The following is a 268,185-nucleotide window of genomic DNA, read 5'->3' as shown; positions in this document are numbered from 1 at the left end:
AATAGGGATGATTTTCCAACCAAAAAGTATAAGTCTGATATCTGTACCCTAATACAGTCAGCATCAAAAAGTTCGTGACTATCAAAGTTGCCAAAAAGTTGTCAACACAACCTTATTCCAGTTGAAACAAAGATATGTTACGAACATTCTGGCTACTTTGGGTGTCACGAAGTATTTGACGCTGACAGTACCCTAATACATATCATTATCTCAGCCATTGGACGTCCACTGCTGAACATAGGCCTCCCCCAATGCTTTCCATGTTGCCCGGTTGGTAGCGGCCTGCGTCCAGTGCCTTCCTGCTGCATGATGTCGTCGGTCCACCTTATGGGTGGACGTCCCACGCTGCATTTGCCGACCCTAATACAGTCAGCGTCAAATAATTTGCAACGTCTTTGTTACATTTGGAATAAGCCTGTGTTTGTCAACTTTTTGGCCACTTTGGGTGTCACAAACTATTTGATGCTGACTGTACCAATTAATACCCATAAAGCCTTTGCCTAAATGACCGATTATTATTAACGTCCGCTCCGTACTTTAAGGTGTAATTACTGTATCGAACGAGTTTAAATTTTAACTTGATCCTATTATTATCTTAGAATATTCGTATCGGATATTAAATTAAATAACGTACACCTAGATAGAAATTGACACAACTCAAAATAATTCAAAATAGTAATAAAATAGTAATAATTTAAAGTACTGAAACTGCGTCCAAAACTACGTGAACTATTTAAAAGAATTTCGAGTTCACGCTCTATAATTATTTAAGTGTGCGTATAAAAAGTATCAATCTGTCAATATAACCACAGGATGTTAAGGTGGATGATTTATGGATGACAGTATATCAAGCTAAACATAATAGTTTTTCAACAACAAATTTTTTTTCTGCTCAACCCAAAGGTAAACTGGTCGAGAATGCTTTAGTGCATTAAGTTCGCCTTATGTACAAAATTTTGGCATTAAAGTATAAATAAATAAATAAATAGTATTATATTTATACCTGCACCGCACTCGCATCTTTGTGCATGCCCCTAATATCGACTGGCGGAAAATGCTTTTAGCATTAAATCCAACCTTTGCACAATGCATTTGCGCAATAAAAAATGCACTTTATAGCGTTGTAACAAATGCTAATTTTCAATAAAATAAGTCGGTGTACCTACTTACAACTGCATCTATTTATTTATTTATTTATTTATTAATAGGGACAGTTACAGTACATAGAAAACTATCTAAACCTAAAAGGAGTGACTAGCCAACCACTTCTTGTCTTGTGGATAAAGTTAAACTCTCTCAATCCTGAAGTCTTGAATTCAATTCCTATGTGCTACACACAAATTAATTCGAAAACTCTACCTCTCTTATATTATTCTCATTATGACAGGAATAAGTAAGATATCTATATGGTAAAACCTTTGTGGCGGATTTACACTGCGCGGAAATTAGCCGAGTCAAGTCAAAAAATCAGTGGAGTGGGGAGTCAAAAAATCAATAATTCTCTATTTTAATGTTATTGTTAAGCTTTTGCAACGCCTTCACTGGGCTTCACATATACAAAATTATGTTCTATCAACCCTTACCCATGTGACATGCAATAAATAATTTGAATTTGATGAAATTCATTCATTTTTCTTCCCCACCCCACTGTTTTTTTTTGACTTGGCTATTTTCCGCGCAGTGTAAAAGCGCCTTTGCAGTCTACAGATACGTCCTCTAGTATGCACTTATACCTACATAGCAAATTGAACTGTTCATTTATGATGATCATAACTGTGATATATTATCTCAATTAATAATTTTCAGAATACTTGTGTCTAGACCTTGTCACTTGACGAATTTCATGATTCTAGGCCACCGGGAAGTAGTTCTTGATTAGTGTCTAATTACTACAGTGTTAAGACAAAGTTAAATACGAAAGTAAGACCTTTACATGTATTTATTATAAGGTATTTGACACCAACGGTTAATTAATACAGTTTTTATGACCTGTCATAATTGGACTCGATCGTAGATGTTGGTTGTGGCTATGGCAAAGAAAAGCTATAGCGATCATTTCACGCTAAATAAATTGACAAACAGTCCTTTAAATTTTAAAGGCTATAAGTACTTATTTAAAATCACAATTTATAAAAAAAACGTATTGCATTTTTCAGGTTTTTTAGATGTTCTTGGAATTATTTATTTTATTTATTGATCAAATGTATAGTCAGCACAGCAAACAACAAATTTTGCACTATTTATATCACACTCATTTAAATTAGATAAGGATCTACATTTTTTACCTTGATGTGTCTTGGTCTATACATGGACTCTTTATGACATATTACATCACAAATATTCTTGAAATCTTAGTTAAATTATGCTACACAAAAACAACAAGTTTATCGCAAGTTTTCTCGTCATATCTACAACAAACAAACAATATCTCATTCCAAAACAAGAACATAAAAACTACATATCCCTTTATGAAGTCATATATCCCACGAGTGGAGTTATAAATTAACTTTGGTAATAACGCAACTTTTAATTTCACCCTCATTGCTCCCAATTTGGAAATACTGAGGGTCAATAAATATTTGTGGGGCCACTAAAAAAGCGGGTGAATAGTGGGAAATTTTTGTTCTGTAAAAAATACCTTCAGGCCCGGTTTCCACCAAAGTGAGATGTGTATGGATTACCAATCATATTTCCGAACCAAAACTTAACGGAGAGGTTATGTGGAATCTGAATGCATTTTGAGTAATGAAATAAATTATAGCTGGTACAGTCGCCAAGATAAAAAAGCCTTAACGAAAAAATATCTTGATGCCACCAAATATGACAAGCAACTACAATTATTTAAAAAATAAAGATGCCAAACTGCAATTTATTGAATTAGTGACAGGCATGAGCAAGGAAGGAAAAGAACTGAAATTATGAAAGTTCAATATCCTATAATTTTAAATCTCATCATTTGTTTTAAATATCAACGTACGTATAATACGAAATTTTGCATAAAAAGATGAGTGTTATAGTCTTCGTTCAATGCAATGGCCTTTACACCAAAAATCGAAAGGCAGTTGACATTTTGAAAAATACTGATACTTTACTACCTAATACAGGTTTAAGACAAACGCTAAGTCATAAAATTCCGTTGCAGTAACTTCGATTGCAAACAACGTCGTATAAGCAGAAATTGCTTTACGACAATTTGACAGACATGAATTAGGGTTTAATTACTATAGGAGTAGCTTTGCAATTTTATCGTTTAACACTCGTAATAATTATTATGCCTAATTAAAAAGTTTCCTAAAATTATATTAGTCAATGGTAATGGTGATTTTAAAACCTTTTCTAAACACTTTTTGGGGAAGTAATTATGATGTTGTGACTCAACCATAATAATCTGTAAGTCTCGAACTACGTACTATAAAATAGTCCAAACAAATAAATGTAGGTGCTTTGAAAAACTCCTACTTACTTACGTAATAAATAAATTATTCTTGATTCTTACATTACTTTCACATACTACATTTTCGATGGTAATATTAATTCCCCAGTTAACATTGCATCATGGAACTCAAAAAGTGAAGCATAAAGAATTGCGTAGAAAATCCTAGTACTTATTTATTAATCGTTAAAAATGTGAAACTAAACGCTGCTCTAATGGCCCCAAAGCATAGCGACAAACTGTGTGACACAAATAAATTGTTTTATCGCCAATTCGGCCCAACATTACCTGGAGATCCGCGATTATTGCCTCACTTTATTACTCTATCTGTAAAACGAATGAGCGAATCGGTGTACAGTCCGGCGCAAAAATATTTGGTGCGAAACAAAAATATAACAATCAAACAAGTTTTGATAAAGCGTGAATTTTAATATTTATAAACAAAAAGAAACACATCTTCTTCTTGTCGTGTCGATAATAAACCTACACAGCGTCGGCCCTAAACTCCGCCACAAGAATGGCATTGTCAGTAGCCTCCATTAAATCTTCCTGCGTGCAGTTGAAACACATAGGTACAATGTATTTTTGAGATTTTTTTTTAATTTTTTATCGAATTTTTTTTCTTCCAATTACTTATTGTAAAGAAAACGTAATAACTTTTAAACTAAGCGGTATATCCTGATAAAATAAAAACAGTAATAATGCTAAATAACAGGCGATACTAAAAAAATACATAAAATACACAAAAAAGGCCAACAAATAATAAAAAATGAAACTTTTTGAAAAAAATCTGCTTTTAAATTCGTGTTTTTTTGGTTATTTGATAAATTTCTCCAAAAAATGCCCCTATAACCGGTGGTTTTTACTACTTTGTATTATTCTCTATCGTATTACCTTTGTAAAACCAAAAATCGCATGTCTCTATCCCTATCACAAAATTTGCTATGAGCGTTTGAACTAAGCTTTTTCTGTTAAAGGCCGCGAACGCTGTCGTAAATTTAAACTTTGATTCAATAACAAAATAACAGTTATCCGCGAATCGGTGAAGACATGGTGAAGTTTTAGTCCAAATGACTATTAAGTTGGACTCCCACATGGAGGGTATCGTGAAAGACTAACGCATGGACGCATAGGGTGACACACGAATCAATCACAGAGCTCTAATCAACGCTGTACGTTCGATTTGCTGCTTCACTTAAGCAAGCATCGTTTGTGAATAGGGGCGTTAGCACCATGTCTACCCAAGTAGGCAACATTAGACTCTATTCAAGTATAGTCAAAAAACACAAAATATGCTAAGAAAGAAACACGTAATTTTCTAATTCGTTGTATTCGAAATTTCAACTACGTAAAGCCGTGATATTTGTACGAGTATGGCAATTCGTATTACGTATGTATGTTTGTACTAGATAGATCTCATTTGACTGACAGACCAGGATATTATGTATCCGGAGACTCCGTAATATAGGGTGCCATGGGACCCTACCGAAATATCCCGAAAAGATGTCTGCCCATAACATCTCACCCGCAAGTTTCCTCAGTTACTCCGTGACCATAGCTTGCAACAGTGCCGAAATAACGGAAATTCAAAACTAAGGTACATGGTAGCAATCCCGTCAATAAAATCTATACTTATAATAAATCTGTAGAGAGGTCTGTCTGTCTGTCTGTCTGTCTGTCTGTCTGTTCCTTATAGAAACAAAAACTACTCTTGGGCAGTTTATAGTATACTTAGGGTTCCCACGGGAACGGGAATTAGCGGGAAAATCCTTTTGTATGAAAAATCTAAACCGCTTAAGTTAGACGCTTGAAATTTGGCATGCAGGTACCTTAGTAAACTTAAAGCTTAGTTACAACAGGATATTGCAAAATTCCCACGGGAACGGGAGTTAGCGGGAAAAAACATTTGTATGAAAAAATCTAAACCACGTAAGATAGATGAAGGGGGTAAAACGGGATCCACGCGTGCGAAGTCGCGGGCGGCCGCTAGTAATTATTATATCCCGAAAATAATCTCAGAGTAGACGACTTTTCTCCTCACACCGTGTAAAATAATAACTCTACAGTTACAGCAGACGAATAAAGCTTAACTAGGTCACTTCAACCTTAGGGGTCATAAGCCATCCAAGTCGAAGCGATTGCGATGACGCCGGCATGCTTAGACATCTTTAGCACAGTACGGCTAGCACGATAAACTTCCGAGTTCGAATCGTTTGCGTATTCGAATCGCCATCAAAAGTTTTAGTACGAAAACTGCAACAGCGCCCTTGTGAACGTGTCGTAAACTGAACTTATTATGAGAAATGGTTGCAAGAAACTTATTTTAAGAATCAAAACTGTCACGTTATCGTTTAACTCGAAGATTGAGTATCGAATTTTGTCGATACGCAAGCGAATCGAAGACGAAAATTGTTCATGCTAGAGGTACAGCACTCGCGTGGGAACCAGGCGTGCCTAGGTCGAGAGAAAGTGCATAGGTCTTTGCACCTAGAAAGCTGACTGGAAACAGTATTGCATCTGCTAACCTGTGTGCCTGGTTTGCTTGGAATCGGTAAAGATTTTAATATTATTGCACGCGAAAAGACAAAATTACTTACTACCAGATTATGAGCTATTACGGGACTATTCCCACCTCTCGTTCCCACCACAGCAACTCCTGTGTATCCATGATCTACAGATTGACCGCCGTAAAAACCCAACCAATGAAGGTCAAGTTTGTCCCGGGGGAAAGTTAAACTGTCATTGGATCCGCAACTAAATTAATCAGAAGAACATAGGAGGAGTTACAAATTAAGGTTCGACTTCCCTCCATTGCAAAGCGGATGACTGGTGACAAACAAAGGTTTAAAACCTTTAAGAAAAGATTATCCAGATTATGAGCTAATAGCGAGACCCTGAGTTATGCCATTTCAACTATGTTTGCTTCTGGATATTATAAACTGAATTATTGCTCACTAAGTATGATGTCTATCACAACTTATTTAGTAGATTGCAAGCGAGCCAGAAGAGCCGATCTGCCACGAGATCAGAAAAACTTGTAGTTAACAAACTAAAAAGTGCATGTAATTTGGTGCCAAATAAACATTTTTTCTTTCTTACTTTGCGTTGCGGCGCTGCATCACAAAGATTTCGCAAAATCGCGCGGCGCATCGCTTTGGCTCTCATTCCTATCATGATTGGAAGTTAATTTAGATTTACTCTTGTACAGTAGTTTTCCTAAACACAAGACGAACATAATACAATTTTATTCCTTACGACCAAATCAAATCTGGGACCCCAAAAAGTCATAACGCAATAAATAATTTTCAATCGACTTTTAATACGATCGATGCTTTTAACTGGACCACGCCATAAAAGCTTTCGATATCGAAAAGCTCAAATTTGGGCATGAGTAATGTGGGACTGCGCTTTTATATAATCCTTTACGTTTCGCCGATAGCTTGAGGATGTGAAACTGGAGCACCGTTTCAGTGGCACGCGTTGTAATTTAAAAAAGTCACTAAGTAGAGCAGTGGCACAAGCTTTATTAGGATATAGAGTCCGGATCCATTTTTTACTGGACTGCGCCAGAAGAAGGGTTATGTTTTTTATTGTATTGGGCGGCTGTTTTACTTCAAAAGAGCATCACTCTAAGGCCCAAAACACACGATGAAACGCAATTGCAACGAAACTGCAACTTCTAGTTACTTTTGAGTTGCATCTAAGTTCTGCCATAGATTCCGTTGAGAGACCACACATGACGCGACCATTTCAAACCGGTTTCAAACTATCTAGTTAACCGCCCCTCTATTAATACGAATTCAAATCCTACTAAATGCATAAAATAGAGTATCGTTTAGAAAGACGTGGTTTGCAGAAATCTGAATAAAAAACCTTATTCAAGCATACATGTTAAATAAAATAACCACCGTATTCATAAACATTACTATGAGTTCTCACAGTGCGCGTGGACGCACAGGGTGACACACAAACCAATCACAGACCTCTATTCAACGCTGTGCGTTCGATTTGCAGCTTCGTTTGTGAATAAAGGCGTTAATGTTTCGCATCACGTTCCCACTTTTTAAAGTAATTATGATCAATTCATTCAAACTACATAACAAGAAGAATTCCATGTTTAGCTCAAACCCGGTACATAATGGCATTTCAAATCGACTCTATTTAAAACTCAATTGCATTCAATAAGTATCTGAAAAATTGCTTTCAATATCAGCAGCGATTCAAACAAAACGAAACAACTGCTGTTGAACTACAAATCGCTAAAACTTGAACATTGCGTCGCATCAATGCATTATACAGAGTTGTGTCACACTGCACTTAGGTAACAGAAGATTCGAGCCATTTTAATCGTTATTTCCCAAACCCAAAGAGCACTTTTACATATCCCATCACCTGAAATCTGGAAATATGTTGGTAGCAAATGATATCGCGGCATAGTGTTGTACATAATTAGCACTAGTGTTGTTCGTTCGTTCGTTTCAGCCAAATGACGTCCACTGCTGGACAAAGGCCTCCCCCAAGGTTTTCCATAATTAACAGTCCTGCGCTGCCCGCATCCAGGCTCCTTCTCCGACCTTTACCAGATCGTCGGTCCACCTAGTAGGAGGCCTGCCCACGCTACGTCTTCCAGTCCGTGGTCGCCACTCGAGAACTTTTCTGCCCCAACAGCCATCGTCTCTACGAGTTATGTGCCCCGCCCTCTGCCACTTGGTTTTAGCAATTCTGCCAGCTAATTCGGTCACTTTAGTTCTCCTGCGGATCTCCTCATTCCTGATTTGATCACGCAGTGTTTTTCGTAGCAATCGATGTCTCCTTAACAGTCTCTTCCCTTTGAAATGCTTTGCGCATACCCACTGATCAATGTGGACAACCAGTGAGTTACGTGGGACTCTCCCCGCCTGCTCACTAAAGCCGGAGTCTACCTACTAAAACCCTACGGTGTCCACCAGAGCCCTTTGAACCAAGTTATTGTGCTAATTTGGACATTCCTCGTTAACAGTCCCTACCGCACCTACCACAGTTGTGCTGCACACAGACCGTTCCAACGAACAATGTTTGCAATAGTTTTAAAAGGCTTTCCAATAACGTTATTGTTTGCAGATTGATCTGAACAAAAAGATAGTTTGCCAAACGAAGTATTGACTGGGGGTTCGGGGTTCAGTAGTTGGATTAAAAGAACCATGATAATTCATTTTTTTTCCAAATTTATTAGTATACCCATTTCAGGACACTTATCATGTCCCAATATAGCTTGCCTTACCACTTCGGGACAACATATCGACTGGAGCTTTGAAAGAAACTTTGTCACCTTTGTCAGCCTGTTATTTATTACAGGAAATATCATTTAGTAAAGTAGACCTCAAACCATAACTCTTTTTTGTAGTAGAAGAACATTAACATCATGTTCGCTCATTTATCTCTAATTTTCTGATCAGGGTTTCATCAAGAAGTACAGTCTTGTACTACCAACCAAACTCACTCACTCTTTAGTCTTTCTTTCACAAAAGGGCTCTTAATATCAACAATTTCGCTCAATTATTGTTTCGTCAAATCTAAACAGTTTAAAAATAAAAATTTAATGGCTCTTAATTTGCTTCGCGCTTGACCCTTTGTTATCCGTCGGGTCAGCGCTTGAAAATGAGTGACACTAATCCTTTCATGGGCCAAAAATGGCTGCAAAGCGCTTTCAGCGCTGACGGGTGTGTTTTTGGTAGCCAGTTGGATTATGCTTTAAAGGCTTTGTGATAATAATATGAAGTGGGAACCTTTGAGGCATGTTTGCAGAACGTTCTGACGGAGGACATGCGCGATTTTTTAAATGACATGCGCGTTTTTTGTTGTACAGAGGATGTGTGGGCCAGTTAGAAAGAAAGGGAATTAAATGACATTTTGGTTGGAGTTTGTGTTCTAAAGTATTTGTTTTTCTGAAAATTACTGGACAATACCTAGGTACCTAGTTAATATCAATTTTTTCAAACTTTTGAAAAGCAAACTCTAGTCAACTAATGTGATCGTTACGTATTACCTACTTACATGAAAGTGTGTAAATAAAATGAATTACTTAGTAATTTTGCCTTCCCCCTCTTTATTTCAACAAACTGGCCTCTCCACAGGCTATTTAAAAATAAACTTATCGGTACAAAAAATTAAAGAACCTACCTACTTACTAAAATATTTTTATAAAAATACATACACCAATAGGTACACATAATAATATGAAAGTAACCATTATTATAGAAACTAAACCCATAGCAACACCATATTAAAACTAATTTAGAAACTTAATTTACTATCCTAGGCATCATCATCCTGCAAAATCAGTTCTATCCTATCCCCATCTTAGCCTACAATTAAGATCCCATCTCAAGATAAGTGTCCGTAGAGGAAGGATTTAAGGAACAGTAATTATCGGTTATAAGATCTAATCAACGATCCCCGATCCCCAATCCCCGATCCCTGAAATAAATAGGTAACCGTAGGCTTAGTTAATAGGGGATGCTTAGTGTTTTGTGGCTCTTTCTATCTTAGATAACGCTGAACGATGGCAATTGTCCCTTGGGGACACCGGCCCCGGGTAAAGTGGGAATCTTTTCAGTGAATATGGCAGGAATATTAAGTAATATGTTTCATTAAATAGTTTCAATGTAAATAGAGTTATATGATTTGGACAAAGAAGAGATAAAATAGTACTTTAAGTGGAGTATTAAAATATATTGTTTAAATGTGTGAGAAAGATTCAATACTCCAGAATGTGTCTGAAAGAATTCACATAGCAACGACAAGAGACAGGAAAATAATGTGGGTCATTTTAATATTATTATAAGAGTAATATAATCCCAAATCTTTTGATTTAAAAATATCCAATTCTTTTTTTATGCAGATCATGGCAGGTACCTACGAGTATTTACCTGCAATCGCACCTATGTGCTTACCTTGAGTTTACGTTAGGTGTGCTCGCTAGCGAGTACGTCAAAAAATCTATGAAGATTTTATTTCTTGAAAGTAGCCGCTACGGGGCGCTGCACAATATGTCATACATTTAATGTCATTTTTTTACGCAGTTGCTAGCGAGCACACCTAACGTAAACTCATGGTAAGCACACTGGTGAAGTGAGATGCAGTCTAGGACTTCTCAAAATGACCAATACTTGTGTACCTTTAGCTACGAAATGTATTATACTATTACGACTATAAGCTCTACATTATATTTTTGTAGCCAAATATCACCTTATTACAGCTACATTAGTTGTCATGGGGTTTACCTTGATGTGCTGTCGTCCGTACATGATTATTTAAACCGTTATCATCAACAATCAACATCATGCCCAAATAACTCGACCTATGTTTTTCATACCATAAAACCAAATCGATTTGTCGGACTTTACATAACAAAAAATGACCATTACGTGCCGACTTTGACATTGTTCGCACAATGATTTCATTCAACAAATCAATCATGACTAACATTGTGAATCATGATTCGGTGCAAAGGTACCCGACCTTCGGCTGACAAAGAAAGTGACGGGATCGAGTTACTCATAAAAACATAACCCTAATTTCTGCGGTTGGGCAAAAAGTTCACAGCTGGTTATTTGCTAACTAAAGCATTGAGAGAACCACATTCTCTTTTGGTACAATCAAATTGATCTGATAAAAAATACTTTATACAGGGTGTCCCAAACAATAAAGTCAAGCCGAAACCCAGAGGTAGTAGAGCATCACTAGGGCTACCCCAGTCACCGCGACTTCTGATAGTTTTCGAGTTGTGTTTTTTTTTTTTAATAAACTTGATTTTTAACGTTTTTAGTTTATATTCGTGTTATGTAAGTAAATACTTCTGTATCAGCTAGGGCTAGTATTCATCTAATAATAATAATTAAAAAAAACATACATACAGCCGAACATATAACCTCCTCCTTTCTTGAAGTCGGTTAAAAATCAGGCATGTATCTTCACAGTGACCAAAAAAGCACCTAAGCACAGAAATTTTAAACAATCAACTAGAAAACTATCAAAAATCGCGGAACATTACATAGGCGTGATTCGGGTAGCCCTAATGATGCTCTACCTCTGGGCTTCGGCTTGACACTATTTTTTGGGACACCCTGTATAATTTCTTCTTACACGTGCTTCATCGTACCGTAAAAAGAGGATACGAGGTCACTATTACAACGTTATTGCGAGCAGGAAAAGTATTTACCCAAGTGGTATTTGATGAATTTAAGTAGTTCGGAAAATGATTTGCTTAAGTATCTTCAGGCTGTCACGGTTGCTACCGTCCGGTCTTATTTTAGAATATTTACTCGAGGCATGACCATACAAACTTTTACCTTTTTTCTTTCGACTTATTTTTGTGACAAATTTTAAACTAAAGCTGATATAAGCTAAAGCCAAGCTCTATCTGTCTGTGTATCAAAATTCATAAATAAAAAATAAAATTTTGCATTGTATTTCTTCAGAAAAATACCACACAAGGAAATTTCTAACAACTCTTCAGATGTTACGATTTTCAATGATCACCTAACTTTGACCGTAACTATAAAAATAGCCAGCGTTTTTTGTATGGAGTTTGACAGATTTTTAAGATGGTGCAACTCAGCCTAAGCATAAATTGAGGTGTGTCTTCCTAACTAAGATTTTCTCAATTCTGTTACAACATGATTGATTAGTCACCTCATGGTTTTATTATTGATTTAACCCGGAAATCCCATGAGATATCGCTCACACCCGCATCACCAGTTAGCATATCTGTGTGAAAAGTATAAGTACCCCATTGACGATATAGTGAGCTCATCCCATTAATGAATGTCTTAAAATATGAATGATTTGATTGAGGTGTCTTACATGTATTAGCTTTACTTTGTTAAAAGACTAAGTAGGCTGAATACAATGCTACTGAACATCCCTATTTTTTTATACAGAACAAGGCAGGTATTTGACCGCAATCGCTCCTGATGTTAAAAGTGAGATGCTGACAAGGATGGTACACATCTGCCTTGTAAGTGCTTCTTCACACTCGCCTTGACTTTTCAAGGGAAAGACAGCACCAGGGAACGAATTCCAGTCCCTAGCTGTTCGCATTTTAAGAGTTATCGAAACGCTTAGTGCGAGCTAGTGGAATGTCGACAACGGAATTACACCATTTTCAAATGCAAATATGGCACATGCACATCCGAAGTGAACTCATATCATATTATCTCATATCCATCCTAATGGGTCAAATTCTCATCTTTCGTTTCCACACACAGTTTGGAATGGAACCCAACCAGTAGAAGTTGAATACTCTCTTGTGGTAGCTGAATGTCTCGGAACTCGCATTGAATTGAATCAGAACTATGTAGCAGTTCAGTAATATTCAACTTCCAGTCCTGTCAGGTTCACTATTGTATAGTGTAGATATCTTCTAGGGGCAATAGGTATGTCTTAGGCACTACCTACTTTGACACAGGGGAGTGTAAAGGCTACGCCGCGGCGCCGTAGTATGTGATAATTTGTTATGTGCAATCTTGTTCAATGCTGAAATCTGTTCTGCGTTTTCACATAGATATTAAGTCTGAAAGCCACCCATGTCACCCACGTCGATAAGATTTTATCATGGCACATATCCCACCCTGGGCTGGGATATGTGCCATGATAAAATCTTATCGACGATTTTAGACGACAAATGTATGGGCTTATCGTGCAAAATCAATGAAAAATTATCGTAGAGCGTATGTATCCTAAGCCTATTGGAAGACAGACGTTGGAAGAGAGTTCCTTTTCTTTGCTGTTTGCATGAGGAGCATACAAGCGAACCACTTCGTGCAAATCAAATGATCGATTCATCATTCGTTTCTTTTCATGGGTCAATAGAACTAGTGTTATTGATTCTTTACACTCAAACGTCACTTACTGTTATTACTATTCCGCACCATAAATTCGGACAAAAAATAAATCCACCGGGTTTCCCCGAACGGGATCTCAGTGACCCCGGATGTGGACCGTTACGTATCACCGCGAATGATAGAATAGTTACATGTCAGTTCGCCAGCGGTCATTTGTCTTGCGGGTGTGAAACGCTTTTGGTGATTGGTGAAAAATTTGGGGGTGGTTTTGAGAGGAAATTTGGGATTTTTCTGTGTTTTTTCAAGGTACGTTTTGTTATATATTTTATTTAGTAATTTACTTTAAAAATTCTTAAATTGAAGTTATGTTTTCTTTCTCAAAAATTTTTCAACTTTATTATACAAAACCTTAGTAAGTTTGAAACATTTCTGAAAGTTTTAATATGAGTTGCATTCCCACGGATATTTGAGATTTTTTAACCTTTTTAACTTTTACTTCCGAAAATTGACCACCTTTAATGATTGGTATCTCTATTATGTGCGGAATGAATGTACAAAGAAACAAAACAAAATGTGTCGGAAGAGTCACGACTCACAAATCGACTCGAGTTGGCGCCCTACTATACGCTAGGCTTTAGTAGTAAGAGCATTGTATAGCAAAACATGGACCGGTTTGTAGCTATTCGTATCAATGGGTCGAAGGCTCGTGCATCCTGTTACGTTGCTCTAGTTTATTGACTCTATGGTCTAGAGAAGATACTGTACAGACCGCTATATTGGTTTGGTAGTTGTGGTGAGATTGTAGGTACAGTCAGACTCTAGGAAGTGTGTAATACTAGCTTTTGTCGGTGTCTTTGTCTCAGTCACAAACGAAGTAAGAATAAGTAATTATTTTCAGGATTAATTATGCAATCATTCCCTGATAATAAAAGCTCACAGAGCTTTTTAATTGTTTAGAAAAAGCCATTCTGTGATCTGTGGAAAAAGCCTTTTTCATATTTTTTCTCAATTCATGCATTTAGATTTAAAATAATCATACGAGTGCTACATCTGTTGATATCTAGCTGCATTTTCTGTACATTTCTTGACTATCTTTTAAAGTGTTGTAAAATATTGAGTAGGTTACATTCTAATTTCATGATTTGTTTTTTTTATTTGTTTGGTTCACATTCACTATTTTACACATTCATAATTTAACGTTTCGGTCCAGATACTGTTCGTTTTAAAATAATAAAATGATTCTGTATTTATTTTAGCTGTTCTGTATTTTCACAGAAAAGATTATGCATACGAGTACAATTGAGTACATAGGTACTTTTGAGATATAAGATATACAATTTTGTAAAAAAAAAGTTATATAATACGTAATATAAAAGTCATATAATACGTAAGAGTTTGTAGCAAAATTACCTAATTATTATCTGTCTATTCAGTATTGAATTTATTAAATTAATTTCAGTATCACATAGTCACTGAAAGAAGTCCATCATAGTTGTTAATAAATTGTATGTCTTGTTATGGCTGTCTGTCTGTCATCAAATTAACAGTAGTAGGCCTGTGATTTATGGCCTCAGAGTCACAATCTATGGTCGAAATATCGATGACAAGTCCAATAACAGACGAGGCTGAAGATTTATTTATAGCCTTCCAGAGAGATATTATTTAAATGACAATAGCCTTCCAATTTGGTTTCCGAGTTTTGTGGTATGATAAAATCTTTTATTCCCGTAATTTTTTTAACCGATGCCAGACCCCAAATAAAAATATATTAGTATTTAAAGCTAAATTAAACACAAGTTTATTAAAGCTGAGTTGCACCACCTTTTTTTTCGACTGGAAAATGCATGAAACTGCATACTCACCAGCCCGGGGGAGCCAATGAGTTATGTGGGGCTCTCCTACTTTAACCGTAACTATAACCATAGCATGGATTTTGACAGACTTCTGGCATTTATTAAAGTTAATGTAAGATGGTGTAATCAAGCTTAATTAACGAGTTAAATATAGGAAACTTAAAAAATGCAAAATGTTGTTCAAAATTCTTTGGATTTTCTTAGTTGTTTTTTTTTACCTCTTACTTATTACAAAAACTTTACTTATTTAAAAGTCCTGGCATCTCACTTTACATCAGATGTGACTGCGGTCAAATACCTTTCTTGTTCTGCATAAAAAAGCAGTAGTTAAGCTAGTAGTAGTACTGCATTCTGATCTAGATCAATTTGACGCATTCCAATCAGTCCAGCTATTCTTTTGCTGTCAAAATACAGTACAGTTTTTGTGACTGATGAATGAAAGATTCGAATGATAGTAGTTTTTGTATATAACAATTTGGAGTATTTATATCCTGACATAGATCCTGGTATGCCGGATCCACAAACGTCCGGCTGGACGTATTAATTTATGTATATAGATCGATCGATGACGAAGCGCTTTAGGATGTGATGGCGGATCTGAGCTAGAGGACGATTTATTGATCCACTTTCCTTTCGAGTTATGTAAACTATCGTATTAATAACCATAATGTAAACAAATTTAATATCTTTTTACCAGAATGGGTGAAGCAAAGTAGGATAATGATGTACATTTATAAATGCAAAAGTAACTTACATTATGACGATGAATTTTGGTACAGAGATGGACCGAACTTTGGAAAAAGAACATGGTCACTTTTTGCGCTCTGTCTGTTGCATAAATATAGAAAGGGTGAATGAAACAGTCAACGATAGTTGGTAGGGGAATATCATTTCTGGTTAATACTGGGTAAAACCAACTCACAAAAGAATTTCAGGTCAAAACTTTCCAAAAAATTTTCTAAAATGTTAGTTGGTCCTTCAAAAATACTTATCAACATCATCTTTAGGCGTCTTCAATTATCTCCCGAACCCAGTTAGCGCTCATTATGAAACGGTAAGGCTGTAAAATTCCGAAATCTCGGGCGGCCTCAGACCAAAACGGCTTCCAAAATTGCAGTTTGCGCGTGCACACCCAAACGGAGGTAGGGGTAGTAGGGTCATACTACTGAGTCTCTTCCGCCACTTCTTCTCAGTACTAGCCAATACTAAGGCTGAGTTGCACCACCTAACTTTAACGGTAACTATGACGATAACCGGTGCTTTTTGTATGGAATTTGACAGATTTTTGACGTTTGTCAAAGTTAAAGTATGATGGTGCAACCCAGCCTTAATGTTGTCCCAAAGTGGTGGTAGGGCAAGCTATATTTGGGAAGTGTGTTTAAGTGCCCCGCAAAAGACCTTATATTCTAATAATCATTTGAAATTCGTTTATATCTTATTGATTTAATGAGGGCTATCGTTTTTATACTTAACAGTTGGCACCCCTGGTGATTGACAGGACCTTACTCTACAGTGGCGCCATCTTGATGAGCGCAAATGCGATAGTCCTCCTACCACTTTCGCGCTCACCAGCCGGAGCCACTGTCTTCGCTACTAGCAAGTGACAGGACCTTACTCTACAGCGGCGCCAACTGGTTAGCGCTAAAACGATAGCCCTCATTGATTTAATGATATTTATATCATCAGTACTCATATTACATCGATTATAAGAAGCTCCAGTATTAAGCTTGATGTGCTGTCGTCTATAAGGTTTTAATTAACTATTGAAATTTTAACTCATTGGATTAATCTCATATTTGGGGAATGTACTATGCAGTATGAATAGAGTCTTATTTTAAAAGGATACCAGAGTCCGAATTTGCAACTTGCTTCTGCTTAGAAGAAGCTACACAATTTACAATTTACAGTTTATTTTCCAACTAGCGGCCGCCCGTGACTTCGTACTCGTGGATCCCGCTTTACCCCCTTAGGGGTGGAGTTTCGTAAAATCCTTTCTTAAAGGATGCCTACGTCATAACATCTATCTGTATACCAAATTTCCGTCCAGTGGTTTGGGCTAGGCGTTGATAGATCACTATGTCAGTCAGTCAGTCACCTTTGAATTATGTATTTTTAGATAATCCAATCAATATACAGTTGACCTCTTATTACTAGTGGCTACTACGAGTACTACCAGGCCTGTTCATCTCCGCGAGTTTACATCGAAAACAAAACACGCACGATGGCCCACCTACAGGATACTATTCGACAAGGCCTCACATACGAGCGAACATTGACTCACGCACGCGTATTCTTGTGTATGATGGAAGAAAATAAAGAAAATGGTGTACTAAATACTGTGCAGTATTTAACTGCCTAAATAATAATAAAAACACAGAATGTACTTTTTTAAGATGCCTCAAGACACTGAGAGGTAAATAAGTAGTTAACATTATTCATGATAATTCATGCTAAATCATGTATTTCCTCCGCCATTTTCCGCAGTTGGGCACCTCACGTCACATCATTTTACCGAAGTCAGCCCTATAGCTTCGGCGCAGTGCCGATCACTGACGTTTGTCAACAAAATGGTGCTTGACTCGAAGTTGACTCTTGAGACAGGCTAAATTACACCATATTGTTAATGACATTGAGCATACATTTTTTTAAATACCTTCGCGAAGTAAAACTTCTGTACGTAGTACTTATTATTATTCTGTGGTACTACTAAGTAATGAATAGGGATGTAGAGTCTACTGACTGAAAGCCTGCTATGCGCCTGCACTCTCCGATGTGGTTCAGCAGGAATTCCGTGTCTGGCAAATGTAAAGCACTTTTTATAATTGCTCTATATTAAATTCGCGAAGTCGTCCAAGGCAACACTGTTGTCAACCGCTTGCAATATTGCCTTTATGTTCCGTACAATGGGCGCTTTTAATTATCACCTTGTAATTAGTTAAGACACTTATTAAAGACTTTACTTAGTACTTTTGCTACTGATGATTTTATTATGTAGATTAATCTATTTGTCTTCAGCAATGTTGGTAGATTACATTGTTAATTATTTAGCCTGAGTTGCACCAAACTTTAACTGTAATAATAACGATAACCGGTTTTTTTTTGTATGGGGTGTGACAGATTTTTGACGTTTATTATAGTTAATGTAAATGGTGCAAACCCAGCCTTTTAATCTTCTTAAATAAATAAGGCAACTTTAAAACTGTCAATGCTTTAATTTTTAATTAATTAGACAACTGAAATGTAACATCTTTTCAAATTCAGTGCCTAAATCAAACAACAAATATTTTTGAAAATCCAAATTTTTAATTCATTTTAGTTTAGTTAGTATTTTATCCAGCAAGAATAATATTTTGGATATGAGAATTTCTTGTGATATCATTTTTCTTATGATTTCAACGTAGAATTGTCATTGAAAAAAATTGCAAGCTAACAATTTCGCTGGTAGAGTTAGCAAAAACCATTTTGCGTACTGCCTCAATTACTTGTTACTTATGAAACGGCGTGGAAAATTCCCTGGCTTGGTTTTTACAACATCAAAAGGGACCACCAATAACCAGTAAAATCTGAAAAGGGCCTTGACTTGGTGTTCCGTACTTTTGGAGCAACCTTCGGTGTCACATAAAAATGTACGTTTTTATAAGGCAATTATTGTTGACAGCCTTTGAGTCATGCGGCTCCATGCGGAATGTATCTAGACAATTTACTATAAGATGACTCTTTTTTTTCTTTTCTTTCAGAGCAATTAATTAAGTGACTCTTGTTCTTTAATTATTATTCTAAATAATCATGATTTAAACGCAAAAAAGTGCGTGAATGAATCGAACTCCTTTACTCCTTCTTTCTTCGTTTAACTACGGGAAAATTTCGATGAAACTTTCCCATGTTATGTCCTATACATACATACACAAGAATGTTAGGGTTTAATCTACAATACAATCAAATACCTAAAATTATACGGAATTATTAATGTACGTTAGGTACCTATAACACAGCTAGTTTTCTAAATTAATTCATCGTAAATAAATCTAATGATAAACATGATCTCTTTAACATACTTAATGAAGTAATAAAAAGACTAATTTCCAAACGTTCAAGGCCTTCAAATTAGCAATTTATTCAATTTCAACACATTTTAGTGTCCATTAAATACCGTAACATCATTCTAGTTCAATTTAACGAGAAAACAATGCATCTATTCTATCCGATTAATCGTTAAAATATTCTAATCGATATCTCCAAATGTCGTCTCGACAATTTATTGCGATTCAATTCACTCGACCAGTTATTTACTACTAATTCAATAAATTGTTGCGTTCTAGCTTCCTAAGATAATTAATATGCAATACCAAAGATATACAATGTACAGTCGCGGAATGAAAAGGTTCGTCACCTTAGTGTCGGTTTTCGTTTGCACTAGGTACTGTAAGAGTCAAACCTGCCAACATAACCGTGCAAGAAACAGTGCTGCTAACATTTAAATAAATATGACGTTTGCTAACGAATAAGGGGGTCTAGACAAAGTGCAAATTATAATCGCAAAGCAGTCGAAAAGTGGTCGAAAAGCCCCTTTTTTGTATGGAGTTTTGACGGATTCGATTTTCGATTCGATCAAAAAGTGCGTTTTGTCTAGGGGGGAAGGTTTTGCTTGTTTATTTTTCTATCCCATCAGTGCAATGCAATGATGACATTGGCCAATTGACAATAGTTTTTTTTATTTAATAGAAATAATAATGGCAGGTCGAACCAACAAGAAGGTTTTAGTTTATCATAATAATCTTCTTGACAAGATAAATCGTCAAACAACTTTGATCTGAATAATTTTGAACTTTACTGACGAACAGTTAAAGATTATTTTCACTAACTCGAGATTATTCTGTAACATAGTTTCAAAAGGTAATATGTGCTCGCGATTCGTTGAAGGAATCAATTTGAAAACTGACGAACCTTTTCATTCCGTGACTGTACGATGGAAATTGATTTATTAAGTAAAGCTCTACCAGGGGTGTGCTTTGTAGAGGTTGTTATGCAGTGCTTAACTACCAACCGGTACTTTATTATGAAAAAATGTATTTTTGGATTATCCTACTAATATTATAAACGCGAAAGTTTGTATGAATGTCTAGATGTTTGTTACTCTTTCACGCAAAAACTGCTGAACGGATTTTAATAAAACTTTGCAGTATAGTAATTTTTGACGGTCTGTGACAAACTAAATTTCACGCGGGTGAAGCCGCGAGCAAAAGCTAGTTTCAAAATAAAACTACTCACTTAATTATTTAGACACTGAACTTATTAAATCTAGTAGAGATTATTATGTATAATTTAATATGGCTTAAAAAATGATTATTATTTAAAATGCAATTAAAAGTGTTATTTTAACCGTACTATAACTTTCACTGGTGTTTTTGTATGAGGTTTGAAATACTTTTGACAAGATGATGGAACCCAGGGTTACTATCTTTTCTTGAAAATGATAATCTTTACTTCTTAACGTGACTTATCGAATTAAAAACCTCTATGTCGACATTTAAATTTTAAATACTGACCAATACATAAAAATTAAAATTCTCTCTTTTAGAAACTAAAAAGTTATTTACACCGAAACTCGTAATTTAAGCGAAATATTCAAAATTTGCACTAGTGTCCGACCGAATGTTCGGTTTCGGTTTCGTTTTCGGTTGAGTTTCGGTAAAAACACGAGTTTCGGTTTAGTTTCGTTTTCGGCGGCAAACTTGCCGAAACTACGACCGAAACCGAATGTGCATTCGGGAGTTTCCGCGCTGTTATCGGTCATGTTCGGCGCGTTGAATGAGTGGATGAATCCGATCAGAGCCAATGTCGTGATTCGCTCGCTTGTTTGTTTGCTGTTAGTTTTGTTTTGTTGTGGTGGCGAGTTTTCGAGTGATTTATTTTGAATTTGGTAAGTTTTATCTCGTTTTATGTCGTTATAACATAAGAGCGGGTGTAAACATAAAAAATTGGTATTCAATATGACTGATAAAAGTATAATCAAGTTATACCTATAAACCTATAAATTTTTTTTTGGTTCGCAAATGCTATTCGTAAACAAACATTAGTTAAGTAGTTAATAATGACTATAGTGCATTTCATGGTGATAATATTATGGATTCAGAGTTTCAAAGTTCATTTTAGTAATTATCACCAAGGTATCCAAGTGGCAAGTACATTAGATACTAACTTACGTACTAGCAATTTTGTTTTAAGAAATTATTAAGGTAAAAGACCCGACCATGGGACGGGTTATGTACATGTCCTGAATATTGCGAGTAATTAAAAGAAAATCTAGACTATAAATCCTTCTTTTTCTTTTTTAATACATAATTTGATACATAATGAGTAAAAAACCGGCCAAGTGCGTGTCGGACTCACGCACAAAGGGTTCCGTACCATTGATTTATGAAAATATATATTTTTTTTAATTTAAGTTATTTGTAAGAAAGATTACGCGGTAATAAGCGGTTTACGATTTACGAGGTATTAAAAAAAACTACTTACTAGATCTCGTTCAAAACAATTTTCGTTGGTAGTTTTTATAGTAATGTACATCATATGTTTTTTTTAGATTTTTCATTTTCTTATTTTAGAAGTTAGAGGGGGGGGGGACCAACTTTTTTCCACTTTGGAAGCGTCTGTCACGCAAACTATTCGGTTTAGAAAAAAAATATTTTAGAAACCTCGATATCATTTTCGAAGACCTATCCATAGATACCCCACACGTATGTGTTTGATGAAAAAAAAAATTTTTGAGTTTCAGTTCTAAGTATGAGGAGCCCCCAATATTTATTATTATTTTTTTATTTTTGCATCAAAATCTTAATGCGGTTCACAGAATACATCTACTTACCAAGTTTCAACAGTATAGCTCTTATAGTTTCGGAAAAAAATGGCTGTGACATACGGACGGACAGACGGACGGACGGACGGACAGACAGACATGACTAATCTATAAGGGTTCCGTTTTTTGCCATTTGGCTACGGAACCCTAAAAAGGCACTTTATAAGTTCAATTTTAATGCAATTTAAAGAGAAAACAATAAAGACTGACTGATTATAATAACGTTTTCTTTATTGTTCCCTCAAAATATGAGCCTTGTAAGGAAGTTTCGGTTTCGGTTTCGGTTTCGGCCGAAATAGACAACGTTGCCGAAATTCGTTTTCGGTTTCGGTTTCGGTCGTAAAACTAGTTTCGGTCGGACACTAATTTGCACACGTAAATAAAAGTTTATCTCCGCTTAAATTACAATAAAACAGTTCTATGTAGCCCGGTATAATCAGCGAAAAGAAATGGGGTAATCCATTCTGTCGGAACGCCAAAATACAGAGCAGTGTGGTGTGGTCCAAGCTATAAGTGCATGCATGGGAAATACCGAATTTAATTTATGTTTACTTCAGTCTGAGAAAGATGTTTAGGGTACATAAGCTATGTTTCTTTTCATTGTATTAAAACATCACCACTTGCTTGTGTTATATTATTACATAACGATAAAAATCATACTTTTCCATATCGGGGAAATTCTAGGGCTAAAAATGAAGTAGGTAATATCGTTTACTCTTCCATCGAGTTTGAAAATTATTGGTGTTTGTTTAAGTTACGTTAAGATTCACGTGCATTCTTTTAAATGTACCTAATGGCAGATAATGTGCAATAATCTGGTAGTCATTCCAGTGATGATGGGGTCTACCTTTACCTAGCAATAAGTAGAGACCTCATAAAGGCAGCGTCTTCCACGCTGGATGCAGGTCATGCAGGCCGCTACTAATCGAGTGATGTGGAAATCGTTGGGAGAGGCCCATGTTCAACAGTGGACGTCTTGTGGCTGAAATGATGATGACGAGATAGATTTTAAAACCAAGGAAATTAGACGAATTTCGGCATTGAATACGAAAATCATTATGGGTCTTCATTTACAAATCGCTACCGCTCATGCCCTGCGCCGGCGCCGCTCGCCGCATCTTTAATTGTCCATCTCGTGTTACTGTTACTAACTGTACCGCGGCCAGACCAGTTCTTTAATTACCCTCGTGTACGACAGCCGGTCCCCAAAAAACAGATCGATTCGATTAACATTCGGCGTTTTTTGCTCGGGTCCCGTATACATTGTTGATATTGATACTGTTAGTACTTGGAGTGCTTTCGTATCAACTGAGATGTCCACTGCTGGACAAAGGATTTCCCAGCAAACGGTATAGCACCACTACGCGCATCTTGGTGCTTCCCGCGACCTTTTTTACTCCGTACTTAGTCTACTACGGATACTTGAATTAGACGAGACTATTTCCAACTCTGATAGGTCTAAACGCGTATGAAGCTAAATTAACCCTAGTGTAGCAATATCAGCTTTTGATCGCAATTTCACAGTCTCACTTAGTGCTGAAGCGCTGTACAATATAAGTACAACGCAACAGCCTTTTTGTTGCAAAAGCTCATCTATTAGAACTAACATAAGACACTACATTTTTTACTTATTTATTGTGAACAAGCTTGCCCAGAAGCTAACCTAGCTAGCCTATTCACTCGTTTGTACTTATTTTTAGAAACTTTAACGGAAAGTACAAAGCGGAACTATCTCCGTGGGTTTCCCTTCACACTACAGTATGGGGTTCTCCAATATTTGAAAGTGGTTGCATTTCAACAATGTATAATGATGGAAAACAATATAAGAATGCGTGTGTATCCGATATTATTCAGTGACCATTTCCCATACCTGGCGAAAACACGTGCCTACCTACATTATTTGTGAGACGCATTTTCAGGTATGATTCATATTGTCACTTCTTAGTGTCGACAACAAACCTACACAGTGTCTGCCCTCCGCTACAAGAGTGGCGTTGTCAGTAGCTTTTATTAAATCTTACTTTGTTTTGTCACATGTTGTTTATTATTATTAAACTGTTAATAGTTCTCCTTGTACACTCTACATTGACAGTAATAGAACAATGACATGTTTAACACCCGTCTAGTATACCACAAGTGGTACATTAATCGATTTTTTACAACGATCACATAAAAATGGAAAAGATTTTCCCATTTGTACCAATAGATTTAAGTATGATAATGTAACCTAAGTTAAAGACGACCCTAAATAAAGCTTCTAAGGGTTCGGACAAACCAACGCGATCACACCGCGATCAGCCGGCGTGCAGCGATGGCGACCAGACCTAAATGCATTGATCGCCATCGCTGCACGCCGGTTGATCGCGTTGGTTTGGCCGAACCTTAACTGAACGCGAAATATCATTGTAAAACTTTATAACTTTCTTTTAATGATTTAGCATAAATTAAGCCCTTTGTGCCGACTCTATGTTACTAATAAAATACAGAACTGAATTATCAGATTAGATTACGATCGTCTGACCTTGTGACCTTTAAGAAGGTGACTTAATTGTGCTCCAATATATCACCTCGCGTATTTTATTGCAGTAGGATCGAGTTTAAACTCGTTATTTATTAACTAGTTTTTTTGAATACTCCTTATACGAGTCTTCTCGAACACTAACAGAGCTATTGTATTATAAATTAGGTCTAATTATTTGGCGCCATTGGTGAGTAAAGCCGTGACGTCAACTAGTTAGTGCAAATTATAAAATCTTGAAGGCTTTCTAAGACTTATAAGTTATATCGTTGTAAGACTATGTAAATGACGTTGTAAGTCTATTACAACGTCATTTAGTCCTGATTATCAACGAAAAGTAATGAAAAAGCTTCTAAATCTTGAAAACTGAAATCCACTTATATTGGATTCAACTCATGTAATTTGGAATGGGTCTATGTATTTGTAAGAAAGATCTTAGAGTGATGTCATAAAACAGGTCAAAACGCGAGCAACAGCTTCATTTTCTTCTTAGTCGGGCACTCTTATAAGAGTGGTCGTGGTTGCGCTGACGAGGCACACGGTGGGGTGTTCGATGTCATCTCCGAGGGTAGCTCTCCTTGCAATGTGCCTCCCTCAACAGCTAGTCTCTCTAATAAAAGGTAGCCTTTCAAACTAAGCATCACAGACGCAGCGTCAATTACTTTGGTCTTGTGCCACCAACGCCGCGTCACTAACACGCTTCGAAAGGCTACCTTTTAGACCAAAGCTAAAGACGCTGCGTCTGTGACGCTTAGTTCGAAAGGCTACCTTAAAACAATTTGTCTGTCATCTAGTCTTGTACTCCCAATTTATGAATCAAAAACAGTATAACATCTTTGGTAATCAAAACTAAGTCCTAATACTAAAGCTTTAACCCTCACAATTCCAGGAGCGAGCAATGTCCCAGAACTGCAAGTCGCGCTACGCCGCGCCGGCACGCGACGCCAACAACAACACTCTGTACGGCGCAGGCGCAGCGCAGGGCTGCGGAGGGCGGGCCTGCTCGCCGCCCGCGCACGCGCCAACTACCAACTACCAGGTGAGAACAATTATAAGTATTTTCTTCTTCATCATCCTTATGCCTAAGATGCGCGCGGCGATAAGCGGTTATCACGCCATTTTATCGATTTTGCCCATACATTGCTATAACTACCAACTGCCAGGTGAGAAGTCTTATGTAGCTCCTCCCCATTTCTTCTTTTTCTTTTTCGTCGTTATGATCATCCTTATCATCACCATCGTCATAGGTCATTTAGCCTCTAATGCAGGAGACCATCCTCTCTCCGTCGTCCAACTACCAGGTGAGAAGTCTTATGTAGCTCCTCCCCTTTTCTTCTTTTTCTTTTTCGTCGTTATGATCATCCTTATCATCACCATCGTCATAGGTCATTTAGCCTCTAATGCAGGAGTTCATCCTCTCTCTCCGTCGTCCAACTACCAGGTGAGAAGTCTTATTAGCTCCTCCCCTTTTCTTCTTCTTCTTTGTCATCGTTATGATCATCCTTTTATCATCGGCATTGTCCAATTTTGGTACTAAAATGTAAGTGCTAGTATGTTATGCTTAAACAATGTAATAGTTAGTTCTCATCGACATCAAGAGATGGCGCTGTACGGTCTTAAATCGCGATATCGTTTTATTTTCTCGTGTTACTTTTCGTTCGCTCTTTGAATAAGCCTGGTGTTGTTTTCAAAGCAGTTGGTTTTATTTAGTAGATCTGGGCCCTTATTTTACAAGCATCATCATCAGGTCATTTAGCCTCTACTGCAGGAGTCCGTCCTCTCTCCGTCGTCCAACTACCAGGTGATTATTTTTTCTTCTTGTTCTTATTTGTGAAGCCCTCGAAACTGGAGCGAGCGAGTTAAGAGCGAGCCATAAGCCTGAGACAGATTTGACAAATGACCAGGTGATTCTTCTTCTTCTGTCGCGCTACGCCGCGCCGGCGCGCGACGCCAACAACAACACTTTGTACAGCGCGGGCGCAGCGCAGGGGTGCGGGGGACGGGCCTACTCGCCGCCCGCGCACGCGCCAACTACCAACTACCAGGTGAGAAGAATTATAAGTATTTTCTTCTTTATCATCTTTATACCTAAGATGCGCGCCGCGATAAGCGGTTATCACGCCATTTTATCGATTTTGCCCATACATTTTGACGTCGATCAAAGTTATAACTACCAACTACCAGGTGAGAAGTCTTATGTAGCTCCTCCCCTTTTCTTCTTCTTCTTTTTCATCGTTATGATCATCCTCATCAGCATCATCATCAGGTCATTTAGCATCTAATGCAGGAGTGCGGAGGGCGAGCTTACTCGCCACCTGCCCACTCGCCAACTACCAACTACACGCGCCAACTACCAGGTGAGAATAAATCTTCTTTTTCTTCGTTTTCTTCTTCATCATCCTCATGATCATCCTTATTATCCTCATCAACCTATTGTTCATTCTCATCATCCTTATGACCATCAGCATCAACATCATCGTGTCGTTTGGCCTCCACTGCGGGTGCCAGCCCTCTCTAGGCAAATAAATGTAGGATATAGCCCATATCCCCCACGCTTGGGGAGGCTTGATGCTCTATCGGCCCGGGAGATTAGACCAAAGGTACTGTTTAGTGCGTCGTCATCATCATCATCAGTAGTTCGCTTCAGTCTATTCGTTGCTGGAAAAACCCAAATTCAGGTGTTAGTGTATTCGTAGTTTTTTCTAGGCTACAGATTGTTTCAGGAAACATCATTATTTTGTTTTATTTTGCACACCGTATTGGAGTCGGCTCTCTACCGATTTCATATTTAATTTACATTAGTTTACTGAAGACATTAAAATGTAACTTTTGACTGGACTTGCACGTAAATATTAATAAATCTTTATGAAATTGGAACCAGAAACCCATGTGCCTTGTAACATAATTGCCCATTATAGTTTTTTAGAAATCACAAACTATAACATTACTACTAATATAGCGCCTGCAAACATTAACCGCAGCACTTAACGAACCCGCGACCTATCGGCGATAGATCGCAACCGTCGCTAATCCATCACCGCCTCTGTAACGTCGGCCATATTGAGTTGAGACACACCTGTCTGCCTGCGATAGGGCTGCCACAAATTAACTTTTTGTTTTAAACAAATAAACTTTTTTAAATTGAGTGTGTGAGAGTTGAAAGCCTTCTATGTTATGTAGTTGTTTGGACACAAGCTTAATTCCTTTTATGACTATGTAGTAAATGCTAACATTTATGTGTTTCTTTAGAGAAACATACAGTAAGCAAAGTTTATTAAACGGTTAACCGCTTGACGTAAAAGTTACTATTGTGGAAATTGGATTGGCTATTTTATTCAGCAACCACAACTATGTTTCTGGACCTTATTTAAACCCCATTGATGTCTAGTATTTCTTTAAAAAAAGTATTGCAAAGTATGAATGAAGTCAATGCTGATATTTTATGGTTTTATCAGTTAACTTATTTTGAGACTGTAATATCAAAAAATATTCACCCCCATCCTTAAATCAGAACGTTCGATGTCAATCGAAAACAATATAAAATGTATGCGACACTTACGATTCTGAATCAAAAGGTACTCATAAATAATATGAATCAGCCTTTGTCTAGCCTCACAGAAATGTCACATAAAGTCGCAAATACTCGTGTACATTATGTTTTAGTATTTTTATAGCAAATCATTCTTGTCATTATTGAATTACTACACCAAATTCCGACGGCAATTACTAGCAAAAGTATGTACATCGTTAGTACATTACACAAAGAAATTACAAGCATATTTTTACTAAACACGATTTTCTTTGTGATTTATCTTCCAATGAGTTCACATTTCTATAATTATTTAGAATATATTAAGCAATATTCGTCCATATTAAATCGTTTATTGGACTTTCACGCCCGTGTTCACAAACATTACTATGAGGTCTCACAGTGCGCGTGGACGCACAAGGTGACACACGAACCACAGAGCTCTATTCAACTCTATGCGTTCAATTTGCTACTTCACTTAAGCAAGTATCGTGTGTATACTGGCGTAGAATTTCACAAATTCTTACATACTTTCATATTGGATATCGTCTCTGAGGAACATTCTAATAATGTGTTGTCAATCGACAGCGCTTCAGACTCTACATTTTTATACCAAAATAGCACTTATCACGACTGAATAAGATACTACAGAGTGAAACTTGATGTGTCGTCAGTACACGTGTATGTATTGATCGTTGGCAACCTTAACTATGCCTTAGGATGCTCGCTCCGGTGAGCATATGTTATAGCTCCTACAGTCAGCTTCAAAAGTAACTCTGTACAACACTTTCACTGTGTGGGAGGTCAAAAGAATGGTTGTTAGATTGATTTCTACAAACTAATTTCGTTTTTCGATAGATTTTTCAATTGAAAAATGGTTGTGAGTCTTCGAATTATGGAAAATAAGAATAACCTATAGTCCTATATGTTTCTGAATGTGTGATCCCGTTTTGTGGGATACAATCCCTATTCACAAGCGTGTGACTTTTTAATTACAATAGTTATTCCTAATTTCCTTTTATAATGCAAACAGCTAGAAACTGGAATTCGCTGCCTGCTCCTGTCTTTCCCGAAGATTATAATCCGGGCCTTTTCAAGGCGAGATGAATAGGCACTTACAGGGAAGATACGTACCATCCTAGACTAGACTGCATCCCAATTAACATCAGGTGCGATTGTGGTCAAATACCTGCCTTGTTATGCATAAAAAAAAATGTGCAAAACATTATTCTGACTTTTTTTCAATTAAGTACTTTTAATCAAATAAGTAATTTTAGCACCCTTGTGTAATGAAAACAGTGATGGTAAATGATACTTTCAGTCTGACTTAAGTACAACATAAAATAATATTCAACTAATTTTGAATCCTTCAAATGTTGTCGATGCTGACTGTACCAGACAATCGGTGATTTCGTCTTCAAACATAATGTGCTAGATTTGTATGATGAATGATAATTACAGCAACATCCATTAAACATCGCTGTAGCTGAACTACTTTTCAGCTGTTTTATTACTAGAACTGCCCGCGGCTTCTCTCGCGTAGATTTCGATCTATGTATGTACTTATCACAAATTCAGGTAAAATTTCCTGGATTGAATTTTTTAATAAAGATATGTATTTTTTTTTCTACAATAAATAAAGCTAATTCATCAAAATTCGTAATGTGGTGTATGCGTGGAAATTTTGCAAACAGACTGAAAGAATATCTACTATATAGGTAACTCTGCAAATACGGGCTATAGTCCTACTAATATTATAAATGCGAAAGTTTGGATGTCTGTTGTTGTTACTCTTTCACGCAAAAACTACAGAACGGATTTTGATTAAACTTTACATTATTATTGTTGATAACCCAGAATAAATATAGGCTATAATTTATCACGATCTGTGACAAACTAAATTTCACGCCGGTGAAGCCGCGGGCAAAAGCTAGTATAGCAATATTAGGAATAAGTATAAGAAGTAGGTAAATCGGTATCCCAATTATCGGTATATAGGTACATAGTCCCTTTTGACACATTTATATGTAGAAAGGTAGTTAGTATATTTTATTAGTAAAATACATGTAGAAGGATACGTAAGTAATAGAGTCACTATAAAATATTCCATATTGTCTTTAATCATGTTTATATGGTTTCGTTCTTGATAAGTTTATTAAATCAACAGTATTCTTATACCTTCTTGAAAGTAAAACTTATTTGCCTTCAGCAGTCATGACATGACAATCATCGGTCCATAATAACACAGATCCAGAAAATAACAGACCACAACTGGATCACTCAATCAAAATCGGAGATAATGATCAATAAATTAACCAAAAATCGCTGCGATTCGATTAAAGAAATTAATGTCCGAGTAAAATAGTCGATTGCAGACTGACATGCAACATTTAAATACGGGGATTACGTAGCCGATTACTACTATGAAAACAAGGTGATACGATATCACAGTAGACAGGATGAAAATACCTGTTATTTTGTGGCTAAACCAAACAATTTTCCAGTAAAGTATATTAATATAATCCGTTCCAATAGAAACTAGCAATTATAATATTCTTAACACGCTCGACTGTCAATTTTAGCTTGAATCTGCTTGAATCGTAGGCATAAGTTGTTACCTACTTTTAATTTTAAATCAATAGTTACAATTTACTTATTTTTGGTATTTTCAAAGAGATTCCTGAGTCGGAATTGATCGATTTCAAACTAATAAACATTGAAATCCTCGCTGCATACGAGTCTAGGCAATAATATACAAAAGTTTTATCTTATATTAAATCATTTAACACTTAATCCACTAAAGGAATTATTGATGCTTACACCGCGTTAAACAAAACATATCGGAAACGGAAACCTAAATAACCGAATCTCTAATTAAGAAGATAAAATAATGCCCCAGTTACATTATTGTATACTCATTAGGACCAATCCGAAAGTTTTGAAATCGCTTCCACTTTATATAATTACTTATCTCAATATAATAATTTCGAGTTAAGATGGTCTGGGTTGTATCTGGAGCAGTTTTACAAAGAAGCTTTAAAAAGTGCTTTTATCATAAAAGGTAAGGCCATGTTGTCTCATGGAGATTATAATTACGAATGTGGAGCACCGAAGATCGTTCCGGTTAAGGACAGGTTATTGGGTTGCGAGAAAATGCTGCTGGGAAAAGATTTATTTAGTTTCTAAAGAGTTATTACCATATATTGAAAGTTTTTTGACAAAATAGCCAATGCATCTGGTTGTAAATTCCGGATGAAGCTCTTTTCACCTTCGACCTGATTTATGACTTTCCTGCAGGTAAGATGCAGACCAAGGCTTCTCCATTGTAAAAAAAAAGCTTTGAAGCCATTTTAAAAGGTAGAAGGTTTTCCATTTCAAAAATTCCGTCTCGGAAAATTGGAAGAAGTATCCTCATTTTAATTTAGTAAATTAATTAATTAATCTAGCTCTAAATCAAGTCTGAGCTCAGAAATCTTGTAAAACAAATGGTGCCTAGATAAGAAATAAACAATATTTACTAATACATACACTACAAACTGCCTAACTCCAAGACCAAGTAATACCATTCTAATCTATCAGAAAATCAAACACGCTCAAATTATCATTGATACATTAATCCCCACAAATTCCCATATTTGTATATCAAACTGGGCCTTAACAACCTTTCCCCAGCACCATAAATGATAATGGCAGGCCTAATTGGGCCTGCTCGTTAATTTCGACAGCCATTCGCCGAATATGCTTGGCCAATGTGCCATTGCGCAACAAGGTTTACGCGGAACATATTTTTGAACGACAAATGATATTATTATCGAATCTAAATGCTTAATGGGAAGAGGCCGGGGAAACAAAATAAGGGATTACTGAAGAAGGAATCAACGTTTTAGAGATCGATTTTACACTGTGATGTTACGGATCTAAAACCTTTATTTAAACTGGGCTTTTTTATGTACAAAAGTATTTCACTAAGTAAAAATGAATCAAGCAGTAGTAGGATAACCAAAGAATACGTAATACTGAAATATGAAATTAATGAATAATTCGCGTTTCCCGAAGTGGTGGTAGGGCAAACTATATTTGGTACTGAATAAATGGTTTGATTTGATTTGAAATAAGCAAAAAATTTATGTACGGCTAGCTGATGCTCAAATCAAAGTGGCTTTTGATATACTGGACACATTCTAGATAGATCAAAATTCATCTATTGAACAAAGTAGCACTTTTACATACATAGGTTGTAGAATTTTGTTAGTCTATTCGTACCCGTAGCAGGCATCTTCTGAAGATTTCAATGCTCCTCACTTGTTCCCACTTCAACATAGGCTACAAACCACGGAAGCCATAAAAATAAGGTTTGTGTCCATGAAAATTTTATTTCTTCACCGCGGTCACGGGCCTCATTTGATGTCTTTCAGACGGTGGTAGTTTTTATGGCGAGCTTAAACTACCGAAATATCAAATTTTAATGGCTTACTTTGTATGCTCGTAACTCTGACGTGACTCGTTTAAAATGTGTGAATCGGATTACAATTTTATAAGGTTGGACTCTTTTTTTAAACTTTTTTGGTCCACGGTGGCCAAGGAGCGTATCCAGACAACAGACAGACAACTCAGGATAGACTATCCTGGCGCCTCAGCACAAGGAGAGCCAACCCCAAATAATGGGAAAAAGAGCTAGGCAAAAAGAGAAGAAGAAGGAAGCTTCATTTTTTTGACTGCAGGATGACTGAAATGACGATGATGATAATTATGATGAAACTACAAAATATTTGAAAAAGAAGGAGGAGTGTTAACTCAATAGGTGTGGGATACCCTCCAGTTAGATAGAGAAATGATAGTCAAATTATTGATAGACATTAAAGAAGAATAGCCGGAGATCGGAGGTAGAGCATATGGACAGTAAACTGTGGGAACGACAGGTGGGAATAGTCCCGTCCAACTTATCTTACCTTGGGTTTTTATACATAAGTATACCTCGTTATCGTTACATTAATGATCGTCCTATGTGGCAGACTAGGCAAACCCATTGCCATTCCCGGTGCATTGCATGTAACATCGATTCCATACATCTGCCACATCTCGGCCAATCAACATGACTCGCATTCCATCTCGCAATAACTGTGTCAATCAGAATCAATAACTGTCTAGGTACTAATGTTAGGGTTGACTGATCGATAGATAAACTAATATAGCATAATCTTTTCTTAAAGGTTTTAAACCTTTGTTTGTCACCTATCATCCGCTTTGCAATGGAGGGAAGTCGAACCTTTATTTCGAATTCCTCCTATGTTCTTCTGATTTATTTCGTTGCGGGCCCAATGACAGTTTAACTTTCCCCCGGGACAAACTTGACCTTCATTGGTTGGGTTTTTGTGGCAGTCAAGCTGTAGATCCTGGCTACGCAGGAGTTGCAGTGGTGGGAACGAGAGGTGGGAATAGTCCTGATGATCGATAGATTGTTTTAGTTCAATAGAGCTAACTTTTGTTTGGAAGAAGTTAGGGATAGTTACTGAGCTTAGGAAGAAAAGATTCTTTTGTTTGTCCCACAATTTTGTTAAGAGCAGCAATCAGAGCCTTTTCAAACTAACTAGATTGGAAAAATCTCACCGTTACGGGTATTGTCTATGTTCCTGATTTTTTGTAAAAAATATACTCAAAACCATAGTAGTTCTGTAACATGAAATTCTATGGAGGGATAGCTATTGATGATGCTTATGATGATGACCTACTTTTTTAAGATATAGGTACATTAATTTTAAACTCGTATTTTAACAATGTCTTTAAGTAAAGAAAAGTGAGAAATGCAAAGGAAAAAAAACTGTGTTTTCAAGTTTTTGTCTATCACTTTCAGTTTTCACGTAAACTGCACTAAGCTACTTGCATGATATGGCGGCGCCCTTCAGATGCTATGTTGTCTGTAATGGCAACTTATGGCAGCTAATTGCCCGTCTAAGCGTCTTCTTCGTTTTGCTCGTATTGTTTAAAACAGTACCTATCTATTACTAAGGCTGAGTTGAACCGTCTTATTTTCACCGTGACTGTGACCATAACTGGTGTTTTTTGTATGGAGTTTGACAGACTTTTGACGTTTATTAAAGTTAAATTACGATAGTGCAACCCAGCCTAAGGCTTTAACGACAACCCTAACTCATCGTTAGCAATATTGGCCCATGCATACTCGATACATCAAGCAATCCGTTCTTGCAGCAAGTGACAGCGAAAGTGCTCTTCGGCAGCGTGACAGCGATCAATGACCTCAAGCGGACGGAGAAGGCCGAGCGCGAGGTGCGGCGGACGCACTAGCGACACCTGTCAGCAGGTCGGTGGGATGAAGTACGTGGAAATGTTACTAGATGGCGCTTTTTGGCTTTTTGAGTTGCCACTCTTGCAAAAATAACAAATGAAAAGCCCAGTTAAATTATGAATTATTATGACTCCTTTATTAGCATTTTTAACAAATTACACATATTTAATATAGTAAAAGTGACAAGAAAAACTAGTTTTACAGTTTTAAATGTTAATAAATTATGTTGCAACGTTATCTTGTACATTTTCCGAAAGAGTAGTAGTTCTTTAATCATGAATACAACGCCATCTAGGTTCAAAGTAGTGTTTCGTATTACAAGCTCGAAGGCTTTAGCAAAAGGTTCTGTATTGCTTTTCTTTGCACTAAATTACTCAGCTGTTGTATAGAGCCTGCCATTTTGTATAGATGGCGGGATTGTAGAGAGAAATATTATGAACCTTAGAAATAAAGGTCTATTCCACTTTGATCACCTGGCTTTGATCACCCAGGTGATCTCCAAGCGACAATTTGGTGTCCTTTGATCACCCATGGTTAAGATGACCTGGGTGATCAAAGTGGACTTCAGTTTAATTAATATTTTAGTTTTCTTTGATCGCCTATAAATAATTTACACCTCCACTGAATAGTCACATGTCCAATTGATGTACTTACATAATTTGTTTAGTAACATTTTTGATATTTTCTAAAAACCGCAACACACAAATTGGGCATGTATGTGACTATTCAGTGGTCGAGTATTTCAGACCGAAATAAAGGTAGAGTTCCTTCCTAGATTTACAGTTCAGTTCTTTAGTCTTATTTCTAACTAAGTATTAATATTTAATTTATCTACATTTCAGATGCTGGACAAGTACATGTGATACGAAATAATAATGGAAGCTAAGGAGTGATCTCGGAAGACAGAGTAATATGATTTTATTAAGTTTAAGTATTTTAAGTATATTTTGTTTTTATTTAAGTACAGTCAAGTGAACTAACATGGTTACACGTAGGGTTGCCAGGCGTCCGGATAAAGCCGGCCAAAATAAACAAAGTCCGGCTTTTGTGTTTTTGGACCTGGCAACCCTAGTTACATGCCTGAGAAATACGGAAAAATTTGTTTTTTTTTTTTTCATAGACAAGTCGTGTAGCTTGTTCAGCGTCACAAAGTATGCCTGAATAGAATCTAACCCCCTTACTAATAAAAAGTTACACAGTTGTTGAACAAAGTGACATTTCCATACTAAAAGTCACTTTAAAACACTGTTCAACGAGCGTGTAAGTTTTATTAGTAAGGGGGTAAGAGATTATTTGTTCATCTGACTGTACGTGAGACTTCTATCAGAGAAACATTTATTTTGTTGAATAACCCTTAGGTACATTTAGAACTAAGTCTCTAACCTCATAGAGTCTATAGGACTATTAAATTAATAATAAATCTCCGCAATAATGCAACAAATTATTAATAACTGAAATGTTATTACTTAGATTTATTATCACATTTTCAAGCTGCATTCTTGAATTAGAATCTTGATTCAGAAAATCAGAATACAAGCCTTCGGGCCGGCTTCTAAATTGAGATTTTTGGCTTGATCATCTTCTAATCAAGTTACCTATGAACTTTTCTTATTAAATTCATCCTAATTAGAAAGAACACTATAAAGTGAATGTGCTTACCATGCACCAGTGTAAAAAACTTTTTTTTAAATTGCATGAGAATTCGCAAACTCAATTGACTAACTTTTTATCGGTAATTACTGATGATCAGTACCTCTAGCATCAACAACTTTCGTCTTCGAATCGTTTACGTATTCGATAAAATTCGATACTCAACCTTCGAATTAAACGATAACGTGACAATTTTGATTCTCAAAATAAGTTTCGTGCAACCATTTAATTTTCTCATACTAAGTTCACTTTACGACACGTTCACAAGGGTGCTGTTGTAGTTTTCATACTAATCTTTTGATGGCGATTCGAATACGCAAACGACTCGAACTCGAAAGTTTTTCGTGCTAGCCGTACAGCTAAATTAATGAAACTTTTGTTTTGTTACCAATACCTATTTCAAAGTTGAATCATTTCACTGTCAACGAACGACACTTTTCTTCATTAATTTAATTATATGCGGAATAGTTTTGGAAAACTTAAAATACTCATTTACTCATTCCTTAATAAAAACCTTTGATCTTAACCCATGGAGATTTTATAATAATATATTTTATTGATTTTATGTATTAGGTAGTTTCTAGTTATAAGCATTTTAGATAGATATTGAGATTTAGAAATTATATTTTTGGAATCTTATTGTGAAACATCGAGCCAGTGTTTTTACATGTTAATCAAATTCGTACCTTTTATTTTTTATTAAAATGTTTATGAAAAGTGTTGTTATCTTAATTAGTAAAATCCCTAAATGTAATTTAGCAAATAAAGAAAAATAATAACTTTCCTTTCTACTAATAGAAGAGAGTGAAAACATTTAGATAAGTAGGTACTCATATTTTTTATCTCTGTAATTTAATAGAATCGTATTACCTTTCTATTTTAGTGTTTTTTGTAAGTCTTTGTATCAAATGCAGACATAGATTTTCAAAATGTCAAGTAGAAGTAGCGATAGGTACTTAGGCCACGTCGCCAGCAGATCTGACAACCTTAGCCGGTGAGTTTCTGACTGGTGAATCAATGGCCTAGTCATAGATGGATAGATAGATAAACATTTTATTGTATATCAATCAAATCTATAAAATAATAGAGACGGCACAATTTAGGCGGCCTTATCGCTATGAAGCGACTAGAGTTGTGGGAAGATTCAATGCAAAAAGTTATGTACTGTGCCGTTTTTTGGGTTGGACCACTTTGTTCTGAAGTGAGCTTCTAGAGTCTAATTATGATAAATATGTACCTATTAAGGGAATATAGTGTATATTATGTAAATATCGAATTACTTCTCAGTTTCACCTCGACAAGGACAAGCCTTCAGAAAACATACGCAAATAGACTCCCGCGTAGGTGTAGTCGTAAATTAATGCGTTGCCTGGCACCTTAACAAAAGGCTACTGCGACGCCATGCTTATTGATTGTGTGTTGTCTGGAGCAGGGTTTCCCAAACTATGGGTCGCGACCCAGTGGTGGATCGCGAGCGAACATTGAGTGAGCCCTGCTGTAGAACGACACACCACCCTACCGATCCAACCGCTGGGCAGCGGGAGAAATTTCCTATAGGTGGGTCCCGAGTTTGGGAACTTGTATTAGATGAGTCGTAGCCCAGACAACTTTGGGAACCACTGGTCTGGAGTATTTATAGAAGACCGTCTCACCTTCAAGAAGCTTACAGAAACCTTTCGAAGAAAAAAATATTAATGGATACATTACCATTTTCTTAGAGGCTGTCGAGTGAACGTCAGAATAAATATTATTGTTGAAAATGTTTCTACATTTCTTAGGACTTAAGTTTATTTGACATTCATCTGGCATGATGGCTCGCCGACAGCGCTAACCGTTGCGGGTTCGAATCCTGATGGGAGTAAAATGCTACTGTCATTGACACACCCCTTTGAAGGTTGTAGGCACTTGTAGGTAAGTATGCTACCGTATTATACCTTCATAAACTATTTTCTTATTCATCAGCTAGTCAACATAAAAATAAAACACTACCCTACATAGAATAGTGTAGCATGGGTATCTTCATTTGTCACCTGTTATCCAAAATTACAATTTATTAAAGAGGCTGACTGACAATATTTACTGACTTTTTTGCTCTGCTTCTTTTCAGCACTAGGCCACATTCAATTGCTGTTCCGAAGCATTAGTAAAGTGGGTTAGTGTTAAAAAATATATTGGGACAAGCGGCCGCCCGCGACTTCGTACGCGTGAATCCCGTTTTACCCGTATGCCTACGTCATAACATCTACCTGCATGCCAAACAGCCCGATCCGTCCAGTGGTTTGGGCTGTGCGTTGATAGATCACTATGTCCAGTCAGTCAGTCACCTTTGAGATATATTTAGATACATAAATTTTAGAATTTTACGAAATTCATTGTAAATGCAAGAGATACTCCTACTCTACGTAGGAGGAAAAAGATGATCAGGAAAATAATGGGATAAAACCCTCAGTTCACGAGTCTTTTTAATCAAAATCAATCTAGCAAGCTGTCTAATTGTTAATTCTTATTATGCGTACTTAACACAGTGCGTAATTCCCTATAGATGTCAAGGCGGGCTACACTGCCCATATAAACTCGTACGTGACCAGACTGTCCAGTCCGATGGGAGGAATGTCGCAAGTCTGTGCGGCCTAACTCTTACGATATGACGCGCGTGACAATGGGCGATTGTATTGATAATTGATTTTGTGGATCTTGATGCACCGGTTATGGTGAAACGTCTTATTTAAAATGTGTTAGAGATAAGATTGAGAGTGTTAAGTGGAAATCTAAATAAGGAGGAGCTGATATCTTTCATCATCATAATTTTATTATAATCATTCCAGCCACCTGAACATAGGCCTCCCAGAATAATTTCCACATCGCCCTGTTGGTAGCGGCCTGCATCCAGCGCCTTCCTGCTACCTTTAAAATCGTCGGTCCACCTTTGGACGTCCCACGCTGCGTTTTCCGATACGTGGCCTTCACTCCAGAACCTTGCTGCCCCATCGGCCGTCAGTTCTGCGTACTATGTGCCCTGCCCATTGCCACTTCAGCTTGCTAACCCGTCGGGCTATGTCAGCGACTTTAGCTCGTTTACGGATCCTTTCCATAGCGCACTGTGCTGAGTTTCTTTATGAGGACCATAGTGAGAGGCCATAGAGTGAAGCGATGGCTGGTTCACTCGTCATGTCTGTGAACAGGCGCTGCTTTCGGGGACTGGTCAATCCAAGTTATTCAAATTTATGTATGCGAGTCATTTCTACTAGTACCTTAATATGTAAGTCTAGATATTAGCACGTCACTTGTTTAATATACCACGCAACATACAAGAATGCATGGTAAATTCAGTGAACTGCTCCTGAATCGAATGTACCTACTACTACTATTTCTATTTATTTATTTATATTAACCGGCAGACAGTGGTGACTGAGTTTGTTGCGGCGCTTCTTCTCAGCACTTGCCAAATGTTGGTCTCGAAGCGCTGGTAGGGTAAAAAGATTATGAGACATGTAGAGGCTCCTTAAGAGCATATGACGATTTGTAAGAACTATTTATTAGTCTAAACAAATAAAGAAATTTTGACTTTGACTTTGACATAACCTACCACAAAAGACGAAATTGACCTTATGCAAAGACAGCTTAATATTCATAAGATTTTTGGTGTAAGTTGATCTACTATCTACTAGAGACTGCTTACAGTCACTATATTTTGAAGGAATGTGCCCTGACTTGTAAGTATTCCTTACATCTATGAGATCCTATGTTGGATCCTTGGGTCTTACCATGACTTAAGGTCCTATGTCCCCTAGATGGGGCAGAGGGCGTCCACAACATTCCTCCATCGCGTTCGGTCTTGAGCTTCGCGCTTGATCTCGCTCCAGGTCTTGGCGATTTTCTTCGCCTCGTCTGCTACAGTGCGCCGCCAAGTTTGCCTGGGGCGACCAATACCATGTTTGCGTTTTCCTTAGATTTCCTTCAATCCAGAGCCTTCTTAGGGATGTGATCGGGGTCCCTTCGGAGTGTGTGGCCAATCCAGTTCCACTTGCGGCACTTGATCTTGACTTGCTGGTCAATCGGAATTTTCCTTGGATCCTTGGATACTGTAGGAAAAAAGACGGAGACTGACCGACCGATGCGACCACAATATAGCGGCCGGATGATAAGAAGAGCAGCAAGAAAACCAGCTACCTTTATTTTTACATTTGATAATACTTTGCATTATGCTTTTTACAGGAATTTGAATTTTCAAGGTAAGTAAAATAGGCTATCAAAAATTTCTGGCGTAATAAGTCGCCTCTCGATCTTAATTTTTTAAATATGTAACTTGAAAAAATCTAACTTTCTAAGGTTGGGAGGTCATGGGTTCGATTCCCACCTTGGGCAGTCCAATTTTATCAAGTTATTTTAAAAATTAAAAGGGTAGACGTGGAAAATCCATGCATTATGCTAGCCAATAGTCTCACACCAGGGTCACTGTGACTTCCCACGCTATTTACTTAAGTTTGAGATAATAATGATACTTTGATTTAGTGTCCACACTTTTAAAATGTTGGGTCCATTATTTTTTCTCCGGTCACTGCCCCGGGCCGAGTGATTTCGCCAGTGTCACAGAACAACAATAGTTTCTGTTTTTGTTTGGGGTCTTTAACCGTCTCCGGCTTCCGGTGCGGGTACTAATCATTTTCGCCTTAGGCGCTCCGGCTGACTGTCACACCGAAGCGAGCGACCGAACGACGAATGGACCACGAATGTTCGTAGTTGACTTACTTCTGGACACATTTACACTTTATATTTGGTTGTTTGTTTTGAATAGGCTCCGAAAGTACTTGACTGATTTCAAAAAATCTTTCACCATTAAAATTCTACATTATTTCTGATGAAAATAGGTGGTACGAAGTTCGCCGGGTCAGCTAGTCGAGTAATAAGCCCAACTTATTGTTACTGTAAAGATCATTATTAAAACATTTCTTCATGAAGACAATGTGACCTAGTTACATAACACACATCCGCGTTTCTCTTACAAAAAATACCTATACATAAATAATTGTACTTGCATATTTGTAAGTAAACTGATAAAATCTGAAATGAAAGCTTGACTGATCATATCTAGCATTCTCGTCTAGAGCCAATTTGCGTTATTAATAACTTTTCTAGAAAATGTTTCAGGAAAGTTTCAATCGCATGTTCGTAATTGGATTTTCGTAGTTTCCTCATTAATATCGATAACAAATGTTTAAATCAAGAAAAATAACGATAAATATCTTTTTAAATTAACACATTCGCGTTGGTCGGTGTTTAAATTAAAACAGCCAGTTCCTGTAATTAAGAAATAAAAAATTCCTTGCAGAAAAACAGCGCTGACTCACTGGCCAGTATTAAGCTCCTAATGCCGCAAAAAAAACATCGACGAGTGACAGATAAAAAGGCGCCAAGAAAAAAAACAATACACGTCTGTGTGATAGCTCCAAAAAAGCTCATTTCGCCGCAAAATGATCACGCGAACGAGAGATCATCGCTCGAGCCGAGGTCTTATAACAGTACTCACATCAAGCCAGCCTCCCAACATTATGTAACAGCTAGTCCTTCGCCGTAGTCCGGACTGACGGGACAAACATACTCTGTGGCGAAACCGGGAAATCGGACATGTTACGCTATTCCAAATTCAAATCGTAGTGACATTTGTTTTTGAGGGAATTTCAAAAGAGGTGGCAGTGCTGTTTTTTTTTATTATGAAAAGTTGAGTTCCGAAAAAATGGAAGTGATAAGGTTGGTCTCCAAAGAGTATGTAAATAAATAGGCTATTTATTTTAAAAAAAGTTAGAGATGAAAGAGAGTAAATAAAATTCGTCCAAAAAATATAAATACAAATCGAATCTATAATCATAATTCTTTTAAGTCTGAGGAATTGTAAACAATTGAAATAAAAATAAAGGTTAGATAACGCAAAATAAAGCTAGGCCAAGTGAATGACAATGAACTCATAAAATGCACTATGCGTTAATTAATTCTAAGTCACAAGTTGAATGCAGATATTGCGTAGAATAGTTAACTGGTGGAGATTACTATTTTAATTAAGTGATAAATGGTTTTAATATACTTTAGTTTTCGGAATAAAAACAAAGTGGATTAGGATATTAATCTGAAAATTTTAATTAAAAATAACACTTTCGACATAGATTATAGACATTTTAAAATCGAAATAAACTCAATCAAAGTTCGATTTTATTATTATGTTACAAAATAAGACGAAAATAATCACATACGAACGAATCAAACTAGAAACGGTCAACTATGAATTAAATCTTGATTAAGGAGACTTCTTATTTAGCCTTAGATTTCAAGAATCATCCGGTAAATGTCAGATTCTTTGAAGGTTATCAAGATAAGAAGAGGTCTCAAACTATCTTGTTACAGTAATCCAAAATTTCACAACAGCGCAAGCGCATCTATCGTTATATTTTGTGGATCAAAGATACAACATCATCGAAATTACCTACTGTATTTTATAGCGGCTCTTTACATGTAAGTATCCTTATATTTTGGGCTAGAGCACATCGGGACAAACATTATGGCTATTGCTAAAAAGAAACCCCTAAAACAAGCTCAGTAACCACTAGTAAAAAAAATTAGGAAACAGTAAAAGAAAACAAAAGATTAAGTGCTGACTGAACTAACCACGCAATCCACACATCCTTTCATTAATTAATGTAGGTAGTTGCAATAAAGCATCATTAGAAATATAAACAGAAATATTTATTTGTCTTTGAATATGATCATTGAAGAGAATCGTAATTATTTTATTAAAGGAGCTTTTATGAAACTTAAAGTGACACAAATGTTATCAGAGGGGAAAAGCTCAACAAATAAGCTTTCTAAAAAAGGTTTTCATTTACGTAACATCACTTAGATGTTTTAACATGTTCTTGCTTACTTCTGGTCACCTTTTAGGGTTTCCTACTTTTTCTCTTACACAATGAGTGGACACTTCCAGATCCTGCTTGCGACGAAACTAGGGTTGCCAAATTGAGTCACAATATCTATGACAGAAAACTAGATATTTCATAATATGGTGACTCATGGTTATCATTTCTTCTAATAGTCTACAAGAATTGGTTAGCAGATAGTGCTCTTTGTTAAAAAGAAATGTGAGACTCTACAATTGATTTCAAAATAATTTAGCATTCGCATAATGTTCTCAATCTTCAAATTAATATTAGCAAGTTAGGTTTAACTTACAATCAAGATAGCTCTTTAGTCAAGCAGGTGTTGTGGTATCATACCATTATCTTGTTAGAATTATTTTAAGTGAGTGGTAGAATCATATACGTAGCAGGTAGGCGCTGGATGCAGGCCGCTACCAACCGGCCAAGCTGAAAATCATTGGGGGAGGCCTATGTTTAGAAGTGGACGTCATGTGACTGAAATGACGATGACGATAGTAGAATCACGAGTATTCTAAATAGAGGGATTTGGTGGAGCTTTGGTGGCTTCCAATTGTCATACCATTAGAAGAGACATGTAAAGCAGTAAGCATGGACGTCCTATCACTGAAATGATAGCGGAACTTAATATAAGCTGATGTAGCTATTACGACATACTTTTAGCAAAAGCCGTTATGAAAAATACCTGGCCACCTAGTTAGATTTACATGCAGATCTGCAGGCTTCCACTTTAGTTCCTGAACCATTTAATGCAAAAACAAGTTTTAATATGTATGAAGATTTTATTGAAGATTCTCAATCAACTTTTACAGCAGTTAGAACGACTTTAACAAGCCGTTAATGTATGTTACCGCTAAGATAACGAGTGATTGGCTTGAAGTCATGTCTTTGGCGACTTGAACCTAGATTACGTTATAATTAACTTGATAATCTCAAGTATTCTTAGAACAAAAACTCCTAGTGTAGTACCAAGCAGATTAAAAATCTTTTCTTTATTTTGTAAAAAATCTCAGCAACAGACAGCATTTTCTTCGTGTTCGCCAAATGACATCCACTGCTGGACAAAGGCCTCCTCTCATACGGGTACTTACCGCGACCTTCACCAGATCGTCGGTCCACCATCGCCCAAATACTGCCCCATTAATCTTCCTACCGACCCATCCTTAAGCCCATTCTAAGACCAATAAAAAAAACATGAACCTATCATTTCTATCTTCGGTTCATCACGTGAACATAATAGGCGTGCCTCAAGGTTCGGTATTCGGACCAATACCCTAATTTACTCCTCAAATTACTACTAAATCTGTGTGATTGGTAACCCTATACGGAAATAAGTATTTTGATTTGCCTTTGCGTAAGAAAACCCGTTAAATGCATACGCCATGTTTGAAAAAGGCAAATATTCTCGCAAAGCAAACGGGCAATATTATGTAAATACAGATTAACCCGATAGCCTTTTACCAAAGTCAGGTAATTCAATACTTTAAGCTATTAAAATTTTCGCAATGAAAAATAAATATGTTGATTTTATGTTTACTGATGTTATACAAAGTATTGATAGTATGACTTGTGAGTTTGCTGTATTGATACCAAAATGTATAGTGCAAGTAACACCTAAGTTGATATGATAGATAAATGATGATGCTATGAGAAAACAACATTTTGACATAGGTATTTCCCATACTGAAACTGTCAATAGGCCAAACTTATTCTTCAGATAAAATTTATCCGGCTATTGAAAAATCAGCCCTAAGTGATATAAGTCAGTAATTATATTTTTTAACAATTTTAATTACTTATAATAAGGTTACCTGTATTTTCATAAAACACACTTTCAAAATTACGTGAAAGCTTAAAAGAACGTATAATTAAAGTTATCCAATCAACCTACAAAACACAGGATCATCAAGTTACTTCACTTTAGTCTTATTTAACTGAAACAATTATTTAACTATTAAAAAACAATAAGTGTTAATTTGGTGGAAATTAAAGGACCCTTTAAAGCCAATATGGATTTTTTAAGATTTTAAACTTTCGCGTTCCATTTCAACTAAAACAAAGAAACACGTGACATTTTTTAAAATTATTTTAATGTGGATTTTTTTCGACGTTCGCTTTACTTGGTATCGTTAGAGGTTTCGATTCCATGGGCATACTTAAAATGATGAGAACAGTTATTTACTCTCGCAATCATGTGCCTATATTTACAATATGAAGTCATTTGATCTTAAATGTTAGTTTAAGCCTAGGTGCAGACCACCGACTTTTAGTTGGCCGATAATTGGGTCCGATTCTATTTTGTTTAAAGAATCGGCCGATACCAAATCGGTGTAATGTGCGCACTTCCATACATGCCCATAATGTACTGATTAACTGCCCGACTAAACTATCAGCCAACTAAAAATCGGTGGTCTGTCTGCGCCTAGCCTTACTCTAACACTTACTTACTAACTCGCCAAAGTCCAGTCAGCATGTAAATGTATTTTCAAAGGGTTAATTAGGTACTAATTGCCGATTACAATGTCAAATTAGTCAATTAAATCATTATTGAAACAATAAGAAAAATCAAAATTAATGAGGCATTAACAGTCCAACTGAATACCTAAGTACATTTTGTCTAACAAACCAAATAATTTTGAATTAAATAAATTGTTATACATTAAGTTAAATTAATAATACATTTTGCTTCGAATTCGATGTACCCACTCATCTGAATCATAAATATTAGTAGATCCGGAATTTTTTGTTTTAGAAACATTTATTTCTCTAAAAAAAGTAGATTTAACTTCTATAACATAACAAACCGATTAGCCACCGCAATTTCGGGTGATTGTAAAAAAATAATTGCACAGACAAAATACACGGATGATCGCATGCAAGTCCGCTACCGTGAATAATCTAGAGAAAGCACACTTTCGATGCTGGGAGCAGAGGTGGACTAGGAAAGTGTACATACAATATAATAAATACTAAAATTAGTCTATAAGACAGCATATTAAAATACATCGGCATTTGGCGAGACATACCAGTCTAAATTCAAGACTGGTTTTTAAATTCAAATCAATAATAACATTTCAGCTGTCAGTTTCTACGATTTCTATTCAATAAAATGTGATTTGGCGATTCTCATTTAAAAACTGAGCACAAAAATATGGACTAGATTTTTAATCGCTGTTAGGTACATAATTTTTGTCTAGAGAAGTACTGATTTTGACAGATTTGAAGATAAATATTCCTATGTATTATATCTGTCATGTAATTAAGTAAGTAATCAAAACTCAGTTTAGTTCCTACCTGCATATTATATCTTTATAATACGTAAAAACCCGATATTACAATTTTTTTTACTGATACTGAACTGTTAACTTATTACTGAGTCCGTAACTGTCTCTTTACATGCTAATGTCATCTAAACAACATTTCATTTCGTTACAGATACAAATACGTCTTCGTCATAATAACCATCTTATTCGACCGTGTTTGCACTGAAGAAACTCATGACAACTCACTTCCGGAACATGACATGGCTACTTGTCCATTCTCTAAAATCATTGAAGACATTTTCAAAGTAAAAAACACTAGTAAAAGTGGACTATTCGTCAAAGACGCTGAAAGAGCTAAGATATTCCTTAATTCTATAGCTAATTTCACTGACAGTGAGAAAAACGGTAACATAACTAATCAAGATGATTTAGTTAACAAAATTATCGATTCAATTAATACAATAAAATATAATATTAGTAATAGTAAGAATGGAGAAACCGATGAGGCTATTATTCTAAATGTTTCTAAAAAGAATTCAAACAATATTACAAGTGAGAACCTTACACAAAAAGTACATGATAATGTTACAACCACAGTACAAATCAAAAGTGGCATAGAGGAAAGGAAAGACGCAACTAAATTTAATGTTACAAATAAAATTAAAACTACAAAAAGACCAATTATAAAACCTAATCCTACGACTGAAAAGGTGAATTATGTGGAAATATTAACAATTGAGCCAAATAATACGAGTACAACAAATAACACTTCATCACATAACATCATTGATGTTTTGAAGCAACTCATGCCTATGTTTAATAGTACTTTAACAAAAGAACTGCATAATATTACAATCATCGAAAGAAATCATCTTAAGAATCATTCTTTCACTGCTACTAAAAACGTATCCACAATAATTGTAACTTACTGTGATAAGGAGAATTTGACTAGAGCTAATGTTTCAATTAATAATGACTCTATAAAGGAAACCGACTTGAAAGTGGATGGAAACGACTATGATTACTATAATGCTGAAAGTACAAATGATGATGATGATATCAACTACTATGATGATGATAAACCTGATGCCAATTTGACAAGAGGCGAGAAGAAGGACATTTTAGAAGCAGCGGAGTACGGCATGCAGAAAATGCATGAACTGTACAGCATATTGGAGCCGAAGCTATATTCAATGGGTATGTTAAAATATTTAAAGCTTTCTTTCATAAAACTAATAAATCCATAGTTGAATGAGGAACAGCAAATAAAAATACTGCACCAATTACTTTTATCTAATAAGGGTTGTTAAAATATTACATTAAATGAAAAAGCTTTTTTGGCAGCATTTATGTTATCGAAAACATTGTGGATTAGCTAAAGCCCTTCACCACGTATGTAATATGGTACAATCATATTGCACAGATTATTTTAAAGATCACTAAGACTGAAATAATTTATCATAGTCTCTATCGAAATGCAGAATAATTTTAATCGTTTTGATTATTTATTACTCTTCCATGCCAAAATGTTGGTTCCACAATTTATTCTTATAGGTGCTAAGACAAACGTTCTGATTCCGTTTTTACTATCTAGGTCTGTGGCTAGACGAGACCAACCCGGCCAGATACGTGGCAGCCTTCAACGCGCCCTCAGAGGATGCTGACAGATTCTCCCGCTACGGGTACGCCACCCTGCAGGCTGCCACCAGGCTGAAGCAGCTTTCCAAGTAAGTACATTTTAATACTAAGTAGGGGATTAGACACCGTCAGTGAATTTGGAAATTGGAAACCACCAGGCAATTGAGTATTTTTATTATTAACCAAAACGAGGAAGCTTTTGGATTGTTTCAACAGATTTTTATGAACGGTTAAAATGCGTCTCTTTATTAGGGACTGTCAGCTTTGGCGTCCGTCACTTACGCCCGTATTTACAAAGGATGCTTGCTTAAGTGAAGCAGTAAATCGAACGCACAGCGTTGAATAGAGCTCTGTGATTGGTTCGTGTGTCACCCTGTGCGTCCACGCGTACTGTGAGACCTCATAGTAATGTTTGTGAATACGGGCGTTAGACTTGTAATTTTTTTAAATCTAGTCCGATCTTTATTATGACTTTTCCTGTGTTATATGTAGTTAACCCCGTACTGTGTATTGAAAGTTCAAGTGTTGTTGCCAAACACAGAACCATCCTACCAAAGATTACATGAATCTGAAAATGCGTGATGCCTGCTCGTAGGCCAGTAAAAATAAATTGGAATCATTTACTTGTATTTATAAATTGATTATTCATATCATATTGGAGTGTGTGTGATCTTTGGAAACATTAACACATAAGTAGGATTATTATGTTATCATCCATATTTATTATACTGATCTCAGCAGGTTAATCTGATCTTCCTGTAGGCCTAGGATGCGCGCCGTGATAAGCTTTTATCACGCCATTTTATCGATTTTACGCGATAGGCCCATACATTTGTCGTCTAAAATCGTCGATAAGATTTTATCACGGCGCGCATCCTAGCCCGACTGGTGGGTCAGAATATGTTGCTTGTTTTACAAAATCACAAGGACGAAATGTTATTATTTACTTAAACGTTGGCATTATGTAAATATTTCACATCTACTTGATTACGGATTTTATCGTCTATAATTTAAGCAATTTTGATAATGTTCTTGTGCATTGCATTATTTGCATAGAGGTGTGATGCTGACCTATTATTTAATAAGTATTTGTTCATTTATTTACAAATATCAACGGTTACAACAATTATTGAAATCTTCAAGCTATGCTATGAGCAACTTTGTTTATTTTTTGTTACTATTTTTAGTAACTTTTCAACATCAAAATTAGCCAGCAAAAGACAAAAAGCACACCGCTTTTTTCACGAATAGGTACAAATAGAGACTTCAAATATCAAATACATAAAAAAACTGTAAATGGGTTTTCAAGGAGCAAATGTAATGTACCTAGATGATGAGGTAGAACACCAGAGACAAAGTGAAGAGTATGATGGGAACCTTCAATGTACGAACCCGTTCGGTCTTGACAGATTTTTGGTAATTATTTTAGTTATTTCAATTAATATGCTAATATCGACTTTATAAGTTTGTATTTCGTATGATTATTTCCTAATAACAAGTATCTTTCATACTAGTTTTCAGCAAGCAGCCTTGCAATTTAAAAAGCCAACTGATGACCTTATCAGAATCTACATCTTATATACTCTATAAGTAATTAAAGGCTTGAAAACCCCGGTTAAATTATAAAACTAGAAATTGCCTTCATCAGGAATTTCCAAACTTGTTTATTGTCACGCGGACATGAACTTTTTTGCGATGAGACCATCTGATCAATATTTATTAGAACCACCGAAAAAAGAATCATAAGAATGAAAATTATAAGAGCTTATTTTACTCATTAGGAGAAGGGTGTGTTTTGAGCATAGCTTCTGAAAAATGAAGCTTAAGTTTGGAAATTACCACTCATCTCTAAATCTACATTTACTCCCTTACTAATAAAACTTACACGCCCGGTTGAACAATTGTTTAAAGTGTGGAAATGTCATTTTTAACTACTGTTCAACGAGTGCGTAACTTTTTATTAGTAAGGGGGTTATTTTGACGTCTCAGGTCGTCGGAACAGTTTGGAAACCCCTGTCCGACATCGTTTTCCTGCTAAGTTATTTATTACTACACTAAACATATTTCCCTAACCGTTTAAACTTTGACATCGCAATTTGCGCCCGGATGCGTGCGCGCATGTCGCAATAAGGAATCTTTAAAATACTTCGGAGGTACTAAAACCACGCGTTTTAAATGCTTGAGACGCAATTATGGTGTCGTTAGTCAGCTTTCAATTAAATACCTACCTAACGAATATTGAAAGAAAGAAAGAAAGAAAGAAAAAACATTTATTGCGTTAGCTTTCGCAAACTAACATAAAAAAAATTTATAGGTAACCATGTTATCACTGGGATGATAAAGGATAAAAATAGGGGATACGTTTTTGTACGCGAAACCATACACAAAAATGTATAACCATGGATAGAAATAAATAATACTATGGAAAAATAGTTAATAATAATCCAAGTCAAAAATAGTCCTCGTGCTAAAAATATGCAAAACCTTCAAAACCGTGTAACCTTCATTCAGTATTCATTTAAATTATGAGATAATTTATACGCAACAATAAAATTTTCGAAATCCCGTTTAAAAGTTGATATTTAAAACATTTTTATAAATAAGTACAACGACATTTTGAACATGTTGGTTGGTATAGCACCATTCAAAAGAAAATTAAATGTTAGGTAGTTAGTTCAAAAAATCATGAGCGATGTTAATTACGATTAAGCAAATTAATAGCAGTTAGAAGAGAGCAAAGCAAATCAGCAAAAGGCATGTATTGTGAAAAATTGTGTTCCGAGTCTATTCAATTAGGCTTTTATCTTACACTTCTCCACTAAAGTACTCGTAGTTTAATAATGATGCAGTTGATTATGAATAACATTAATTAATACAACTAAATAAAAAAGCCTACTTCATGGCTTATAAAGCATGTGTATCCATAGGCATCGATAAGTAATTGTTTACAGAAACTCGTTGTTAACGAGAAACTCTACGAAAAGCGCAAAAAAGCTTTAGCTTCTTTTTCTCGTTCACAACAACCTGGTTAATAACACAGATTGTGCTACATCCGCTAACAAATGGGCAGCAAATAAGCACCCTACAGGTTCTTACAATTATAAAGAACTGCTGAAATGTCAGTCTATTTCGGTTGATAGCATTAATCACATAGCATCCGTCTATTTGGACTTCAAAGCAAAGTAAATGTGCCTGCTAGGCTCGCATCCAGGTCTTATTTACGGTGTGGTATCTCCAGGTTGTGAAGGGCTGTCGAAATATCGATAATTTCAATTTATCGAGAAAGGAATGTAACTGCAAATAACGTGAACACAAAATCCTCATGTGACGAAGAAGATACTGAATAAGGTAGAGACAGAGTAAGCAACTATAATGCCTGTATTCACAAACATTACTATTGTGAATACGTAAGTAAAAAACTTTAGCAGTGATTACAAACTTTGCTTCCGTGTCGAATTCAGGAGAATCTTTTCCCGATTCATTCTCTAGGGCCCCACATTTAGAATTAACATTTTTGTAGTCATTGCCATGTAAAACATAATAAAAGATGAATCACTCTAGAAGATTTAATCACTCTAGAAGCATACAGTAACAGTAGCTTGTGGAATGCCTCTTTTATGGAATGGTCAACAGAAATCCATAAAAATTATAGCAGAAAATGCAGTGTTCAAAGTTCCCAGATTAGTTCTTCCTAACTTGACCCTTTCCTGTATTATGTCTTGACTCTAAGAAGTCTGTATTTTCTAATACGATTTTTCATAACACACTAATTGCAAAAATGCATCTTTACTTTGATTTATCGATACCTTCTCATTCACGTCACTACTTCAAACAGGTCCACTGATGAGAAGCATCCTGTTAGCCTACCCTGCGTTTCGCAACAGCAATTTATTACAATGTAATTAAATATTATGACCACAGGAAGTGGATATGGATTTAATTAGCGAACACTTGGGATTACATTTAGAAGTAATTTTATTCTCGCGTGTGGAATTTTGCGGTCTCTTTGGAACATGATATTGCATAATGCAACTCGGTCCTTTCTAACTAGCTTAATTAGGTATTAATTACAGATTTACACGTATTCAGTTAATTAGTTAAGCTACAAATAATACTTAATTCTATAATGTAACATTATACACTGATTTTTGAGACCAAACTCAAAAATCCATTGAGGATAAATACGAAGACTGTCTTGCGTTTCTGTCAATCATCATCATCATTTCAGCCATAGGACGTCCACTGCTGAAAATAGGCCTCCCCCAATGTTTTCCACAATGGCCGGTTGGTGGCGACCTGCATCCAGCGCCTTCCCGCTACCTTTACGAGGTGGACCAACGACCTCATAAAGGTGTTTCCGTCAATATTTACCGCAAAAATATTTAAAAATTTAGTCGTTTAAACTTGGTCACGAATTAAGCCGTAAGCGTTGCTAACCTTTAAGTATTATTATTTATTGGTTTTCATTGAAAGTCCTATAAACTTGTTATAACCGATAACAACAGTGATCCTTAATAGTATTCTTCTAAAATGATCTGAGCTAAACTACACAATCATGACGAGTTATAAAGATTGACCTAAAATAAATAATATTCCACCTTCCGTTCTTCGACGTAAGAGGATACGACGATCCCGTTAATGCTCTAGTGGTTTCAGAACATGAGCCAAGCTAAATCATATGCATAGCATTATGTATTACAAGATTGACTTACAAAACGCGGAGCTAAAAATATTTTGATTTCAAACTTTTCCTTATGTTTGTTTGCCACTATCCGGGTCTTATGATTACGCCTCATGACAACATAATCTTGCGTCGTCATTTGACAATATCTATGACCTATGTTAATGAATTTCAGATGAAATGTAACGTAACGACAGCCCAAAAAGTCGGCGAAAATTTTACTCTCGTTCCTAATATTAATTAAATAATTAATGAATTTCAGATAGAATGTAACGAAAAAATAGTTAGTTAAAAAATGTTACTCTTGTCACTGCACGAGTAAGTATAGCAAGAATTTTCAGGAAATGGCTTTCAAACCGAAGAAGTAAATAGTACCGGCAAACTGCCTTAGGTTCTCTCTCTACTACGAAAACGAAAATGGTGTCACTAAAAATTTACTTAGAGCGCTCATACATTTAGGCGATTTAGCAGCGCGACAAACGCGCGACAGACGCGCTGCCGAAAATTTCATACTATGTGACATGTGACACTTCACATTATAAAAACGCCGCTGCCGCGCTGCAGTCGCGCTACTAACGTCCTAATGTGAAAGCGCTCTTAATATTAAAGGGACAGGAGAAACCATAACTAGCTTAAACGTTCCCCAAAAGCACGTGATTCAACTATCCCGCTACTGCCTCTATTAATCTCATGAACCAAATTAAGTCAAACGCCTATGGCTACCATAAAATCTTTACACAATTAACGGTAGTTCAATATTACAAATCCGAACCCATAAACCGTAGAGCGAGACCTATTAAACACGCGGAACGTATTCGCAACGAAATCACTGAGTAATGTCATTTGTCACGCGCCCGATTCGATAACTAATATTATTATGTCACTGTAACACTTTTGTGTTTCTTAACCCTTGCCCCATTAACGTCTGGAACAAAGTTGCAATGATTGGTTTGGAGTTGATCAGTAATGAGTTGCATTCTCTACGAACAACGTCAAGCTATGTAAAGATCTTGGAAATGTAGAAGTTGCAGGGGAGGGAAGGAGAGATGGGACAAAAAGTATTGTTCTATACAAGGTAAAGGGGTTATATTTATTGATTGAAAACTTTACTACACATAACAAGCAAATGATCTCCCATGTCCCAGTCAAACTTTGAACTAAACAGAAATTTACAGTAAGCGGTAAAGAAAGTAAGCACTGCAAAATAAGGATAATAAAATTAGTAGCGAAAACAAAAGTATTCAAATATACAAAAGTTATTCGCTATTTACAGATACTTATATCTAGCATTAGTAATGCTTACTAATTGTCTTTCTTTAGAAACAATCTTCTTCTACCATGTGGGTTGTAGTAACCACTGAGGTCAAAACTCTACTTTATGTGCCGCCACAATAAAACTTACCAAACAAAAAAAACACACAAAGCTAAAACTGGTTAAATCACTTATAACAATCTCTAATTTGGGGCCCATTTAAAGCAAACTATTAGGAAGTGTCACTGCGCAGATACGCAATCCGACAAATGAAATAATGTATTGTATCAAAACTATTCTTGACAATTCCTCTTCTAATACATAAGATTTTGCGATGTAATTTGAGCCAATGCCCCAGTTATCCACTGTTTGCAACATAAATTGCGAATGATCGTCACCTTGTTACTAGTTCCGAGTAACGCGATATTTTCGTCACTTATCTCTGTAATGGTTTTGTTGCGACGGTATTGTTTACTGGTTGTTTTAATCGGCAGTGCAATTTCATTGATTCCTGGTGCAGTGGTGAGACAATAGAAGTGTTGACACCACCAATCAATTGACGTACTTTTTAAAACTGTAAAACGAAACTTTCGCATCGATTTTGTATGGCAATGCAAGCAAGTGACGTCAACTCAATTAAACTACTTTTTTCATTTACAATGCAACCAAAAATCTTAATTTTCAGGTAATTTAAAATTTATTATTTTTTTAAGACCAGAATGAAGTGTCTATTGGACTCTCTCAACACAAAGGTTCCTATTGCAGAGTCAAGTGGTGTAAATTCCCAACTAATAAAGTAAGAGGTCACTAATTGGAATCCGGAAATGACGAAAACTTTATACTACAAAAGGGCACACAGATGTGATTTCGTCGGTGATATACGTTATTTGGGCTGCCTCTAATAAACGTAATTAGTATTTATAGAAGGAGGAAATTAGTTACAAAATAGCTAGTGGGTTTTGATAACAACAATCCAGCTCGATGCAGATGCGTTTTACAATAGTACCCCAGAAAATTCCTATTCACTCAGCAAGCAAATATTGCATCTGCATTATGCATGCATTATATTCTGCCCTATATCCTCCATATCACTAGCTCAGCTTACAATTCGCAATTGTTGAGGAGCCACTCATTAATTTCATCACATCACCGTCGAGTCTGCTTACCATTCACAGCTGTTTCAACATGCAATTGCTTCAAATCTCTCTGTCACAAAGATAATCTGTCTTATCCGGGCCCAAGGTCCAGCCTACGTCAAATGTCATGACTGATGATCGCTTTTGTTAAGTAACAATTAGTGGGACATATTCATTTGTTAAACGCAACTTTGAATTCCAACTTTAGGCAAGTTCGGAAAAAAAGGAAGGACTTAATGATGTGGCATTCTAAACCAGTCGACTGGCATTCTACTTAATTGTTGCTTTCAAAGCATATTTTTCGGTTTCCTAACTTAGCCTGGTTCAATGGTTATTCCTTTTCTTTTGCATGTATTTTTATAGGAAGTCATTTATTCAAAAGTACATTTATTATCTCTGAAACTAAATTAATAAAATTGATTCTTCTCATATCCATTTATTGAACCCAACACTTACTTAAGAGTAGGTATTTCAAAGAGCACAGAAAAAATCGTGAACAGAATTACTACCTTTAAAACTGCCAATTGCTTAACAATCAACCTAATGCGTGTGCGCATTTTGACATAAACACAGCCCTATTCTGTTAACACTTTAACGACTGTGACAGTGCACGAATACGAATACGATATGCTGTACTTTACTTGATACACATCACACGTTGGCGCCAATGTCAAGTTGCATAAGATGGCAATGAAATTGGACAATGCGACTCCAATTTTAGAGTCAACAGTAGGTACGTCGTCATACATTTTTGTTTAAAAATAGCACCTATTGTATACAAGAAGCCACAGTTTTAATTTTTAAGCACCATCTTACTTTAACTTTGACAAACGTCAAAAATCTGTCAAATTCCATACAAAAAACAACGGTTATCGTTATAGTTACGATCAAAGTTAGGTGGTGCAACTCAGCCTAAGTAGTTATATCGTCAATAATCATGACACTTAGGAACATTTCTATATCAAATGAAACAAAAATACGAAATGACTACAAAAACTTCACTACTTGACAAGGTGTTAAAAAAATGAATTATAGCGTGTGCGCTGGTTACAATAAATACAAATTCAAAATTTGCTTCAAAGTGCATCAAGAAAATGTGCACATAACTAATGACAATCTTTAATTACATAGTCTTATTATTCACGATATGTGATCAGCGGACCAGACACCATCAGCAACCATACACTGTGTGGTGGTTGGAATGAAGGAATGACACTTTCAGTGCGACAAAGCTATTTGTATGTGAGGAGATTTAGATGTCACTACCGAAGGAAGGAATGGCAGTAATATTGACGTTATCTTTACTGTGTCTGGACTTCTGGAGGCCTTTTGATTATAAACTACAACCTTCATGGACCTACTAGCACATCTGCTCCTCTCGCTAGCTCCCACACCAAAAACAAAGCCCCTAACCCAGTTTCTTACATCAATTAACAATACATAATATGCACAATTATCCAAGGATTAAATAATATTCCCACTATTGTAGTATATTCATACCTGTAATCTATTTACGATTGTGGTATCCACATACTTTATCTATTAATTAATGTTTTGGCATTGTTTTCATTTAAGAGGGCTCTTGATTTTGTGGTTTAAATTCATTTATTCTCAATGCCAAGTTACTTTAATCTGTTTTAAAACTCAGTCAAGTCCCAAATCCTGCATTTTACACTATGAACTACCTACTATGGGTTTGAATGTAGGTACACAGGCACTCCTGTAAGTATGAATTTACAGAAATTCATACTTATATTAGTTTTAAGACCAGTATGTTTACCCAAAATTGTACAAATAAATATTTCAATTTGAAATAACCATATTTTAAATTTGAGAAACTTCATGAACTTTTGATGATAATTCTCTACCTCTTTCACATTGGTTTCGTAGTTAATAGCTGAGATCACTAGTCACCATAGCCTCTGACATCATGACTCAAAAGATCCTCTATGTGCTTTCCAAAGTAAATCGATAGTATAAAAAATCCGCAAGGTACTCTATGATCAGTTTTAGCAAAAAAGGAAAACATAAATTATAGAGTCGCGTTCCTTCCACAAATAATAAATTACAATGTGGAATCGAAAGCTGCGCGCGCGTCTCTAGAAAGCAGATGGAGACATTACAAGTATTGCAACCGGTCTCTACGCAAAAACATATTATACCACTACACTATAGTCGTATATGGATACGATCTGCTACCGTTAGTCTCGGTAAGGTAGCTAGATTAGATGCTCTCAGATAAAATGCGGCTGCAATCGTAAAACTAGAAGCATTTAACACCTCTTTTTATGTCATAATACTCAGAAGTTCATTTTCTACTGCACTTTAAATTGGATAAGATCTTTATTGCATACCATAAAAAAGTTAGTCACATTTTGTGCGATCTTATCGCTAGGAAGGTTTTTTAATAAGCCCCGGGCAGTTGTAATAAATATGTAGATTTTGTTTAAAAAAACACAACTTGAGTAAAATTTTCCCTCGTTCCCATTACTGAAACTAGTGTACCTCTTATTCCTTGAGTGGCCACAAATTAAACATAATCAGTAGTGGGTATTCAATAGGAATGTGAAAATAAATTTCAAAGAATTTCAATCAAAATGATACTGATAGGTAAATATTATTTTTGTCATAAATAGTGTGGCTGTGGCAGTTCCTATTATTATTGACTGTCCGCGGCATCGATTCAAATGTAAGTAATACGACTGCACATGTGAAACTCGCTAAGTTTGAAATAGTAAAGTATGTGTCCAGTTCTAATACCGGTATCGAACCGCCTTGAAGACACATCCTTCCATCCGTGCTTGCTACTCGTTTAATGTGATGCTGTTCTAAGCTTTATAGAGTTGCTGAGTTAAAAATCGAGTTTCCACTAGGTTTTAGATATCCGAGGTAAGTATCACCTTGATCACTAGAAATTAAATGATAATGAGATGGAATAAGATTTATTATTAAGACTAGCTTTCCGCCCGCGGCTTCGCCCGCGTGTAATTTTGTCTGTCACAGAAAAACTTAATCGCGCGCGTCCCTGTATCAAAAACCGGGATAAAAAGTATCCTATGTCCTTTCCCGGGTCTCAAACTATCTCTATGCCCATCAAAATCGGTTCAGTAGCTTAGGTGTGAAAGCAAGACAGACAGACAGAGTTACTTTTGCACTTACAATATTAGTATAGAAGTATAGATTTAGACTTTTAGTCTTAAAAGCCTATAATTGCTCAAGTCACATAGGTACTCGATATTTTCATAGTACCTACATGTTAGTATAAATAGGAGCCTATTTCAGAATTTTCAGAATAGCTAAAACATTTTAGGTTGGCCAAAGTTCTAAATTGATAGAATCGCGGTTTATTTAGTACTTTCTTTGATAAACCCTCACGCATCCTCCATTCCAAGTCACGAATATCAATAAAGAAAAGTATAAAAAAATATTTTATAGTAAAACGTGACTGTAACACCCGATCAATCATCACTAATAACATCGAAAGTTCACTCAAAACCTTCGGACGTCGGTGGGAGTCTTCCAGCGACTTGACCCACTTTTAGCTTGGTCCACGGGCCAAGTCACCTGATTGAGTTTTTTAAAAATTTTTCTTCCGGCAACTGAGCCCACTCTAAGATTCTAGAGTAGATTTTTGTTGATTTGGTGTTTAATTTAGCTGACAATATTTAGTGACTGAGTTTCTTGCGCTGCTTCTTCTCAGCACTGGCCCATGGGTAGGGTGAATACTGGGACGTGTAAAAGTGCTTTTTAAAAGCCTATTTGCAAAAAGAAATGTTTTTATTTATTAAGAATACATTGCAGGTGGACTCTTGTTCAAGGAAAAATATTTTAAAAATTCAATCCGGCAACTTGGCCCGTGGACCAAGCTAAAAGTGGGCCAAGTCGCTGGAAGCCTCACCTTAGCCGCCGGTGGTTGAACCTGACAGTGTGAGGTAAACATTATGTATGTCCGCTGCACTGATCGCCTTTCCCTTTCAAGTGCAATGCCACTTTCACCGTCGGCGCCCGCGCAGCGCTTTCGATACGTACGACGGTTTACATGGTACGATTCGATGGGTGCGGAAATTTGGTAGCAGTTACCAGCATCCATAGACAGACGACTGAATAAATAAACCGGATAATGGAAAATTAAATTGATTTGGCAAAAGTGTAGTATGATGAAAGCCGTTATTCAGAAGATTGGGACGTGTTTATAAGTTCCGTAAAGAGGAATACAGAAAATTAATTTATTGTAATTGATGCATCTAAAAAGAGTTATGTATTTACATTTTTTTTAAAACTAAGGCAAACTTAACTCTAAACAAAATAAAAATATAAACTTATTTTACTCAAAAATAAAAGTGTGTCCGTGAGGCAAAGAGGCGAGAATGCTGGCTGCATTTCCTCGCTGAATGGCAATACTAAGCCTTTGTGCAAGGAAACAGCCAGCATTTAGATTTTCCGAAATTTTAATTAATTTAGGGGAAATGGTCCGAAACAGTAATTTAGCATTCGGTCCCCAAGGTCCAAAGGTCTCGACACCAAAAGGCGCAAATATGTAGTCATTAGAAAGTGACTCATATTTGCGCCGTTTAGCTAACTCAGCCGACTCTGCTGCAGCCCCAGCTTTAGCAACTGATTCCCTGAGGTGGGAAGGGGCTAAAGTATCGACACATGTAGCAAACTTAAGCCCGTCCCCGTTCCCAGGGAACCAGAGTGAGACCATCAGGTCTCTTGCCATCATCACGGACCAATCCACGTGGTTCTAACGTGGAAGGAACGTTGATGCTGGCAAGGGCTCTCCTGATGGCGTCGTTGAGAGCAGCGTGTCGGGCGAGACGACCAGCACTTTGCTGGCAACATAGACCGTGGTGACCGAATTGGTAGTTAAGTTTGCCTTAGTTTTAAAAAGAGTTCATATTAGGGTACATTCTTATACGTAAACTAGAAATTGGTAAGTATATATTTTTTTAAATATCAGAGAATTTTTTTCCTAAAAATTCCTTAGTTTCCAATATCAAAACCCGTTTTCCAAAAATACAATCATTTTTATTCTGGTTTCAAAATCGTTATCGTCAGGTGTGAATCGTCCTCCACACACACGGCAAGTACTAGTCGCGGTTTGCACGAGTCAAAGAACTCCACTTCTTTCTGCGGAATATAACCACCCCAGCGGAAGCGATCTGGTTTCCGATACCAAGTAATAGTATGCTGTTTCATAACTAATAATAATATGAGAAAGTACGTGTTTCTGTTTGCCTGCTACCTTTTCATGCCTAAACCGTGGAACAGATGTTGTTGGAAAATTATTTAATTTTACTAAAGAAATGGTAAAGTTATTGTTAAAATATGTTGGAAAGGAAGAACCAACTTACATAACGCACTAATTTAACTACTGTTCCCGTAAACCCCTTTCAGTTAAACTAAATAACAATGGTTTATGGGGATTGAACCACCGACCCTCAAATCAGAAAAAGAATCATAAAAACTGGATGAAGGATAGCAACTGAAAACACTTCTCTTTTTCAGTTAGCTTATGGATTGGACTGGCTAAAAACCTTAGACTATGATGAAACTGAAAAATTGCTGAAATACTCTACTTGATACAATACACGTGTACACACACACACACACACACACACACACACACACACACACACACACACACACACACACACACACACACACACACACACACACACACACACACACACACACACACACACACACACACACGCGCGCGCAAGCATACACACACACACACGCGCACGCAAGCACACACATACACACACACGCAAGCACACACACACACACCAAACGCAACCTAAATATGTGGTGATTTTGTTACTTTTTGGTTATGATAAAAAAAAATGTTACTGTTAATTTGTTAAGGGAGAGCGACTCCTTCTGGCACAGGTGCCATTGCACTTACAAGAAAGAGTCCACCTCAAATTCCATTAATTGTTGTTGTTAACGAAATAAACATTTTTCATTTTTCATTTTCATAATACTGAAAATAGCAAAATAAAGTTATTAATTATATCAAAGTGAGAAGCTAACTTTTCTACTCCAGCGGCCATCAGCTCTGCGAGCTATGTGCCCCGCCCACTGCCACTGGATGCGTGCAGCGCAGGACTGGTCTTTGTAGAAATCCTTGAGGGGAGGTCTTTGTCCAGCAGTGGACGTCATTCAGCTGAAACGAACGAGAAGCTAACATTTAGTCGAGTTTTCCATCAACGTCCATTATAATCGTAGTCTAGAGCCAAATACATTTTCAATTTTTATATAAGCTATAGATATAAGTGTAAATTAAAATCGTATACTATATTATGTCATATATTATGTCATATAATATCCTAGTGCGAACTTAATGTTGAAAATTTGACATAAAATATATTAGCTGATCTATATAGGTATAAATTATAACCTCATACATATTACATTCGCGAAGTAGTGGCCTTGGCGTAAAATAAGGTGTGTGATGATTATGTAGATTACCTAATTAATGCAGTAATTACGTGTTTATAGGTTAATAAATTATAATACATATTATTTTACGTAGTGTGTAAGTATTATTATATGCATTTTAATTGTAGTTATCAAATCAAATCAAAATCAAATCAAATATATTTATTTTGCGAACATGGGTAAATGTAGGTATTACAAGTATTTTAGTATCTCCATCTTCCACCTTTTGATCTTTTGTTATGAGTATTATGTGCATGCAGTAAGTATAAACGAGTTCCAGGTGTCACGAAAACATAACTAAGTATACATTTTAACTAAATATTGTTAGGAAAATGTTTCAAGAAAGGTCTCTTTTGTATATTTCTTACATGTGTGTTCTATCTATCTATCTAAAATATAAAAAAGAGTTCAAAAGATAGGCTGGCTGGCTGCGTCTCTATCCCATATTTCCCAGAAAAATAAAATAAACATTATTTAATCTAACTCCCTCTATATCTCCCTCGATAATAAACAAAAAAATAACGATTAATCGCAGGATTCGCTTTCCTAACCCCCATCCTTTTTGCCCAATGGTAATCGATGCCGGATGGTTAAACTTCAAACGTTTTTATAGTTCACATTTTTTAATTGCGTGAAGCAAGCACCTGTCGGAACACTAAAACGTTATTGGTAACTGCTAACGGTATTGGTATAGTCTGCCTGTGTAAAGTTGAAATTTGGTTATTTCTATAGTATCAATCAATATCAACAATAAGCATCTGCAATAATATTGTTAACAATATGACCCGGTGGAGTTTGGCTTTAATTTCTGTTCGGATTTTTGAGTTGAGTACTGATACCGCAGTGGATAATGAGCACATATTTTGATTACTTTGTGTGTGTTAATTTCAAATGCGACACTGGGTTTCAAACTCAGCGCATTAGTTGGCATCTCTCTATACAGGGTGTTTCTTGTAAGGTGTCAAGCCGAAGGCAGGTGATAGGTGAGGACTAGACCTATCGATTTCACCCCCATGTATGTTCTACGATTTTTCGTAGTTTAGAAGTTATCGTTAATTTTGTGATTTTTTCAAATTTCATGACCTAGTGGCTTAATTTTTTTAAATTTTTTTTTGGGTTGCCTTTTCTCAGATTCCTTTTTTTTTTGACAGATTCCCTATTTGTTGTAGATATTTGAAAAAAATAATCACCTTCCTATCTTTGATGCAAGATACAAAATTTTTGCTAGAAACATCAAAAATATCCTTTTAGCAGAACATTATAAATTTTCAATTGAAATGTATGAGAAAAAAAAAGAATTTCCATAGGTCCAAAATAATTTTAAAAACTGCGCAGTTTTCTAAACTTTCATAATAACACAAAAAAACATGTACTTAATAGGCCATTATTTTCTGTAATCGCTCCACTAAAGCGGTAAGTCGGAGATTCCGTTACATGTTTTTGACTTTCTTAGGACTAAGTAATATTTGCAATCCCCTAAGTTTACGTTATGTAGAACACATTTATAGACAATAACTGAAAAGATTTTTTTTATCCACAGCGTGGAAGCTCTTGCTCTCCATGTGGTATACAAAAGGGAATATGAAAATGTTGATGATAAACCATATTAGAATGCAAGAAGCTTTTGTAAATTTACGAATAATTGTTTTGCGTCGTTGTCGAATGTGCATTCAGGTCAGCGACGGACATTTTGAACATTTACTTTAAATTAAATCATTACACCCTTTTTTGCTCTCTCTCTCTCTCTCTCTCTCTCACAGACACACACACACACACACACACACACACACACGCACACACACACACACACACACACACACGCACACACACACACACACACACACACACACACACACACACACTCACACACACTCACACACAAACTCTTTCTCTTTCCTTTCACACTAATAGGTAGGTATATCAAATTTAATCGTAAAGTAACAATCACCACTGTGGTGAACTGTGGTCTAGTGGTAAGACTACCTATTTAGGACAGCCAATTCCTCTGTGGTTTAGGATTCCGGGTGAAGCTCGCTGATCATCCAGCAGTTTTCCATCAGGTCAGGAAGGGCAAGAGCTTCCTCGTTGTGGATAAAAAATGTTCTGTTCAGTTATTGTCTCTAAACGTGTTCTACGTAACGTACACTTAGTGGATTGCAAACATTAGTTAGTCCTAAGAAAGTCAAAAACATGTAACGGAATCTCCGACTTACTACTTTAGTGGAGCGATTACAGAAAATAATGGCCTATTAAGTACATGTTTTTTTGTGTTATTATGAAAGTTTAGAAAGCTGCGCAGTTTTTAAAATAATTTTGGACCTATGGAAATTCTTTTTTTCTCTCATACATTTCAGTTGAAAATTTTAGAATGTTCTGCTAAAAGCATATTTTTTATGTTTCTAGCAAAAATGTTGTATCTTGCATCAAAGATAGGAAAGTGATTATTTTTTTCAAATATCTGCAACTAATAGGGAGTCTGTCAAAAAACAGAAATCTGAGAAAAATCAACCCAAAAAAAAGATATAAAAAAATTAAGCCACTAGGTCATGAAATTTGAAAAAATCACAAAATTAACGATAACTTCTAAACTACGAAAAATCGTAGAACATACATGGGGGTGAAATCGATAGGTCTAGTCCTCACCTATCACCTGCCTTCGGCTTGACACCTTACAAGAAACACCCTGTATATCTATGCACGTACCTGAACTAATTAAATGTTGTCAAATCACGCCAACTGATTGCGTCATGAATCAAACCCCGCTAATTGTGATGGACGACGTTTCGACATCGTTTAAATTAATTTGAACAAACTTTCCTTTGTCTTACACGCGTCATTTAAGATTAATTGCTAATATATAAATATTTAATAACATGTAGTTTATTTCTGCGAGAGAAATCTCGACGTTTTTCAAGATACTTTATTCATAACTAATTAGTTTTGAAGTTGGTTATCTATTCTTTTTACACGCGCCTAAATGTTTTACACCCGTTACATTTATTTTAAAGAATGTAGAGACTACGTGTGTCTTAAAAAACACCCCCTGCAAAACACGGAAAACCACAAAAATCGTATTCATTCACACCTTGTATTCATCGTTAAATCCTTGGGAAAACCGCCTTTTTTACTTATTTTAAGCAACTGCCATCTCTCTAGGTTGTCTGGAAATCGCTTCATAGGGAAAAACCGCCTAAACCGTCTCTAATGCCGTCAATAGTGTTTTTACTATGTAACTGACTAGTCTGCTCGTCAGTTATCACCAAATTTTAAGTATAACCAACTCGGACGTGCTTTTGGAAGCGTGACGAAGCTAAAATTGTCACTAATTGCCTACCGCGTCGGTTGCTTACCTTTGATAACTACGCGCTATGCTAGAGAGCGCATTGTCAAAGTGTGACCTGTGACAACCCACGCGATGGAAAAAGTATAGTGTTATTCACCCACGTTACCATGACTTAACCATTGGTCGCCCCTGATGCTCAAATAAATGGTTTTATTGGTTAATTAGAATTTGAAACTATTTGAACTTAATTATAAAATTCGAAATCATACGATTAAATCTGACATTTTGTATCCAGTCAATCTGCAGATGATCGTACGTACAATTCAAATGTACCTATTTTCGTACAAATGATTGTAGATATCTTAATAGAAATCATAAATCAGTTCGAGGCTGACCTGCAAGCTGAAATGGCAACCTGTTCGGATGCAACCTGACATTTAAGTCACGGCCATTTGTGCAGATTCATCTAAATTGAAGGCATTAATTTTATTCTAATTTATGAATATTATTAGACCATCAAATGTATCCTGTTGTGACACCCAAGCGAATACATTCATAATAGTAAGAAGTTTGGGTCATTTATTTTGACTCGAAAACGTTGGTCAGCCAGATAGATTTGTTTCTTGCGCTGATTCTTCTCAGCACTGGTCAATGACTGTCCCGAAGCAATGGTAGGGTTGAGACGAGTGCTCTTTGGGAGCCTACTTGCATAAAATAAACGATTTGATTGTCAATTCAAGCCTTATTCGTTTTGTACGAGTATACCACGAAGAGACTCAGATTGTTACTACCAGTAGTAGTGTACCAAGCTCAATTACTTTTAGTATATTTTACTACATTATGTACCTACAACAACAATTTTTTACAAGATCTGTAACTTGCACATCTTTGCATAAGAATAAAACAAAGTCGCTCACGCTATCTGCACGCTTAGATCTTTATAAGCAACTCAATTTTTTTTATTTTGGTGTAAAAATAAAATTGGTGTTACACATTTTTATTCCCTATTATACCTAACGATTATTAACAACAGCTATTTTATTTATGTCTTTGCTTAACGAAACATCGTGTAATTATAAAAATAACCGACGTCTAATAGAAGTGAATCTCCGACTTTCTTGTATTGTTATACGAAACAATAGAGAGAGTTCTCGGTGTCATTACTCAAAATTAGCGAAATAAATCGTCATACTGTCGTTTTCTTTGATCTACACTAATATTAAAGATTTGATTGTTTGTATTGAATACGCTCTGAAATTACTGGACCTATTTAAAAAATTATTTCACCATTAGAATCCTTTTTTTCTTCGGGGAAATAATGCATCAAATTGCATGTACCTACCTTGCGGGAACAGGGTGATGTAACCTACTCTAGGCTATGTGGGGTTCCCCTAATTAGAAGGATCAGGCATACCCACTAAAATCCGGTGCTCCGTCGATCGCCTTGGTGGGAATGGCTATGGGAATCCGGACAAAGCCTTCAATTACCACATTTACCACAGTCAACCGCATCTGTGGTCTAGTGGTAAGACCATCTGCTTCAGACGCAGAGGTCCCGGGTTCGATTCCCAGTGGGGGCAGATTTTTCTTTTCGGTTTGGTTGGTGGTAGGGCTTGTTCTAAGTCCGCCTGGCTAGCTACCACCATCTTACCTAAATCTGTCGCCCTAACAATAATGTTAACAGCATTATTGTGTTCCGGCGGTTAGAGGTAAGATAGCCAGTTCCTCCGTGGTTGAGGATTCCGGGTGAAGCTCGCTTCCACCTCCGGCTTGATCATCACTTACCATCAGGTGAGATACAGCCCAAGAGCTTCCTCGTTGTGGATAAAAAAACCATACTGGGGTTTAAAATTCGCCGGCACAGCTCGTTGAAATATCCTACATGTTGTTATTATGATTGCTCAAATTACATCATGTTTGAGCTTTGCCCGGGACGCTACAGGTTATTAATCGATATAGGTGTCCTATCTAGGCATTGGCAATGTTGATGAATGGGGAGAGCATGCGCTATGCAGCTCCACATCTGGGATGCGTTAAGGTTCGGCCAAACCAACGCGTGCAGCATGCGAGAGCGCGAAGTCAATGACGATCAGGGGGCTAAGGCTAGTTTTAGTGTCACGCGGACCGTCCGGTGCGGACCCGCTTTGCACGGCCAATCTGTATGAACTTCTAGGGAGCGTTTTAGAGCAATGCGGTCCGGAGGGACCGCTCCGCTCCCTAGCAGTTCATACAGATCGGCTGTGCGGAGCGATCCGCACTGACAGTCCGCGTGACACTAAAACCAGCCGTAGTGTGAGTTTACGTCAAACGCATTCGATGTCGACTGCGTAAAAAAGTGCCATTAAATGTATGACGGATTGTGCAGCGCCCCTAGCGGAAACTTCCAAGAACTAAAATCTTTTTTTTATCCACAACGAGGAAGCTCTTGGCCTGTATCTCATCTGATGGTAAGTGACTATCAGGCCGAAGGTGGAAGCGAGCTTCACCCGGAATCCTCAACCACGGAGGAACTGGCTATCTTACCTCTAACTGCCGGAATACGATAATGCTGTTAAAATTGTTGTTATGGCGACAGACTTAGGTAAGATGGTGGTAGATAGCCAGGCGGACTTAGAACAAGCCCTAACACCAACCAAACCGAACAGAAAAATCTGCCCCCACTGGGAATCGAACCCAGGACCTCTGTGTCTGAAGCAGGTGGTCTTACCACTAGACCACAGAGGCGGTTAAATCTTCATACATATATTTTTAACACGCTCGCTAGTGACGACGTTTGATGTAAACTCACACTAAGCCCTCAGTAGAAATCAGTATGATCGCCATCGCGAACACAGGCTGCACGCGTTGGCTTGGCCGAACCTTTAGTGCATATTATATCATATTTGTAGGTAGAGTCCATGATCCGTGCTTTGTTTGTCGACGTAGGCAGATTATAGATGACCGATGTACAAGGATGGAGATTGTTAGAAGCCATTTTGACAATGATGACGAAATTTCTGGCACTAGCCTTTATTGATGTCCCAAAATAGTAGATTTTAAATAAAATAGGGACATTTAAAAGATCACTTTTGGATAAAAGCCGAATTGATAGAGATAAAAAAAGGCCTTTGACTCATAAATATGTACTTAATTCTAGGTGATCGAGTAAAAGGAACCCAAAATCAAAACAAAAACTTAATTTTAAATAAACTACTTAAAAACAAACAAAATTGAACTGCCTAAGGCGGGAATCGAGCCCACGACCTTTCAATTGCCCGGCGACTGCTCTTTTCCAACAAAAAGTTGATTTTATATAATTTCTAACTATCTTACTACACACGCATACTTTAAAGTAACATCTCGATGCTTTCTACGATTATTCGCACAGTTCTCGGAGACATATCGATACAATTTCAGTTCCCATCATTGTGAATGATGGTGTGAAGTGTTTTGTACGCGTTTAGAAATTTTAGTTTCTAGACTGCGCGGGAGTTTCTCGCTGTGACATTCTACGTAATAAGCTAGACTACCTATTGTGCGTTGACTCCGGAAATATCGTATTTTTCTTATGATGGATAACTTTGACCTAGCGGTCCTAGATTAAATTCCCAGGCAATTGAATATAATATAGAAATAGAAAGCACTGAAATATGAAAATATTAACCTTCTAACTCTGTTAAACTGAGAAAGAAGCGTCGCAAATTTTTGGCCATCCTACTAATATTATAAATGCGAAATCCTTAGAAAGTAACAATTGGTTTATCTGTTACATTTCCATGTCTTAACCAATGAACTATTTTTTAATGAATTTAGTACCTAAACATTATATGGTAGGTGCTATCGGCCACAGTTATAGCCCTTTTCCGGTCGTGTCGTCTCGTTTTATCGTAAGAATCACCGTCTAATGAGAGAGAGAGAGGAAAAACGGAAATGAGTAGCTGGATCAGTAGCCGATAGTGTATAATAAATATCGGTGCCAGACACAATTTTATTCAATGTTTTAAGAAATCTAGAGTCGGTGATAATACGAGTAGACGAACTAGGTATAAAAGCAACATTTTTGTACCTATTAACCTAAAACAAAAAGACCAACTACGTCAAAAGTAACACAATGGGCTCTTTGTAATCGATTGACACAATTGAATAGTTTCGGACTAAGGCCGCGGCGGCAAAACACGTAACTCACGCGTTCACAGTTTTAGGACAGTCTGCTGCCGCAAATATGTACAAAATTTCACTTTTTAAACTGAACCAGCAATGTAAGAAAGTGATATAAGAATGCAATAAGAAAAAGTGTATTGTTCAGTTATTTAACAACCAATCAATTTTCATCTTTGCAATTAACAATGTAAGAGTTGTTTAAAACCAGATCTTACAAATTAATTGAATTTAACAGATAGTTAATAAATAGTATTTAAGTTACATTTTATATTCTGTCAATTTTAATTGCCTTACACAACGTCCTTACGTCGGATTCTCATTTCTAATCAATAAAATTGTTTTTGCACTAACATTTAAAGCACCCAGGGTCATTTGACTGATCTTTTATTTTATCTACAGTTTAATCTATGACCTCTGATTTATGTGGAAATTTATTCAATAATAGATCCTGAGAAATAAAATAAAACGTAACTCAATCAAATAAAATTCCGCTCAGATGTTATCGAGCCTATACTTTATTGAATGGATAAATCATACACATTGGATATTGGGACAATAATTTATTGAGACTCTACTAACAAAACGTTCGAGATAGAATTAAATGGCAGCACATTATAAGAAAACTGATCCCGCGTAAAGGAATATGGCGAGGCAGAAGAAGAAAAAGATACTTCCAAAGGTGACATATTATACAGGGTGTTAGGTAAATTGGTATATGAGCCTATATTAGCCCATGTTAACATAGGCATATAAATGGTATATTGAAGTCATTTTAATTATTTTAATTTTCATACAAATCGGATTTTATAAAATTTATTTTGTATGAAAATTAAAAAAAATAAAATGATGATATGTATCAAATTTCTGACTTCACCATACCATTTATATGCCCATGTTAACATGGGCTAGTGTCGGCTCATATACCCATTTACCTAACACCCTGTATAAGAGTAGGTCCACTTCATAACATGTCCGATTGAAACTAGAGAAAAATAAAATTAAGACCAATAGATTTCGTTAGATAGCACATTATTAGCTTTGTTAGCTAATCATCATTATGGCATAGGTTTGAATACTTACTAATAATAATCTAAAAATAGTGATTGACTGTACAAAGCAGTTGTATACGCACAAAAACCGCTTTGAATCGACGTTATGGAGCATAGGAAACAGCAGTTTCCTACCATCTCTGGGAACGTGAACATTGTGGGAACCGATCTGTTGACATATCGGCGGATTGGTTGGGCAATCGATCTGGGACAAAAGCTATCGATGGTTTTTAGTAAGGTTGTATACTTATGTTAAGAGCTTTAACAAGATTTTTTGTTGCATGAGCTCTTATTAAAAGCAACAACGTAATCTGCTAAAAAACTTAAATAAAATAGAAATTTTGGATAATTCTTACCATATTTTGGAAAGACTTACATACGTAATATTATATCAAATAGACTTTTCTACTAATAAAGTGCGTATAGGTAATACAAAAACGCCGTTATTTTAAAACTAGTGGTTACGACAACGACTCGATTCTAAGTTTATTGAAATGTAAACGTATCAACTAATTTGTTATGAATAAACGACCCAGATACGATTACGAAAATCCCCATTGATTTCTTATAAAGGGCGGTATGGGCCTCGGTCACGCACGCAAAGCATTCAGATCAATTTTCCGCGATTCGAGCCAAATGGTCAGGTAGGGCCAATTTACTTATAATACAGGGTGACTGATAGAGTTTGCAAGAAAAACACTAATAAATAATCTTTGGTATAGGATTAAACTAGTTATAATCGGTAGATTTATCTTATTATTTCTTCTTCTTCTTCGGCGCTACACTCTTGCCAGAGTGGTCGTGGTCGTCACACCCGGTCCAGTGGCAAGCCTCACAATCCATCGCCATTCTTTCACTCGCGGAGTGAACCATTGAGTGCGGTTTTGAGGTTTGTAAATATTATAAACAATGCTGTATTTTTAGTCTCAATCGCCTTGTAAATCTATCTAGATCTTCAGTATAAAAAATTACATGAAACCTGACCTGATTTTTAGTTTTTACGCTGGTTTCGTAACGATCACTAAACAAAACTAATTTAACTCTTAAATTACATACTCCGAATCACCACCACTACCATTGCATATTATTATGATGCGCAGTGCCAATTAAAACGAATCACCAGTCTACAATCACCCGACCATGTACAATTTATTTATGTCAGTGTATAAATATGTAGATTTTCTTTTCTTTTCTTCGTGTATTTATTTTGTGCGTCCAATAAATATTTTTCAATTAAATTCAGTGTCTCTCCTGTACATGACTCGTAGAGCTGATCGCCGCTGGGGTAGAAAAGTTCTCGAGTGGCGACCACGGGCCGGAAGACGTAGTGTGCAAGCCTGCCACTAGGTGTACCGACGATCTGGTGAACGTAGCGTGAAGTATCTGGATGCGGGCAGCGCAGAATCGTTGTGGAAATTGATGGGGTAGGCCTTTGTCCTGCAGTGGACGTCATTTGGCTGAAACGAACGAACCAAATGGTGTCTTTCCTGTAACAACATAGAGTCCTACTAATCCTACTAATATTATAAACGCGAAAGTTTGGATGTCTGGATGTCTGGATGTTTGTTACTCTTTCACGCAAAAACTACTGAACGGATTTTGATGAAACTTTACAGTATTATTGTTTATAACCTAGAATAACATAAAGGCTATAATTTATGACGATCTGTGACAAACGAAATTTCATGCGTGTAAAGCCGCGGGCAAAAGCTAGTAAACTATAAGTCATTAAGACACTTAATGTAGTCGAGTTATTGAACAGTGATTTCTTGAATTAAAAATAGAATTTCTATTTCAACAACTAAGATATTCCGACTGATGGAGGGCGTTAAGTAGCAATTTACATTAGAAGTAATATTAATTTTAAGGATGTTCAAGGGGTGTTTTGTCCACTGACTTAGCGTCCAATGACTGAAAGTTTACCATAGTTGTTTGGCATAAAATGTTCAATGAACGCCGAGCGATGCGTCACGCGATAATATGCGCACGCGCGCGTTACGCAAGCCCATTAAACAACGGAACCGCGGACGGAACGCGTGCGCACACCGAGAGCGACTTAAAAGGATGTCTTTTGACATCTAACTGTTGTGTAACTATCCAAAATATTTGACGATAGCCAATTATTGCTTGTTCATGTCAATAAAAGATAATCTTTATGACGTTGGAATATAAAGCATTTTTCTTCAAAACCACTTCAAAAATACTTAATAAAAATGGCGTATCTACTAGACTAAGCTGCCAATTGACTTGTAACAACAAATTACTAACACCTCCAATTCTCCATGGTACAAACTTTTAGCTCAGCGTCTCTACAACTCAATGAGGACTATCGTTTTTATACTTAACAGTTGGCACCCCTGGCGATTGACAGGACCTTAACTCTACAGTGGCGCCATCTTGATGAGTGCACCACCTCACCAGTTGGTGCCACTGTCTTCGCTACTAGCAAGTGACAGGACCTTACTCTACAGTAGCGCTAACTGGTGAGCGCTAAAACGATAGCCCTCATTCTCATGAGGTGTAAAATCACGTCACGTTTTTTTCCAATTTTGCTATGTCAGTCGAAGTTCAAATACATCAGTGATAGCAATTGAGCTATTTCAGATGCCTAAGGCCCAGAACAGAACGGTGAAACGCAACTGCAACGAAACTGCAACTGCTTGTTACTTTTGAGTTGCATCTAAGTTTCTGCCATAGCGTTCGTTGAGAGACCACACATGACGCGACCAGTTTGAAAGTTTCAGTTTCATTCATCAGAATCATCACAAAGTTGCAGTATCGTTGCAGTTGCGTTACACCTTCTGTTCTGGGCCTTAGTCTGTTTTACAACCCACCCATGCCCATGGGTTCTTCTACCGTTCGAAAAGAAAATAATCTCACCTGATCTCAAAAAACTCTACCTGAAACTTCCCTCTCAGTACATCACCGGCTGCCATCTCACGGTGAAAGCGCATTACACATATTATCTAATGGCATGACATGGTGTTTTTGCACTATTCCGACAAATCTGTTATTTGAGCGTTTTGTCGTAACTCTGTGATGAATTATTGGCATTATGAGGCTGTTGTTGTCAGTCATTGTGACATAACTTGTGTTAGATGTCATAGAAAATAATATGTATGACTGAAAAGATGAGGAAGATGTTTATGAATGAAACATAACTTATAGTGAGCCAACATAGTGGTTTACTAACTAAGATACAAATGTATTGCCGAATGTAAAGCCATAAGAACGTTAACTGATGAATTTTAAAAGCATGTCAAAAGTGCAATACTTTTTGAGGTGTGAGATGCTTATGTGATTTATATTTTTCATAGAAAATTGCGCTTATCTTAACGACTATAATAGGATGGCATTCTATGTATACTCGTATTTCATTCAAATAATTAGGGCAGTTTTATTATTTGTAATTCCTTAAAAAGATAACTGGCCACTTGAATACAAGCTCCTAAAACTTCTTGTCAAAATATGTGATAACCGAGATCATTAACAGGTAAAAACCTTAAAGGAAAAAATGTCGTAACTCAACGTAACTTTTTGTACACAGCCAAGTAGGTATCTAAAGTAAACAAGAAAGAAAGAAAGAAAAATTATTTATTTGACAACTAATAAAAAAAAGTACAAAAACAATGAAGAGAAAAGAGCAAAAAAAAAATTTGCCAAAGAGGTCACCCACTCAGTATCATCTTGACAGTTGACAGTTAAAGAGAGGGAGGATGTCAAATTAATTGTAAGTAAAGAGGTCTAAGCTGGAAGGCTAAACTCTGATTTTTAATTCGACGGAATTTTGACATTTCAGAAGTGTTGCTAACATTGAAACATTCCCACTAAGAATGGAGAGCATTTTCACAAATTAAAAAATAACCCTTTCTTGAATTTAAGGTTTCACTTGTAAAACTAAGGCTTAAAAATGTACTGATCATTTCAAAATGGTTATTAGAATTTTTATTATCATATTTTTGAAGTCACAAAAAAAATTGGGAAATTATTTTTCTATTACTGGACTCCCTGGCCAATAATCCATGGGTTACAAACCTTTTTTATGAAAATCCTTTTGTTAATAAAATCTTAGCTTCATAAAATAACCAATTTAACAAGATGCCAATTTTATAATCCAAGTTGATTATGAAGACGATAATGATGATTGATGATCAATACATATTTTCGTTTATGATAATATGTTGTTTTACTGTGTTAAAAACACGTTTTTTTTTCTATTTAATCTCTGAAATGTACATAATAATTAGTGTACATTGATTTCACAAAACAAACAATAGTTCATTCTTGTAAGTTATACTTGATAAAATTTCATTTCATATTATTTATTAATAATTCAAAGCAAAAAAGGCTTATTACATCTGAATTGTCAAAAAATGACAGCTGTCAGAATTCCGTCGAATTAAAAATCGGACTTTACGTTCATTAATAATCTTCAAGGTCCTGTCACAACAAGTGCATTAGTCAATCAGGATTAACAGCACTTTAAAGTAACATTTTAAAAAATGGTCAATTCGTGTGTCCATCTTCTCCTTAGTAAAGGATTTCGTAGTTGCCATTCTCAATACATAAGATTTTAAGGGTCTGTTTTTGATTCCTTCTTTGATGGAACCCTAAAAGTACTATAAGTAGCAGTTCTGACTGTGGAGAGATCAACAGACTATGGATTGTTTAATATTAAACAATGATGAATAGATTATTTAATAGACAACAATTATGATTCTAATCTAATAATAAGATAAAGATAACTCCAAAGAAAGATGTACCACTTAATCAGGCATGTGTGTCACATCTAGGCATCAACTCTGGAACGATAGACCTCTTAAAGACTACCTACACACCAAGCCCGCCGGCTTGATGTTGTCGACTTGTTGCATAGAGATATAGAAAGATGCCAACTAATGCGCTGAGTTTGAAACTCAGTGTCGCATTAGAAATTCACACACACAAAGTAATCAAAATATGTTCTCATTATCCACTGCCGTATCAGTACTTAACGTTCGAATAATCTTTGGTACTACGCAAGCAATGTAAACTGTTTAACACGGTATATGACGTCGCTGCTGTCATCATTGCTGTCACGAGAAATGTGTTCCGTTTTTGGGCATATTGCTGCGACACCGGCCCCGCCCCACAGTAGTTTGATTTTAAAAAAAGGTGGACTTACGATCGAAAGTCATAATTTCAACGAAACAAAAATTGTTTTGGATAGCATTTTGAATGCTGATCAACATTTGTCATTATGCATTTTTCGATAAAACGAGCCTTTCATGCTTAAAAAAAATATGACAAGAAAATTTGTATAGAGGAAAATCTTTTTTATTTTTTTTCTGGCTACTGTTGCAGACTGTAGCGGTCAAACCTTATGTAGTCGTAAGTACCTATGGTGCCTAACATTACTACATAAATACTTTTTGCGGGCACGCGCGGCCAAGCGAGTAATAGACATGCAAAATTTTAAATATTTTTATTTATTCATTATTGATTTTAATGCACTTAAAGTAATTATTAATAGATCAATATACTTAGTCTAACTTACTACAGCCCCCTATTACCTCATTTCACGCTAAAACCTTTCAAACTAGAACCTAAGTTTGTAGGTACTTGGTAGTCTAAGTTGTTTTTATTGTCATTATAATATTCACTACTGGTCTACTGGTTATCGTGTAAGATAGATTAGGTAGATATCAACCCTTTACCTAGGTATATACCTACTTCTTGGCACTTATAATAGCGACATACATGATTAAAAAAAGTCTTCAAGCAAGAACCCTTGACTTCAATGGTTATGAAAGATTTTTAACTTTCTAGAGTAGTCCTGAATAGATCCTTAAATCATTTTGACTGTCATAATCGATTACAGTAGCCAGCGGGATACTTTCAATTTTGATAGAACTGTAATTTCCAGTTCTTCTGTTGAATAGTCTCATACTTTCGCAAATAATATATTCTTTTTCTTTTGGCTCCTTTAAAGAGGTGTAAGTTTCTTTCCCTTCGTCGAAAAAGATAACGTACATAACACCTTTATAAGTAGCCTTAAACATAAAGCATACCTTTACCCAATCATCGAACTGAGAAAAATCTGAAATCCGACATTTATCACCTTCTTCCATTCATGTCTTCAATTATTATCTTCGTTCGAAAAACAATCAAAAAAAGATATTTCAGCCTATTCACTTATCTTGATCAGTGTTCAAAATAATCAAAGTCACTCACATACATACTTTTTCAGAAAGAATCCAATAGGCAGGTTTGCAGTACACCAAAATATTATCACATTATCTGCACCATGTATCAGCAGCTGGCATATAAAACTATAGGTAGAGGTGTACATAATGGATCTGCAATAATGTGTGGCAATACGGCTCGGAATCGTGGCCTCTCCATATAGGCCTTATAAATAAGCTCAAAATTGCACAACGTGCTATGGAGAGGGCTATGCTCGGTGTTTCTTTACAAGATCGAATCAGAAACGAGGGGAGATCCGTAAACGAATCAAAGTCGTTGACATAGCCCAGCGGATAAGCAAGCTAAAGTGGCAATGGGCAGGGCACTTAGTACGCAGAACTTATGGCCGATGGAGCAGCAAGGTTCTGGAGTGGAGGCCACGTACCGGAAAGCGCAGCGTAGGACGTCCACCCACAGGGTGGACCAACGACCTCATAAAAGTAGCAGGAAGGCGCTGGATGCAGGGCACCACCAAGCAGCCATTGTAGAAATCAATGGGGGAGGCCTATGTTCAGCAGTGGACGTTCTATGGTTGAAATGATGATGGATGATGAGTATTGAAACCCTATATGGGTTGAAACCCTTACTGAACCAACTACCTACTGTAATCGATTTTGACAGTCAAAATGATTTAAGGATCTATTCAGGACTACTCTAGAAAGTTAAAAATCTTTCATAACCATTAAAGTCAAGGGTTCTTGCTTGAAGACTTTTTTTAATCATGTATGTCGCTATTATAAGTGCCAAGAAGTAGGTATATACCTAGGTAAAGGGTTGATATCTACCTAATCTATCTTACACGATAACCAGTCGACCAGTAGTGAATATTATAATGACAATAAAACAACTTAGACTACCTAGTACCTACAAACTTAGGTTCTAGTTTGAAAGGTTTTAGCGTGAAATGAAGTAATAGGGGGCTGTAGTAAGTTAGACTAAGTATATTTATCTATTAATAATTACTTTAAGTGCATTAAAATCAATAATGAATAAATAAAAACATTTAAAATTTTGCATGTCCCTTACTCGCTTGGCCGCGCGTGCCCGCAAAAAGTATTTATGTAGTAATGTTAGGCACCATAGGTACTTACGACTACATAAGGTTTGACCGCTACAGTTTGCAACAGTAGCCAGAAAAAAAATAAAAAAGATTTTCCTCCATACAAATTTTCTTGTCATATTTTTTTTAAGCATGAAAGGCTCGTTTTATCGAAAAATGCATAATGACAAATGTTGATCAGCATTCAAAATGCTATCCAAAACAATTTTTGTTTCGGTGAAATTATGACTTTCGATCGTAAGTCCACCTTTTTTTAAAATCAAACTACTGTGCGCCCCCTTTTCACGTCTCCCTTTAGTTTCTGTGATCTGTGACTTGTAGATACTTTCTATGACTTTTGACAACACGTCGAAAGTCGACGACTCATGTCTCACCACTAAACCATACCTTGAAAATCGACACTAAAAGCCTAGAACTAACCTTCGAAACCTAGAAAGGCTACTTAACTTATCTTAACCCATCATTACCGAACCTCTTTCATTTAGAAACTAGTGCTTACAGGCACCCTAACTCTCACCGATACGACTGCTTTCCCCCGGCTCTCGCTGCGGTGGCTAATGGCGGTAATGTGGGAAGCTTGATGAACTCTCTCTACGAACAATAGTGGCACTGTGATTAGAAAATTATTTCATATCTTGCTGAAATTGATGCGGTAAGGGTTCATTAAAATCGGGAACAGTCTAGGTCTGCAGGTATACTAATCTCGTAGAGGTCAAGTAGCTTCTTTTAAGTAAGAAGAAATAATTAAAATAAATGCAGAGTAGGTACTTATTAATTACTTACTTCATAAATGGAAACTCTACAAAACGTTTGGCAGTAGTTATAAAGTAAAGAAATAAAAATAAATGTTTAGTTTTCTTTAAAACAAAAGTAGACAGAGCGGTGAACCAAATATTTCCGATATTGTCAAAGCTCAAAAAAAGGACAACGATACGATCAAAATGTGACTCTACCGAGAAAGAAGTGAAGCACTTTAATAATAGCCTCCATGTTTAGTACCCACCACCTAATATGTTCACTTCAGATAATATCTACTACGAGTATAGGTATTTTAAACACTTTCTCATACTCAAGATAATCGAAAACATAATCGTTTATTAATATTGAAAACTCAAGTGAAAGTTAATATCATATCCACCGGAGATACTAAAAGCCACTACCAAACGTGGAAAATTAATCCACACTAGTTTCAACAAGCCTCGTCGAGATCTACGAGAAAGCTATTCAAGCCTACCTAATGTAAAACAAACATATCGTGCTAATACATTATCGTATCGAGTGCTTTTCAAACTCATCGAAGATACAACACACATAACACACACTTTCTACTAAGTACACACGGTAGCACAACAAGCTAAATATTGTGCATCTCACTTGTATTACTGCTATTTTGCAAAAATTGGATTTTCTACTGTAGGTATATTAAAGAAGAAAGATTTGATTGTTTGTATTGAACAGACTCTGAAACTACTGGAACAATTTGAAAAAATATTTTACTACTAGCTGACCCGGCGAACTTCGTACCGCCTTAGCGTAGAGATTTTCTTTATATTTTTTTCCGTAAAAACCTTGTACAGAGTATTAGAAAACTATAAAAAAAAAATCAGCCAAATCGGTCAAGCCGTTTTCATGTTATGTCGTGACAACGGAAAACGGGTTTCATTTTTATATATATAGAAGATTAGAATCCGACATTATTTCTGATACGAAGGTACGAAGGTAGGCAGGTACGAAGTTCGCGGGGTCAGATAGTATATTATAACTTAATGGATTTTCAGCAAAATCATTCTAAATTACATCTAGATGCATCATGTTTGTGCCTTTGATTTAAAATAGGGTCAGTCAAGTTCAAGTTTAAAAATCCAGAATGATCTTTTTAATTTTCATGAAATTACTTACAAAATAAAAAAACTAATCAAATAAATGCAATTATTTGAAACTTGAAATATCTTTGCCGCTCAGAGTGGAAAAACATGTAACACAATTTATTTAAAGAATTCCTATCCAATCTCCGTCCATTTTCATTTAGCAAAGAAGAAATGTGGATCCGCCATCTTAAACATGCTTCAAGAAAATTCAGTGATGAGTCTAAGTGACAAAAATGCCAGTCATATGAATGTCCTTTAAGACGCTCAGATTGGAATAACACGTTTAATAAATACTAAATGATCAATAGGTACTTATAAATAACAACTATTTCTATCTAAAAGCGAAAGAAACTGCAAGGAGTCTTAAATTTTGCATGGGGGTTCTTTTTAGAACGTAGGTGCTCACTAAGACGGGATTTGAAAAATTCAACCCCTAAGGGGGTAAAACGGGATCCACGCGTATGAAGTCGCGGGCGGCTGTTGTTAGTTTCTAAAAATGATCTGATCAAGCGAGTCTATCGGAAGTAAAAAATTGTTGAATGAAGTTTCAAGAATGGAAATAATAAAAGTAATTTTCCATGGTCAAGTCAACTTTACATTCTGCAAGTCACGAATTCTAATTACTTCTTACATCACAACCTGAAAACATATTACAGCAGGTTTCAATGTGGAGTCGGTTACGTAAACTGCTATGATTTTTAATGTGACTCCATTGAAATTCTAAAATTAGTCGCGAGTAAAAAGTATTCAAAATGACCAGTCAAAAGACACAATACAAACTTTCACCATAAGACGAAGTCTGCTGACGTAAGTTTAGCTTTGAAAACATCCTAATACTTTAACATTCCTATAAGCCGAGTTGAGAACGATATTATATTGACTCAATACTCGCTACTTAGCGATTCTAAGGCGTTGGCTACTAATCGTATAATAACCAATTTGGATAGTATGAATTCCTTGTAGTTTAATATTTTAGAAGCCAGAACTGGCCCGTATTATTATTGCCCTATTAATATTAGTTAGATTTCGACGAATAAAATAGTTTTCTTCTTTTTACTCGTAAAACGAACCTTTGTCCAATGCCTCAATTACAGCTACAACAACTTCGAAGTTATGTCTTCAGTTATGTTATGTCCAGTATTGTAATGCCACAGTATTGTCACAATCCAATAAAACGCAGTTTGTTTCATAACCAATAAGTTGTGTCTCATCGCGGATCAGGAAGCGCGCGCGCACACCACACGCAACCGTGATGCATGACTTGATACAGCATAGTCATTTGCTTCACACATTATGGAGTCAGACGATATCAGTGCTAGCAGTAATTCGTATTATTTCAAACAAAAGACGTCCACTGCTGGACAAAGGCTTTCCACAGAGTTTCTAAAGCGACCGATCCCGCGCTTGCATCGAGGGTCTTCCCGCGAGCCAGATTCGTCAGTCCACTGAGAGCCTATCAATAATAGAGAAACACGATTTGTCTTCTACGAGTATTAACTAAACAAAAAGGTTTAGACCAGTGGTTCTTAACCGGTGGTCCGCGGACCACTGGTATGGTCTGGTCTGTCCGTGGTCCCTGGAGGCATTCCAAGTGGTCCACGATGTGCACTTGCACACCTTGGTCAAAACCACTTTTAACTGATTTTTTCAGTCAAACTGATTTTGACCGATTATAACAAGACAGAAATTTGGTGAAATGGTCCCTCATGAATTCGTTCGTTCGTTCGTTCGTTTCAGCCAAATGACGTCCACTGCTGGACAAATGCCTCCCCCAAGGTTTTCTACAATGAACGGTCCTGCGCTGCCCGCATCCAGGCTCTTCCCGCGACGTTTACCAGATCGTCGGAACCGGATCGCCCGTGGTCGCCACTCGAGAACTTTCCTGCCCCAATGGCCATCGTCTCTACGAGCTATGTGCCCCGGCCACTGCCACTTGATTTTAGCAATTCTGCGAGCTATGTCGGTTACTTTGGTTCTCCTGCGGATCTCCTCATTTCTGATTCGATCACGCAGGGAAACTCCGAGCGTAGCCCGCTCCATCGCCCTTTGGGTGACCTTGAGCCTTCTTATGAGGCCCATAGTAAGCGACCCTCATGACTTAAAGGTTAAGAACTACTGGTTTAGACTGACGTCTACACAAAACAGAAAAAAAGCATCCTATTGAGCTTACTAAGTTAAAGAAGAAGATGAAATCTGCAGTTTAAAAAACATTACATGATTTTCATATTGCTACGAACATTAAAATCAATGAAGCCTTATGTAACAGTTACTTCAAGCTAAAGTATAATTTGTTATTTTGCTTTGTTGGATATAATAATGTGATAACTATTACGAGTAACCAGCGATGCACTGATTTTTACTTTTTTTAGTAATTAGGTAATTTAGTTTGTTCAAAGTCAAAGTCAAAATTTTCTTTATTTGTTTAGACTAATAAATAGTTCTTATAAATCGTCATTTTGCTCTTAAGGAGCCTCTACATGTCTCATAATCTTTTTACCCTACCAGCGCTTCGAGACCAACATTTGGCAAGTGCTGAGAAGAGGCACCGCAACAAACTCAGTCACCACTGTCTGCCGGTTAATATAAATAAATAGAAAAAGCAGTAGTAGGTATATTTGATTCAGGAGCTGTTCACTGTTATGTTATACATAATGTTATTTGATGAGTTTTATAAAAAATAGTTCATCGCCAGTTACTTTAAATATTTAATTTATCCCATTATTATTCTATGAAAAATAAAAATATACATAAGTTGAAGCAACTCTTACTTAAGAGGTAAAGGTATACATGTGAACAACCGTGTTAACATGCACCAGGCACAGATCTTGGTGATTAATTCGCTGGCACTTAAGTATTATAATTAACTTTCCTTCACTTCATTGCACAACTCGTGTAACTTTCATTTACGCGGATATTCCGTCAGTAATAAAACTGTACAGGAAAAATACCAAAAATAAAATACGTAATTTACGAGCTATAATATTATTACTACCTGTGCTCGCGACTTCGTACGCGTGAAAATATGTAGGTATAAGTTGAATAATATTTCGTGTCTTTGCAACATTTTCCCTATTGGCTGTAGGGTGATGTTTATAGCTTAAAAACTTCCTCGATAAATGGGTTATCCAACACAAAAATAATTAAAACTCAATAGTGGTTCCTGACATTAGCGCGTTCAGTAAATAAACAAACAAACTCTTCAGCTGTATAATATTAGTATTCCTAGATTTGTTTGGACGGAAAATAAAAGTCATTCTACTCTCAACTCTCTGCATGATATTGCATAAAAGAAAATCTTGCACACAAATAAATAAGATATTAACTTGTGATTATAGTAGGTACCTACTATACTAGACCCACAATGATAAATCTATCCTATTAGATCAACTACACACAAACAAATAACTATGAAGTTACAAAAGAAATAATAATAAAGAACAGATGGTTCTTGTTTTTGTTCAACAACAATTCAGCTAGTAGAGAAAGTACATAAATCCAATCAGATACGAAACCAAGGTGGTTGCTAAAACACCGAAAGCTGACAACTTTTTGCGGTTTTCTTAAAGATTACTAAACCCGATTGGGATGTTAATAAGAATCCGCGGCGAAGGCGTCGAGGCAAATTAATGAATTGCGGCCAATTTTCTGACATTGTGACACTCGTAATGCACCAATAGTTGCAGCTGTACAGAAAGAATGACGAATGATTGACAGTCACAGTGTCAGAGTTACCAAATGTTGTATTACATTATGAGCCACTACATACGTCTGACTTGTCCCGAGTTTATTACGTTTCTTTCATGAATAGATTCCAAAAATATTTGGACTTATACGCTAATGGGGCGTAGCATGAATGTTACAATGTATAAAGGGTCTCTAGAGTCTAGACAATGTAACATACTCGTATTTGTGACAAATTCAATGTCAGTGTCTGTACAAAGAGTGAACTTAATGCTAATAGCTTTCTCAGCAAGTCAACTGTTGGGTCATGCAGATCTGTATGTGTGGTACCAACAGGTTAAAAAACACTACAACCTGCATCGCACGTGCGCACATCGCAAATGCTGCAACGCATTAAGTTTCGTTATAAATGGCGAATTCAAAGATTCTTTTTGTAGATAATTGTCTGATTATTACCAAAACAAATAATCTCCGCCGGTGGCCGCGTACTTTTGCATCAGATTGTCACGCTCCAATACGCGGCCGATGCGTTGTTTTGTCAAATTATTACGATCATGTCGCTTTACAAGAATCGAAATATAGTTGAAGAATATTACATTGTGTTTTTATATTTTTATTGTTACATTTAAAGACATTTTATTATACAAGATCAAAAAAATATTGGGAATGTAGAGACATTTATTTTAGTGAGAACCCTTCTCTCGAAGAATGTTCATACAAAGAAACATATGGCGGTGAAATCATTTTTACCGCAACAAAACTGAATAATTTTATTCGAGGTTCTCTCGTATGAAATAGGAAGAAGAAACAAGAGCATAATGTTAGTTATGAGTACATTTAAGTTAAGAGAAACTGACGGCATAAGAGTGCACTTAAAAGTTATTACTAGTGTAGAGCTATTTAAGATAAATAAATTACCGGTAGACAGCAGAAACACAAAATTCCAGGTTGTAAAGTAGATGAAAATTTAATTTCACCTAGTGCATAACGAAAACCTTATCTTAAGAGGAAAGTCTTATAAAACTTGTTATAAAAGCATAATAATAATGTAGAAAACATAAACGGCGAACAATAGATTACAAAGAACTTCCCACGCGGCCATAATCTCCAACGATTCTGGTGAAAACTTCCAAACCAGTTTAGTTTCTACACGCAATAAACATCAAAACAGAGCTATCTTGAGTTCGGTAAATGTGAATTATGCATACTAAATTATAATGATACTACTGGGACCGTCAAATCTTCCATATCCACCACAACCAGTTGTGTTTCCGATGCCATATCTCGCGAGCACAGTAGAGATGGACTTGGTAGTCTCCATAGAGATATAGAGAGATGAATACGAAACTCACACATTCACACACACAACGTAATAAAAAATGTGCTCATTATCCACTGCGGTATCAGTACTCAACGTTCGAATAATCTTTAGTACTACGCAAGCAACGTAAACCATTTACATTATGACGTCGCTGCTGTCATTATTGCTGTCACGAGCAATGTGTTCTGTTTTTGGGCATATTGCTGCGACACCGGCCCCGCCCCCTTATCACATCTCCCTTTAGTTTCTGTGATCTTTGGTAGACTCCCTTTTATGGCAACAAGTGGAACATCCAAATTCGTATTGAGTACCGTCTAGAAAGTCGTAATTTATCATCGCGTTACACTTCACTGCACATTATTTCTAGATGTCAATAATATCAAGTATAAATAATAATTATCAAGTAGTAATAAGATTAATTACCGTAATTTCAATCAAAATCGATAAAAGTATATTACCTACCAGAATGAAATCAATTAGTTTATGAATTTCACTTTTAGTGGCTTGAATATTTCATTCTGTATTTTTATTTATTAATAATTTTGTAGAATATTTTATAATAATTATCTAATCATCTCTACATTGCACTGCAATACTACTGCCCTTTATAAATCAAGCCTTATTTTATATAATTTGTTCTGTTCTTTAGAATAATTCTCCAATTTAATTCTACAAATTATTCGGAAAAATAGATAACTAACGCCCGTATTCAGTGAGGATATGTGAGGACTCACAGTGCGCGTGGACGCACAGGGTTACACACGAACCAATCGCAGAGCTCTATTCAACGCTGTGCGTTCAATTTGCTGCTTCTCTTTACGTAAGCATCGTTTGTGAATACGAGTGTAAGGAATTTTCTCAAAAACTACAATTTATCGGATAAATAGAGAAACTTAGCAACAGAACATACCGACTACAAGTTTATTACGTATCGCTTTTGATACTGTCCGCGACCGGTCCGTCGAGACTCGAGAAAGTACTCACTTCGGAACTATCACCGCTTGCTATGTAATTTTCTATTTCTACAATCGTTGAAGCTTTACTGCGATTGAATCGAATTATTTTATTTTATTTCACTTAATTAGTTCAGAACCAATTATGTGCTAAGTTTCATTTATCGCCTATTATACAGGGTGATTTTTCAATCAGTGTCCAAATTTTTAGGAGCGACTCAGAATCAGTAACTTAAGTAATCGATTTCCGTAAAAAAAACTTAAAGATAGATTTTTTTTCTTATTTTTCCTAAAGCAGTCATGACTATGTCTACCCTAGGGCGTCGGCTTATCATTGAATTTTGGAGAATTTTGGGACACGGTGTATTAGCAGTCCAATGCTGGATAAAAGTCTCCCCAATATGGTAATAGATAATTTGCTCTGTCCTCCACAATCCACATGTTGCATTTGGGACACCAACGTAATTAGAGGATACTAATTGCAAGATTAATGATAATTTTATTAATTGACGAGAAAGTGTTAGTAGATAAGCTTTATGAACTTGACTCTCAATGATAGTGTCAAAGGCCTAAAGGTCACATGTTAATTAGTATTTAGGTGTAAATTAGCAGTCATTAGGCCTGTAAAAGTCTATTAAACTAATAAAATAATGGGAAAGTTCTTTATCTTGCATCTGTAGTACTGTACTGTGTCTTAAAATTATCGCTTTGCGACTCCATGTACGAAGTTAAAAAAAATACACGAGATACAGGCCGAAAATCGACAAAACCATTTTAAAAATAAAAAATGGTCTGTCTAAAAAACAAGTTATACTTTTTACTAATTTTCGAAATTCGAATCGAATTAATAAAATGCTACATTCTTAATAAGGTTTAGACAAATTGAGACTCATTGAAACGAACGTTCAATATTTAATTCAGACTATTGTATCTAGATCCAAATATTACCTAGAACATTCACACCCGTATTCACAATCGATGCTTGCTTAAGTGAAATCGAACGCACAGCGTTGAATAGAGTTCTGTGATTGGTTCGTGTGTCAGTCCTCGCGCACTGTCAGACCTCATAGTAATGTAATACAGGCGTCAAACTCGAAAGTGCAGCGTTTTATTGCAAAACTATCAATAGAAATGAGTCGAAGTCGATCATATTCATGGTGGCATATTTATCTGATGGAGATCGAACGTTTCCATGGTGACAGACAGACATGGCGCGGGTCAGGTATTGAGGGGTTACATGGGGTGGGGGTGGGGGTGGGGGAGTTTCCACGAGCCACTGTTGTTGGGGGATTAAATTCCACCTGTTTCCACATCACTATACAAAACATATTTTGGTAACGTACATTTTGCTGTATTTTCCTTTATGGCAACTCGTGGAGGCTGAGTATTGTTCAGGCGTTTATTTTCAGCACTTGCCAAATGTTTGTCTCGAAGTGTTGGACTCCAAAAGTAATGAAAACAAAAATTTAAAAGTTATTTGTAGAAGTTACCTAATTTATTTTTTAGACGTTTATAAGCGCCGAATCTTGGTCAAAATTGAATAATGGTAAACTATTTTTTGAATTTTTTCAGAGTTCAAGCTCTACCAAATTAAGAACAATTTATCTCTAAATCACTAGAAGTGTTTGTTTTTTATAAGTCCTGCAATCCCTCATGGTAAGCTAAAATATGTTTGTGTTAAAAGAAGTGATTTTAACACAGCAGTCTAGCACGGCAGGGTTGCAACCCGCGTTCCTTGGATCTCGATTCGGCCAGTCTGACGTCGAAACCATTGGGTTAATGTTGCTTTTTATATAGATCTGACGCTTTGTTTTCTACGGCCAATGCGTAATGGAATTTTTACGCAATTTGCTGATTAGTTTCAATGTCAACTCAAAATCAATATGTCTAGACGAAGCTGCGCGAGCTTACGCCTACAATGAATTCCGACATTTTTAAAAGCTCTTATAATACTTCTTTACTTCAGGTATAATTAATTATTGATGGAATATTTGGTGGCTTATTGGCCCACACTTTATGTGGGAGAGCGCTTTATTAAGCCAAGTGCCCGAGCTTTCAGACCTTTTGTAAGGTGAAATAAGTAAATAAATGAGTTAAGCTCTATCAATTTCGTTGAACAAGTTTCATTTACTTAGGTGTTTTTTAAAAAACTGTTATTTTCGTCACATTTCAAAACTTATCAGAACTATTTCGTTCCTAGTAAAACAGCCATTTTCAATTAGATGGACATTACGAATGCTAATTGCCTAGCCTTTGTCATCAACCACAGGACCCGCAACTGAATGCCGATTTGACTTTGAAAATCGATTTGTTCCACGACCAATCGATTCGATGGCTTTCCGCTGCACCCGGCGTTTGTCAACGAGCGGTGCTTGCGACACGAGGCGGTGAAGAAGTGGTAGTATTTGAACGCGCGCGCGTTCCCCCACGAGACAGTACTGCGCCGGCGCAATGGCGGCGCGACGCGCGCTGACAGCTTCGCGCGCCAAATTCAAAAACGCGGTCTAGTCATTCCAAATTTAAAATTTCTTTTTAATCTTCAAGACTGACGGAGCTATGGAAACTTCTCTTCTGACTGACCAGTGACGTGACAGTGACTGTGTGACAAAATGACAGTGACGTGACTTGACTTATGGATTGACTGACTTTAAAATGACTAATTGGACTTAATTAAGGTTTGTATTAATTTTAATACCTACAAGTACAATTAAGTTTAAGTATTTAGATAAATAATTCAATGTCGCACTAATTTACCTGGACGTGACGATTAAATTGGGTTCGATTTCCCGCCAAACTCGAAAGTTTAATTTGTATTAAGTCCAGGATTTTTATAATAATAATATTAATTTTTGTTCAAAAATTAAAATTACTATAATCACCAAAACAAAATTATACTAAGGATCCGTAAAGAGCCCAAACAAAAAAAAATAAAAGCTCTATGCATAACTAGTTAAATCATTAAGTTTTCAAAAGCTATTACCCAATTTCCGTTCAAAAATTAAAATAATTGACTCAAAACCATAACAATCAAATACTAATAATCCATGATGAATTCCATGGGGTTACGTTTTCGACAGGGAGAGCCAACTTACCAATTTCTTAAAATTTCAAGTCATTTGTTTTATAACTTCCTTATGCCTTAACAGACAGACATACCTACCTAACTAAAGCCTAATTTACTAATAAAATATCTCGAAACGCTCACTAGGTTATAATTAAACAAGTATATCATACAGAAGTCAACACCAATTATTAAAAGCATCATCAATTATAAATAAAAATCAATATAGTCTTTCTTCTTACAAGTCTTCAAGTTATGATTACGTATCACGCACGATGTAAGCGAAAGCATTAATTACAATTTACAACCATATCAAAAGCTTGGTAAGCATTCGTTATTTTCTCACACTTGTCTCTATTATTGAGGAAAAATCGTCTATTTCTTAGCTAAAGCTTTTTTATCATTCGTTCAAAGAACAAACATAGTCTTTTTACGCCATCGTTGTTTACACGCGAAGAAATATCTCCATTCAATATAATCTTATACTTGCATTACTTATTACACAACCCTAGAGAAAGTAAACAATAACCGCATTAATTCCCAAAGCTCTACAAACACTTTCGGTTATTTTCCCACACCGGCCTTAACCAATTAGTTAAATTATCGACGGTTAACGTCCGCTAACGGGCCGATATTGTTGTTACCGTCCGTTACGTATGAGCACGCGTAACGTGGCCCTGAGCGAAAGCAGCACTTTCGCTGCGCCCGCGCATGGGTGCGAATTATCAACGAGGTGTACTTAACAGTTTGTCAGATTTTTGTTGCAATGTAGAAAGAAAGAAAGATTTATTTATTACAATGGACATCACACAAATACAGGCAATTACATAGACATGACAGTCATGGCACATAATAATGGAAGGAGAAAAATAAAAACAAGAGTAATCTGAGCAGTGCCACCCATTCACCAACAAGATGCCCACTGCAACGGGACCCCACTCCGCATATGCCGTGGCCCACGGTGACGAAGGCCACGGCCAATATAGACCATATTACCTACATAAGGCTCGTTCCCGCAGCAATTCAGTTTTCCTGGTTCCAGTAATGCAGGGGATCCAAAACTGGACTGTTCGTGAACACACTGTGTGTTTGCAATTCAAATTACCAATATCTACGGTGCGGTTTTTGCGGGAACGGGAAACGGAATTTTCGTGTGAACGTTAATTTAAGTCTGAGTTGTACCACCTAACTTTAACCGTAACTATAACTACAACCGTTGTTTTTTGTATGGAGTTTGACAAACCGACGTTCGCGATCGTATCGGGCCGTATCGAGCGCATAAGGCGCCCGATCAGTGGCAAACCCAACTAGAGGGTTGCCCACCGCGGTGTTGGACCAAAGTCCAGCCTACCGCGGCGGGCTCACTCTAGTGGGCCCGATCGAGGGGACTACGGACGCGGCCTGATGGAGCCACGGTAGGCTCGGACCTCGGCTCAGGCCGTGTCCGGGGGACGGATAGGGAGTAAGATGGTGTAAGCCAGCCTTACTTACCTATGCTTGACCTATTGTTAACAGCGCTCGTCGATACTGTTATGAATCTCAAGGTCAAAGGGCAGGGCAATCAAATCAACTTTCAAAAGAGATTTACGGATTTTATTATAGGTTGAAAGACATTTTTATAATGTAGAGAGATCTGAATGAACTCTACCCACACGGTTGGTCAACTTGACAAGGTGGGCGCCATTTAAGTATAGGTAAACAGACTAAACAGTTTGTATGTACAAGTACAAAATTACAAGTTAGAATGAAAGTAAATATTGTTAATAAAGTTATTGAATTATAGCCTATTAAAGCTTAATTAATAAGATGTTTATTTACCTGCTATCTAAAAATTATTTCATGTATCTGTATTTAATATCCATAAATTTTTATAAGCTCTATAAAATATGTAAATAATTTCTATGTTTTAAATACTATTACCAGTAAAGCTTTCTAATTAGAATAATTTAATCAATAAAAATGTCTCGAAACGTAAGTTTCATAGAAAAATCTAAGACTACTACAATAAACTATTTTATGACTAGGATGTTGCTAAACGGATTTCTCTCAATTTCACGCGCATTTCTATATTGAATAAAATAAATTTGCTTTCACTGTTAATCATTTATTTTCGAACGACTAATCAGCTAGCCACAAATAATGCTTCAGTGCTCTATAATTTTCCAATTTATTTTGATTGTACATAAAATCAATTGATAAATAATATATTAAACCAAGTCTTTATCGAATACGAAGATGTTTTATGCTTTTAATGACGCTAATTACAGCACATTAATTAAATCAATAAGAAACTCATGTATCGCGTCCGAACCGGATCTAATTCTTATGTTATTGAATGTTTGCTTTAATAAATCATTTCCAATATGTTTCAGACAATAGTGATGATTATTTTAAAAGATTGTAATGAATTAATTGAATCTTGATGTATACGAATTGTACAAAGCTGTAAGAAACATTTGAAAAATTCAATTGCATTTTTGTCGATATTCACCGGTCAATGTCGGCATTAAAAAAGATTTAGCATTCATTAATTACTACAATTTAATTAAGATATTGACTTGGCAACTGATCGATAGCTATGATGCAATGAACATTGATCCTCTACAATAATTAAGTCTACTAATTAACTCTGTTAAACTATGTGTAAACGATATTTCTTCTAAGACCTTGTCGGATGTCTAGCTAAGGCCACGTTTTCTTATTCTTGATGTTTATATTTTAATGAGGCCATTTTTAGCAATACATTACCAACTAATTAGAATGTTAATTTAGCTACGCCAAATGATGCGACTTTTTTATCTCGATGCAATATTTGTGACCATAATAAGACAAGGCATTCTAAAGATTTAAATAGCCCGTGTACAACTAAAGAAAAAACGAAAAGAAAGAGTGTTACATAACGCATCCATTAGCGTCTGTTATACCACACGAGTCGACCACACGTGCCATAGTGGGACACCAATAACCGGCCAGCAGGCTTATTACAAAACAATATTCCCAACTTTCTCCAAGGCTAATACATAATTCATTGCCCCAAGCACCGAAAAGTCAAAGCGTCAACATTTATCAGTCTCCACTCTTATTTACGTTTACCTTTTCACTTTCATACTCATTAATAGCTAATTATGTAAAATGGTTGCTTCCCACAAGTTTATGGCAAGTTGGCGTCCACTTCCGCATCTTTTTAATGCGATTTACATAATTTGCTGCATGTTAATAAGTTAATCTAATATGGCAAAAGGGAAAGCGCATATTTTTGGTCTTTGTTCGCGAGTTTTTTAAACTTTGAGAACTATATTGTGTTTGAAGACAAAAGAAATATTAGCGAATTCAAGAAATACGTGATTTTTAGATATGTCTTATGTGCAATGTAAACGACCTACTTACAGTTATAATGGTTGATATAATTTATTTAGATAATACTCTCACTTTGAATAAACAAAATAACATTACAGACGAATTGAGAACCTCCTTCTTTTTCTCCTCCACCGACGTCAAAAAGGACGACCACGTCTCTCGTATTAGTGTAGATACATAAGTGGTAGTAAATAATAGTAACATTTCTGCAAATATCCGTGCGTGCGTCCACTACGTGGAGCCCATAAGACCTAACTTTAATCTTTGCATTCGGAAACCCACAAGAGGGTCTACTTCGTACATAACTAGTAAGAGTAACAGTATCTTAGATTGAACCTAACAGTAAGGAATTTAGATGAAACAACAAACCTGTAATGAAAACTATCTCTTGTCAACAGCACAGACAATGAGGAAGGTCTGGAGGGCCGCACGGAGGAGGCGCAGTTTCCGAGCGCGAGCGCACTGCGCCAGTCGCCGCTCATGCAGCACTGCCCTCTGCGGGGGGCCCCCAAGTGCCCCCCGGCCTCTAAGAGGTAACTTATAATATAGACTGGCTCCTAATACCCATCACTATACATCCACCAAAGCAGTTTCCAGCGATAAAGTAACGTATTACATAGGTACATGGGTCAATTTGCCTGAGCCAAAACTAAACGATCTTACGAGATAAATTAATTAAACAATTGACCCTGGAACAGATCATCCAGAAATAAAAAAAAATACTCATCATCGTGATTAATAAATATTGCTACAGTAACTCGTGTCATAAAATACATTTCCATTCATAACACGAATCCTGAAAAAGCTGAAAATATACATAGACATACATTGGGAAATTATGAAAAACTTTTTTCTTACCTGATCACTTTCACTTACCTGATCTCCGAAGTTAGAAGCCGCTGCTGCAGCTGAACCGCTTTTCGTTCTCCTTGTACTGCTTACAAACTTCACAGCAACACCAAACCTCCAAACACATTGACATAAAACTTTAACACAACTTTCACAACACAATCGTCTTTGAAAACACGGTTTATACATTGTTTTTTAAATTATCTCGTCCTTCAAAATTGCTACAATATTTCAGCAAAACACCGCACAGACATTGTAATTTTATTTATTTTTACTACCCGCCATGATAGAAATGAAAATACGATTATGACTTCTCAAGAGAAACAACGAGCTGTCAAGTTAACTTCATTCCATTTTTAAATTTCAATCAAACACCGCAAGTAAATAAATTCCAAATCAATTTTTGAAATTCGAACCAACATTCGAATTCCCAATGCGCACGAGTTGGCTGTATGAACGATATGCCTTTGCTCAAGAATTAAAACGCGCGCGCACGTGTAAAAAGGTTCGGCCAAACCAACGCGATCACACGCGATCAGGCTGATCGCGTGTGATCGCGTTGGTTTGGCCGAACCTTGACTTTATCACCGTGATATTATTTTTCTCTTTTACACTACACTTTTATAAAGAGAAAAAGAGAGACAACGTAGTTACTTATTTTATTCTTATCTACGAGTATGGAGATACTGTCACGGTGACAAGGCAGGTGCGCACGGGTGACTTATCATATTACGTCTCTCCTTTTCCATATGAAAACCGAGTAACTGAAATTTTCCGAAATACTTCTAGGTACCGGACCCACGATGGAACATGCAATAACCTGAACCGCCCTCGGTGGGGGTCGACCATGACGCCCGTCCAGCGATTCCTCTCCCCCTCCTACTCCGATGGTCTCCAAGCCCCCAGGATCTCGGTCTTCGGGTCCAAGCTCCCATCAGCTCGGGAGATCAGCGCCCTGGTCCACGCCAGCGAGAACGTGGAAAGTCCTAGTATTACCCACCTTTTAATGCAATGGGGACAGTTCTTAGACCACGATATCACCTCGTCTTCACAGTCGAGAGGGTTCAATGGATCGGTTCCGAGGTGCTGCAAGGACGGTGGAAGGGACTTTGTGCCCAAGGAGTTGATGGTAAACAATATCTTTAATTATTATCATTAAAGGACGAATTAATTTCGACTGGAAGACCATCTTAGGTCAAAAAGAATTTTTGGTACAAAAAGTATTTTTTCAGCATCCAGAATGCTTCCCCATATCAGTGCCAGCGTCAGACCCGTTCTACGGCCCCCGCGGGGTGCGGTGCCTGGACTTCGTGCGATCATCGCCGGCTCCTAGGGACGACTGCGCCCTTGGTTGGCGAGAGCAACTGAACCAAGTGTCCGCATACATCGATGGGTCACCTCTCTACGCCAGCTCAGCTAGACAGTCAGACAAACTCAGGCTCTTCAGGAATGGTAAGTGGCTAATTTACATGTCATTTTTGGTCAATAAGATCTATGCTTGTTGATCTTAATTTATTTGATGGAATTTTAAATAAATAACTTGAAAAAATCTAATTGCCTTTTGCCTTGTCGGGCGACTGCTTGAGTTAAGTACTTAGACATTGGGAGAACCTGTCGTAGAATATTTTTTTCATGATGGAATATTGAATATAAATTGCGTTTTAAAAAACTACAGGTCAAAATAACATAAAATTCAGTTCAACGTCCTAGTATTGGTTTATTCAGCACAAATAAAAAGATGAAACATTACAGGAATGCTTCAATACGGTCGAGTGCAGCAACGAAGACCGCTGTTACCACCAGAGAGGAAAGACGAGCTTTGCCGGGGAGGAGCCGTGTCCACCGACTGCTTCAAGTCCGGAGACGCCAGGGTCAACGAGCACCCGGGGCTGGTGGCTGCTCACATCGTCTGGTTAAGGCAGCACAATAGGTAAGGCACCAAAATGTAATAGGTACGAGTATCTACAACCTTTCGGTGCTAAAGCTTACTGACTATTATCAGAGTAGGTACATTTTTTGTAAAGGCGTCTATCATCTACAGTTTAGAGAGTAGAGACAGAGTTTAATAACGTACAGCCTTTTACCTTCATTGATCAGCATTTTGTGTCTTAAATTACGCCTTTAAGTTCCTAACTGTTTGCTTCATATTTTAGGATGGCTCAAGAACTAGCTCACCTAAACCCCCACTGGAGCGACGAAAAAATATACCAAGAAACCCGTAAAATCGTCGGCGCAATGGTCCAACACATCACGTATAGAGAATTCCTGCCAATAGTACTAGGTAAGTGAAATTCATTAAAAGTAGCTTATAAGAAATCCTAGATACTGGCATTCTTCGACTGATGATTACCTTCAATTTTATCCTACTGTCTCATATGTGGCTCTGGCCAGCGTGGGGATATCCCAATACCAAATGCTTCATTTGCCTCTGGTAAACTAGAAAGTTTCGTGCTCTTGTGTGATTATGATGATCTTTTCAACAGGTACCGAAGTGATGCGCCTGTTTGAGCTGGAGCCACTGAAGAAGGGGTACTTCAAGAACTACAACCCTAAGATAAATCCCAGTCCTGCCAGCTCCTTCGGATCCGCTGCGTTCAGGTTCGGCCACAGCCTCGTGCAGGGCACTATGGTGCGGTTCGACCGGTTCCATAGACCTCTCAATAATAGTAAGTGTAAATACGATCAACTTATACAATACACCAGACCTGAGTAAAAATAAATGCATATAACTCCGGAGAAATAAGTAGCAGAATATTTTTCACTTTCTATCTTTGCAAAATTCTATCAACAACGATGATTAGCTACAGAATTCAGTACTCGCAGTTCGCAAAACTAACGATGTTTTCTATTTTAAAGGAACTAATCATAAATGTACTTCCAGATGTATCCCTCCACAGCGAGCTGACAAACCCATCAAATATCTGGAGCATGGGAGCTGTGGACAGACTCCTTTTCGGCATGGTAAACCAGCCAATCCAAAAGCGGGACGAGTTCATCACTGCGGAACTGACCAATCACCTGTTCCAAACCCCACAATTTGATTTCGGTATGGACTTAGCTGCTATCAATATTCAAAGAGGAAGAGACCATGGGGTACCCTCGTACACCGCTTGGAGAGAGCCGTGTGGGCTGTCAGCGATTACGGAATTTGAAGATCTTTTCAGGGTAATGCCCGTAAGAGCTGCAAGAAGAATAAAAACTTTATACAGGTAATAAGATGAGATAAAATATTTTGTAACTAAAACCTTATTCGTGAACTTGACTAAAGTATGTTTTTATTTTCAGACACGTTGATGATATTGATCTGTTCACCGGGGGAATGGCTGAAAGACCTGTAGTCGGTGGGCTAGTTGGACCTACTTTCGCTTGTATAATAGCTCAGCAGTTCTCTAACCTCCGCAAAGGCGATCGATTCTGGTGAGTTAATGCTAATCTTAAAGTTTTAAATAATGTAAAACATATATTTAAGGACAAAGACAATTTATCTGTACATAAAATACGAATAAAACTAATCTCAATCGATCATAATGAAACATTTCTAAATTTCAGGTATGAAAATGGTGGATTTGATTCTTCATTTACACCAGCACAATTACAACAGATTCGCCGAATTTCTTTCGCCCAAGTTCTTTGTCGTACACTAGATACAATCGAAAGCATCCAGCCGTTTGTTTTTCTGTCACACGACAACCCCGACAATGAAAGAATTTCGTGCCAAAACGGACTACTCAATAACTTTGACTTATCACCCTGGGTGGAAATACACTCTGACTCAAACAACGACATAAGTAAATCGGACGACTTTAAGACTAGTACTGAAAAACCTAAGAAAACTAAACCTACGACAACTGTAAGACCCACGACTAAAAAGCCTCAAAAGATAGCAACTGCTGCGTCGAACATAATAAATGAGAAGAAACCAAAACCAGCAAATGTTAATAAAACTCAAAACACAAAACCAAAGCCTACTAACACGACTGCAAAGGACAAAGACAATTTGACTAACAAGAACGTGACTGCTGCTATTAACAAACTAAACATGACTACCAAAATTGACGATAAACTTGACTTTAAGAACAAAAGCCGACGCTACGAAAACAGTGACAAACATGACACACGACGTAATGACAAACCAGAAAAGACTTACGACTACGACTATGACGAGGAAGATGACTCTGACGTACAACATGTGCAATCAGTAGTTGTTAACAACTTGCCACACAAAAGACCCTACCACAGGCCTGTTATAACTGTAACTGAAAACGTTAACAAATACACATACCTCATCAACTATGTACCTAGAGCGACGGAATCATGGCGAAAGACCACTAGAAGACCACAATATGACGGAGACGTAGTTAAAGTGACTTACCAGACTTACGACGACACATATCGACGTCCAAATAAACCGCACTACTACAATAACCGCGACAAAAACACTAATAACAATGACTATGACTACTACAGAAATAACAGACCAACACACACTACTAACAGGGAAAATGTACATTCTTCTGCTAGGTCTAACGACGACGATATCCTGACTACGACTAAAACTAAACCGACTAACGACAAACCTGACAAAAACGTTGACCAAATATCTACTTCGACTGACAATTTATACAAACTTGTGACTTTTGGGTATGTAGGAACGTACAAAGGAGACATGACCAATGACAAATTAACACTTAAAGACAAAACAGAGACCGACAAGAAACCAGGCGTGATTAGCAAAGACTTCTCGACTTACGAAACTAAAAGATTTGACAATGACGACGGACATAATAGCGACACAAAACTATCGACATTCTTCCTTTACGAGACAGCAACTAGGCCATACGGCAACTTACATAGACCGACTAGAAGACACGACGACTCCCAAAACTCGCATGGAAACACTGACAAATATTACTATATCAGAAACGTGCTGCATAAATACAGTGACGCTGAAACTCCAGCAACTGACAAGACTGTAGAAGTGACTAAAGATATTTTGAGAGAGAATTACAACAACCCTGGTTTGCCGAGTAATGATGACGTTGAGGAAAGATCTTCACCGAATAAGATGGCTTTACTGGATGAGATCGAGTCAAAGGCAGCCAGTCCGGCAAAACAGAAGACCAAGACAAAAAAGCCTGCAGACAGTGCGAAAACCCCTTCAGTAGCTTTCCAAGTCATACCTAGTGAAAATAGGTAAATACAAACTTTATAATAAATGCTTGGATAGGCAATCCTTTCTGCAAATCTACACAAAAATAAATCTGTACCTGTTCGCATCTTTTCACCAAAACCATTATAACCACAGAATCCCTTAATTTTGTTTTCTTTTTCAGTCCATCCAACTGGGCCGTGTATGAAGAAAACGCTGAAATTCCTGAGGAGCTTCCAAACCGCATGCCCTCCATCAAAGTGGACCCGTACTCGTTAAAGGAGATCCCCAGACCCTTAGATCTGAACCTGATGAGACGGCGACGACCTGGAAAATTTTGATAGCAAATTAAGATTAGATAATATAATTGATCAAAGGTGCAGATAAAATGATAGTTAGAAAGTATACGTATTGGGCAATTGGTATTAGAAAAGATAAATTGTTACATAATTTGCCTGATGGTCATAAAACTTACAGAACCGACTGAACTTTATAGAGACAAAAACTTTTTGATAACTTTTAACAAAGACTAATTGCATTTATAATAGTACAACACAATAAGTACCAATAATTGGACATTTGGACGTAGAAAAATTTAGGGTAATTAAAAAAACATAATGACTTGAAAACAACGTGACTTAACTTACATATGACGCAAGGACGTGACTTTTTTGACTGAAGTATGACGACTTGAAACTGACTGTGACAGACTTAAAAGGAATTCCTACTTATGATTAGAGATGTGCCGCTGAGAAAGTTCTCGTTCCCGGCAATATTCCCAGTGAGAATATTCTCGAGAACCGAGAACGCTCCCGGGAATATTCTCAGTGTTCTCGATAGCATACATTTAGTTTTAATTTTAATATTGTTGTTTATATGTGATATTATTTGTAATGTTTCGAAACTGGGCGTTAAGACTAGTCATTATAAACAATGCATGACACGTGTGAGTGAGATATTGCTGTCTTGCTCACTCTTTTCGTGGCGAACGCGTACCGCGGCTTTAGGACTCGGCTACGGTATTTGAACATCAGTGTGCCTCTGAGTTTTAAGGCCCTTGCCACCCCAGCGGATTGCAAGCGGATTCAAAGCGGATTTAAAGCGGATTCAAAGCGGATTTAAAGTGGATTCAAAGCGGATTTAAAGCGGAGCGGCAACCCAACGGAGACGCCGCGTAAAAATATCGTGAAGCTTCCCGAAGGCTGCCCAGCCGAGCTGGATTCGATGATTGATCTTTTTTCGAAGTTGAACCTACCTAACTGGACTGTTTGTCCCAGGTATACATTATTGTCAACAACTTCGAGTGTAGAGTCTCCAGCTTTTAGAGGATTGGGTGCAACACGGTCTTTAGACATGATTTTTAAATCTTGTCCATGTTCATTTTGAGACCCACTCGTTTAGAGACTCTAATGAGGCCTTCGAGCATTGTGCCTAAATCGTCCACGATCTCGGCCATGACTACGATATCGTCTGTTATCTGGGCGATGTGCTTGCCGTTGATATTTATGCTGAATCCGCTCTAGCCCAGAAGCTTAAAAACATCTTCAAGGGCGATGGTGATGACGTCTCCCTGTCTCACTGCAACGCGCTGCAACTGGATAGGTTTCGGGTCCTGATCTTGAAACGGACTGTCACTGAGGCGTATTTGTACAAGACTTTCAACACTTTAATGTATCGATAGTCAATTTGGCACAGTTGGAGAGACTGCAGCACTGCCCATGTTTCGCACTCGAAGGCTTTCTCATAGTTCACAAATGCAAAGCGGCTGATTATACTCCTTGATCTTCCGTATAATCTGCCGTAGCGTATATTATTATGGTCTATGGTACTAAAGCCTTTTCGGAAACCGGCTTGTTCGGGGGGCCGAAAGTCGTCGAGCCTGCTAGCGTGACAATTCGTAATGACTATCGAAAACAGCTTGTAGATATGGCTCCGAAGCGAAATGGGTCTATAATTCTTCAACAAGGTCTTGTCGCCTTTTTTGAAGATGAGTATCACCAATTCACCATACTTCTTTGCCGTGCCGTATGTGTTATTCCCTTGAGGATGACGGAATCGAGCAGCTTCTGAAAAGCCTTTAGTACCGGCGTTCCGCCTGCTTTCAGAAGCTGATCACGGTGCCTTGTTGTTTTTCAGCTGTTTGAGAACCATTCTAATCTCTTACAGAAGATCAATCTAGCTAGCACGTATTTTATATAAAAATGTGTCAAATGATCCGTCAGACAGGCTATCCACAACTTATCCAGAAGTGGCGAAACAGGCCCTTACTAAGCGATTGTGAAATATGCCCTTAATGTCAAATAAGAATAATTTAAAAAACTAAAAACACGCTTTTAATTACTAACAGCACCAAAAGGCCAAAAATCATCAGGACCCTGGACATCATCTAGCATTAGAGTGCTCAAAAAGACAAATTCAACGAACCCAACTCGATGAGTTTCCGCAGTTTCGTTTAGGAGTTCCTATGGCCACCTCCTGACTCCATCATTAGGACCCTGGACATTATCTAGCACTTAAAGATCTCGAAAAGACAAATCCAATGAACCCAAACTCGATGGATTCCGCCGTTTCGTTTAGGAATTCCTTTGGCCACCTACCAGTCCCTTCATCAGACCAGCTGGTACCACAATATTGTATTGTCATCTTATCTACATAATATAATTGTCAAGTTTCATGATGATACAAGACTTAGAAGTGCTTGTAATTCAGATTCTAAGATTCCATTACATAGTTAGTTACATACACGACGACCTAATAAAAGCGTGTTAAAAACGAAAAAATGGACAGTTACAATATTTAATTACGTGTTAAAAGAAATTTCTGTCATCGTACATATCATTAAAACGCCATTTCACGACGAAAAAAATAAAATATAATAAACGTGCAGTTGCCGAGAATATTGCCGAGAAAGTTCCCGAGAATATTCTCGGGAACACTGGGAATATAGCCTTTCACTGCAAATAGAGTGTATTGTTTAATATACACTTATCTGTCGACTTAATTTAATGCTATTTTACTTATGAAAGTTTGTTTATTTCCATTTGAAAAACATGATTCTCAACCTTTCTCACTTAGGAGAACGCTCCCGGGAGCGCTCCCGAGAATATTCTCAGTAGGGAGAGCGTTCTCGGGAACGGCACATCAATACTTATGATTATGACTTTCATTCGCAACTCGACTAGATACAGACATAATTAGACTTTTAATACACCAAAAAACAGTAGCCTATGGTTGACACAACAAATAACTGACGACAATTAAACCATGACAGTACAAATTACGATTTAAGCAATATTGTGATTTGATTACGACTAAAATCAAATGTGAATATGTGAACTTACAATCCATTGTTTGGTTATACATTCACCAATACTACATCATTAGACATCGACGCCGACCTGTTTACAGATTGACTTTATTGACTGACTGAACAGTTTGACTATAATTACTGACTGATACTCGAAAATAACTGTATAATTTAGGAACCTGTATCTGATGCATGTTGGCAATTGCATTGTTTACACTATACCTACTACTCGTACGTATATGACTGATGGATATGACATTCGTTGTACCTTTAAACTACTTATTGATAGACTGACACAAACTTTTGACATTGGAATGATGCTTATGACATTGACTATACATATCGTCAAATAAAGCTTGACTAAAGTAGCTACATAATGAAAGACTGACACAAACTTTTGACATTGACTCTACTACTACTATTTAAACAGTAACTAGACACTTCTGATAATGACTGTACACAAGTTAATGACTGACACTCAACTTTATGAATAGGTGTGTCTGTAGGTAGACAATTATTGTAACAGTCGTGATTCTCGTGATCGTGATCATTTTTGTAATCGCTACAATACTACCTACCTACATATTTTATTTAATATTCATAAAATTTTATTGCTCAAGATTTTTACATTGCAGCGGCTCTGGATTAAATTTTAATAATGACTAGAATTTGACTACCGATACAAACATTGTGTCGTACTTACAGATTTCTTTGAGACTGATTGAATGATTTTAGAAAAGTTAACTTTATGACCACATTGATATTAAATAGGCTACATAATCATATTTAGACCTTATAGACAAGACTTTAACCCTTAATTTGACTTTGTCCGGTAGGGCGGACACTAACTTTAGAAACCAAGTAGGGGGTGTTGTAAATGTTATTTTTATTTTATTCTACAATATTATTGTTTTATAACCTCTGAAAAAGTTTGTAGAAAGTTAACTTTGACGTTCGCAACACTGTATCTGTCAGTCGCGAACAAAATGTCAGCGAAGAGATAGTCATCTGTTTTCGATAAGGTAAATTATTATTTATTTCAGTGTTTTGCTGTTAAAAGCTCATTGTTTTTGCAATTTGTTTAACAATAATACGTGTATGATAATGTTTAGCTGAAATTCATAACATTTTATACATGTTTTGGTGTTTTTTTACTCGCTTGATCTCTTTGTCCGGCACAGCGGACATTGTCAATTACTCACTGATATTCATAAAACAACTTTGTCCGCTGTGGCGGACATAGTCAAATTTAGTTTGTTTTGCGGTTATGGGTGTTTTCTTATGTTTTTTTTTGTTTTTCATTTGTCTGAGGCATGCGCGTGCTTCAAGAATATTGGCTTTAGTCCCTAGAACCCGCTTTCTCAGACGCAAGTGAGAAATCTGATACCGATTTTGAAATGCTTGATAATAATGTGCTTCTACTAACTCAAACTATTTTCACCTGCACCCTCTATCGAAATGATAATGATATGATCTCTCTCTAATATAAATATTAGCTTTAGCTTCTCTTATAACGTTGCAGGTATTGTCAAAAAAAAACAGTGGTGTTCTACATAAAGTTTCAAACGCGCCTTTGCTTTGTGATGGGCAAAAATGCAAGAAACTGTTTTTAGATTTCCATACCAAATGATTGTTTTTTGTGTTCGTTTTTAATGTTACGCTTAATTACTTACTTAATTTTTCTTGCCAAAACACCAATTTCCAAGGTGTTTTATTCTCAATACTATAAAAATTCTTAATAAAATTAGTTTATAACGAAGTTTTTTTATTTATCCCCTATTTGCCAATGTCCGCCACGGCGAACATTCAAATCTACTCGTTATTTATGACGTCTTTGGCAGTGTCCGCTGTGACGGACACGAATTTTCCCAACTCTGGGAAATGCAGGATTTTTTTTCATATTTTTTTAAAAGTTCTTAGCATACCCTTGATGCCTTACATTCATCAAACTCATGTATTTCAATTTTTTATGTCGTTGCCAAATGAAGGGTTAACTTTAATATGTGACTTATAAGAACAGACTAAATCAGATAAAGACAAGAATAACTGACTGACCACTACTGAAAAGACTTATTATGCTCCTAAATAACATTAACAACGATCTCTATTTACTAGCTAGAATAAGTTAAATCATTGTTTTAGTTTTGAAAGTTTAATAAGTGTAATCATTTACTATTATTATTCAAATGACTGACAGATTCTGATTATACTTTTTTCTATTATTTTTTAATATTTAAAGGTTTCAGCTACCAAGCAAAATGCTTAATTTGCCTGAAATCACAGCTGTAACTTGAATTACACTACTTGTGCTCAGAAGTCTCAGAACTTTAATTAATCTAAAAGGCCAAGTAAATATGTAATATAAATACAGGTGGTCTTGTTTTTGCTATCTAAATAATGTTCTATGAAGACATACCACCGAAACCTCAGATCATAGAAAGAGAATAGATATGAAGTCGCGCGTAACTACAACGAGAACCAGTGTCCCCACATTTCCCCCACCACAGCTCCCACACACACATTCAACTGTGTAAAAACAAAGCGACTGAGAGTCTACGACAACATGTGCAACCGGCTTAAAAGTGCTGTGATTGGCCAGAAGGCGTGCCTTATGGCCAATCAATGGCCGCGTGACGTGACGCACACTTTGAAAAAAGCAATTAGAGAGAAGAAAGATAAAATGGAGTCGATAAGATATCGATACTTTAAATCGCTAGGGGCAAGGCTCGAAACTGGTTTCACAAAATGCTTATGTATGAAAACCTTTTTATTATTATACGTTATTATTAACTACTATCACGCATTTACTTTTTAATTATGGCGATCTGCGTACCGCATATGTTTATCAAAAATAATGCCTATATTAGGCTTTCAATTAGCTCTTATAGTAATTACATAGTTGACAGTTACTAATTACTTCTACTGTTATTATTTTTTTGTACAATCTTATAATCGCAAGTAACACATCATTTTTTTATTTAAAATTACAAAATAGAAAATTATAATTTACTTATATTTATCGATAATAGGGAACCGCATTAGAACACGAGCACGGCACTATGTTACGACCGGCACATGCGGCCGTACTGTGTATTTTCACACGACAGTGGATATCGGAAGAAATTAAATACATTGCGCAGTAGTTGAGCATGACATAAAGTGGTTGCTAACTAAATCGTCAATGTACAAGTGTGTTAGAATTTTTATCACCACTGATTTCGATATCGCAGTAACTGTTACGGCACTGAATTCGTTCGTAAAAATGTTTAGTTTTTTTTATTTATAAGCAAAATACCAATGGATTTGCAATACTTACATGTAGTAAATGACTCCATTGTTCCTGTAGTTCTTCGTTTCACTTGTTTTATTGCACGTAACGACGCATTATCCAAAATATCGGAGAACATTTCCTTAGTACGACTGAATCGCGACTAAACTAGCTACGCGGCCGATGTTCGTTTCTGGGCATATCGCGGAGACACGCGCCACGCCCCCGTTTCACATCTATTCCCTTCTATGATCTGAGACCGAAACTATGTTAAGTTATGCTACAATAAATAAAATAACCATTACATTACAGATAATAATTAATGTTTATTATCCATAAAGATAACAGACTTTCAAGTGAAATACAAGTACACTACAGTCTACAACTAACACTAGACATAAACATATTTTAACATCCAGACAAATATTTCAAATAAATTAAGAAGTTAACAATAATTTATGGCATTAGAACATAAAATATATTAATAATAGTTTCACTATTTTCCATGACTATTTATTGATTTGGTAATAAATTATAAGTAATTATAATAGCTTAATAACTAAATTATACTTGTTGTTTTATTTCTCCTTCTATTTAAAATTTAATTATGTTTAAGTTATGTAGGACTACAATAATTTCATAACATAGTACTCTCAATAAGTCCAAACTTTTTCAAAACTTCTAAATCCCAACTAATCCCAACTAATATTATAAATGCGAAAGTAACTCTGTCTGTCTGTCTGTCTGTCTGTCTGTCTGTCTGTCTGTCTGTTACGCTTTCCCGCTTAAACCTCGCAACCGATTTTGATGAAATTTGGCATAGAGATAGTTTGAGTCCCGGGAAAGAACATAGGATAGTTTTTATCCCGGTTTTTGAAACAGGGACGCGCGCGATAAAGTTTTTCTGTGACAGACAAAATTCCACGCGGGCGAAGCCGCGGGCGGAAAGCTAGTAATAAATAAGTTCATCTGATTAAATCTTTTAGTAAAATATGCAATTTTTTCTTATTAACATTAAAAAAATATAGTAAAATAGAAACATCAATATAATTGAATGTCATAAACTCTGAAAACCAACTTATTTATCACCAGTCCTGAATTCAATAAGATTCAATAAAAAATAAATTAAAATCTAAAATAAATGCCTCGTTGTCATTAGTAAGTAAAACAAATCTGTAATATGGAAGTAGTAGATCAGGTTACTTAATCCTTATTGGTATTTAACTAGAAAATCATTTGACATCATCCACAGAGAATGATACATACTCGTCATGTCTGTGAACAGGCGCTGCTTTCGGGGACTGGTCAATCCAAGTTATTCAAATTTATGTATGCGAGTCATTTCTACTAGTGCCTTAATATGTAAGTCTAGATATTAGCACGTCACTACCTTGTTTAATATACCACGCAATCTTGTATACCCATTCTTATGATACACCATACAAGAATGCATGGTAAATTCAGTGAACTGCTCCTGAATCGAATGTACCTACTACTACTATTTCTATTTATTTATATTAACCGGCAGACAGTGGTGACTGAGTTTGTTGCGGCGCTTCTTCTCAGCACTTGCCAAATGTTGGTCTCGAAGCGCTGGTAGGGTAAAAAGATTATGAGACATGTAGAGGCTCCAAGAGCATATGACGATTTGTAAGAACTATTTATTAGTCTAAACAAATAAAGAAATTTTGACTTTGACTTTGACTTTGACACTACATACAATCCCTGTAGAATGTGAATAAATATGTAAGTACATAGTTCAAATTACAATGCATCAAAAATTTAAAACTTCCCTTAAATATTGTTTGATTAATATTATTATATTGTCTACTCTTCATCCCGCTTTAATCCCTCTCTGGGTAATACTGGACCAAGGTCTTGGACAACTCCTCAGCCAGCTCCTTCGTACCAGCACAAAGCACCCTGCGCGACAGAATGTCAAAAGGGCCACCGGCAGGATCTATGACCACTCCTCCAGCCTCTCGCACTATAATGGTCCCAGCAGCTACGTCCCAGGCGTGAATCCCAAACTCAAAGTTAGCATCCGCTGCTCCCATTGCTACCATGGCCATGTTCAACGCCGCCGAACCCAAAGCTCGCATGCCCTGAGCTTTAGAAATGATTTGATCAAAATTTTCCCGCACAACTTTCATTTTATCCGCATCACGGCTTGTGCCAGCTTCGAAAGCAACTAATGCTCCCTTCAGTTCCTTAACCTTTGACACATGAATGATTTGATCGTTAAGATACGCTCCTTGATGCTTCAAGGCAGTAAATAGTTGATTCATAATTGGGTTATAAATGATCCCCATCTCTGGCACCTTGTTAATGAGCAGGCCGAGAGAAATGCAGCTATGAGGAAACCCATGGACGAAGTTAAGAGTACCGTCAATAGGGTCGAGGACCCAGGTCGGCTCGTCAGTGAGAACCACTCTGGCACCTTCCGCGACTGATTCTTCGCCGATAAACGCGTGATGAGGAAATTCCTCTTTTAATTTGGACAAGATAGTCGTCTCTACCGCTTTGTCCACTTCAGTTACCAAGTCGATGTCGCACGACTTCAATTTGTAATCCTTGCATCCCTTGACATGCTCAGTTATAAGTTTTCCTGCCGACTTTACGATCTCTAAAGCTACCATAAAGTAGGTATCAACCATCGACATGTTGAATTAAATTTGTCTTTTAGGTACCTGATTATGAAATTTGAAATCCGAAGGTGTGCCTGTTGCTTCAAAGGGGAGGACCTTCCACCAGGGAATTTTATTCGCAAATGGGATAAAAACAAACAAGATTTTCGCACATCACGAATGTGTTTGACACTAACGACACGACAATTTAACAATTTTGACATTTTGTATGATATACGTCGCGTTGACAACTTTGACTTTGTTTTTTTTTTAATGTACAGTTAAGCAATGATATCAACAACCACATTTCAAATTCTATCTGACATTATTGGGTACTTTTTTATTCCTGATTCTTTAGTTAGTTCTTACCTTAGAGATCTAACCAATTCCTCTATGGTTCTAACCGTAAAGATATTACTAGAGATGAAACGGATATCCGGTAACTATCCGGTAGGCCGGATATCCGGCCTAAATTCGGCCAGATACCGGATAGTAACTCGAGTGCATTACCCCAGCAAAATTTTTATATAAATTTTGGGCTTTAGAGTCTAGAGTATAGCAGATAATTAGTCCATCGTGAGCAGAAATTTGTCCACTAATAGCAAAATTCGTTCAAATTATAGTTTTAAAGTTATCAGGAAAAAACAGATTTTGCTGCGGTAACGTTTCAAACATTACCCTGACAAATCTTTTTTTTAAGTCGTTCTATCCCGGAACCAAATACATTGATAGATAGCTCTTGTTGCGTAGTAATTTGTCCACGAATAGCAAAATTTGTTCGTGTTCCGGTTCTCAAGTTTTTTAGAATTTTGCTGATGTGCATGTGGATTGAGTGATCCTTGCTTCAATCTTAACAAAAATCGAGGAAGTTTTACTTAAAATATGTTAAAACATTGCGATGAAGTTTAAAAATTTGTTAAACCTGAGATAAAAATGTTATGGTCAATAAATAGGAGCACTCATACCGCACGCATTAAGAAAACGTCAAAATGTTTATTTCAGAAAATAAAGCCTTTCCACTTCTTTTTATAGTATTGAAAAATTGTTAAGAATATGTTAAAACTATTAACAAATTCCGAAATCCCTTGCACGTCCCGTTCCAAAGTTATGCGATTATTTAGGATCACTCACACCGCACACGGGCCGTATGAGTGCTCTTCAAAATCATGACTATTTATTAATAAATACGTTTTATTTCTGTTGGGAAATGTGTGCAAACTGACGAGCGAATTTGTTAAAGAAAGAGTGTGACAAAACTTAAAAGCTGAAGGAAGAAATTAACCTTTATTCTTTCCTCCAATATGCCGTGTGAGTGATCCTTACTTTTACCTCTATCTGCTCATATGTAGTTCGTAGGCAGACTGAGATAGTATCTAAAATTGTTAATCGTTTTTAACAATAACTTGGCATATAATTTGCTTTTATTAAGGCCATAATTTAAGAAATATCAGGCTTAGATGATTCCTAAAGGAAAATGTTGATTAGGGTACGTATGATTTTTTATTTTGAGAGACTGTTTCGACTCATCAGAAGTTTTCCTAAGGACGTTTTATCTATACTTATAATAGGTACATCTGTAGAGAGGTCAATTCTGTACATGAAATATATTTTCAAAATAACTATCAGGGGGTGATTAGTGATCGATACTGATGCCAAAAATGCAATCAGTAAAATTTTTGTCTGTCTGTCTGTCTGTCTGTCTGTTAACATAGAATCCTATCCTACTAATATTATAAATGCGAAAGTTTGTGTGGATGTCTGGATGTTTGTTACTTTTTCACGCAAAAAACTGCAGAACGGATTTTAATGAAACTTTACAGTATTATTGTTTATAACCCAAAATAACATATAGGCTATAAAATTTATGACGATATATGACAAACTAAATTTCACGGGGGTGAAGCCGTGGGCAAAAGCTAGTATAATATAAACAGGACACAAAACACCTAAAGTATGTAGGTATGTCAAGTAAAACAGAATGTCTAGAAGACTAGTTAGCCAATAGGAATAAAATATAAACAGGACACTTAATACATATTAGATTGCATTGGTTTTGCATTGTCACGTCTGACGAATCGGAACAGTCTCACAAAATAAAAAATCATATGTACCCTAATCAACATTTTCCTTTAGGAATCATCTAAGCCTGATATTTCTTAAATTATGGCCTTAATAAAAGCAAAATATATGCCAAATAATTGTTAAAAACAATTAACAATTTTAGATACTATCTCAGTCTGCCTACGAACTACATATGAGCAGATAGAGGTAAAAGTAAGGATCACTCACACGGCATATTGGAGGAAAGAATAAAGGTTAATTTCTTCCTTCAGCTTTTAAGTTTTGTCACACTTATTCTTTAACAAATTCGCTCGTCAGTTTGCACACATTTCCCAACAGAAATAAAACGTATTTATTAATAAAAAGTCATTATTTTGAAATACGGCCCGTGTGCGGTGTGAGTGATCCTAAATAATCGTCATAACTTTGGAACGGGACGTGCAAGGAATTTCTGAATTTGTTAATAGTTTTAACATATTCTTAACAATTTTTCAGTACTATAAAAAGAAGTGGAAAGGCTATATTTTCTGAAATAAACATGTTGACGTTTTCTTAAAGCGTGCGGTATGAGTGCTCCTATTTATTGGCCATAACATTTTTATCTTAGGTTTAACAAATTTTTAAACTTCATTGCAATGTTTCGAGGAAGTTTTACTTAAAATATGTTTAAGTAAAACTTCCTCGATTTTTGTTAAGATTGAAGCAAGGATCACTCAATCCACATGCACATATAATGTTTTGTGATGTCCCAGATCTCGTAAATGGCTCAACGCAGAAGAACGTTACCGCAGCAAAATCTGTTTTTTCCTAATAACTTTAAAACTATAATTTGAATGAATTTTGCTATTAGTGGACAAATTTCTGCTCACGATGGACTAATTATCTGCTATACTCTCGACTCTCTAAAGCACAACATTTATAAAAATTTTGCTGCGGTAATGCACTCTAGTAACTCACTATCCGGCCGGATATCGGATATTGTCTTTGAGATAAATATCAATAAAATGGCTTATAATAATGACGGCTTTTGTTTTAAAGTCCAAAAAGTTACAAAAAAGCCATATTAAGGCCTTTAAAAAAAAACACTAATTTCTATTTCTGGGCTATTCACTCCAATGACGAATACCTACATAAATAAATATAAATATCTTAATGTCGAATATTCGGTATCCGGCCAAACAATTATCCGTTTCATTCATCTCTAATTATTTACCAGTTTAAATAAAATTTACAAAAATGTATTCCCGGTGTCCTTATCGCACAATTTTTTGTAGGAGCATAGAGTCCCTTTATTTCATTTATACAGTCTCCTCTCGGACTAAATTATCTAGACAATCTCTAAAACCTACTTCGGGAAATAAGGACACTGAAAGAAAAAGTAGGTTAGGTGGGTACATTCAAATAAAACCAAATTATTTAAAAATCATGAAAAATTGTTTAATTGGCATACCAACTGATAACTTGTTACAACCTATGGCCAATTTTACAATTATCAATATTGTTAATAATTAAATATAATATTATATGTAAAATAAGTTTTATGCTGGTTTACTTACATTTAAATTTTATATTATTAATCAGAAAAAAAACTATATAATTAAAAAAAGACGTCATTACAATAATTAAGACTTCGGTAAATAGTCATATAAAATGCTCGCGAAGATACAGAGTTATTTTATGAAAGTTGTTAGGCCTTTAATACAAAAGACAGAATCGTTCGTTTTACGTATAAGTTCATATTAAAAAACTAAGGCCACGATTTATTACTACGAGTCTTAACTAACGTGTAGAATACGCAGCGAGCGTCCAGACTGTACAGCCCCCGCGCGCAGCACGAAGCTTACATGTCCTTACTTAACAACTATCATTAAATTTGTATGGCAACTAAGCGATCAGTGGAACACTGATTATATTTACATGGTGTACGTATGAGCATGCTTGCCTAAGCGGGTACCGGCCATCGGACAAAATTGGGGTCCAGTGTATTGTCGCAAAAACAGTCTTCGCCATTCAGTCGCTTTAAATGCAAAATCGATCGTTTAATTTGTAATACTTTTTATTACTTTTAATTTCATCACAATATCACCCAATGAGTAATTTATCGTTTTACCTGCGTCGGGTAAAACTGAGAACTCGATTGTTAGGAATGTTTCGTTAATAATACTGGCTCGTGAAATGCTCCGATTTGAAATACTACCAGAGATTCACAGACTGTAAATGCAATTCAAAAATATTTGAGCGCCCGATATACTTTCAAATATGTACTCGAAAATTTCATTAATCACTAATTCAATAATTACAATACCGACAGAGAAGGATATAAAATGTTGATACAAAGCCTTGCTACATCTTGACCTATTATTCCATACATAGTATTCGTCGCAGAGGTAACAATTGACGAACATATTTTTACATGAAAGTGAAAGTAAAACAAAAACCTTTATAACCATGGTTTTTGGGAAACGAACTGGCGCTTACTATTTTTTAGATTACAAGATAAAAAACAAATTGAATGTTCGAATACAAAATTCGGTCGAATCCTTCCTAAAACCATGATTATAAGGTGATAGACGGCTAACCACAATTAATTATAATATCGACAATGTTTTACAGTTGACATAGCAAATCGCAATAAGTACAATGTTTGTGGATGTGTCAACGCCATTGGAGAATCCAGCAGCTAACGAGGGGACCATTTTTTTACATTTTCAAAATTAAGTCACTGCCGCTACAATGAATCATCATTCGTAGTTACTGGTTTTGGTTATTGGTTTGCAAAGACCGAAGTGTTGCCACATCACAGCACTGTATTAAATACCGAGGTTTAGGTATATTTCTATCAAGTAATGTGACGACACCACGTTCTTTGGAAACCCTAGCAACTTCAATTTCATGCATAGAACTTGATCAGTTTAACTTATGCCGCGTGCAGCTTTAGGTTTCGTCAACCAATCGCTACATTCAACGCAAGCTTGATCAATTCGATGAAAGTTCAAAAATTGAAGTTTACACAGCGACCAACCTCTTAGAATGCAACTGAAAAGACTTAGAACTAACGCCAAATTATCAATTTAAAATTCAGACGCATTATAACAGATTGGCCACATTGTAAATTTAATTAAGGGGCTGATATCGACACCAGAATATCACTTAAAACAGACTTGAAATTCTAGATTAGATGCATAATCACATAAATGAATAGTACATAATTGTATTTGTGTAATTTACAATAAGATAATCTTGATGCTATAGTCTGGTCTGTGAGCACGTAGAATTTTGTCCAATGACCCCATGCTACCCATCCTTATCGCTCGCGCGTAATTATATTGGTGTCGCGACTGTGCGACGCGCGCCCGCAGTGAGTGTGCGAGCGCGACAGCAACATAATTACGCGCGAACGATAACGATGGGTAGCATGGGGTCATTGGACAAAATTCTACGTGCTCACAGACCAGGCTTTACAAGTGTAACGATATAAGAATCGATATTTCAAACAACTAATCGGTATTACCGGTACCAGCCCCCCGATTGGCTGTAGCGCGTGACGTAGTCCCCTCGCGCCGGCGGGCGGTGACGTGTCACTCGACGCTATTGGTGGTATCGTTGACGTCATCGAACGACTCGTCGCCGGAGCCGCCGCCGGGAGCCAGAGAAGTTCTCTTCATGCGGGATGACGAGGAGCCGGTGGACAGGCCGATGCCGCCGCCTTGCCGTCTGGAATAGATTTAGAAGTTACAGTCGAGAGTCCTGGGGTACTCAAAGTCTTGAGAATGAGGGCTATCGTTTTAGCGCTCACCAGTTAGCGCCACTGTAGAGTAAGGTCCTGTCACTTGCTAGTAGCGAAGACAGTGGCACCAACTTGTGAGCGCTAAAGTGGTAGGAGGACTATCGCATTTGCACTCATCAAGATGGCGCCACTGTAGAGTAAGGTCCTGTCAATCGCCAGGGGTGCCAACTGTTAAGTATAAAAACGATAGCCCTCATTATCTATTTGGCGTTTGTTTTTTTTATATATTTGGTTATAGGCTTTAGGTTCTAGCAGTTTGGCGCTTGAAATAAGCGCGTGCTACCGAGATCATAATGCCGGCGGAATTTTGAAGCTAAGTCACTGATCGACAGCGTCAATATTTTATACAATTTCTTGTCATAGTTTTTTTTTGCCATGACCTTAAAACTCATTTATTTATGCCAGTAGGCTTTTAAAATAAAACATTTTTTAGAGAGAGAATGATAAATAAATAAATTCGTTACTGTTTCCAATACACTACTACAACACCACAAGAAAGGTTGTTTCGATATAACGAAGTTGTATTTGATAGTCATGCCAATAAAAGTTTATGAAATAGTTCACGTAAGAAAAGTTTTCATAATAAAATAGAAAACGGACAACACAATAGCATTAGTCGACATAAACATGAGGCATTCCTCAGCCAAACGGATAATGATGACGTCATGACCCTGTGAATCCATACACTAATCCAAAATGAAGTCTATGAGGAATGAGAAGAAAGACAGAAAAACAATGACAGTTCACGGCAACCACAGTTTATTGCCACGTCCAAGTGACAAAATGATAGAAAGCTGAAACGACTATGTTTTAGTTAAATTCGAACATAGTTTTAGTCAAAGTAGCACCATTTTATCTTTTGCTGTTAGAGATACACAATCAACACAGATTTTATTTAAATACATAATATTAACATCGTCCATCCCTGCAAAGGGACCTAGAAAACCATTACAGACCTTATATACAGCCAGCGTCAAATAGTTCCTGACACCCAGTGGCTAAAAAATTGACAACACAACCTTATTCCCAATAACAAAGACGTGTTGCGAACTTTTTGGCTACTTTGGGTGTCACGAACAATTTGACGCTGACTGTATTGCAAGATTTGATCCTTGATTTTATTTAAATAGACAGTCATGTTGACACCACCAATCAATTGACGTACTTTTTAAAACTGTCAAAACGAAACTCTCCCATAGTTTTTGTATGGCACTACAAGCAAGTGACGTCACTATTTTGTCAACTCAATTAAACTACTTTTTTCTATTACAATGCGACCAAAAATCGTAATTTACGGGTAATTTAAAATTACTTAAGTTTTTAAGACCAGGATGAAGTGTCTTTTTAGAAAAGTTTTGATTTCGAATTATTGGGGAATGGTGTCAAATTGTCTATATTATCGAGATCTAATATCACTACTTATAAACGGGACTATTAGTAATTTGTGCAACACAAATTGCTAATAAATCTTAAAAAAACGATGGTCGTTCGCAGTCACTTTGAAATTTGAATTACTAAAGCAGTGGTTAAATCACGTTTATACTTGTGTATCTCTAACAATGACTGCCCAGTAAGCGTATTCACACCCTAGTTGTTCACTCGTTACCTCAGCCGGCTCCGCTCGTCGCTCGCCTAGTCACTATCCTCAGACAACGAGGGCCTGATGTAAACAATAATACATTGTACATATAGGTATATTAGGGAACATAACATAAATAGCTGTTAGTAGAGAAACAATAATAATAATACATAAACCATATGTGCATTAGCTGGATAAAGAATTAATAAACGCAATAATTAGTTAGTGCAGCCCCCCTAGACAAAACGCACTTTTTGATCGAATCGAAAATCGAATCCGTCAAAACTCCATACAAAAAAGGGGCTTTTCGACCACTTATCGACTGGTTTGCGATTATAATTTGCACTTTGTCTAGACCCACAGGTCGATACATGATGAGGAAGCGTGTAAGATAATAATTTCGCTTAGGGACCTGTCAACTGTCACTGGAACCGGTTGTGAAAAGGATATTTGGTACCTCGAGAACCAGTCGCTTACAGACTAGTCGTTAGGGGACTACTTGCTCAGGGACTGGTTGCTCGGGAAAAAGTAGCTTAGAGGCCAGTCCTTTCGGGACTAGTTGCTCAAAGGCCGATTGCTCAAGGACCAGCCCATGGAGACTATTTACTTAAGGACTTGTTGCTCGGGAACCAGTCTATAGGAACTGGTTGCTCAGGGACCTGTTGCTCGGGGACCAGACTATAGGAATTGGTTGCTCAATGACTTGTTGCTCGGGGACCAGACCATGAGGACTATTTGCTCAGTGAATTGTTGCGCGGGGACCAGCCCATGGAGAATATTTGCTCAAGGACTTGTCGCTCGGGGACCAGACTATAGAGACCGATTGCTCAGGGACCTGTTGCTCGGGGACCAGACTATAGGGACTGGTTGCTCAGGGACCTGTTGTTCAGGGACCAGACTATAGACTGGTTGCTCAGTGACCTGTGTTGCTCGGGGACCAGACTATAGGGACCGGTTGCTCAAGGACTTGTTGCTCGGGAACCAGTCTATAGGAACTGGTTGCTCAGGGACATGTTGCTCGGGGACCAGAGTATAGACTGGTTGCTCAGTGACCTGTTGCACGGGGACCAGACCATAAGGACTATTTTCTCAAGGACTGGTTGCTCGGGGACCAAACTATAGGAACAGGTTGCTCGCAGATTTGTTGTTCGGCGACCGGTCGCAAATGTAGCAAAGGTATTTCTTGCAATTCACGAAGGCGAGTGAGCTTTACATCTGTGATGGCTCGCTACTGTTCGTTTTTCAAGTTTTGATAGACATTACACTATCGTTACGTGCATGTATGTACACGGACACACACAAGTAAAGCTCACTCGCCTTCGTGAGTTGCAAGACCTGTAACAACTATCTTATTCTCACCGGAGCTTGTTGCGGACGTTGTTGAGCTCGCGCGAGAGCGTCTCGTGCGTCTCCAGTAAGTCTTCCAGCTCGCGCTGCGCCTTGCGCTTGCCGACCTTCTCGCGCTCGAGAAAAAGTCGTTACATACTAGTCACTCCGGGACTGGTTGCTCGAGGACCAGACCAAGGGCACTATTTGCTCAAGTACTTGTCCCTCGGGGACCAGACTATAGAGACTGGTTGCTAAGGGACCAGGCTTTAGCGACTGGTTGCTCAGGGACCTGTTTCTCGGGGACCAGACCATAGGAACTGGTTGCTCAGGGACCAGACTATAGCGACTGGTTGCTCAGGGATCTTTTGCTCGGGGACCAGACTATTGGGACCGGTTGCTCGGGGACCAGACTATAGGGACTGCTTGCTCAGGGACCTGTTTTGCTCAGGGACCTGTGTTGCTCGGGGACCAGACTATAGGGACTGGTTGCTCAAGGACTTGTTGCTCGGGCACTAGACCTAGGGACTGGTTGCTAGCAGACCTGTTGTTTGAAGATACCGGTCTCCTAGTGACCGCGCTAGTGTAGCAGAGGTACAACTATTATACAGTTTTAAATATTATTATTCTCACCGAAGCTTGTTGCGGACATTGTTTAGCTCGCGCGAGAGCGTCTCGTGCGTTTCCAGTAAGTCTTCCAGTTCGCGCTGCGCCTTGCGCTTGCCGACCTTTTCGCGCTCGAGAAAAAGACGTTACAGACTAGTCACTCCGGGACTGGTTGCTCGAGGACCAGCCCAAGGGGACTATTTGCTCAAGTACTTGTCCCTCGGGGACCAGATTATAGAGACTGGTTGCTTAGGGACCAGGCTTTAGCGACCGATTGTTCAGGGACATGTTGCTCGGGGGCCAGCCCATGGAGACTATTTACTCAAGGACTTGTTGCTCAGGGACCAGACTATAGCGACTGGTTGCTCAGGGACCTGCTGCACGTGGACCAGACCATAAGAACTGGTTACTCAAGGACTTGTTGCTCGGAGACCAGACTATAGGGACTGGTTGCTCAGGGACCTGTTTCTCGGGGACCAGACTAATAGGACTGGTTGCTCAGGGACCAGTGTTGCTTGGGGACCAGACTATAGGGACTGGTTGCTCAAGGACCTGTTGCTCGGGGATCAGGCCATATGGACGGTAACCATAGGGTGGCTCGTAGATCTGTAGTCATTTTAATAGATAAGGTATCTGAGATAACTATATTATTCTCACCGGAGCTTGTTGCGGACGTTATTAAGCTCGCGCGAGAGCGTCTCGTGTGTCTCCAGTAAGTCTTCCAGCTCGCGCTGCGCCTTGCGCTTGCCGACCTTCTCGCGCTCGAGAAAAAGTCGTTACAGACTAGACACTCCGGGACTGGTTGCTCAAGAACCAGCCCAATGCGACTATTTGCTCAGAGACCAGACTATAGAGACTGGTTGCTCAAGGACTTGTGGCTTGGGGACCAGACTATAGCGACTGGTTGCTCAGGGACCAGTCTATAGAAACTGGTTGCTCAGGGACCAGTCTATAGTAACTGGTTGCTCAGGGACCGTCTATAGAAACTGGTTGCTCAGAGACCTGTTGCTCTGGAATCAGGCCATATGGACGGTAACCATAGGGTTGCTCGCAGATCTGTCGTTCAGAGACTGGTCGCTAATGTAGCCTAAGTTATATCACGTTACACTCACCGAAGCTTGTTGCGGACGTTGTTTAGCTCGCGCGAGAGCGTCTCGTGCGTCTCCAGTAGATCCTCGATCTCGCGCTGCGGCTTGCGCTTGCCGACCTTCTCGCGCTCGAGAAAACGTCGTTACAGACTAGTCACTCTGGGACTGGTTGCTGGAGGACCAGCCCATGGAGACCATTTGTTCGGGGACCAGACTATAGGGACTGGTTGCTCAGAGACCTGTTACTTGGGAACCAGACCATAGGGACTGGTTGCTCATGGACTTGTTGTTCGGGGACCAGACTATAGCGACTGATTGCTCAGGGACCTGTGTTGCTCGGGGACCAGACTATAGCGACTGGTTGCTGAGGGACCTGCTGCACGTGGACCAGACCATAAGAACTGGTTACTCAAGGACTTGTTGCTCGGAGACCAGACTATAGAAACTGGTTGCTCAGGGACCTGTGTTGCTCGGGGACCAGACTATAGCGACTGGTTGCTCAAGGACCTGTTGCTTAGGGACCAGGCTTTAGGGACTGGTTGCTCAAGAACTTGTTGCTCGGGGACCAGACTATAGCGACTGGTTGCTCAGGGACCTGTAGCTCGGGGACCAGACCAAAGGGACTATTTGCTCAAGGACCTATTGTTCAGAGACCTGTTGCTCGGGGACCAGACTATAGGGACCGGTTGCTCAGGGACCTGTGTTGCTCGGAGACCAGACCTAGGGACTGGTTGCTAGCAGATCTGTTGTTTGAAGATACCGATCTGAGGTAAAACTATTATACAGTTTTAAATATTATTATTCTCACCGGAGCTTATTGCGAACATTGTTAAGCTCGCGCGAGAGCGTCTCGTGTGTCTCCAGTAAGTCTTCCAGCTCGCGCTGAGCCTTGCGCTTGCCGACCTTCTCGCGCTCGAGAAAAAGTCGTTACAGACTAGTTACTCCGGGACTGGTTGCTCGAGGACCAGCCCATGAGGACTATTTGCTCAAGGACTTGTTGCTCGGGGACCAGACTATAGAGACTGATTGCTCAGGGACCTATTGGGACTATTTGCTCAAGGACTTGTCGCTCGGGGACCAGACTATAGGGACTGGTTGCTCAAGGACTTGTGGCTTGGGGACCAGACTAAAGGGACTGGTTGCTCAGGGATTAGACCAGTGGTTCTTAACCGGTGGTCCGCGGACCACTGGTGGTCCCTGGAGGCATTCCAAGTGGTCCACGAAGACATCGTAATAAATAAGTGACGACTCGAGTTAACACAACGCAAACGGCGCACAGTGGGCGAGAAATCGACATCCTCTTTCATATTGAAAAAAAAAAGTGGTCCCTGACAAGACAGGAATTTGGTAAAATGGTCCCTCGTGACTTAAAGGTTAAGAACCACTGGATTAGACTATAGAGATGGTAACCATATGGTTGCTCGTAGATCTCTGGTTCGAACACCGGTCGCTATTATAACAACAACTATGCAGTACTGACCGGAGTTTGTTGCGGACGTTGTTGAGCTCGCGCGAGAGCGTCTCGTGCGTTTCCAGTAAGTCTTCGAGCTCGCGCTGAGCCTTGCGCTTGCCGACCTTCTCGCGCTGAACTTCTTCCTCGGCCTCGTCCAGTTGTCGCTTCAGCGCCTTGACGCGGCCGTTCATCTGTAGAGAATACACATGTTACAGTAGAAGAAAGGAACACAATGATTTTATGGCAATGAGGGCTATCGTTTTAGCGCTCACCAGTTAGCGCCACTGTAGAGTAAGGTCCTGTCACTTGCTAGTAGCGAAGACAGTGGCACCAACTGGTGAGCGCGAAAGTGGTAGGAGGACTATCGCATTTGCACTCATCAAGATGGCGCCACTGTAGAGTAAGGTCCTGTCAATCGCCAGGGGTGCCAACTGTTAAGTATAAAAACAATAGCCCTCATTGCATCGTGATTTACGCCCGTATTCACAAACATTACTATGAGGTCTTACTATGCGCGTGGCACACAGGGTGACACATAACCAATCACAGAGCTTTATTTAACGCATAGTGTTCGATTTGTTGCTTCACTTATGCAAGCATCGTTTGTGAATACGGGCGTTAGGCACCGCTATATCTTGACGGAAACACAAAGTTGATGTGTGTCAAGTGTCAACTACCCTATTGAAACTATGTTTTAGGGAATACACTAGTCTTTAGAGCGTCTTCGTCTTGCCAGCGCCCTCGCAGCGTCGATGCATGCGACGCCATCGTAACGTTTTTTCGGACAAGTAACACAACTCTCTCAGTTGCGTTTTTCGACAGCCGCCCAGCATTGACGTCGTGGTGAAGGTGCTTCGCAGACGCTGACGGGACAACGAAGCTTGAAAAACGCTAGTGTGGAGAGTCCCGTCCACCGTTATTCAGCAGACGTCATTCGCTTTGTGCCAAGACGCCCATGCTTACCATTCCAGCCCACTCTAAGCCGCACCGCACTTCTTATTCGTAACGCTCTTGGCAGAGCGGTCGTGGTCACGTTGAGGTGTTACTCACATCGGTTGCAACTCTCCGCATACAACTCTACTTACTAACTCTCCGCATATTCCAGACGGATACAACTCTCCGCACGATCTCCCGCCATCTCTCTCTATTGGCAGACTGTCTGGTGCAGTCACATACGCCGTCTCCCACTGCCGATTTCACTTGGTCGGTCCAGCGCATTGGTGACCTGCCACGCGACCGGGTTCCTTCGACTTTTCCTTGGACGACCAGTCGTTCTATGGAGTTGTCATCCGGCCTTGCCTTGAGATATGTCCGAAGTATTGCAGTATGCGCGACTGTACTACGGTTGATAAACGCCGCACCGCACAGCTTTGGCGAAAAGAATTGCATCATCTTCCAGCTGATATACTCGTATAAAATGAACCTTATATCTATCACTCTAAATACCTTCTCGGAATACGGATTAGCAAGCTGAAGTGGTAATGGGCAGAGCATAGTACGCAGAACTGACGGCCGATGGGCAGCAAGGTTCTGGAGTGGAGGCCACGTACCGGAAAGCGCAGCGTAGGACGTCCACCCACAAGGCGGACGGACGACCTCATAAAGGTAGCGGGAAGGCGCTGGATGCAGGCCGTCAACAACCGGCCATTGTGGAAATCATTGGGGGAGGCCTATGTTCAGCAGTAGACGTCCTATGGCTGAAAATGATAAATGATGATGAAATACCTTCTAGAGCTTGCGCGACGCCTGCTGCCTCGTGAGAGTGAGCCTTATGTCTGCTGCCTACGGTCCACAGTCGCGTACCTTCTCGATCTGCTCCTTGTACTGGTCTGCGTGGCGGCGCTCCTCGTCGAGCTGCAGTGCGAGCTCCTTCATCTTCTTGTCGAGCTTGCGGGAGGCCTTCTGCTGCGCCAGCCTCTCACGCGATTCCACCTCTAGTTGCTCCTCTAGGTTGGCCACCTTCAGCTCCAAGGATGTGATCACGCCCTGGAAGAATATGAAGAGTTTAGAATAAGTCGGAATGAATTTGGAAAAAAATGTTAATGGCCTTACGGGTTTTTCTATTCATAATCGGGATTTAGTCACCACTGCAGAAGCACGACCTTCTAATTTACTAGAGGCGAAGAAGAGAGACCGTGGGACGTCAATCCACAAAGTAGACAGACGAGCTTATAAAGGTTGAGGGGCTGTACTCAGGCCGCTACAACCACCCAACCTGAAAATCATTGGGGCTTCTATTCAGAAGAGGACATCTTTTGGCTGAAATGTTGATAATGATTGGAGGTTTGATCGTTACTCCCCATCCCCACGCTGCTAAAACGGGTTAGGAATTAGTTTCGGACATTAAGCTCATTTGAATAAAGTTTCATTGTCGGTCAAGCTGTAGATCCTAGCTGACAAGAGTTTCAAGTTTCTCCGAAATTGGGATCAGTAGCTTTTTATTTTTAGCAGACAGTACCTTGTCTGGGTTTTATTGGCGGTCAAGCTGCAGATCCTGGCTACATACGAGTTGCAGCAGTGGGAACGAGAGGTGGGAATAGTCCCGTAGTACTTTGGTCTTGGTTTTATTGGCGGTCAAGCTGTAGATCCTGGCTACACAGGAGTTGCAACGGTGGGAACGAGAGGTGGGAATAGTCCCGTAGTACCTTGATCTTGGTTTTATTGGCGGTCAAGCTGCAGATCCTGGCTACATACGAGTTGCAGCGGCGGGAACAAGAGGTGGGAATAGTCCCGCAGTACTTTGGTCTCGGTTTTTATTGGCGGTCAAGCTGCAGATCCTGGCTACACAGGAGTTGCAACGGTGGGACCGTGAGGTGGGAATAGTCCCGCAGTACTTTGGTCTTGGCTTTATTGGCGGTCAAGCTGCAGATCCTGGCTACACAGGAGTTGCAGCGGTGGGAAGGAGAGGTGGGAATAGTCCCGTAGTACTTTGGTCTTAGTTTTATTGGAGGTCAAGCTGCAGATCCTGGCTACACAGGAGTTGCAGGGGTCCCTACGAGAGGTGGTAATAGCACAGAATAATAACAAGTACTACGTACAGAAGTTTTACTTAGCGAAGGTATTTAAAAAAATGTATGCTCAATGTCATTAACAATATGGTGTAATTTAGCCTGTCTCAAGAGTCAAGCACCATTTTGTTGACAAACGTCAGTGATCGGCACTGCGCCGAAGCTATAGGGCTGACTTCGGTAAAATGATGTGACGTGAGGTGCCAAACTGCGGAAAATGGCGGAGGAAATACATGACTTAGCATGAATTATCATGAATAATATTAACTACTTATTTACCTCTCAGTGTCTTGAGGCAACTTAAAAAAGTACATTCTGTGTTTTTATTATTAATTAGGCAGTTAAATACTGCACAGTATTTAGTACACCATTTTCTTTTTTTTCTTCCCTCTTATACAAGAATACGCGTGCGTGAGTCAATGTTCGTTCGTATGTGAGACCTTGTCGAATAGTATCCTGTAGGTGGGCCATCGTGCGTGTTTTGTTTTCGATGTAAACTCACGGAGATGAACAGGCCTGGTAATAGTCCCTACGTACCTTGGTCTTGGTCCGCGCGGCGGTCTCGAGCTCGGCCAGCTTAGCCTTGAGCTCCTTGTTCTGACGCTCCAGCACCAGCTTGCTGCTCTCCAGCTTCTGCGTGGCCGCCTTCTCCGTGCCCAGCTCCATAGTCACCTGGTCGATCTGGTTCTGAAATATCGATACACAATCAATTTAGAGCGTAGCTGAATTATTTGAGAGAAAATCTAAGGGCAACGAAATGATTCGTCCGACCAATTTCAGCCATAATAACAACTTCGCTCCTGTCTTGGCGAGGCAGTTGCGCCCGAAAATGGCTCACGTAGCCGATCTTCGCGGCAAACCCCCTCGCACATTGAGGACATCTGAGCACGCCGCTAACATAATTATGGTGGCACATGAAAGAAAATAGCATTTCGGCGATAAAAAAAAAACTCAGTAAAACTCATTTATTTCTGTAAGTAGGCTTTAAAAAAGCACTTTTACACGTCCCAGTATTAACCCTACCACTGCTTCAGGACAATAAATGGGCCAGTGCTGAGAAGAAGCAGCGCAAGAAACTCAGACAGATCTATCGCAAAGTTGTGAAATGTTAAAGGCTGCTATTCCATGAAATGTGCGAGCAAAACGTATCGTAAAAAGAGGCAGGTTAGTTGTGGAATGCTGTGTCCTTTTTCACCAAAGCTATGCAAGGAACATTGTGTAGCGGCTTGTTTCCATGTGCACACGACGAGCTATCTACACTGCTTTGTACACATCTCCCAGACTCATTCCTCGCTAAAGTTCTAAAGTCTAAAGCAAGATATTTAACTTCACTCTGCTTTCGGGTGGTACCAGAGGCTTTTCTAGCCAAGTAATCTTATGGGTTGTTACAGCAACACTTGTGATGAAAGGGTCACTCTAATCATCGTATACAGGGTGTCCCGTAATGTAACGTCAAGCCGGAACTGGGTGTTGAGGCAAGTTGTGCTGGTTATCAGAAAAATATAAAAAAAAATCTATGTGGCATATTTTAAAAATAATAGCCATTTAAAAAAAATCAAAAAATTCTACTCCAGGTGACGGTCCTTTTGCTCGTGTTGCCACAAATCTTCACTTTTTCCAAATTTTTTTTTGTTATGTAACGCTGAATAATGCTTCTCTAAATTGTTATCAAAATTACAAAACCAGCTGCTCCAGCTTGGATGAAAAAAATACATTCTTCTCAAAAAAAATTTCAAAATAAAAATTTTGCCTAGTTTAAACTGACTGTACTGAAAAAAAAATGTACTACGCGAGTGTGGCAAGTGACGTCATAATTTGGCGCATTTAGTAAGGATTCCAAAATGGTATAACACTTGGTAAATTTTTGCTGTAATTGTCGACAATTTTTGGATTTTTGGAAATATTCCCGTTTTTAACTTTATTTACCTTGGTTAAAAATTATTATTCTAATGTGCCCAAAATTCAAGTTTCTGTGACTGACTACCGTACAGTCAGTCACAGAAACTTTTGTCACCATGACAGTAATTAGTAGTTGACATACTGTGACAAAAGTCACCCGTGCGCGCGCGCCTTTACTACCTGCTCTGCCTGCACTTGTACTTGGTAACAGGGATAAATTAAGGATATGAAGCTTCGGTTATGGATACGGTTACGGATATTAGAATAATATTATACCGGTTTCGGTTACGGTCACGGATATGAAATCATTTCAGATTATCCGAAAGTCTCGGATAATTTCGGTTACGGAATTATTAGAATTTCAAAAATGTAGGTATAATACAAATAGCAAGATGCTGCGTGAGCGTGACCCACATAGCTACTTTATGTACCAACTAAGACGACACCTATGTATGATAAAGGTAAAACAGGCTGGCATATTAGATGGTGCCAGCGAATGCCAGACAAGTTGGTAACAAATATTAAGATTTAAGGTACAATTCCAAGACGGGCCGCAGACCGCAAACTGCAACCGCAAACTGCAAAACTATGAAATCGGCAGCGCGGCATTGCAACTGCGGCGTGTATACTGCAAATTTCATAGAGTTTTGCAGTTTGGCCTTTATTCGAAACTATCCGTAACTTTTGAATCAGTTTCGGTTACGGTTATGGACATTTTTTTTATTTCGGATATCCGATAGTTTCGGTTACGGTTACGGATATCCATAACATCCCTGCTTGGTAAGATGGCCCTCTCCGTCCCGCTCATACCTTTTAAAATGGCTTCTCCACCTCACTTAAGCCAGAAACTTAAATTTTGGGCACATTAGAATAATATTTTTAACCAAGGTAGATAAAGTTAAAAACGGGATTATTTCCAATAAACAAAAATTGTCGACAATTACAGCAAGATTTTACAAAGTGTTATACCATTTTGGAATCCTTACTAAATGCGCCAAATTATGACGTCACTTGCCACACTCGCGTAGTACATTTTTTTTTCAGTACAGTCAGTTTAAACTAGGCAAAATTTTTATTTTGACATTTTTTTTGAGAAGAATGTATTTTTTTCGTCCAAGCTGGAGCAGCTGGTTTTGTAATTTTGATAACAATTTAGAGAAGCATTATTCAGGGTTACATAACAAAAAAAAAATTTGGAAAAAGTGAAGATTTGTGGCAACACGAACAAAAGGACCGTCACCTGGAGTAGAATTTTTTGATTTTTTTTAAATGGCTATTATTTTTAAAATGTGCCACATAGATTTTTTTTTATATTTTTCTGATAACCAGCACAACTTGCCTCAACACCCAGTTCCGGCTTGACGTTACATTACGGGACACCCTGTATAATGGAAAAATAGCTTTGCATAATACACATGTAGGAATGAATGGTGAACTTACCTGTGACTTCCTAAGCCTGTCGTTGAGGATCTCGTTGTTGGACTGCTCCTCGTCCAGGTCCTCTTCGAGGGCCGCTATCCGTGCTTCCAGGCGCTTCTTCTCGTCTACGAGAAGTGTGGTCTGTTGGAAAAATAAATTGATATTAGCAGTGCTATAAAGTAAGAGATAAAGTTTGTAACGATATCAGGACGAGTATCATTTCAGAACAGTACATTATAATGTGAGCGATTCACTAATCTATAATTTGAATAATTTGTGTGAGCTAACTGCGCCTCTTGATTCGAGCGAACAGTGTCTTTTCGAATCATTGCCAGTCGTTGAACGTAGGAACGTGCCTGCTTGCATCGACTGACTAGTGACAGCATGGTATCCAGGAGTTAATCATCCAACTACCAACCTCGTTAGAATGCGACTCTCCCTGGCACTCACCCGCACAACTTCCCGCGTTCGCCTCGTCCGTTCTAGAACGGCGTTGTAAAGCAGGCTACTCATCTAGCCGTGTAGCATGTAATGTATCAGATACTGTATCAAGTGAGGACATAGGCACGAGCCCGCGCGTGGTTCGCAGGGAGATCGCAGCGACCCGCCGACTGGCGGTATCACTGCGAGCACAAAGGCGGCTCGCAGTAGGATCCAGGAGCTCGCAGCTAGATACACGATGACCGTGGACAAGCCGTACTCACTTGAAGGTTGGATACGTTACAAAGTCAAAGTTAAAGTCAAAGTCAAAATTTCTTTATTTGTTTACACTAATAAATAGTTCTTAAAAATCGTCATTTTGCTCTTAAGGAGCCTCTACATGTCTCATAATCTTTTTACCCTACCAGCGCTTCGAGACCAACATTTGGCAAGTGCTGCCGCAACAAATTCAGTCACCACTGTCTGCCGGTTAATATAAATAAATAGAAATAGTAATAGTAGGTACATTCGATTCAGGAGCAGTTCACTGAATTTACCATGCATTCTTGTATGGTGTATCTTATAAGAATGGGTATACAATTAGGGCTACGTTACGTGCTACATGGCAGGTGAGTACCCTGCCTAACACCACGGCTTACAGGTGCGTAGTTAACTGTACTCTGTACCTCCTGCCCACTTCCGACTTTGTTGGCATTGTGCCTGTACCTTGGCCGCGTGGTTGGTGAGCTCGTCCAGCAAGTCGTCGCGCTCGGCCTCGGCCTGAGCTCCTCGCTGTGCTGGAGCGCCTCGGCTTCCAGCGCTTTCACTCGGCGCTCGGCCTCGCGGGCTCCAGCCGCTCCCGCTGTGTCACGTACCTTGGCCGCGTGGTTGGTGAGCTCGTCCAGCAAGTCGTCGCGCTCGGCCTCGGCCTGTCGGCGCGCGCGCTCGGCGGCGCCCAGCTCCTCGCTGTGCTGGAGCGCCTCGGCTTCCAGCGCTTTGACTCGGCGCTCGGCCTCGCGGGCTCCCGCTGTGTCACGTACCTTGGCCGCGTGGTTGGTGAGCTCGTCCAGCAAGTCGTCGCGCTCGGCCTCGGCCTGTCGGCGCGCGCGCTCGGCGGCGCCCAGCTCCTCGCTGTGCTGGAGCGCCTCGGCTTCCAGCGCTTTGACTCGGCGCTCGGCCTCGCGGGCTCCCGCTGTGTCACGTACCTTGGCCGCGTGGTTGGTGAGCTCGTCCAGCAAGTCGTCGCGCTCGGCCTCGGCCTGTCGGCGCGCGCGCTCGGCGGCGCCCAGCTCCTCGCTGTGCTGGAGCGCCTCGGCTTCCAGCGCCTTGCCTCGGCGCTCGGCCTCGCGGGCTCCAGCCGCGGCTTCTGTGTCACGTACCTTGGCCGCGTGGTTGGTGAGCTCGTCCAGCAAGTCGTCACGCTCGGCCTCGGCCTGAGCTCCTCGCTGTGCTGGAGCGCCTCGGCTTCCAGCGCCTTGACTCGGCGCTCGGCCTCGCGGGCTCCCGCTGTGTCACGTACCTTGGCCGCGTGGTTGGTGAGCTCGTCCAGCAAGTCGTCGCGCTCGGCCTCGGCCTGTCGGCGCGCGCGCTCGGCGGCGCCCAGCTCCTCGCTGTGCTGGAGCGCCTCGGCTTCCAGCGCCTTGACTCGGCGCTCGGCCTCGCGGGCCCCAGCCGCGGCCTCTTCTTTCCCCGCTCGGGCTTCTTCGGCTTCCCGGGCGGCTTCTTTGAGTTGCTGCTGGAGCTTCTTCACTTGTTTCGTCGCGTCCTCTTTGACCTGCGAGAAGAAAAAACGTATAAGTATTACTGCTCGTCTATAAATGCTGCAAAAATTCGCTACGTGCACTGAGCTGAGGACACGAGGAATTCACATTAAACTGGGAGTTAAGTAAGTGCGCTAAAACTTGCACGGATGCAAGAAATAGACACAGTACAAAATACAAATGTAAATTCTAGTCTAATTCTTAATAAAATTATTAGCTCAGATAGTCCATTTCACTACATTTTGTAGTTCACAAAAAAGATAATTTATTGAAATCCGGCTCGAAGGACCAACTTGAACAGTCAGTCTTTTTTTAACCTAATTGAAATCAGCCAAGCCCATATCCGGCTCAAAGGACCAGCACTCACTTTATTAGCCATGTGTAGCGCCTGTGTAGCATCCTTGAGGTCGGCGTCAAGCTTCTTGCGCTGCGCGCTCGTCCTCCAGCTACATCCGGCTCGAAGGACCATCGCGAGCAGCACTTACCTTGTTAGCCATGTGCAACGCTTGTGTAGCATCCTTGAGGTCAGCGTCAAGCTTCTTGCGCTGCGCCAACGCGGCGGCGCGCTGCTTTCGCTCCTCTTCCAACTCGGCCTCAAGGTCGCGTAGTTGCTTCACGATGCCGCGGCGTTTCTCCTCGCCCTGTTCCTCTTTGGCCTGGAAGAACGAAATATATGTGAAATATTGAACATAATGATATTTTGAGTGTCAAAGTCAAAGTCAAAATTTCTTTATTTGTTTAGACTAATTAATAGTTCTTCTTACAAATCGTCATTTTGCTCTTAAGGAGCCTCTACATGTCTCATAATCTTTTTACCCTACCAGCGCTTCGAGACCAACATTTGGCAAGTGCTGAGAAGAAGCGCCGCAACAAACTCAGTCACCACTGTCTGCCGGTTAATATAAATAAATAGAAATAGCAGTAGTAGGTACATTCGATTCAGGAGCAGTTCACTGAATTTACCATGCATTCTTGTATAGTGTATCTTATAAGAATGGGTATACAAAATTGCGTGGTATATTAAACAAGGTAGTGACGTGCTAATATCTAGACTTACAAATTACTTAAATACTAGTAGAAATGACTACATAAATTGGCATACATAAATTGGAATAACTTGGATTGACCAGTCCCCGAAAGCAGCGCCTGTTCAGAGTGAACCAGCCATCGCTTCACTCGACCATATTAGAGGGAATGTAACGACCCGCCTCACTACGCCACCACCCCACCAGTGACTTAATTAAAGAGCCTACTGAGGGCACTTGTCCCGCCGATGACGAGACAGTGACAGTAGTTGCATACAGTAGGATGATACTGGGTTGATACCACCCCCACATTAGGTTCATTCCTGGCTTTGATCACCCAGGTCAGTGGTTCCCAAACTTATTTAGTCTACTGCCCACTTTGAGAATAAATTATTTTTTAGCGTCCCCCATTTTTGTAGTCAAGAGTCGAGCTCAGTCGATGTCTAAGAGTCCTCCTAGTAGATGACGCCTCCCAAGTAGGGGTTGCAAGTCCCGGTACTAAGGAGTGTTACTGAATTACCGGTACCAGGTCTAAGCCAGTACCGGGAAAACCGGGAAATTCGGGAATTTCGGTACCCACGTGAATGGTTATTAAAACAAATTACCTAATTTATATAAAAAGCAACAATCGTTTAATCAACCTATTTTAGTTAAAATAATATGTTTTCTCACTTTCTATCAATGTCAAATACTGGCAGCGAAAAGAGTTAGGGACAAAACATAAATTAACTAAATTAGGTTTATAAAAAAACGCGCTATTATAAGAAATAATAAGTAGTACCCAAGTACAATCAGATAAAACAATCAGTCTTAAAAGGATAGTAATGAATTAGGAACATTATTAATATTTTTAGGGTTCCGTAGCCAAATGGCAAAAAACGGAACCCTTATAGATTCGTCATGTCTGTCTGTCTGTCCGTCCGTATGTCACAGCCATTTTTTTCCGAAACTATTAGAGCTATACTGTTGAAACTTGGTAAGTAGATGTATTCTGTGAACCGCATTAAGATTTTGATGCAAAAATAAAAAAAAATAATAAATATTGGGGGCTCCCCATACTTAGAACTGAAACTCAAAAATTTTTTTTTCGTCAAACACACGTGTGGGGTATCTATGGATAGGTCTTTAAAAATGATATCGAGGTTTCTAAAATACTTTTTTTCTAAACCGAATAGTTTGCGTGACAGACGCTTCCAAAGTGGAAAAAAGTTGGTCCCCCCCTCTAACTTCTAAAATAAGAAAATGAAAAATCTAAAAAAAAAACATATGATGTACATTATTATAAAAACTACCAACGAAAATTGTTTTGAACGAGATCTAGTTAGTAGTTTTTTTTTAATACCTCGTAAATCGTAAACCGCTTATTACCGCGTAATCTTTCATACAAATAACTAAAATTAAAAAAAAAAATTTCATAAATCAATGGCACGGAACCCTTTGTGCGTGAGTCCGACACGCACTTGGCCGGTTTTTCATTTGTTGATAGTGTGTACGTAAAAAGAGGATGGCATCTAGTCATAAAATTGTCGTTCAAAAATAAATTATTGAAGTCCCGAAAGTACCGAAATTCCCGGGAATTGCATCGTCAGTACCGGAACTAGATAAAGGATTAGATTATCGGGAATTCCCGGGAAAAATGAGTACCGGGATTTCCCGGGAGCAAACCCTACTCCCAAGCCTCTACACAACATCCCGATTTTTTTTCTGAGTCTCTTAACGCCCCCCTTTAAGCCTGCAGCGCCCACAAGGGGGCGTTATCGCCCAATTTGGGAAAGACTGACCCAGGTGATCAAAGTGGACTCCAAGCGACAATTTTGTGTCCTTTGATCACCCATGGATAAGATGACCTGGGTGATCAAAGTGGAATAGGCCCCACATTAGCGTCTTTCAAACGTCGCGGCGTCGTCGGCTCGTCAGTGCACGCTGAGCACAACTGAGCTGTGATATTATTATTCGTGCTATAGCATAGTCACAAGACTTCGCTCCGCTGTCGCCCAAATGTTATCGCCAAAGGGTTAAAATGACACTTTATTGCGTTGTAGTAAGACTCGTCACGAGTTCCCCTTTCTGTGTACTATGGTTCTACAGGATGTTAGGTAAATGGGTATATGAGCCGACACTAGCCCATGTTAACATGGGCATAATAATATAAATGGTATGGTGAAGTCAGAAAATTGATATCTTTATTTTAATTTTCATACAAATCGGATTTTATAAAATTTATTTTGTATGAAAATTAAAAAAAAAATGATGATATCAAATTTCTGACTTCACCATACCATTTATATGCCCATGTTAACATGGGCTAGTGTCGGCTCATATATCCATTTACCTAACACCCTGTATATTTACTATATCATACCTGCAGGTCACGCTCGAACTGCGCTCGCATGGCCTGCATGTTGACCTCGAGGCGTAGCTTGGCGTCTTCTGTCAGCTGCAGGTCGTCCTCGATCTCCTCGTCCTGTGTACTGTACTGTACTGTGACGTATATACCTGTAGGTCGCGCTCGAACTGCGCTCGCATGGCTTGCATGTTGACCTCGAGGCGTAGCTTGGCGTCTTCTGTCAGTTGCAGGTCGTCCTCGATCACCTCGTCCTGTGTACTGTACTGTACTGTGACGTATATACCTGTAGGTCGCGCTCGAACTGCGCTCGCATGGCCTGCATGTTGACCTCGAGGCGTAGCTTGGCGTCTTCTGTCAGCTGCAGGTCGTCCTCGATCTCCTCGTCCTGTGTACTGTACTGTACTGTGACGTATATACCTGCAGGTCGCGCTCGAACTGCGCTCGCATGGCCTGCATGTTGACCTCGAGGCGTAGCTTGGCGTCTTCTGTCAGCTGCAGGTCGTCCTCGATCTCCTCGTCCTGTGTACTGTACTGTACTGTGATGTATATACCTGTAGGTCGCGCTCGAACTGCGCGCGCATGGCCTGCATGTTGACCTCGAGGCGTAGCTTGGCGTCTTCTGGCAGTTGCAGGTCGTCCTCGATCTCCTCGTCCTGTGTACTGTACTGTGACGTATATACCTGTAGGTCGCGCTCGAACTGCGCCCGCATGGCCTGCATGTTGACCTCGAGGCGTAGCTTGGCGTCTTCTGTCAGCTGCAGGTCGTCCTCGATCTCCTCGTCCTGTGTACTGTACTGTACTGTGACGTGTATACCTGTAGGTCGCGCTCGAACTGCGCGCGCATGGCCTGCATGTTGACCTCGAGGCGTAGCTTGGCGTCTTCTGTCAGCTGCAGGTCGTCCTCGATCTCCTCGTCCTGTGTACTGTACTGTACTGTGACGTATATACCTGTAGGTCGCGCTCGAACTGCGCTCGCATGGCCTGCATGTTGACCTCGAGGCGTAGCTTGGCGTCCTCAGTCAGCTGTAGGTCGTCTTCGATCTCCTCGTCCTGTGTACTGTACTGTACTGTGACGTATATACCTGTAGGTCGCGCTCGAACTGCGCTCGCATGGCCTGCATGTTGACCTCGAGGCGTAGCTTGGCGTCCTCAGTCAGCTGTAGGTCGTCTTCGATCTCCTCGTCCTGTGTACTGTACTGTACTGTGACGTATATACCTGTAGGTCGCGCTCGAACTGCGCTCGCATGGCCTGCATGTTGACCTCGAGGCGTAGCTTGGCGTCTTCTGTCAGCTGTAGGTCGTCTTCGATCTCTTCGTTCTGCGCTCGCAACTCGGCCAGGGCGGATTCAAGCGCGCGCTTGGCTTTCTCCAGCTCGTGAACGTTCTTATCGGCAGTGCCTTGAGTATTCGCGAGCTCATCTAGCTCGGATTGGAGCACGCGTTTCGTCCGTTCTAGCTCTTCGATCTGGGGACAAGTGAGGGTAAAATTAGATGAGAGAAAAATTATATAAAATAAAGATTAATGTATGTATTTTATGGCGAATCCTCGAACATACTGAAAAAGGTTCAATACTCAATACTCAATTGTTTATTGCATAACCACATTAGCATTCACATTAGGTCTTATAATTTAGGCAGTTATACAATGTGGACCCAGTTAGGGCACAGCAACTTTAGGAAGGAGACAAAACGACGATCTTAATAGTTTGCAGTTAGCAGGTTTCCACCAGCTTTAAAGATTCATGTTTGAATTTAATGGCGAATCCTCGAACATATTTACTGAAAAAGGTTTCCACCAGCTTCAAAGTGTTCAGCACTAGCCAATGTGTGTCCCCTAGTTGTGACTGGTGATAAGGAAAGCTGTATTTAAGTTGTGTACAGTACCATAAGAATTTGATTTTAAAGATAGCATCAAAAGTGGAACAAACTTGGCCTTCTTTGGTTAGGTTTTTATTGACGGTCAAGCTGTAGATCCTGGTTACACAGGAGTTGCATTGGTGGAAACGAGAAATAAGAATAGTCCCGTAGGATCAATTAGAGAAGGGTCAAAAGTGGCACCAAGTGGTTCGTGTTATTACACACGGCGCTAGCTAGCCAGTTCCTTTTTACTTGAACTTGGCTTGACACGCTACCGCATGTCTAGATAGACAATAAGGTTACCTTCTCAGCGGCATCGTCGAGCTCGCGTGTAAGCGACAACACGCGGGTTTCTTTGTCACGCGCCTCGCGCTCCGCTTGGTCGCGCTCCGCTGCGTACCTCTCCGCTACCGCACGCTCTTCCGCCACCACCTGAAGATAAAATAATAGTAGTTAGAAACAGATGTCTTGAAATAGGACTGGAATTTGAAAAATATTATCACAACACAACAAATTCATTCAACACAAAAAGAAAAACAGAAAGCGGAATTTCATTACATCAATAAAAAATATTTTTTAAATATACATAAAATGTTAAGATCGACTTCAGGGGGCCCAGACAAAGGTCACGTTTGTAACTTTGCAGCTATTCGTATACTGCTGAGCGGGCTTCTTTTAACCGACTTAAAAAGGTGGAGTATTCACTTAAATTTTCTTTGTTTTTGCACTTTTCAAATCTATCTTACCTTATCAAAGCTCTTCTGTTTCTTTTCAAGCTCAAGTACTTTGGCGCGCTGCGCTTCCAGCTCAATGTTCGTGTCTTCCAGCTCCGCTTGAATCTTCTTTTTGCCTACAATCATAAAACATGCAGTTAGATCTATAGAATTTACAGAAATATAAAGCATTTGTACTTCAGTAGCCATTTATCAGGCCTCAAAGTGAAACATGTTGTCGGCTTTGCTTTATAAACTGAAAGAAAATTAATGTATCCGCCAGCGCAAAACAGAAACGAATTTATTTCTAATTTATGCATACGTCGACCACATTGTTCAATATATTAATATGACTTCATAAAAATTCATTATTTTTGTTCATGTAATACAGGAATAGAATCATTTGATGCACTGGTTCGTTAAAAAAATACGTTTTTAATGCATTTACTCATGATTAATGCGTATAGACAATTAGTGATTAGTTTTTACGTAATTGAGAAAATTAAACACTTGAATTAATTTCATATTGATAGCTTGTACAAATCATTTCACGCGGCATTAGCATATTTGTCTCTTAGTCGCCTCTTACAATATCAAGGGAAGAGTGGTGTCCACACGACAATTTAATACCACCAATCCGTGCACGAGAAACTTTCTTCCGTCTTTCGGTTTCCGCGCACTAGTCAACATGGACGTTTAAGCACAGAATAATAATAAGTACTACCAGGCCTGTTCATCTCCGCGAGTTCACATCGAAAACAAAACACGCACGATAGCCCACCTACAGGAGGCGATTCGACAAGGCGTCACATACGAGATACCTACGAGCGAGCATTGACACACGCACGCGTACTCTTGTATTATGGAAAAAAATAAAAAAATACTGTGTAAAAAATACTGTGCAGTATTTAACTGCCTAAATAATAATAAAAACACACAATGTACTTTTTTTAAGTTGCCTGAAGACACTGAGAGGTAAATAAGTGGTTATTATTATTCATGATAATTCATGCAAATTCATGTATTTCTTCCGACATTTTCCGCGATTTGGCACTTCACGTCACACATTAGTTTGCCGAAGTTCGCCGAGCCAGCTATTGTCAATTATTATAGGTGTCAAACAGGATAGGGTCTTTGCGCTGGTTTTCGTCCAACTATCGGAGTTGCCAACTTTGTGATCTTAAAATACCCTTACATAAATGTATCATATTATTTTATGTCGTTCGAGTGCTCATAAAGGCAGTCAACTAAAGTCCATACTGCAACGCACACACAATCCGCACCGTAACGTAAACGCCTTGCCTCGTCGATGACAGCGCGCGAAGGGCAATGACAGCTCGCAAAACACTGACGTATATCAATGTCTCATGGACTTGGCGTAACTTTAAAATAAACGTACTCGGTAGGTACATTACCCACACACTTACACGCATTATAAATACATACACGATTTAAGAAAACAACATGGCCGCAATATAGGCAATCAGCTGACAGGTATTTGTGTGTGTGTGTGTGTGCGTGTAGTTGTCAGCTGATTGCCTATAAATATGTTGTTTTCTTAAATCTTGTATGTAGGTACCTACTCGGCACAAGTCAGGTAGTTAGTGACGTCACATGAAAATGTTGCCAGAATGAGTACTGACCAAACATTTTCTATTTCTTTTTTTTTATACATCACCAGGGGTAAGTTAGAAAGAGATAAACAGCTGTTTGTCATTAATTTGTCGAATTTTTGTGTAGATCTATATTTCCTCTCCACTATTACCTCCATGTCACAAAAGGCGATACGTTGTTGATCCCTTTCCGAGTTGATTTGCCTGCTATATGACCTGAGCTATGCTTTAAAAAAATGACCCTTAGTCATCTAAGATTTAATTTTGTATGAAGAAGTTTAATAAACACTTAAAATTGTGTTTATAATGCTATCAATTAGACATACGTGCCAAAAACTTTTCCTGTCAGCACGTTTTTTTTCTAGCGCGATGATTTCTGCAATGTACCGGTGATAGAGATGGGTTTGTAGCCAGCTAGTTTGGATAATAACTGATTATTATCTATTAATAGCCATTATTAGCCATCCATTGGCTAGTAACCCTGCTATTAATAGTTTCTTACATTTTTTCTTCCACCTTTAAAATCAAATCAATATTAAAATCAAATATTACTCAAAGAAACAAAAAAGAACTAAAATATTAAAAAATATCAATGTAATGTAAAAAGAATCTAAATATAAAAAAGCAGAAACTGACTGACTTAGTGACACTCAACGCACAGCCTAAAGGGCTAAACGTAGGCACTTGAAATTTGGAAGGGACGTAGCTTAAATACCGTAGAGGTGCACTAAGAAAGGAATTACCAAAATTCCCAAGGGAACGGGAATTAGCGGGAAAATCCTTTTATATGAAAAATCTAAACCGCTTAAGTTAGACGCTTGAAATTTGGCATGTAGGTACATTAGTAAATTTAAAGCTTAGTTACAACAAGGAATTCCCGAAATTCCCACGGGAACGGGAATTAGCGGGAAAATCCTTTTGTATGAAAAATCTAAACCGCTTAAGTCAGACGCTTGAAATTTGGCATGTAGGTACATTAGTAAACGTAAAGTTTAGTTACAACAAGGAATTCCCGAAATTCCCACGGTATTGGGAATTAGCTGGAAAATCCTTTTGTATGAAAAAAGTAAACCGCTTATGTTACACGCTTGAAATTTGGCATGTAGATACCTTAGTAAACTGAAAGCTTAGTTACAACAAGGAATTCCCGAAATTCCCACGAGAACGGGAATTAGCGGGAAAATCCTTTTGTATGAAAAATCTAAACCGCTTAAGTTAGACGCTTGAAATTTGGCATGCAGGTACCTTAGTAAACTTAAAGCTTAGTTACAACAGGATTTTCCAAAATTCACACGGGAACGGGAGTTAGGAAAAAACATTTGTATGAAAAAATCTAAACCGCGTAAGATAGATGAAGGGGGTAAAACGGGATCCACGCGTACGAAGTCGCGGGCGGCCGCTAGTGCTTAATAACAGGCGATACTAAAAAAATACATAAAATACCCAGAAAATGTCAATAAATAATAAAAACTCAGATATTTTTTGACTTTTTTTATCGATAAAAATAGGTTTAGTAGTTCCGCCTATTTTCATATGTGCACTTTCTCAAGACTCATACTGTACTAGCGGCCGCCCGCGACTTCGTACGCGTGGATCCCGTTTTACCCCCTTCATCTATCTTACGCGGTTTAGATTTTTTCATACAAATGTTTTTTCCCGCTAACTCCCGTTCCCGTGGGAATTTTGCAATATCCTGTTGTAACTAAGCTTTAAGTTTACTAAGGTACCTGCATCACAGCCTGCATGCCAAATTTCAAGCGTCTAACTTAGGCGGTTTAGATTTTTCATACAAAAGGATTTTCCCGATAATTCCCGTTCACGTGGGAATTTCGGGAATTCCTTGTTGAAACTAAGCTTTCAGTTTACTAAGGTACCTACATGCCAAATTTCAAGCGTCTATCTTACGCGGTTTAGATTTTTTCATACAAATGTTTTTTCCCGCTGATTCCCGTCCCCGTTGGAATTTTGCAATATCCTGTTGTAATTAAGCTTTAAGTTTACTAAGGTACCTGCATGCCAAATTTCAAGCGTCTAACTTAAGCGGTTTAGATTTTTCATACCAAAGGATTTTCCCGCTAATTCCCGTTCCCGTAGGAATTTCGGGAATTCCTTTCTTAGTGCACCTCTACGGTACCTAAGCTACGTCCCTTCCAAATTTCAAGTACATACGTTTAGCCGTTTAGGCTGTGCGTTGATATGTCACTAAGTCAGTCAGTTTCTCCTTTTATATATTTAGATTAGACTAGCGGCCGCCCGCGATTTCGTACGCGTGGATCCCGTTTTAGCCCCTATATCTATCTTACGCGGTTTAGATTTTTTCATACATGTGTTTTTTCCCGCTAACTCCCGTTCCCGTGGGAATTTTGCAATATCCTCTTGTAACTAAGCTTTGACTTTACTAAGGTACCTGCATGCCAAATTTCAAGCGTCTATCTTACGTGGTTTAGATTTTTTCATACAAATGTTTTTTTCCCGCTTACTCCCGTTCCCGTGGGAATTGTGCAATATCCTCTTGCAACTAAGCTTTAAGTTTACTAAGGTACCTGCATGCCAAATTTCAAGCGTCTAACTTAAGCGGTTTAGATTTTTCATACAAAAGGATTTTCCCGCTAATTCCCGTGCCCGTGGGAATTTCGGGTATTCCTTTCTTAATGCACCTCTACGGTACCTAAGCTACGTCCCTTCCAAATTTCAAGTGCTAAATTTGTAAACTATGAAGGGATATGTTTAATCATTAGTATAACATTAATAGCAGGGTTACCATCTGAAATCGGCTATTATTGGCTATTAATGGCTAATAACTGCTTTTAATCCGTTACTAGCCAATTGCTATTAATCGGATTATTAGCACTTACCCATCTCTAACCGGTGACCGGTGTATGGCCGCGCATTTACGTAATTTTTTGGAACTCACTACTTTTTAAATTACATTTTCATTTAGGTAGAACTGTTGCTTAGGCATTATAGATTGCAACAAAACTAGCGCGGGATGGCTACTGCCTTGTGTGAATACAATACTTTGTATTCAAATTTTACGCATGTGTTTATGGCAGCTCAGTGAAATGGACGAAAACCGAAGTTAGATAGAAAACCAGCACAATGACCCTACTTTCAAAAATTAATATTGCGATTTTATAAATCACTTAAACAACTTTATATTAATTTGCGGTACGAAGTACGCCGGGACAGCTCGTAAAACAAATTCATTATTTACATATTACTAATTTATCAACTTTGTTCATTGTTAGTTCATTAGTTGTTCGTGTTTCGTATGGGTTAGACCAAGAGCCGAATGCAAAAAATAAATGTTACTTAATTATATTAATCCTACAAAAAACGGACGGACGTGTGCAAGTCTAATAGCCAGTTTGAAAATGCCTCCCAGAGAATTTATAGAATATATACGGAGTTTAGAAGCAAGTTTTACACATAACTTTGAAAAATTCCTTCAATTTAATCCAGGAAGACAAATTGTATAATTTATTTAAAACCTTACCTCCACAAACCTCCGTGCTCTTGTTTTCCGGTAGAATATTTGTTAAAATTGTTTACCAGGCTACGCATATACGCAACAATAAAATTCAATAACAGATGTTTTAAAGATTCTATAAAAGAAATAAAAAAATATCTAAAAATTAGGCATCTATAATTTTTATTATAGATGCTTGCATAATTTTGGGTAAACAAAGTGACAAATAAGCGTAGTCGTGACTGAGTATTTTGTTTCTTCTCAGCACTTGCCAAAATATGTTTGTTTCACAAAGCACTGATAGGGCAAAAAAATAATGTATTGCTTTTTTCTATATTAATTTGTGTGAAAATCTTAATGCTGTTCACAGAATACATCTACATACCAAGTTTCATCAGTATTTTTCTTATAGTTTCGGAAAAAAATGGCTGTTTCATACGGACGGACTGACAGACTATATGACGAATCTATAAGGGTTCCGTTTTTGCCATTTGGCTACGGAACCCTAAATACCGTATCAAAATCTGTTGCATAGTTTTAAAGATCTAAGCATACATAGGGACAGACAGACAAGCGACTTTTTTTTATAATTATTACGTTGTGATGATGGGCATATAGACCAAATAAAGACATTTTGATTTAAGGGGGGGACATCGTAAGAGCCATTCACATTTTTATCAGAAAGTTAATAAATTTTAATATATTTAGGTTTTTGAAATCTAAAACAGCCAGGAAATCAAAGAGGCAAACATGATACCTTTGTGATTTTATAGGAATTTTATTGTAAAACACGGTCATATTAAACTTTTATAAAAAAATCCAGAGGTAAATGTTTTTTTTCGAGAAAAATTTTTTCTAATCGTGTTTTCGAAAATATCATCCCATCACACATACGTTCTGTAATACATAATATTGAAAACAGTGCGAAATATCGTCAATTGCAGTTTTCACATACTAAGGGCCCATAATAAAATCAGTATAATGTTTGTTTATGTAATAAAATTTGGTTTGAAATACCTACTGAATTGAATTTTTATTTCTTACTAGCTTTTTGGCTTCGCCCACGTGAAATAAATTGTCACAGTTATGTGTGTTATAAAATATTTAGGTGCTAGCTCTTACACTATATAACTGGCGGCCGCATGTAGCTGCGCGTTGCCGCGAAGAGCAGTGAATGCAAGTGTGGTGCGCTAGATGGCGACACAGTAGCTTCTTGTAGCAGTCAGCCCTATGGCATCAAGACAGTACCGATCACTGACGTATGTCAACAAAACGGTGCTCGACTCTTAAGACAAGCTAAATTACACCATATTGTTGACGACATTGAGCATACATTTTTTTGAATACCTTCGCGAAGAAAAACTTCTGTACGTAGTACCACAGAATAATAATAAGTACTACGTACAGAAGTTTTTCTTCGCGAAGGTATTCAAAAAAATGTATGCTCAATGTCATCAACAATATGGTGTAATTTAGCTTGTCTTAAGAGTCGAGCACCGTTTTGTTGACATACGTCAGTGATCGGTACTGTCTTGATGCCATAGGGCTGACTGCTACAAGAAGCTACTGTGTCGCCATCTAGCGCACCACACTTGCATTCACTGCTCTTCGCGGCAACGCGCAGCTTGCGGCCGCCAGTTATGTAGTGTAAGAGCTAGCACCTAAATATTTTATAACACACATAACTGTGACAATTTATTTCACGTGGGCGAAGCCAAAAAGCTAGTAAGAAATAAAAATTCAATTCAGTAGGTATTTCAAACCAAATTTTATTACATAAACAAACATACTAATTTCATTTCGGGCCCTTAGTACGTGAAAACTGCAATTGACGATATTTCGCACTGTTTTCAATATTATGTATTACAGAACGTATGTGTGATGGGATGATATTTTCGAAAACACGATTAGAAAAAATTTTTCTCGAAAAAAAACATTTACCTCTGGATTTTTTTATAAAAGTTTAATATGACCGTGTTTTACAATAAAATTCCTATAAAATCACAAAGGTATCATGTTTGCCTCTTTGATTTCCTGGCTGTTTTAGATTTCAAAAACCTAAATATATTAATTTATTAACTTTCTGATAAAAATGTGAATGGCTCTTACGATGTCCCCCCCTTAAATCAAAATGTCTTTATTTGGTCTATATGCCCATCATCACTACGTACCTAATAATTATAAAAAAAAGTCGCTTTCCTGTCTGTCTGTCCCTATGTATGCTTAGATCTTTAAAACTATGCAACAGATTTTGATACGGTATTTAGGGTTCCGTAGCCAAATGGCAAAAACGGAACCCTTATAGATTCGTCATATAGTCTGTCTGAACATAGAACGTTTTTGTGCACTTTTTAAAATGAGTTAACCAAGTATATGGCTATTAGACTTGCACACGTCCGTCCGTTTTTTTGTAGGATTAATATAATTAAGTAACATTTATTTTTTGCATTCGGCTCTTGGTCTAACCCAAACGAAACACGAACAACTAATGAACTAACAATGAACAAAGTTGATAAATTAGTAATATGTAAATAATGAATTTGTTTTACGAGCTGTCCCGGCGTACTTCGTACCGCAAATTAATATAAAGTTGTTTAAGTGATTTATAAAATCGCAATATTAATTTTTGAAAGTAGGGTCATTGTGCTGGTTTTCTATCTAACTTCGGTTTTCGTCCATTTCACTGAGCTGCCATAAACACATGCGTAAAATTTGAATACAAAGTATTGTATTCACAGAAGGCAGTAGCCATCCCGCGCTAGTTTTGTTGCAATCTATAATGCCTAAGCAACAGTTCTACCTAAATAAAAATGTAATTTAAAAAGTAGTGAGTTCCAAAAAATTACGTAAATGCGCGGCCATACACCAGTCACCGGTACATTGCAGAAATCATCGCGCTAGAAAAAAAACGTGCTGACAGGAAAAGTTTTTGGCACGTATGTCTAATTGATAGCATTATAAACACAATTTTAAGTGTTTATTAAACTTCTTCATACAAAATTAAATCTTAGATGACTAAGGGTCATTTTTTTAAAGCATAGCTCAGGTCATATAGCAGGCAAATCAACTCGGAAAGGGATCAACAACGTATCGCCTTTTGTGGCATGGAGGTAATAGTGGAGAGGAAATATAGATCTATACAAAAATTCGACAAATTAATGACAAACAGCTGTTTATCTCTTTCTAACTTACCCCTGGTGATGTATAAAAAAAAGAAATAGATAATGTTTGGTCAGTACTCATTCTGGCAACATTTTCATGTGACGTCACTAACTACCTGACTTGTGCCGAGTAGGTACCTACATACAAGATTTAAGAAAACAACATATTTATAGGCAATCAGCTGACAACTACACGCACACACACACACACAAATACCTGTCAGCTGATTGCCTATATTGCGGCCATGTTGTTTTCTTAAATCGTGTATGTATTTATAATGCGAGTAAATGTGTGCGTAATGGACCGAGTACGTTTATTTTAAAGTTACGCCAAGTCCATGAGACATTGATATACGTCAGTGTTTTGCGAGCTGTCATTGCCCTTCGCGCACTGTCATCGGCGATGCAAGGCGTTTACGTTACGGGTGCGGATTGTGTGTGCGTTGCAGTATGGACTTTAGTTGACTGCCTTTATGAGCACTCGAACGACATAAAATAATATGATACATTTATGTAAGGGTATTTTAAGATCACAAAGTTGGCAACTCCGATAGTTGGACGAAAACCAGCGCAAAGACCCTATCCTGTTTGACACCTATAATAATTGACAATAGCTGGCTCGGCGAACTTCGGCAAACTAATGTGTGACGTGAAGTGCCAAATCGCGGAAAATGTCGGAAGAAATACATGAATTTGCATGAATTATCATGAATAACAATAACCACTTATTTACCTCTCAGTGTCTTCAGGCAACTTAAAAAAAGTACATTGTGTGTTTTTATTATTATTTAGGCAGTAAAATACTGCACAGTATTTTTTACACAGTATTTTTTTATTTTTTTCCATAATACAAGAGTACGCGTGCGTGTGTCAATGCTCGCTCGTATCTCGTATGTGACGCCTTGTCGAATCGCCTCCTGTAGGTGGGCTATCGTGCGTGCTTTGTTTTCGATGTGAACTCGCGGAGATGAACAGGCCTGGTTTAAGTAACAGCTGCAGCTAGGGTTGCCAGGTGTCCGGCTTTAGCCGGAAATGTTTGGCTTTTTACGGTCTTGTTCGGCCAAATATTGGCTCGTCCGTTCTTTCCGGCTTTTGTTAGGTTTTTTATGTGGCTACCGCGCCAGGCGAAAGTCGAGCTACAGAATAATATGAAGTGCACGCATCAGGATGGTAGGCAACCGATGATGCTGCAATGCACTGCACTACTCTCGCACCGTGCAATTCTTATCGACGTCTAGACGCAAACGAAGTGAGCTGAGTAGTGTGGTGAGGCATGGTGTACGAACTTCGGAACGCTTCGAGCCCTTTGACTCAGGTTCAAATTCCAACAACGATCGGAAATCGGTCGTGGCGAAGCGGGGTTGCACAAAGACAAGTAAAGTTATAGCTCTAGCGATTTTTAGTCAGTGCCCGAGGTATGGGAGCGGTGCGGGAGGGTGTTTTGAGACGTCAAACATCAGCGAGACTTCAGCCAGGCCTGGCTCACTCCGCGCGGTACATCCGATAATTACCTACAGCGAAGCGCCCCGCCGGCGGGTATTATATCAGTCGAGTGTCACGCGCGCGCCCGTCAGGACGCTGGCGTGCGTTGTAATACCTAATTCTATAATCGAAGTATTATTTAAAAATGGACATAAAGAGAAAGAAATATTGTGCGGCGTTCGGGTGTTAAAATTCGAAAATAAATCTACCGGATTTATCTTTTTTTTCGCTTCTCAAAGATGCTGAAAGGTATGTTGGCCATGTAGGTAATCAATAATTCTTAGGATAGTATAGGAACCTAACCTACCATGACTACTGCTCAGAATGCGTTCGTTCGTTTCAGCCAAATGACGTCCACTGCTGGACAAAGGCCTCTCCCAAGGTTTTCTATAATGAATGCGTACCTACTTACCTACATACGTACCTCATTACAAATAAGTAGATTAATTATTTTTTCACTAGACAACAACCCTAACAGCGTAAGAAGAGTTCAGAGGCACGCGATAGAAAGAGACCAAACTTGTATGTGAATAAAATTGTAGGTACGTAGTGCTGTGCGAGCTGAATTCCACTGTATCGCGTCGTAGCAAGACTCGCATTTATTTAAATAGGTAGTCTTGCGGAGTAATCCTTCTGTACCTGTACTATTACTTATTCTGTGCTTCAGCTATGCTTCAGAGTTTGTATGCTCTGTCACGTCATAATAATATGTCAATGTTCTCCCGTGCCGCTCCCATACCTCAGGCACTAGCTTGTATACAGTAATAAATAGTAGGTATTATTGATGACTCACTCTTGTCCAGCTTGTCGTTGGCCTGTTGCAGCTCGTCGATCTGCCTGTGCAGCGCCTCGGCGTCCTTGGCCAGCTTCTTGCGCTGTTCTTCAATGGCGGCCGCTGCTTCTGCCTCTTCTTCTGCTTTCTTCTTCGCGTCGGCCAACTGCTGGGTTAGGGCGGCCACCTGGGGATTGAAGCATGAATGAGGTTATTTATTGTTTTAGAATCCGAACTGGGATTAGGGCTGTATCGTTGTTTTTTTGGAGGGCCGGTCTCGGTATTCCTTTGATTAGTATAACTGATTGAGAAGCGGCTTAGATCAACCCGCTTCGGAGAGTCGAAGGTCCTGTATAACGAAGGCCAGAAGAGAAAACCCGTGCAGCGCTAATGGACAGCGCGAAGGATGGAAAAATATTTGTAAGTTATCTGAATGACTGAATTGTTACAGTGCATTTAAAACTCTACAGCCATGATAACAAGGTGCCTGTTTCTTGAGGTTGTACTTGGCCTGTTCCTCTCGTCGAGCGAAAAAGTTAGCACTATAACTTAAGACTTACCTTTAGACATGTTCAATAAGGTTGAAAATGAACACATAATCTGCCACGCCATTTCCAACTCTAGATCTATACAAATAAGGTCCTCACCTGCTTTTCGAGGTTGCGCTTGGCCTCGTCCTCCTCGTCGAGCGAGTCGCGCGCCTGCTCCAGCTGTGCCTCCACGTTGCGAAGACGCGTTTGAAGCGAGAGCTTCTGCTTTGTTTCTTCCTCCAGCAGCGCCTATAACACACAGATAAATAGAAGTTAGAAACAAATAGTCGGAATTACTATCCTTGGTTTTGTTTACGGGTGCGATGATAAGTGCCGGTTTACGTGCCGTAAACAAAAAAGCATCCAGCGCGACACGCCACGCGATGCCTTTGGTCTCTGTAAATGAAGTCTTAGAATACAAAGGCTGGAAATAAAGATAATGACAAAGTTTAGTAATCTGTAGCCTGGTTCGATGATACGTGCCGGTTAACATGCTACGGCACCGTAACAAAAAAAGCATCCGGCGTGACACGCCACGCTATAAGTGACGCGATGTACATATTTCGTCTCTGTAAATGAAGTCTTAGAATACAAAAGCTGGACATTACTGGACAGTGATAAAGATGATGACAAAGTTTAGTAATTTGTAGCCTAAGAGACTGTGCTAAAATTTCGGCGGGTGCATAGAGTGGGTGCTTGCTCCGGACGCCCGTAGCTGGTCTATAATACACACACGTCCACCGCCACACGAGTGAAGCCCGTTTTCCGCGTTCACGCCACACTGCGCTCTCTCTGCTGTTTTTCGATACATATACGCGTGTGAGCGATAGTTGGTCGTGCTGTTGATCAGTATGAACACGTATCGATTCCTCATACAAATTGGAAGCCAATCGCAGTCTGTGGGGTTTTAATCGTAGTGCGCTGATGATAGTGTTGATGACTTGACAAGGACAGCGCCGTCTCCGCCTCGCTCTGCTGCCACACGTACTTCTCCGCCTCGCTGTGGGAGCCGAGTGATGATGATGATGATGATGATGATGATGACGCACTCGAGCTCGGCCGCCTGCAGCTGCTCCAGCGTCCCGCCTCGCTGTGGGAGCCGAGCGATGATGATGATGATGATGATGATGATGACGCACTCGAGCTCGGCCGCCTGCAGCTGCTGCAGCGTCCCGCCTCGCTGTGGGAGCCGAGCGATGATGATGATGATGATGATGATGATGATGACGCACTCGAGCTCGGCCGCCTCCAGCCGCTGCAACGTGTCCGCCTCGCTGTGGGAGCCGAGTGATGATGATGATGATGATGATGATGATGACGATGATGATGACGCACTCGAGCTCGGCCGCCTGCAGCTGCTGCAGCGTCCCGCCTCGCTGTGGGAGCCCAGCGATGATGATGATGATGATGATGATGATGATGATGACGCACTCGAGCTCGGCCGCCTCCAGCCGCTGCAACGTGTCCGCCTCGCTGTGGGAGCCGAGTGATGATGATGATGATGATGATGATGATGATGATGACGCACTCGAGCTCGGCCGCCTACAGCTGCTGCAGCGACTCCGCCTCGCTGTGGGAGCCGAGTGATGATGATGATGATGATGATGATGATGATGATGACGCACTCGAGCTCGGCCGCCTCCAGCTGCTGCAGCGTGTCCGCCTCGCTGTGGGAGCCGAGTGATGATGATGATGATGATGATGATGACGCACTCGAGCTCGGCCGCTTCCAGCTGCTGAAGCGACTCCGCCTCGCCAGAGTAAATACAAATGAGTAGGTCATCTTCATAAAAACGCACGGGCGCGGTTTGTATGGGAGCGCGCCAACACGTATGCGGCGCGCACGCACACACTGACAAAATTTAGCGTGAAGCGGGGAGCCAGTCGTGGTTGCGCCGAATTACACTTTAGCACACACTTTACACACATACACTTAAGCTTAACTCTGGAAATTGTTTACTTATAGACTAGTATTATTTTACCTTCCTACTTTTAGTGTAACAATGAATGTAAGTAGTACCCACTGCAGGCCACAAATGTAATCATGCCGTGTGTGAGTCCGTGGTGACCTGTAATACAGGCTCTTTCAGAACCTACTTCAGGCACCAGTCTTCACAATACGGGTATATGATATGCCAGGCCAAAGCACCGATTAGCACACTAGCAAATAATGTATCACAGAATGACAAACTATTGTATCTTTCCTATGTGCTGTCGTGTGTACCTAATATCTTGTCAAATATTGTCTCAATACCTACTAAGCCCATTGTAAAGAAAATAAATATTTTTATTATTTATTTAATTTTAACAGTGTGCGTGCGCGCCGCATACGTATTGGCGCGCTCACATATAAACCGCGCTCGGTGCGTTTCTATGAAGATGACCTACTCATTTGTATTTACTCTGGCCTCGCTGTGGGAGCCGAGTGATGATGATAGTTTCTTCTTTTTCTTCCCTTCATTGGTTGGGTTTTTGTGGCGGTCATGCTGTAGATCCTGGCTACACAGGAGTTGCGGGAACAGTGGTGGGAACGAGAGGTGGGAATAGTCTCGTGAGTGATGATGATGATGATGATGATGATGATGATGACGCACCTGCGCCTCGCTGTGCTGCGCGCCGATGGTGGCGGCTTGCTTGGCGGCGGCGGAGGCCTTGAGCTCAGCTGCTTCCAGCTGCTGAAGCGACTCCGCCTCGCTGTGGGAGCCGAGTGATGATGATGATGATGATGACGATGATGACGCACCTGCGCCTCGCTGTGCTGTGCGCCGATGGTGGCAGCCTGCTTGGCGGCGGCGGAGGCCTTCAACTCGGCCGCTTCCAGCTGCTGAAGCGCCGTCTCCGCCTCGCTCTGCAGACGGACGCACTTCTCCGCTACCTCCGCTCTGTGAAACAAGTGATGGAATAAATACACGACGTACGGACGATGGTACATCAAGGGAAACACAGTGGTACATTATTTCGACATATAGTCTGGTCTGCGAGCACGTAAAATTTTGTCCAATGACCCCAAGCTACCCATCCTTATCGCTCGCACGTAATTATGTCGCACACTCACTGCGGCCGCCCGTCGCACAGTCGCGACAGCAATATAATTACGCGAGAGCGATAAGGATGGGTAGCTTGGGGTCATTGGACAAAATTCTACGTGCTCACAGACCGAGCTTAAGTGGGGGTAATTTTCTAACAAAATCACCCCTACTACTACTTTGTAGTCTGGTGTGCTATAACCTTAAGTCTCCAATACACGACGCGCTTCGAGGTTACGACGAAGCCCTCGAGGAAGTTAATCCGAAGTTCAAAGCGCATATCTACAACATTCGCGTAAACCCGCGAGATACCCAGTCTCTTGGGAGTCCGTGCCGTTGCTACTGCCGTTACAATATACATTCTCGCTATAACAATGTGCAATTTCTGAGTGTAACATTTTGACGGACGTCCGCGAGAGCCGATGCTGTAGTCTTCAGTTCGTTCTAGATATGCGTTCTCAATTTTGAACCTTCCATCGAGGACATAAAGTGAAAAAAAGTTTAACAATGAGGGTTTTCGCGATTGAAAAATCCGCCAGATGGCAATACGTAGACGCGAGGTCCAAATGCTGCATGATTGGTTATTTTTGACATGACATTGACAGATATGTCAAAATCCACCAATCATGCAGCGTTTGGACCTCCCGTCTACGTATTGCCATCTGGCGATTGGATTTTTCAATCGCGAAAACCCTCATGAATCTCCTGCCTTCAGCTCGGTCGCTTCGCTAGGTTAGTGCTGTCAATTTTGAACCTTCCACCACGAACATAAACTTTAAAACAGTTTGACAAATGTTTCTAACCTGGCACGGTCGACCTCTTGTAGTTTAGCTCCCAATTCCTACAACTGCGCTTCGAACTGCATGCGACGGTTCTCGGCGTCGGCACGCGCGATTACCGCTGTCTTCAGTTTTATCGCTAGGTCTGTGTTTTCAATTTTGAACCTTATACCACGAACATAAAGTAGAAATTTCTATGACAAGTGTATCTAACCTGGCACGGTCCACCTCTTGTAGTTTGGCTCCCAACTCCTGCAGTTGCGCTTCAACTTGCGTGCGGCCGCTGTCTTCAGTTTTATCGCTAGGTCTGCATCTTCAATTTTGAACCATCCACCACGGACATAAACTCTAAAACAGTTTGACAAGTGAATCTAACCTGGCACGGTCGACCTCTTGTAGTTTAGCTCCCAACTCCTACAACTGCGCTTCGAACTGCATGCGACGGTTCTCTGCGTCGGCGCACGCGATTACCGCTGTCTTCAGTTTTATCGCTAGGTCTGTGTTTTCAATTTTGAACCTTCCACCACGGACATAAAGCAGAAACTTCTATGACAAGTGTATCTTTCCGTGCACGGTCGACCTCTTGTAGTTTGGCTCCCAACTCTTACAGTTGCGCCTCAACTTGCTTGCGGCGGCGCTCGGCTTCGGCACACGCGATTGCTGCTGTCTTCAGTTTTATCGCTAGGTCTGTGTTTTCAATTTTGAACCTTATACCACGAACATAAAGTAGAAACTTCTATGACAAGTGTATCTAACCTGGCACGGTCGACCTCTTGTAGTTTTGCTCCCAACTCTTGCAGTTGCGCTTCAACTTGCTTGCGACGGCGCTCGGCGTCGGCGCACGCAATTACCGCTGTCTTCATTTTTATCGCTAGGTCTGTGTTTTCAATTTTGAACCTTCCACCACGGACACAAAGTAGAAATTTCTATGACAAGTGTATCTAACCTGGCACGGTCAACCTCCTGTAGTTTGGCTCCCAACTCCTGCAGCTGTGCTTCAACTTGCTTTCGGCGGCGCTCGGCGTCCGCACGCGCGGCCGCCGCTGTCTTCAGCTCGGTCGCTAGGTCAGCATTCTCTGCCTCTAGGGTTTGCTTTTGTTTCTCCAGCGCTGTTGGAGAAAGGTACAAGGTCAGCGATGGATATGTCACCGTGATATTGTGAATTCCGTCAGATTATAATCTGACGTAGTTAAATTACAATCTAACCTAACCTAACCCACTGTTAGTTTACAATCCCACGCGTTATATAGTAAACTGACGGAGCTTACAATTTCGCGTTGACAGATACATAAGAGGACAGGTTAAGTGATAAGAGGTACACAAGAAAACCCGGTATACGGTATGTGATATGTACACGAAAAGTATGCGGTACACGTACAAGAAAATCCGGTATAGTAGGCACGGCAAGTGACAAATTACACAAAAGAACACGGTATGGTCAGCAATGGCAACACAAATAGACTTCAGTTTCTCTAAAGGACTACGTCTTCTGAAGGTGCCAAAGTACGATACAGGTCAGTGATTGGTTCAAATTGGATAGTTCACATTGACAGAATAAATAATTTCAAAGCACAACTTCACGACTTCTCTAAAAGATTACTCCATCCAAAATTTGGAATTACCTTGTTAATTTCTTTGAAAATCAACCCTTATCATATTAATAAACATGTAACTATTTTAATCTAATGAACGTACACAAGATAGACTCGTGTTTCCTCTCAGGCGAGGATCCTCCCCGGCACATGTGCTGCCAGTAGTCCCTCGCCGAACTAAACGAGTTTGCATCCTCGCGAGGGAACATCGCGTCCTCCACCTCACAAGTGTCATCCTTAGAGAACCCAAACTTCACATTCTTTTGCCTCCGCTCCTTCACGCTAGCCATAACTCTAGCATAGTAAACTTTAAACTAACAACTAAATAAAATTTACGCGAAAAATGTACAAAATATTGGTAGACGGCGTGTCGAAAAGTTTGACGTTGTTTGATTGATTGCGTTTTGAAATTGGAAATGGCAGATGCGATTTATTTTTTCTGTCAATGTCAGATATGTACATTTTGATTGTCAATAGGTTTTATGCAATCGCAAAAATCCATAGTTGAACAAAAACTCCTAAGAAATTGGCTATTTTTATGGCAATATTTTTTTAGTTCAGTCTTCTTTCTATTCCTAAACACCAATGTTGAACAAGCCAACATTTAGACTAAATATGATAATACTGTATCATACTAAATAAAATCTTTCAAGCCATTAGTGAACAGGCATCTTCTGGGCAAGCTTGCTCTACCATAGATCGGACTTGCACCCCTCCGATGATATTGTTATCATGAGCAAGTTTACTACATATAGAGGTTATATGTTACAAGCCTACTATGTGCCGCTAGCTACATAATCATCATCATCATCTCAGCCATAGGAAATCCACTGCTGAACATAGGCCTCCCCCAATGCTTTCCATGTTGCCCGGTTGGTAGCGGACTGCGACCAGCGTCCCACGCTGCGTTTTCCGGTACGCGGCCTCCACTCCAGAACCTTGCTGCCCCATCGGCCGTCAGTTCTGCGTACTATGTGCCCTGCCCATTGCCACTACAGCTTGCTAATCCGTCGAGCTATCTCAGCGATCTCGTAAATCCGAAATTCGTCATAATGAAATAGGGCCCTATAATGTCCTGCGTAAGGACTCTATTGTGGAACTCACCAGCCTTAGCCTTCTTGATCTGCTCGTGCTGCTCGTTAAGCTGTGTGAGCTCCTGCGAGTGCTTGTGGCGCTGGTCGGCCAGCGTGGCTTCATGTGAAGCCGCCTCTTCTTAGGCCTTCCACCGCCATGGTGTCCGAATGAAATGGGGCCTTTTAAGATGGCCTTCCTAAGGACTCTTATTGTATGACTCACCAGCCTTAGCCTTCTTGATCTGCTCGTGCTGCTCGTTAAGCTGCGTGAGCTCCTGCGAGTGCTTGTGGCGCTGGTCGGCCAGCGTGGCTTCATGTGAAGCCGCCTCTTCTTAGGCCTTCCACCGCCAGTGTCTTAATGAAATGGGGCCTTTTAAGATGGCCTTCCTAAGGACTCTATTGTATGACTCACCAGCCTTAGCCTTCTTGATCTGCTCGTGCTGCTCGTTGAGCTGCGTGGCTTCATGCGACGCCGCTTCTTCCTAGGCTGGTTTTAGTGTCACGCGGACCGTCCGGTGCGGACGCGCTCCGCACGGCCAATCTGTATGAACTTCTAGGGAGCGTTTTAGAGTAATGCGGACCGGAGGAACCGCTCCGCTCCCTAGCAGTTCATACAGATCGGCTGTGCGGAGCGATCCGCACTGACAGATCGGGTGACACTAAAACCAGACCTAGGCCTTCCACCGCCATAGTGTCCTAATGAAATGGGGCCTTTTAAGATGGCCTTCCTAAGGACTCTATCGTATGACTCACCAGCCTTAGCCTTCTTGATCTGCTCGTGCTGCTCGTTAAGCTGCGTGAGCTCCTGCGAGTGCTTGTGCCGCTGGTCGGTCAGCGTGGCTTCATGCGACGCCGCCTCTTCTTAGGCCTTCCGCCGCCATGGTGTCTTTATGAAATGGGGCCTTTTAAGATGGCCTTCCTAAGGACTCTATTGTAGAACTCACCAGCCTTAGCCTTCTTGATCTGCTCGTGCTGCTCGTTAAGCTGCGTGAGCTCCTGAGAGTGCTTGTGGCGCTGGTCGGCCAGCGTGGCTTCATGCGACGCCGCCTCTTCCTAGGCTAGTTTTAGTGTCACGCGGACCGTCCGGTGCGGACCCGCTCCACACGGCCAGATTGGCCTTCTAGGGAGCGTTTTAGAGTAATGCGGTCCGGAGGAACCGCTCCGTTCCCTAGCAGTTCATACAGATCGGCTGTGCGGAGCGATCCGCACTGACAGATCGTGTGACACTAAAACCAGAACTAGGCCTTCGGCCGCCATGGTGTCTTAGTGAAATGGGGCCTTTTAAGATGGCCTTCCTAAGGACTCTATTGTATGACTCACCAGCCTTAGCCTTCTTGATCTGCTCGTGCTGCTCGTTAAGCTGCGTGGCTTCATGCGACGCCGCCTCCTCCTAGGCTGGTTTTAGTGTCACGCCGACCGTCCGGTGCGGACCCGCTCCGCACGGCCAATCTGTATGAACTTCTAGAGAGCGTTTAGAGTAATGCGGTCCGGAGGAACCGCTCCGCTCTCTAGCAGTTCATACAGATCGGCTGTGCGGAGCGATCCGCACTGACAGTCCGCGTGACACTAAAACCAGAACTAGGCCTTCGGCCGCCATGGTGTCTTAATGAAATGGGGCCTTTTAAGATGGCCTGCGTAAGAACTCGATTGTGTGACTCACCAGCTTTAGCCTTCTTGATCTGCTCGTGCTGCTCGTTAAGCTGCGTGAGCTCCTGCGAGTGCTTGTGACGCTGGTCGGCCAGCGTGGCTTCATGTGAAGCCGCCTCTTCCTCGAGGCTGCGTTTGAGGACCGCTACCTCTTGCTCCCGCTTTGATCGGAGCTCTTGTTGGGCTGTGAGGAGAAAAGATTAAATTAATACGTGACAGGAATATTTCTCTTTATTATGTGACTTGTTTTTATGAATAAAATATTTTGTATTTTGTATTTTTGTATTTCTCAATGTTATTTTAATCAGTTCAGTGTTTTAGTTTTAGCCTTTCACGCGTTGAGATTTTCATAAAGTATTTCCTTAGTTAGCAGCCTGGCTACAGGTAGCTTTCTCGGCCTTGAAGTCTACTAGGACCTCAGTCAGAACAGTTGTCTTAATGTTGTAAAGTGGTCTTACCTGCAATAGTGTCAAGAGAATCCAGCAACTCGCTTTTGAGCGCCTCTTGCCCCCAAAGAGCTCGCAACTCGTTCTAAAGGGCTAAATATGCTAAAAAAAGTTCTTACCTGCTGTAGTGTCAAGAAAATCCAGGAACTCGCTCTTCAACGCTTCTAACTTCCTTTTTCCGGGGAACGCGGGTTCGGTCCCCGCCGCCGCTGTAGCCACGATAGCCGAACGGTGAAGGGGTCGGACTGGCCGACTCGTGATCCGGGGAACGCGGGTTCGGTCCCCGCCGCCGCTCGACTATTGTGGTGAGCTCACTCGTGACACAAGCATATTTAGCTTAGTACGAGGGGCTAGCGGGAGTATTAGTAATTTGTATAATAACAAATTACTAATAATCTTTTAAAAAAAAAATTCAGGTCCCTCCTAAGCTCAGCTTTAGTCCTGGCAGCCCTCTCAGCATCCAGAGGTGCTCATGCATCTATGAACACGACTGATCCAGAAATAATGTCTCACCTGCAGTGGTATCAAGAGAATCCAACAGCTCGCTCTTGAGTGCCTCTAACTCTTCATTTAGATCCCTCCTCAGCTTCTCAGCTTTAGTTCTGGCAGCCCCTCTCAGCATCCAGAGGTCCTCATGATTTCTAAGCACAACTACTACAAAAATAATGTCTCACCTGCAGTGGTATCAAGAGAATCCAGCAGTTCGCTCTTTAGTGCTTCCAGCTCCTCGTTCAGGTCCCGCCTTAGCTTCTCAGCTTTAGTTCTGGCAGCTCTCTCGGCTTCCAAGTCCTCGTGAGCTTCAGCCAGGGCCGCAGCGGCCTCTCGCGCTCTCTTAGAACTTGCTGTTATTTGCTAATGAAGTTCTTACCTACTGTAGTATCAAGAGAGTCCAGCAGTTCGCTCTTCAACGCTTCTAACTCTTCATTCAGGTCCCTCCTCAGCTTCTCAGCTTTAGTTCTGGCAGCCCCTCTCAGCATCCAGAGGTCCTCATGATTTCTAAGCACAACTACTACAAAAATAATGTCTCACCTGCAGTGGTATCAAGAGAATCCAACAGCTCGCTCTTGAGTGCCTCTAACTCTTCATTCAGGTCCCTCCTAAGCTTCTCAGCTTTAGTCCTGGCAGCTCTTTCAGCCTCCAGGTCCTCCTCGTGATTTCTAAGCATAACTACTACAGAAATAATGTCTCACCTGCAGTGGTATCAAGAGAATCCAACAGCTCGCTCTTCAGTGCCTCTTACTCCTCATTCAGGTCCCTCCTAAGCTTCTCAGCCTTAGTCCTGGCAGCTCTCTCAGCTTCCAGGTCCTCATGGGATTCTAAACACAGCTGCTACAGAAGTACAGTCTCACCTGCAGTAGTATCAAGCGAGTCCAACAGCTCGCTCTTGAGTGCCTCCAGCTCCTCATTCAGGTCCCTCCGAAGCTTCTCAGCTTCAGTTCTGGCAGCTCTCTCGGCTTCCAGATCCTCGTGAGCTTCAGCCAGGGCTGCAGCGGCCTCTCGGGCTCCCATACAGCTCCTATATCTTAGAGGGCATCTGTCATTTGCTAAAGAAGTCCTCACCTGCTGTAGTATCAAGCGAGTCCAGCAGTTCGCTCTTCAACGCTTCTAACTCTTCATTCAGGTCCCGCCTAAGCTTCTCAGCTTTAGTCCTGGCAGCCCGTTCAGCCTCCAGGTCCTCGTGAGCTTCAGCCAGGGCTGCAGCGGCCTCTCGGGCTCCCTTCTGAGCGGCGGCACGTGCGGCGCCTTCTTCGTCGGCTCGGCTTAGTGCTGCTGCTAACTCCTCCTCGCGTTTTGCTGTTGGAAAAGGTCAATTTGTAAGTGTGAAGTGAACAATTCATAAGTGTACTAACAAATGATTCCGCTAACCAAGCTGAGTAGATAAAAGTTTACAATGCAGGCGTGCTCTGAGTACTTAAAAGTCTGTCTTTTTTTTTTTTTTTTTTTTTTTTTTTTTTTTTTTTTAAATATTTATTCAGTTTAGACCACAAGTGGCACTTATGAACGTCAATAGAAAATAATAAAAAAAGAAAAGGTAGCCCTTATGGGGCACTTTACATGTCTCCTTATCTTTTGGGCCCTACCAGCGCTTCGAGACAAACATAAATATGGCAAGTGCTGAGAAGAAACGCCGGAACAAACTCAGTCACCACTTATTGCCAGGAATTATCTAACGGTAAGAATAGTCAAATTTAAGTACATCAAATATGTGCAGACTGAACTGACCACGCATCCTTGTCATCAATATAGTCTCGAACCTTGTAGTACCCTTTGGACATAAGGGTATTTTTTATATGTATCTTAAATTTGTTTATTGGCAATTCGACAAGGTTGTGTGGTATTTTGTTAAATATGGTAATACATTTCCCCAAGAATGAATTACCTATCTTATGCAACCTAAATGATGGAACAGCAAGTTTATTCTTATGTCTCGTGTTAAATGAGTGGACGTCACTTTTCTTAGTAAATAAATGTATATGTTTACGGACATACATAATGTTATCAAATATGTATTGCGAAGCCACAGTCAATATATTGATTTCTTTAAAAACTTCTCTAAGCGAGTCACGTGGTTTAAGACCGTATATTGCCCGAACAGCTCTTTTCTGTAAAATGAAAATTGATTCTATGTCTGCTGCTGAGCCCCACAGTAAAAGACCATAAGACATAATACTATGAAAATAACTAAAATATACAAGCCTTGCTGTTTCAACATCAGTCAAGTTTCTGATCTTTCTCACCGCAAAGGCAGCTGAACTAAGTCTTCCCGCCAAGGCAGCTATATGGGGGCCCCATTGTAATTTACAGTCTAGGGTAATACCTAGAAATACAGTAGAGTTTATCAGTTCAATGCGTTCATTATTTACTGTAATATTAGTATTAACTTGTTTGACATTAGGCATAGTGAATTTTAAACATTTAGTTTTTTTTGCGTTTAATAGCAAATTATTAGTTGTAAACCAGTCTAATACTTTGGAAAGAGCATTATTCACGTCGTCAAATATTTCCTGACGCCTGTCAGTTTTAAAAATTAAAGAAGTGTCATCAGCAAATAATACTATCTCACAAAGGTCCTTTGAATAAAAAGGTAGATCATTTATATAAATCAGAAAGAGCAATGGTCCCAGTATTGAGCCTTGGGGCACTCCCATTTTTAGGGGGGCGCCCGAAGAGTTAGTTCCGTGAATATTTACTTTTTGTAATCTGTCTGAGAGGTAAGAGTGTAATAGGCTTAAGGCCTTGCCTGATACGCCATAATGTTCTAGCTTAAATAACAGAGTTTGATGATCAACACAGTCAAACGCCTTCGATAAGTCACAAAATACACCAATAGCATCCTTTTTCTCCTGCCAAGCATCGAAAATGTGTTTGATAAGAGCAACCCCTGCATCGGTCGTACTTTTCCCTTTTGTGAACCCATATTGTTTTTCATGAAACAGTTTATTTAAGTTAAAATGAGACAGTAGTTGATTGAAAATAATTTTTTCAAATATTTTACTGAGCGCAGGTAGTATCGATATAGGTCTAAAGTTGGATGGGTCACTTTTGTCTCCTGCTTTAAATAATGGTATGATTTTACTATGTTTCATCAGGGTAGGGAACTGACCTTCGTTAATACATTCATTAAAGATATGAGCTAAATGGGGAGCTATAAGAGGAATGATGGGTTTTATTATGTCTGTTGATATGCCCCATATATCCTCTGTCTTTTTTATATTTAGTTCTTTGAAAGTTTTTATAATAACTATGGGGTCTATTTGTCTAAATTTTAATGGGCTATTGCAAACATCAACACAACCCTCGAGAAGAGACATTGCCTGATATGAACATGAATTAAGATTGCTTGTTGTTATGATTGGTACATTTGAGAAGTAACCTTCGAATGCGTTTGCTACCTTATCATTGCATTTAATATACTTATTATCAATTTTTAATGCGAATGTGTCATCCCGAGATATAATTCTACAAGTTTCTTTATTAATACAATTCCAAGTAGCTTTAATTTTGTTGCCAGAGTTTTTAATTTTGTCACGTATGTAAATAGATTTTGCCATGGTACAAACTTGTTTAAAAACTTTTGAGTATTTTTTTACATATTCTATAAAGTCCGGGTCGCTACTATAGGCTTTTCTACCATATAATTCAAACATTTTTTTCCTACTAATATAAATACCTACTGTAGCCCAGTCACTGAATTTAGTTTTATTGTTTTTAATAATAATTGTTTTCTTAGGAAAAGTTTTATTGAACTCATTTTTAATTAATTCAAATAATTGCTCATATAAAATATTTATACTACAGTTAAAATAATGCAAAAGTGGGACCTTATTAGATATTTGAGATTTAAATTTGTCTTTCTGGGATGCAGTGACTGGTCTATATTCTATTTCCTTGCTCGATGGCACAAAATGGTGTTGAAATGACACTATTTGACCGCAATGATCAGAATTAACAAAATTTATTATTGATTTCTCTAGCACTAAGCAGTTACAGAATATATTGTCTAAGCAAGTAGCTGATGTTGGAGTCACCCTAGTTGGTTCAGAGAAAAGATTTAACAAGTTAAAAGATTTGAATAAATTTAAAAACCGTATTGAAAGAGAGGAATCTTCTATTATATTAATATTAAAGTCTCCACATACAACTACTTTCTTTGAACTATTACACACTCTTCTAAGTACCTCTTCCATTGTGGTTTCAAATAATTCATAGTTACTAGATGGGGGTCTATATACACATACAATAACATAGTCGTCCAGTTCTGCACATGACAGCTCAATAGTTCGCTCGACAGAGAGAGATACAATATCTTTACGCTCTTTACATTTTAATTTATCATTGATTAATATTAGTGACCCTCCACGAATAGCTAACTCTCTAGTGAATGAACTAATAAGCTTATAATTATTAATGCTCAGCATTAGTTCATATTGCCTGAGCCAATGTTCCGTTAAACATAAAACATGAATATTCAATTCTTGGATAAATAACTCAATTTCCAAGTCTTTGCCGGAGAAGCCTTGTACATTTTGATGCACTAAATTAAAACCGTTAAATTTCTTTGTACCCGAATTTTGTATGCCAGAGTTATCCTCTATTGTCTTACGATGTAATTTAAATTATGATTTGGAACAGATTCCAAGGGTCGAACATCCATGTTCTGCTCAATAAAAGCAGTTTGGCTAGCCAAATTAATGGCTAAATATTTAATAAAATATGATAGCGAATTCGCTATTCGTCTTTTACAATATTTATTTAGATAATTATATTTATCTATTGTCAATAAACATTTATTTTTTAAATAATTGTTAATGTCAATTACATGGAATTTGCATTGATTATATGTCAGTGTATTCAATGTCAAATTCAATTTATATCTTAAATTATTTTCCTCCTGTGGCAAGCTTCTACTGTAGGGGAATGTGAACAAAATTATTTTATCTACATTAAGTAAACATAAGCTATCAAAAATATTTAGTAGGTCTTTTTTGCCTACATTGCCCCTATTTCCTATTAAAATTACTAATGTGGTATTTATTGAGAACGAATAATTTGTTATTTTTCTCATAATTTGTAAATAGGAAGCACCCGGTAAACAATGGTTGATTACACTTTGTCCCAAGTAACTATTAATAAGTTGGCCCATATTTTTGCCTAACTCATCACTGAACATTACTATGTTGGTTTTTTTAATATTTTTAGTTGGGGAGCCGCTGGTAAATGTGTGTGATATCCTAGGACAGTAGTCTTTGTTTAGGGTGTTTAGAGTAGGTGGTGACTCACAACCAGACTGAAAACTATCTGTACAAGATTCATCCAATAGGATAGAATTTTGACAGTTGCAATTAGATATAAATTTTTTCAAAGCCTGGAAATGTTCATCACACTCTTTTTTTGTACATTGATACCGTTCAGACATTGTGTTCAAAGATTTCTTAAGATTACATAATTTATATTCTAGGTTTTCGACATCATGTTCATATTTCAGTACACTATTCTCTAACATTGTGGAACATATGTCAAGCTCATTCTTTAGACGCTGTCTCTCATTTATATAGTTTACTTTGTTGTATAAGCATTTTTGTTTTTTAATCAACTTATTTGTTTTTTTAATATAATTACTAATTTTTACATACTTTTTAAATTTATTTTTACTGCATCTGACAATCTTACCACATACAGGAGTATTGTTTAAAGTATTATCACAAGTTAGGTCTATGGTAATTAATTGTTTGTCAGATGCAGTTTGGGTCAGGCTGGGCGCACTACCGACTAACTCGTCAAACATGATTTGGGTTTTGGTGGCTGTGCAGGCTTCTCTTTCAGCTTCCATTAATTCGATATGGCTGTGAGCATCATAAAGGTCTTGTTTCATGATGGTCATACGTCTGAGGTTGTGTACGTACTCTTCATTGCACTCACCAAACCCGTCAATGATTAATTGTAGCCTATTCCGTTCCTCTACAATTGTCTCATAGTTGGTGTGCAGCTCAGCCATCTCTTTCTTTAAATGCTTGTTTTTATCCCACACATCCATCAGCTCCCTCTCATTGTCCTCTCTTTCCCTATTTAATTGCTCAATCAAGTCTTTGGCTGCCTTCAAATCTCTCAAAGCCAGTTGGAGTTGGGACTCCTCCCGGCGAGCAAAGGCTTTACGTGTAAGCATTGTTTCTTTTGGTTAATAATAAAGTATTAAAATGTAAATGCCAAAGGATCAATTGATCAATAATTGGAGGTTGACAAAAATGTAGGTAAATATAACCTCTTACGCGGGTGACAGTATAAGGTCACAATAATAGTATTTCGTTTCTAAAATATGCACTACTGTTGTAAATATAAAACAAATAGGTACCTGTTTCGAAAGATAGAACAATGTTAACAAAATCCAACGTAATATTTTCGTAATTGCACTGTCAAATCGGTCCTAAGTATTTGCACAATTTGCACCATAAACACAATGCAATACACAGATTTAAACGTTATTTCACTTATAATTACATAAAACAGTAACAGTGATGAGTTTAGAGACCTTTTATGATATTAAATTAAATAAAAATCAGTAAATAAATTGGGACAAGTTCAAATCAGCTGTTAGCGGTAGTGTTGCCACAGGAAAAAAAAAAACCTAAAATAAATTCAAAACGCGTTATGAAAATACGCAACCTAATACTGGACTCTTTAAATATCAAATGAAAATGAGGGCTATCGGTTTTATACATAACAGTTGGCACCACTGGATTTTGATATGACCCTACTCTACAGTGGCGCCATGCTGGTGACTGCTATAACGACAGACTTGATGTAGTATTCTACATTATAGATCGTTTCATCCACGAAGTCGTACCCCACCATTCTTCCGTTAATGTTTGAGTTTTATCGGTACACGCTAAATTATATATAAGTGCACGCACACGCAAACTTCAATACAGTAATGACGCTCGGATTGTTTGGATCAAACTCCCCGCAACTCCCCCGCGCTTTCCTCGACCAAAAATTGGTGGGGCGTGTCTTCGTGGATGAAACGATCTAAAGTCTGATCGCTGAGCACGAGAATTTTGTCCAATGACCCCAAGCTACTGTCACCGCTCCTAAAGCCTCTAACCGTGACATTGGCTATCCTTATCGCTCGCGCGTAATTATATTGCTGTCGCGACTGTGCGACGGGCGGCAGCAGTGAGTGTGCGAGCGCGACAGCAATATAATTACGCGCGAGCGCTATAGCAAGTGACAGTGACGCCAATTGGTGAACGCTAAAACGTCAGCCCTGTGTGCTTAACAAGAATTTCCATTAGGTGTACTCGCTAGCGACTGCGTAAAAAAATATTGTACAGCGCTCCTAGCGGCTACTTTCAAGAACTAAAATCTTCATAAGATTTTTTTGACAAACTCGGTAGCGGGCTCACCTAACGTGACCATGAGTTTCATAGTAAGCACACTCATTAAATTAACTGGTGTAGTATTCTTCATCATAATTCTACAGGGTGTTTGGTAAATGGGTATATGAGCCGACACTAGCCCATGTTAACATGGGCATATAAATGGTATGGTGAAGTCAGAAAATTGATATCTTATTTAATTATTTTAATTTTCATACAAATCGGATTTTATAAAATTTATTTTGTATGAAAATTAAAAAAAAAATTATGATATCCAATTTCTGACTTCACCATACCATTTATATGCCCATGTTAACATGGGTGCATAGTGTCGGCTCATATACCCATTTACCTAACACCCTGTATACAGTATACTCACTGAGCACAATCTGCAGCTCCTCAACCTGTGCCTTCCTCTCGGCCAGCTGCTCCTTGACATCTTGGAGTTCCGTCTCCAGCTTCCTCTTGGCGCGGTCCACCTCTTGACGCAGTTGGTGGTCCTGTACATACGACACAATTAGTCAAAGTCCTAGCAAGAGACCCGTGATGTCCAGGAGTGCTTAAAAGTGGAGCACTTTGTGACGTCACGCGGAACTTCAACGCACTATAACTTCGTAATTACTTGTTTAATTAACAAATAAAAATATACGTGTCCAATATTTTTTGGGAATACTATTGACACACAAAGTTTTTTTAATTAGCTTATTGTTATGATTTTAATTTACCTTCAGCAGTTTCTCTTCCAATTCCGCGATGGCCGACTCTTGCTTGGCTTTGAGTTTGCTCAAGTGCTTAGCCTTCTCTTCTTCTTCTGCCAACGCTTGCGATAAGTCGTTGGCTCTTTCTTCTAGAATCTGCAAACATACATGGCAAAGTTAAACTAACAGCAACAACTGATAAACGCAACTTTAGTTGAGTCCTTTTTATGCAGAATGGTTAATTGGAGTCGCTAGATTCAAAATGGAAATCATATTTCTGCTGTAAGTTCAAATTAAACTTTGTGGTGTGGTTGGGTTGATTGATATACGGTGTAACTCCTGTGTACCCAGGATCTACAGCTCAAATTCCAATGAAGCCCAACCAGTGAAGATCAAGTTGACATAAGTTGTCACGGTATTTTAAGCCTTACTACTTTGATTTAAGGTCTTAAGTCCAACTCCAGTCATTAAAAGGGACTAATACCTGTTTTTACCACCAATCCCTATAAGCCCTATATTGTAAATGACCCCTATGTAAACAAAATTCCTGTTATTTGTTACCACAGGAGTCACTTAAAAATTAGGGATTGATGGTGAAAACAAGCATAAGTCTCTTCTTCTCTTTGTTGGTGTGAAGGCCACGTCTAAGACATAAGAAGTCACCGTATTTTGAACCTTCCTACGTTGTCCTAAGGTCTATAGTCCAACACCAGCCCTTCAAAGGTAACCAAGTCTCGTCTTACCTTCTTCTCCTTGACCAGCTTCTGGTTGGTGTCTTCGCTGAGCGCGAGGTCCTCCTCCAGCTTCTTGAGCTACAGCTTCTGGCGCGCTGCCTCCTCCTCAAGCTGTTTTGAACCTTCCCACATTGTCCTAAGGTCTATAGTCCAACTGCAGCCCTTCAAAGGTAACCAAGTCTCGTCTTACCTTCTTCTCCTTGACCAGCTTCTGGTTGGTGTCTTCGCTGAGCGCGAGGTCCTCCTCCAGCTTCTTGAGCTACAGCTTCTGGCGCACTGCCTCCTCCTCAAGCTGTTTTGAACCTTCCCACATTGCCCTAAGGTCTAAAGTGCAACACCAGCCCTTCAAAGGTAACCAAGTATCCCTTACCTTCTTCTCCTTGACCAGCTTCTGGTTGGTGTTCTCGCTAAGCGCTACGTGCCGCCTCTTCTTACAGCTGTTTTGAACCATCCCACATTGTCCTTAGATCTAAAGACCAACTTTCGTATTGGTGATTCGTAGACTTCAAGGGGTACCAAGTCTCGTCTTACCTTCTTCTCCTTGACCAGCTTCTGGTTGGTGTCTTCGCTGAGCGCGAGGTCCTCCTCCAGCTTCTTGAGCTACAGCTTCTGGCGCGCTGCCTCCTCCTCAAGCTGTTTTGAACCTTCCCACATTGTCCTAAGGTCTATAGTCCAACTGCAGCCCTTCAAACGTAACCAAGTATCCCTTACCTTCTTCTCCTTGACCAGCTTCTGGTTGGTGTCCTCGCTGAGCGCGAGGTCCTCCTCCAGCTTCTTGAGCTACAGCTTCTGGCGCGCTGCCTCTTCTTCAAGCTGTTTTGAACCTTCCCACATTGCCCTAAGGTCTAAAGTGCAATACCAGCCCTTCAAAGGTAACCAAGTATCCCTTACCTTCTTCTCCTTGACCAGCTTCTGGTTGGAGTCTTCGCTAAACGCTACGCGCCGCCTCTTCTTCCAGCTGTTTTGAACCTTCCCACATTGTCCTAAGGTCTAAAGTCCAAGAGCAACCTTTCATAAACTTCTAGAGGTACCAAGTCTCGCCTTACCTTCTTCTCCTTGACGAGCTTCTGGTTGGTGTCCTCGCTGAGCGCGAGGTCCTCCTCCAGCTTCTTGAGCTTGGAGTCACACTGCACGCGCTCCAGCTGCAGCTTCTGACGAGCTGCTTCTTCCTCTTCTAGCTGTTCTTCTAGGTCCTGGAAGAAAGGTAAAATTAGAGTTAATACATGTGATTAAAAAAGCTGCTGGACAAAGGCCTTGTCAAAGATTTCCACAAAGGTAGGTTCAGCGCTGCCCGCATCCAGGGACTTCCCGCGACTTTCACCAGATCAGCGGTCCACTCAGTGGGAGACCTGCTCATACTACGTCTTCCAGCCCATGGTTGCCACTCGACAATTTCGAGCCCCAACCGCTATCAATTCTACGACCTTTTCGTCGATAACATTTGAAATGTATTGATGCGCCGATGAATCCATTTTAGACGATTAATGTACAAGGGATATTAAGAAAATGGATGCAGGCCGCTACCAACCGGTCATTGGGGGAGGTCTATGTTCAGCAGTGTACACGTAGTCAAAAGTCAACAGCTTGAAGCTGCCAGTGATAACTGCTCGAGCAGTTGGTATTAACAGCTCAACAAATCACAAGCGCGCGCGCCGTGGAATGAAGAAAGAGCTGTCGACAGCTCGAGCAGTCAGTGTATGGCTGGCGACTGCTTGACGGCACGATGAAAATTCACCGTGCTGTCGACCGCCCGAATCAGTTGCAACCGCTCGAGCGGTTCGTGTATGTGCGTCCATAGAACTCTGCAGTTCACTGTGCAGTCGCAGCTTGAAGCTGTCGACCCTGACTGCTTCAAGCGGTCCGTGTATTGCCGGCCTTACCTGTATGTTGAGCTGCAGCCGCTTCTTCTCCTGGTGCAGCGCGTTGCAGCGCTCCTCCTCCTCGATGCGGCCTCCAGGTCGTGCAGCAGTTCCTGCAGCCGCTGCTCTCCTGGCTCGGGCTCGTAGGGAGTGTTACCTGTATATTGAGCTGCAGCCGCTTCTTCTCCTGGTGCAGCGCGTTGCAGCGCTCCTCCTCCTCTTCGATGCGGCCCTCCAGGTCGTGCAGCAGTTCTTCCAATTCCTGCTTGCGAGCGGCCGCGCGGGCCCGACTCTCTTCCGCTTCGGCGCATAGCTCTAACTCCGCCTGGAAGGAATGGGAAAGAAAATCTTTATTATATGCCTGAAAACGAGGCTTGTGATTGTAAAACAAGTGCTCTGTTTGGTAGCAGCTTGAAAGGAATCCTCGAAAGAACTGATTTTTAAGTGAAACAAGAATGGTCTAGGAGTAAAAATTGAACAAGACTGAAGGGTCATGATCATGGATTAAGGCTGGTTTTAGAATCGCGCTGACCGCTCGCTGATCGTCAGCGCTGACAAATCAAAATGTATGTAATTGAAGGGCACGTTTCTGAGTGACGTTGATCGCTCGGCGCCGACGCTCCATACATTTCGACTATCAGCGCTGACGGTCAGCGTGCGTCAGCGTGATTTTAAAACCAGCCTAAGAACTGTGGGCCTAATTACATCAAGTTAAACGCGCGTTGAACATTATTTGAATTGACATTTAGTGTGAAAATGACATTTTAAACAAGTGATCAATATGCGTCTAACTTTTTTTTATAATGAGGCCCTGAATGTTTGAAACCAAACCGAGTATAGGTGTCACGTTGTAGAAAATTTCGTATTCTCAAAAAAACAACGATCAACAAACACAAGTCCTATATAAATTCAAGTCTTGCAAAGAAATACATCGAAGTTTAAACTACAATAAAGACTTAATGTTCTCACCTGCAGCTGTTCAGCCAGCTGCGTCTTCTCGGCGTTGGCCTGCTGGTACTTCTGCTCGTACTCCACGCAGCGCTTGACCTGCGTCTCCAGCCGGTCGCGGATCTGGCGCAGCTCGTCCTCCTTCTGTGTCAACTTCTCTTCTTGCTTCGTCACTTCCAAGAGAGGTTTCACCTGGAATTCAGCAGAAGACGTTAAAACTTGTAACACAATGTAGTTATTCTTTTAAAGGCCTATTCAGACCTAAGCGGTATTCGCTACCGTCTGCGGCAGAGAAAACCCAGTGGGTATGCGGTAATAATACTGTTCAGACCTAAGCGGTATTCGCTACCGTCTGCCATGTACCTCTACCCACAGCGGTAGCGAATATCGCTCAGGTCGCTCTAGCCGCGATACTTGATACTAAATACCTGAGCGAAACCCGCGCGGTATGTACCTCTACCCACAGCGGCAGCGAATATCGCTCAGGTTTGAATAGGCCTTAAAACTCTGTGACAGCGCACACTGGGCGACAAATCGCGCGACAGACGCCACAAAACGCGTGCGCGCGTTATTCCATATAATTTAGCTATCGTCGCGACATGTCGTGGAGTATAATGATTATAAAATGACACTTGCACGAGCGTTTTTTTTTTGTCGCCTAATGTGCGCTGTCGCTTAGGTAAGGAGAAAACTCAAGTTAGTAGAAAAGGTCCGTACAATATTTAATTTTATGCATGGATTACGTATAAATTTAATCCACGCTTGTATATCTGGGTAGAATGTTATGTATGACAAAGAACTTATTTAGATAACGAATAGTTAACAGGATATAAGATTAACGTAATTCAGGTTTAATGACCACCCAGATTAAACTAATATCTATCGCCTTACTAAGCGATATCGATATCTAATAAAAATACTAGCATAAAATTCAAAATAATAATTTGAGTTGAAAAACATTAAGTCCAAACAAATCGATTGTGTGATATTTATGAAATCTTACCGATTATTTTTGTAAAAGGGCGAAGATTCCTCTATTATCCCTTATAATAATATAAACAAACTTGATTTATACTTTCAACGGACAATAGCGGTCGGCGGGTGCGAGTACACAATTAATTATACTTGGTATAATAGTCTATTGAACATGTAGGTCTTGGCAGTTATTTACATAACTTTCAACAATAATCCAAGCCAAGGTTGTTTTGAAAACATTGAAGTAGGCATATTTTGAGAATTTATATTTTGATTGTGTAATTTTTCATACCAATTAGATTCTTTACATTCCCTATTTTATTTGATACAGTTGCATAATAGTAAATCGAAAAACAATCCTTACCTTTATATACAACCTCCACCATTGCCAATTCCTTAGCTTCAAGTACGCGGCGCAGTTCCTCTGGATAATTCTGATGGCGTTGAGCTGTTGCAGCCTCTTCTGGTAATTGCGGCGCGCCAGGAACCCGCGGCAGAACGCTTGGAAGTTCACGATCAGGTCCGTGATCTTGTAGTCGCGCTCCTCCTCCAAGTGCGCCAACACTCCCGCCCTGAAGAAGATCTTCGACTGACCCACGCGGAACAAATTATGATCCAGCTCCAGAGCCTCGATCATCTGCTCGCAGGCCTTCTTCCCATCCATGAATCCCTTAGGAATTATGTTCGGCGTCAGCAGCTCGTAACGCTGCCTGAACTCCTGGAACGGTATACGGTTGGGGAAACCTTGTCTGCATATCCTGATACCCTCGAGCACACCATTGCATCGGAGCTGATCAAGAACTAAAGGCGCTTCGATCTTGCCAGCCTTCTTTTCGTGGTTTGGAATGATACACCTCACGAAGTTCGGATTTGTGTTTCTGAGAGTCGCCATCAATTTCGTCAACTGTTCTTTGTACAACTGTGACACGGTCCTGAACATACCCTTTCTCGTTCTGGCACCGAATTGGGTGTCAGTCATGGCTTGCTGCGCCATACCGACGATCTCGGCGTCCTTCCAAATGTGGCATACGAAAGGATCCTGGGAGGACTGAAGAAGTGACACCACGTTCTCGTTAAGAGGGTCCATGTTCTTCATCAGCCACTGTGCCGCTGAGTAATCCACTTTCCCAGCGTAGTGGATGATCGCGAAGTCAGCGATACCACGGAAATCTGTCTTCATAAACTTAGGGTGGACGGAGTGAGCAGACACTAGTTTCTCAACGAAAGTCTTGTCTGTCGCTTTGGGGAACCAACACTCCTCGTCCAGGAGCGCCATGATACCCATGGGTTTGTCGATAAGGTCGATGGTCGGTTGCAGATCGAGTCCGAAATCAATAAATTTCCACTCGATTCCTTCCCTCTGGTACTCTTCCTGCTCGAGAATGAACATCGTGTGATTGAACAGTTGCTGCAACTTTTCGTTTGTGTAGTTGATGCAGAGCTGTTCAAACGAGTTCAGGTCGAAGATTTCAAAACCTGCCATATCGAGGATGCCGATAAACGAGGCACCCTGTCTCTTCGTTCTGTCTAGCGACCTGTTGATTCTGTTGACCAGCCATCTGAAGAGGCGCTCGTAGCACGCCTTTCCGATGGCTTCCACGGAGAATTCTACTTGTTCCTTAGTCTGTGCTTTCGTTACGAAATCACGACCCACTTTGATTCTTGGTTTTAGGAAAGCTTTCGTCATTTCTGTTACCGAAAGACCTGTAATTGGAAAAATAGCACATAAGCAAACTATCATTAAGTGATGTACGATGAACATTGATTATCATATCAGTATGCTTACCTAACAAATGCGCGATTTTCTGCGCTACTGTGTTGTCAGGCAGCGTGGCCTGATCAGAGTTCCTCTCCTGCTTGAACTGCATGGATCCGAACAAGAGAACCGCCGACACTATTCTGAAGATGGAATTGAAGTCTTCCATGTTCATGCCCATGATATTCATGGACTTGATAGTCGCTTGGAATTCGACCGTATCATCAATTCCTGGTACTGGTAACGCGGCATTTGACAAGAAGGGGTAACTTTTGGGGTCTTCTAGAATGTACTCCGCTTTTTGCTGCGGCGTCGCTCCTGCTAGAAGTTGGTAGAAGATGTGGAATGTCCGTTCGTCTTTCGCTTGCCTGATGGCTCTCGATTTTTCTAATAAGTACGTTTCGATGTTCGCGCCCGCTATGAAGCCTGACGCGTCGAAGTTTATTCTTATGAATTTACCCTGAAATACATCGTTGTCGTTTAGACCAGCAAGTCAACTTGGATTGACGGTGCTTACATATTTCATGATACTTACAAATCTTGACGAGTTGTCGTTTTTGACTGTTTTAGCATTACCAAAGGCTTCTAAAATAGGGTTAGCCTGCAGCAACTGTTGTTCCAACTCTCCCTATAAAATATACATGATCTATTAATTCCTCAATTCTTATTTGGTCAGCAAACCTCTTGTAGAGTATGCAAGCTGTCAATCACCAAACTGATTAAATTAATGATACTTTTATGCCAGTCCTGAAAAAAGTCTCCAATTCGTTGAATAATTTTTGCACAGTATTGAATTTATTAGGTTTTGGCAGATTTTACTAAAGAGAAATTCTCAGAACTGGCATAAAACGGGCATAATTTTATTAGTTACCTTCCTTTTAAGGGTGTATCTATAGCTCAAATACAGGAACTTTTTATGAGTCGTATTTGAGACACAGATTACAACCAGAAAAAGAAGTCAACTAATGAAACAACACCCTTTATTAAATAATTTTGGTTTAGTAATAAAATGGGATAATTACTGAGTCAAAGATGCAATGAGTGACGTCACAAATGGTGTTAATGTTGTTACTGTTAGCGGTTACCTCGAACGTGGGTCCATTGGTCTACGGCGATAGCAGCGTGGAATGAAAGGTTAATGCTCATGAGCGGACTGACAAACGTTATCTGTCTAAATGGGGCATTCAGACAGATCATTCATCTTAGCGAAATACAAAAGGGCTTTATTATGAGATGGTCTTATACAAAATTCATTAAAAATCTATGTTGTTTTCAAACGCCCGTATTCATAAACGATGCTTGCTTATGTGAAACAGCAAATCGAACGCACAGCTTTAAAAGGAGCTCTGTGATTGGTTCGTGTGTTACCCTGTGCGTCCACGCGCACTGTGAAACCTCATAGTAATATTTGTGAAAACAGGCGTTAATGTGATACATAAGGTAAAGATCTCATAATAAAACCTTATTGGAATACCATTTAACACGAAAATAGCTGTGTCTAGTCGCAAAATGTTAAAATGTTTCTAACGATGTTAATGAGTTAATGATTGTTAATTTAACAAAACGTACACAATAAGCATTATGTATTAATACTATGACGTGTTACGATTGGAGCCGAGCGTTATATTAATGTCTGATATCATTCGTTACCGATAAAATGAGGTACTGTTTCTACATGAATAATTATACGATTAATTACTTTCATTACTGTTCACTATTAAAAGGCAAATTATTGTAAATTGATAAAACTTAGATAACAGATTGTTAACAACCTTTCTTTTGATAAATAGTTAATTTCATAAATTACTAGTCAATACGGAAAATATTTAACTTTTTTTGAATAAGTTTAGTATTTTTATTAGGAATATAAAAACCCATCCATGCGGACATGCAATAAACTTTAATGAATCCCAAAAAACCACGGATTTAGCGAACATTCCAATCGTGATAAATTGTCCTTAAATAAATATTTACAACAGATTTCTGGTTGATCTTCAATGAGACGTCTTACGTAGTTTTTAATTAAACAAATTAGTTACTTCTTGATTTATATTATGCAAAGCTCAAGACTTAATTCGGACTCAACCACAAGTTTGATTCAAGATTTGGTGAATCTAGTATCATCCTCAAGACCGTCTTACTGAAAACCATTCATTTGAGACCGAGGACAATGTACCACTGTTCCAGACAACGTCAAGCGTGATCCGGTCGTATCATTTGGACTTACTATAATCAACTGCGGAGTCGGTCCCTGCGGCGGCAGCGGTTCGTGGGGAAATAAAAAATATATTACATGAGTGTGAAGACTGAGGGTAGGCGATACAGGGTGAGCGAGTCAAATTATACGTCATAGTTTCAATTTACAACTAAATTAACTGGTCGTGATCACAGTAAAGTTACTTCTTCATTTTTTGCTGACGAAATGCTTAGTTCTAAAGCTTGGAATCAGCTACTCGGACACTTGGACGTGCAGTCAGCTTCAAATAGTTCGTGGCATCCAAAGTGGCCAAAAAGTAGTTAACACAACCTTATATCCAATGTAACAAAGACATGTCGCGAACTTTTTGGCTACTTTGGATGTCACGAAGTATTTGACGCTGACTGCCTTACGTGATCGTCAGAATAAAATGACAAAAGGGACGTTTGCTGTAATCGCCACTCATAGCTTCAATAGCTTGATAACAAATACGCAGCGACGTTTACTTGGGTATATTATCAATTTCTATTAGAAGACACATTTCAAGACTTTATGGATAGATGGATGTCCCACTGACCTATACTTTGACTCGCCCTGTAAACTCTGCAACTATCACGCGTGCTAAATACATTATAATCGACGACTCACAGTAAAATCTCACGTTAGTGACGTATAACCATAGTCCTGCCAAACAAGACAATGACTTTGAATTCGAGATCATTGACTCCAAAAAGTATACAATGGCGTAACTGATTCACATACGAAAGATAATTATTTTATAGCCACATTTCAATCGTTTGAAAGGGTGCGGTCTGATTCACCATATTTTTGAGAATGTTCTTTTTAGCATTTACTACAGTTAGGTTAATCTTTGGATGTTACTGTGAGTGGCATAAGAAAGTAGTAACAAACTACATTTAGCTTCAATTTCACACCAAACAATTTGAATTACTTTTTTAAATATATTAAACATTAAGATAAACAGAAGTGAACTTCAACAGAACTTCAGTTTGAATTGGATAGCAAGGTAAAACTTCAGAACAATGATGAATATTAATAAATATGTATTAATAATTTCTGACTAAAATATATTAAAGTGTCAATGACACTGGATCACATAGCGTTTAGTGTAAAATCAAAGTAAATAATGTAGAATTCGACAGATGAAGAATGTGTTTGAAGATCGAGATAGTAGTTCTATCCTCCTCACTCACTATACTTTAAGAGCAAAGAGCCAAACCTATTCTTCATCAACGTGGTTACTTCATCATCTTCATACCTAGCAGCAATAGGACCAGTACAGTGCCGTACAGCATGCCACCGTCCATGCAAGGTGCACCAGATGTGGAATATTGTACAAGGTACTTATACAGTCAAAACCGCGGATAAAATCTAGCATATGCCCTTATAGAACCTTAATTAAAAACACATTTGCACGAGGACAGCTTTTTGTCTGGAATTTTCCAATCTGGGTCATTGCATCTAAGTTAGGTGCTATAAAAATCATAAAATATCCAATGTAGGACACGAGTAAATTGCGCAAGATTATTTAAACTCGACTGAGTTTGTTACTAAATGTATTTTATGCAATGATGCAATATTCGATTCAAGTCGTAAAACTTTCCTCGCACAACTAAAATTCAAGAATTACAGCTACAGGCATAGAAGTCGCAAAGTATGACAATGCAATAAAAACTTTCTAGACCATAAACAGTACAAGTAAGCATTGTCATGGTTCCGAAGAGAAGGTATTGAGCCATTGTTTTATGTCGAATTGGAATTGTGCAAGTAGCGATCAACTATGAAATGCATAGTTCAGGTATCACAATAGGTTTATAGCTTCTACAGAACACTAGCTACGAGTACAAGAGACCTATTCAGACTTGAGATATTCGTAAAAATCATTCTTTTTGTTCAGAGAAAATTTTACCTTTGATAATTTAAAACCAAACTTACTTCATAAAAAAAAATCTAGAGTTAAAACCGATTAATTTGGTATTTCTTACGAGTGTCAATTTTTGTGTATGCAATCAGTAAAATTAAATGTAATACTTAAATCAATTTTTAACATCAATAGCAAATACTGCAATGAGTTACAGACAATACAGTCAATCGTGATATAACTAGCTCTGCTTATGTGTTTGTAATCTACAATACGTGCTATATGAAAACATTATCGCTGATTCACACACGTCGCGTACTACGAACACAAACGATACATCTGTCAACGTATGCACTTCTTAATAAATCTAGCGCAAATTGACACTGATGATTCAAGCCTTATTAATCAGCTGGTATACTCAATCTAATTTAGAAAAAAAAAATAGGACATTAGTAGCTTAATCGAGCTTTACGTATAATAATAATGTAGCCTATAATGCTATAATTCAGATTTTCTCAAAATCTTACCCGATAACGGTAGTCGAACCAATAGTACGCGCGCTAAAAAAGTCACATTCTCATTTTTAAATTCTTGACCCAGTGCAGTATTAAACGATTAAAAGGATTGGTCATACATGAGCGCCGTAAATGGCATGGCATTTACGCCCTCACCTCGTGTGTAATCGCCTTAACGAGCCACATTAGCGCTCGAACATGGCAATTCAGCTAATGCGCACTCGCCCTTAATTTCTATCTTTACGATACCTAAAACATCTCATTAACACGATAAACATGTGGATTTATATCTCGGTGATTTACTTCAGTATAACAGATTGATATCTTTTTTAAACCGTAAGCGGGCTAGACGTGACAAGGCAGTATATTAGTTTTATTGGATACTGTCTGAATTGCATTTACATCTGAATGTCCATTGAGGCAATCAGCGGTAACTACTACAGTTTTACGACTGGGGAATTTTATTATTAGTTTTAATTGACATATCAACGACCTGGATAACCTACTTGAATATCAAATACCCTTGGAAGTGAGATAGCTATTTGAATACATATTAATAAACTCTAGCTGTTCCAAGTCTCAAAATGGTACTAATACGATTGGGTTTAACTAACGTATTCCCTCAGTTTTTTTTCCTTTTAGTCCTCAACATGCTACCATATCAAAGCCTCCTCAATTCTATTGCCTCAGTTCTAGACTAATGACATCCAGATGGTCCACAACAAAGCCTGCTCCTATTGCCTTAGTTGTAGACTATCATGACTATGGTATTGTCCTCCTGACATCCAGCTGGTCAGTCTCCTCAATCCTACTGCCTCAGTTGTAAGACTTATTATATTAAGGTCCTGCTTTCATTAGGCCTTCTTAATTCTATTGCATCAGTTTTAAACTATAATCCGGTCGAGCTAACTGCGCACCTGGCAGCCGTGACGTCACATCGACGCTCTGGACGAACGCGGGGAGGTGTACGAGAAGGTAAAAGAGTCACATTCCAGCGAGGTCCGCAGTTAGTTCAATCGAGTTGTACAGTATTAGCCTAGGCGCAGACCACGGACTTTTAGTTGGCCGATAGTTGAGTCGGGCTGTTAATCAGTATGAACATGATTGAGGTTGAGAGCCATCTGCGCTCACCTATTGCCCGGTGAAGCTGAAAAAGCCGCTCACGGCTATCAGCATAGTCCGTCCGAAAAAAAAAGTATGAACATTGAACATGTATGAAAGTGCACCCATTACACCGATTTGGTATCGGCCGATTCTTCATACAAATTAAAATCGGGCCCAACTATGGGCCAAGTAAAAGTCGGTGGTCTGCGCCTAGGCTTAAGGCTGGTTTTAGTGTCACGCGGACCGTCCGGTGCGGACCCGCTCCGCACGGCCAATCTGTATGAACTTCTAGGGAGCGTTTTAGAGTAATGCGGTCCGGAGGAACCGCTCCGCTCCCTAGCAGTTCATACAGATCAGCTGTGCGGAGCGATCCGCACTGACAGTCCGCGTGACACTAAAACCAGCCTAAAGTTCTGCTGGCACCCAGCTGGTCATCAAAGGCTCTTACCGCTCCAGATCCCTTGGGCTTGGAGGCAGCGACGTACGCCAAGTACTGGATGACCTTCTTCGTGTTTTCCGTCTTGCCCGCACCCGACTCGCCCGTGCACAGGATGGACTGGTCCTCGCGATCTGAAAGTGTCACATGTTACCATCAGCATGATAATTTTTGATGACTGCCAACTTATGGCTGAATAAACAAACGCGAAAGCCATAATGTAAGAAGTTGATGAACTGAGGTCAGAGGCAGTGCCGTATTATCCATAAGGCACTTTAGGCCAGTGCCTAGGGGCCCACTATAACCAGGGGCCCAGCACTCGATTATTTTTATGTAACAAAACTCAAACCACCTTAAAACTTCGTCTTATTTTGGTTTACACATTCAATCGTCATAATTATTTCGATATTGTGGAACCTAATTCATTTTCGTAACGTTGGCATTACTGCTTTGGTTTACATGACGGGTCGACCGTCGACACCCTTCAGAGGCTAAAAAGCCTCACTGAGGAGGCTAGGGAGAGGGGTGACTGAGGGTGTGTTGGCTGTATCATTCGATATAGCCAACGCTTTCAATACCATCCCTCATTCCACCATATTCTAGGCACTTCAACATCACAGAGTGCCTCAGTGTCAGTAACTTCGAGCGCTGCTGGCCGATCACTTACGGAATCGCGAAGTCCTGTATGTTAACAGAGACAGCCAGCAGCTCTAACGGTGCGGCGTAGCCAGCGGGGTTCCGCAGGGTTCGGTGCTCGGTCCACTCTTGTGGAACCTAGGCTTCAACTGGCTCCTCCGGGGCGTCCTTCTCGCGGGCATGAGTTTCATATGCTATGCGGATGACACTCTGGTCACTGCCCGGGGGAAGACATTTGGGGCCGCGGCACGGCTGGCGTCAGCGGGCGGCACATTCTTCGGCTGAAAGTCGCGCTGGAGAAGACTGAGGCCCTCTTCTTGCTGGGCCCTCCCGACGCCCACATTGTGGTTGAGGACGTTAGGATTGACGTCAAAGATGAAATATCTGGGCCTCACGCTTGACGGGAGGTGGCATTTTAGCCCGCACTTCAACGGACTAGCGCCACGCCTCCTCAAGGCAGCCGGTGCACTGAGTTGGCTCCTCCCGAATTTGGGAGGGCCACAAACGAGGTGTCGTCGACTTTATGCCGGCGTTCTGAGGAGCATGGCGCTGTATGGCGCATCAATCTGGGCGGACGCACTCAACAAGAGGGAGAATGCCGCCCTTCTGCGCAGGCCCCAGCGGGCCATAGGCCCATAGCGCAGAAAGTCTCAAGGACCTACCGAACGGTAGGGCACGCTGCGGCGTGCGTCCTCGCTGGTACTCCTCATTGGGAGCTAGAAGCTGGAGTCTTGTTTGTTATCTATCACTGGATGGCAGACCAGAAGGCGCGTGAAAAGCGCCCGGCCCTGGAACGGCGCGGTGCCGTCAAGTAGGAAGAGCGCGAGATCATGATCGACCGCTGGAAGGAAGACATGACTCGCGCGCAGTTTGGCCGCCGCAATCTGGACGCCATTGGTCCTGTTCTGGACCAATGGTTGGAACGACCGCACGGGTTCCTCACGTTCCGTCTGGCGCAGGTGCTGACCGGGCATGGCTGCTTCAGTTCGTCCCTGCATAGGATCGGGCGAGAGGAATCCCCGCTGTGCCACAAATGCGACGCGGCGGATGACACGGTGCAGCACACCCTCGCGGTCTGCACAAGCTGGGAGGAGTAGCGCCGTGTCCTCACTGCGGTCGTGGGCCGGGATCTTTCGCTTCCGAGCCTGGTCAACGCCATTCTAGGAAGTGAAGGATGCTGGATGGCGGTCGCCTCCTTTTGCGAAGAGGTCATCCTTCAGAAAGAGGCAGCGGAGCGCGAGCGGAAGTACGATCCTCTCGCCTCATCGCTCCACAGGCGGAGAAGGGGGTGGAGAAGACGGTTGTACCGTTGTACGATCGTTCTACTCTCCCTCCAGGTGGCGGCCAGCAGGCAGGGGTGCGGGGACACCCTTGTCACCTCCGTCTGATGGGAACGGCTTGGCGTTTCGGGCCATTTCCGTCGGCGTCGTGTAGGGTCCGCCGTGTAGGCGAGCTGTCGCCGGTGGTGTCGCAGAAGTCTAAGGCTACTCGCGACACTTGGACTTGGGCGATGACGGAACGCCGTGGAGGCTTTAGTGTAGGGTTAGGAGAAATTTGGCTTCATTCCAGACGAGAAAAAAATTACCGGAGCTCGAGAATTCTCGAGTTTCGATTTTGAAGCTTTAATATTCTTGAAAGCCTATTTCCTTAGACAAAAGTAAGTTTTTTATTATTAAATAGGTTAACTTTGCTTTTAGACTGGTCCAATCTTTCCTTTTTTAACTGATTTGCAAGTAATGATCTCAATCGAAACTAATAATATTATTCACCTACGAGTATGCTATGTTTCTAATGTTTGTTTAACTGACTGATTTAAAGATTGAAAAATATGTTAACTGTTTGTTAGGTTAGGTAGGTACTCGTAAATAATACGTTTATTCAAGTCGTTATCTTTAAGAAATTTTAAAATTTATTATAAAGTTTTTTTTTTATAAATGTAGGTTTATTATCGTAATTTTTCTATTAATATGGACTCGTGTTCTTTGGAAAACAAAGGGTTTTCGCGAATGAAAGATCCGCTAGATGGCGGGACGTGGATGTGGGGTCTGACTGCTGCGTGATTGGTGGATTTTGACAATCTGTCAATGTCATGTTAAAAATAACCAATCATGCAGCATTTGGACCTCGCGTCTACGTATTGCCATCTGACGTATTTTTCGTTCGCGAAAACCCTCATTATAGCTCCAGATGTTTATGGTTATTTATCCTTAAATTACACGCGACTTTATGGCTTTTGTTCCTTTCGTTAATTACTAAGTAATGCTTATTAGTTAATATTAATTATGAAAGAAGATTTTATTTTTTCTTTCTTTCCTTACCCAAATAAGTGGTACTAAATTCTAAAATTGATTGTTGTGCAATAAAAGTAGGTATATTAGATTTAAAAAATCCTGTTTTTATTACATTTCAACCGATTTCAACAGTTATAATAAAAAGACTCGAGGCCCGAGAAAACTCGAGACTTTGGCCTCGAGAATCCCACACACCACCCTGTCCCCCGGCAGTGGTGACGGTGCGCAAAGCATTTCTTCCGCGACAAAAAAAGGGGGGCCCGAAACGAGCTGTGCCTAGGGGCCCCGAGATGGTTAATCCGGCCCTGGTCAGAGGGCTTTTGTTTAGCGCTCACCAGGATGGCGCTACTGTAGAGTAAGGTCATGTCATCTTTTAGGTATAAAAACAATAGCCCTCATTGAGAATTCAAATTCCAGTGGTAGTTTTAGTGTAATGAGCACTTTCTTTGGTTATCTTTTGTCTATAGCCATTATACGAGAAGTACAAACTCTACTTTCACAAGGTATCAAATGTAAAAAACAAGGGGTTGTTTTTTTTTTCATATATCCAGCATATTATCTTTGCAAAACAATTTTCATTGTTTCTCTTGCTCAATCTAGTATCTATGAGCATGAAAATAAAAAATACTTCTAATCGGGTGACTTATGTGCGACGTAATAAGGACAAAAGAGAGCACTTTCACACAACTATACAAAATAAATAATGAACATCACGCATCAAAAGCGTGACTGTAAAATAAAACTATAGATAAGTATCCTTTTAAAAGACAAATTCAGTATTTAATGTCATCCTATTAAAGGAGTGTTTTCGAACTGGTTCGAATAAATAGTAAAAAAAAACGAGAACATTTAAGGTGTAGAATCAACAAATACTCGTAAAATATCGCTAAATGCTAATGGAATCTTAAGTAAGCTTTTCAATAGTTACATCGTGTTAGTTTGAGTGTAATTAAAACCATACATAAAGTGAATTTTTTTTTTCATTTCAGCCAAATGACGTCACTTCTGGACAAAGGCCTCCCCCAAGGATTTCCATAACGACCAGTCCTGCGTTATTTTTTAAAATGACTCAAAGTCAAAACCATGCAAGCAAGCAAGGCATGTCAGCTGTATTGCACCTCAAAACTCCAAACAAAGGTGCGGCTTGGTAATTAGTGCGTACATTTGTGGTACCCCACTCCCCCCTTGTTTACTATCGTGTCGCGTTGGGAAACGACTCGTAGGCGTTTCCTGGCAGTGCCGGTCGCTCATTAGTAAGGCTCATATTGTTGCATTGTAGTGATGCGCGGCTGTTTTCCATTTCCTTATGCCTTTCCCCTCCCCCTTCCCATTACTCAACCCTTTCGAAGAGGGGTTGTTTTAAAAAGTTCTGATAACGCAGTAAAACTTCTGGTAAGTAAGATGGATAACCCTAAATTTGTTTCAAATGTTTCTTTAAAACAAACTTGTTTTTATGCCTTCTTCAAGTCAACCAGGCTCGTCGCTCAAATGTGTTTTTATTCTATCTGTACATGAGTTGAACTATTTTTCCATGAAAAACACTTATCAGGCTATTCAACGTGACAAATGCACTACAGTTCACCAAACTTTATCATTATTCTTCAAAGGTTTAAAGAAAATTCTTAAGATATCCCAATCACCCGCATAAACAACCCGTCTGTTCACCAAAGACAACACTAGAGCCATAGATAAGCGACTGGTTTTGAAGGCATTTGTCTAATTGTGCGCTAATGGCGAACGACGATACGAATGAGTTACGAGTTACGATTCAAGACGTCCTTTCGGTTTCGGGAACACTACAGTTTTTACTAAGAATTTCACCCGGGAAAATAAGTAAAAGTTAATACTTTATTATTGTTTGTTCTATAAATGTGCATGTAGCTTACATTACGTGTATCAGGCGCTGTACAAGTTGTAGTTTGTATACGTGAAAATATACGATTAAATAAAAATTATAGTCGCTCGATTAAACAGAGACCAAATAAAAGAAATAATAAACAATACCGACAACTTAAGAAACTATCGGAAGCGTTGCAGACAGCAGCAGTCTTCCCAGTATCGCGTAGTTATTTTAACCTAGCCAGAACGCACCCGTCAGTCCATGGCGTTTACTTCGTTCGTTTCAGCCAAATGACGTCCACTGCTGGACAAAGGCCTCCCCCAAGGATTTCCATAATGACCGATCCTGCGCTGCCCGAATCCAGGTCACTCAGGTACAGGTGACTTACGATTTACGAAAAGGTTGTCAGCGAAAGTACCTACTGTATTTTAAAATGTCTGAGACACTGCATGCGTTTATTCTAAGCGCTCCTGCACACGACGCCGCTACCGCGCCGTCTCTCCGCGCCTTTGCACTGTTCATACGCACCGAGTAAAACCGCGATAAAGATTTAAATGTACAGTCAACCAGGGCTATTTCATTCCACTATCAATAAAAAAATAAATCCAAAGAGTTTATCCATCATTCATCGGAGAGCTCCTTTTTTTCGCTTATCTGAAGGCAATTTATAGCATCTTCCTTCAACCATACTCTTCATAAACCATTAAATCTAAATGCAGTGTAAAATCAATTTATTAATACCGACTTTACTACTCGGACACAAAGGTCATCAAACAGACGATCTAGCCTAGCCAGACTGAATAGTTTAGTTTAGTAATTGGGCGTCTGAACTTTAGATTGTCTAGCGCAATTGATTGGTTAATTAGGAAATGTAGTAATAAATGTGCTGAATGTAGATATTATTTCAATCTCTACCTAAGTGATATTGTTGTTATTAATATACAGACCTCAATCTAAGATGTTCTATCAAATCAAATACAAAAACCTAAGATGTTCTTTGCATTTAAGTTTATCGCCATACCAAGAGATGGCGCTGTCTACGTCTTCTGCATCGCGGTATATTTGTGTACTTGGATAGTACTTCTTAGATTAATTAGCTGCTGCTCTTGTGTTTAATATAGACTTGATAAGTGTGTCAATTAAAGCTTACCTACCTATTGTCCGGATAAGACCACTTAAATAAAATTGTGCTGCCTCTTTTGTGTCGTCGTCGTCGTCGTTTCAGCCAAATGACGTCCACTGCTGGACAAAGACCTCCTCCAAGGTTTTCCACAATGAACGGTCCTGCGCTGCCCGCATCCAGGCCCTTTTGTGTATTCCTTTCTTGTTTTGTATTTAATCTATTCTCTACTCACCCTGTAACATGGAACGGTACGCTGTGTCTGTGATGGCGAACACGTGGGGCGGGACCTCGTGCCTCTTGATGCCTTTGTACCTCTCCATGATCTTCTCCGTGTATATCGGCAGCTTCTTGTACGGGTTCACCACCACGCAGAAGAGGCCGGAATATGTCTGTGGAAGAAGAGAGGATAAACGTCAGTCAGATCAAAATGAAATCATATATTTTGGAGAGTAGGGTCCCGAAGAGCACTTTTACACGTTTGGGACTTACTACGTCCCTACCACTTACCACTGCTTCGAGACTTATGGGCAATGACAGTTCAACTTTCCCCCGGGACAAACTTGACCTTTACTGGTCGGGTTTTTATTGGCTATCAAGCTGATACTGGCTACACAGGAGTTGCAGCGGTGGGAAAGAGAGGTGGGAATAGTCCCGTTTTACACGTCCTAACCCTACCACTGCTTAGAGACAGTAATATGGGCCAGTGTTGAGAAGAAGCAGCGCAAGAAACTCATTCACTATTGTCAGCCTTATTTCAAAGATCATCACTGGACATTATTATTTAATTTTCAACCGACTTCAAAAAAGGAGGAGGTTCTCAATTCGACCCGTATGTTTTTTTTTTTTTTTTTTTTTCTATGTTTGTTACGCGATAACTCCGCCATTTATGAACCGATTTGAACAAATCTTTTTTCAGCGTATAGGTAATACCTCAAGGGTGGTCCCATTTAAATTTAATAATAAAAAAACAACACCCAAGGGTGGAAAATTGGGGATGAACTTTTTTATACGCAATATCTCCGCCGATTATAAACCAATTAGAACGATTACTTTTTTGTTGAATAGGTATTATCAAAAGGGTGGTTTCATGCGAATTTGAAGAAAATATTTCACCCCCAAGGGTGGAAAATTGGGGATGAACTTTTTTATAATATACATTAAGAATATGGTCTCAATGTACTGCCTACCTTCAGTGGTAACATCAAGGTAACAATTAGTTAACTAAAAAGCAAGAAATAAGTAAAATTTTATAAAAAAAAATAAAACCGACTCCAAAAAACCTACACTAAAAAGTAGAAAAATAAGTAATTACTAATTACCTACTTATTTATTAGGACGAATTATTAATATTTATGTAGGTATAGTTACCATGATTGATACTTTTGGAGTCGGTGTAGGCAAACTTTACATGTTTCATAATCTTGGCACCGACTCCAGAAGTATCAATCATGGTATACCTACATAAATATTAATAATTCGTCCTAATAAATAAGTAGGTAATTAGTAATTACTTATTTTTCTACTTTTTAGTGTAGGTTTTTTGGAGTCGGTTTTATTTTTTTTTATAAAATTTTACTTATGTGTTAAAAAATGTACAAAACCATCCGCTTGTTTATAAATTCGTCATACTGTTACGAATTTAAATACCTAAAGGCCTACAAAGGGATTTAATACGGGGACAGAAGAGACTGTAAGTCTATGGTCAATAACAATCACAATGAAATGATGGACATTAAGGGGATAGAGCATGCTGTATTTTATTGCTTTTCTCTACCATTCTTCAGTTCTCGGTTCATTCGGTAAATAAACAATTAACCCGTACAGACTTAGTCCGATGAATCAACTACTTCCGTGCGACATCAATTTGAATCTTATTCTGATGCATCTTGTGGTCCAAATTAGAAGGACACTTTAATCACGATTTCGTCACCTCCAATGATAGCTCTTGTTTGGACACCGACTGCTAGATAGTAATTCGATACGGCAATATTTAACAGGCCATCATACGGTGTAACAATAGATAATTGAACATTAAAAATGGTCCGTCATTAATTTATGTCAAGGCATTCGACAGCTTGTTATTTGAAAGGAGTAGAACATATGGTTCGTTGTGATATGGTACGCAAGACTTTTATAGTCTATCCAATATAGCTTGATTAGAATGACGGCTGTCAAACGACTGTGACTAGTGCTGGGTATGTTTCGTACGGTTCACATAGATGTATCGATAAGTTTTCGAAAAAATGATATAAAAAAATGCAATCAATTTTTCTTCATATCTTTATTCATAAAAATGACAATTATGATTTAAATTGAAAGACAGTAAAATTTAAAATTCATGTCAAGGGTGTACAACCTAAGTCGTAGTCATTATCATCAGTGTTCTTCAGTGGTTTTTTCCTCTCGCTAGAGGGCGGTGGGCATCTCTTCTAGAGCAACGGTGCTATGAATACCCAAAAAATTACCGGTGATTTATTTCCGATGTTTGATTATTTAAGAATGAAATGTTTTTTGGTTTTTAATAGTGAACATTTAGAAAAACGTATAACTTGACTTAAATATGTTAAAAAATTAGTTAGAAAAAAAAATTGTTAAATATGTTAAAAAATTAGTTTTAATTTAATATGACATTTGTCGATATGTCCCAACACTAACATTTTTGTAACTCGAGATAACCTTGTAGAGACGTCGTTAATACTCTAGCTTGATTTTTATAATTTCGAATTACTACTTATTGGTGTAATTTAACGCTGCATTTACACGAAATTAACATTTTTATTGGAGGCACTGTCGTCGAAAATATTGTTTGTAGGTCAGACGTGAATTATTTCTTGTCCGCCAATATTTAGCTCTCATTGATCGCTACTACAAAGTTATGTCGTTACTTTTGATGGCAGCTGTCATTCTAATCAAGCTATATTGGATAGACTATAGTACGTAGTACAGTACCTGGTGGATTAATTTGAGAAATACAATCGGTTGAGTCTTTCTGGAAAACAATTTTAAATAAATAAATATTTTATTTCATTATGTATCTAAACGAATTAACATAAACGCAATGCAACTATGGCTCTGATACATGAGGTAGCTGTAGTCGAACCAAACTTTACGTATTCATTTGAATCTCTACGATGGAAAACGTCTAATTGAAGTATTACAGTAGAAGCTGACGTGGTGTGGATATTTTCTTACGAATTATAATAATTAGAGGCTGTCCAGAACATCGCTTGGTGCTGTCATCTGTCATTGTCGAACGAGCCACGGATGAGAGCGTTCAGGCGCACTCAACGTCTGAGCTTGAGAGGTAACGTTCGAAAAGAAAACAAAGCAGTTCCCGTGTCCGGCCAAGAGTGAATCACGGTAATAGGGTTGCCAGATCATCGGTCAAGAATGGTAACATTGTGTTGCTCACAATACTCGATAAGCTATTCTAAATCTTTGGACTCTCGGAGTAAAATTGCAAAAAACAGTTTCTCCGGCCAAGAGTGAATCACGGTAATTGGGTTGCCAGAGAGAGCCGGTCAATAATGGTAGCAATTGTGTTGTACCACTCAATTAACTTTTGATCTAAGAGCCCGTGAACTCCAGACCTTCTTTATTTTATAAAAGCTGATAGCTTGTCAGCGCATGCTCCCAACAAACCTAAGAACGATGGATCGATGGACCATCAAGAAGGTCTCTGTGTGTAAGCTAACTAAAATTCATCAAATAATAACGAAATACTAGGCTTCACGGACTCTTCTTGCTCTATGATAAATCTTCGACTTTTGTAGTAAAGTTATAAACAAAGCTTTAATGTCCGGCCAAGAGTGAATCACACGCTGGGAGACAGTGTTGCCAGAACGCCGGCCGGTCAATTGTGTTGCACCACTCATGAGGCTATTCTAGATCTTGGAGTTAAGTTCGAAAAGAAAACAAAGCAGTTTCCGTGTCCGGCCTGGAACCAGGAGTGAATCACGCGCCAGTGATAGGGTTGTCAAAATGCAGGTTGGTTAAAAATGGTTCATATTAACCTGGATTAAGTCAGGTAAAGAAACTATTCTGGGTCTAGGATGTACGTATCTAATGGTGTTTAGGGCAGTTAGAATAGCTTACTTATTTGTTAGGCTTTTACGAAATCCAAGATTCAGAATATTACGTGTTGGCAGCCCTACCAACTACGTTTGCGTGCATTGTGCGCAGGCGCTGCCGGCGAACTAAAATTTATTGCAACATTACTAATGTGCTATTTAATTTGCTTATAAATCGAAAAAAATACACAGTATTTCAATTTAAGCGAGGCGTGAACGTATACATGAAACGTGTTCAGCAGAGTAATTTGTTTGCAAAAAATTTTAACGTACGAGTATGTGTTTAACGAATGTACAGTTTTTTAATACATAAACATAAATAAGCTTATTAAACTGCGAGAGAAAACAACTATAAAAGTTAATTTTAGTATGGAAGATTTACAAGACAATAACAATTTGCTGAAATGGATTTTAACTTTCATAGCTAAACGTATAAAATAAAGACCCTCTACATTGATTGCATGAAAGTACTTCTGCTGTAAAACCAAGCGATATTTAACTGATTGTTTACTGTCTGTCATCAAAGCATGATCATACAGCAGAGCAAACAGGGTTTAAAAAACTATGAGCATCTGCTGCGTCTGACACACTCAAGAATCCAAGTCTATGGTTAATACTTAATGGAATATTGCAAGCTTGACCCAAATCTTGATTTTGAAAGAGGTTGGTTAGATACATGACCGTGAATGACTTGAAGCATATGATCAAACCAGACACAAAAATCTTCCTCCTTCCTTTGCAGACCAAAGCGAATCATTTCAAGAAGCCAATAATACTAATAATCAACGTGCAAACCGAAGGTTCCTAATGAAGACAGTATGCAGGTCAAGTCAAGCGCTCTGGTCGTAAAGCGCGCAAACAAGCAATTAGCAGTTATTGCCTGACTAAGCAAAAACGTAGCATATGACCCAACAAGGCAAAAAAGTAAGTCTTCCTCTTTCCTTTGCAGATCAAAGCGAACCATAATAATATCTCAATTTCAAGAAGCCAATAATACTAATAATCAACGTGCAAACCGAAGGTTGATAATGAAGACAGTATGCAGGTCAAGTCAAGCGCTGGTCGTAAAGCGCGCAAACAAGCAATTAGCAGTTATTACTTGACTAATTGGTCTCGTCGTAAACGGCTCTGACCCCCGGGGCTAGACTAGCACCACTCCTATATTTCTTCGCAACATAGTAATCAGCTCTTACTTAGCGGCTGTGAGAGTACCAAAGGATTTATGACTCCAAAGAGGTAATATAAAGGCTGCATATTGTTCTAGCTAGTTTTCAGTTTTAATTCATTCAGAGAGCTTTGCTTCCTTAATGTAAACTTAAACCTTACAATCGCTAGTGTATTTGGGAGTTAAAAGAGTGATTTAAATTTTATGACAAGAAATATAACTCCCTAATCCTGAAAAAGAGTTAATCTGCGCATCTCTAGGTAGCAAGGAAATAGAGCTTGAAATCCTAACTGATAAAACTTGTCGAAGGAAAGTAGTTGTCGTACAAAGAGTTGATACGATTACATTGTAGACCTTTTATAAAGAAGACGTTCTAACTAATAAAGTAAGGCTTCTCGAACTGACACCGATCGTGTTTCATACAAGGGCTTACATCAAAGGCAAATTAACCAAATATGACAGACACTATTCCGCAGTAGAGTTTCTTAAATAGAGGCCGATTACCAAAAAGCGAGCAAAGTTTAATGACCACCAGACTGATGGACGAACCACTTCATTATGATTATGGAGACTTTGTCATGTACCATTTTCTCTGAGGGCTGACCCTATGTTCAACATGATGGATAGCTGTAGCCTAAAATCATAGCGATAACAACAATTTTCTAAAAAACAATAATATCAAATTAATTACGAACAAACCTTAAACATCTGATTCTTGAGCATTGATATTTTAACAAGTTCGGCGACTTCAAAGAAGATATCGGCGTAGTAATACATTGATAACGTTATCACTGCCGACAGGAAGGGCGCGTGGGTTAATCAATTTGCGATCTGACTTGACATGCGACATCTTCAAACATAAATTTTAATGACTGACTGCGTTTAGATAGTATATTTTAGTGCCTTAACTATAACTTTATACTAATAAAGTCATCGTAATGAGAAAAAAAAACAACACTTTTTGTAAATCTTACCTAAACGTAGACAAAAATGGCAATCAATGTAGTACACATAGATCTTTGAGAAAAATTGACTATAAATTTATATTAAATGCAAAAGTTATGATAGAATCAGCACACCCATTTGCATAAACAAGTTATAATTAACCGTTACCTACGTTTAGCAGGAATATTTCCTTATTTATTTCTGCGTTGTTTGACGTAGGCTCTTACCTCAGACTAAAATGTCAAAATAATTTAAGTAGGTATATTCTTGTACCAAACGCACCACGGTAAATTTATCAAGGGTGTCTCCCAACCAGTTTTTCCTTAATCGCATCAGCCAGTCAAGTATGATAAGAAACCAACTTAAAAATAAGTAGGTAGGTATTAGACCATCAACCCTCGGTATCAATTTTATTTGTAGAGTCAAATGCACATAGGATTATCATATTCGTGGCATAATAACTCCTATTACAGCTAAGAATTCTTCAGTATCAATCATTTGTATCTTTAGAGAACTGCACGATATCAATTATTTAATTAATTAATATGAATCTAATTTTAGGCCAGTGTTAGTTGTTTACATAAAATTAGTACTCAATTTACCGTCGCCGATGTTTTTGGCGAAGATTACACGTAATTTGGAAGTACAATTTCAGCAGAGTTAAAAACAGGTGCTGCGACGTCACCTGCCAAAAGGAAGCGGGTGATGATAACAGAATTGACAGAGTGACATCATTTGCATGGAACAACAATAGTTTAGTTCTTTATCATGTCAGGTTTGGCGAGTTATCGACTGAATAACTTGACACATTTGTTCAGAAATGGCTGCGAGAATTACATTTTGATGATGGCTCTTTCATTGAAGGTATGTGTAGAGACTAGAGCCTGTCTTATATTTAATGGTCACGCTTTGATACGCAATCACCCGAGGGAAGCTTAAGAGATTTATAATGGGTCAAGATAGCCAGGAAAATGTCTATTCAATCCATTCTTTCTTTCCAGGTAGTTTGAACAGTAAATGTTGACACACGCCTCACTAGAAACTCATGAAATAAATAATTCTATTTCCACAACCAAAGTCAGTACTTCAGCAGTAGCTTTTCCTTTAATTTGTGTCCAAACTGATCGATTTCAAGCGTCATGTTCTCTTTAAATTGCCTCAGTCGTTACGCACACCTTGCACATGGCAAATTATTCACACTTACATGCGCGAACACTGAACAATGTTGCAATTTACCCCTTGTAGGTGCAAAAACCCGATTGGCACAGTTTACACGAGGCGCCTCCCATATTTGGTGGAGTCTCGGCGCCTTACCGAGGCCTAATGTTGACCAACGACCAAAACGAGACATGCCCAGGCGCAGCTGTACAGTTAACAGTAATAGAAAAATTAACTCTTTTCGTTTCTAAAGAAACTATCGGTTATTGTATAGTAATTTGCTGTTCCAGTTCAGCAAAATTAAAATCCTAGTAGTTAATTTGAAGCGCCTTAAAAGCCGAACACCATGCCTTTCTTCTTCTTCCTCGGTCCCTCACTAATGAGGATCATGACCACAGGATAGCGTTCCTCCACAGACTGCGGTCATAAGCTGCCATACCATGCCTACATGGCATATTTTAATGTCAGAATTAGCTGCATTGACCTCTTGTAAAATGTTTTTAATTCCATAATAGGTAGCATGTGATTTGGAAAAAATATTATACAACAAAATTAAATTATTTCTTGACTGTACGAAGCTTTTGCAATATGCTTGGGTAATTGTTTGCCAGCTTGCAACCGTTTGTTAGGTGATTGAAAAAGTTTCAATCTGGTATCGCGATTAGAATCGTCAGCCTTTTAGTTTTGAGTATAATAAGACGGTGAAAAATCTTAGAAATCTATTTTCAATATAATTAGCTTGAAGTTGTAACGAGGCTCGAACACGCCCTTGGGAAACCTAAAATTCATCTAACCTAAAGGTTTGTTTAAAATAACGCAATAACTGGCACCATTAACCTGAATTTCTAAGTAAAGATAACTTTTCATTGTGAAGCTTCCGTCGCAACTTAAGTCATTTCGACACTTTAAATGTCTTTTCAAAAACCATTCCATTCGTCATTCATTACATCTGGAAATGTGATTTAGGTAACCACACGAATACTCAGAAAAATTCACCTCCAATGACTCAGTGTGACCCTCCAATCTCCATACCTCTTACAACATGTAAAAAATCTTTCTGGGTTGCATTTCTTCGGCCTTCGTCAGTGTCCGCGTTCACAAACGATGGTAACCAACCAAACTAGATCCCCACCTAGTAAACAACCAAGGTTGAGAATTAGCACACGAATAATCCCAAAGATACACCTCTTGTGACTCACTGTGATATCTGTAGGCATCTTCCTAGATTGCATTTCTTCAACCTTCGCCGCGAAATCAATGTGTCATGTAATTTAGGTGACCACACGAATAGTCCCAAAGACACACCTCCAATGACTCACTGTTACATCAGTATGGAAGAAATCTTCCTGGGTTGCATTTCTTCGGCCAATGTGTCATGTGTTACAGGTACGTGCCACGAGCGCGTCACGGTGACTCATCGGCCATCACGTTTGGCAACTCGAGGCTCGATGTTTATGGCCACTTTTATGCGGTGAACTTATGAATTTTAAAGCGAAATTCTTTGGGAGATTAAATTTAATTGGACGGATTTGAAATGTTGCCATACGAATACTGAAGTGATACAATAAGTTATTTTGAGAACGGTAATACCGGTAACGGTTGTTCTCACAATTCATATAATTAAAAAAAAACTCCCAAGAGCCAGGTTTGACGATTGCTAATACAATTTTGACCCTTTCGAATACAGCTGATAAGTTTTCGACTTCCTATCAAATATCCAAGATCTTTAAATCAAAAGTGACAGCAAGCAATGATCGATCAACTAGTGCTGAAATAGTATCTACCGAAGGAAAACGAACTCGCTCAGTTGAATAAAGCTCGGTCAAACTTAATAGACGTAACAATCCAAAACGTGTCACAATAATTTTTCATTCAATACTAGCCGACACAGCGTAGATTGATGGCCCTTACACATTAAGCGAAGTGGCCGACGTAAGCGTGGCGTAATTGCGCACGAGTCGATTACAACATGCTCGTGAATAATTGGTAAAAACGAACTGGACGCGAATGTCACTGGGACAAGACGTAATTTTACGTCAATTTTAAAATGTCTAGATATTATCTGAACGAATTCTTCAGTAACCGCAGAATTTTTTGGGCCTTCTAGTCTTCTAAGATTAGTATTGATATTAAGATTTTTAAGATCATAGAGTTCTGCTTCTACTAAAGCAAACGTGATGTTTCATGCTTTTCATATTCTTCCCCCAACTTTTAAGTTTTCTCCGAATGTTCAAAAGCCGTTACTTTGTAATTAATTAACGTGCCTTAAGCATGTTTCACATTCGCGTTACCACGCTGAGTCACCGGCGCTCGCGCATCTGTGCAAACGGAGGCAAGGCCGGCCGAGGCCGCCATTTAATTAATGCGATACCATTCTTGGTTGAAAAGGCTGTGATAGTTTTGAAATATGTCGACGACATGGCTGTTAACAGGTACGATACTTAACTGTTGCAAAACCTAAAAAAAAGTCCTCAAAAAACTTCAGATAATACAACACGAGAGTCAAAAACAACATAGACGAAACAAAACACTTCTGTCTACATTGTAGGTAGACATTCCGAAAGGCCAACTTCCTTAATTTACAATGTGAGATATTAGATTCAACGAGACTACTAAATATAGCACTGAATGATAGTGCTGATAATGAAAATGCATCGAGTATTCACACCTGTTTCTTAGAAGCAGTGCTTGTTCAAATGCATAAAGATGCGTAAACAGAAATGCCAGCAGGGCGAAAGATAATGGTGGTAGTAGAGGTGACATTTGCGAAAGAATACATAAATACTAATTGTTTGAAGTACCTCTTTGTGACTAGACTAGATTGCACCAGGCCTCCGTCACTCGCCTATGCCGGCCGAGATAATTACCTACAGCGCGCGACAACTTCAAGTTGCAAATCAGTCCGGGCCGCCACGCGCCTGTTTGCACACGCGTATCTATACACGCTCGGTCGATCATAGTCGCAATCAAGGTTTATTGTTCCAACAGCACTGTTATTCTTCTTTAATGAAAAATTGTAATATTTAGGTATAATAATTAACTGTAGTGATTTAAATAATAAAAAAAAACTACACTTTTTAAATAATAAATTATTTTGAAATACTTATGACAAAAAACTATAGCAAAAAAATTATTTTAGCTAATAAAACATTAACTTTACTTCACCGTGTCTATTTTCCGACACTACACCTTTTAAAACTATTTGTTTAATTTCGAATTATCGCAACACTGAAGTTTATTAATAGGTACTTTAGAGATGGTACAATTATACAAACTCCACTAGATTAAAGTTTTCTAATCGTAAATACAATAAATGCTTCTTAAAATTAAGTTTTTATTTATTTTACTTAGCTCATACAACCCTGACGCTTGAGCGGTGACGTAGATCAATTCTAAACACAAAAAAAATGCGCTCTTGTGAGCGTAGTAGTAAGGTGCGATTTCGAATGCACCATGTGCGTTGGATATTTTGCATTATTATTATTACCGTTAAAATGTCGGCATCTGATCCTACACAAAGGAGTGCAATTTCTGTTGCTACTATTATGTATTCTGTGATTGCACAGAATTTACGAAACTTCTACCAATGGTCGTTGGAATTCTATTAAAACTAATTTAAATGCCACTAGAAACATCAAACTACGCTCTAATGAATACAAAAACATAACATTACCATACTACAAAAACTTCAAAAGCCAGTTCATTAGAAACGACCAAAATAAGTGGAGTAACGTGAGCTGTAGGTAATCCTTATCTATCGCCCACCTAACTTCATGTTCGACACGACTCTAGATCTACAACCTATGTATCACCATCATACGGTGCATTTTTCCTCGTCAACTCTGAAGTAGGTACTAAAATGAGTCACGAGTGCGCCTGTTTGGCAAAGGAACGTTTACTGAACAGTCTCGTATCCCCATATTTGGGTATTTACTGTTATGATAACATCGAAAGGTACAGTAGACCTTAGTACACCGACGCCTTATAGAGAATAGGCGATAATTGGAACCGATCATGGCGTTAATTAGAATACTGATACGAAGTGTACATTGCAGAAAATTTCCGGCATATGAGATGCTGTTGACGTCGCTATGGTAAATAATCGTGTATGATTCCAAAGGTTAACCCGTAGAGAAGATGGCCATGATTTCGAAATTGGAAATATCGTTAAAATTGATAAATTGATCCCGACACGAATGAAAGATAACGTTTAAGAAGACTTTGTTTCTTCAATCAGATTCTGCAATCTGTACTCGTTAATATGGACAACACAATCTTTGCAATAAGATTAGAAACGTAACAATACAGCCTCCCACACGGCTCCGCAATAAGCAAAGCAAACAATTCCTCAAAATGATTTATATTTCAGTTGCGGTACATTACAAAGGGGTACTTGTTGGATACATTTTATTATAGGCACTAAAGTTATCGTAAAGTAGATGAACTAGTGATAAACATCTGTGTACTAAAATTTTACATTGATGGAGGATTAGCTAACTAGTTATTACTTGCTTATCTATTTCCAGAGTCCAGTTCATTCTATACTTTTAATTTTGATGGCGTTTCGTTAATATACGACTTTTCTTCTTCTCTAACTATAACAACGCTTAGAGTGCGGTCACAGAAAGAAAATACCCTGTACCTTTAATAGATGTGATTAACTTAATAAATATCATACAGGTATCACATCTATTCTCTCTCGATCTATCAGAGCCACATCATAAAGGTAGCAGGGAAGCGCTGGACGCAGGCCGCTACCAAACGATCAACATGGAAAGCATTAGGGGAGGCCTATGTTCAGCAGTGGACGTCCTATGGCTGAAATGATGATGATGATGAATAAAGATCTTTGCTTGGATATTTTTTCTGCTTTCATTTGACAATAATTGTAATTCAATTGCATTTTTAAGCTATTTTTATCAGGTACGTGCAGAATACATTTATAAACAGTGAACGACACCGGGCGCATCGTTCGCTGGAAGATTTATGGCTCATAAAACCATCGAAAATAGGTTGGCTTGACCGTGATCGACCAGTTAAGTACGAGTCTCATCGTATTTTCTCACAATAATTGAATGATTAGACTGAAAAGGAATATTAACTACGTCTTGCCTGCTTGTTTCAAATAAAAATTAACAAAATCAAGAAAAAATCGTATCATTCAACTTGAAATATGGTGATTCGTAGAATATTCATAACTTCCCAATAAAGATTATGAATATTCTACGTGTTTATGTTCTCTTATTCTTCAAAACACTGTAACATTGACGACAATTATAGCAACATTCAGCAGAGATAACTTCTCTATCAAAGCTCCTGTGTTTCCGCGCGGGTCGTTCAACCGCTGCGCCGGCGCAGGATACGGTCTTGTCCTGCGTGCTGCGTATCGCTGGGCATCCGCTCCGATAGTCAGCTACACTATTTAGTTCTTGCACTTTTTATTATGATTACGCTTAGGACTTTAGAAACATTTTGTGGGGTTTTGAACCTTCGTTCGTTCGTTGCAGCCAAATGGCGTCCACTGCTGGACAAAGGCCACCCCCAAGGATTTCCATAAAGACCGGTCCTGCGCTGCCCACATCCAGGTTCCGCGACCTTCACCAGATCGTCCTTTGATTGAACCTTACTTGATGAATTCACATTCATCGCGTTCTTTTCGTTTGGAAATCAAACCAACGCGCTACAGATATCAAGAGGGATACTGCGATTCTCCACATTATACCAACTGTTATCTAATAAGTATGCAGTCGGCGATCCCTAGATATCAATTAACAGCATCGTGTTTTCATTACAGTTTATTCTAATCGCAGTGGAAATTACCAGAAGGATCTTAGGTACCTACATCATGGACGCTGACTTCATTTGTTCGCACACAATTTCGTCAACAAGACAAAATTCGTGGTACTGAACTGCCATTTTAAGCCGACACAAGGTTGCTAATTCGTCCTAAACCTACGGAGTACGGCTCTCGAGAACCACGCGATTAGATTAGATCGGTGATGTAACACCGATGATTGTAAACACATGCCCTGGTGACGTCAGAGGCAAAATTGTCTTAGAAATAATTGAAGGTTGCCCAGACCACGATCAAACTATGGTTCGATTCAACAAATACGACTAGCTGTTACACGATTAGGGCATGCATTATTCGTTCGATATTGGTATTCGAATATTTCGAATACTAAAATTTATGGTATTCGAATACTTCGAATAAAACGATTTTTTCGAATACTGCTATTTTCAATACAGTGTGAGTCACGTTAAAGTGTACATATGAAAATAGATGAAACTAGACCTATTTTCATCGACAAAAAAGAGGTCAAAAATTTTTTGAGATTTTTTTTTAATTTTTTATAGAATTTTTTTTCTTCCAATTACTTATTGTAAAGAAAACGTAATACCTTTTAAACTAAACGGTATATCCTGATAAAATAAAAACAGTAATAATGCTAAATAACAGGCTATACTAAAAAAATACATAAAATACACAAAAAAGGCCAACAAATAATAAAAAATGATACTTTTTGAAAAAAATCTGCTTTTAAATTCGTGTTTTTTTGGTTATTTGTTCAATTTCTTCAAAAAATACCCCTATAACAGGTGGTTTTTATTACTTTGTATTATTCTCTATCGTATTATCTTTGTAAAACCAAAAATCGCATGTCTCTATCCCTATCACAACATTTGCTATGATCGTTTGAACAAAGGCCTGCCACAACATTATTCTCCGCTACAGGTAGAGACAATTTTAATTTTAACTAAAATGCTTATTTTACTTCGAAATCTTTTGTTTTTATTTGAAATCTTACTTGTCTTTATCAAAATTACAAATCTAGAGCCATTTTCAGTTTCGTTGTTAACGAAGCGTTGAATGGCGCGCCCGGAGAGGCTCAGTTCAAACGATCATTGCAAACGTTCTGATAGGAATAGAGACATGCGATTTTTGGTTTTACGAATTTAATATGATAGAGAATAATACAAAGTAATAAAAACCACCGGTTAAAGGGGCATTTTTTGGAGAAATTTATCAAATAACCAAAAAAACACGAATTTAAAAGCAGATTTTTTTCAAAAAGTATATTTTTTTATTATTTGTTGGCCTTTTTTGTGTATTTTATGTATTTTTTTAGTATCGCCTGTTATTTAGCATTATTACTGTTTTTATTTTATGAGGATATACCGCTTAGTTTAAAAGTTATTTCGTTTTCTTTACATTAAGTAATTGGAAGAAAAAAAAATCTATAAAAAATTAAAAAAAAATCTCAAAAAAATTTTGACCTCTTTTTTGTCGATAAAAATAGGTCTAGTTTCGTCTATTTTCATATGTACACTTTAACGTGACTCACACTGTATAATGTAAATTAAAAGAAACACTTTTTTGTCTATAATCATTTTAATAAGGATCAATTTGCTTAATACAATCATCTAACTTCAATACTACTTGAAAAAAAAAAACGCTGCTATCGAAGGTATTCGAAAAAATACTGTTCAAACGAATGAAGCCCCACATCGGTGATCTGATACCTGAACACCAATTTGGTTTCCGGGAAAGACACTCCACAACTGAACAGGTCCACAGAACCATAAACAGTCATCGTCTCTGAAGCACTAGAAAAGAAACGATACTGCTCAGCTGCGTTCTTGTACATAAGTCAAGCCTTCGACAAGGTCTGGCATAAAGGGCTCTTGTACAAACTTAAACAGAACCTCCCATGTCCGTTCTACGAAATACTTAGGTCGTATTTGAAAGACATATGCTTTGAAGTCAGATCTGGTTCTGCCCTAAGCAACATAACGTCCGGTATACCCCAGGGTAGTGTCTTGGGGCTCGTGCTATACCTATTGTTTACCGCAGACCTGCCAACAACTGCAAATACATTCACAGGAACCTTTGCTGACGACAATGTAACAATGCCAACACACGACGATCCAGTGACGGCCTTACTCTCACTTAAATCTGTGCATGTTCATGTAACCTTCACTCTCAGAAGAAAATCGAAGAAAATCCTGCCCACCGGTTAAACTTAATGGTATCCAAATACCTCAGGCTGAGCCGCTGAGGACGTTAGTATCTGGGCTTGCACTTGGACCGCAGGCTAACCTGGAGAAAGCATATAATATGGACAAAGAGGAAGGACCTAGATGCCAAACTAAAAAACATGATGTGGCTTGTCGGAGTCCAGTCACAGCTGAACACCAGTAGTAAAATGATGGTCTACAAAACTATCCTTAAACCTATCTGGACCTACGGGATACAGCTGTGGGGAACAGCTGCCAACTCCAATCTCGACATAATCGAGCACTTTTAGACAAAAGCCGTACGTTTGATTTACCAAATGCCGTGGTATATCAGAAACAGGCTTATCTATCAGGACTTGCCATTGCCCACAGTCAGAGAGGAAATAAAGAGCCACACACTCCGCTACAAGCAAGGATAAACTTTCAAATCATCCAAACTCTGATGAGTTTGGATGCTTTGAAAGTTGAAAGAATATTGGTTGGCTCTTGAAGGGATATCTGCGATTGCGCGCACTTGTCCATTCATCTAACCTTACCGCTAACATCTTGCCTGCAGTTTTAATAGTTTTAAGTTTTATTAATAAGTTTGCGGTCAGATGTTTTTACAATTTTTTAATAGGAAAGGCGTATTCGTATTGTTCGAAAAGACCGAATAATTACATAGATGCTATTCGAATAATAAATGTGGCGAATATCCGAATAATATGGATATCCGGATATCCGAATTGCATGCCCTATACACGATACAAGAACAACGAGATTCTATTGTAAAATCCCAATCAAACAAGTTTCAATGACACACAGAACATATTAATTAAGCAAGAGTATGTTCGCAATTCCAGACAAAGACATGAATGCTAAATTCACTTAGTTCAAATTGAATCAAAAGTTAATATTGACTTCAGTCTGATTGAAAACAGATTATGCCTCGAAGAGAAACACGAAATCCAATAAGACTTAGCAGTTCGTTTTCCTGAACGTTTCCAATTCCATTTTAATTTCCTGATTCTTTCAGACGAGGCTTGGCGGGTGTTGCACCGACTGGATAAGGGAGTGGAGGACGTCCTTTGACCTCTGATAGTCTAACAAGTGCCCGTCTAACTTGTATATCCCGAGGGAATACCGATAAATTGTTTTGTTGTATCGTCTACAGACGATCCAGTTTGGAAGGCCGTTGCACCTTTTCGAGGGGAGCGTCGCGGGTCGGAAGGGAATACACCTGTCGCCTTAAACAGGGGGGATGGTATCATTTTTATTTTAAAGATAGCATATTGTTACAATGTAAAACATGACAATGGAATTGAATCTGCCTATGGTTGAAATGAATTGAAGTGTCTGAGGCTTTATCTAACGCCATGTTCATATATTGCAGCGGCACTGCCACCTGCGCCTTATTTGATGTATTTTATTGTAATGTCAGTTTAGTTTTGTTTTATTCTTGCGGTAACTTCACATTCAGACTTTTATTGTTAAAAAAAGCAAATCCAAGATCGATAAGTCTGTAATCTGTATAAAGAGTATATGACTAGTACACACTACACAGTACAGACAGCATTTAAAATAGAGACAAAACGAACACAAAGCATCGTGTTCATATTATCAAACGCTTAAATGCCTTTATCCCATTCCGACGACAATCGGAATCTGGTTTTAGACTCCGGTCCGACTAGTCGCTGTCAGGTGACATCGGTGGGACATAACGACCATTGTGATTCCAAACAACACTCACTGGGCACTGGAGCGAATTCTAACAAGGTATAGGATACTGATGTACCGAGACGAATGATAATAAGTTCAGTGATATGATGATCAGCTGATGTAATGGATTATGTCAGAAAGATACTATGTCTAATTTATATTGTGGGAAATAGGATATGAAAGATCTGCTCTATCGTTTTAGATTTAGATACACATGCAACAAGAAAACAATGATCACGGCGGACTGTTTATATTATACATTATACAATAACATAAGTGTGAAGTAAATGTCAACTTTTTACAATTCCAAATTGTCTAAATGTCAACGTATAGCAATTAAAACAATAAATATAGCTCCCACCAACACAGGAATAAGCATTACCTAATATGGCGATTAGAGTTCCATACACGTCTTTAGTTTAAATTCACTACAGTTCATGACTCAGATTTCGACAAATGCTCGTGCTCGTTACACAAACATTTACCCCATGTCTACAACCGTCAGATTCATAGTTCAAATTGGGATATGGCTAGAGCATTTGAGCAGACCCATGCGAATTCCGAATACCATGTCGACTGCGCATAATTTTGCCGCATTACGGATCTCCGGATGATGCGTCACCTCCACATAGGGTTGCAAAGTTGCCATCACCAGTTTCCGGGTTTCCCTGGATATGTTTTGTCTTAGTTTAGTAGGCGGGGTTTCATTGCTTGTCCTGGTTTAAATCTTTAAGGACTTATGCATCAAGAATTCAAGATCGCTGACAGCCCGAACGGCTTGGTGTCGGCGGCTTTATTTCAAAAGAATCATGTGGACGACTCATTTCGGCGGGAGTGGATTTGATGTGTAGACTGCCTGCATTAGGCGAACACAATTAAGTAGAAACCTTTTGATATTGTCAGGATTCTGGGCTCCAAAATCCAGGGTTTTTACGAGTTTTGTCCTTGTTGCCAAATTTTATAGATGGCAACCCTACCTCCACAGTCCATATCCACTTTCCTCGATGGGATCTAGCGTTGCGACGCGGCGTCGCGTTGGCGCGCACCGATTTTCCGGTCTGTCGCGAAACCGGTCGGCCGCCCTTGCGCCCTGTGCACTTGACGTTTTCTTCGTTGCACTTGCACTATATTTAGACGCAAGTTATACAACATATTCCTTCCGCGAATCACGTCGGTACTCGTAAATTGAAACTCGATAGTTTAGTGGCTGCGGTTGAGTGATATCATCGAATATAATTTTTTAATTTGAAATGATATGACATTGTCGACTCTATGAGCACTAATTTTAATTTGTAACTTATAGCAAAGGATATCTCTTCATTATACACACATAATGTTATATCTACTCTAACCTAAACCACAAAATATAATATTGTGTGGTATTGTATATTTTGTGCCTAAACTGCGCTGAAATAGGCCAGTAGAATTAAACACAAAAATTGATTAAATCGGAAATAATTCCTACAAAAGATTTTTTTGCTTTAATGGCTTCATTGGTTGCCCATTAAGACTCTCCTAAGTTTTCGACTTCGACGGAGTTGTGCTTAAGTGGTGGGGGCCCCCGAAAGCGGCGTTTTTTCGGTTTTCCGGTTATACCGCGTAAAGGACTTACCCTATCGAAAAGTGGTCTTCATGACGGTTAAAGGGCACTTAATCCTGCATTGAATAAGACCAAATTCATATGTTTTGGACAAACCGTTCTCGCGCTAAAGTTCGGCAAAGTAGAAAATATACGTATAATTAATGACCCTCTCCACGTCCAATGGCTTGTTACCCACATGCTTCCAAGCCTTGCAAAGGGTCGCCTTAACCAGTGTAACCCTAACAAGGCTCACGAGTTTGATTCGCTTATCCTTGTTCGTCCCAGCCGTTCCTTAACTGCGGTTGCTGCACCTCTTCCTGACACTCTCCTGAACGACTCTGTGTTACCTAATGTGGCTGCCTCTCTTCCTTGTACCCTCCTGTACGATTGCATTGCTTAGCTATATGCCTGGTCCAAGGTTCGACGCCACAAAATCAACTTTGTACGCGTGAAAATAGTTTAAATACTATTTTCCGTGCTTGCAACATTTTTCTTTACTGCTTCGCCTCTATTAGTCGTAGAGTGATTGTATATATCCTATAGCCTTCCTCAATGTATGAGCTATTCAACACAAAAATAATGATTTCAATCAAACTAGTAATTCTTAAGATTAGCGCGTTCAAACAAACAAACAAAAAACTCTTCAGCGTTTTAATATGAACTTGTTGTTGTTGATTTTTGGCGTCGAACCTTAGACCAGGCATACGGCTAGGCAACGTAGTCATGCAGGAGGATACAAGGAAGAGGGGCAACCACAGTAGGTAACACAGAGTCGTTCAGGTGAGTGCCAGGAAGAGGTGCAGCAACCGCAGTTAAGGAACGGCTGGGACGAACAAGGATAGGCGCATCAAGCTCGTAAGCCTTGATAGGGTTACACTGGTTGAGGTGGCCCTTTTCAAGACTTGGAAGCCTGTGGGTAACAAACCATTGGACGTGGAGAGGGTCATTAATTATACGTATATTTTCCACTTTGCCGAACTTTAGCGCGAGAACGGTTTGTCCAAAACATATGAATTTGGTCTTATTCAATGCAGGATTAAGTGCCCTTCAACCGTCATGAAGACCACTTTTTGATAGGGTAAGTCCTTTACGCGGTATAACCGGAAAACCGAAAAAATGCCTCTTTCGGGGGCCCCCACCACTTAAGCACAACTCCGTCGAAGTCGAAAACTTAGGAGAATCTTAATGGGCAACCAATGAAGCCATTAAAACAATAAAATCTTTTGTAGGAATTATTTCCGATTTAAAAGCTAATTCTACTGGACTAAAAGTCTAGTTTGATTATTATAATTTGATTGGACTTTCTCTTTCTTGTAATAATGTTATACCTAATCTCTCAAAACAAACTTGATAAATGTCATTAGATTGCATCACAAGCAATTCGAGTCTAATAATAAAACTGATAAATTGACAAAACGTAGAATTACCGGGCACGTCCATTAGGCTCTAATACGGCGATGATTTGAAATTCGTGATGACGAAAACAAGTGTGCTGACAACTTATTTCGCCGATGATTCCACCGCAAGCGCTGCAGCCGCTAACCGCAGTCGTGACCGGGAGGCTCCGAGCTGGTTCAAAGTTAAACTTGGGTTCACATGAGGCAGAAATCACAAAATATCCAAAAGTACCGGTAGAACCGATTCGAAGGCAGAAATCGGTAAACATGCGTCAGTCCCTAGAGCGAAAGTGTTAATGATTCAGAAAAAAACCAGCCGACTGCCATGATTCCATCATGTTTGACGTATGAAATGATTATTCATTAACCACACATTATTAGGTGAAAATATTAATGACTAAATTAGCACCTCACCTTCATAAATAAATATGAAACTTGATTATGTAACCTTATTTTTATGACAGTTAAATAGCGTAACTTGAGCAGTAAAATAAAATGATACATAAAATACAGGTACTTTTTATAACTGTCCACATCTTTTTGACCTCATATAATTTGAAGAAGGCGAGAACATTAAATACTTTACCTCATTGGAATTCAAGAGTACGTTGTCGACTAATAAAATGTAATCATAAAATCTTTAGTAGTCAGGGACCACACAAGCAGAAACTAGAAAGCGACAAAGTCAATTGGTATTTGACCTGACGGTTGCATCACAATCGCATCTGTGATTTGTTGCACATACAACTGGTTGCGAAATATGACACAGTATTAGTACCAGGGTTCGAAAATATCCGATATTTATTATAAATATCAAAATATCGGATATTTATGATATATATCCGATATATATCAACTTTGATATATATCAATTTTGTATGAAAGCCTTAGTATTATTTTATTGTATTATTCATGAATGCTATTGCATATGTGTTACAAAAACATGTTTTTAATGTTTTTAAAACTTAAAATCAGACAAATAAAGCAAAAACATAAAATATCTTTGAAATACGGCAAAATCAACTAAAAAAATTAAAATCTTATGTCAAAAAGTACAAATACAGTAACAAATTTTAAAAGTTGATATATATCATCAAAACCGGCTTGATATATATCGGATATATATCCGATATATATCTTGATATATATCCTTTGATATATATCCTCGAACCCTGATTAGTACGTTAAATTTTATGCAGTTAATATCTTATCAAATTAAAATCAAGCTGCATGGAATAAAATATGACCATGATCCCTCAATCAACTAGAGTTTCTTTTCCTAAAAGACCCTAACACGAGTGGCGTTTATATTTTGTGATACTTATTTCAAACTACTGAATTGCATCTATTATAAACCACCGTTCGCCACGTAGGCCCTGCATCTTAATCCTCTGGCTAAGTATGATAAAGAACATCTCCAAGAAGCCATCCATTCATTCATTCTTCAGTGAGGACATCATCGTCGTCTGTCGTAGTTTGGCAGAACATCGGTCCCTTGACAGAGTCAATATACTTTACTTAACATACAATAACGGCACGCGAAAGGAATTCACAATTTATCAAGCCTCCTTATTTTGCAACAGCAGCTTTTCCTCGACGATATCATAATTATACAACGTAATCAGGTGATTCATATATCAATTATCTGTGTATCATTTGGGTCAACACCAGAAACCATTGAGTCATCGTAACAGTAGCAGGAATAGAGATTTTACTGTTACAAAAATAAACCCCTTTAAAAATGCATAACAACATTATGTATTCCGATGTTACGACCAAGTCATTCTCTAATGATTCTTTCATAATGAACCCTGAACACAATGGCAAGTCTGAATGAGATTAATCTGTATTATAATTTGATTTTAACGGAGCCACCCACCGGACAGGTATGCGCCGGAGTGCAGTTCAACAACCGGCGCGAAATGTGCGAATGTCATTGTGTTCCGCCATTACAATAACAGGATAATTGTCAGTTGTCTGCTGAGGACCATGGGTTATTGATCAGCTTCGAGGTAGGAGATAATTCCCCATTTAGAAAACCTCAGAGCCCTATGAATTGGAAAGGGACGAGGAAGTGGGCATCGACATAGCAATCACGCGAATTCATTAGTCATTCAAGACTTTCCATTTCAGATTGCATAGATAGAGGAATCAGTAGCCCAACTGCTTCAACTCCTAGCTTGCTTGAAGACGTTTAATTATTGAACATCTTACTTATGTCATGAACTTTTCCAGGTGCCTTTTCTATTAGCATCGTGTACATCGATGATTTATCAATGGCATTTCTAGCAAGTTGTTTCTTTAGATCTTTTACCATCGTAATCTAGCATATATGAGTTTGTATCTTCAAACGCCGTTCTACCGTTAATGTCATTTATTCAACGCTCATACATTTGAGGCTACTTATTATACGCGGTACTGATTGTGCTGGATCTGAATGCAGATGCGCGGTCACAATAGTTGTAATAATTGTTGTGTGCGCCGCCGCAAGGATTGGGGTCACGGCGCTCGCGCAGCATTGTCTTGGATTTCCAACTAATCATTATTGAGAAAGCCGCATAGAATACATCGGGGGAACAAAACAGACCCTTTGTAGAGGGTCTAGTTAAAGCTAGGTTGCAGGAGGTTAAGCATAATCAACACAAAAGTTAGGTTACAGAAGGTTAAGTACATCATAAAACATAGTACAACTAAACATAAATGGCTTCATCAATCTAACGTAATTAATTTGAGTACATGCTTGTAAGGAACCAGTATCGTCTCCGTTTTTGTAATAAAAAAAATCTGATGATTACATCAATAACGCTTTCTCTGTTCCTGATTACTTATTGTAAGAGCATGTAAGTACAGAAGACAGCTCATTATACTATATTTTTTTGGGTAAAATCGCACTTATTTCAACTACATAAGATGTCAGAGTGTAAAGTTTGATAAGCCGCCGTCTGTACTTTTTTTGAGCCGAGTAAAGGCAATTTATTTCACCGTTTGACAATATTTACGATCACACACGCCCACTCAGTACACGCAACTGTATTCTACGTGAGACTCATGTTCCGCCATGTCTTAATAACAGCAGCCGTTTGATAGTCGAGGATGGTAAACTATCCTTTGTTTCGTAAGTATGATAATAAACTTCCCTATTTAATTATTGTAATTACCCACGATCACGATTGTCTTGGTCAGTTAGGCGTTCACGATATCTTAGCAATTTGTAATAATAATTTTACCAATCATCGATCAATCAGTATTCCAGTAATACTACTATTTATTACACAGTTAAAATTGATTTGAAGTTAGTTAATGTTTGATGTTTATGATCATCTAAGAAATTAAACAAAAAAATATTGTATGGTAATTCGGGACAGATTCAATCGTTCAAAATTGATCCATGATAGCTAAATAATTATTTACTGCACAGCTAATTCTGATGCATGACATCATTTAGTCCCCCTTCATATGCAAATATTATGTAACAAACACCCGCATTTGAAATACGGTGAAAAGATTCGTTTAAATATTACTCAGCCTATAAACATAAGAAGATCCTGTATATATTGTGCATTTCGCATTCCACCCATGACTTTCCTATAAGCCTGGCATATAAAGCGCCGTAGTAATGCGTGGAGGATCAACGATGAAGGTCGGTCATACATTTTGCATGCGATTTCCACACATTAACTAGGAAATAGGCAGAAGGCGGAATTCCCTACAAATGATGCATTTTAACTTGATTCAATGAAGATAATTGTGGTGCTTAACCTCATCAAAGCTATTAGTGTAAGTACGGCAAGGGTATTAGATCAACATTCTTCCGCTACTGCGAATATTCGAAATAGTATATTAATATCCAAACGATCTAATAATCGTTTTGGCAATTAAGCACATTTAGTCCGCAACCACAACCAGAGAAACAGGTTTTCTGCCCGTCAATAAACGTTTGAAAATGAAAGAGTTCCAAGCTCTACATTATGAAGTAGACTGTTTTGAAGACTGGAACGTTTGTGTTCCGTGAAAGTGGGACAGTAATACTGCAAATAAAGATTTCAGATCGGCAAGGAAATCGTTTCAGAAGGCAATATTTTGAGGCTTGGATCGGCTTAATTATAAGCATAATAATGAATTTATTTGACAATTTGCCTGACAGTCTGGCAGTAAGCCATATTTGTTGATCCAGATAAGCTGTAAGCAGCCATTGAATCTGTTTAGGGGAGCCATAAAAGCTCCAAACATTCGCTCTACGTTTGTACAGACAGCCCAAACATTTTTGCTACAAACAAAGATTTCTTTTGGCAGATCTTGGCCACGACTTGGTTCCGTGATGCGTGTATCTGGTCTGCATAATCTGTGCGATGCGAATAAACACTTTTAAACAAAGATCAAGATGGGTGGTGATTTACTGTTCAGATAAAAAAACATGGTGAATTGGTGAGCATTCACTTTTGAGATTTTCTCTAGATTAAAAGGTGTTGCCAAGAAAAAAAGTAATTAATTTGGCTCGTTAATGGCTCAATCACCTAAATACCAACTTCTTGAAGTTTTTTCAAAGCTGTAGTCATTCCTGAAGAAACAAAGAACTTTTAGTCAAGGAGTAGTTCCTAGGGAAGTAAGGTTGATGACGCAAAAATCCCATTCATGCTCCTATACCATAATATTTGTGCACCAAGGCGATCTATCAGAATAAAATTTTGTTCGGGTCATAGAAAACACTAGAAGCAAACGTGATGCCTATAAAATTAACATCATTATTTCAATTTAATTAAAAGATCAAGATTAATGAACTTGCCAAAAACGGCGCAAACATAATTATAATTACCCCTTTTTGAACTAACGGGCGTCGACGTGCGTATGCGCACCAAATAGAATTACTATAAACGCGCAGGCTCGTTACGTGAGTCATGCCAACATTGCCAACGGCTTGATGGCAGGTTTTTGCTTTTGCGGACGATGTGTGTTCACTGTTGACTCAGTGAATCATGGTTTTGAAATATTTACGAGCTACTATCACTTGTTCGTTGGTGAGCAGGCATGATAGGTTAAGACATTTGTAAATCCTTCGCTGGTGTATCGGTAGAAAGAACATACTGTCTTAGTATTCAAGAATATTGGAGATGAAAATGGATTTCATTGCACTTTTTTGGCGATTTATTAGATCAAAAACAGTCGTAGCTTTTTGTTTATTAGTAAAATGTTTTGATGTCAAGAACGTGGTATATATTATGGGAAATGAATCATAAGCATCATAAGTTGGCAAAGAATATTATTTCTATCTCCAATATGCAAATTGTATATTGTTTTGCGGTAACAACCATAAACATAGAGTCAACGTACAATGTGCGCCTCAGCACCAAATAGGGTTGGCGCTGCAGATTTAGAAATACAACCTTTACTTTAGAGGTGATGCGTCACGAAAAATAATTGTTTTCATTGTGTCTCATTGTCTTGGTTGACAAACAGGTAAAGCAATCTCCATGTTTGTAAAATTTTGCCAAATCCTTACACACTTTTTTTTTTCCTCTTCACGATTTAATTGTATCTCTCATACATTTGTCGTTGCCGTTGGTCAACGGTCGATATTTGGCCAAAAACTGAAAATGGTTCAATTTGAAAAAAATAAATAAGATTTTTTATGTGTAATCGTAAAACACCTTTATCGCAGTTGCAGCAAATGTCGTCAAGAAATTCAACTTTTACAAAACTGTGCCAGTAATTTTAAGGCCTGTCCTGATCACCTCACTGATAATACTTACGATCAACCACTTAAGCGAAATAATATAAACCGAGAAAAGACATAATTCTTACCATAAAAGCAGTCCATACCAAATAAGCATCTTTATACGCAATCTGGCCCAAATTCGCGGGCAGAAATACAAAAGACAATTTCTGGCTTCCTCAAAAGACATTCAAACTGATTTCAACGTATAAAGGGTATTTGCATGTTGGTTATTGAACTCTCAATAAACTCTCAACACTTGTAACAACAACTCGCGTTGTAAAGTTTAAATAATTTCATGTTTTAGGGACGTTCCGTTCAAACACGAGTAAAAGTTCGTTACTGTACATGACAAGAAAAATGAAGAAAGATACTTTATTTTAGGATACAGTACCCAAAGGGTACAAAAGTTAATACGGTCTGCTGTACGGAATTTGTTAAATTTTAACATTTTACTCAACTTAAAAGTCTCGAAATCATGTCTTTCCTTCTTACTGAAAAATATATTTTTGTACCAATCGATATTTTTAAAATATCGGGGGAAACTCGAATGTTGTAAAGCGATTTTGAGTCGTTAGCGTTGGTAGCCCTGCGGCGATTTGGACGGCGGGCATTGAAACAAACAAGTATGTTTTCTCTGGTCAATGTACTTTGGAGACAGGTAGGGAGTTAGGACGGGAGGGAACGTCAAAATACGTGAATGCCAAGGGATTTCAATTTTCAAATCGCTATTCAAAGAATATAAAAAAATAAAGCTGGTGCGTTACATTTATTAGTAACATCAACAAAAACGACTATTAATTTGCAAGAACAGTTTATTATGTTTAATTCTGGCTAACATAACCCGCAAACGATTCTATTAATTTTCCTTCCTATCAAATAGTTTTCGTCCTCTTAACTTATTTGGTTTTTGCCAAATCCCGTTTTAGTGAGATATAATTAATCAAGTTACAATTTGATGAAAGAGATCTGACAATGTCAGGGCTTTCTCAAGAAGATGTAGAGTCAGTCCAGTTTCAACAAGATGTAGTTTTGGAAGAAGACATCTCTTGTTCCCACCACTGCAACTCCTGTGCAGCCAGGAGTTCGAAATTAAGGTTCGACTTCCTCCATTGCAAAGCGGATGACAGGTGACAAAGGTTTGATATAATAACCTTACATAGTCATATCAACTACATACGTAAAGCAAAGGGTTAAATTTTGGAATAAATTGATGCCCAAGTACGTCCCCAAATCGCAATGCCAAAGCCGCTCGCCTATACGACGTGTAAGTACTTTAGTGTTAATTATAGACAGGGTGTTATTTAGGGACACCTCGCTGTTAATTGCACAGCCACGCACCAGTGGTGCCAGATTAGGCGAATTATCGCCATTTAGGCTACCTCTGGGGGTCAAATGGCGACCAAAAAATGCAAACGGCTACCGGTAGCCATTTAGGCTACCTAGAAAATAAGATCGGGCTATTTAGGCTACTTCAGGATTACCTTGGAAAAATAAATCCTAACCTAGTATTCTGTAATTCAGTTAGTTTTTTAAAATGACCCCTACCCCCTTTACTACTCCATGAAAGTCCAAACTCTATACTAAATCCGTAATTTTTTTTCTAAGTGTCAGCTCCATACAAATTACGTTCGAAAATTCGGTTATTTGGCTAAGTCCTGCACCCCCTTTGCTACACCCTAACCGTACATAAATAATAATGATCAAAATCTGTTTACTTTACACATTACCGGTGGGCCAGCTGGACGTATTCTATAGTTACAATGCCTAGGAATTACATACACCTGCCTAGGTAAAGTATTTATTGAACAATAATATTTTATACATTGCCTACGCGCCCCAGGCATTGATTTTACACTTTTACTAGGGATTGTATAGAATCCCGAAATAATACAAATTGCCGCTAACACATAACATTACGCACACACTTACACACAATATAAATACACGATTTAAGAAAACAACATGGCCGCAATATAGGAAATGACAGGTTTTGTGTGTGTGTGTGTGTGTGTGTGTGTGTGTGCGTGTGTGTGCGTGTGTTGTGTAGTTGTCAGCTGATTGCCTATATTGCGGCCATGTTGATTTCTTAAATACAATTGTATGTACTCGGCACAAGTCAGGTAGTTAGTGACGTCACAAAAATGTTGCCAGAGTAGTTGAGTAGGCTAACCAAACATTATCTATCTCTTTTTTCATACGTCACCATGGGTAAGTTAGAAAGAGATAAACAGCTGTTTGTCATTAATGTGTCGATTTGATATGTATTTTTGTATACTTACCTCAAAATGTTAGGCGAATTAGGCTACTTCAGGAAAAAAAAATATTAGGCGATTTAGGCTACTCGGTAGGAAAAATTAGGCGAATTGAGTTAGCTGATATCTGGCAACCCTGCCACGCACGCCCTGGCTCGGGAGAGATGCCTAGGGTTGCCAACATTTCATCAGCGAAATATAGTATTTTCCAAAATAAGGTGTAAAAAAATATAGTACATTTAAAAAAATATAGTATTTTATGGGAAAAACAAAAAAATAGACAAAATAATATTCATTTTTTAATTATTTATTTTTATAAAAACTACATTTTTTTGCAGTTCTTGCAATGTGTAACAGTTTTTTGTTTAAAACAAAAGTGTGATATGATTTGTCACATTCAATTTTTAAATTAATATAAATCAAAAGCTCATTTTTTATTAATGATACACTACTTCTGTTTCTTTCTTCTCGCCACTTCGAATTCATAACCGAAAATATCCTTTCTGTAAATGCCGAAGTGGCGGGAATAGAGAGCAGGAATGAAATTACTTCAAATAAATTTGGTAAGTAATTTTTAGTATTTTTTAAAATATGCTGCCATTTTTGGCCTGTAGTTTTGTCAGTAAAGTCACTACAGTCTTTTTAAAAATCAAAAAAAAAATATTTAAAATCAAAATCAAAAATATTTATTCAGTTTAGACCACAAGTGGCACTTATGAACGTCAATAGAAAATAATAAAAAAAGAAAAGGTAGCCCTTATGGGGCACTTTACATGTCTCCTTATCTTTTGGGCCCTACCAGCGCTTCGAGACAAACATATGGCAAGTGCTGAGAAGAAACGCCGGAACAAACTCAGTCACCACTTATTGCCAGGAATTATCTAACGGTAAGAATAGTCAAATTTAAGTACATCAAATATGTGCAGACTGAACTGACCACGCATCCTTGTCATCAATATAGTCTCGAACCTTGTAGTACCCTTTGGACATAAGGGTATTTTTTATATGTATCTTAAATTTGTTTATTGGCAATTCGACAAGGTTGTGTGGTATTTTGTTAAATATGGTAATACATTTCCCCAAGAATGAATTACCTATCTTTTAATTTAGCAAAGATTTCATTCAATATCGTTTTTTCAGAGTATAGGTCGTCCATTTTGATACTCAATTTTTCTTGTAAATTTAGAACTTCTAATATTGTCTCACAGTCATTAAATGAAACCTCCTGTTTGAAATTTAATTTTTGGATTTATCCATTTATTAAGATAGTCTAAACAAAGATATTTACAAAGATATTTATTTATCAAGAAATAGCAAAAAAATCTTTTGAATTCCATAACTTACTGTGGGGGGGATTTTGCTTCTAATGATTGCAACATTTTTTTTTGTTTTGTAACCAAAAAAAATATCTTTTTTACGTTGTTCTAGTGCCGATTTTAAAATTGACATAATATGTTGTGATAAGGATAGAGACATGCAATTTTTAGTTTTACAAAAGTAATACGATAGAGAATAATACAAAGCAATAAAAAACACCTGTTATAGGGGCATTTTTTGGAGAAATTGATCAAATAACCAAAAAAACACGAATTTAAAAGCAGAATTTTTTTCAAAAAGTATTTTTTTTTATTATTTGTTGGCATTTTCTGGGTATTTTATTAGTATCCCTGTTATTTAGCATTTAATTGTTTTTATTTTATCAGGATATACCTCTTAGTTTAAAAGTTATTACGTTTTTTTTTACGAGAAGTAATTGGAAGAAAAAAAATCTCAAAAATTTTTTGACCTCTTTTTTCTCGAAAAAAATAGGTCTAGTTTCACATTATTTCATATGTGCACTTTATCGTGACTCACATTGTATATTTTGGGGATCTTCAGTAATCCAGTCATACTCTCTTTCCCACTCCGGTTTATTTTATTTGGAGTCTTTTTGGTATTTTTCGTTTTTTAATCGGCGTTAGCGGCGCAATAGAATTTGACGCACTTTCGTTATCACTACCACTTTCCATACCTAATTTATATAAGATTTCAACTTTTGAAAAGAAATAACAACATCTAGTTAAAAACGATTCTGCCGATAAATAAAGCAGACCAAAATACCGTTTGACGACGTTAAAATTTACGTTGTCAATTTGACATTGACCAGTTCGTTACGTGCGATGGGGCGGAAAGGTTCTGGAATGGAGGCCGCGTACCGGAAAACGCAGTGTGGGACGTCCACCTGCAAGGTGGACCGACGACATCGTAAAGGTAGCAGGGAAGCGCTGGACGCAAGCCGCTACCAATCGATCAACATGGAAAGCATTGGGGGAGGCCTATGTTCAGCAGTGGACGTCCTATGGCTGAAATAATGAAGTTCGTTACGCAAGCGTTCGGACACACGCTATCGCCTATCGGGTATGTTCACGGACCTCATCAAAGGAAATGGTACGTGCGCAATAGGTTATATGACTTAGCCATCTTAACAGAAGTTACTTTAAAGGCGCGTTCTTATTTTTTTTTAAATTAAGGATTTGTTTGTTAGATTTGTCGGTGTTGAAAATATAGTATTTTTGCGTACTATATATTTTTTCAACAGTATATAGTACGCAGACCCGAAATATAGTACAATACTATATATTATAGTACGGTTGGCAACCCTAGAGATGCCATAAAGTATACGCTTACTTTGTTTCGACGATATTTGGGTTAACCGTGGACATTAAAAAGTTAAGGTGAGGACGGCGCCAAGGCGTTGCGTCTTCGACATAGTAGTGTTGCTATGTCCAGGCATACATACATACCGGGTTGCAATCTCTCTCTAGTAAAGAAATCGTTTCAGATGGCAATATTGGTACAAGGTGTGTTCATCATATCTTGTAGCCTGATTTTCAGATACGAAGAAACCATAACGACCTGCCTTCCAAAAACACTTGAAGTTGAAACGCAATCGAAGAGTTATGAGAAAGTTGAAAATAATGTCCAAAGATAAATCTTATCCTATGAGCAAATATTTAAATCCAGTATCAGTAGTAGCGGACTGTAGTTACGAGCCTTGCTAAAAAGTCAATATTTATGTATTAAATTATTTTTGTAATGAATTACTAAGGCAATTCCAATGTAGAGAAGTGACAGATAATTAAATGGTTAACATTACAACCTCTTAAACCTCATCTTGATTCAGAAGCCTATTTTAATACGTCCTTTGACATGTTTGACGTGCTTTCTGCTAATGTCATTTCGCATGCGCGCGCGCTGCTTGCGTTAATTCTGCCTAATCTCCCCATACTTGGAAACGTGCAAGTATGTCACTAGGTCGGTGACTAAGGGTTTTGGACGAAGGCTTACGTAAACTATTAACAATAAGTAATTTTTTGAAGGATTTATGATACTTATTAATTGAATTACTTCATTAGGCATCGTGGTTTCAGTGTAGGTAATTATTCAAATTCATTTATTTGCACAGAAATATGGTACAATACAGATGTCAGATAAAAACAATAAGGTTCAACATGTTTCGTCTACAAGACATGCAAAAATTTCATAGTCAAATAACAGTTTTATCAAATCATGCATTTTACATATTAATATGTTTTATTATAAATAATCCGTTTTTATCAAGCCATTTCAAAATTCATAGTCAATTTACAATGTAGATGAATTGTAGATTTGTAGATGATCCTCAAAATCTGCATTGTTATTTAACCCGATTGCATCAAAAGGAGGGCTATGTTTTTAGCTTGCCCTGTATGTTTGTTTGGGTCAAATCTAGTAATTTAAATTTAACCCCTACCTGTTGACGGATTAATCGGCACCTAAGTAATATTGAATACGGAACCCTAAAAAACCTGATCGCCAGAGCATTTAAACAACCAATAAATTATCCGGAATGGATACATAATAAATGATATTAATTCCAATAATAACAAAACCAATCTCCTAAATAAATATCCTGTTAAAATGAATTCCTATTGGGATAAGGAACAAACAAATTAATAGGTACATTATGACATCATTACAACGTTTTAATTACATGTTACTAATTAAAACGCCGTCTCGGGTTTAATTAGACGATGAATTATAGTCATTGACCTGGGAGCGTGTATCGCTGCGGTCGGTAATGTTTTTACTGGCGACACTAAAAATAATTCAGGATAATACGCACATACATTTAGAACTATGATAACGACGGAAAATTAAGCTAAAATCTTTGGCCAGTAACTAACTAATGTAGGTAACATTATATTTGGTAAGGGGGCGTCCATTAATTATGCGAGATATTTGGGGGGAAGAGAGGGTCAACAAATACCTCACTAAATCTCACGTGGGGGAGAGGGGTGTCTCAGGAAATATCACGTAATTTTTTCCGCAAGAAATAGAGTAAAATTGACAGAAAACTGGGTTATTTAAGTTTTATTTCTTTAAAAGATGACCCAATGACTTTTTGAGTTATGCAGACGAAGTAATATGACAAACTAACTCAACGTCGTGAATACAAACCGTTACAATTCAAAATCAAGACACTAGAGGCATACAAAAAACCACACATCGCACCCAAATTTATTCGCCACCGCGCATCCGGTAACAAAAACTATATTGTCATTCGAATTACAATTAAAAATTCGAGGAACGTGCGCGAGCGACCTCTTAAGGGGGGAGAGGGGGGTCGGGGGACAGTGTACCATAATGGGCGTGGACTAAGTGGGGTCACTTTGCAGAAAACCTGCACCTGGTGATAATAATATGGATGCTTGCTTATGCATCACAATAAGGCACAGACGATAGTTTCATCAAACTCCACTACTTCCAAAATTGCTTTAGGATCTCACATGACGTACAAAAGTCAAAGGGAAATACTGATTCCAATATGCTCTACGTGTGACTCTATCATGCCTTTGCGTTAGAGTTTATGAGCGATTGATTGACACACGTCATAAAACCCGTGATTCAGCGATTTTAGAACTGCACTGCCTATGTAGTTCTTGATATTCTTTTGCAAACAAGATTGGTATAGCCAATTACTGTCAGGACTGTCACCACCAAACTTGGCAACCAATACTAACGCAAGTATGCTATCCAATGCCAGTCAATACAACAATGAGCATAAGAGTGTACTGTTCCCCCACCTATTGTGATCCAACAACGCAGGACCTCACGAACCGGCCGAAAAAAACGTTGAAACAACCAAACCAGTGTCCTTGACGCACCTTGCCACAGTTCCAGTTAGAATTACTGTAGTCCGTAACCCACAACGCACTCTTATTATAGCCGTATTAGGTCTAAAATCCAATAGGAAACCGACCATTTAATTTAATATAATTTCGTGGGATTGAATAAATTTAAATTTCAAATGGGTGGAGCTGATACCCGATTCTGTGGGCTGAACTAGAAGATGTAATTTGCCAATTTGCAGCAGTTATAATTGGCATGTATTTATAAAATGCAAACAGTAACAAAAACAGGAAATAAACAGGTAACCATATTACTGATAATAATACAACATCGGCTCACTAGCTAAAGTAGTACCTATGTCATCGATATATGCGGGTTAACACAAGCAAAATACCTAACGATAACTTTTATCAGTCATGTCATGAGTAAAGGACATTTCATGTCAATAACATTACCGAAAGTTTATAACGCAGTACAAACAAAATTTGACATGCAGTTCAATTTAGGAAAGTCCAAACCGGACCTCAGAAAGGCAGCAAAAAACAAAAACAAAACACTCAAGCAGGGGTTCATGCAACCTCCGACCCGATCGTTTCGTAACGTGGCGACAATGACCGGGAATGCGCGAGCGCAGACAATGGGATATTGAAAAAAATTGCTTCAGAATTTTTGACTGATGTGAAAAATACAGGCTTGAATATATTTGAATATTCCGCTCTGTCACATCAAGATACTGTCAATCTGTAAATTTTAGGTCAGTAGGAACACAAAGATTTTCTTAGATCTAGTTTCGAGACATATTACTAAAATTTTAGATGAATCTTTTGGTCATCACAGTGATGTAATTTAAGTTCAGTGCCCTATTAAAACTCATTACCAAAATGGTCGCCGAATATTAGTAAATCATTATGGACCACTTAATCATTCTGGAGGCGGATGTAATGAACTTGTAAGCATTAATTTGGAACTTCAATGAAAATACTCAATTTAATCGAGTATGTAATGAGGATATCAAACATTTTAGTGTAAAGATTCCTTGGAAATTAATTATCAATATTTCGGAAAAGAACCAGAATCTTTGTAACTCATACTCAATAAGATTTACGAGATGAACTAAACTTAAAGTAAGCCGAAACGAACTGATCATTCTTAAATTCCAATACCCATAATGATAATGAACGAATGGTTAATCAATATCTCAAAGTGCACTTCATTAGAAATCGTAATTAACTCATACGATTAATACAAATCGCCCGTCAAATAACTTATGAGTGTTACAAAATTGTGGGGTATTATAACTAAAAATCTGATAGCTACTGGAGGCGAACCTGTGACCCATAATCGAAATGCCAGCGGCAACGGTACACGGACCGGTTTGGGGCGTAATTGAAGACTCTTGCGCCGATGATATAAAATAAATACGGCGTGTTGAGGACGCGGGGTAGCTTTCCATTGATATTGTTAAGTTTCAAGCGGACCGGTTTGAGGCACACTCCACGATGAGGAAATAGTTATGTATAAGACTTGCTGTTCTGTAGGAGTATCACTAAACTGTTTTTTCGATAAATACGTAGAAGTAGTTTCTAACTTTGAGGAAACGGAAGAAATGAAGGAAAAAATGTTAGCCTTTGTCCTCAGAGCGTAACCTAATTCAATAAAACGTGTAAGAATACTTAATTTTGTCGATGTTCAGGAAGACATTCAGCTACTTACCTGCAAGAACAAAAGAAAACATTGAAAACAAATGAATATAATAAAGAAGCAGATAAAGGGAATGTTGATGATAAATTATCAGAAAATTCTGATTTCAGTCACAATCTATAAAAAAAATCTATAAAAATACCACAAGCCTTAACAGGAAGTAAAGAATCAAAGAGATGCAACCAAACGTATATTAGAGAGAGTGATAGTGGATCAATTACAATAGATGCAATATACGGATGTTTCGCACATAGCGTGCGCCGGCGCACAATACATGGGAACGAGATTAACGCGTGCCACTTGTGATGTCACCGGGCGTTCACTTCAGACAATAACTATTGTGCCAACTATAAATGGGAGGCAGAATTATTATCAGGGAAGGTCGTCCGCACACTTCGACGAAGGATGTCCTGACATGCAAATGCAAATCAATCTGAGGATAACCTGTCCTGTTTGCTAAGACTTGTTTTTATTCAACTCGGCAATTCAACGTTGGGCAAAATTTAACGATGACTAGCGTCTGGTGATAAGAATCAAAGTTTGATACTTAATCATAATTTATATTTTATTTACTTGGATAATATTATTTTGAATGCAAACATAACAAGTAATTTAATAAGAATATGTATCACGAATCATGATAGTTCTGGTAAAATTACGAATGTTATAAGCCAATAATAAATCAATTTAAACGTAAGTAATACGATCAAAGCTATTGAATCATCAAATTGATTCACCAATCGATTCTCGCAAATTGTCGGTGTTAGTAATAATATTGTTGCCATCAACGTAACAAGTGTCTATTTTAGTTTTATTTATTTGGGTTTCTTAATTCAGTACAGATAAATGCCTGACAGGCGTTATACGGACCACATTCTTGTTTACAGTTATACCAAAACTTCAGCTCCCCAAATGGTCATCAGTCAAAAGCACTCTTTCATGGCGCGAGACATCGTAGAGTACCGTTACAGAGCGATTACACCACGTCTTCGTTACATCGTGTCCTGTCCTGTCCGACCAGATGGCATTAATGCCGACCTACTTCGCGAAGGTCCGAGCGGCCAACCGGCCTGTCTCATGCCATATAAGGCGTTGCAGGGTTACGCAAGCCGACTTACTCTGTGCTAAATGGCGGTAACTACCTATTGTTCAAATTCTCTCTTCCATGTCACATAATGTAAAAAATTAAGGTTCATTGAAAACGATATTGTAACTCCTTTTACAGAGCAATTAAATCCAGATCGATAAAGCGATAGAGACGGTGAGAAAAATTGAATTGCACCACCATAACAAGATAACGAAGCGTGTTCAACTCAATAAAGAATGTTAGAATAATTATTTTAGCGGGATATCAAGCTGTGACCGACCAAAAAAGTATTCTCAAACGAGTGTTGATTACGATTCAAAGCCGTTTACAGTTAATGAATTCTACGCCATCTGTAATGTGCAGGTTTCCCAACGACTTACAATCTGGCATATGGCAGCTAAAACGTCTCCTTATAAGGCCTGGCCATATGGACAAGGGTCGCTGTGGACTCGATAGCATTCGTTGAATTAGTCACGCGGTCACACCATTTGAAAACGTGTGTTCAGAGACGATGAAAAACGACGTGACATGTGAGTCTGAGCCTGATGGACGTTCGGACGTTGAATAACCTTTCGTGACTTTTGCAAACCTTTGAGTAACCTTTCCAAATGGATTCATTGTCTTGAAAACGTCCTGAGAGGTTCCATCAAATTGACTTAAACTCTAAACGTGTCACCGAGCAATCATAAAATGCAAATTACTATTGACTCACGTCCAAACCGCAATAAAACTTCATAATTAAAGTCCTCGGAGGATATCGCTGGACAAAGGCGCACTGATTATGAAAAGTGCGCTTTAAATTTTGCTCTCCGAGTTGCAAACGAAACTGTTCCTTTTCGTGAAGCGGACAAATGAGAGAATCGTGTGTGCAGGTGGTAATAGGTGGCGGGTCATCATACAAAGGATACATGTGCGCGATGAGGCCAACCACCCGCATCGCGTTGAAAAATATTCGCAATAATGAAGGGTTGTGTGCAGATGTCATTGACACACTGCCGAGGAAGATAAATTTGCGTACTTCGCGTAGTAGGCGATAAACAACTGCGCGTAAGATTGCTGTTTTTGCAAGCGCACAATTATTGAACTCGTGAACGGTGACTTGCGCAAGAATTTGCATAAAATTGAAAATAAATACGATGATAAGAGATTTATGTCGGATAAAAGGAAAGTTGTATGCTCTACATCGCTAGCGTTGAAATAAATTGGTTTGGATATAAAGTTTTTACAATAGATTATAATATTTGTATCAAAAAGCACCAAAAGAGCGTAAACTTTGCAAGTTAAAACTTTTCCCCTTTCAAGAGGTAAAAGATACATTCACAGAGCCACATAATGTACGAGGGGTAAGATCTATACGTTTATACTTGTATGAAAGTATGTAGAGGTTTGCAAATACACTGATAGTCTGAGACGCACACTTCACATTCAAATGTACGCAATGTAGCTTTAAGTTAAGGCTTGGTATTTCTTCTAAAGTAGGTATTTCGCGCTGTCAAAATCTGCGCGCGCAATTCTTCGCCGAAAACAGCGCGTCAAAGAGCTCCCGCCACAATTTCCAGCTACACAGTATAGAAATACGCAGTTGGTTAGGTTAGGTTGACTTCCTTCCCTTCAAGCGTCACATTCACAACACTTTCTAATAGAAATCATATCCAAGTGATACAAATTAAAACACCTTTTAGACTTTTTGGGAATATATTCTAGAATCGAATAAATATAAAATATAACTGCAGAAGTAAACACTGTTCAAAGGGGCCGTGGCGTCGCCCGACCTTCTGGAAGTTCTGCGCCGGCTTAAAGAATTTCAAGATTACGTCACCCGACCTATCGGTAGGCCCTTGGGAGCTTGAGCGATTGGAATTTTTTTTATGATAAGTTACTCTTAGTAGCGATTATTTAGAGCTTGGATAATTTTAATTATAGTTGTTGCAATTCACGAAGCTTTGCATGTGGTTAATAACATTAATCAGTATAGGTACGCATCAATTTTGTTCAGTCTCTTTGTTTATTAATAAATAAAAATATCATACTAAAATTGCAGAAACATATTTGTTTTTATTGGTCTGGGTGTTTTCTTTCTATAATATGTATGACGTATGTACGGGGTTCTGTACCTATCGAAAATTGCTATAAGCATCACACGCGGTTACCTGCGTACCTCTGTGCACTCATGGGAGTTTAAGCAGAGGTCCCTAGAGTTTGACTTTGAGCTTTGTTTATAGTCATTACGAAGCAGACTGATGGGAAACTGCACTGTCTTGAATTCGAAAGGGTAATTTGACGGTGTTTGGGGAATTCTAGGAATAAATACAGAGTCTCCTCATTGAGATTGAGACATTTCAATTTGAGATTTCACTTGACATTGAACACAATCTGAAATGGAGTTTTCAAACACTTGTAAAAATAAAAAGTAATTAAATCAAAGGCACTAAGTAGTATTGATATCAACTTCGAAGAAAATGACTGCCAAAATTACTTTCTACCCGTTCCACACGTCTTTCATGAATTATATTAAGGTATTGTTAAACTAAATTTCAAGTAGATTGAACCAAGGAATCACTTTGTCCCATACAAACTTTGCCCCCTTTTTTCACCCCCTTCATTTCATGACCCCATTTCGGAAAATCTTTTCTTATGAGATGCCTACGTCATAAAAAGAACACACCTTCCAACTTTCAGGTCTCTACGATATCCGTCAGTCATTTAGGACAAAGCATTTTTATTAGTTGTTCAAAACTCTATCGTTCCAGGAATCCAGGTATGTCATTGACAGGAGGGCGATACTATCTTAATGGGTTATTCATTAGTCCACTTGACATTTCAGAATCGTTTGACAAAATTTAGCTTTATAATAGTTTTTAATTTTTTTCTTGAAATATTTGACGCCTTGTAATCTCTCGTTAATATAGGTCCACACAAATAAAGAATGTTTGACTTCGACTTTAATAATTATGCTCTTACATAATTATAAATAAACTAGCTTTCCGCCCGCCGCTTCGCCCGCGTGGAATTTTTTGGTTTTTATATAACTTATTACACTTAGATATAATGTGGCTTTCTATTGGTGAAAGATTTTTTAAAGTTAGTTCAGTAGATCCCGAGATTACCCCTTACAATTTAACAAATATACAAACACACAAACTTTACCTCTTTATAATATTAGATTATAGATAGGTAATTTGAAACCCTATTTTGTTTTATTCTTTTTTTTATTTTAAATATTTCACGATCCAAACTAATATTTACTGTAAGTAAATGCTAAATAGTAAATATTAGTTTGGATTGTGAAATATCCTACTAATATTATAAAGGCGAAAGTTTGGATGTCTGGATGTCATGATGTCTGGATGTTTGTTACTCTTTCACGCAAAAACTACTGAACGGATTTTGTTGAAACTTTACAGTATTATTGTTTATAACCCAGATTAACATTATGACGATATGTGGCAAATAAATTTCAATAAATAAATAAGACGTGTCTAAAAGCGCCATCTATCGTCATTGGTTAAAATCTACAGCACTGGACAAACTACGGTATGACGTTCGTAAATATTCATTCGGGGGAAACCGTGAAACGCCATCTATCAACATGGGTAAAATGAGGTAAAACATCATATCTAACGGGGGTAAAATGAGGTCCACGCGAACGAAGTCGCGGGCGGCCGCTAGTTTATAATAGGTAGCTTTCCCTCCGCAACCTTATTGGTATTCCATGTATGTGTCTTTTAACTGAGTTCTGTTAAACATTTCATGTAAAATTTGTCCAATTATAACTCTATTTACATCTGCATCTGTAAGCAAGGATTCATGTTCTCCAGCCCAGATGCCGAGTAAACAGAATCGTCTTTCAGTGACGTGCAGCTGCCCCTATATTTGACCCACTGACCTAATTTTTATTTATTTATTTGTGTCAGTGTGCTCTTCTAAAGAGTGAAGACGATTGTATGTAGGTACTATTAAAATGTAATTTTAACTCATTGGTTTTGTCTCATATTTGAGGAATGTATCATGAGTAGAGTCTTAGTTTAAAAGGATGCCAACGATTTAAATTTCAATAGGTAGACAAAATTCAGAATTCTTAATTATCAAAAATTTAAGCTTTCTCCAGTAACACTGGTATTATTATACTGTGACTCATCAAAGTCATCATTGTCAAAAATATTGACAAATCGAGAACTGTCACGGCCAAAAAACTGGCACGCGTCCGTCCTCCGTAAGCGCCACCGCGCGACTGATTGAGATTGTCCAAGCCGTCATGGGCGATTTTTTCCACATTTTTTAACATAGTAACTAAATAAGACGCAATATAAAAATTTCATCCGTTAAAAGCCCTCAAGTTATTTCTGAACTTTAGTTTAGTAAAAGATTCAGAATCTCAAATCGCTTATTTTAAAAATAAAACCATTATTAGAAAACGAATAGAGGTAACTTTGGGAATTTATCCTATCGAGTCAACTTCATCAAATCGTGTTTCCATACGTTAATAGCCCTAGAAAATATCCTCAACTATGCCCAAAAAAAATCTTAGCCTTTTATTTTACTGTTTAGTACCTCAAAAATGAAAAATGAAAACCTCATTTTCGCCATTTTCTCTGTTACCCGGCCTTAATGAGAGTCGTAAAAATCGCCCTATTTCAATCAATGTCGAATCATTCCAATCCGACTGGAGCCTAATTCCTTTGGCTCCCGTTTGAATCTACAATGGACTTCAATATACATCACATACATTAGTTCTTGGCGGATTGCTTTGATCTGAGCCAAGTAGACATCAATTATAGTCCGCCTCGTTGTCGTATAAGGCGTCATCTGAATTTGCACTGATTTATCGAGAACAAACTGTACTTACAAATAAATATCAATTGTGTATTGCGTTGTTAATTGGTGCACTGATATCTGCGAAGTAATCACCGCTAGGTTTCATAATTAATTAATAATTGTAATAAACCGTAAAGATGTAGCTGTTATTCAACGATAGCCTCTATTGCAAATATTGATTCCTCGAGTTATTTCCTATCTTAACGTATGATGGCACAAGTTAGCTAAACTTCCAAAAATCTCGTGAATGACGTACCTATTTAGCGATAGGCAACAACATTAAAGTTTGAACAGACCTCAAGTCCAATTAGTTCTACGGTAGAACTGTTCAGTAGAACTACTGGGAATAAAGGCTCTACACAAGGGGAAAAACGTTACTACTCTATTCACGAGGCAATGTTTAAGAGCAGCCATTACCGGGCTAAGCGCAAAGCCTAGGGCACCCTTGTTTATGTCTGGAATTTTACGGCCCAGTGTCTAGACGGCATAAACAACACAAGCACAACAGGGCAAAGGGAAAGGGACATTGTACAAATATGGGGAAACCGACACGGGAAAAAGGAAATACGCATAATGATACAGGGAGTGGGAACAAGTGGAAGTAAGGTGGCATGTTTTCATTTAGCCCTTGGAGAACTATGTGCTTAACTAAAACAGGAATTTCAATATCAGTCGTACTTAAAAACTTCCATACGCGGGCTTTAATAGGTAGATAATCTTTCATTTCAACAACAAAGTCTTGATCTTGGTCGTAAACAAATACCAATATACTAATTTATCCAACGGAGTACAACATAATCCCAAATTACAGAGCATTAATAATACTGACAAAATAATACGAGTAAGCCTATGTATGGCAAGTGGTCGGGCGACCTCGCGTTCACGGAATTCTCGAGACGGTTACGCAATCCTTATTATAATACCTTACTGAAAGTTGTGAAAGGATTGCCGGTTTTTGGGATGCCAACACGACAGATATAATTGTCGCAGTTCCAAGTTTTAATCTTCTGGAGTCTTTTTTGAGTTGGTGTTAAAAGACACCGTAATGTCATCCACGTAGGTGCGCAAGTTAAACCGTTTACGACGTGGGGCGAAGGTCGCATTCTATGTCTAGGCAAAGCCTTACAGGCAGATAAGTGACTGTTGTGACAGGGTCTGAGCTTGCAGAACTATCGCCTAATACAAACAATTTGTAAGAAAAATCGAACTGAATCACGCGAAAATCTGTACACAAATGTGTTAATGTGCTAAATATATGAATGAAGAAAGCAAAACGGTCGTACAACTCATTCATAAAAAATAGCGGCCATCGCCAAGATTTCAGACGTAAAAAACTGCATTACATCATTCGGCTTCTGGACTATTTACAAATACATAAATAATGTGTAACCGAATAAAATCGTTACTGAGGCCTTGGAGGGGAAAATATTTCTGACGTATTGATTTAAACGGGAATTGAACACGTGTTGTTGCTTTAATATGCACGAAGTGTTTAAACTACAACCTGCAATTAGAAGGTAAAGCGTTCAGTTTAGTTGTTTCATTGAAACCTTGTATTATTGACCGAACGCTGACGAAGTAATAGCATGCATCAACTTTGAATGTTCCTAATGCATACGTTTTAAAAGGAGCTTTCTGAAAGCCTATAGTATGCATCCATCGTGCAGAATGGCTCTGCGTCAGATGCACCGCAATGCAGATGGATCCCACTCGAAACTGCATTATGGGATGAAACGGTACAACCTCCCGTAAAAAGATCGCTCTAACTCACAACTGAGTGAAATTTTAACAACCCTACTAGTGCTTTTGAATTTTGGGAAATGTGCAGAATTTTATTGAGAACGATAACAACATAAAAACTCGTGCCAAATTGAGGAGTACCATCTTCTTTAGCACAATCATTTTCTGTAATGAGCCCTCGACTTTATTCTGGTTCATTCACACTGATATGCAGTTCATGAGTGAATTTATGGTTTTTATTGAATGCCATAAAGTTTATTTTGTTTCATCACGAATAATAACATTTCTGCGAGCGGATCTGTTTAATAAACATTTTAGCAAGTTGCCAACTCTTTTTTGTTTTTCACGTAAAGAACAAACGTTTCTCATATGCCATGGAGCTCATACAGGCAGTATAGAGTTACTCCGCCGGTCACGCCAAAACAAATATATACCAGTACCACGTCAACACATGTTTGCGGCAGACCGCAATACATCAAAACCAAATGGGTGATGTTGCTCGACGTCTTCAGATCGAAAGAGAATTTAAACTGACAGATTAACTTATTATTGACCATCTGGACAAATGCAATATCTATCTGAATAAGCAATTTTGAAGTTGTTTCTTTGTCAGTACATTTTATATCGACGATGATCTTATGATTGACATCTCCAAAAATTCTTGGAAATATGTAATTCGTCTTACACCCAAGAATCAGGTGGTTAGATCGCAATCTCAGAATAAATCTCTTTATTGTGGTTTCGGATTGACAAATTTTCAATCAGATACGAAATTGCGGATTCTCCCCTCAGATCCTGGAAAATTAGAGCCCATACGTCAGCCGTCTCCGGTTTGTCCGCAACCTCAGATCATAGAAGGGAATAGATGTGAAACGGGGGCGTGGCGCGTGTCTCCGCGATATGCCCAGAAACGAACATCACCCGCGACGCCAGGTTAGTCGCGATTCAGTCGTACTGAGGAAATGTTCTCCGATATTGTTGGATAATGCGTCGTAACGTGCAATAACATAAGTGAAACGAAGAACTACAGGAACAATGAAGTCATTTACCACATGTAAGTATTGCAAATCCATTGGTATTTTGCTTATAAATAAAAAAAACTAAACATTTATACGAACGAATTCAGTGCCGTGACATTTACTGCGATATCGAAATTAGTGGTGATAAAAATTCAAACACGTTGTACATTGACGATTTAGTTAGCAACCACTTTATGTCATGCGTAACTACTGCGCAATGTATTTTATTTCTTCCGATATCCACTGACGCGTGAAAATACACAGTACGGCCGCATGTGCCGGTCGTAACATAGTGCAGGGCTCGTGTTCTAATACGGTTTCCTATTATCGATAAATAGAAGTAAATTATTATTTTCTATTTTCTAATTTTGAATGAAAAAATCATGAGTTGCTTGCGATTTTTAAGTTTTTACAAAAACAATAACAATAGTAGAAGGGATTAGTAACTGTCAACTATGTAATTACTATAAGAGCTAGTTGAAAGCCTAATATAGGCATTATTTTTGATAAACATAGGCGGTACGAATTTCGCCATAATTAAAAAGTTAATGCGCGATAGTAGTTAATAATAATTACAGTGATCCTGTTATTATTATTAAAGTAAATAATAATATATTACCAATATTGTAAATACTGGTAAAAATCGCAAGTACCTACTTAACCCATGACTTTTCATACAAACTTTGTCAGTCTATAACTTCTATACTCCATCGATAACGACATTGAGCTTTGGTTGGGGTAAATTAATATAAGGTAACTTCATTTAGTCCCAATAATTGATTCTGAGTTTTTCGTCCATACAAAATGGAACTGACTCCTTTATGCAAAAATCGTTAAAGAACATAATAATAACGTATAATAATAAAAAGGTTTTCATACAAGCATTTTTTAAACCAATTTCGAGCCTTGCCCCCAGGATTTAAAGTATCGATATCTTATCGACTCCATTTTATCTTTCTTCTCTCTAATTGCTTTTTTCAAAGTGTGCGTCACGTCACGCGGCCATTGATTGGCCATAAGGCACGCCTTCTGGCCAATCACAGCACTTTTAAGCCGGTTGCACATGTTGTCGTAGACTCTCAGTCGCTTTGTTTTTACACAGTTGAATGTGTGTGTGGGAGCTGTGGTGGGGGAAATGTGGGGACACTGGTTCTCGTTGTAGTTACGCGCGACTTCATATCTATTCTCTTTCTATGATCTGAGTCCGCAACGTACCCGCCGTCTGAATGTTTCATAACCCCTGCACCCTTCTGTTTGCCCCACCCGTCTGGGGGAAACTACTCAACGCGCCGGAAAACGAGCCTTTACGAACTTTAACTAATTACAACCAATAAAAGTCACGGTTGGTTTCGCTAACTGAATTCCAATTTAGAATTTCAGCACCTTATCGTGTGTGGCTGTGAGAATTTTACAAAATAGCTTACAGATTCTAAGAGTAGTTCTTCTACCAATGTACCAATCAATGGATGGCGTGATCACGAAATGTTATCATCTCTAATACATTCACCATTTTGAATGCGCTCTTCAATTAATGAATCTTTACGTCCTAATTGGTACGGAATCGAATAAAGAATCAATATTATTCCAACCAATGTTGGAATGTTCTACAGAATCACTTCCCAAGTCCAATAAGAAGACGGTACTCAGATGTATGATTATTATTTCAGATTACAGAAAAAGTATCATGTTTTGTTACCAGTAAAACCGGTAAACTCAAACGTTATTTGAATCCAAGATAAATCATGTAAATGACTTAGATTATCGAATGTTGTAGCAATGTAGCCGAGCGACAACACGTTTTAACTCTTTCTCGGCTTCGTTTACGTATAATTTTATTCATGACAAAGATAAATCCGTTACCAGATTTATTACACCATCTAAAATTCAAATTAATATTCTCAATTTGGGAAACAATCCAACCGGAGAAGAACTTGGCGATATGATAACTTGCTTTCTTGAAATCGTTGATAAAACGATAATAGTCGATTGTTTAGTTTGCAATCGTTGGAAACAAGCTGGAGATTACAGGTATTGTTATCGATGATGCTATTTTAGAAGACCCACGCATATTTTAAATGTGTACTTTGCGTGATATGAAAGTACTAACGAACGAGCAGTTTAATTAGATCGGCCTATAAATAATCCTATTCACACCCAGACGTTTCTGCGTCGCACGCCCTGGAGATGACAAACTCAATTTAGCATGATAATATCGCAGCACATTAGCGAGTTTAACCAAACATGTTCGCTCGTAATAAAATTTCTCCTATGCCACTTGTGTTTACATTGAAGTTCTTGCTCCAAAAATGTCTCGCAAGCAATTTGGAGAAATTCATCCGAAAAGTACCAGGAAAGCAGAAGTGTAGTGGAGTTCAAACGCACAACGTATTCGCGTGGGCCGCCTCCCCCCAACCCGGCGGGGTCAACGACTGCTGCGGCCGTTTCGGCCGGCGGCGCGCCTCACCTTGACATTCATCTCGAGACGCTTTGGCCGGGGACGTTTAGCCAAGTCTTTAGCCAAACAATTGACACTCGCCAAGGTTGGAAAACAACCCTAAAGGTGTATCCCACGGGAGTTTATCGGTTCACCCTTGAAAGTTAAGCTAAACACAGCAATAACAAGCAATTTATTCACAATCCTTCTAGTTTCGGCAGTCACCTCAGTGGTTACTGATAGGGTTTATGATCTGAAAGACGCCTTTAATTTGGCCCAACTAAACCAGCTCTCTCGAATCCATCTCGTTGATAGAGTTCAAGAGACTAGTCCACAGATTAATGTGTGACTTTTTGGAAATTTTATGCTACAGAGAAAAATGGCAAAGGTGACTTAAGATCGAATGTAAAAGGTGACTTATGATCGTCTTATCAATTAACAATAATCTACTCAGGCTTACGAAACCAACGACCGGACAAATTAGAAACCACTAAAGGTATCTAATCTAAGCGACACAAAGGCCGAGCTAAGTCTCGGATTGGTATGCCGACGTCAGTAATCCGTAAACGGCTAGCCGAACTACAATCCTCCCAATCTGGTTGAGGTCAACACTCCCATGTTGATGCTCGTGAACTGTTTGCAAGTCTTGGCTTCATAACATAATGCCACATCCATCACAGAGTTCCAGATTATTTGACAATCGCGACGATCGGCACTCGCTCGCCATTTCTCCGCAGAATTCTTCGATTAATATTCATAACAGTCTGGAGATAAAGCAGCTGCGTTATTAACTGTGCGATGACGTCAGCAGAACAGGATTAAATTCGACAAAAAATCTAGAGCGATATGTTTTGGTATTGAATTAACGTCAAAGCTCTCTCCGGAGCCAAGTTCAAAACTGGTTTTGTTTTAGAGTGACACCAAATATTCGGGAGGATAATCTGATGTCGATTTTACGTTCAAGCCTTCATTGTTTGCCCGTGAGTCATTGCCGTGTAGGGAGGGAAGTTCATGGAATTTAATGATACCATAATAAAGTACAGGAAAAATGCCTGCCTGCACCATGGCCTGGATGAGATCACGGTTGTTATATTTAGCGAGATCACCGGTCAAGTTGGACCTAAATCAATATTTGCCGTGTACAAAATACCATATAGGTGGTGTATGTATATACATTTTTTAATATTTAAGAAGGCACATTTTTTAATATTTTATCACAGTAGGTACTTCTATCTTTTATCATCTTCCTATTTATCTCACGATTTAGGGGAACCCCTTAAAGAAGATAACAACAACGAATGTAAAAATATGCTTAGGTTTTCAGCTGTATAAGCCTACCCCAAATAAAATACTGTCAGCGCCGCGTAACAAAAAGTTACAAATTGAATGAAAACACCTGAATGCTCCTCGCCAAGTAACTCGGAAAAGAACGGAAGTGAATCTTCGTCGAATACTTCGTATCGTGGTTAGTTCGATGAAGACGAACATTAAGAAGAATCTGCGTATAGAATCGTAAAATTGCGCCAATCTCGACGAACAAAATTCTATGACAAAGAATCGTAACTTTGACTTGGTATCCAAGGCATCTTAATTTGAAAATCTATTTTACAAATACTAACTGCGAAACCAGACAATATCCCTCACGACGCAATGGTGTGACCTATTAATCAGCGCTGCGAAGTTAATGGCACGTGAAATCCTTTCATTGCAATAACAAAGGCTTGCGGATGGTTTCATTACGTACGGTCGGCGGCGGGTGATGTCCGAATCGTCCGACCCCTGTTGTCAGTCCGATGACCGACGACCATCGGTACATAAGGAAAGAAGTTGATTTAATTCCAGCTATTGGTTATGTTGATGGAGTACCTAGAACGTGGTACACACGAAATTAGGACAATTTGAGGAAAAAGGCACATTGGAATATTATTATTTCTCCAGTAGGACTCATACACACAGCAAGGGCAAGGGGAGCTTGAAAGGCTTTAGTGTAAAGGAAAAGAAAACCAGCTATGCAACTTTAAAGGGAATCTTACAGTTACATGATCTTACACCAAATTGGCACTCCAACTGCAGTGTTGAAATTACATTTCAGTATTTAAATGTTGCAATATTCATCATTATCTTTCCACTATAAATCAAAAGAGGTCAAGGAGCAATTAACATTCAGAAGAACATCATAATTTACCATCATAAGACAAAAGAGATGTTGAAAATGATTTAATTGTTTGCCGCAAAGGTAACATTTTGCCGCACATGCCAGTATCATAAAGATTAATCAGCCATTCTGTGCCATATATGCCTCGATAAATTGGGTGTGTACTCTTTGAAAGGTAAGGACTAAGTGCAAGACTTACTTACTAGGCGTACAATCTTTTCAGGGTAAAATAAATTTTAAAATTGTAATTTTGTTTTATGTTTAAACTCCAGTTTAATTTTATTTGAACTGTTTTTATTTCACATTTTATAAAAATTATATACCTTCCAACCCTTTTTAAAATTCCTGTCGGACAAAATTCAGACATCAAGAGTTGCCTCTTACTGAACATGGGTTATGTTATGAAGATGACTATTTGGTTATTAATCTTCAACTTAGCAAAGGCTTTCAATGATCAATGGTTTACTGTTAACCACAGTTCAGACAAATTCTTTTTGCATTCAACAGAGATAAGTTAGATAATATTATTGAAGTTAGATTACTTTTATCTGTCCGATAAGCCAGGTATAGATAATGCTTATGAATCAAAAGCTATTTTAGTGGATATTCTCGTTTCAAACAATTGTTTATTAAGCGATAAGTAATTTTGTTCATTTATGGAAGGATTACTTTTAAAAGGAAGTTGATCACTATGTTATCTAATTTACTTGTTTCACTTGAAATCATTTTCAAAACTTCGTTGGTGATTCACAAAGCGCTTGTTTGTTACACAGGCACTAGATGGGTGGTATCATAAGCAAAAATAAACTAAAAACATCGAAAAATTTGTAACTGTAATGTAACCTAGCTTTTATGTAATTTGTTGTGTATCCAATAAGGAAATGTCATGTAAATCAACATGAAAGAATTGAACTGTATTACTAGTCAGTAACAGAAAATCTGAACATAAGCAATGGTTGTAATAAATAACAAAGTAAATGTGGCAAATGAACAATTTTAACACCTAGACAAACAGAACAGGCGGGCCAATAGACTGTTAACAAAAAAATTACTTATTCATGACTTCATGTTTAGCTGTGACTCATCACCCACATTCCTAGTCTCAACTAAAAAATATCGTTAGAAACACGTAAGCTTAATGGTTACCTACTTAGCCGAAGCACAGCTTGGCTTTTAAAACCATTAGCATTCGGTGGGGTCTAATGAAAATATGCAACGACTAGAGTTGTGTTATTAGATAAACAATTTTAGCAAATTTTTGGTAATAGGTAGTTTAGTCAAGAGGTGTGTACTTACATAAATGAGTCCAGAGTAGTATCTGTCCTTGATATTGTGCAGCACCGAGGCTTCGTTCAGGCAGGTGAGCTCGGCCATGTCCTCCACTTTATCAAACTTCGGGGGGTTCATCTTCTGGATGTCGTCTATGGGGACCAGCATCCTCTTCCCGGACTCCGCGATCTCCACCTCCACCTCGTCCCCTCGCTCCCCTTTGATCCCGGCCGCCACGAAGCCCTGGGTCTCGTGGGGCACCCACACCAACCGCTTCTGGGTCCATTCCGCCTGAGTCGCGGGGTCATTGAAACTGTTCCGATCGACCGACAGGTACCGGAGTTCCGGATCGTTCCTATCCATGTCCACCATCGTGCCGCCCAATCACGCCGCGCGGCCCGACAACCGATAACCTAAAACCGGCACTGGATACCACATTAAACGGTCGCGACGACCGACACTGCACCTCACAACACTCGAGATCCTTTACAATATCACCTCGCCTCGATGTTCCTCTGTCCGCGTTACCCGTGACCGCGCACGGCGATGATACGTACAAAATGACGATTGCGACTGACTGACAGAACGGCAACGGTTATTACGGGTAGGAGGGATGGACCGGTCGACGCCCGAATTTGCGTTGAGTTTAGCCGAATTTCGTATCAACTTTTGTGGTTAAATCAATACAGGTGCTAAGTACTTTCATTAATTAAATAATGTACATGCACTAAACTTAATTACTAAGAAGTATTAGAAGAAATTAATGCTTTTACAATGGAAAAAAGCTAAAATAAGGACACAACGTCTGCCGAAACTAATAACTTGTCGATACAGTTTGTTCTCATTTACGATTTCTTGGCATTGGCGGTTACGAATTACTATGCGCTATTGGCTAAAAACCTGAATGAACAAACTTGGGAAATTTCTGGCCAATGGTAGACATTGAATTAGTAGACAGCTGTCACAAATGTAAGCAACGTGGTAAATGGAAACCAATCATATTAATTGCGTTCCGTTTTACACGATACAATAGCCATTCACTATTTGTTAATAATTCGAGTAGAGTATTGATAGTGGAGATGGGAGAAGTATAAAATCTATTCAGCTTTCAGAGGAGCAGTCACCCCGGCAAGCTGAAGTGTCGTGCGTGAGTTCGATTCCCACCAGTATAATTAACTTTATGTTACCACGCGCTTTTGTGTTTTTACCCGACTGCGCCAGAAGGAGTTATTTTAATCGGTTAATATTATGGTCATGGTCACTATAACTTGTATTATTCAACAGATGATATCTCCATGTTGACTTTTTCAGTTTTTTTTAATCATCGTATCTGTCAATGTCAAAATATTTGACATTTATTAATATCTTAACTTGTGTTCAATACATAGAATTTTAAACCTTATTGTCTTTGAAGATAAGATTTATTATGAGATCCAGTTATAAGTTTTTAAATGTTCGCTGGGTTATTTAATTAATTTATCAACAAAGCAATTATTTGTATAGAAGTGCTATCAATAACGCAATAATATCAATAGCAACAGAGCTAATTACATCCTGTTAGTTGTCCTGTAAGTTTATCCTGCCCACTATTGTTGAAGATAAAAGTTTAACCTATCACTTCGCAGTTCAAGGTTTTCGTAATTTATCTGCTGTTGTTATCGTATTTCATCATTCGTGTTTAGATGATCTGTATTAAGATACTATAGTCAATCACGTTGCCACTTACAGCGCCTACTCGGATTATTATCAAGCAAGTTATCGGTGGAGCGGTCTCTTATCCAAGTGAAGCTGTTATAACCTCATCATCATGGCATACATTGTGGATCTCCGGTCGGACACCGTGACAAAGCCCACTAAGGCCATGAAGCACGCCATGGCAAACTCGGCCCTAGGTGATGACGTCTTCGGGGAAGATCCTACAGTGAATGCTTTGGAGAGCAAGATCGCAAATATGCTGGGCAAGCAGGCCGCGCTGTTCGTTCCCTCTGGGACTATGTCCAACCTCATAGCCAGTGAGTACAATAAAAATTATGAAAACTTTCAAGTTTATATTTGTAGAGTATCATGCTGCTCATAGATCTGATGGTCATTGCGTCTAATGAATTGGTGTGGCAGGACTGGCAGGCCTCCCATTCGGTGACCAGTGATCTAGGGAAGAGACAGAAAGATGCCAGCGGCACAGGATCAGTCATTGAGGAAATCCTTGATGATGTCTTTGAGTGAAACAACAACTGTCCGTGCAATCTATTTTCTAATTCTTTTTCAAATACCTCTTCATTCACTAAAAGTAGTCTTAGGAACTTCTGAAATACACATAAATCCAGCATAAAGTAAGACTATCACCATGTTTTATATTTCAGTTATGGTGCACTGCAATAAGAGAGGATCTGAGGCTGTAGTGGGAGATCTAACACACATCTTCAAGTATGAACAAGGCAAGGAATAAATTATTTTATTTTATCAAAGAATAGAGTAGGTATCCAGTTTTCATATACATGTTACGGTTAATGTGATAAATTGAAAATTATTAATAATAACCGGTTATTATGAATAATTACCGACAGTCGCGGTAAAAGTGATAAATTAATCACATTTAACAGTGATTATTTAATAATTCAACCTTAGTACTAACAAATTTCATAAAAGAGAACAACATCTTGTGTACATGCTCCTGTACAGCCAAACTTTTGAACGTTTTGATATCATATATTAATATAATTTGGCATAATAAGTTTGGAATGTTTTTTGCATATTATTACTTTTCCATGATGCCTATAACATAATGTTTTGATTTAAAGTGAAAAATAGGTTAAGGTGCGGCGGGGGTGGCCCTTGGGCCACCCCTAAGCCGCCTATTTAGTTTTATACACACATAAATGACCTCATATTAATCACATTTACCAAATCATGCGGTAATTATTCATAATAACCGGCGATTATTCATAATTTTCACATTTATCACTTTGACCGTAACATACATATTTTTGTTCTGTACAAATAAATATTATCTCTTCAAGATAAAAATATGTACAATGTTAAAAGAATACATCATACTATCTTCACTTAAATGTTGTAATACTATGAAAATCTTCCTGTTGGGTGCTGTATAAAGCAACAAATATGCTTTCATCAGACCTTCTTAACCTTTCTGGCCAGTTTCGGGAGTGTAGTCAACTTCTTTTCTTCAGCATGGCTTATTTACTGCCCAGAAACAGTCCTTTAAACTCTAAAATGATTTAATGTTTTTGCCTACCCCGTTAAGGTGGCGCATCTCACCTGGGCGGTGTGATGCTGTCGACGCTGCCAAACCAGCCAGACGGCACTTTTTCGCTATCAGCGCTGGAAGCGCGCGTGCGCGGTTCAGACATCCACGAGCCGCTTACAGCGCTTGTCTGCATTGAGAACACGCACAACGTGTGCGGCGGAAAGGTATGGGGATGATTCCATAGGATTAAATCCGGCTCGAAGGACCAAATCCCTAAAATCCGGCTCGAAGGACCAAATCCATAGGTAACCAGGTCAAACAGCACAAAGACAAAGACATTTATTTGCAAAAACATTAAACCGATTTTAAGGATTAGCAGGTTTGCTGCTTGATGAAGTGCTGAAGAGAGCTAATTGCTCTCCTTGGTCAACACTATCCCCCAAATAGAAAAACTCGTTCGTTCGTTCGTTCGTTTCAGCCGAAAGACGTCCACTGCTGGACAAAGGCCTCCCCCAAGGACTTCCACAAAGACCGGTCCTGCGCCGCTTGCATCCAGGTGCCTCCCGCGACCTTCACCAGATCGTCGGTCCACCTAGTGGGAGGCCTGCCCACGCTACGTCTTCCAGCAAGAAAAACTCAATAAAATAAAATAAACAAGTTGAATAACAACACTGATTTCTGATCAGGATCCTATATCTTTTAACACAGGCACTACCCCTGAAATGGGTAGACGAGCTGGCCGTGGTATGCAAGAAGCACTCGCTCCCCATCCACATGGACGGAGCTCGACTTTTCAACGCCTGCGAGTACTTGAAGGAGTCTCCACCTCGGGTGGCGCGCGACTGCGACAGTATCTCCATTTGCTTTAGCAAGGGGCTGTCGGCGCCTGTAGGATCTGCGCTGGTCGGCTCTTATCACTTCATTGAGCAGTGAGTTTTTTTTTAAAAAGACTATATACTGTACTTTTTTATGCCCGATGTCCAGCGAAGCGGAGCGGTGAAGTGTCGAGCTGTCTTTTTCTATAGGATTGTAACAGCGGCGGCAGCGCAGCGCGAAGCGGTGAAGGGAAGTGGGAATAATGAAATCTGATTGGTTATTCAAAACACTTCTCTGCTCCGCTTCGCTTTGGTGGAAACCGGGCCTTAGGTACGCTGTTTAGAATGACATTGTGCCGTGTGCCGGCCTTAGACTTGCTTAAAATCAAGCTTAAAATGTGCACGTAAATAGAGAGACTTTCATCAGTCTGTGAATGACTCGCCTCGCTACGCATTTCAATTCTTTTGCTTCTATGTGGTTTGATTTAATAGGAAAATGTCGAATAACTACATAGGTGCTCGTTCACCGGGACCATTACATCTGTGAGGGAGGAAAGCCGAATTGAATGTAATGTGATGCTGAAAGTCGAATCTATAATGTTACATTCACGTGAACGCTCCTGGTGAGGGAGCACCATAGAATGTTCTCCTATAGCTTCTGTAATTGTGTCGGTAGATTCTTGTGTCTTTGTATAGTCTGGTCTGTGAGCACGTAGAATTTTGTCCAATGACCCCAAGCTACCCATCCTTATCGCTCGCGCGTAATTATGTTGCTGTCGCGCTCGCACACTCACTGCGGGCGCCCGTCGCACAGTCGCGACAGTAATATAATTACGCGCGAGCGATAAGGATGGGTAGCTTGGGGTCATTCGACAAAATTCTACGTGCTCACAGACCGGGCTTTAGTTATTTATTATACGTATTGGCCATACTAAATCTGTCGAAGCATTGAGTTCTATCGCTTCAGCTCCATTCTACCAGGTTTGATAATTTTATGTTTCCGTCAGGGCGCGACGCGTGCGCAAGATGCTAGGTGGCGGCATGCGGCAGGCAGGAGTTCTGGCGGCGCCTGCGCTTGTGGCGTTGGATGAAATCGTGCCCAAGCTAGCGCTCGACCATAAGCGCGCGCAGATACTGGCTAAAAGTGAGTATTGATCCATTTAATTTATTTTTCTTCACACATCTCGAGTAGATTATAATTAGACTGGTTGAAGTTACTAAAAGAGTTGAATCTTTAGTTAGAGCTTTTTATGAGCTTTTCAAGAACTGGAATTTGTCTTTTAAGTCTCAAAAAAATGACGTCCTTGATAAAGGCCTTCCCCAGCTGCGCCGCCGACCTTTACCAGATCGTCGCGTCGGTCCAATGACTGGGAGGCCTGCCTACAGTACATCTTCCGAGAGGTGGTTCCCATTCAAGAACTTTTCTATTGTGTTTAGTAGAAAACATTAGAAAAGTTCTCGAGATTACTTTACAACCGAAATGTTACTCATCGAAGTATCTTGCTTTAACCATCAGGATCAAAAATAAAAAGAAATGCCTCAGTATTTAAAAATATTCTCTTCTCCCCAGCGATCCAAGGCATGTTCCTGAAGTCGTTCTCCGTGGACCCAGATAGCCAGCACTCCAACATCGTACTCGTGCGCATACCACCTGAAAGTCCTCTCACGTCAGACGCGGTTCTACAGAGGTTGGAGCAGGTCTGCCTGGCTGAGACGCAGGTATGTGTGACGCTGTCAAAAGAGCTCCTAGAGCACTAAATTGATAACTCATTAATTTTATTTGGATGAGTCAAGAAGCTCGACCGCGACATAAAAAACTAAATCCCAAGGCGATGTGATATGTATTTGGTGCTTGAGTCGGTAACACTTTCTAAAAATCTTATCGCATGTAAAACTATGTTCAAACAAAATATGACAACTTGATGTTTAGCGTAGAATGTTGCGTCCATTATATTCCCGTTGCTCTACATCAGACTTTTTTGTTAAGAAAAATAGCACTTACTACTGCATAAGATGCCACAATGCTTAGCTTGATCTACTGTGGTCACTACAACGAAAACATCTGATCTTTTCCTTATTGCAGGGCGACTGCAAAACACCGGACGACGAGGGCGTGATCGTAAAAGGCATCTCATTCAACAGCAAGACCATCCGCCTCACGCTGCACCACGACATCGGCGACGAGGCGCTGTGGCTCGCCATCATGAAGATCAACTACGTGTTCAGGGAGATGGACGCCAGCAAGTAACATAACCTGATCTAAAGCGGGGTTTAGAATAAAGCCTGGTCCGTGAGCACGTAGAATTTTGTCCAATGACCCCAAGCTACCCATCCTTATCGCTCGCGCGTAATTATGTTGCTGTCGCGCTCGCACACTCACTGCGGGTGCCAGTTGCACAGTCGCGACAGCAACATAATTACGCGCGAGCGATAAGGATGGGTAGCTTGGGGTCATTGGACAAAATTCTATGTGCTTACGGACCAGGCTTTAGCGATATAACTTGCAGAAGTTGACTTCTTTAAGCTGTTTACCACTGTGTAAATAGCTGTGGCAAGCAAACTTCTGCAAGATTTACACAGTGGTGGTGACAGCTTGCGGAAGTCAACTGCAAATTTTATTGCTAATCTAATGCCCGTTTTCACCATCAATCCCTAATTTTTAAGTGACCCCTATAGTAACACACAACAGGAATGTTGTTTTCAATTAAAGGGGTCACTTAAAAATTAGGGATTGATGGTGAAAACGGGCATAAACCTTTCTTTACCCATCTTTGTATTCTGCATGTAAGGATTTGTTACATTGGATGCGTTCTTCGGTCAGGTCAAAGTGAACGCAGCCCGCAACAAGTATGAACATTATCAGTGCGAGTGTAATCGGTCGGCGGTCCGGGCAAAACAATCTGTTAGTGGTGCGGTTTGCGTTCTTTACTCGTGCCCGCACGGTTAGATCGTATTTACGAAATGTATAGAGACGGACAAAGTTACGTACAGTTGCCATCGGATATATCGGAGCAGACAAAACTTGACATAACTTGTAATGTATGGAACTTATTGACATTTTAAACTGTTCAGAAGTATTTGGTCACTTTGTCTGCTCCAATATAGGTATCTGACGGCGACTGTACATGATGCGGGCTGCGATCACTTTGACCTGATCACAAAACGCATCCAGTGTCACAAATCTTTCGCAGTGCCACTTTATTTGACATAGCTGAAGCTCGGGAATGCAGCGGCCCCTTAAAATGTCACAACCCCTCGAATGACACCTATTAATGTACAAAATCCTTTATATCTTGTAAACGAATAAATCTATGTTGTTGATGTGAATAGAATTTGAATGAAATTAATGTTTCATGACTTAGATATTTAGTATAGTATACATACATATTATACGCGTTTGCGTGATACGATCAAGTCAACCTTCCGCTATATAGGTTTTAAAATATCGGAAGATAGTATTCTACAACTGCCAATTAGATTATATTTTTAATGTTTTTTTTACACTTTATTTACTTCTGTGAATGTTGCATGATTAAGTACTGTACTAGTATGTACAGTGTACTTGTTTACTATATTTAGTATATGGGCTACAGTACATCAAGCTAAACGCTGTGACTCTTATGTAATTGGAATTGGTGCTCTTTTGCAACAAAAAAATAGCCTAATATGATGGGTGTTTCCGTGTAGCAAATTCTTTAGGGACCACTTTTTATCCATGTCATAATTATAAGCTAATAATGCTCAAAATGCAATGGAATTTATTCTAGGAATGAACATTGTGTCATTTTAAGTTTAACGAATATCGTACATTGTGCCATATATTAGGAATAATTAGTTATGAAGAATGCATATTATTATACCTACCATATTAAACCCTATGTTTTATTAATATAAATGTGTTATCTTTAGATACACTATGCATGTTATTATGTTACCTATATTATACACTCGTTGATATTGACAATAAAAGACGATATATGTATAAACATTGTACTTTTATTTACCAAGATGTTTACTTATGTCTAGAAAATAAATATATAAACATAAAGTTACTAATTTATTTAATGCTAACACTGGTCTGATTGTTACTAACAAACATTTTTAAATTAATAGTGTGGAAAGTATTATCTATAGAAAATAAATTATTACGAATTTACTATTTCAAATAACACATTGTTCAAAATAAATCTCTTTCTTTCTTTTCAGCCAAATGACGTCCACTGGCTGAAAAGAATAAACGGCCGTAAAAGAATACTTTTCCCCACCGCCCACAGGAGGCGTGTCGTAAGAGGCGACAAACTCCTGTAGCACCGGACGGGCAGCAGCGTCTGCGTGCGAAACCAAGTAAAAAAACTGCGATCGCCAACCCGCCTGCCAAGCGTGGCGATTAGGGCAAAACCCTCCAAATGGTGGCACAAACAAAAAAACGGCCCCTAGTCCCCGGCGGCCCCACTATCCCGGACCACGGTAGCGGTCACGGTAACGGTGGGGCAAGGGGTGCGAAGAATCCCCGGGGGATGCCAAGCTACCAACACCGACGACCTCTGGCCCTGGCAAAATAAATCTAACAGAATAGAATTGAACAGTAGGTTGCTATTAATTGTTCATGATGATTTGATTATAAAAACTTTATATAGGATATTCATTATTAGGTATTATAGCTAGACGTAGCATAAGAATACTATACCAGTACCCTGAGCACGAATAACTCCCGTAATCGTTTTCCTTTATAACCATAGCGTCGCTGTTTTGTTTTTCATTAAAAATATTACCATACCATAACAATATTTAATTGTGCACTGGGTAAAGATTTATAAATAAAGTACTATTTGAAACTAAACTAAATAATGATTACAAGAAAAACTAACCTAAAGGTTTACATTACCAGACATGCTATTAATTTTAGATTACAACCAGACATTTCTTTCATTCAATGTATGTATTAATGATTGAAGTACTATGAAAATGTAACTAACATTCACCATTCTTTTACTCAGTCTTGGTGGAAATATGTTTTATTGAGCAAAAAATACTCGAAAGAATAGATTTTTTGAGGTACTCAAATTGTACCCTTACAAATAATTGAGATACTATGTATCTGTTTAATTACTTTAGATTTAAATAAAATATCCAATTCTTTGGTGAGATAGAAAACCTAAATTGCAAATATCCATCAAAGATATAACACCAATTAATAAAGGACCATCATGCTGACAAAATTTTAAGGTACTATTTCCAATACATGATGTAACATCAATATTCTACAAGATCTTTTTCCTTGTACATACAGAAGCAATACACAATAGTTCAAAACTAAAGTTAACCTTTGTTACTGATGTTGTTCTGTTCATTCCACACTCGAACCAGTTCGTCGTGGTCATGATATCCGTGGGACGCTATGACGTCTCTGTATCCTTCTTTATCGTACTTCTTCTTGTAGAAATGAAACCGAGGACAGTGCTGCGGCACTAAGCCCACCTTCTTCGCCAGTATGCCCAGGTAAATGTCATCGAACCTGAAGTGCTTAACGAACAGACTCCCAGCATACATGGTCTTCATAGATTTGTTTGACACAACGTAAGCTCCGGCCGTCACGTAGCTCGGCCATTTGCTCCAAGGGTACTCCTCCAACGAAACCCTCCATTTACTCGTAATAAATCGCTGCGGAGTGCTCTCGAATACATAACCGGCGTACAATTGCTCGTTACCGTGTCCAGTACTGGTTGGCACTGGCTTATCGTGCACATAATCCAACAGGTTGTTGACTGATATGTACATATCGTCGTCGGTAAATAAATAATAATCCGCCGTGTTGCAGTGTTCGTACACCCAGCGGAACGACATCATAGTCTTTATGGTGTTGTTGTAGTAATTGTCGCGGAAGTCTATCTGGATGATATCCTTGAACTGGACCATCTCCTCGTCGATTTTCTTTTGCGTCTCCGATTTGGGGTAGCTTTCGTCTATACCAACAAAGAATAGACTTTTGACGATGCGGCCTGGAATCAAGTTTTCTTGGCCATACGTTAGACGCACCGCGTTTCTGTGGCCGAAGTGGTCCATCGCCGATTTGATTACTATAAACAAATCCAGCTTCTCTACGGTATTGCACTTTCCGGAGTTAGTCAGGAACCTGTATGGGTAATAGTTGATCGGTGGAACACTCGGCTTCTTCCCCGCCATGACTTCCTGCAGTAGCGGTTGTATGTCCATGTTGAGAGGATAGTCGAAGCCATCTTCAATTCTTCTAGCATTCACATAATCGTTTATGCCTAACAAATAGTAGACACTGATAACTACACACACGCACAGCAAAAGTTTGTATTTTCTCCTTTTGAACGACATCATTGTCACGTTCTTGAGATTCTTTTCATTACTGGACATGGACCTGAAAATATATTATTTATTTAGGAAAACCAGGGTTTTACAGTGTATAATAATGACAAGATAGGCAACAAGAAAACCAGTATAAGTTTCCAAAGGTAAAAACAATTTAAACAATTAGTGAGCCTTTGCACCAGGATTACTACTTCATCCATCATATAGGGTTTAAAAGTTTATACAATTAACAATACATACTTAAATTAAACACTATTTATTTACTAATAATTAAAAATTTAATATACATAAATAAATACACAAAGAAGAAAACAACACATTATAATTGTGTTGTTTTATATAAACTTATAAAAATCCTAAACCACTTTTCCAGATATTTATTTACCTATTGTTAGTCATGTAGTTTGTAATTTTGTTGCTACCAATGTAACATTGAATTCAAAAGTTTTTCTTACAAGAAATTCTTGTAAAGTATAATACAACACAAAAATAGACATGACCACCAAATTTCAACAAATAATGACGATGAAATGATTACGTATTCTTAAACATAACCTCGACTCACCATATGCCGGTCTTATCTTCTTGTCTATTTGATAAAATATTACGGTTGATAAGGTTATGCTACAAGTTACAAGGCAAGTTATTATTCCGACTCCTACAGACTACACACTAATGCCACAATGCACAGAGCAATACATTTTATTTTGTTATTTTAGTGACAGTGCATTGCATCTTAAATGGAGGGTAGTTGGCAAAACTACCAAAAACATATCACAATCATTTTTAGAGTAATGGTTAATAAATAATTATATCTTTTAAATTATGCGAAAATGTGGATGCTCCTTCTTGAAAAGCTTCAATATGTTGGCAAGAGTACCACAGCTGATATAAATTGTCGATCATTCTAGAAATTAAGTTGGAGCCTTTCTCGACAAATGCTCCTTGGATATAAATATTGTTTTTTTTTTTCTCTCCTTTATATCTACAATCGGCTATCCCTAGCCATATTAATTAGAAGAGATCTCGGAGCGGATTATTTGATTGCTATCCCATTAAATAGCACCATCTATTGGTAGAAGCACTTCACTTACTTTCATCTAGCTAACTCAAGGATGAAGATGAGAAATATTGAATGCAATATTTACCTAGAGTGAAGTATCCACAGTAGAACTGATTGACACTGGAGGCAGATAGTGGCTGCGGATCTGGCTGTGTAGTCGGGCCACCTCGCCGTCAACGCTCTCCATCTTGCGGATCAGTTGTGTGAACTGTACCAAACCTATAAAGATAAAGAAAACTGATAATTGCTGAAGTTGATAATAAATTGTATCTCATGCAGAGTACTTCAATCACATTCAAAGATTAAGTTTATTTTACAGGATTTCTAGCTGTAAGTACTCATGCACTTCATGAAAAAATTTACTATTTAAGATCTGTGATTCTCGTTAAGTTTATTTTATTTATTACTACTGCTACTCACATGGGAATACTCGAAAATAAATCAGTTCACTTTCAAATTAAATTTTTTAATTAGAAGCTGGAGATTCAAGTGGATAAGGTTCTAGCATAAATTAAAATAATATTTTAAAGACTCGCCTTCTCTAGTATTACTGAAGCCATGATGTTTAATAGTTTCCATTTCGATCTGAGCCACAATCGGGAACACAATCTGCATCATCTTAAGCATCTCATTCCCTGCTGCCTCCTTAGCTTCGTCCAGCTTGGGCGAGTAGTCCGGGCTCTCGAGCGCGTCTATGACCTCGCTCAGAATCTGACGGACTTGCTCCACGGACAAACTTTGCGGGAACGCCATCGTATCGGCACATACATTTAGGGTCTGCAAAGTTCAAGTATGCAGCTAAAACACGTTGGCGATTGGAATACTAAGGCGTAATAAATAGTTATAGGTGTATGCAACGCTAACAGTAGGGCCTTGCAGTCACAGATTAGGGAGTCTTGCAGTTATAAATAGAATAATGGAAGCAAAAAAGGAAATAACCTCTTACTTGACAACTAAGTATGGCAATACAATTATATTTGGTACAGCACAAAGTTTTTTAACTATTTACATAGTACAAAGCCAATGGGATAGAGATTTTATTACACTTTTTAGGATATGAGTCACATTTATCGTGAAAAAATACGGAAAGAAGATTTTAACTCCCATACAATTTGTCAACCAACAACAACTGACACTTGACAGATTAATATGCCAATTGCCAAGGTTCAAGCCCGGCCAAGCCAATGAATGAATGAGCCAAGGCCAAGGGTTCGATTCACAGATTAGAGAGTATGTCGATTCTGTTTCCTCTTGTAAGAATTAAAAAGACAAGTCATCAGTTTTTTTGTATTAGCGTTTTTCATAGCGTTTTTAAACGCTATTTGTAATAATTAATCATTCATTTTGTGCTGATAAATAATGACCCCCTTTTTTATGAGTTTCAGCTTACTGTATTTCCTTGATGAGTTTGTTATAGTGACTTGGCTTATTGGAGAACTCCAAAGCCGTAAACCTACAAAAAAAATGACTTGTCTGACATATGTCACTAACTAATGTCAAAAAACTCAAATTTCCACAAGTGTTTGTTGTTTTTCTGAGTATATTTTCAAAAACAGCTTTATTAGATTTGGTTGGTTGTCGCTTAACGTTTCTCAATCACTCTTTTCCTGTAATAAACATATATAAATTAAGTCATAAACAACTGTCGTCAGTAAGTACAAAACTTAATTCTTTTTTTTTTCTTTGATCAAACTTGACCAAATGGAAACTAAAAATCAACTTTTCTTTGTGAAAGTTATTTGAATAGATATACAACAGTCCTTATCACATATTATTATTAATCATTAACCTACGAAAAACTGTACAATAAATTAGTTTCTTTGTGTAAGGCTACTATAAAATAAATTTCTTGTAAGACCTTATAAAGGAAAATTATATTATAATCTGATATTGTTATGATAATTTTATACTTATCAGACAAATGTTATTAGGTTTCAATCATTACCAGAGAAAATATCCCAAAAATTGGAGTGTGGCTTCTGATCCACAGGGTTTTTTTATTAGTAAGCATACTGCACGAGTAGTTTTCAAACAAAGTGGTTTAGCAGTCCAAATGAGGTCAATTCAACCATACTGATGATCTGTGTCTATTACAATTTTTTTTAATCTGGATTTCTAGTTCCGTGGTATTTCAAAGTTACAAAGTTATTCCAATATGCAGATAATATTTCTCAATTGTGTTTCTTATCAATTAGTTGATATCAAGCACATGAGTCACATTTTTAAATTAAACAATCTTTCCTGAAACCTATTACTCTATTTAAGTATATCTTTAAATCTAGTTTTCTATCTAATCTTAAATAATGTAATTAGGTTTCATTGTGAAACTATGCTCATAATATAATTTGTATTTTATTAAGATAAAAGTGAATGAGTATTGAATATCCACAAGCAGAATGCAGCTGATCTACTCTCTTTTATTTGACTACCTATGTACCTGAGGTTCACAATAAAGATATTTTGAATTTTACTACCAAATACTTTTTAAATTCATAGACAATGGAGAACGAGGAAGAAATAGAGCGGCCACCGAGCGCGCGCCGTACGTTTACGCTGCGACATGGCGCGGCTAGGCAGGTGGCCATCAACTTCATGCCGTCGCGGCAGCTCTCCTACAGTAAGTAATATGAACTGAGTACCATAGACAATGGAGAATCAGGAAAAAAGAGAGAGGCCACAGAGCGTTCACGCTGCGACACGGCGCGGCCAGGCAGGTGGCCATCAACTTCATGCCGTCGCGGCAGCTCTCCTACAGTGAGTATCATAACTAGTGAGGATCCATAGACAACGGAGAACGTGGAAGAAGGGAGCGGCCACAGAACGTTCTGTTGTCAGTACGGGGCGGCCGTCAACTTCATGCCGTCACGGCAGCTCTCCTACAGTGAGTAACATTACTAGGGAGGACCTTAGACAACAGAGAACCTGGATGAAGGAGAGCGGCCACAAAGCGTTCTGTCGTCAGTACGGCGCGGCCAGGCAGGTGGCCATTAACTTCATGCCGTCGCGGCAGCTCTCCTACAGTGAGTAGCATAACTAGTGAGGACCATAGACAACAGAGAACCAGGAAGAAGGAGAGCGGCCACAAAGCGTTCTGTCGTCAGTACGGGGCGGCCAGGCAGGTGGCCATCAACTTCATGCCGTCGCGGCAGCTCTCCTACAGTGAGTAGCATAACTAGTGAGGACCATAGACAACAGAGAACCAGGAAGAAGGAGAGCGGCCACAAAGCGTTCTGTCGTCAGTACGGGGCGGCCAGGCAGGTGGCCCGTGGCCATCAACAAATTTATTGCTTCCTTCAAAATCAAAATTATTTATTCAGTTTAGACCACAAGTGGCACTTATGAAATATAAATAACACTTCAGCTTAGCCGTACTAATTCTACCTGTTAATCGTTATTCTTTCCTCCACAGGACAGGCAATGCCTAGTGTGGAGGTCTGTCTTTTAGTTATTGTATTGTTTGATTCTGGCAATAAATATATTTTCCTTTTTTATTTTCAGTCTTTTAGTCGGGCAATATTTTAGTCCGCTTACAATTTGTATGATTAGTCAGCCGATACCAAATCGGTGTAATGTGCGCACTTCCATACACGCTCATACCGAGATGGACTCACCTCTTCCCCACTTTTCTCGGGTTTTGTCTCTGCGCGAGTATTTTGCTGCTACTGTTCTGTGTCCGTTGCAGCGTTGTATTCGTATTTCGTGTCATATTGTTATGGCTAATTAAAACGTTTAGGTTCAATGTCGGTAAGCTGGCGTAGTGCCGTGAATCACCTTAAACGCAATGATAGGTAACGATGATGATGCGGGCCAGATTATTTTAAACTTGCTATATATTTTATTTCTTTGCTTCAACACCACGACTGGATTCGTAATTTTTAACGCCCTGTTATTTATCTTTGCAATATGCATGTACTTGTATCGATTTAGGGCTATTATCTCAAGTAGCAATTATGTAATTACACTGAGGGCTACCAGAGCTTATGGCAGTTAGTACGGCCTAACGAGCTGTAATGAAGTTAGCGCCAGTTTAATTATGATCGTGCATGATTCAGATCGTCAGTGCTCTGTCTACCTTCGTCCTTGTTGCTCGCATAAAATACATATTTTTCCCTGTATATCATAAATAACACAGCAATTAAATGGGCGGTAAACTTTAGATTAATTTGCGCAGTTATTAATACCTATCACTAATGGGACAGTTTTAGTTGTGTGTTATGGATAACGATATTGAACTGGATGTTTATTCAGGTATGTTTATGTTTTTTTTATAATATACTTTTAAGGAAACATACAGCTGTCTCCGTATAAACAAATCTATAGCAAAATAATAGGAATTGAAGTATGAACTATGAAACCGACGTTGCACGGTTTGCGATTTGCGTATAATTAGTCATGGGCGTTTTATTGAATTAAAACAATAATTTTGCTTGTGTTCTAAAGCATCATTCTACTGCTCTAACATAGTAACTTTTCATATGACACCAAAACGTGACCATACAGTCATACAGTCGTAATTTCGAGGCGACTACCTACTCAATAACACCATTGCCATGTTTTCGTTACTGTAGCTCATTCAAAAATCTTGTCTAGACAGGAAAGAGAGAAAGGGAGGAATTAATATATCCGAAAATATGGAAATGTCCATTTTCGTCTCTACGTCATTTTATGAATTCTGAACGAACCCATCCCCAGTCGCATTTCCCGTGACCCCCCAATTCATCTTTTGTGTTTTAGGCGTTGAGCCTTAACTGCAATGGGCCAAAGAAATAGGATCCCCTCAGGAACTCATTGACTTATCGCGCGAGCATGACACAAAGACACGAACCCTATAATAACATTGCACGCTATTGAGTTACGTTATCGGACGCGTATTATTATCTTTACCAGGGAAAATTATTCAAAACATTAAATTAAATCTGGTGTGTGACAATCGATGTGCAGTGAGACTGTATGACCAAATATTTTGGGAATTAAATTTTAATAATTACAATGTTACAAGTAGAAACTTAACTTGGTAAGCCTAAAGGTGGCGGTTCGCACCGCGTCACAGACAGGAGACCGAGACACGAGACCGAGACGGGAGACCGCGAACGTTACTTGACTTTAGACAATGTATAAGCGACAGTTCGCAAGCGAGACAGAGACAGACAGGTCTCTGCCTTAGTCAAGTAACGGTCGCGATCTCCTGTCTCAGTCTCTTGTCTCGGTCTCTTGTCTCTGTCGCAACCTTTACTTGACTTAGATCTCTGTGTCTGGTCTCCGTCTCGCTCGCGAACTGACACATAAACATTGCCTAAAGTCAAGTAACGGTCTCGGTCTTTTGTCTCGGTCGCTTGTCTCTGTCGCAGCGCGAACTGACGCCTCTAATTTTCACCAGTGACTGTAGCATCTCGTATTTACACTTACAGACACCCTCCGCCTCCGCCGAACAAATTCCGAACATAATGCGTTGCTGGAGGATGTTTGCGACGCGCCCGCCGGCCCGAGCGCCGACAAGCGCGCCGACATGATCGTGCGCGAGCTGGAGCAGCACCAGCGGCTCATGGACGACAACCCCGAGGCCGAGGAGCTGCGCAGGTAAAGTCTGGTCTCGGAGCACGTAGAATTTTGTCCAATGACCCCAAGCTACCTATCCTTATCGCCCGCGCGTAATTATATTGCTGTTGCACTCGCACACTCACTGCTGCCGCCCGTCGCACAGTCGCGACAGCAATATAATAATTACGCGCGAGCAATAAGGATGGGTAGCTTGGGGTCATTGGACCGACTATAGACATACAATTGATAGGAGCAGGAGACAATCTACATACAAAGTGCGCTCGGGCAATGCACATACAGACAACGCTCACGACACGCACGAAGTGTCGCAAGCCAGTGTAAACCAGTCATCATCATTTCAGCTATAGGATGTCCACTGCTGAACATAGGCCTCCCCCAATGAGATCCACATCGCCCAGTTGATAGCGGCCTGCATCCAGCGCCTTCCTGCTACCTTTATGAGGTCGTCGGTCCACAGCCTCCACTCTAAAACCTTGATGCCTCATTGGCCGTCAGTTCTGCGTACTATTGCGTATTTTGCGACGACAACAGGCCATTTACTAATTGGATTAAAATTTAACCTATCTCTAGTCATGTCACCTGCACCATCTTGCAGTGCATAGACTATAGGATACATTTAATACATCATTATGAGTACCATGACATATTTTCAAGGCGAGAGCGAATAGGCACCTACATTGCAGATATGTAACATCTTCGACTGCATACTGTATCTCAATTGACACCAGGTGCGATTGCGGTCAAATACCTGCCTTGTTATGCATAACAAAAATCTCCAATACAAAAACTTAGAACCGTATTTTATAACAACGCCCAGATGCCTTGATCTGATCTCATTTTGAATATATTTTTTCCTTCCAGGGAAGCATTGCGAGACCTCCCTCAAGGTCTCACCATGAAGAGGCACGTGCGAGCCAAGCTTTCCGCGTCTGTCAGCCTGCGGTCCAAAAGGCGGCCCATATCTATGACCAAGAGGCTCAAGTATAGGATGGGATTTACTGTCAAAAGGGTGAGCAACACTAGATTCAAAACAAACCGCTGTTTTTACAATATTATTTTGTCTATATGCTTTCAAGATGTGGCAAACTGGTGACTCTAGCATTTTTTGCCATTGCCAGGTTAGGGTACGGGAGGTGTGAATAGCAAACCTCTCGTTCCCACCGCTGCATATTCTGTGTAGCCAAGATCTTCAGCTTGACCGCTAATATTCTTCTTCTTATTCGTTACGCGCGCTCTTGGCAGAGCGGTCGTGGTCAAAAATCAAAATCAAATAAATCAAAATCAAAAATATTTATTCAGTTTAGACCACAAGTGGCACTTATGAACGTCAATAGAAAATAATAAAAAAAGAAAAGGTAGCCCTTATGGGGCACTTTACATGTCTCCTTATCTTTTGGGCCCTACCAGCGCTTCGAGACAAACATATGGCAAGTGCTGAGAAGAAACGCCGGAACAAACTCAGTCACCACTTATTGCCAGGAATTAGGTATCTAACGGTAAGAATAGTCAAATTTAAGTACATCAAATATGTGCAGACTGAACTGACCACGCATCCTTGTCATCAACATAGTCTCGAACCTTGTAGTACCCTTTGGACATAAGGGTATTTTTTATATGTATCTTAAATTTGTTTATTGGCAATTCGACAAGGTTGTGTGGTATTTTGTTAAATATGGTAATACATTTCCCCAAGAATGAATTACCTATTTTATGCAACCTAAATGATGGAACAGCAAGTTTATTCTTATGTCTCGTGTTAAATGAGTGGACGTCACTTTTCTTAGTAAATAAATGTATATGTTTACGGACATACATAATGTTATCAAATATGTATTGCGAAGCCACAGTCAATATATTGATTTCTTTAAAAACTTCTCTAAGCGAGTCACGTGGTTTAAGACCGTATATTGCCCGAACAGCTCTTTTCTGTAAAATGAAAATTGATTCTATGTCTGCTGCTGAGCCCCACAGTAAAAGACCATAAGACATAATACTATGAAAATAACTAAAATATACAAGCCTTGCTGTTTCAACATCAGTCAAGTTTCTGATCTTTCTCACCGCAAAGGCAGCTGAACTAAGTCTTCCCGCCAAGGCAGCAATATGGGGGCCCCATTGTAATTTACAGTCTAGGGTAATACCTAGAAAGACAGTAGAGTTTATCAGTTCAATACGTTCATTATTTACTGTAATATTAGTATTAACTTGTTTGACATTAGGCATAGTGAATTTTAAACATTTAGTTTTTTTTGCGTTTAATAGCAAATTATTAGTTGTAAACCAGTCTAATACTTTGGAAAGAGCATTATTCACGTCGTCAAATATTTCCTGAGTCACGCTGAGGCGTTGTTCACATCGGTTGTAGAGGCGGATACAACTCTCCGCACGATCTCCCGCCATCTCTCTCTGTTGGCAGACTGTCTGGTACAGTCACATACGCCGTCTCCCGCTATGACCGCTAATATAAACCCAACCAATGAAGGTCTAGTTTGTCCCGGGGGATAGATAAATTATCATTGGACTTGCATCGAAATTAATCAGAAAAACATAGGAGGAGTTCAAAGTTAAGGATCGTTGTAAGATTCAGATAGCTGTTGATCATAATAATATTTAATCCCGGAGTGTAGGCTAAATTCTCTATTTGCCTCTGAAAATTTTGATTCTTACCCCTACAGAGACTAAAATTACTGATGGTGAATTAGTGATGTGCAGTCTAAAATTCTAAATGATTAATTTAAACACCATTGTCTTCAGTTCCGCGAGCGTCTGCGCGACTTCACATTCAGCATCGAGCCGTGGTACGAAGCCATCAGAAACATCGAGGGCCACTTCGGCTCGGCCGTTGGCTCGTACTTCTACTTCCTGCGCTGGCTGTTCGTGCTGGACGTCCTGCTGGCAGTCTTCGTGGTTGGATTTGTAGTGGTGCCTCAGGCGCTGTATGATAGCGGAGCAAACAGTACGGGAGTTCAATGGAGCTTCTTGGACTTCATTTCTGGAAAGGTAAGACACTTTAGGTAGGAACGCACCCATACTCGTGCCATTCAGCGTCGAGCCGTGATTCGAGGGGATTTGGAGCATCTGTATGATGGCGTCGCTAATGGCAGTACCATTAATGAGCGAAGTAGTGTAGCCTCATAGACTACGGCTACGCACCTGTAACGCCCCTGAGACTGCGGGTGTCTATGGGCGACGGTAATCACTTACCATCAGGTGATACGTTCGCTCGTTTGCCTCCTGTCACATAAGAAGAAAACTATTTCAGGGAAGGTAAGACACTTAGGAAACGTCCACACTTCGTGACACTTAAGGAACGCACCCATACTCTGTGACATTTAGCGTCGAGCCATCGAGCGTCGCTGACGGTACTGCGGGGTGATGGAGCTTGGAAGATGAAGATTGGAGATGAAGTATATGCTTCATCTCCCGGAAGGTTAGACACTTAGGGAACGTCCACACGTCGTGACACTTAAGGAACGCACCCATACTCTGTGACATTTAGCTTCGAGCTGCATCGCAAGAGCTGACGATACTGCGGGGTAATGGAGCTTGGAAGATGAAGATAGGAGACGAAGTATATGCTTCATCTCCCGGAAGGTTAGAACACTTAGGGAACGTCCACACCTCGTGACGTCAGCATCGAGCTGTTACTAAGTCATCAGGAGCATCGAGGGCCACTTCGGCTCGGCCGTGGGCTCGTACTTCTACTTCCTGCGCTGGCTGTTCGTGCTGGACGTCTTACTGGCTGTCTTCGTGGTCGGCTTTGTAGTGGTGCCTCAGGCGCTGTATGATAGTGGAGCTAACAGCACGGGAGTTCAGTGGAGCTTCTTGGACTTCATCTCAGGGAAGGTAAGACACTTGGACACTTAAAGAACGTCTATATTTGGTGACGTCATCAGCAAGCTATTACTAGCCATCAGGAGCATTAGTTGTCTCCTTCGTGGTGGTGCCGCAGGCGCTGTATGATAGCGGAGCTAACAGTACGGGAGTTCAGTGGAGCTTCTTGGACTTAATCTCAGGAAAGGTAGTACACTTATGCCCGTTTTTACCATCAATTCCTAATTTATAAGTGACCCCTAAGGACTATGGTAACAAATAACAGGAATTTTGTTGTCATAGGGGTCACTTAAAAATTTGTGATTGATTGCGAAAACGGGGATTAGTCACTTAATGAACGTCCCTACAATGTGAAACTGCAACCCTACGTTGTCAACACTAAGCGTTTCGCTGACTCTTTTATACAGCTAGAAACTGTAATTCGTTGCCTGCTGCTGTCTTTCCCGATCATTATAATCCGAGCCTTTTCAAGGCGAGAGTGAGTAGGCACTTACAGGGCCTGTATGTAACATCCTAGACTGCATCTCACTTAACATCAGGTGCGATTGCAGTAGAATACCTGCCTTGTACTGTGTACCATGGTAGGAGACCATATGAATGAGACAATGGTTGTTGTTAGTCTCTGTTATTAGTCTGTTTATTAACGTGAACTACACGAGTATTTATACGATATAGATTATAGATAAAATACGTCACAGCATCAACACTATACGTGATAAATGTGCTGACACAGTGATTAAGTAATGCAGAGATTAAGTATTGTGCATACCGGCACATACCGACACATACTGCATTAAAAAATCGAGCTGGTACGAAGCCAGCTACTTCCATATTAAAATGGTTTATGTTACAGGGAAGTTTCGAGGACTCCCTCCTGTTCTACGGGCACTACCATTCCGGAGACATATCAGCAGGCTCGCCGCTGACCTACAGCATGCCCTTCGCCTACTTCTTCACCATGGTCTGTCTCTACCTGGTGGTCTTCGCTGTGCTGTGCTACAGGTCAGTTTTGATTCACGAGTTGAATGTTTTAGCGCCTGTGTCGTATTCTCTGTTTTGCTCAAGGTTATCATCATCATCATCATTATTTCAGTCATAGGACGTCCACTGCTGAACATAGGCATCCCCCAATGCTTTCCACGTTGATAGATTGGTAGCGGCCTGCGTCCAGCGCTTCCCTGCTACCTTTACGATGTCGTCGGTCCACCTTGTAGGTGGACGTCTCACGCTGCGTTTTCCGGTACGCGGCCTCCATTCCAGAACCTTGCTGCCCCATCGGCCGTCAGTTCTGCGCACTATGTGCCCTGCCCGTTACTACTTCAGCTTGCTAATCCGTCGGGCTATGTCAGCGACTTTAGTTAAAGCTGCTCAAGGTTAGCTGGGAGATAATGCCATATGGCATTAAGCTCGCTTTTTTGTACGGATCATTCTTATGTGCGTGCAATGAAGTCTTTAAATAAACAAATAAAATATTATGAGCGGCGCAGTATAGCGCTGACGCGTGCGCGTGTTTCCACGCGAGGAGAGGGCGGGCGCACGTTCGGTTTACCCGCGCAAATTTTAGAGACTCTTATTAGGTAAAATTAAGCTGTAAAGATATAGCATGATTGATACTTTCAAAGTCGGTTCCAGACTACCAAATGCCAAGTTCAAGAAACATTTAAAATTTTCGGTACCGACTCAAATCTTTAATCATTTTTTGCCAAAGAACTATCGTCATCATGATTATTTCAGCCACAGGACATTCACTGCTGAACATAGGCCTCCCCCAATGATTTCCATATTGGTCGGTAGCGCCCTGCTTCCAGCGCTTTCCTGCTACATACTTTTACGAGTTCTGTTCAAAGAATTATGTTGTGATAGCCTGTTATGCTGTTGACTTAGGCTGAGTTTCTTATCTTACTTTAACTTTGACAACACATGTAAAAAATCTGTCAAACTCCACACAGGAAGAACTGGTTATTATTATTGTTACGGTTAAAATAAAGGTGGTGCAACTCAGCCTTAATGTTTGCCTCCTGTCACATAAAAAAAAATGTTCCACCAGGACGGCATACTCGTACCGGCGCAATTTCATCGAGACGGCGGGCGGTGTGCCGCACGCGCTGGCCAACAAACTGTTCTGTGGTTGGGACTTCGGCGTCGTCACGCGCCAGGCCGCCGCGCTCAACGCTACTAGCATCTACAACGAGCTCAAGGTACAAGTCTACCTAAAGTCCGGTCGCCGAGCACGTAGAATTTCGTCCAATGACCCCAAGCTACCCATCCTTATCGCTCGCGCGTGATTATATTGCTGTCGCGCTCGCACACTCACTGCGTGCGCCCGTCGCACAGTCGCGAAAGCAATATAATTACGCGCGAGCGATAAGGATGGGTAGCTTGGGGTCATTGGACGAAATTCTACGAGCTCGGCGACCGGACTTTAGATAGATAAATAGACAGAGATAATATCTTATTGCCCACGATTAACTGCAATCTGCTGCCTTTGATAGATTGTAATCGGCCGCGCAATTTCACTCCCTACAAATTCGTTAACTCTTCGCTTCGTCCATGTCCCTAATGAAGAGTCTCCTCACTCAAAACGGGTGGCACCCTAGTATGGGACCGGGCAGCTAGCACCTCCTTATGGATCTGACGCAGAATGTGCATTTCGCAAAATGAGCACTTCAAAAAATGCGCACTTTTCTATACAAATGTAAAGGCTGAAGATTTTGTTTGTATAATATTAGTATAGAAAAGTGCGCATTTCGCGAAATGCTCATATTGCGAAGTGCATATTCTGCGTCAGACCCCTCCTTATGCCGAACTCTTATGCCACCTGCATATATGGCATAAGGTGCCTCCCCTGATTCGACCAAATATACTCGTAAGGTTGGTATGGCCATAGGAAAGATGGAGGGATCAACACTGAAAATGAAAATGAAAGGACATTGGGAACTTTAATATGAGAAAATGCCCCACGGCGGACAAAGATGAAACGTATTTTATTTCAAAGCTTTATACTTGTAGGTATATTCCCTTAAAGCGCTATGTTTTGAGATATGGGAATTCTGAGATATGACGAGTCTAAGTTGAAAATATATTTGTCTAAAATGATTTGATATTTTTACATGTTATGTTGTTTGGCATTGCAGAGTAACCAATAAAAGTAAATAAAATAATATAAATAAATAAAAAATATAAATAAAATAATATAAATAAATAAAATATTATAAATACTTAAATTAATATTAGACAACATCTCATATATTACTCCAACCCAAAATAAGTAGCTAAGGCATTTGTGTTATGGAAATCGGGAACGACGAACCACAACACACCCAAACCAGAGACAATGTGAAAAGATCGTTTTCTATATTGTCCCGGCCGGGAATCGAACTCGGGACCTCAGGATTGGCCCGGCACACCTTGAAAACCGGTGTGTGCGCCTCTCCGCCACGGAGGTCGTCAAAATGTTACCTAAATCACAGAATAAGTAATAGTACAGGTACAGAAGGATTACTCCGCAAGACGATTTAAATAAATGCGAGTCTTGCTACGACGCAATACAGTGGAATTCAGCTCGCACAGCACTACGTACCTACAATTTTATTCACCTACAAGTTTTGTCTCTTTCTATCGCGTGCCTCTGAACTCTTCTTACGCTGTTAGGGTTGCTGTCTAGTGAAAAAATAATTAATCTACTTATTTGTAATGAGGTACGTATGTAGGTAAGTATGCATTCATTATGGAAAACCTTGGGAGAGGCCTTTGTCCAGCAGTGGATGTCATTTGGCTGAAACGAACGAACGCATTCTGAGCAGTAGTCATAGTAGGTTAGGTTCCTATACTATCCTAAGAAATATTGATTACCTACATGACCAACATACCTTTCAGCATATTTGGGAAGCGAAAAAAAAAAGATAAATCCGGTAGATTACTTTTCGAATTTAAACACCCGAACGCCGCACAATATTTCTTTCTCTTTATGTCCATTTTTAAATATAATATAATACTTCGATCATAGAATTATAATCATACTACAACGCACGCCAGCGTCCTGACGAGCGCGCGCGTGACACTCGACTGATATAATACCCGCCGGCGGGGCGCTTCGCTGTAGGTAATTATCGGATGTACCGCGCGGAGTGAGCCAGGCCTGCCTAAATGTAAAATAAAATAAAATATTAAAACTTCATTTTCTCAATATTCCCATATAAGAGAGAAAAAAAAATGCACGGAAATTCATTGGATATTAGTATGTATCATCTGTGATAGGTTTCGTTTGTGTCCGCTACTTTTCGAAAAGTGGGGCAAAAAGTTCCCAATGTCATTTATTCGTCATTATCATAGGTACAAAGTTGTTAGGGGTTAGTAGGTTCCACTATGATCTGCCGTATAGGCATACGAATTCTTAATAAATTTGAATAATAATATAATCTAAATCAATTGGTATTACAAAATTATCTATGTCAATGCAGTCAGTCAATCTTTCTAATTATTAAATACAACAAAATAATAGCTAATGTCATAAAGTATATAATTTCAAATTATGTCAAAACTTAACCTAAAGAATCATTACAAAATTCATCAATGGTATAATACATTTTATTTAATAGTAGTAAGATCAGTTCCTTTTTAAACATTTTGTCATCACACTCTAGCAAGGCCTTAGGAAGCTTGTTAAACAGTTTTGGTGCCATATCTAAGAAACTCTTTTTCATTAATGCAGTCTTACACATATTTCTTTCTACCATAGGTTTCCTAGGTCGAAGACGATGAGCTAACTGTAGAATGTAATTACAGAGGTTTGATCTCTTAGCGAGTGTTCTAACGGCCTTTGTGTGCCCATACCATTAATTTCACTTCTTAACCACAATATCGCAATAACAATTAAAATCAAATTATATTTATTTTTGTTGTGATACTTAATCTCCTCCGAAAATAGCCCAAAGCATCATGACCATAATGATGATTAGTAAAACCCAAATATTGAACTAATCAATATTTGGGTTTTACTCATCATTATGGTTAACCCAAGTATTTCTTTCAGGAACTCCTCAGCGAGCAAAACAAAAACAAAGAATCGGCTTCGCTCTGCACTCGCATCGGGCGGAACCTGGCGAATGTGATCGTAACGACCCTCGTAATAGGGTCCATAATCGCTCTGGAGTATGGGCTTTGGATGTTGTTGAGTGCTGAGGTTAAAATTCAGAATTGGGAAGTGATTATTTCCGTGATCATCACCGCAGGAGTTGCTTTGTGTCCGCTGCTTTTTAATATGATTGTAAGGTAAGATTTTACGATTACAATATGTATTTCAAGTCCAATCAAAGCATACCATCATTAATCTATGAACTGTATAATATGTCTCTTAGGAGAGAGAAGGTTTTCTTGTAGCTATCACGGACTGGTAATGAGTGATCCTTAATTAGGTTGACAGAAGGAATTTTGTTTATTTATTTGTATGAAGATGGTGATGTGCTGGAGTTCTACGAAAACAGCTCTACAGTTAGTATAATAATTAGCCGCTAGCTCAAAAATTGTTTACCCCAATAGCCTGTCGTGAGCAAACTGGAGTCCTACAAAAAACATACAGTGAGGTCTAAAATAGCCCATTATAATTCAAAATCGTTTCCCCCAATGATAGTCAGTCATGTGCTGGCTGGAGATACGAAAAACGAATCTATAGCCAGAGCGCTAGGTCTAAAATCGGTTGCTTCATGTGCAGACTGGAGTTCTACGAACCGCGCACAGCTGTGTACGTGACATTGGCTCGCACGTGGTTACTGGATGTAGACACACTGATGCTGCTGCTTAATTCTTACACCGCTAGCTCTAAAACCGTTTTCCCCAATAGCCTGTTGTAAGCAAGTTGGAGTTACAAAAAAAAGTTCTATTTCTGGGACCGCCAAGTCTAAAATCATATGCTTCATAATTATACAGACTGGAGTTCTACGAACCACGCACAGCTGTGTACGTGACGCTGGCTCGCACGTGGCTACTGGAAGTTGGAACCCTGATGCTTCTGCTTGGATATTGGTGGCGCTCGGGGGCGCCCATTATAATTCCCAGATCACTAGGTCTATAATCGTTTCTCCCAATGATAGTCCGTCATGTGGCTCAAAAAGGCGCCCACTGAAAATCAGTGTCTTGGTCAACGGGCCAAGACGTTACTGAGTGGGTGGCCTTTTTGACAACTTTATTATTATTTTTTCCTTTTTTCTTTCTCCTTTTTGATGTTTGTGTTCTAAAATGAATGTATCTATTTTCTACTATTGTTGTTGTCAAATAAAGATTTTCTTTCTTTCTTTCTTTCTTTCATGTGCTGGCTGGAGTCGCGAAAAACAGCTCTTAATTATTTAATTCTTACACCGCTTAGCTAATCGTTTGCCCCAATACTTAGCCTGTTGTAAGCAAGTTGGAGTTCTAAAAAAAAGTTCTGTTTCTGGGACCACCAAGTCCAAAATAATTTGCTTCATGTGCAGACTGGAGTTCTACGAACCGCGTACAGCCGTGTACGTGACGCTGGCTCGCACGTGGCTACTGGATGTTGGAACACTGATGCTGCTGCTTGGATATTGGTCCCGCTCGGACGAGCCCGTAAGTTATTTAACTTCGTCCGTTAACCTAACTAATGAGGTAAAAGTAGCTCCCTTGCCCACTTTTCTTACTTGTGATCTTTTATAAAGTACGTGTTATATAGTTTCATAAAAATCAGCCCAGTAGTTATTTCAGTCCTCACTATTGATTCGGCTTTGATTGATAGCACAATAAATTGGATTATTAGTAGCCCCTACCTTGTGATTAAATATGAATTGACAAGATGTTACACAACAACTTGAGGATTGCAACACCGGTGCCAATGTATCACGTAAGTTGTATGTATGTAGAATTGTAGACCCTAACACACTTAATAACATAGGTATTGTCATATGCTATTCACCGTGACCAGAAGTGTAGTTTTTTGTGATGCATTGTAATAAACAAAATCTACTACCGAGACTTGCGTAGTAAAAGGCAATAAAGGTCCGTGCATATTCGGACCAGTTCGGTGTGACGTTAAATATCAAATCCCACATAATGTAATGTCATTTCTGCACGCACCAATACGACGTATACCTAAATTCTTTAGAAATTTCCTTAAATGTAAACAAACACTTGTGCACACAATTACACCATAATCACTTACGTGTTCATAATATCATACACATTATTTCACAAGCCCATGAAACCAACTTTATTCTCACGATTATACAAGTTTGGAATCAATCTTTAAACAAATTATTTTAGCAAAATATGTGGACGATGAAAATTTGTGAGACTTCATGAGACTTGTCAAATTGACTTGAAGTTTAAAATTATGTGTTATCTCCATGTTGTCTCTGACACATCAGTGTTGTAACCTGTAAGTCATAGACAATAATCGGTAAATTTAATCGATTTTATTTCAATTATTCAATCATTTTTATTACTGATTGCATTTAAATAGATTTAAATAGGGTCTTAATCAACAATGTATTTTTTCTTCATTGAATGTACTACTAATTGTTTAATGCATTGCTTTATAAAGCATTATAAATTCTTTCTATAGGTACGTAAGTACTACAATAATTTCAATCCGCGATTAACGAGAGGTTTTGTCGCCTCACTAGGGCACAGATTAAAAATGTTTTAATGTCAGTTGGCCATATTTGTTTACATATAGGGAAATTTCTAAAGAATCCGACTTTAGCTTGCACTACCCATTATACAAATCCTTGAACTACGTTCACGCCGGTTTTTGGTACGTACCACCTGTTACTTACCACGTTACACCTGTTTTTATTCTGTTGCAGTGTTTGATTCCATGCTTTTTGTATTTTGTTGAGTAGTGCTGGGAGACGACGTTCGGGCAGGAGGTGTACCGGCTGGTGTTGCTAGATGCGATCGTGTCGCTGTTTGTACTGCCCGTTGTAGAAGGCCTGAGAGCTTTGTTTTATCATAAGTGAGTTTTTTATTATTGTTTGTCCGCTTTTTTGAACCTTAAATAATAATCAAGTAAACTTTCCTGATTAATCCTAAAAAAAAAAAAATTTCAATTGGTCTGTGGAGTAACAGTTTGAAAGAATTTTATCATGTGTACCATCGGCAACAGTGTTAACTATCCATTGCCTGTCATGTCGTCTCGTTCTATCGCAAAGAATCACCATTTGATGAGAGCGAGAGCAAAAAATGGTAATGGATAGTTAACACTGTGACCGTGTGTACATAAGAGCTGAGGACAGAATCGCAGATTGACGTGCAAAAGGCTGAAAAAGAAAACCTACTTCATACCGTCAGAATCTTACCGGATGATCCAACTAAGTCAAATTAGAAAACCCACTTGGCATAAGCCAAGTGAGCATAAAACACATTTTTATTGGTCTGTGAAATAACAGTTTGAAAGATTTTTGGGGTCTCCAAGAAGTACAGTATCGTCGCATATCGCCATAGAGACATGAAGGAGCTGGGCCTCTCTATTGACGACGCTTAACAGTGAAATAAATGTCGCTGCATGAAAAGGAATGCCAACATGGCGTAACGGGAATAGGCGAGGGCAAATATCATCTCTATTCGAAAATGTACATAGCTAGTTATAAGTTCCTATGCTTGAGTTTGGTTTTATTTTAGTATTTGTAGTTACGCCTACCCTGTCCTACACACAGATACGGCACTTATTTTTTATAGAAACGTCACAGTGCTGTCACGACACCTCGCACCACACTCGCTAAACGTGAGTTTAGCTCTATCAGCTACTCCTCAGGTTTAGGCGTTAGGCTTCGCACAAACTGGTCACCGACCACAGTTACTGATGGTTAACGACAAGTCGTTTACGTGTAAAGCCCGGTCTGTGAGCACGTAGAATTTTGTCCAATGACCCCAAGCTACCCATCCTTATCGCTCGCGTGTAATTATATTGCTGTCGCAACTGTGCGACGGGCGCCCGCAGAGAGTGTGCGAGCGCGACAGCAACATAATTACGCGCGAGCGATAAGGATGGGTAGCTTGGGGTCATTGGACAAAATTCTACGTGCTCACAGACCAGACTATAGTAGTGGCGACCTTCGTTTGTGCGGTACCTTATGCTTATAGGGCGTTAAAAACGTTGCGCGCGACAGCCACCGGTTCGTTTCCGCAGAGCCTTATGTTTCCAATTTGTTTCAATATGTAATCTACCACCACCAGGTTCAACCCTAACGGCAAGGCGCCAGAGTTCAACATCGCTTACAACTCGCTGACGGTGATCTACAACCAGGCCGCGCTGTGGTTCGGCGCTTTATTCGCGCCGCTTCTCGTCGTAGCGGTAGCACTAAAGCTGCTTTGTTTATTCTACGTCAAGCGCATTTGTGCGCTGCGAGCCTGCCAGCCGGCTAGGAAGGTAATGATTCTTAGCACTCGATATTGAACCTTAGAGACAGGGCGTCAGAGTTCAACATCGCTTACAACTCGCTGACGGTGATCTACAACCAGGCCGCGCTGTGGTTCGGTGCTTTATTCGCGCCTCTATTGGTTGTTGCGGTGGCGCTGAAGCTGCTTTGTTTATTCTACGTCAAGCGCATTTGTGCGCTTAGAGCCTGCCAGCCGGCTAGGAAGGTAATGATTCTTAGCACTCGATATTGAACCTTAGTGACAAGGCGTCAAGGTTCAACATCGCTTACAACTCGCTGACAGTGATCTACAATCGGTTCGGTCTAATGACCTAGCAATACTGTTATTTTGTCTAAAAGGACGCCATTTTACTTACTAGCGCTATTTTCCGCCAAACGCCCCCATTGTCTTACAGTAGAATAGTTTTGAAATCAATCAATTAATAGTTTAATTAAATGCGTTTAACAGTAATAACTACTCAATTAACGCGTGACTTCATTGCAGGTGTGGCGCGCGGCGCAAACGCAAACAGTGTTCTACATGCTAGTCACCCTTTCGCTGTTCACCACGCTCTTCGGCATCGGCTCCTTATTCTTTTGGTGAGTTAACTTCTCTTGCTATGTTGAAATAATATGCTTGTGTTACGAGTAGGTTCACCATGACAGCAAACCAGTGTTTGAACCAGTGTTCTTCGGATCTCGAGCCAGCCAGTTTGAAACAGACACCGTTAGGCTATTGTATGAGGATTCTTCCACCACTTCTTCTCTGCACCAGCCCATATGTTGTCCCGAAGTGGTAGGGCAAGCTATATTTGGGACGTGTATAAGTGCCTTTGTACTGAATAAATTATTTGAATTATGAGGAGTTCATAATCTTCCGTCTCTCTCCTCCCCCCTCTCCGCCTCATATTTAACTTGAATAATATTGCTTATGTCAAGTCCATTATATTAACTTACTAATTTAATTCCAGGAAATCCTCCCAAGAGTGCGGGCCGTTCCGTTCGTACGCGTTTGTCTATGAAGTGGTCAGTGAAGGCGTGCTACGGCTGTCTGAGCGACCGACTACGAGGCGCGTGCTTGCATTTATAACGCGCCCGGGTGCCGTAGCGTTCCTGATGCTAGCTCTGTGGTAAGCGAGACTGAACCTTATTACATGAATGTAGAGTAGATAATTGATGGAGCCGCTAACTACGAGGAGTGGAGTTCAATAGCCCGAGTAGCCGACTACGAGGCGCGTGCTTGCCTTTATAACGCTTCCCGGCGCTGTAGCGTTTCTTATGCTGGCTCTGTGGTAAGCGAGACTGAACCTTATTACATGAAAGTAGAGTAGATAATAGATGGAGAGGCTAACTACGAGGAGTGGAGTTCAATAGCCCGAGTAGTCGACCACGAGGCGTGTGCTTGCATTTATTACGCGTCCCGGCGCCGTAGCGTTCCTGATGCTGGCTCTGTGGTAAGTTAAACTGAACCTTACTCGTATAAGAATTCACAAGAGCTTTCAGCTGTCGTCAATACTTTAGCTTGAGATTTGATATGACGATCATAATTCCTGAAGGTATTCTTGAGGTAACTCAGCTTCTCGTGCAGTTTTAGTAGAAGAGGATTGTAGAATAAATTCGATTGTTTATGTTGTAAGTGTTGAGCTAAAATTGGTGTGATGATTCGTCACTGGACAGCTAAGTCAGAGGTTTCGGGTTCTGAGTTTGCGGAATAAGTGTGTAAACGCATCTGCTTATACTGTTACTGTTTTGTGGGTTATCTATCTTGTGTATTTACAAAAAAAGTCTCCGTTTTCGTATTACAGTCGATAGCTGCTACATCAGACTGTAGCAAAATCGAAAATGTTGTTCGTTTTTAAGATTGAATACATATTTATCTACCTACATTCGATGCCACTGTTCAGTTTGATGTGCCGCTCATCATACCTCCAAGGATGTGTTACTAATGAGGGTTTTCGCGATTGAAAAATTCACCAGACGGCAATACGTAGACGGGAGGTCCAAATGCTGCATGATTGGTGGATTTTGACATATCTGTCAATGTCATGTCAAAAATAACCAATCATGCAGCATTTGCACCTCGCGGCTACGTATTGCCATCTGGCGGATTTTTCATTCGCGAGAACCCTCATTGCTATTGTATTGCTGCAGTGTGTGCGTGTACTACGTGCGAGCGCGCGCGCGTGCGCAGCGATCCATGGTACGGCTGTTGCGGCAGATGCTAGTTCTGCAAGCTAAAGACAAGGAGTTCCTGCTGCACGCCATCACCAAAGTGTCTAATGGAGGTCAGTCAACCTTTATACAGTACATGGAAATATATCTTTTCCATTCCATTCCATTCGTTTTGATACGTATCACAGATACGAGTATTTGTAACTTCTGAGCATAGATTAATAAAACTCAATTAATCTAAGTTTTCGAGTGTTTATCACTTGTCTAAGAACACAAAATTATTTTCCTTTCGATTTATTTTTTTGTTCTGGTTCAGTTATTTTATTTTAAAAAAATAGTAAGACCATGACATGCGTTTTTTTTTTGTTTTATTTTTTTTGTGTCACAACTGGTATTAATTTCGGTGGTATTAAATTCGGCAACCATGCACTACATTTACACAATGCGTCAACTGTGCACAGAAGGTCATAAAGTCCCCGAAGCAAATAAAGAGCTACGAGGGGCGGCTGAAAAGTTTTGAGCCTAAGTATCTTCAAGTGTTATTATTGACTCGCGCTAAATTTAATTAAATTGCTAATAACCTCCTTAGTATATGTACAAAGTTTCATTTCATTAGCGTCATCACGCTTTTAGTAATTAATTCGTAAACATCATCATGTCTCAGTCATCCGCGCAATGTACGAAATTGAAGTACACAGTTGTCATAAAATTCCTCAAAAAGAGGTACAAATAGCTGACGGTAACATTTGAAGAGATGTCTACATTTTATGGGGAGTCTGGGCCTTCATTTGCCATCATTAAAGATTGGATCCGATAGTTCAAGCATGGCAGGGAGTCGCTAAAAGATGACCTCAAGTCAGGGCGGCCAGATTTCGCCATTAACGAATAAAATAATGAAAATTTAAAGAATCTTGCTTTAGAGATCAGCGAATTAAGCTGTTACAGATAGCTGAAGCCATAGGCATTAGCAAGGAACGTATCGGCGATATTTTTCATACTCATTTTCACATGAAATAGTGGTGCATGCGATGAGTGCTAAAAATGCTCACGCCGCTCGACAACCAACGTCTAGTCAAAACTTCGCAGGAGTTTTAGGACATCTTTGCCCATAATCCTAACAATTTTTTTTCTCACATTGTTACTATTGATAAATGATAGATCCGGCAGTACGATCTAGAGTCAAAATAAGAGTCAATGCAATGGATTCAAAAGGGAAAACGGCGCCGCGGAAATTCAAAGTGGAGCGATCGACACACAAGCTCATAGCCACTATTTTTGGGATTGCAGAGGAATTTTATTCATTGACTACCTACTTTAAAAACCTGATAAACGAGGATTATTATGCTGTACTGTTGATAAGAGTGCGTCAAGTGGTTGTTGAAATATTAAGAGGCAAACTGGCGAAAGGAAATCTGTTATTGCAAGACAATTCACCCGCGCACACCGCGCATGTTGTAAGGCTTGCCCCGGGTAAAACTGGATTTCAAGAAATTAATCACTCACCACACAGTTTAGTCCGAATCCCTAGCTATTTTGTCTAATTCTCAAATTGGAAAAAAGACCTCCAGGAACGAAGATTTTTGAGTGACAAAGAAATGAAGACGGCGTTAAAGGCTCATTTCGAAGGCAAAGATTGCGAATTTTTTTTCAGTGGGTTAAAAGCTCTTTTACACAAATCTAAGAAGTCCGTTGTAGTAGAGGGAGATTAAATAGAAAAATATATTTTTTATACTTTTCTATCGGCATTTTTAATACCCTAGGCTCAAAACTTTTCAGCCGCCCCTCGTATATTCGAATAAGTGCAAGCATTTAAAATTATTAGATCAAGCTGTATCCTTTTTTCCACATCCAATTAAAAAAAAGGGTGCGAAAAATTTGTAAATGTGTTCAGTCAGTGCTTTACATTATCCATCATCCATGACTAACAAGCCGATAAGTGTTTTTTTTTTTACTTTTATTTTATTTTATTTTAAATATTTATTTATTTTTTTATAACATTTTGAAAATGACAAGAACGGGCAATCTTATTTTTTGTAATATTTATTTTATACCTAATTTATATGTTCCGTAACATTTTTACATAAATAAAAACATTTCTGCCTTCCCATCTAAATCTTAACGTAAAAATAATAACAACTTTCATGTATCTTTTTTTAATGTAGTACAGTCAGCGTCCAATAGTTCGTGACACCCTCAGTGGCCAAAAAGTTCACAGACAATACAACCTTATTCCAATTGTAACAAAGACGTGTTGCAAAATTTTGGCTACGTTGAGCATTACGTACTATTTGATGCTGCCTGTACACACACACTTTTATACTTAGGTGAAGATATTATTTATTTAATATGTAGCTTAGAATATAGAATTACCGAGTAGATATTAGTATAATTATTGACTATTAGTTTAAGATGAAGTTTCTCGAAATAATACATTGCTGCCGAGTTTCATAGTTTTGATTGAAATTAACTTCTGAGTGTTTCGTTTCTGTTGTATATGTATGATACAGATTAAGTATTAGATTAGTATTTATTACTTTGTATTTAATAGTAATTGTATTATTTCTTGAATTTCATCTTACATATTACCAAAAGTATATTTACTGTAGTGGTACTACAACTTAGTAGTGATGGTTTGTAGTGGGTAGCTTAAAGATAAAACATACCAAATCCGTATACGTATACGTGCACGTGCGTACCTACGAATGAGGGTTTTCGCGTATGAAAAATCCGGCAGATGGCAATACGTAGACGCGAGGTCCAAATGCTGCATGATTGGTTATATTTGACATGACATTGACAGTTATGTCAAAATCCACCAATCACGCAGCAGTCAGACCCCACATCCACGTCCCGCCATCTAGCGGATCTTTCATACGCGAAAACCCTCATTGACGAACACGTGGCTAAAGGTAATAAGAAAACAATTGAGAAACGCACGTGCATTTCTACGCATACTGATTGGGTGCTTCCTTAAATTCACCACACTACATCTCTTTTTAATTTCAGAATGGCTCTACAGTCCGAAGAGTCCAACCGAGGGTCCAGACAGTCACACGTGGAAGTACCTGAACGAAGTCCGCAAGCCTTCCAACGCGGGTTACCAGCTAGATGCGTCCCGATTGTCGCACTCTTTCCCGGATAGGCCGCGCTCGCAGGCGCCGAGGGATGATGGAGACACCGATAGTTCCTTTAGTTGGCAGGGATCTTCCAACTGCCTTCATCAGGGTGAAGCCGCTGGGAACAAGTGGCTGTAATCCTTCTGATTCTAAGTAATTCTAATTAAAGCCTGGTCCGTGAGCACGTAGAATCCCGTCCAATGACCCCAAGTTACCCATCCTTATCGCTCGCGCGTAATTATATTGCTGTCGCGACTGTGCGACGCGCGCCCGCAGTGAGTGTGTGAGCGCGACAGCAACATAATTACGTGCGAGTGACAAGGATGGGCAGCTTGGGGTCATTGGACGGGATTCTACGTGCTCACGGACCAGGCTTTACCAAGCGACATATTTTTTATGAATTTTCGAAACGAGCTGATATATTTTGTGTAGTAATAGAAACCTGTAACGTTATTTATTTGCGGCTACCAACTAGATACTTCACGGTTGTCGCTGGACGAAGTCTGCTAGCTTTCCAACGCGGGTTACCAACTGGATGCGTCCCGATTGTCGCACTCTTTCCCGGATAGGCCGCGCTCGCAGGCGCCGAGGGATGATGGAGACACCGATAGTTCGTTTAGCTGGCAGGGATCTTCCAACTGCCTTCACCAAGGCGAAGCCGCTGGGAACAAGTGGCTGTAATCCTTCTGATTTTAACTAAAGCCTGGTCCGTGAGCACGTAGAATCCCGTCCAATGACTGCTCACACACTCACTGCGGGCGCGCGTCGCACAGTCGCGACAGCAATATAATTACGCGCGAGCGATAAGGATGGGTAGCTTGGGGTCATTGGACGGGATTCTACGTGCTCACGGACCAGGTTTTACCAAGCGACATATTTTTTATGAATTTTCGAAACGCTCTGATATATTTTGTGTAGTAATAGAAACCTGTAACGTTATTTATTTGCGGCTACCAACTAGATACTTCACGGTTGTCGCTGGACGAAATCCGCAAGCTTACTAACGCGGGTTACCAGCTGGATGCGTCCCGATTGTCCCACTCGTTCCCGGATAGGCCGCGCTCGCAGGCGCCGCGGGATGGGAGACACCGATAGTTCTTTTAGCTGGCAGGGTTCAAGCAACTGCTTGCACCAGGGCGAAGCCGCTGGGAACAAGTGGCTGTAATCCTTCTGGGTTAGAAACTTAGAATGCGGCAGTTGATACTGCCAGAGTAAATACAAATGAGTAGGTCATCTTCATGGAAACGCACCGAGCGCGGTTTGTATGTGAGCGCGCCAATACGTTCGGCGCACCTCCCCGCTAATCCACGCTAAATTTTGTCAGTGTGTGCGTGCGCACCGCATACGTATTGGCGTGCTCACATACAAACCGCGCTCGGTGCGTTAGGTTCCATAGGTCATCTTCATAGAAACGCACCGAGCGCGGTTACTCATTTGTATTTACTCTGATACTGCCAACCAATCGATGTATTTTTTATGAAATTTCGAAACGCCGCTCTCCTGTGTATTTTGTGTAGTAATAGAAACTCAGATATTATTTATTCGCGGGGTACCAACTGGACGCGTCCCGATTGTCGCACTCTTTCCCGTGACGTTCCCGTTTCCCTCACACCGACAGTTCATTTATCTGGCAGGGATCAAGCCAAGTCGAAGCCGCTGGTAACAAGTGGCTGTAACCCTTCTGGTTCCAGCTACCAAATCCAACTATTAAAAGCGTCAACAGTCGAACGGTGGAGGTGTCGGATTAGCGGACTCAATCTCCGGCTGATTTAAGTTCCTTATAATACGCTTTCTAAATGGGATTTTCCCATTGATTTTCCTTCCTCGTGATGGATTCTTGCAAAAATATTTAGATTTAGGTACTACTTTTATACTTCAGGTGAAGATACTATGTAATATACGATGAAATTTGTATGAAATTGAGGAGCTCACAATGACCAGGAGTTATTTTATGTTGTATGTGGTATGTTCTAGGACCACGAGGCTTTTGTATTAAAATTGTGATTTTTATGAAATTTCTAGTGTAACAAGTATGAAATTATTCACATAAATAATGTAAAAAAAACTTTTCTGCTGCTCAGATTCATATTTAAACCTAAACTTGGTTTCCTATGTATATTTCGGTTCTTAATTATGCTTTTTATTAGGTTTTTATTAAAGCCAGTTTCATATGAATACTGAAATGATAATTCAAAGATGGGGTTTTACGTCATATACTAGACGATGTATGTAACGTACTGTCATAAATAGTAATCGTTTCCTGCATTATCAGTATTTTTTACCTTAAAAGTCATTTCAGTATCCGTAATGATACAAAACGTCTTCCAGTGCTGGTTGCTTTAGTTCCTATCCTTATGAGTTTTGAAATGAAATGAAAATTATTTATTTGCAGATTGTAATTTATTTATTTGTAGAATTTGTAATGTTATTTTCGATGGATTATCAAATAATAACTGTTAACGCAAAACATGAGATTTGTGTAGAACTGTGCAGGTGTCTGAGTTTATACATTGTTTCAATTAGATACTCCTTTTTATACTGTTAATTGTAGTTTCAACATACATTGCTCTTTCCTTGCCAAATGTAACTACGTATAGGCATAATTTAGGCCTTAAAATAATCATTATTATTGTAAGTATATCGTAAAGTGAGGGCAAAGTTGTATTAGTATGATGCTCTGGGCCCTAAGGTTGTGCTAAAAAAACTTTGGTGCTATTATTTACCATTATTTTACTTTATGTCACAAAACAGTATTCTGTGCATTTTTAGTGATAGTTTTTATAAAATTTACAAAACTGTTAAAGTAAAATTATTCGAAAAGCGTATGGCGTATGGTATTTGATACTAACATTTTTAATTTATTATGTAAGTATTGCTTGTACTGTAGAATAAATAAAACAATTATTGGAATTATAAAATGTGTTTCTTTATTTATCGTAGTCTCGAAAAATACCCATTGTTTCTATAGGTCTAGCTTTTAACAGTCAATGCCCGAAGTATGAGAGGGGTACGGGTATATTACCACTCATAAAAATCATCTTATAGTTCCAAAATACAGCCCCCCTAGACAAAACGCACTTTTTGATCGAATCGAAAATCGAATCCGTCAAAACTCCATACAAAAAGGGGCTTTTCGACCACTTATCGACTGGTTTGCGATTATAATTTGCACTTCGTCTAGACCGACTGTCCTGTCGATGACATTGACAGTGGGGCGCCACCGTCAATACCGGATGGCTGGTTCAGATTTTTGCCATGTTGGAAACCATATAGTTGAACGATGGTAGCGCCCCCCTGTCATTGAGTTTGGTGGGACAGTTCAGCGTGGGTCATCTATAAAAGAAACGAAGTCTCGCTGACATTTGACGTCTCAAAAACACCCTCCCTTGCGGCTCCCATACCTCAGGCTGACTCAGTTAAGTGTTAGACTTATAGCACTTATTATTATTCTGTGCTTCTACTCTTTGCGATTGCTAACTTGCGAAGCAGAAGTGCAGTTTATAGTCCAGTCAAATTAGACATGAACCCTGCAATAATTCGCATACAGCTGAAAATTGGTACGAATGTTCGGAGCACCATTATGAATTAACTGTGAAAAGTCCCCATCGATCCGACATGTGCTAAAAAAAAAATTCAAGGTCTAACTTAAAAAATACGGGTTTTTGAGATTTTCAGCCAAACGGTAAGTTTTATCACAAAAATATGTACGACAAGTTTTAAGACCATACAATTATCTATCAAAATTGTCTATACACTTTCTCCTAAGAGTCAGCGTTTCTGAGATTCGATGATCCGAAGAGTCAAAGAAGTGTTTTCTTCTTAACGGTCTTACACATAAATCCAATGTGATATCGCCTCGTGCCACGACTCAGCATTGTATCATGATGTGTTTTCGACGTCGAATATAAAATGATCAACCTCAATGTCAACTGTCATCTTTAATTGTCGAAAAATGGGTACAACTTAGACGAAGGACTGCACCGTGAGTTTCTAAGATACGAAGTTTTCGTGTCTATTATGTTTAAGAGCTCTT

At 39.0% G+C, this 268,185-nt stretch overlaps 6 protein-coding genes and 1 long non-coding RNA gene across 11 annotated transcripts; 3 read left to right on the top strand and 4 right to left on the bottom strand.

Annotated features, from left to right (window-relative positions):
• The first annotated feature begins 41,535 nt into the window (after positions 1–41,535).
• Positions 41,536–102,746, top strand: LOC135074365 (uncharacterized). Its single transcript, XM_063968629.1, has 13 exons — positions 41,536–41,715; positions 46,326–47,350; positions 47,748–47,880; positions 91,704–91,838; positions 92,944–93,283; positions 93,387–93,606; positions 93,907–94,084; positions 94,308–94,435; positions 94,638–94,820; positions 95,036–95,363; positions 95,440–95,571; positions 95,704–97,347; positions 97,488–102,746. The coding sequence occupies exons 1-13, from the start codon at positions 41,702–41,704 to the stop codon at positions 97,642–97,644; spliced, it is 4,617 nt and encodes a 1,538-aa protein (XP_063824699.1). The 5' UTR covers positions 41,536–41,701; the 3' UTR covers positions 97,645–102,746.
• A 96-nt stretch (positions 102,747–102,842) lies between these two features.
• On the bottom strand, positions 102,843–104,826 carry LOC135074368 (uncharacterized). The gene is made up of 2 exons (XR_010257821.1): positions 104,145–104,826; positions 102,843–103,035 (listed from the first exon to the last, which is right to left on the bottom strand). It is a non-coding gene; the product is annotated as an uncharacterized LOC135074368 (long non-coding RNA).
• Positions 104,827–105,559: 733 nt separating this feature from the next.
• On the bottom strand, positions 105,560–106,699 carry LOC135074367 (inositol monophosphatase 1). The gene has a single exon (XM_063968632.1). It carries the CDS (start codon positions 106,539–106,541, stop codon positions 105,723–105,725), a length of 819 nt encoding a protein of 272 aa, XP_063824702.1. The 5' UTR covers positions 106,542–106,699; the 3' UTR covers positions 105,560–105,722.
• A 3,279-nt stretch (positions 106,700–109,978) lies between these two features.
• Positions 109,979–229,513, bottom strand: LOC135074379 (myosin heavy chain, non-muscle). Its single transcript, XM_063968648.1, has 28 exons — positions 228,709–229,513; positions 179,544–179,700; positions 173,434–173,555; positions 169,515–169,538; positions 167,823–167,915; positions 167,318–167,747; positions 165,896–167,235; positions 164,578–164,748; positions 163,766–163,933; positions 162,796–162,942; positions 161,043–161,171; positions 160,697–160,817; positions 154,004–154,237; positions 152,011–152,181; positions 148,632–148,794; positions 146,624–146,762; positions 143,998–144,129; positions 143,372–143,537; positions 132,887–132,990; positions 132,444–132,572; positions 131,500–131,748; positions 127,397–127,567; positions 126,671–126,925; positions 124,753–124,872; positions 121,951–122,100; positions 120,209–120,391; positions 118,433–118,596; positions 109,979–112,280 (listed from the first exon to the last, which is right to left on the bottom strand). The coding sequence occupies exons 1-28, from the start codon at positions 229,051–229,053 to the stop codon at positions 112,145–112,147; spliced, it is 5,913 nt and encodes a 1,970-aa protein (XP_063824718.1). The 5' UTR covers positions 229,054–229,513; the 3' UTR covers positions 109,979–112,144.
• A 600-nt stretch (positions 229,514–230,113) lies between these two features.
• LOC135074364 (uncharacterized) lies at positions 230,114–235,347 on the top strand. Its single transcript, XM_063968628.1, has 8 exons — positions 230,114–230,249; positions 230,410–230,693; positions 231,042–231,116; positions 231,944–232,110; positions 232,595–232,815; positions 233,709–233,845; positions 234,272–234,420; positions 234,785–235,347. Exons 2-8 carry the CDS (start codon positions 230,489–230,491, stop codon positions 234,947–234,949), a joined length of 1,119 nt encoding a protein of 372 aa, XP_063824698.1. The 5' UTR covers positions 230,114–230,249; positions 230,410–230,488; the 3' UTR covers positions 234,950–235,347.
• A 1,330-nt stretch (positions 235,348–236,677) lies between these two features.
• Positions 236,678–241,234, bottom strand: LOC135074363 (protein C10-like). 5 transcript variants are annotated; one of them, XM_063968626.1, is made up of 4 exons: positions 241,043–241,234; positions 240,640–240,880; positions 240,189–240,322; positions 239,000–239,089 (listed from the first exon to the last, which is right to left on the bottom strand). In XM_063968626.1, exons 2-3 carry the CDS (start codon positions 240,854–240,856, stop codon positions 240,189–240,191), a joined length of 351 nt encoding a protein of 116 aa, XP_063824696.1. In that variant the 5' UTR covers positions 240,857–240,880; positions 241,043–241,234; the 3' UTR covers positions 239,000–239,089. The 5 variants fall into 5 exon arrangements, with proteins under 5 accessions (XP_063824693.1, XP_063824694.1, XP_063824696.1 ...); XM_063968627.1 differs by having other exon boundaries at positions 241,050–241,234; XM_063968625.1 differs by having other exon boundaries at positions 241,148–241,202.
• A 356-nt stretch (positions 241,235–241,590) lies between these two features.
• LOC135074792 (transmembrane channel-like protein 3) lies at positions 241,591–264,884 on the top strand. Its single transcript, XM_063969172.1, has 15 exons — positions 241,591–241,754; positions 242,600–242,720; positions 245,512–245,680; positions 246,524–246,671; positions 248,417–248,662; positions 250,350–250,498; positions 251,544–251,694; positions 254,529–254,767; positions 255,964–256,117; positions 257,350–257,462; positions 258,683–258,875; positions 259,370–259,464; positions 259,836–259,994; positions 261,016–261,149; positions 264,043–264,884. Exons 2-15 carry the CDS (start codon positions 242,603–242,605, stop codon positions 264,288–264,290), a joined length of 2,316 nt encoding a protein of 771 aa, XP_063825242.1. The 5' UTR covers positions 241,591–241,754; positions 242,600–242,602; the 3' UTR covers positions 264,291–264,884.
• The last annotated feature ends 3,301 nt before the right edge of the window (positions 264,885–268,185 follow it).

The sequence above is a fragment of the Ostrinia nubilalis genome, chromosome 9 (genome assembly GCF_963855985.1).
Source record: "Ostrinia nubilalis chromosome 9, ilOstNubi1.1, whole genome shotgun sequence".
NCBI lineage: Eukaryota > Metazoa > Arthropoda > Insecta > Lepidoptera > Crambidae > Ostrinia > Ostrinia nubilalis.
This window is presented reverse-complemented; position numbering and strand designations above follow the sequence as displayed.

What these genes read in the sequence shown, in the direction of transcription:
- LOC135074365 (XM_063968629.1), top strand. An exon ending in CCATAGACCTCTCAATAATA is followed by an intron (nt 94,821 to 95,035) that starts GTAAGTGTAAAT and finishes ATGTACTTCCAG; the next exon opens with ATGTATCCCTCCACAGCGAG. An exon ending in AGAATAAAAACTTTATACAG is followed by an intron (nt 95,364 to 95,439) that starts GTAATAAGATGA and finishes TTTTATTTTCAG; the next exon opens with ACACGTTGATGATATTGATC.
- LOC135074367 (XM_063968632.1), bottom strand. Translation starts at nt 106,541, where the DNA reads ATGTCGATGGTTGATACCTACTTTATGGTAGCTTTAGAGATCGTAAAG.
- LOC135074379 (XM_063968648.1), bottom strand. Translation starts at nt 229,053, where the DNA reads ATGGTGGACATGGATAGGAACGATCCGGAACTCCGGTACCTGTCGGTC. An exon ending in GGCTGCAGCTCAATATACAG is followed by an intron (nt 162,943 to 163,765) that starts GTAACACTCCCT and finishes CCTTTCTTCCAG; the next exon opens with GACCTAGAAGAACAGCTAGA. An exon ending in CAGGAGGTTGACCGTGCCAG is followed by an intron (nt 146,763 to 148,631) that starts GTTAGATACACT and finishes CTTGTTTCACAG; the next exon opens with AGCGGAGGTAGCGGAGAAGT.
- LOC135074364 (XM_063968628.1), top strand. Translation starts at nt 230,489, where the DNA reads ATGGCATACATTGTGGATCTCCGGTCGGACACCGTGACAAAGCCCACT. An exon ending in TATGTCCAACCTCATAGCCA is followed by an intron (nt 230,694 to 231,041) that starts GTGAGTACAATA and finishes TTTATATTTCAG; the next exon opens with TTATGGTGCACTGCAATAAG. An exon ending in TCTGCCTGGCTGAGACGCAG is followed by an intron (nt 234,421 to 234,784) that starts GTATGTGTGACG and finishes TCCTTATTGCAG; the next exon opens with GGCGACTGCAAAACACCGGA.
- LOC135074363 (XM_063968623.1), bottom strand. Translation starts at nt 239,085, where the DNA reads ATGTCCAGTAATGAAAAGAATCTCAAGAACGTGACAATGATGTCGTTC.
- LOC135074792 (XM_063969172.1), top strand. Translation starts at nt 242,603, where the DNA reads ATGGAGAACGAGGAAGAAATAGAGCGGCCACCGAGCGCGCGCCGTACG. An exon ending in TGGGATTTACTGTCAAAAGG is followed by an intron (nt 246,672 to 248,416) that starts GTGAGCAACACT and finishes CATTGTCTTCAG; the next exon opens with TTCCGCGAGCGTCTGCGCGA. An exon ending in AGAGCTTTGTTTTATCATAA is followed by an intron (nt 257,463 to 258,682) that starts GTGAGTTTTTTA and finishes TACCACCACCAG; the next exon opens with GTTCAACCCTAACGGCAAGG.